The 288,358-nt window shown below is 45.3% G+C and overlaps 4 protein-coding genes across 7 annotated transcripts; 3 read left to right on the forward strand and 1 right to left on the reverse strand.

Moving 5' to 3' along the window:
- The first annotated feature begins 22,082 nt into the window (after positions 1–22,082).
- LOC123767440 (mucin-5AC-like) lies at positions 22,083–39,654 on the forward strand. The gene is made up of 4 exons (XM_069313139.1): positions 22,083–22,241; positions 26,222–27,632; positions 28,761–29,009; positions 35,775–39,654. Exons 1-4 carry the CDS (start codon positions 22,083–22,085, stop codon positions 37,709–37,711), a joined length of 3,756 nt encoding a protein of 1,251 aa, XP_069169240.1. The 3' UTR covers positions 37,712–39,654.
- A 17,991-nt stretch (positions 39,655–57,645) lies between these two features.
- LOC123767473 (mucin-22-like) lies at positions 57,646–74,302 on the forward strand. Its single transcript, XM_069313140.1, has 4 exons — positions 57,646–57,711; positions 63,726–65,097; positions 67,866–68,114; positions 71,218–74,302. Exons 1-4 carry the CDS (start codon positions 57,646–57,648, stop codon positions 73,152–73,154), a joined length of 3,624 nt encoding a protein of 1,207 aa, XP_069169241.1. The 3' UTR covers positions 73,155–74,302.
- A 31,168-nt stretch (positions 74,303–105,470) lies between these two features.
- On the forward strand, positions 105,471–227,107 carry Wdr24 (WD repeat domain 24). Of its 4 annotated transcripts, none has more exons than XM_069312917.1 (18): positions 105,471–105,626; positions 110,723–110,837; positions 114,792–114,908; positions 119,784–119,899; positions 134,549–134,655; positions 148,273–148,489; positions 155,350–155,453; positions 159,354–159,498; positions 161,931–162,094; positions 177,176–177,368; positions 181,178–181,408; positions 194,929–195,062; positions 198,944–199,072; positions 201,570–201,781; positions 203,759–203,934; positions 212,437–212,542; positions 214,188–214,294; positions 223,685–227,107. In XM_069312917.1, the coding sequence occupies exons 2-18, from the start codon at positions 110,747–110,749 to the stop codon at positions 223,850–223,852; spliced, it is 2,517 nt and encodes an 838-aa protein (XP_069169018.1). In that variant the 5' UTR covers positions 105,471–105,626; positions 110,723–110,746; the 3' UTR covers positions 223,853–227,107. The 4 variants fall into 4 exon arrangements, with proteins under 4 accessions (XP_069169018.1, XP_045612985.1, XP_069169019.1 ...); XM_069312918.1 differs by lacking the exon at positions 105,471–105,626 and adding an exon at positions 105,652–105,770; XM_045757029.2 differs by lacking the exon at positions 181,178–181,408.
- On the reverse strand, positions 116,165–118,312 carry LOC138356710 (piggyBac transposable element-derived protein 4-like). The gene has a single exon (XM_069312899.1). It carries the CDS (start codon positions 118,202–118,204, stop codon positions 116,165–116,167), a length of 2,040 nt encoding a protein of 679 aa, XP_069169000.1. The 5' UTR covers positions 118,205–118,312.
- Positions 227,108–288,358: the final 61,251 nt, after the last annotated feature.

Raw genomic sequence — 288,358 nt, forward strand, 5'->3', positions numbered from 1 at the left:
GCACTACAACTACTGCAGCCGTAACTACAACTATTGCAGCCAGCATTGTAACTACTGCATCCAGCATTGTAACTAGTGGAATTACTGCAGCCAGCATCACTGGTCTCTTAGCACAACTCACCCTACTACAATCAGCCTTAGCTACAATAAACAATTCAATTGTAAATATCCAAACCCTTCTCCCTCAGCTGAATACTCTTATAGCCGCAATTGTCGCAGCAATAGGAAGAAGGAGAAGGAAACGCAGCGTTCCAGCTGACCTAAAGGGGCTTCAAACGCTCGCCACACAAGTTCTGTTGGCGATAAGCCAAAACGACTTTGGCACACTATCTTCACTGAATGGGCAAATGATAATGGCGATGTCCAATGTTAGTGCAGTAACAAAAAGTATTATTGATAAACAATATACTCCCGATGCCACCTTCCTGTCGACGATGGTGGGAACTTTTACCGCCTTTAATACTGCCGTAGATGCCGCAAAATCTGTGGCAACCTCTTTGGTAAATAACATCAATGCAGTCCAGAGGAGCATTGGCCAACAGGGAGGAACCACGGTAACTATACCTACAATTCCACCTATCTTCTTTAATACTCAGTCACTCTGTCCCACGCAAATACCACTGACAACAATCCCTATTCAATCAACCATGGGTCCTTCTCCGGGTACTTCACCAGGTCCAACAACCGCTGGTGGTTCAACGCCGACAACCACAGGTGGCTCAACGCCGACAACCACAGGTGGCTCAACGCCGACAACCACAGGTGGCTCAACGCCGACAACCACAGGTGGCTCAACGCCGACAACCACAGGTGGCTCAACGTCGACAACCACAGGTGGCTCAACGCCGACAACCACAGGTGGCTCAACGCCGACAACCACAGGTGGCTCAACGTCGACAACCACAGGTGGCTCAACGCCGACAACCACAGGTGGCTCAACGCCGACAACCACAGGTGGCTCAACGTCGACAACCACAGGTGGCTCAACGCCGACAACCACAGGTGGCTCAACGCCGACAACCACAGGTGGCTCAACGCCGACAACCACAGGTGGCTCAACGTCGACAACCACAGGTGGCTCAACGCCGACAACCACAGGTGGCTCAACGCCGACAACCACAGGTGGCTTAACGCCGACAACCACAGGTGGCTCAACGTCGACAACCACAGGTGGCTCAACGCCGACAACCACAGGTGGCTCCACGCCGACAACCACAGGTGGCTCAACGCCGACAACCACAGGTGGCTCAACGTCGACAACCACAGGTGGCTCAACGCCGACAACCACAGGTGGCTCAACGCCGACAACCACAGGTGGCTCAACGCCGACAACCACAGGTGGCTCAACGCCGACAACCACAGGTGGCTCAACGCCGACAACCACAGGTGGCTCAACGCCGACAACCACAGGTGGCTCAACGCCGACAACCACAGGTGGCTCAACGCCGACAACCACAGGTGGCTCAACGTCGACAACCACAGGTGGCTCAACGCCGACAACCACAGGTGGCTCAACGCCGACAACCACAGGTGGCTCAACGCCGACAACCACAGGTGGCTCAACGCCGACAACCACAGGTGGCTCAACGCCGACAACCACAGATGACTCAACGCCAACAACTACAGATGACTCAACGCCAACAACCACAGATGACTCAACGCCAACAACCACAGATGACTCAACGCCAACAACCATAGATGACTCAACGCCAACAACCGCAGATGACTCAACGCCAACAACCATACATGGCTTAACGCCAACAACCATAGATGACTCAACGCCAGCAACCACAGATGACTCAACGCCAACAACCACAGATGACTCAACGCCAACAACCACAGATGACTCAACGCCAACAACCACAGATGACTCAACGCCAACAACCGCAGATGACTCAACGCCAACAACCACAGATGACTCAACGCCAACAACCACAGATGAATCAACGCCAACAACCACAGACGACTCAACGCCAACAACCACAGACGACTCAACGCCAACAACCACAGATGACTCAACGCCAACAACCACAGATGACTCAACGCCAACAACCACAGATGACTCAACGCCAACAACCACAGATGACTCAACGCCAACAACCACAGATGACTCAACGCCAACAACCACAGATGAATCAACGCCAACAACCACAGATGAATCAACGCCAACAACCACAGATGACTCAACGCCAACAACCACAGATGACTCAACGCCAACAACCACAGATGACTCAACGCCAACAACCACAGGTGGCTCAACGCCGACAACTACAGGTGGCTCAACGCCGACAACCACAGATGACTCAACGCCGACAACCACAGGTGGCTCAACGCCAACAACCATAGATGACTCAACGCCAACAACCACAGATGACTCAACGCCAACAACCACAGATGACTCAACGCCAACAACCACAGATGACTCAACGCCAACAACCACAGATGACTTAACGCCAACAACCACAGATGACTCAACGCCAACAACCACAGATGACCCAACGCCAACAACCATAGATGACTCAACGCCAACAACCACAGATGACTCAACGCCAACAACCACAGATGACTCAACGCCAACAACCATAGATGGCTTAACGCCAACAACCATAGATGACTCAACGCCAGCAACCACAGATGACTCAACGCCAACAACCACAGATGACTCAACGCCAAACCCCACAGATGACTTAACGCCAACAACCACAGATGACTCAACGCCAACAACCACAGATGACCCAACGCCAACAACCATAGATGACTCAACGCCAACAACCACAGATGACTCAACGCCAGCAACCACAGATGACTCAACGCCAACAACCATAGATGACTCAACGCCGACAGCCACAGGTGGCTCAACGCCGACAACTACAGGTGGCTCAACGCCGACAACCACAGATAATAATAATAATAATAATAATAATAATAATAATAATAATAATAATAATAATAATAATAATCTTTATTTAGGCTAAGGTACATACATAAAGAGATTTACAAAGTTTGTTGGCTTTATAGATAGAGCTAGTACATACAATGCCTAAAGCCACTATTACGCAAAGCGTTTCGGGCAGGAAAAACATTAATGACTACAGCTTAAAACTAATGGGTAAAAAGAAAAGATGTGATGAGTACATATAAAAAATAGAGGTAAAAGAGGGGGGAACATTGTTGAAAAAGCAGCACAAATACAATTACAAATTATTACAGAAAATTACATTCAAACAGCGTTGATTTGAAAAACAAAAAAACAAAAATATACATGGGTTGACAACAGGGGGGTAAGGTGGGTTACATGGAATTTATTAGGTATAGCTTCGTTTTTAACTTAAACTGGTTGAGAGAGGTACAGTCTTTAACATGGTTGGGAAGGTCATTCCACATTCTGGGCCCCTTGATTTGTAGAGCATTTCTAGTTTGATTAAGTCGTCCTCTAGGAATATCAAAACTGTATTTATTTCTGGTGTGGTGCTCATGGGTTCTGTTACAACCTTCTATGAAGCTTTTGAGATCAGGATTGGCATTATAGTTTAGCTTTTTATATATGTATAATACACATGAGAGAATGTGCAGTGACTTAATGTCTAACATATTCAGGGATTTGAGTAGGGGTACCGAGTGATGTCTGGGGCCAGAATTGGATATTGTCCTAATAGCAGCTTTGTGTTGAGTAATTAGAGGACGTAAGTGATTTTGGGTAGTAGAGCCCCAAGCACAAATACCATAGTTGAGATATGGATAGATAAGGGAGTAATAGAGAGTCACCAGGGCAGGGCGTGGTACATAATATCTGATCTTAGAAAGAATGCCCACAGTTTTTGAAACTTTTTTTGATATGTTTAGAATGTGTCCCTGGAAATTCAGCTTGTGGTCAATGAGAATGCCAAGGAATTTGCCATCTAATTTGTTACAAATTTGGGTATTGTTTATTTTGAGATTTGACTCAACGCCAACAACCACAGATGAATCAACGCCAACAACCACAGATGAATCAACGCCAACAACCACAGATGACTCAACGCCAACAACCACAGATGACTCAACGCCAACAACCACAGATGACTCAACGCCAACAACCACAGATGACTCAACGCCAACAATCACAGATGACTCAACGCCAACAACCACAGATGACTCAACGCCAACAACCACAGATGACTCAACGCCAACAACCATAGATGACTCAACGCCAACAACCACAGATGACTCAACGCCAACAACCACAGATGACTCAACGCCAACAACCACAGATGACTCAACGCCAACAACCACAGATGACTCAACGCCAACAACCACAGATGACTCAACGCCAACAACCACAGATGACTCAACGCCAACAACCACAGATGACTCAACGCCAACAACCACAGATGACTCAACGCCAACAGCCATAGATGACTCAACGCCAACAACCACAGATGACTCAACGCCAACAACCACAGATGACTCAACGCCAACAACCACAGATGACTCAACGCCAACAACCATAGATGACTCAACGCCAACAACCACAGATGACTCAACGCCAACAACCACAGATGACTCAAAGCCAACAACCACAGATGACTCAACGCCAACAACCACAGATGACTCAACGCCAACAATAATAGATGACTCAACGCCAACAACCATAGATGACTCAACGCCAACAACCACAGATGACTCAACGCCAACAACCACAGATGACTCAACGCCAACAACCATAGATGGCTTAACGCCAACAACCATAGATGACTCAACGCCAGCAACCACAGATGACTCAACGCCAACAACCACAGATGACTCAACGCCAACAACCACAGATGACTCAACGCCAGCAACCACAGATGACTCAACGCCAACAACCACAGATGACTCAACGCCAACAACCACAGATGACTCAACGCCAACAACCACAGATGACTCAACGCCAACAACCACAGATGACTCAACGCCAACAACCACAGATGACTCAACGCCAACAACCACAGATGACTCAACGCCAACAACCACAGATGACTCAACGCCAACAGCCATAGATGACTCAACGCCAACAACCACAGATGACTCAACGCCAACAACCACAGATGACTCAACGCCAACAACCACAGATGACTCAACGCCAACAACCATAGATGACTCAACGCCAACAACCACAGATGACTCAACGCCAACAACCACAGATGACTCAAAGCCAACAACCACAGATGACTCAACGCCAACAACCACAGATGACTCAACGCCAACAATAATAGATGACTCAACGCCAACAACCACAGATGACTCAACACCAACAACCACAGATGACTCAACGCCAACAACCACAGATGACTCAACGCCAACAACCACAGATGACTCAACGCCAACAACCACAGATGACTCAACGCCAACAATAATAGATGACTCAACGCCAACAACCACAGATGACTCAACACCAACAACCACAGATGACTCAACGCCAACAACCACAGATGACTCAACGCCAACAACCACAGATGACTCAACGCCAACAACCACAGATGACTCAACGCCAACAACCACAGATGACTCAACGCCAACAACCACAGATGACTCAACGCCAACAACCACAGATGACTCAACGAGTTCAACAACCACAGATGACTCAGCGAGTTCATCAACCCCGGCTGGTTGAACGGGTCCAACAACCGCGGCTGGTTGAACGGGTCCAACAACCGCGGCTGGTTGAACGGGTCCAACAACCGCGGCTGGTTGAACGGGTCCAACAACCGCGGCTGGTTGAACGGGTCCAACAACCGCGGCTGGTTGAACGGGTCCAACAATCGGACGGTAGTACTACAAGACGGACTACAAAAGGAACAACAACAGCAGCCTAGAAGTTACAAAAGTAGATACAAGAAATCTCTGGGGTCTAGATGACAACAGCAGGAGGTACTACCGCCCCATCACTCTCAGGTGGAACAACAAGTTAAACGTCCTTAACAACACCTTGAACTACTTAAAATTAATAGTTCTAATACAACTACTTAAAATTAATTAATAAAAAAATAATTCTTTGATGATGAGAACAAGAACAATGTCTGGCATTTGACTGACAACACATATAGCTTAGGAGACTACTACAACAGTTAGAACTTAGGGGGACTACTACAACAATTAGAACTTAGGGGGACTACTACAACAATTATAAATTGTAGAGACTACTACAATAAATATAACTTAGGGGACTGCTATAAGAAGTATAATTTAGAGGGGGGGGGGGATTACTACAACAAATATAACTAAGAGAACTACTAAAACAAGTATAACTTAGGGGACTGTTTCAGCAAATATAACAGATTAGACTACTGACACAAGTATAACTAGAGCACTACTGCAGCAAGTGTAACTGAAGAAACTGTTGCAACAAGCATAGCTTAAGGAGGCCTGGTTAGAGATCAGGTCTCGTGGCCTAAGACGAAATCTCCACAAGTTAATATAGGTAGGAGACTACTGCAACAAGTACAACTTTGGAGAAAAAAAAAATAAAAAACTTATTGGACTGCAATAGGAAGTATAAGGATTTAGGAGACTACAATAGGAAGTATAAGGAATTAAGAGACTACAATAGGAAGCATAAGGATTTAGGAGACTACAATAGGAAGTATAAGGATTTAGGAGACTACAATAGGAAGTATAAGGATTTAGGAGCCTGCAATAGGAAGTATAAGGCTTTAGGAGCCTGCAATAGGAAGTATAAGGATTTAGGAGACTACAATAGGAAGTATAAGGATTTAGGAGACTACAATAGGAAGTATAAGGATTTAGGAGCCTGCAATAGGAAGTATAAGGATTTAGGAGCTTGCAATAGGAAGTATAAGGATTTAGGAGCCTGCAATAGGAAGTATAAGGATTTAGGAGCCTGCAATAGGAAGTATAAGGATTTAGGAGACTACAATAGGAAGTATAAGGATTTAGGAGACTACAATAGGAAGTATAAGGATTTAGGAGCCTGCAATAGGAAGTATAAGGATTTAGGAGCTTGCAATAGGAAGTATAAGGATTTAGGAGCCTGCAATAGGAAGTATAAGGATTTAGGAGCCTGCAATAGGAAGTATAAGGATTTAGGAGCCTGCAATACGAAGTATATGGATTTAGGAGCCTGCAATAGGAAGGATTTATGAGACTAAAATAGGAAGTATAATGATTAAGGGTATTACAATAGGAATTATAATAACTTCGGGGGCACAATAAAAAGTATAACATTTTAAGGGACAACCATATAAACTATATCAACTTAGAAGATACAATATAATGTATAACAACTTAGAGGACCATAGTAGGATTCATAGCAACTTTGGGGACTACAGTAATAAGTACAAAATCCCACGGAACAACAACAGCAAATACAATTACTTGTTAATGATAATTCAATGTATTTATATAATATCAGCTTATAATTTGATTCAGCCATACTTATTAACTCACGTTAAAAGATCACATTAACACATGTTAAAAGGAATCGAAACAGAACCAGATCTTAAGTTCTTTATTAAAGGCTTATGGCAAACACTTATTTTTGTAAGTCTGTTACAAAAATGTTTAATACCTATATAATGTTCTTTATTGATCACCCACAATAAACCTTAAACATTCTCTTGGAGAAACTGTTAAATAATATATGTATGATTAATATAATTTTTCTTACTGACATTAATGAAATGTTTCCAAAAATCTAATTTTTATGTAAATTTTATTATACATATATGTATATTATTATAATACACATTTTTCTGTATTGGTTTATTGACTGCAGCACTGAGCATTAGAAAATTGTTCTATGGAAGTAAAATTCTTAGAACAAAATTGATTACAATTATCCTGAGTGTGAATGTGCTTACCTATCAGTCTTCATCTACTTGCATCTACGTAGAGGAAGATCTGGGTCTTGTATAAACATTCAAGCCGTCTATATAGTTTCCAGTTTTGTATACCCTGCTAATATACAGTGTACATTATATAATGTACACTATTGTCTTCTGATGTGCACCTCCAGTAATTATAATGGTGATATGTCTAAGCCTAAATCTCAATCTATCACTCACTCTCTCTCTCTCTCTCTCTCTCTCTCTCTCTCTCTCTCTCTCTCTCTCTCTCTCTCTCTCTCTCTCTCTCTCTCTCTCTCTCTCTCTCTCTCTCTCTCTCTCTCTCTCTCTCTCTCTCTCTCTCTCTCTCTCTCTCTCTCTCTCTCTCTCTCTCTCTCTCTCTCCCTATCTCTCTCTCTCTCCTGACACTTTCACTGGGACATAGCAAAGGCGTGCCATGAGCACAACATACAAATTCCATCAAGAACTACCTACGTGTTGCTAAACAGTCCAATCTCACACAAGGAAGTCATATGGGCAGTAAAGGCTTGCAGAGACGCATAAAGGAGTCCAGGACTGAACCCCACAATTCATTTTTAGCTAAGCAAGTTACAATCATGACGAGCTAGTTACAAAATTCATTATAAGTCAATCTCTACCTACAAATTGTTCTTGTTAACTGTGATCACAACATCTGCTGGCCCAAATAAATATCATTGAAATGTATGCGTGTCTCCATCACCTCTTCTTCCTACAGCCATTACTGCTGTGCAGACCTTGTAACACACAACGGCGTTATCATAGCAAGACAATGCCACAGAATGTTCAAGACTCCTGAATGAATGAAACAGCATTCCGTCTCGTTAGGGTCTAACCTTCATGGCGGTTTGAGGCGTAGTGAGATGGACGAGGTACTGGGATGGCCTTACCCTCTCCCCATCTACCCTCACCAAACCCCTACCCCGCCCCCCTCCCACCCCCCTTCCAAGCCCAAACCATCAAGCATCACTTCACCCTTCCCAGACCGGATGTTCTGAGCAAAGCCTTTAGTATTATTTCTCATCATATGTGTAACCTTGTATCGCAATGTGACCAACATGGTATCATCATTCTTTGCTCAAATAGCATTTTTTAAGAATATCGAGTCATAAGCGGGTCTTCAATCTTATTATTATAACAAATCATAATTTGTTGTAAACACAACTGCATGGGATACACATAGCAGTCAGTGGTTTCTCTCTCTCTCTCTCTCTCGCTCTATTCAGATCATTTTATAGTTGGGGAAAAGTAACATCAATTCCTTTCTCCTGCCGCCACTGTTCACATATCTTTTTTCATTTCGCTTAGACTGACAGCGCACCAGAGTATGGAAGACTAATGTCAATTTTTCGAGCCCCATCACTCTCACCCTTGTAACCTTGTAACGTAACACGACCAACATGATGACATCGTTCTTTGCCCAAATATCATTAATGTAACGTGACCAATATGCTAACTTCGTTATTTGCCCAAATATCATTTTAAGAGAAACGAGCAACTTTCTGTCCGATGTCTGAATATTGAAATGTGAACCCCATTTACCCAAACACAATATCGCCATTACATCTCATACCATATAAATATTACGGTCTGCAAGTTTTAGACCTCTGTAACACATTGTAACGTAACGCAAATCAACTTTCTGCAGTCCAAATAACATTATGAAAGTATGACTTAGTCCATCTCCATTACATCTCTTACCATATAAATATTACTGCCTGCCAGTTTTAACCTCTGTAATACATTGTAACGTAACGCGGAAATAAAATTTCTACAGACTAAAATAACATTTTTAAATCAAAGTATGACTTAGTCCATCTCCTACCATATAAATATTACTGTCTGCCAGTTTTAGCCCTCTGTAACACAATGTAACGTAACGTAACGCAGAAATCATCAACTTTCTGCAGTCTAAAATGTCATTTTGAAATGAAAAGTGAGACTTAGTCTATCCCCATTTTATCTCTTACCATATAAATATTGGTGTCCGCCAGTTTTAGCCTCTGTAACACATTGTAACGTAATGCAAATCAACTTTCTGCAGTCCAAATAACATTATGAAAGTATGACTTAGTCCATCTCCATTACATCTCCTACCATATAAATATTACTGTTTACCACTTTTAGCCTCTGTAACACATTGTAACGTAACGTGGAAATCAACTTTGTCTGATGACCAAATAACATTATTGAAAATGTCAACCATGTTTAGCCATTACATCCAAACACAAAGAAAAATATTACCGCTTTTCTTTGAGAAACTTATATGTGGTGATCATATCTCCACAGTTCACACAATAAGCCACACATCACCCATCTTCTGTTTTCAAATCACAGCTCGTATCTAATTTAATGTTATTTTTTTTTTTTTGCAGAAACTATGTTTTGAGAATATGCTCAATGTCAGCAATTACTATTCGTATCATCAAAGTCCTTTCAGTCATCAAACAAGCAGAGGTGCCGCATAAACCACTAAAGATCTGATGTATGCAAGGCACATCATTTTGACAATTCTGTCACCGACCCGCCTTAGCGAGATGACTGTGCGCAACAGTACCCTAGCACTCTTAATAATTTTATTCAAGCACTGTTAACATAGCATAATGTAAGATTTTTTTCACATTTCATATCGCGTGTGTAGATTTAGTTTTAACAAAAAGTGAAACACGAGACCATGAACTAATAGGATTGAGAAAGGAGGAAAGGCTTTGTGGAAGATAAAAGAGCCGAGGAGACATGTTCCCTACCTACATTACTATTATTTCTTGCAGACCTGCAGACCTGACCAGAAAAGCAGTCAGTCAGTCACTCAGTCAAACATTTTTATAGTTAAAAGTTTTTCATCTTAAGAAACAGGGACTACTAGTCTTCATTTTTTTTTCTTCTACCAAATCAAATAGGGGTGAGGGCCACTACCACATGACTGCGGGAGCGAGCATTCGAGCGGTGTACCTATTGTTGTTGACTGTCTATTCGCACGACTAGGTTAAGGACCACAATATCCCACACCATACCTGCTACGGGCTCTCACTAGTCAATAAACACAATTTTGTATAATTTCTCGACTAAATAGCACTCCGAAACATCTTTACACATTTAAATTTTTACATTGTCACGTGCACAGCCATCAAAGGGAATCTCACTACTGCACGGATGTCGTGTGTGTGTGTGTTAAATAAAAGATCCTAACATAGCTTATCATTTTCTTTGAAAAACTAATATGTGGTGATCATATCTCCCGAGTCCACACAAATAACCCACACCAACCCACATCCATATTGAGAAAGAGAGAGAAGGCAAACATAGCTTGGTTATTGCATCTAGTTTTAAAAAGGGGTAAGAATAAGAAGAGTCATGTTCCATAAAAAATACTGTACAGCATCCATTATTTATGTGCAGTAAGAGGGAAACGGAATCCGCACATACAATTTCCAAGCATTATAACGCTATCGAGGTAAACATAACTTAAGGACAATAATGTAGTAGTAGTATGCTATTAATCAGCTAGTCAAAACTTAACATAACAGATATGATTTCACAGAGTTTTTAACCTTTGCAAGTTTTTCAATGTTTTCTCTTCACTTGTGCTAAGTGAGTCAGACAAAATGCGACATTTCATTATTAGCCAGGCAATACGCTATTAGCTAGACAGTCAAAACATATAACACTCATTATTTCACAGGAATTTTTTCTAGCAAATATGCTTCCTTTTATGCAGTTCAACACATCAAACACAAGCAGTCCGCGAAATTCACTTTAGTCAATAATCATCCTTTACAGTATTTCTTGACTAAAATAGCACTCCAAAACATAAGTGGTCATTTTTATTCTCACTGTCGCACTTATAGTCAATAATTTGTTTCGCAGAGTGACAAGTTATGCTTAGTAACGAGATTTCACGGTGAGCATAGTTTAAGAGAGTTCACACTGTACTAATTATGGTCATGGATATGTTATGTTATGTTTATGAAGATCATTACTTATGAAGAGAGAGAGAGAGAGAGAGAGAGAGAGAGAGAGAGAGAGAGAGAGAGAGAGAGAGAGAGAGAGAGAGAGAGAGAGAGAGAGAGAGAGAGAGAGAGAGAGAGAGAGAGAGAGAGAGAGAGGGAGAGACAGAGAGAGACAGAGACAGAGACAGAGAGAGAGAGAGAGAGAGAGAGAGAGAGACAGAGAGAGAGGGGATCATGGCCTGACACTTGATTAATCATTAAACTCAAACCTTAGAAATCTAATACTTGATAACAGACTGAACAAAAACCACCTAATTATCGCAGGGGACTTTAATATTGACCTCTGCGAGCCAGAACACCCTACTGCTGTTAGCTTCCTCAACTGTATGAATTCCTGCTTCCTCATACCCTTAATCACTAGACCTACTAGAATCACTGATAGCACTGCCACGACTCTAGATCACATCTGGACAAATATAACCTCTCCGCTTACTTCAGGTATAATCACCGATAGCACTACAGACCATTACCCCACATTTCTCTTAACTAACATTAGCAAACCACCTCTTGAGTCAAGAGAGATACGTTTTAGACTACACAATGAAACTGCTATAGACAATTTTATAACTGCTACTGATAATGTCAACTGGGAGTCCGAGTTAGGTAACATAGAGGACATCAACCTAGCAGTTCAATCTTTTCTTCAAAAAACTCTTAGCCTTTATAATACCCACTGTCCTATGCTTACAAAACAAGTCACAACCAAAAGGCTTAACAATCCCTGGCTTACAAAGGGAATACTTAAATCTATTAATAAAAAACATGACCTTGAGAAAAAGTATAGGTTAGGAATTGTCTCCAAAGAATTCTCAAAGAATTACTCATTATTGCTATCTAAGATAATTAGACGAGCCAAAACTAAATACTACGAAGATAAATTTACCCAAATAAAGAGCAACATTAAACAAACTTGGAGAACAATTTCACAAATATTGGGATCAAAGAAGTCTTTAAATAACAAACCGACTCTCCTGTCTAATAACGATGGTCAGCTTTCAGCCTCTGATTCTGCTATTGAGTTCAATAGATTCTTCTCTTCCATTGGTTCATCTCTTGCTAATGATATTCCATCTTCCAGTACTGACATTAAGGACTATCTTACAGGGAACTATCCCCAGTCTCTGTACCTAAAGCCTATTAATTCCATTGACGTCAATGAGATAATCCTTTCCCTTAAAACCAAGTCTGGTGCCCTTGAGGAGATACCAACTTTAATCTACAAAAAAGCCTCCAGATCTTTAGCCCCTGCTATTGCTTTGCTCTTCAACAAGTCACTTGAATTCCAAACCTTTCCAGATATTCTAAAAAAAGCGAGAGTAACGCCTGTCCACAAATGTGGTGATCTCACAGATGTTAACAACTACAGACCTATATCAATCCTGCCAAACTTGTCAAAAAATTTTGAAAAACTAATCTATAAGCAGCTTTACTCATATCTAGCCAAACTCAATATACTTAGCCCTTGCCAATATGGCTTCAGGCCCAAAAAAAGCACTAACGATGCACTTATTAGTATGCTTAACTCGATTCATACAGCTCTTGATAAAAATGAGTTCCCTGTTGGGTTATTTGTGGATCTGCGTAAAGCTTTCGATACTGTCAACCACCAAAACCTTCTTCTTAAATTACATCATTATGGTGTCAGAGGACACTCCCTACAATACCTCAAATCCTACCTTACTGACAGGCTCCAATGTGTTTCTGTGAATAATACAATTTCTCCCACCCTACCCATCAACATTGGTGTTCCCCAGGGCAGCATACTTGGCCCTCTCCTCTTTCTCATCTACATTAATGACCTTCCAAATGCCTCCCAACACCTCAAACCAATCCTATTTGCTGACGACACAACCTTCATTTACTCCAGTCCTGATCCCCTTGCTCTAAATGCCACAGTAAATACTGAGCTAAATAAAGTCCATCTGTGGCTAACTTCCAACAAACTCACCCTTAACATTGACAAAACTTTCTATATTCTGTTTGGCAATAAATCCTCTAATCAAATAAATCTCAAAATAAACAATACCCAAATTTGTAACAAATTAGATGGCAAATTCCTTGGCATTCTCATTGACCACAAGCTGAATTTCCAGGGACACATTCTAAACATCAAAAAAAGTTTCAAAAACTGTGGGCATTCTTTCTAAGATCAGATATTATGTACCACGCCCTGCCCTGGTGACTCTCTATTACTCCCTTATCTATCCATATCTCAACTATGGTATTTGTGCTTGGGGCTCTACTACCCAAAATCACTTACGTCCTCTAATTACTCAACACAAAGCTGCTATTAGGACAATATCCAATTCTGGCCCCAGACATCACTCGGTACCCCTACTCAAATCCCTGAATATGTTAGACATTAAGTCACTGCACATTCTCTCATGTGTACTATACATATATAAAACGCTAAACTGTAATGCCAATCCTGATCTCAAAAGCTTCATAGAAGGCTGTAACAGAACCCATGAGCACCACACCAGAAATAAATACAGTTTTGATATTCCTAGAGTACGAATTAATCAAACCAGAAATGCTCTACAAATCAAGGGGCCCAGAATGTGGAATGACCTTCCCAACCATGTTAAAGACAGTACCTCTCTCAACCAGTTTAAGTTAAAAACGAAGCTATACCTAATAAATTCCCTGTAACCTACCTTACCCCTCTATTGTCAACCCATGTATGTTTTTTGTTTGTTTTTTTGTTTTTCAAATCAACGCTGTTTTAATGTAATTTTCTGTAATAATTTGTAATTGTATTTGTGCTGTTTTTTCAACAATGTTCCCCCCTCTTTTACCTCTATTTTTATTTGTACTCAACGCATTTTTTTCTTTTTACCCATTAGTTTTAAGCTTTAGTCAGTAGTGTTTTTTCCTGCCCGAAACGCTTTGCGTAATAGTGGCTTTAGGCATTGTATGTACTAGCTCTTATCTATAAAGCCAACAAACTTTGTAAAATCTCTTTATGTATGTACCTTTGCCTAAATAAAAATTATTATTATTATTATTATTATAAACTACTTAGGTGTACTATAAGAATTACGGGAGCAGTGATGGACACTCCAGTATTGACACACCTTAATAGGGGACTAAAAGGGAAGATAAATACTGGATAATAAAGGGCACTAGGTCACCAGGGGGGCAAAGAGAATGGTAAGCCCAATATCTCATCTGCAGGTAACATTAATACACAAGAGAGTGAATAAAGAAAATATTACTTTATTTATCAATTGAAAGTGACAAATCCTAAGTTCTCTAACAGATGCAAAAATAATTACATGATAAGGTGCTGGGTACAAGAGAGTCGTACTTACTAACACAGTGAGTTCCACGTTACCTCGAGGTACTTGCTGCTCTGCTTCCAGGATGTTCCACACACACACCCTACAGTTTACCCACACACTCTCTCTGTCTCTTCTGCCGATTGATTGATGAAGATTAAGCCACCCAAGAGGTGGTACGGGCAGTCTCTTCTGTCGTTGTTGTTGTTTAAGATTCAGCTACTCAGAACAAAAGTTCCAACTTATATATAGCTGAACGAGGCGTGTGAGGTCTTCGGACTCCTTTTCATGTGGAAGAGTTAATCTTCGTGAATTAGCATGACAGCATCGTAACTGACAACCCTTTTGACCTCATCACCCTTTGACCCGAGATCATTTGGCTCGTGATTAGCGCCATACTGAGGTGTGAATTTTCCATTGCATTTCGCCAACTGTCCGGCGATGCACCAACTGTTGCTGTCTGCTATTCTGCTGTGAACTGCTCTCTTGTTACATGAAGACAGGTTGTTGAATACACTATTTAAACGAACGCTAAATTCAACGGATTTTTTGTTGGACATTTCATACACAGCGACTTCAAGAAGATGTGGAAACCAATTCATCTTTCAGTGTAGTATAGTGGCCAGCCCCAACCACCCTATGAGGCCATGAAATCACCATTCACCTGTGCAAAGTTGTGCGAGGTCAACCCTAAGCATTTAGCTTCCAGCCTTGGATAGACAGACATTCTCTTTTATAGATAGATTAGGTAAGGTAAGGAAATTATCTCTATCTCACTTTTACTCTTTTCCTCTTTCTCTTTCTCTCACCTAATCTTTCACCTCCCTTTCCGTCGTCTGACCCTCTGCTTCTGGAGGCAGCTAAGGAGCTTAGTGAGACTAAAGCAATAAAAAAATAAATAAATAAATAAATGTTTATTCAGGTAAGGTACATATATAGAAGAGATTTTACAAAAATTTATAGATTTATAGATAGAGCTAGTACATACAATGCCTAAAGCCACTATTACGCAAAGCGTTTCGGGCAGGAAAAACATTAGACTAAAACTTAATACTAATTGAGTTTAAAGTATAAAATGTGTTGAGTACAAATAAAAATAAAAAAAGGGGGGAACATGGCTTAAAAAGCAGCACAAATACAATTAGGTCGACAAATACCGTTGTTTAAAAAAACAGACATGGGTTGACAATATAGGGGTAAGGTAGGTTATAGGGAATTTATTAGGTAGTGCTTCGTTTTTATCTTAAACTGGTTGAGAGAGGTACAGTCTTTAACATGATTGGGAAGGTCATTCCACATTCTAAGTCCCTTGATTTGTAGAGCATTTCTAGTTTGATTAAGTCGTACTCTTAGAATACCAAAACTGTAATTGTTTCTGGTGTGGTACTCATGGGTTCTGTTACAACCTTCAATGAAGCTTTTGAGGTCAGGATTGGCATTACAGTTCAGCGTTTTATATATGTATAATACACATGAGAGAATGTGCAGTGACTTAATGTCTAACATATTCAGAGATTTGAGTAGGGGTACCGAGTGATGTCTGGGGCTAGAGTTGGATATTGTCCTAATAGCAGCTTTGTCTTGAGTAATTAGAGAACGTAAATGATTTTGGGTAGTAGAACCCCAAGCACAAATACCATAGCTGAGATACGGATAGATGAGGGAGTAATAGAGCGTCACCAGGGCAGGGCGAGGTACATAATATCTGATCTTAGAAAGAATGTCAACAGTTTTTGAAACTTTTTTTATATATTTAGAATGTGTCCCTGGAAATTCAGCTTGTGGTCAATGAGAACGCCAAGTTTTGAATAGTTGTTAAAGGTGGTTATAAATCGCTAATATGCGAAAGGTGGAAAGACTCGAAGTAATTACAGTATTCTGTCTCCTGAGCTCAAAGCTGCAGCTAAGAAGCTTCGTATGAATAAAGAAATAGTTTTCAGACGAGGTGAAAAATTTGTTGACTTATTGCGGGGGTCCCAGACTTCGAGAGGATCGTCTCTCAACGTTGAATCAGTCACTTTGTACTCCCCCTTGATATCCTAGAAGGCACACTTGTGAAGCTGTTCGAAGCATGTGCTAAAGAGGTACCTTTCCTGAGCTCTGACGGTTGCATGTACAAACAAGTAGATGGTGTCGTTATTGGTCCCCCCCCCCTCTTTGTGTTCTGTGTCTTTATTGGTACTGTCAAATAGAATGTCCTTGTTAACATGGAACTAAAACCAAACATCTTCTGTATATATTGTACATAGATGACATATTCCTGTAGGTACCGATATTGACCACTTCCTACAGCTCAAAGATGCATTCGAGTGAAGTTCTGTCCTAAGGCTCACTTACGAGATGGAGAGTAAAGTTAAGCTACCTTTCCTAGATGCAATAGGAAACTGCACTCGACACTAAGGAAACGAACAGAGGAATGGACCTTTATGCCTGTAGTTGGAGTCCTGATAGGCATAAGCGGAGCGTTGTCAATGTCTATATCAACCGTGCTCTCTCACACACAGCTCCAGTTGAAAGCAGGTTGGCAAGGAACTCTGTAAAGACAGGTCCGAGTCAATAATAAACACTCTAACGGATATGTTGAAGAGATCATTAAAAGGAAGGTGAATCGCTATGCTACCTCTAACAAAACTCTCAACAATACATTACAGGTCTCCTGTTAATATATTATACGGGAACTTCTCTGACACGAATCATTCACGAAATGAAGGAAAGAATCCTGAAAGACATTATTGATAGAAACGTAAGCCCAACGGATACCAACCTAATCAAGTTAATAATATATTCTAAGAGCAGGAAGACTGTCAACTTGTTCATGAAAAATTATTTTGAGTCCAAACGAAATACTTTTAAAGAGACGAATGTCAATCTATGCCTTCACGTGCTAACTTGGGGACTCTCAGCCCCAGCGATCTCGGAATATAGGCAAGACAACTATATCTCTCTCAAGGAGTCTAACAATACGCAAACGGCACGATCCCATCAAGGAACATATGATCTCTACACACAAGGAAATCATCACCAAATCATCACCCTGACCGACAGCACTAAAATCATCGACATATACGACAGCAGAAGACAGAACATTGGCAAGATACTACACATCACACAAACCCAGGCAACTATCAACAGCAAGCTAACACCCGGTTCCGCTGTGGTATCTTCGAGACCAAGACGAAACATACCGCATATTGCTTCTGTTTCAACATCATTGAAATATGAGACAGCAGTTACAGCCGCGGTCCTGTGCCACGTAAGTCCACTACGGGCTCACAATAGCCCGTGCAACTTGGAACTTTTGGTTCCAAGCTGCTGAATCTAAAACAACAACACATAACAGGAGACTGGTCAACTGTAGTAGGCCTACTGGCCCACAGTAAATGCTTTATAATGCCCCTAGGTTATATATTCACCTGCTCCAGCCATAAACTAAAACAAGCAATCAAATCTAAATATGTAAATGGTGAAGTACAAACATCTGATAAGCATTCAGCTTGGAAAGGAAAAATAGGAATCCTGATTAGTTTTATGTCCACAGTGCTATTCGATACAATGCACGTTCTATGTACACATTTTTATTAATCATGAAATGGCCTGAACACCTGTAAGGCGATGACGCAGGTGGAGGCACCGATGCACTCGCTGCTTCTGTATGTATGCATTGCCAGGTTTTGAGTGTCAGAGCTTGCTTGGCTATGGTCAGAAGAGGTTGTGGGGCTGATCGCCTGTTGTTGCCCCTCGTCGGTGTAGTCCTCTGCAGAAGCGACGGTAGAGTCAAGAGCCACGACCCTCCTGCAGCCACAGCTGTACATTACCAGCATGAAGGCTTTGGTTTTGGCTTGTGTCGTCTTCTGCCTTTTACTTCTGTTGCAGGTATGGACGAACCACTGAAATACGACCCAAACATACGCCATTATTGAATTTACATTCATATAAATTCCTTGTGAGCCCTTTCTCGTGTATGTTTTTTTTTGTCTAATATAATAAATAATTTACTTCTTGGTGCTGCTTTGTAGTTTATCTTGTTCGTCTGCAACTCAGTAAACTATCTTCAGTTTAACACCATAAATGTTTATGTCGGAAAACCCGACACCATTTATTAATATTAAATACAATAGGTAGATAATATTGCTGCTGCTGTGTAATAAGAAAATTAACTTACAGAAAATGTAGCCTAGTGGAATATTCCGTCAATAGAAAACGGAGAATATCATTGCCACGTCGCTATTAAATTCACTTGCTAATTCTTTTGGGAACATTTTTAATACATCAGTCTTTAGACTGTAAACATCATAAAACCATCTCCCTTGAATCAACAAAATTATTAGTACCAAAACAGAGTAAATGTGAGCCCTCAACCACTTCTTGATATCTGGACAAGAGAGCCAGGGAGTCAGTGGAGGATGGCAGGAGTCGCCTTTGTTAATTTTAACAACATGTTGCTGGAATTTGCTCCTATAATTCTCCCTTGGACAGCTGTGTTACGGAAGTATAGTGCTTCCGTTATCGACACACAACTGTGTCTACTATAAAGGAAGTTCTTTCCAAAACCCGTTTATTATCTTTACATACCTGGCCAGTTATGTTAGGTAGATATAAGGTGAGCCAGTTAGCACACGATTGATTTTGTTTTTGATTGTTGCCGCCGAAGGCGGCTAGTTTATTGTGCACCCCATACTCATCCTGTGAGCGGTAGCGCAAAAGCATTACAGAGGGCACAAAAGGTCTTTATCAGACCTCATATTAGATTTTTACATAAATAATTTCTTCAATCCTTCACACCTTATAGATACAATGTCAGCTAGTTACAGAGAAAGTGCTATTACAAGAGCTACATATTTACAGTAAGTCATCATAGATTAATGGTAGGTCTTGTCGTTAATACATAATAGTTTGGCCAATGGGGATATTACAGTCATAGGGGAGCTTCTGTTTATTATTAGTCCTCACAATTCACTACTTGTTTCTGAATCTCATATGTCGTTCATCTACTGGAAGTAAAATGTGGGTACAGTGCAAGGATTTCAGGTAATTTATCCATGGTAATAAGATAGGTTGCCATATCATACAGAGTGAGCTTAGATTTATCTCTAAAAGGCTCAATTTTACAACAATCCAAGATATAGTGTTCGAGTGTGTGTCCCTGCCTATGTCCACACACTTTACACTTTACTTCATCTAGATCCCTATACAAGCCGAACTGCCAGAGATACTTGTAGCCAAGTCTTATACGAGCTGTCACAACATCTGTTAGTCTACTGACTTTGTTACTTGCCCCATACACATGTTTTACTTCACACATTTCATTGTGATGAACAATGGACCTGCTAGTTCCAGTTTGCACTGTTCTACTTTCTTCAAATCCATCCAGGAGTTCTCGTCTAATGACACTTTTAAGGGACCTATTTGATAACTCAAGATTCCATTCAATACTGTCTTTATTTACTGCAGCATTAGCAAGGGCGTCAACTTTGTCATGTTCCTGCATGCCAATGTGAGAAGGAATCCACAACATTTTTATATTTACCCTCTTGCTAAGTATTCTTACATATCTACGTCTAGCTTCCAAGACAAGCACGTTATTACTTGATTGCAAACTGTTTATTGCTCGTAGTGAGGATAGGGAGTCAGAAATAATTAAGCTGTCTACTTCAGTATTGTCAATAATTTCGAGTGCTACCAGTATCGCTACCAACTCGGCTTGCATTGTGGACGCCCAGTTACTAATTCGGATATTTCTTTGAATTGTGCTGCCATCGGGCTGATGAGCAATAACACACGAGACAACGACCATCCCACGGTGGCCAATATTCTCATCTCTTTATTTAAATTGCCATTATTTCCTCTGCTATATCTGTCAAATATATATAAGATTTCTGCTATTATTTGTGATTGCCCTTTGACCGGTAGAACAGAAGAGGAAGAAGAATTAACACAAGTAATCTAGTACTCCAGTACATAAGTTGGAGGCTAGCCACACCCAAAGTGTATCGACTGGCTTGTTCATTCATGTTCATACTGGTTGTCTTGGATATAACAACAATAAGATAAGGCCTCCCAGTTTAATTAGTTACATGTGTAGTACTGTAGTGAATGTCTAACAATCAATAATTTGATTGCTAGACTACATATAAACAATAAACCGCTCAGAATGTGTAAACCCCCCCAGAATGTGTAAGGAAACGATTTGTGAGACATTTTAAGAAATACAGTCCATTTTAACCAAACAGTTTGCAATCGAATCATATAAATTAATGTAAAATAGAAATTCTATATAAATTTATATAAATTAAATAAATATAACTCTCACAGGTCAATTCCCCACAGTTTAAACCTAAATTTATCCAATTTTAACTCGCTTTAATTCATATTAATAGCTTCTGTCATTTTGTTTCAATATTTTTTTATTATTAATTTAGATCCTCCAGTAGAATGTCCCTATGTTGTACCTGCACTGTGATATATCTCATTGTTTTCTTTTCAGAGTGATATGTTGCAGTGTTTTACTTTCACAGTGATATGTTGCAGTGTTTTACTTTCACAGTGATATGTTTCCTTCTTCTACTCTTACAGTGATATATTCCCTTGATCTATTTTCACAATGTCCCCTTGTTGTATTTTCAGTGATATGTCCCCATGTTGTTTTAATAGTGATGTATCTCGTTCTTCTTCCTTCTAAGGAATTCCCTTGCTGTTCTTTCACATCTTCCTTCTTATGGGAAACTATAAATTATTACATATAGATAAATATTGCAAGATATTGCTTGTTTTGGCAATAATTTGGAGCCCCTTATAGCTATTATTTTGCTGTCCATCTTCAGCTAATAAACAATGTGGTTTAATATTTATAACTAAGATCCCAAATATGGACCATAAATGTTGTGTGTTACTTTGAGTACTGATGGAACAGTATTGTCAACAAGTATCAATATAATGGGTGAGAAGATAACATGTTGGTCAAACCTGAGATAGGTCTTGTAAAGCTCAGTAGAAGTTGTGGTCGTTGTGTTATCCGGACGGTTCAAGGCGTCTTGCTTCGGTATGGTGGCTCTCTCCTCTATGAAATTACCGATGAATTATTTGAGTCTACGTGGAAGGCTCCAGACAAGGTAAATTCTTCGTATCAACATGGTGAATAGACGCTTACGTCGTGAAAGCTTTAGCTCCCAGTTAATTTACCTGAATTAACCTGAGAGCAATCATCTTTAGTGACTTCGAAGGGAACAGAAAGCCTGTGTCTTGTAGGCAGAGCAGAAAACTTGGAACGCGTTACCGACAACAGAGTAAAAACTTTGCTAGTTAATGCATGTGACGATCATGGATCTTTCTTACCATGAGAGTAGGTAAATGTTAAAATTTTATTCGTGAGCGTCCTCCTTTGTGAGAGTGTGTAAATGTTTAAGTTTTACACAAGTGTACTCCTATGTGAGAGTAAATAAATGCACAAATTTTGGGCTAGTGTTCCAGACACTGTTCCAGAGTGTTTATATGGCTCTTGTAGTCTAGTTTGCATTGAGCTTGGCTATGCATCCTTTGGTTGGATACATTATGCTGCACAGTCAGCATGGATGTGCAACACCACAACACCATTCTGAATTACCAACACATAGTGATTTACACCACAATAATCCCACGCACTGATGATCGTATGAGGTTCTGAACCGCTGAGGCTGTGTTCATTCGGGAGCGGACGCCATTAATCAACATTCAGATGAACTTGACTTCGAGCATACAGCTGTTCGATGGCCTGCCATTGATCCAGAGGGAAAACAGCAGACCCAGTCGACAACTAGAAGCTGGAGTGTCTTGTATGTTCGTCCATGAATGTGGGACTGTGTAAATAATTGGTTGAACTTGTTCGATAAATAAGTAAATGTATACCAGAAGGTTCTTGTCTCACAATTCCCACAGTGGGAGGGAGGGAGGGGTTAGTTTCCATAATAAAATGAATCCCTATGGTGCAGTATTTATTATTTAATTTGATTTAGAATATTAATTGTTACTCCAAGTTAATTTCTGATTAATGAAATAGTTTATATAATTTACAACTCCGTCTAAATTAGAGTTAGTAAAGCAATGAAGCATCGCTGTCTAGAAGACTTCTTCGAACAGCTTAAACATCATATGGTGTCATCTGTAGAACAGAGCAGCCCTTTGTGTTCAATATGGCTGCCTCACGTCTGATTGGCTGTAGGTGACACGACTTTCCTGCTGACAATTTATATTATTTGATTCAATGGTATTAATTTATAATTATTTCAATTAAATTCAATATTCCTAATTAGTAGAGTTTAAAGACTAACATTCTCTTATTTATGTTTATAACCTTGACCATAACGGGTCCAACACCTCCCTAGTCTCCCTGATTATACATGGATCAATGGTTGAAGGAAAAAACAAAGGGTCATGCTAAATGGAAACGAATCGGAACGGAAAAAAGTGTGATAAGTGGGGTGCCACAAGGGTCCTGTTTGGGACTTACCCTTTTTTCATATTCATCAATGACATAGACAAGAATATTACAAACCACGTCAACAGATTTGCAGATGACACAAAAATTTATGGTAAAGTGGGAAATGATAACGATATTGAAGCCTTACAAAGAGATCAACATGAACTCCACAAACGGTCAGAAGACTGGCAAATGCTTTTTAATATCGACAAATGCCAGACCTTGTATGTGGGGCATAACAACCTACGCCACGACTGCCAAATTAATAGCATTACATTACAGCAGACTGATGAAGAAAGGGACCTTGGAGTAAAGATCTACTACTCATTAATACTTGCACAACAGATTGGGTGCATCAGTCATAAAAGCTAACCAAACTCTTGGGATACTCAAGTGTTTTTTGACTATGAGGAAAAGAAGGTTCAACTGCATAAATCTCTGATGTCGCCCCCACTTAGATTACTGAATCCAAGAATGAACACCTCATTTTCAGAAAGACATAGCTGCTCTGGAGAATGTGCAACACCGGGCAACAAAAGTCATTCCAGAGCTAAATCATCTCTAGTATTAGGAACGCTTGAAGGCCACAGGGCTAACAACACGGCAAAAGAGGCATGACAGAGCGGATCTCATTGAAACTTTTAAAATACTGAACAAGTTGGAGGATGTTGATCCGGATATTTTCTAAAAGGTCAGATGTAACAAACAAGGAGTAACGGTTTCAAACTCAACAAGCCACAATGTAGGACTGAGAACAGGAGAGGCTTTTTTCACCCTCAGGTTTATTAACCCATGGAACCGCCTACCCATCGTAGCCTTAACTGCCAAACTGTGCTGAATTCCAAAATATACCTGGAAAAGATCATCAAGGCAAATTTGGTAGTTTCTACAAACCACCGGCTTCCTGTCCTCGTCGAGGCCACTAGGTTTAGTGGCCCACAGGTAAATATCTGACCAGAAATATATATATATATATATACAATAGATAGAGACAGAGGTTCACATGTTAATAAGAGAGGGACTGTTGAACATGGACATCTGACCAACCGTAATCATCTGAATATGGTGTAAATGTCCAATATTTGTACTGCTTATCAACGTATATTTCCCTGACAAGCGAGCAGCCTCCCAGATGATGGCGTCGTCGCCTTCCTCTCATTCTTTTAGGCAATGTAAGGATTAATAATGATTTAAGAGTTATTTATATATTTTAATTGAATACAAAAATGCGAACTATTAGAATTACTTTAATAAATTGGTAAAGTGTGATCCATTTTCCTCACTCCTATTTGGGTATGAGATCTCACACACAAAAAAGCTTCAGTTTCATATTTGTCTTGGCATAAGGCAGGATCACCTGACGGAAATAAACATAAGTATTGCCTCAGCCCATAATATTACTTATTGTAAATAATTATTATAACACAGAAAAAGTTATCATAAGCTTCATTTTAGTAATTCACATTTAATAGTTATAGTTTAAGTTTATTTATTCATAAATGGAGAAAATATTCCCCACAATAAATCCGTCTGCCTATCTACCTATCTATCTGTCGATACACGTATTCATCTATCCATCCATCTATCTATGTGTTCATTTATCTATATATAGCCATCGATCCACCCCTATCCATCTATATATATGTCCATTCATCTATCCCTCCATCTATATATCCATTCATCTATCCATCCATCTATACATCAGTCTGAATGTCCAACTATCTATATCTAGCATTCATCTACTTTTCTATCCACCCATCTTTGCATCCATCTGTCCATCTATCTATATTTTTATCTACTAATCTAGGCAGCCATCTATCCATCTATCTATTCATCCATTTATCCATTCATCTGTGCATCCATTTATCCATTCATCTGTGCATCCATTTATCCATCCATATATCTGTCCATCTAACTATCAATACATCCACTAATAATTTTATCCATCCATCTATATCTATCAATCCATCCACCTATCAATCTTTCCATTCATCTACTCATCTATCTATAAAAATATCTATCCCACTATCCATCTATATATCTATTCATATAAGATCCTCTGTTGGATCATAGGTGTCCTCTGTTCTGAGACATAAGTGTCCTCTCTTCAAGTTTCAGTCTCTGTTTCTGTCTCTGTCTCTTTCTCTTATTAAAAAAAAAATCACTAAAAAATAAATAATAAAAAATAGAATAGTTACCCCTTTACTAAGAGACACATTTGAAGCTGTGGGATGATCATATAATTTATTTTGGATGGCAAGAAATTTTTGTTAATTTTCCCGAGATCAGTAAATAATTGGGAATATTTCCATATTTGGTTTTTACAAGAATTTTTTGTTTAATATTTTGACTGTGTAGACGGCGAGCAGTGCCAAATATTGGTCTGAATGTGACCCCTGGCACGCTGTTCCTTTTATATATCTGGCGACCCCAACCAACATATGTTCATCTCGTACACCAGATCATTCCCTGTAAATTTGAGTAGCTAGCCCCAAGCGTCTGGTCCCCAACTTTGAACAGACAAACATAGAAGCGAACGAAATATTACATCTTACAGGTATAGATATACAGCCTTTTTACACTACTATTGGCTACCTTCCTACATATTTTTATTGGAAACAATATTCTCAATTACAGGAAAACGTTAATGGAAAAACTAATGAAGCAGAACCACAAGGACAGGAGAGAACAGTTCTGGGGCCGCGAGACAAGAGAGCCAGAGACTCTGGCCTGGACGACCATTATATAAAAGGTGACCACGATGACAGTAGTTCTAGCAATCCCGAAGGAAGAGCAAGAGTTCGCAGAGCCAAGAATGAACAAAAACGACGTCACACTAAGAGTAAGGAAGAAGCTGACCGTGTCAATAATGATGGTGAACCACAAACTCATAAACTAAGTAAAGGTTCCTGGACAAAGAATGAAGAAAAACGCCGCAATGTACGGAAAAAGACAAAATCGAACTTTAAGAGCAGAGAGGCGCGTGGAGGTAGCAAGGAACGCATTTCCGTAAGAGCTGGCAGACACAAGACTGTGGGAGGAAGACAAACTGGCAAGAAAGCCACTAACGGAAGGAAAGTCACTGGCAAGAAAGCCGCTAAGGGAAGGAAAGTCACTGGCAAGAAAGCCGCTAAGGGAAGGAAAGTCACTGGCAAGAAAGCCGCTAAGGGAAGGAAAGTCACTGGCAAGAAAGCCGCTAAGGGAAGAAAAGTTACTGGTAAGAAAGCCGCTAAGGGAAGGAAAATCAGTGGAAAAAAAGCCGCTAAGGGAAGGAAAATCACTGGGAAAAAAGCTTTAACGAACAGGAAAGTAACCGGGAAAAAAGTTTCAAAGAACAGGAATGTCGCTGGCAAGAAAGCCAATAAAGAAAAGAAAGTCATCGCAGGGGAGAAACAAAATAATAAATTCCGTAAGAATTTACGTGAATCCAGAAACAAACAACACAAGAAAAACAGCATTCAACAGGGAAAGTTAATCAAACCAAAGAAAGCAAAATCTAATTATAAACAAAGTAACAAACAAACGGCCAAAGCTAACAAACATACAAAATCGCCAAAGAGTAACGAAAACAAAAGACAAAAAGGCAACAAAAGCAAGAGTGGTAACAAAAATAAAAAGCGAGACAAACCTACTAAGAAACATCAGGACAAAGGAAAGGCATCAAAGCAACACAAGACCAATCAAAAAAAACTTAAAACTGCCAATAAAATAAAAAATAATGTCAAAACCATCAAAAAAAGTAAAAAAAAGAATGAAAACCAAAATATAAATAAAAATGAAAAAAATAAAAAACTACAGAAAAATAGCCTGAAAGCAAAAAAGAAAGGTAACAAAACAGCAGTAAAGAAGGCAGGGAAGAAAACAGTAAAGCACTCTAGTACTGGAGCTTCTCATGAATCAAGTGAAAACCATAGTTTTGAGTCAAAGATAAAGTGCAAACCTCATAAGAAGTGTATTCAAGTCGGCGGGAAGTGCCAGAACAAAACCTGCAAGACCAAAGTTGTTGCTGGCAAGTGCAAGGGGAAGTCGTGTGTGTGTTGTCTCTCACGTAAGTTGTGCAAGTGAATGTTCTTTGTCTTAGTGGAATTTACCTGAAGTTATTAATGTAAATATTCATGAGATAATCACAATAAGATCTTCCAAAGTGAAGCTTAAATTTCTTGAAGTTTAATAGCCTTGCATAACAGCTCTTTTGTGTATTGTTTAGAACTGGCTGAAAGTTACAAATATTGTTCTAAATACAGTTATTATTTGTAATTTATGCTTTGTGGATTTAACTAGTGCCGATGCGCAGTAAGCTTATTAAATAGTTCACTGTTAATTTCATAGTTTTCGTTCTGTTAAGTGGCAATGTGTTAACCGTGAATGTCCAAGTTTTAATCTGGCCAGGACAACGTCCCACTGTTTTCTGCTCTGTACAGAAGTATGCCAAGATGGCTGGCTTCAGTGATCTCAGTTATGTCCCACTTTCACTTTGATCTGTTTATTTTGAAGTTTGTAATGTGTTATGTCAATATTTTGTAGTTATTCATGTTAATTATGTAGTTAGTCCTGTTTGTTTCATTTATCTTGCAGCTTGCCTATAACAGCATAGAAGTTTGTGTTGGTAGCCATTTTTAAAGAGATATAAAATTCTATGTAAGATGTAGTGGCCATTCATTTTTCTTCTAAACACAGAAATTCATATAAAAGAAAATAATTATAGCCCTTGACCTCCCCATATACTAGAAAGATCTGCTCTTCACTACTATATAATCTAAAGTCTTCATTCTTGCTTAAGTACTCACAGGCTGACAGACATTAGCTGTCCTCGCTAGTTAGCTGACCTTGACGGTGTGAAGTCTGTCAGTCTGCTGTTCAAACACATTAATTGATGGTACGAGGTGATGAAGGATGATTGTTCGTTGATAGGTGGCTGAGAGTCAGGTGTTCTAGCCACAATAGTGACTCTAATTTTTGCATTAGATAATATTTCAAGAACCGCCTTAGACAGTTTACGTGAGTTATTTGAACCAATAAATGTCACAAGCTTCTGACGAACGAGTTTATTGCACATGTGTATTATGTAGGGAAATTATGCTAAGGTTATCCATATTTTTCTTCCAGACTTCAAAGTATGAATGACCTAGATAATTTGGAGTCAGAACTGATAATAATGCTTATTTTTTACAAGCAGCTTGTGCACTGAAACCAAAAAAGAAGTGTAAGATATACAAGGGCGTGTGCAAGAAGAAGTGCGGGTCGACGGAGCGCAAGATAGCCAAAGGCTGCTCCAAGAAGAAGTGTGTCTGCTGTGCCAAGGCTTGCAAGCCATTGAGCGCCTGCAATGTTCTCGGTGGTTACTGTGTCTCCAGTAAGAAGCTCTGTACAGGATTGATAAACAAAAAGGGCTGCAAGGGAACCAAGTGTCTCTGTTGTTATCCAAGTAAGTTTCCTTTTTCCTCTCTCCCTTTCTTCTGTCTCCCCTCCTCCTCCTCCTCCACCCTCTTCTGGTCCTCCACTTCATTCATTCAAGTGCATTTATATTTATTTTAACAGTTCTACGCATCTTAATTTAAAAGGTCTCTCCACTTCTAACTTCGTATTCAACAGTCAACATTCTCCCGTGTATAATTTTGTAAAGGACAAACTAGTGTGGTCGACTTAGATAACAAATTTTAGCACATTATGTGGTAGTCCTTGAGATGTGACGTGGCTAAACTAACAAGTGATCTATCACTTAACTACAGCACTGCGCCGCCTTAATTATAATGACGAGGAATTTAATAATGCATTTTGATCTTCGACAGTTTTAAGCAACTGTATGATAGCTAATTCATATCAATAATCTTTCTTGCAATTAGGCTAAAACAAATTTAATCTAACTTTCAGTTTCTGCCTCAGCCGGGAATCGAACCCACCCCCCCTTGGGAATCCGACCCCTATGAACTGTTCCCTGAGCTAAGAGGGCCTGTAAACTCAGGGCCACTCGCTAAATTTATTTGTGTATATTTAATTTGTGTGTCCTTAAATTAATTATTCATAGAGCATATTTAATTTATTTGTGTTTGTGTGTGTGTGTACTCACCTAGTTGTGCTTGCGAGGGTTGAGCGCTGGCTCTTTGATCCCACCTCTCAACTGTTAATCAACTGATGTACAGATTCCTGAGCCTACTGGGTTGTATCATATCGACATATGGAACTGTGTAAGAAGTCTGCCTCCACCACATCACTGACTAATATATTTCATCTGTTAACTACTCTGGCAGTGAAAAAAATTCTTTGTAACCACTCTGAAGCTCATGTCTCTGTGGCTCAGGTGGTTATCATGTCTACCCTTACTCTTCTGTTTTCCAGGGACGTGAGGTTCAGCTCCTTTATCCTTACCACGTTGCTCATACCTCTCAGTTCCGGGACGAGTCTGGTGGCATACCGCTGAATCTTCTCTAACTTTGTCTTGTGTTTAACTAGGCATGGACTCCAAGCTGGAGCTGCATATTCGAGGATTGGTCTGACATAAGTGGTATACAGGGTCCTGAATGATTTCTTACACAAGTTTCTAAAGGCAGTTCTTATGTTGGCCAGTCTAGCATATGACGCTCATGATATCCTTTTGATGTGGGCCACTGGGGACAGGTTCGGTATGATATCAACCCCCAGATCTTTCTCGATATTTAACTCTTGCAGGATTTCACCTCCCAGAAGGTACCTTGTGTTCAGCCTTCTGCTTCCTTCGCCTAATTTCATTACTTTACACTTTCCTGAGTTGAACTTTAGTATTCATTTTCTAGACCATTCTTCCAGTTTGTCCAGGTCGCCCTGTAGTCTCTGTCTATCTTCATCTGCCTTGATTCTTTTCATAATTTTTGCATCATCAGCAAACTTTGAGAGGAATGAGTCTTTACGTTCTGGAAGATCGTTTACATATATTAGAAACAGGATGGATCCAAGTACAGAGCCCTGTGGGACTCCGATGGTGATATCACGCTACTCTGAAGTTTCCCCCTTCACAGTTACTCACTGTTTTCTGTTGCTTAGATATTCCCTTATCCACTGGAGCACCTTACCTTTTACTCCCGCCTGTTGCTCCAACTTTTGTAAAAGCCTATTATGGGGTACTGTGTCAAAGGCTTTCTGACAGTTCGAGAAAATGCAGTCTGCCCACCCTTCTCTTTCTTGCCTAATTTTTGTTGTGTGGTCATTTAACTCTATTAAACCTGTGAGGCACGATTTACCATCTCTGAACCCATGCTGGTGGTGTGTAACAAAGCTATTTCCCTCCAGATGCTCTACAAGCCTTTTCCTCGCGATCTTCTCCATAACCTTACATGATATACAAGTTAGGAAACCTGGCCTGTAGTTCAGTGCCTCTTGCCTGTCACCTTTTTGTATATTGGGACTACATTAGCTATCTTTCAGCTTTCTGGTAGGTCTCCTGTTTCCAGTGACCTGTTATACACCATACAGAGTGGCACACTTAGTGCTTCTACGCCTTCTTTTAATATCCATGGTGAGATTCTGTCAGGCCCAACAGCCTTTGTCACATTCAGCTCCACCAGATTCCTTTTGACCTCATCACTGGTGAGGTCAAATTCCTCCAAGGTTGCTTGGTTTGCCTCCTCCTCATTTAGTGCAGGGGGCTTCTCCTTGTTCTTTTGTGAAGACCTTCTGGAATCTCTTGTTGAGTTCTTCACACACTTCCTTGTCATTCTTTGTGTATCTATTCTCCCCTTTTCTCAGTTTCATCACCTTTACCGCTGTTTTCCTCCTGATGTGGCTGTGAAGCAGTTTTGGTAAGATCTTAGCTTTACTCGCAATATCATTTTTATACTGTCTCTCTGCTTCTCTCCTCACTTTGAGGTACTCATTTCTGGCCCTCTGGTATCTCTCCCTGCTCTCTGGTGTTCTGTTATTCCTGTAGTTTCTACACGTTCTTTTACTCAATTGCTTCGCTACCTTACATTCCTGGTTGAAACATGGATTCTTCTATTACTTTTCGTTTTTCTCCTTTTGGACCGGGATAAACCTATCTGCAACTTCCTGACACTTCTGGGTGGCAGTCCATCATATCCTGTTCAGTCTTCTCTCTGAGTTCTGTTTCCCATGGTATTCCTCTTAAAAAGTTTCTCATCTTGTCATATTTTCCTCCTCGGTAATTTAGTCTTTCCCTTCCGATCTCATTCTTGGATAGGTTATCCCTACCTCCACCAGATACCAAAATGTAAATACACTGTGGTCACTCTTTCCTATGGGGGCTTCAAATTTGACTTCACTTATTTCTGTCTCATTCAAGTTGAATATCAGGTCGAATCTAGCTGGTTCGTCATTGCCTCTCATTCTTGTGAGTTCCCTGACATGTTGGCTCAGAAAGTCCCTTGTTGCCACTTCCAAGAGTTTAGCTCACCATGTATCTGCACCTCCATGTAGGTCCTCATTCTCCCAGTCTATTATTCCATGGTTGAATTCGCCCATGATTAAGAGTCTGGAGCCATTCTTGCAGGCAACTGAAGCTGCTCTGTTATATTATTAGTTGCCATGTTGTTCATATCAAACTCCTGTCTGAATCTTTTGTCATTTAGTGGAGGGTTGTAAATGACTGCCACTATTATCTTAGGTCCACCCATTGTCATAGATCCTGTTATGTAATCTTTGAATCCATCACAGCCAAGAATTTCTATATCATCCAAGCTCCAGTCCTTCCTTATTAGCAGGGCCACTCCTCCACCTCCTCTCCCTTTTCCTCTCTATCCTTACTATATAGTAGTCCTTTAGAAACACAGCGTCTGCTATGACTCCTGACAATTTTGTTTCTGTGAGTCCTATTACATTTGGGTTTTCTTCCTGCGCCCTTTCCGTTAGTTTGCTTGCTTTATTGGTAATCCCATCGATGGTTCAGTACATTACATTGAAGCTCACTTTCCTATATCCATTTTTACCGTCCCTCCCCACTAGTGTAGGAAGTTGTTCCATGGGCATTGCTACGTGGGTAGGCTCCTCCTCCTGTAGGGTAGTTGCAAGCTTGAAAACTCGTGTTTTTTTTATTTATTTTTGCTTGTATTTTTACTATTTGTGTCTGCAGAATCGAGCAATTAGCTCTTGGATCCCGCCTTTCTAATCAATTTAGTTTTCCTCTATGCCTACTACATATACTTCTCTTACATACATACACATACAAACATCCCCAGGAAGCAGCCCGTAGCAGCTGTCCAATTCCCAGGTACCTATTTACTGCTAAGGTGAACTGCTGCTGAGTACTCACCTAGTTGCCCAGTTGTACTCACGTAGTTGTGCTTGCGGGAGTTGAGCTCTGGCTCTTTGGTCCCGCCTCTCAACTGTCAATCAACTGGTGTACAGATTCCTGAACCTACTGGGCTCTATCATATCAACATTTGAAACTGTGTATGGAGTCTGCCACCACCACAACACTTCCTAGTGTATTCCATTTATTAACTACTCTGACACTGAAAAAATTCTTTCTAATGTCTCTGTGGCTCATTTGGGTACTAAATTTCCACCTGTGTCCCCTTGTTCGTGTTCCACCCGTGCTAAAGATTTTGTCTTTGACCACCCTGTCAATTTCCCTGAGATTTTTATAGGTGGTTGGTTATCATGTCTCCCCTTACTCTTCAGTTTTCCAGGGATGTGAGGTTCAGCTCCTTCAGCCTTCCCCCATAGCTCATACCTCTCAGTTCCGGGACGAGTCTGGTGGCATACCGCTAAATCTTCTCTAACTTTGTCTTGTGTTTAACTAGGTATGGACTCCAAGCTGGAGCTGCATATTCCAGGATTGGTCTGACATAAGTGGTATACAGGGCGCTGAACGATTCCTTACACAAGTTTCTAAAGGTAGTTCTTATGTTGGTCAACCTAGCATATGCCGCTGATGATATCCTTTTGATGTGGGCCTCTGGGGACAGGTTTGATGTGATATCAACTCGCAGATCTTTCTCTCTATTTGACTCTTGCTGGATTTCACCTCGCAGATGGTACATTGTGTTCAGCCTTCTGATCCTTTCTCCTAATTTATTTACTTTTCACTTTCCTGAATTGAACGTTAGCAGCCATTTTCTATACCATTTCTCCAGTTTGTCCAGGTCGTCCAGTTTGTGTGTGTGTGTTCTTACCTAATTGAGCTTGCGGGGGTTGAGCTCTGGCTCATTGGCTCCGCCTCTCAACTGTCAATCAACTAATGTTATGGTTCCTGAGCCTTCTGGGCTCTATCATATTTACACCAGAAGCTGTGTATGGAGTCAGCCTCCACCACATCACTTCCTAATGCATTTCATTTGTCTACTACTCTGACACTGAAAATTCTTTCTAACGTCTCTATGGCTCATTTGGGCACTCAATTTCCACCTGTGTCCCCTATGCTATGTGTACGTGTGTACACACCTAAGTGTGTGTATATATGTGTGTGTGTACTCACCTAATTGTGCTTGCGGGGGTTGAGCTCTGGCTCTTTGGTCCCGCCTCTCAACCGTCAATCAACAGGTGTACAGGTTCCTGAGCCTATTGGGCTCTATCATATCTACACTTGAAACTGTGTATGGAGTCGGCCTCCACCACATCACTTCCTAATGCATTCCATTTGTCAACCACTCTGACACTAAAAAAGTTCTTTCTAATATCTCTGTGGCTCAGTTGGGCACTCAGTTTCCATCTGTGTCCCCTAGTGCGTGTGCCCCTTGTGTTAAATAACCTGTCTTTATCTACCCTGTCGATTCCCTTGAGAATCTTGAATGTGGTGATCATATCCCCCCTAACTCTTCTGTCTTCCAGCGAAGTGAGGTTTAAATCCCGTAGTCTCTCCTCGTAGCTCATACCTCTCAGCTCGGGCACTAGTCTGGTGGCAAACCTTTGAACCTTTTCCAGTTTAGTCTTATGCTTGACTAGATATGGACTCTATGCTGGAGCCGCATACTCCAGGATTGGTCTGACATATGTGGTATATACTGTTCTGAAAGATTCCTTACACAAGTTTCTAAAGGCCGTTCTTATGTTAGCTAACCTGGCATATGCCGCTGATGTTATCCTCTTGATATGAGCTTCAGGGGACAGGTCTGGCGTGATATCAACCCTCAGGTCTTTCTCTTTCTCTGATTCCTGAAGTATTTCATGTCCCAAATGATACCTTGTATCTGGTCTTCTGCTTCCAACCCCTATCTTCATTACATTATATTTGCTTGGGTTAAACTCTAACAACCATTTGTTCGACCATTCCTGCAGCTTGTCCAGGTCTTCTTGAAGCCTCAAGCTGTCCTCCTCTATCTTAATCCTTCTCATAATTTTGCCGTCGTCAGCAAACATTGAGAGGAATGAGTCTATACCCTCTGGGGTATAGACATTTACGTATATCAGAAACAGGATAGGTCCGAGTACAGAGCCCTGTGGGACTCCACTGGTGACTTCACGCCAATCTGAGGTCTCACCCCTCACTGTAACTCTCTGCTTCCTATTGCATAGGTACTCCCTTATCCACTGGAGCGCCCTACCAGTTACTCCTGCCTGTTTCTCCAGCTTATGCATCAGCCTTTTATGGGGTACTGTGTCAAAGGCTTTCCGACAGTCCAAAAAATGCAGTCCGCCCATCCTTCTCGTTCTTGCTTAATCTTTGTTACCTGATCGTAGAATTCTATTAAGCCTTTAAGGCAAGATTTACCCTCCCTGAACCCATGTTGATGGGTTGTCACGAAGTCTCGTCTCTCCAGATATGTTACTAGGTTTTTTCTCACAATCTTCTCCATCACCTTGCATGGTATACAAGTCAAGGACACTGGCCTGTAGTTCAATGCCTCCTGTCTGTCACCCTTTTTGTATATTGGGACTACATTAGCCGTCTTCCATATTTCAGGTAGGTCTCCCGTTTCCAGTGACCTACTATACACTTTGGAGAGTGGCAAACAAAGTGCTCCTGCACACTCTTTCAATACCCATGGTGAGATTCCGTCCGGCCCAACAGCTTTTCTCACGTCCAGCTCCAATAGGTGCTTCTTGACCTCATCTTTTGTAATTTCGAACCTTTCCAAGGTCGCCTGGTTTGCTACCACCTCTCCTAGCGCCATGACTTCTCCTTGTTCTATTGTAAAGACCAGTGTGTGTGTGTGTGTGTGTGTGTGTGTGTGTGTGTGTGTGTGTGTGTGTGTGTGTGTGTGTGTGTGTGTGTGTGAGAGAGAGTGAAAATATAATATTGTTAATAATTTTTCTATTTTAGGAGTGACGACCACAACCACCACCTCAACAACAACTACAACTACAACTACAACTGCTGCACCAAGTACAACTACTACAGTCAGCACAACTACTGCAGCCAGCACAACTACTGTAGCCAGAACAACCACTGCAGCTAACACAACTACAAGAGCCAGCACAACTACTGTAGTCACTACAACCAGTGTTGTAGTCACAACAACTCCAGTGAACGTTACAGCATTAATAGCTAATCTCATTACGCAACTCAACAATTTGGTCACCACTCTAAATAGCACACTTAGTGCGGTAACGACTCTTCAAACCCTTCAAACTCAACTTACTACTCTTCTTAACACAATTAACGCAATACTTGGTGGACTAGGAAGGAGGAGACGCAGCATATCACAAGACATTACTTGGCTTCGGGCGATCATCGACAACACAGCAACCGCGTTGACAAATGGAGACTTTACCGCTGTTAATAGTCAGCTTTCACTGCTAAATATGGCGCAGACCAGATTGTTTCATATATCTTGCAAAATTAATAATTCTTCGTCAGTCAATTCACAACTTCTGTCAGACGTACAGTCAGTTCTAGCCAGCGTCAACAAGGCTGTAGGCGCTGGTAATGTACAAACAAACAATTTAAAAAGCCGGATCAACACCCTTCAATCTCAACTCAACCAACTTGGAGGACCCATTATTCCTCTACCTATCGTCCAGCCCGTGCCACCACTGGCCATTTGTCCAGTGAAACTACCGCCCCGACCACCAAACAGAATTCACACTACCACACGTCCCAATACACATGAAATTATAAGAACTTCAACAAGAAATATAACACTAGATGATCTCTATTCGCAATTCAGGCAACTGTATTCCGTCTTAAAAGCTACAGATACAGCAATTATGGCTCTTACTCAAGTTGAAACTTTACTTAAAAATCTTGCAGACGCAATTGATGTATCAATAACAGGACACAGGAGAAAACGCAGTCCCTCTGAAATTATTCACGGAATTCAAGCTCTCATTATAGATACTCGAAATGCGATAACAACAAGAAACACTTCAATTTTATCTTTTATTACTCCTCACCTGAATGCTGCAAGACAGACTTTGGTTCTACTAATACAGGTCATAGTAAATAGATCATTAAGAGTTGATCGAGATCTTTACTTAGCAGTTCATTCTAGTCTTGAAACCATCGAGAATGTCGTAGCTACTGCTAATGCAAAAAGAGCAACAATATTCAGAGAAGTTACCAACCTTCAGCGCAGCATCTTCCTCTATGGAGGAACTACATTGATTGTACCCCGCGCGCCTCCCTTTGTCAGATTTCCTACCATGCCGATCTTTCCTATTATAGCCAGCACTGCAACTCCTCCTCCCAGCACTGCAACTCCTCCACCCAGCACTGCAACTCCTCCACCCATCACTGCAACTACTGCAGCCATCACTGCATCAATAGGTACTTCACCGGGCCCAGCAACCTCGGGTGGGACAACGGGTCCATCAAGCTCAGGAAGCACAACTGGTCCAGTAACCTCAGGTGGTACAACGAGTCCAACAACTTCGGGTGGAACAACAGGTTCAACAAGCTCTGGTGGTACAACGGGTTCAACTACCTCGGGTGGTACAACGCGTTCAGCAACCTCAAGTGGTACAACGGGTCCAGTAACCTCGGTTGGTACAACGAGTTTAACATCCTCGGTTGGTACAACCGGTCTAACAACCTCGGGTGTTACAACGGGTCCAATAACCTCTGGTGGTACAACGGGTCTAACAACCTTGGGTGTTACAACGAGTCCAACAACCTCTGGTGGTACAACGGGTCCAACAACCTCTGGTGGTACAACGGGTCCAACAACCTCTGGTGGTACAACGGGTACAACAACCTCTGGTAGTACAACGGGTCCAACAACCTCTGGTGGTACAACTACTACACCAAGTACAACTTAGGACACTACTACACCAAGTACAACTTAGGACACTACTACACCAAGTACAACTTAGGACACTACTACACCAAGTACAACTTAGGACACTACTACACCAAGTACAACTTAGGACACTACTACACCAAGTACAACTTAGGACACTACTACACCAAGTACAACTTAGGACACTAATACACCAAGTACAACTTAGGACACTACTACACCAAGTACAACTTAGGACACTAATACACCAAGTACAACTTAGGACACTACTACACCAAGTACAACTTAGGACACTAATACACCAAGTACAACTTAGGACACTACTACACCAAGTACAACTTAGGACACTAATACACCAAGTACAACTTAGGACACTTATACACCAAGTACAACTTAGGACACTAATACACCAAGTACAACTTAGGACACTAATACACCAAGTACAACTTAGGACACTTATACACCAATTACAACTTAGGAGACAGCAAAAAAAAAGTAAAATTACTTACAGTACTACAATAGGATGTATAACAATTTAGGAAACTTTAATAGGAAGTAAATCAGCTCTGGAAATACAACAATAAATACAATAATTTGATTGTGTTGCAACGGGGGCCAGCCTTTAACCTCACTTAATTTGGTTAAATGTTGGTCGTTAGTTAACTATACTTGAGAAACCAGAGTTCTACTTTACGCAAACAAGGAGATGTAGATAGAAGAAGAAAACTATGCTTGAAGTATACTTTAACAGCAAATACAATTATATTTAAATGCTGATTTAAAGAATTTATATAACAGCTTTTAGAGTGTTTAAGCCATACACATTAAAATATGTTAAAAATACACATTACCACATGTTGAAAATTACACATTAACATATGTTAAAAGTACGCACTAACACATATTAAAAGTAAACATTAACATATGTTAAAATTACACATTTTAAAAGTACACATTAACAAATGTTAAAAGTACACATTAACAAATGTTAAAAGTACACATTAACAAATGTTAAAAGTACACATTAACACATATTAAACGTACACAAAAACGCACTTAAAAAGTAGTACTCATTAAAAATGTTTTAAAAGCTCACATTGAAAATTTTTACAAACACACATTAACATATTTAAAAAATATACATTAACGTATGTTAAAATTGCATATTATCACATGCTAAAAGTACATATTAACATATTCTAAAAGAACACATTAACATATGTTAAAAGTATATATTAACACACATTAAAAGTACATTTTAATATATTTAAAAGTACATATTAACATAAAAGTACACATTAACTCATGTTTAAAATACACATTAAAAGTACAATTTATGTGTTAAATGTAAACATAAACATGTTAAAACTACACATTAACATATTTTAAAAGTACTCATTAAAACATGTCGAACGTCAAGTTAAACTAATGTTAAAAGTGCACTTCAGCTCATGTTAAAAGTACACTTTATTCATGTTAAAAATACACATTACCATATGTTAACATACGTCAGAAGTACTCATTAAAACATGTTAAATGTACACTTTAACCCATGTTTAACTTTAATGTTAAAAGTACTCATTACGATATGTTAAAAATATACATTATCATGTTAAAATATCACATTAACACATGTTAAAAGGGATCAAAACAGAACCAGATCCTAAGTTCTTTATTAAATGCCTCTGGCAAACACTTATTTTTGCAACTCTGTTACAAAATTGTTAAATACCTATATAATGTTCTTTATTGTTCACCCACAATAAACATTAAACATTCTCTTAGAGAAACTATTAAATAATATATGAATGATTTAATATAACTTTTCTTACTGACAATAATGAAATGTTTCCAAAACTCAAATTTTGACGTAAATTTTATAATACATATATGAATATTATTATAATACACACATTTCTGTATTGGCTTATTGAGTGCTGCACTAAGCATTAAAAAATTGTTCTATGCAAGTAAAGTTCTTAGAACAAGATTGATTATAATTATCCTGAGTGTGAATGTGCTTACCAATCTTTAGGCTATATCTGTGCCTCTCTCTTCCTCTCTCTCTCTCTCTCTCTCTCTCTCTCTCTCTCTCTCTCTCTCTCTCTCTCTCTCTCTCTCTCTCTCTCTCTCTCTCTCTCTCTCTCTCTCTCTCTCTCTCTCTCTCTCTCTCTCTCTCTCTCTCTCTCTCTCTCTCTCTCTCTCTCTCTCTCTCTCTCTCTCTCTCTCTCTCTCTCTCTCTCTCTCTCTCTCTCTCTCTCTCTCTCTCTCTCTCTCTCTCTCTCTCTCTCTCTCTCTCTCTCTCTCTCTCTCTCTCTCTCTCTCTCTCTCTCTCTCTCTCTCTCTCTCTCTCTCTCTCTCTCTCTCTCTCTCTCTCTCTCTCTCTCTCTCTCTCTCTCTCTCTCTCTCTCTCTCTCTCTCTCTCTCTCTCTCTCTCTCTCTCTCTCTCTCTCTCTCTCTCTCTCTCTCTCTCTCTCTCTCTCTCTCTCTCTCTCTCTCTCTCTCTCTCTCTCTCTCTCTCTCTCTCTCTCTTTCAGTCTTGCAACTGTTACAATTTCCTCTCTACTTTTCTATATGTATTTGTGGGAGATGAGCCAAGGTTCTTGGGTCCCACCTTTGAACGTCAAATCGATTGGTGTATAGATTGCAGAGACTATTGGGTACTGTCATATTTACGATTAAAGCTGTGAATGCGATCTGTCTCCACAACTTCACTGCTTATTTGTTCTTATTGTTCTTATTTATTCTTATTGTTCACTACTCTGACATTGAAAAGTACTTTGTACTATAAATGTGGCTCATTTGAGTACTTAGCTACTATCTACATCTCCTTGTTTGCGTACTATCCTCGCTGAATAATCTTTCATCGTCTGCTCTGTCTATTCTTCTGAGAATTTTGCATGTGGTAGTCATGTCTCTTCTTGCTCTTCACTTCTGTATTCAAGCGAGGAATTTTCTCCAGCTTCGTTTTTTATATAACGAGATAAGGACTCTGCGCTGGTTCCGCACATTCCAGAAATAAATAGGGTACCCGCCAGAGCCCAGATTGATCCTGTGTCCAAGCCTCTCCATCGCACCTTCATAGGTGCTTCACCCCGGTGCCCCCCTCCCCATCTTCCCCTAAACATACTATCCTCATCTTCTCCCACAAATAATAATAACGTTCTTCCCCCACCCAAAATTTACCCATCTCTACCCACATACACCCACCCAATCCTTGCCAAACACACACACCCTTCTAATAAACTCCAAAACACTTCTTCCCATCCTTGCCGCATCACTGTAACCTTTTTCATTAAACTTTTTATTGACACATTCAGGTACATCTGCATTTGTGCAGTTACCGTAGACTATATGAGGGAGAGTACAGTTTGTCAACAAACTAGCTACGTGATACTAAAAATCCCCATCATACTTGATGGTTAGTCATAGAGAGGCATGTGATAAGTAGATTACACTGGCAAGCTCTTGGTGCATTATGAGGATATCATCACTAAGACAAGAGTGAATAAGGTAGCAGTGATACTAAAAGTCCCCATCTCACAGGATGGGTAGTCATACAGGGTTGTATGTTCAGTAGCCTGCACTGGCAAATTTTGGGTGTAATATGAGGATATCCTCAAGAACATGAGAGTGAATAAAGTAACTGCAAAGCTCCAGGTACCTCATGCCAATGAGTCTGAATGGTCTGATAACTGGGCATTCGTTGATGTAATGTGGGAGATCATGTCACAGTTCCTGCTCACAGAGTTTGCACCTGGAGTGCCAGGATTAGAAAATCTGTCACCTGTAGTCACCTACCACAGATAACGGTAGCCCAACCTGATCCTGGCAACCACTGTGTCACACAGTCTAGTGGGCGTTTTGTGCTGCCCATAAACGTAGGTTTCAGATCAGAAAAAATCATTAGTTTTTTTACCGATGCTTTCAGGTCGTTGGGAGTCAGTAATTTCTCTCATATCAGACCTGAATGTTTGAAACATTACACACATTCTCAATTAGTGCTAAAATCTGCGTATCCACATCGTCTCTGTCCACACACACCCTCCTGGTCTCCCTCACAAACGCTATCCTTGTCTTTCCACACACTCATACATCAACTCCTCCCCCAAAAAACAACCTCCTCATGTCCCCCAACTGTTACGGTCCTAATGGGACGCAACCAGGTTCTTTTCTGATGGTATTAGTCTTTGGGTATCCGGCCCCAAGTTAGTAGAGGCTTTCAAGGGGTGATCTCCGTAATGCAAGTAAAATAAACAGGGGAGGGAGCTGGTGGGAGCGACAGTTTTTAAACATGTACCTACGGCATAACCGCTTACTAGGCCCACACCTAGTCCCAACAGGGCTGCTTGTACATTGAAGATGGTGTTCGCTCTGCCACCGTCAGGTCGACCAACGTTCCGTATAACGCTGAATCTAGGCTCAGCAATCACGCAGGGGGTGTCAACCTGTCGGGAATAGTCACTCATAAAAACATTTCTCCTACTCCCTGCATCAACCATCACCTTCCAGGTCCCTTCTTCGACTGCAATACTCACAGTCCAAGTCTCTAATCCCTGGTGTCTCTCCACGATGTTCATAGGAGCCATCATCTGTCTGTTCGTCCACTGATCCTTACTTAGAACACACACAAGAATAAAACAAAATACCGCTAAGAAACATTTAAGAATAAGCTTAGGAATAAGTTTCATGAGCCTATAACACCCATAGTCGGCTATATCCATTAGCCTGGCTTGGATCAAAGAGGGCACTAGAACCTGCGCACCTACCTCACATACCTCTGACGTCTGGGGAATCTCTGACCAGTTCAGTGAACATTGCACCTTGCCATACCGCAAGTACTTATGTGCCGTCACTCTAGACTCTTTGGTATCCGTGGTTACTTGTACACGAGGCCTCTCGTCTTGCTCAGTTGCTCCTGTCACCATAACCCCATGTTTCTTGTCGGGAGACGAATCAGGAAAATCCGTCGGAATGCTCTCGATTTGCTGGTGGGAGAGAGAATTAAACATGTTATATAATCTCACGTCTGACTGTACCTGGGTATTACCATCTCTTGTTGTCACCTCAGACCTTATTGCTGCTCCGGCTGGCTCGTCCACAATCTTGAGATTATCGTAGTCCCACCCTGTCACCAAGTCGTTGGCTAGAACTACGTCTATCCCAGCTACAGGTAGGGAATCAACTACTGCCAACGCACATGTGCCACTGAAGTCCACCGTCACTGCTCCGTGCTCTGACGGTGGACTTGGGTTCGTGACACCAACACACATCCTTCTCGTCTCTCCCCAGTATACACCCCTAACGATCTCCACATACACACATCCCTCCCCGTCGCTCCCCACTCATAAATCTTCATTGTCTCGCTTTATCCTTATGGATAAAGTAGGACAGTGGGTGTTATAAAGGCTGACAGTTTTTTGAAGAAAAAATTTAACTGCTAGGTTGATGTCCCTGTTGATGTAACCTAATTCGGACTCCCAGTTGACATTAGCAGCAGCAGATATAAAATTGCCTATGGCAGTTTCATTGTGCAGCCTAAAGCTTATCTCCCTTGTCTCTAGAGGTGGTTTGTTAATGTTAGTTAGGAGAAATGTGGGGTAATGGTCTGTAGTGCTATCGATGATTATCCCTGAAGTGAGTGCAGAGGTTATGTTGGTCCAGATGTGATCAAGAGCCGTGGCAGTACTATCAGTAATTCTAGTAGGTCTAGTGATTAAGGGTATGAGGAAGCAGGAATTCATACAGTTGAGGGAGCTGGCAGCAGTAGAGTTTTCAGGCTCGCAGAGGTCAATATTAAAGTCCGCTGCGATAATTAGATGGTTTTTGTTCAGTCTGTTATCTACTATTAGACTTCTAAGGTTAGAGTTGAAGTCGGATACATCAGTGTTAGGAATTCTATAGACTGCTCCCACAGTCAGGACAGACTCAGTGCCCTTGACTCTGAAACTGGCGAAGATATACTCCCCACAGTAGTCTGTAGTTCTAATTACTTTTAAGCATGTTAGTTCTTGGTGGTAGTAAAGAGCAGTACCACCACCTCTCTGAATTGGTCGACAGTTGTGAATTGCTGAGTAGTTCGGTATGTTAAAGAGTTGAGTAGTATCCTCTTTTAACCACGTTTCAGTAAGTATAATAAAAGAGAATTTGTTGCCAATAGCTTCAATCAAGGCACTAACATCATCGAAGTGTTTGCTTAGAGATCTTACATTCAAGTTAACTACAGAGATATTGTGATTATGTGTTAATACATTGTTTACATCATGTGCTGTAAAATATCTGCAATTTTGATCATTAAAGTGATGATTGTCATAGATAGAGGATAAGAGGTTTAGTTATGGGTCTATACTTTTTTGCATAAGAAGGCTGATTGTAGGGATGATTGTAATTAAGGCTGATTGTAACAAACCACCTCTAGAGACAAGGGAGTTAAGCTTTAGGCTGCACAATGAAACTGCTATATACAATTTTATAACTGCTGCTGATAATGTCAACTGGGAGTCCGAGTTAGGTAACATAGGGGACATCAACCTAGCAGTGCAATCTTTTCAAAAAACTCTCAGCCTTTATAACACCCACTGTCCTTTGCTTACGAAACAAGTCACAACTAAAAGGCTAAACAATCCTTGGCTTACAAAGGGAATACATAAATCCATTAAGAAAAAACATGACCTTGAGAAGAAGGATAGGTTAGGAACCGTCTCCAAAGAATTCTCAAAGAATTACTCGTTATTGCTATCTAAAATAATTAGACAAGCCAAAACTAAATACTACGAAGATAAATTTACCCAAATAAAGAGCAACATTAAAAAAAACTTGGAGCACAATTTCACAAATATTGGGATCAAAGAAGATTTTAAATAACAAACCAACACTCCTGTCCAATAACGATGGTCAGCTTTCAGCCTCTGATTCTGCTATTGAGTTCAATAGGTTCTTCTCTTCCATTGGGCCATCCCTAGCAAATGATATTCCATCTTCCATTACTGATGTTAAGGACTATCTTACAGGTAACTATCCACAGTCTCTGTCCCTAAAGCCTACTAATTCCACTGACGTTAATGAGATAACCCTTTCCCTTAAAACCAAGTCTAATGCCCTTGAGGAGATACCAACTTTAATTTACAAAAAAAGCCTCCAAAACTTTAGCCCCTGCTATTGCTTTGCTCTTCAACAAGTCACTTGAATTCCAAACCTGTCCAGATATTCTAAAAAAAAGGGGGGAGAGTAACCCCCTGTCCACAAATGTGGCGATCTCACAACTACAGACCTATATCAATCAACAACTACAGTTATGTTAACAACTGCAGACCTATATCAATCCTGCCTAACTTGTCAAAAATATTTGAAAAACTAATCTACAAGCAGTTTTATTCTTATCTAGCCAAACACAATATACTTAGCTCTTGTCAATATGGCTTCAGACCCAAAAAAAAGCACTAACAATGCACTTATTAGTATGATTAACTTGATTTATGCAGCTCTTGATAAAAATGAGTTCCCTGTTGGGTTATTTGTGGACCTGCGTAAGGCTTTTGACACTGTCAACCACCAAAACCTTCTTAAATTGCATCATTACGGAGTCAGAGGACACTCCCTGCAATACCTCAAATCTTATCTTACTGACAGGCTCCAGTATGTTTCTGTGAATAATTCAATTTCTTCCACCCTACCCATCAACATCGGTGTTCCTCAGGGCAGCATACTTGGCCCTCTCCTGTTTCTAATCTACATTAATGACCTTCCAAATACAATACAATACAATACAATTTTATTTAGATAAGGTACATACATACAATAAATTTTTACAAGGGTTGGTTGACTTATAGGTAGAGCTAGTACATACAATGCCTAAAGCCACTATTACGCAAAGCGTTTCGGGCATGATAAACTTAAATGAAAATGAAAATGAAACTTAAATGAAAATGCCTCCCAACACCTCAAACCAATTTTATTTGCTGACGACACAACCTTCATTTACTCCAGTCCTGATCCCCTTGCTCTAAATGCCACAGTTAATACTGAGCTAAATAAAGTCCATCTTTGGCTAACTGCCAACAAACTCCCTTAAACCTTTAACATTGACAAAACTTTCTATAAGCTGTTTGGCAATAAATCCTATAATCAAATAAATCTCAGAATAAACAATACCCAAATTTGTAACAAATTAGACGGCAAATTCCTTGGCGTTCTCATTGACCACAAGCTGAATTTCCAGGGACACATTCTAAATATATAAAAAAAAAGTATCAAAAACTGTTGGCATTCCTTCTAAGATCAGATATTATGTACCCCGCCCTGCCCTGGTGACTCTCTATTACTCCCTCATTCATCCATATCTCAACTATGGTAATTGTGCTTGGGGTTCTACTACCCAAAATCACTTACGTCCTTTAATTACTCAACACAAAGCTGCTATTAGGACAATATCCAACTCTGGCCCCAGACATCACTCGGTACCCCTACTCAAATCTCTGAATATGTTAGATATTAAGTCACTGCACATTCTCTCATGTGTATTATACATATATAAAACGCTGAACTGTAATGCTAATCCTGACCTCAAAAGCTTCATTGAAGGTTGTAACAGAACCCATGAGCACCACACCAGAAATAAATACAGTTTTGATATTCCAAGAGTACGACTTAATCAAACTAGAAATGCTCTACAAATCAAGGGACCCAGAATGTGGAATGACCTTCCCAACCATGTTAAAGACTGTACCTCTCTCAACCAGTTTAAGATAAAAACGAAGCACTACCTAATAAATTCCCTGTAACTTACCTGACCCCTCTATTGTCAACCCATGTCTGTTTTTTTAAACAACGCTGTTTGTCGACCTAATTGTATTTGTGCTGCTTTTTCAGCCATGTTCCCCCCCTTTTTTATCTTTATTTTTATTTGTTCTCAACACATTTTATTCTTTATACTCAATTAGTATTAAGTTTTAGTCATTAATGTTTTTCCTGCCCGAAACGCTTTGCGTAATAGTGGCTTTAGGCATTGTATGTACTAGCTCTATCTATAAATCGATCAATTTTTGTAAAATCTCTTGTATGTATGTACCTTACTTGAATAAACATTTATTTATCTATTATTTATTTATTTGAGGGACGAGTCCTTGCTCGTTGAGTCTCCATGGGACTTGCAGCCGATGTAGATCACTCTGATCAACCTGTCCTCTTAAAAAGAACGTCGCTTTTGGCCGTTTGCCCGTATGGCCGAATATGGACGTAATATGAAAATGAAAAAAAAGGAAAATAAATTTGGGATTTTTTTTCAACTACAGTAAGTTAAGGGTCCTCTGATAGGTTAGGTGGGCAGGAAATTCTCATAAAGTTTCAAAACGGTATGAAAAACGTTAATGGAAAGTTTCCTTTTCTATGCTTGCCGAGTGAGCCGGACAACTCAAACAGAAAACGGAACAGTACGTCACTTTTGTGAGTCGATTTCATTTCAAATTACGTCCAAATTTGGCAATAGTGCTCATACGAGCCAAAAGTGACGTTATTTTTAAGAGGACGGGTTGCACTCAGATGGTTCGCACATGAGAGGTGGGACTGTGGGAGTTGTCAACGGAGGAGGCGTCGACGTCTGGGTGGCTTGTGATGCTGTTGCAGGCGTTGTAGCTGTTGACAGTAGATCCGTCAGCACGGCGGCGTTCACGGTGATGTCGGAGACCGGATCCAGATCTTGAGAGCTAGTGGTTGAAGTGGTGTTGGTGTGAATGTCATCTGGAACATTGAAAGCTGGAAGACCATTTGCTTTATAGAGAATATTTAGAATTCTAACATATTTCCGGGGTCCCACCTGCCCCTTATAGCCCATTAACCTTAAGACCAAGAGGAGCTAGTATTTATTATTTGTTTATTTTATTTTGATTTATATATATACAAGGAGGTATATTGGGATTGTGAGGATAAATAGAATAGTAATTAAAATCTTGTAAAGCCACTAGTACGCGCAGCGTTTCGGGCAGGTCCTTAATCGAAGAAAATTTTAAGTAGGCAAATGCTTGCAAAATTTATACAAATGATAACAGTTACAAAGCAAGAAAAAAAATAAAAGATGAGAGAAAAATTGTAGGTATATTAAAGCACATAGGAAGCTCAGAATGATTGCAATGACAGCTTGAATGGTAGTTTAACAAAAATTAGTAGGCACAATACAGCATATGGCTAGCACATAAAAGAAGACGGCAATGAACACAATGATAAAGTTGTTTGGGTTAAGTACATAAAGATTGGGAGATTGGGTAACTCTAGATACAGAGCAAATTTAAAGCTCGGTGTAGGAAACTACGAAGATGAAATTAGGTACTTTTTGGTTTTGTTTTTAAATGAGGCAAAAGTTTGACAGCTTTTTAATTCACTAGGGAGTGAGTTCCATAGACTAGGTCCCTTAATTTGCATAGAGTGTTTACACAGATTAAGTTTGACTCTGGGGATATCAAAGAGATATTTATTTCTGGTGTAGTGATAATGGGTCCTATTACATCTGTCCAGGGAGACTTTCAGAGCATGGTTTGCATTTAAGAACAGGGTTTTGTAAATGTAGTTGACACAAGAGAATGTGTGGAGGGAGTTAATATTTAACAAGTTTAGGGATTTAAACAAGGGAGCTGAGTGTTGTCTGAAAGCAGAGTTTGTTATTATTCTGATAGCAGATTTTTGCTGGGTGATGATGGGCTTAAGTTGGTTTGCAGTGGTAGACCCCCTAGCTAAGGACTTTTATTTGTAATAATTTTACATACAGTAATTTTTAATTTAGTGCCGTTCAAGGCCTAAGTAGTTCTCATAAATCAATCACGGCATTTTTTCCACACTAAAAATGTGTGGAAGATCTTATCCCAAGTTCTTTCTCAAGAGGCAGACAAGAGGAGCTCTAGCATATTTCAACAATCCTAAGTATTGTAGTACAGGATGATGATAGTGAGTGGTGTCCCAAAGAACATAAAGGTGTAGTGCTTTTGAAAAATAGGTGAGATAACAGGAATGTGCCAAGGGAAGTGAAAAATTGGATGAGAAAAAGTTGCCCTACTGTTTCCAGAGCAGAGAAGAACATTCAAGATGGCCGCCGGCAAGAGGAAATACAAAACAGAACTTGATTTTGCTGGATTCAGTGAAGAAAGCATTGATATAACCAGTCTATACAACAAGTTGGTAAAATTAGATAATATAGTGACCTCTCATGTAGAAATAATTAGTAAATTGAAAGAAAGTAATGACCATTTAGAGAGCAAAGTTGTATGTCTTGAGGGTTTAGTGGAAGACATGTGCAAGGATAAGAATCAATTGGAAACAAATTGCAAAGTCATGGAAGAAGAAAATAAACTCCTAAAAATAGCTTTGGAAGAAGTTAAAGTAAATTTAAACATAAATGACTACAATAGGTTACGTAAGGAAATTCAACAGGAGAAACAGCTTTTGTCAGCACAGATGGAGGAAGTTACTCAGGGAATAGAACAGGGCAAGAAAGATATGCAACTCACCTGTGCACAAGTGGCCAAGGAGAAGGAAAAAATTGAAGAAGCAGTAATATAAGCCAAACACTGCAGCAACCAAGATAAAACAAACATTAGGCTGGAAGTGAGAAAAGAATTGGCATCTAACCCGAAGTTGGTGCATAACACAGTTGATCGGAGTAAGTCCCTGATCATTTTTGGCTGCAAAGAAATGGAGATAACATCTAGGTCGGAAAGAGCTGTAGAAGAAGGAAAAAGAGTAGATAAAATTGTTGGCCTCGTGGAAGGTCTTACAACCATAGAGAATGTGTGCGACTACAGGAGAATAGGCAGATATGTAAAAGGGAAAGATCGACCTTTGAGGATCACCCTAAATGGTGCCAAACAGATGGAAGAAGTACTAAGGAATGCTAGAAAATTACAAAGTGATGAGGATGGGAAAGTGTGGTCGTTAAGACGAGATCTTTCAAAAGAAGATAGAGAAAAGCTGAAACTGAACCTCGCCGAGGCAAAACATTTAAATGAGAGCAGGAATGAAGAAGAAATCAATTCTTTTTTCTACAAAGTGATAGGGGTAGGCAGACCAGTAAAGTGGTACATAAAGGCAAACCAACAATATCATTAGAGAGAGGGGGGGGAGTGAAAAATAAGAAGAGGGGGAACAAATTCCTGAAGATTGCATACACCAACATAGATGGAGTAAGATCGAAGATACTGGAGTTAAGTGATGTAATACAGCTGCAGACACCAGACATTGTTGCACTCACGGAGACAAAACTTGAAGATGTTATTTTAAATGAGGTCATATTCCCAAGGGGCTACTCAATTTGGAGACGGAACAGAAAAATTAGGAAAGGCGGTGGCATTGCTGTGCTGGTGAAAGAACACCTAAAGGTGAAGGAAATAATGACTGCCAATCCACAAGAAGTTGACATAATAGCACTAGAGATCTGCCATGAGGATGATAAACTAATGATCATAAATGCATATAGTCCACCGCTAAGCAGCACATGGTCAAAGGAGGAGCTAGATAGTAAACGAGAAGGTCTTATAACAATAATGAGAGAGATAATAACGAGAGCGGATAACGATAGTTCACGACTGTTGATAGTCGGCGACTTCAACTTGAAATCTATAGACTGGGAAGCATATGAAGCTAAAACAGAAGATTTTTGGACCTGTAAATTTGTAGACCTCATCCTGGAAACATTCTTGCATCAACATGTTAAACAAGCTACGAGGATGAGGGAAGGGGACGTTCCATCCATGCTAGATTTGATATTTACCAGAAAGGAGGAAGAAATATTTGGCATTCAGTACCTTCCTCCCTTGGGTAAAAGTGACCATGTCTTTTTGGGAATAAAGTATGCAATGCGTTATAATCTGGAAGAAAATATGAAGGTTGATACAACTGAAAAACCTGACTTTAGGAGAGGACATTATGGCAACCTTAGGAAAAAATTTAGTGAGTATAATTGGACAGACTTGTTGCTAGGCAAGAAAGTGAAAGAGATGTATGTCAAGTTTTGTGAAATATATGACAAAGGCACAAAAAAAATTATACCAAAACAGAGATGCAGAACTAGGAAACAGGATTGGTTCAACAGAAATTGCGAGAGGGCCAGACACCAAAAGACACAAAATTGGAATCAATATAGGAAGAGGCCAAACCCCCAAACATACCAGCGATACAAAGATGCGAGAAACAACTACACGGCAGTGAGGAGAGAGGCAGAAAAAGAGCATTTTGAAAAAGGGATTGCAGACAAATGTAAAACAGAACCAGGTCTATTCTATAAATTCATAAACAACAAATTGCAGGTAAAGGATAATATTCAGAGGTTGAAAATGGCAAATAGATTCACGGAAAATGAAAAGGAAATGTGTGAAACATTAAACGAAAAGTTCCAAAGTGTGTTTCTACAAAATGAAATCTTCAGGGAGCCAGATACAATAAGAATTCCAGAGAACATCATAGAGCACATAGAGGTGTCTAGAGACGAAGTGGAAAAAATGCTCAAGGAGCTAAATAAGAACAAAGCAGTTGGTCCAGATGGAGTTTCACCATGGGTTCTGAGAGAATATGCACCTGAGCTCAGCATTCCACTTCAACTGATTTTTCAGGCATCCCTGTTTACAGGAGTTGTAGCTGATGTGTGGAAAAAGGCTAACATAGTTCCAATCTACAAAAGTGGAAGCAGGGAAGACCCCCTTAATTATAGACCGGTATCATTGACAAGTGTAATAGTCAAAATGTTGGAAAAAATAATTAAAACTAAATGGGTAGAACACCTGGAGAGAAATGATATAATATCAGACACACAGTATGGTTTTCGATCTGGAAGATCCTGTGTATCGAATTTACTCAGTTTCTATGATCGAGCAACAGAGATATTACAGGAAAGAGATGGTTGGGTTGACTGCATCTATCTGGACCTAAAAAAGGCTTTCGACAGAGTTCCACATAAGAGGTTGTTCTGGAAACTGGAAAATATTGGAGGGGTGACAGGTAAGCTTTTAACATGGATGAAAAATTGTCTGACTGACAGAAAAATGAGGGCAGTGATCAGAGGCAATGTATCGGACTGGAGAAATGTCACAAGTGGAGAACCACAGGGTTCAGTTCTTGCACCAGTGATGTTTATTGTCTACATAAATGATCTACCAGTTGGTATACAGAATTATATAAACATGTTTGCTGATGATGCTAAGATAATAGGAAGGATAAGAAACTTAGATGATTGTCATGCCCTCCAAGATGACTGGACAAAATAAGTATATGGAGCACCACTTGGCAAATGGAATTTAATGTAAATAAATGCCATGTTATGGAATGTGGACTAGGAGAACATAGACCTCACACAACCTATATATTATGTGAGAAATCTTTAAAGAATTCTGATAAACAAAGAGTACTAGGGGTGGTTCTAGATAGAAAATTATCACCTGAGGACCACATAAAGAATATTGTGTGAGGAGCCTATGCCACGCTTTCTAACTTCAGAATTGTTTTTAAATACATGGATGGCGATATACTAAAGAAGTTGTTCACGACTTTTGTTAGGCCAAAGCTAGAATATGCAGCGGTTGTGTGGTGCCCATATCTTAAGAAGCACATCAACAAACTGGAAAAGGTGCAAAGACATGCTACTAAGTGGCTCCCAGAACTGAAGGGCAAGAGCTACAAGGTGAGGTTAGAGGCATTAAATATGCCAAAACTAGAAGACAGAAGAAAAAGAGGTGATATGATCACTACATACAAAATAGTATCAGGAATTGATAAAATCGATAGGGAAGATTTCCTGAGACCTGGAACTTTAAGAACAAGAGGTCATAGATTTAAACTAGCTAAACACAGATGCCGAAGAAATATAAGAAAATTCACTTTCGCGAACAGAGTGGTAGACGGTTGGAACAAGTTAGGTGAGAAGGTGGTGGAGGCCAAGACCGTCAGTAGTTTCAAAGCGTTATATGACAAAGAGTGCTGGGAAGACGGGACACCACGAGCGTAGCTCTCATCCTGTAACTACACTTAGGTAATTACTACTGTTCTTTTTTCTTCACTCCTGTACTCCCTCCCATTCACTCTCCCGCTTTTTCTCTTAATCTCTCCCTCCTTTCCTAGTGAAACAGTTGTTCATAAAGCAGCTAATTACAGTCATTCACCCTAGATGAGTCCAGTTTTGGTGTGGATGCAGCTCATTGAACCATCCCACTGTTCCTGAAGATCAACAAAAATTTCATTCTCAAATTAGGTTATAATTATTTAAATTTTTTTGAATGTAGTGTAGCTTGCAAACACCTTCCTGGACTTTCCTACAGTAATACACTTCATTTTAAACCATCTTAGAAAATGGAGATAATATTTTTATTTATTCTGCTGTCTTTGAAAGTTATCATCAAAATTTGCAAGAGAACCCCCCCCCCCCCCCCCCCCCGAACCATACCATGTTGAGTAATGCTGGATTTAAATAAAATGCCAAGAAATGTTCGTTAACCTTACAAGATTTCAAATTTCTAGGTTTTCACATAAGTATTGAGAGTATCTACCGTGATCCAGACACCTGCCTAGCAATTACTGAAATGCTCATGTCATCTCGGATGACATGACATTCTGTTGTTCTACTACTCTCTTGCATCAAAATAAGTGGTGTGTAGATGTGAACCATCTATGTGACCAAGCAGAAGGAAGATTGATAATTATTAACTAATTAAATTATTATTATAATAATTATTATAATGATAATTGTTGTATTTAATAATAATCACTCTTCCTTCTGCTTGGTCTTGAAGGAAGCCGGCCTCGGGGGAAAGGGGGCTGTGACGATCTCTGTTTGGAACCCGTAGGTGCGGGACTGGGACGTCCACCTCCTGGGGCTCGTGCCGCCCAGGCTCTACTTCAGGAGGCTGGGGTCGCTCTTGCCCTTGCTGGGGTGGTTCTTCTCCGGGTCTGGAGTCCCTGTGCCTTCTTTCACCAACTTCGAGGTCATCTCCGGAGCTCACAGGTCCTGCGACGGCGCTGAAACCAATCGTATTGGCGTTTGCCTTTTCATTGGAGACTTTCCGCGCCGTGGATAGGGGGGACCTGCTGCATGGGTAACAGCATCTCCTCCGTATCAGTATACCCTGGCTTTGCGCCCTGGAGAGGCAGCTCCAGAGCGCAACTATATAGTCTCCTGAGACTGATGGATGCCTACTAGATGTGAAGATGTGCACTGAATTTTGTAATTAGCTCAACAAGATTATAACATGCTTTGCTAAATGAATTGTGGAGTTCAGTCCCCGAGCCCATTATGTGCCTCTGTAACCCTTTCCACTACCGCCCACAGTATGGGTAAGGAGTGCAAAACTATGCTTAAATATTTGTTGAGAGCACAAAATAATGACAATATGAAGAAAACACCAGGATAGGAGTAAACTTTATTTACAAAATACCAAATAAATAGTTATTGTATCACATCCCTAACATCAGTTACACTGCTTTTTACATAACACTGTTTTGCTCACCTTGATAAGCAATTGGCCAGCCCGTGCATCTACCAGTTAAAAAATCAGCATGTGACTCGCAGAGGCACTATGCAGTCATATAACAACAAATGAAAACCATCTCTAAACCTACAATCACTCACATCTTCACTGATGGATCAGTTGATCAAGAAAGAGGTTCTGCTGGGGCAGCAGTTTACACTAACAACCATAAAGCTTATTGGAGAATGAATTGAGGTTGCACTATATTACAAACAGAATTATATGCCCTGAAGGAAGCCATAAATTATACAATTGAGAATAATTTACATGATGTCATCATTCATACCGACTCTACATCTTCGATTCAGGCATTGTTATCCAGTCAGTACAGAGATAATATACAACTCATCCCAGAAATATAAATTGGATATCAAGTCACATTGGCAAAGTTGGTAATGAAAAAGCAGACTCACTAGCAAAAACTGCCACTGCTCTACCTGTTGTACAGGTTCAAATACCTCCAAGTTTTTACAGATTAAGGAGCAAATCAAGTAGAAAATACTCCAAACTATCAAAAGACGTCACAGAGCCAAAGTAGCGGAAGGAAGATTCACTGCGATATGGTACGAACAAGCCACTGGGTACTACTCTTTCAAGCCTGTCAAAAAGATATCCAGAGACATTGCAGTAGCCATACACAGACTCAGACTTGGTTACAGGTGCTACTGGGAGGTAATAAAACCCATAGAATAAGAGTGTCATATCTGTGGAACAGATGCAGAGGCGCCACTATTATATTGTAGTCCCTTGAGTTCTTGTACTTCCTATTATACTTTCTATTATACTTCATGTTATACTTCCTATTTGCCTCCCCATGGGGAAATGATAAGACATTCGCCTGGCGTTTCGCGAGGGCTTTGGCCTGGGTTCGTATCCTGGCCGGGAAGGATTTACTGGGCGCCAATCCTTAACTGTAGCTTCTGAATACCTAACAGTAAAATGGGTTTCTGGTTGTTAAACGATTTGGCAGGTCGTATTCCGGGGAAAATTAGGATTAAGGGACTCGCCCAAAACTATATGCGTGCTAGTGGCTGTGAAAGAATGTAAGAACCCTTATATATAACAATAAAACAAAAATATATATTATAGCCCCTAAATTGTTGTACTTCCTATAGTAGTCTTTAAGTTGTTATACTTCCTAATGTATTCTGCTAAGTTGTTACAGATCACTTTGTAGTTCCCTAAGTTGTCATAATTCCTTTTGTAGTCCCATAAGTTGCTACACTTCCTATTGTACTCCCTTTTGATATACTTCCTATTGTGAACAAATCCACAAGGGCCGTGACGAGGGTTCGAACCTATGTCCGAGAGGATCCCAGACGCACCTTAATCGACTGAGCTACGACATGAAAAAGAATTGCAACCCGGAAATTAACTTGACCTTCTATGGATCCTGCAGTCTCTCCGAGACACAAACCAGGTTTTTACACAATTCCCCCATGCACCCGAGCTCTGTCAATAAGCTGGTCTACCTCTTCGCCCTTACTTCATTACACACAGAAATCACAATAGCGTGATGCATCAAATGAACAAATATGTTCATTTGATGCATCACGCTATTGTGATTTCTGTGTGGACTTCCTATTGTATTCTGCTAAGTTGTTATACTTCGTATTGAAGTCCCTAAGTTGTGTTGTGACCCAAATGTGAAGTAGTGAATTAGGTAGTTTGTTCTCTCAAGTGCATGATGCAACGGAAGTGTGTATGAGTCTCTGTGTTTGAAGCAGGTGGTCAAGGCATCTGGGATGCCAGATTTCAGTTGTAGTGAAAGTGTCGCCAGTCATGTGAACCAGGCAGCTCCTCCTATGACTTAGGCAGGCGGCACTTCAATGGTCTTCAGTGGTGACCAGAAACTAGAGCAAGAAATGGTCTTAAGGCAGGCACAATTGGGTTTGTCGTGTGGAGACCAGAGGACATGTGACCAGCCCTTGTACATCTCATGAGTATGTCAGGAAGCTGATATATGCATGGAAGAACTCTCCTGACACCAAACGGAACGCAGTAAAAGAAATTAATGCTTTCTATGCCTTTGCATGGCAACATTTAAACAGACAGCCCTTAATGTTATTAATATATAGACAGGATATAAATATCTCGTTAAGGATGCTTGACAATATACAAACAATAAGGCTCCATTGAAGACCACATCATTTATATACTCAAACAGACCATTGCCAGAGAAATCGTAACCAGTAACGCCAAAATAATCGACAAATACGGCGAAAATAAGAGATGAAACTTAGCCGACGGACTTCATATCACTCTCATCCGACTGTCAGCCAGATAACACCTTAGTACATGCTACAACCAAGAATGCTCAGTGAGAACTGGCATTTACACAGCGCCACCATACCTACCGTCCCGACCGACCAATAGCAAAGCAGGTCCAGAATAAATGACAATCCTGACAAGATAACAACCTCCGCTCCGATTACTCATGCATGGAATATATCAGTGTGTTGATATATAATATTTCACCTTCACTTCGTCTCTCGCCGACAGTTCCCATCTCCCCATTCACCCCTCTCCTTCCTTCTTCCTTCTCCCCTTTTCTTCCTTCTTCCCTTTTCTTCCTTCTCCATTCCTTTCCCACCAATCTCTCTCAGAAAGTGTAATATTATGAAGCACTGAAAAATTCTAAAAGATAGACCATATCAACATTTTCAGCAGCCTCCTCCATTGGAGGAATAGAGTCAAAAGACAATCATTGAAGGATTACCAGTTAAAAAAAATCAACATGTGACTCACAAAGGCTCAAAGCAGTCATAGAACAACAAATGGAAACCACCTCAAGACCGACAACGACTCACATCTTCACAGACGGATCAGTTGATCAAGAAAGAGGTTCTGTTGGAGCAACAGTTTACACTAACAACCATGACGCTTACTGGAGCCTGAATAGTGGGTGCTCAACATTCCAAACATAATTATATGCCATGAAGGAGGACATTAATTAAGCAATTGAAATAATTTACATGATATCATCATTCATACCGACTCTAAATCTTCGCTCCAGGCATTGTTATCCAGTCAGCTCAGAGATAAGATACAAATATTCACAGAAATCCTACATATAGGAAAAGAGGCACACAATCTAGGGCTGTCAATCACCCTAAATTGGATATCAAGTCACATTGGCAGAGTTGGTAATGAAAAGGTAGACTCACTAGCAAAAACTGCCACTGCTCTACCTGTTGTACAGGTTAAAATACTTCCAAGTTTTTCACAGATTAAGGAAGGGAAGGGAATCATCAGGGGGAAAGCACCAAGCCATTGCGACTATATAGCACTGGAAAGGGGTCAGGATAAGGATTTGGGATGGGACGGGGGAAAGTAGCAAATCAAGAAGAAAATGCTCCCAACTATCAAAAGTCGTCACAGAGCCAAAGTAGCGAAAAGAAGATCCACTGCAATGTGGTACGAACAAGCCACTGGGTACTACTTTTTCAAGCCTGGCAAAATGATATCCAGAGACATTGCAGTAGCCATTCCCAGACTCAGACTTAGTTACAGGTGCTACTGGGAGGTAATAAACCCAATAGTTAAAGAGTGTCATTTCTGTGGAACAGGGCGGGGTACATAATATCTGATCTTAAAAAGAATACCAACAGTTTTTGAAACTTTTTTTGATATATTTACAATGTGTCCCTGGAAATTCAGCTTGTGGTCAATGAGAACGCCAAGGAATTTGCCATCTATTTTGTTGCAAATTTGGGTATTGTTTATTCTGAGATTTATTTCATTAGAGGATTTATTGCCAAACAGAATATAGAAAGTTTTGTCAATGTTAAGGGTGAATTTGTTGGCGGTTAGCCAAAGATGGACTTTATTTAGCTCAGTATTTACTGTGGCATTTAGAGCAAGGGGATCAGGACTGGAGTAAATGAAGGTTATCTCGTCAGCAAATAGAATTGGTTTGAGGTGTTGGGAGGCATTTGGAAGGTCATTAATGTAGATGAGAAAGAGGAGAGGGCCAAGTATGCTGCCCTGAGGAACACCGATGTTTATGGGTAGGGTGGGAGAAATTGAATTATTCACAGAAACATACTGGAGCCTGTCAGTAAGGTAAGACTTGAGGTATTGTAGGGAGTGTCCTCTGACTCCATAATGATGTAATTTAAGAAGAAGGTTTTGGTGGTTGACAGTGTCAAAAGCCTTACGCAGGACCATAAATAACCCAACAGGAAACTCATTTTTATCAAGAGCTGCATGAATCAAGTTAATCGTACTAATAAGTGGATCGTTAGTGTTTTTTTGGGGTCTGAAGCCATATTGACAAGAGCTAAGTATATTGTGTTTGGCTAGATAAGAGTAAAGCTGCCTGTAGATTAATTTTTTAAATTTTTTTGACAAGTTAGGCAGGATTGATATAGGTCTGTAGTTGTTAACATCTGTGAGATCACCACATTTGTGGACAGGGGTTACTCTCGTTTTTTTTAGAATATCTGGAAAGGTTTGGAGTTCAAGTGACTTGTTGAAGAGCAATGCAATAGCAGGGGCTAAAGATCTGGAGGCTTTTTTGTAAATTAAAGTTGTTATCTCCTCAAGGGCACTAGACTTGGTTTTAAGGGAAAGGATTATCTCATTAACGTCAGTGGAATTTGTAGGCTTTAGGTACAGAGACTGTGGATAGTTACCTGTAAGATAGTCCTTAACATCAGTACTGGAAGATGGAATATCATTTGCAAATGATGACCCAATGGAAGAGAAGAACCTATTGAACTCAATAGCAGAATCAGAGGCTGAAAGCTGACCATCGTTATTGGACAGGAGTGTTGGTTTGTTATTTAAAATCTTCTTTGATCCCAATATTTGTGAAATTGTTCTCCAAGTTTTTTTAATGTTGCTCTTTATTTGAGTAAATTTATCTTCGTAGTATTTAGTTTTGGCCCGTCTAATATATATTAGTATATTTTGGTAGCAGTCTTTCTTGTAAACATGTTGTTGAATATGACCGAAATGGTTAGATAAATAATTCTAACACGAATCTTCTCAATATTTCTTACGTTTTTCTTCAATGGCGAGGGTAATTGAAAAATTAACTCTCCAAAATTCATTTTTTAAATTTTTTATTTTTGGTCTGACGCCTAGAAGCGTTTCGTAAGGCTTTTTACATTTTCAAAGACTTGGTTTTCACATAAGAGAGGGAGAGAGAAGATTAAGCCACCCAAAAGGTGGCTTGCGCATGAATAGCCCATAAGTGGTGGCCCTTTTGAGCCATTTCCAGTATCAATAGATGATACTGGAGATCTGTGGAGGTGCGACTGCACCCTGCGTGACGGGAGATGTCTCCCGTGTTTTCACATAACATACATCATACTTTTTATTTGTTTTGGGTGAGGTGATACAACACAAAAGTTTTGGGTGAGGTGATATGACACAAAAGTTTTGGTTGAGGTGACAGAACACGAATCAATGGGTATAAATTGGGTATGAAAACATAAGAATGGGAGTAATTACAGAAGGCCTATTGGTCCATACTTTTTCTTGCTGCTCGTGTGTTGGTTCGGGGTCTTGAAGTGGGTAGAATATAGTTACGCATTAATTGGCTGTTGATTGCTGGTGTTGACTTTTTGATGTGTAGTGCCTCGCTGATGTCGAGTCTCCTGCCATCACTGTATCTATCGATGATTTTCCCTGTTGTTTATTTATTTTATTTATTTGTTTATTTATTTATTTATATACAAGAGGGTACATTGGGTTTGTGAGAATACATAGCATAGTATTTACAATCTTGTAAAGCCACTAGTACGCGCAGCGTTTCGGGCAGGTCCTTAATCTAACAGATAATTTTAAGTAGATAAATTCTAGCAGAATTAATAAAATGATTACAAATACATTGTAAGAAAAAAATGAGATGAGAGAGATTAGTAAGTATATTAAAGCACATTGGTATATTAAAGCTCTGATTGATTACATTGACAGCTTGATTGGTAATTTAAACAATATTTATAGACACCATACAGCAGATTGACAGCACATATAAGAAGACAGCAATGATCACAATGGTAAAGATGATCGGATTGGGAGATTGGGTAGCAATAGATACAGTGCAATTTTAAAGCAAAAGGTAAAAAACTATGCAGATGAAATTAGGTACTTTTTACTTTTGATTTTGAATGACGCAAAAGTTGGACAGCTTTTCATTTCATTGGGGAGTGAGTTCCATAGACTGGGTCCCTTTATTTGCATAGAGTGTTTACACAGATTAAGTTTGACTCTGGGGATATCAAAGAGATATTTATTTCAGGTGTGGTGATAATGGGTCCTATTACATCTGTCCAGGGAGAGTTTCAGAGCAGGATTTGCATTTAAGTACCTGGTTTTGTAAATATAGTTGACACAAGAGAATTTGTGGAGTGAGATTATGTTTAGCATGTTTAGGGAGTTAAACAAGGGAGCTGAGTGTTGTCTGAAAGCAGAATTTGTTATTATTCTGATAGCAGATTTTTGCTGGGTGATGATGGACTTGAGGTGGTTTGCAGTGGTTGAACCCCATGCACAGATACCATAATTAAGATAGGGATAGATTAGTGCATAATATAGAGAGATGAGAGCAGAGTTAGGTACATAATATCTGTTTTTGGAGAGTATACCAACTGTTTTAGAGACTTTCTTAGTTATGTGTTGTATGTGGGTACTGAAGTTGAGTCTCTTGTCTAGGAATAGGCCGAGAAACTTTCCATCATTTTTATTGCTAATGTTTACATTGTCTATCTGAAGCTGAAGTGGAAGCTGAAGCTGAAGCTGTTTGTGCATTGTTAATCACCTAGAAAGAGACGTTGTTTTCTTGCCTATATACTGAGTTCTTTGGGGGCTTACAGTCCCCAAGTGGGCATGTGAAGGCATAGACGACGTTGATTTCCTTCAAGGCGTTCTGTTTGGTGTCTGGGAAGTTTTTCGTGAGTAGGTGGGCCGTTTTTTTGTTTTTGTAGTAAAATATCAATTGTATTTTTATTTAAAATATGCTGTGTAAACATGCAAATGTTGAAGTACAAACGTCTGAAAAGAATTCAGCTTGTTACAATGAATTCTTCAATGGTTACATATACTGATATTCTATTCTAGATACGTACCTGTTCACCCTTTGTGTCATCATTTGAGAAATGATCCGAACACCTGTAAGGCGATGCCGCAGGTGGAGGCATAGATATATATATATATATATGCATTGCCGGGTTTTGAGTGTCAGAGCTTTCTCGGCGGTGGTCAGAGAAGGTTGTGGATCTGAGCTCTGAGTCCCTGCTGGAGCCCTCGTCGGTGTAGTCCTCTGCAGCAGCGACGGTTGAGATAAGAGCCGTGACACTCCTGCAGCCACAGCTGCACACCACCAGCATGAAGACTTTGGTTTTGGCTTGTGTCATCGTCTGCATTTTGCTTCTGTTGCAGGTATGGACGAACCATTAAAACACGACCCAAACATACGCCATTACTGATAGACTTTTGAAAAGGACAAAATATTAGTTTTTTTACTCGAGCACTGCAGTTGGCCTCCTGAGCCCTTGCTTGCGTATGTTTTTTTTATCTAATGTAATTAAGACTTTACTTCCTAATACTGCTTTGTAGTTTGTCGTGTTCGCCTGCGTCTCTGTAAACTGTCTACAGTTTACAGAACCATAAATGTTCAAACCTAAATTTGTCCAGTTTTAACTAGCTTTAATTCTTGTTGATAAATTCAATCATTGTGTTATAAGATTTGTTTATATATTAATCTATATCCGGCAGAGGAATGTCTCATTGTTCTACTTTACCAGTGATATATTCCCTTGCCCTACCTTCACATATATTCCCATATTTTCCTTTCTCATCTTCCGCTAACGAGAAACTATAAGTTATTGCAAAGATATGAATACTGCAAGCTATTGCTTGTTATGGGCAATAATTTACGGCTCTTATAGCTATTATTTTGTTGCCCATCTTCAGCTAATAAACAATGTTGTTAAAACTTATAACTAAAATCTTTAATATGGTGCACAAAGACCTTATGACACACGACTTTATTATTGGAGTCGTCCTCCCAGTCGACACTGGACATCCCCGAGTCGGCTAAGATGTCCAGATGACTGAGTCGACTGGACATCCCAGTGGTATGACATATTTGCGTCTTTCCATTGAGCGATTTTTTCCAAGCTTATGATTGCTCTTGCAGGATTTGTACTTTATTGAATGTCTAGCAGTTTGCGGGACTGGTTGTGTCACTAATATATTCTTGCAGGTTGACTTTGGTGGAAATTCAACTCACGACAATTTTACTTCCATGATCGCTACTATTATATATATGCTTAATGAAAGTCGTCTGTGTGGACTAAGTTCACCTTTGGTAGACGAGCATTGAAGGACTCTTGCTGATATTACACTTGTGTGGGGCGTCCTTTGACTCATGATAGGTTCCGTTGCTTGCTTCATGAGGAGCGATGTTTGACTTGAACAGGTGTATTTAATGCTCTGTGCTCTCTTATCTCATACCGTTTTCAGAGGTTTTACTGTTAGATGGACACTATGTAACCTCGGGAACATTGACAGCATTATTTTTATGTGCCAGCTGCCGTCAGCTCATTGTTTCTCTGTGCACTCAATATCTTGCAACTCCCTCCAGTAGTGGTCGCAGAATAGTTCCACCAGTTACATTCTGTGATGTTTACACATAAGCCAGTTGGTTTACCATTCCCTTAGGAATCAGAATGCCATATAAGATACTGGCATACTTTGTAATAATGTCCACAAAATCCATAACAACATAAGGGATATTAATAGGGTATTACATGCGTGTAATACCCTATTAATATCCCTATGTTACTATGTTATGCCATACTTCTTCACTCACTCACGTTCTGTACCAACGTGCCAATATATATATATATATATATATATATATATATATATATATATATATATATATATATATATATATATATATATATATATATATATATATATATATACATACAAACAAATACAAATACAAATAATTATTCAGGTAAAGTACATATTTCTGGCGGGTTCAAAACATTCAAACATTCTGGCGGATTCAAAACAACCCGCCAGAGTAGCAGCCCAATGCTATTCCCCATCAATAAACATTAACATCCACTGGAAGTATATACGTTTCACAACGTGCCAATACTACTGGAACGTCGTGAATCTTACATATTGTTCCAGTACCTCGCTACACTCGTGGAAAGTGAGCATTCTTAGTTATGAATTCTTTGAATATGCTAGGATCGCACTATCGTATATTATGTGTAAAGCTTGAATGGCCCTCGAGCATCGGTTTTCAACAATAACTTTAATAATCCCTTGAGGAACTGGTGAAATAATTGGATATATTTGATGAAATAACTCCCTAGATGCATTTAAGTCTCACAACTTCTCAATACTTATGACGCTATCATTGGATGAGTGTGTATAATACTAGGTTGTTTCTCAGGCGGCATTGGTTCGAATCTTTGAGGGATAATTGGAGTTATTGATAACAAATTTAAGTTCGGCATCTCTATCAATTTATATGTTTTTATTGCAAGAAAATCTTCTGAATTACAGGAAAATGTTAATGGAAAAACTAATGAAGCAGAACCACAAGAACAGGAGAGAATAGTTCTGAACCCGCGAGACAAGAGAGCTGGAGGCTCTGACCTGGACGACTATTATGTAAAAGGTGACCACGACGACAGTAGTTCTAGCAAACCCGAGGGAAGAGCAGGAGTTCGCAGAGCCAAGAATGAACAAAAACGACGTCACATTAGGATTAAAGAAGAAGGTGACCGCGTCAATAATGATGGTGAACCCCAAACTCAAAAACGGGGTAAAGGTCCCTGGACAAAGAATGAAGAAAAACGCCGCAATGGACAGAAAAAGAAAGAAACAAGCCCACGGAACGGAGAGATGCGTCAGGGTAGCAAAAAACACATCTCTGCAAGAACTGACAGATACAAGACTATGAATGAAGTGCACACTGCCAAGAAATCAGCTAAGGGAAAAAAGGTAAATAAGAAGAAAGTTTTTAAGGGAAGGAAAGTAACCGGCAAGAAAGCCGCTAAGGAAAAGAAAATCACCGTCAGGAAAAACGCTAAGGGAAGAAAAGTCACTGACAAGAAAACTTCTAAGGTAGGGAAAGTCACTGGCAAGAAAGACATTAAGGGAAGAAAAGACACCGACAAGAAAGACAGTAAGGTAAGAAAAGTCACCAACAAGAAAGCTTCTAAGGGAAGGAAAGTTACTGGCAGGAAGGCCGCTGTTGGAAAACAAAATAAATTCCGTAAGAATTTAAATAAACCTATAAATAAGCAACACAAGAAAGGAAACCGTCAACTGGAAGACATAAACATGTCGAAGAAAGTAAAAAGCAACAAAAAGAAGGGAGGTAAACTAAAAACTAAATTAAACAAAACTACCAAGAAACATATGAACGGTCAAAAGAAGCTTAAAATGGAGGGACGCAAAAACAAAGAAAATGCGGCGAAGAATAACAAGACAAATCTCAAAAAACTTCAAAATCCCAAGAAAATGAAAAACAAATTCAAAACAATTAAGGAAATCCAAAAAAATAATAAAAATCAAAATAAAGAAAAGGATAAGAAATCACAAAAAAATAAAATGAAGGCAAAAAAGAGAGGAAACAAAGCCGCAGTAAAAAAGGCAGAGGAGGGGAAGGTAAAGCAGTCCTCTGGTAGTAAAATTTCTCGTCACTCAGGAGAGAACCATCACCCAACTGGCTACGGTCACCACTCGGGGGAGAACCATCACCCAACTGGCTACGGTCACCACTCGGGGGAGAACCATGGTTCTCATGTAAAGTGCAAACATCATAAAAAGTGTACTCAGGCCGGCGGGAAGTGCCAGAAGAAAAACACTTGCAAGACCAAAGTTGCCGGTGTCAAGTGCAAGGGGAAGTCGTGCGAGTGTTGCCTCTCAGGTAAGTTTTTCAAGTGAATGTTGTTTATGTCAGTGGAATGGACATGAGATTATTTATATAAACATTCAAGAACAAGTCAATTACAATCAGATCTCCCAAAGGAAAGCTCGAAAGTTATTAAGTTTAATAACGTACGTTGGTTAGCAGTTTATATGAGCCAAGTTTAGAACTGGTTTTCTTTTCTTCATGATAGTTTTAAATATAGTACTGAACCAATGAGCTGCCTACTTAATACGTTTACTAAGAATATTATATTGTATTTATCAAATTTAAACATTTACCCCTGATAATTCTTTCCTTGCAATAATACTCTCGTTCTTATATTGTTTGGTAAGCTGAGCGGATTAATGTGGAAGTAACAAACTTTTACTTGTAATTTATATATTGTGGAGTTTACTAGCGTAAATGTAGTTAGAGTTTTCGTTGAATATTGCACTCTTATTGTTTGATTTGTTCTATAACGCCTCTTAACGTTGTGCAACTATTAATCTGGCCTAAGCAACATTCCACTGCATACTTCTCTAAAGAAAGTCTTGCCAAGTCAAGATAGTTGGCTTTATCGGTCTGATGTTTTCCGTTTTGATTGTTTCTGTTTATTTTGTAGCTTTTAATTATTTTGTCATTGTTCATTGTATAGTCGATCATATTTGTATTTTGTTATATATCTTGTAGTAGCATACGAGCATAGTAGTTTGTGTTTAGTTGAAATATTGTTGTCTTCACATGTTTGTTTATTGCTAATAGTTTGATTTTCCATTATTTGAAGGATGGTTAAATTGTGTTTTTCTTTGCCATAAGATAACTTAAAAAGACAATGCATATAGTGTGTATAAACAGAGTATATCTGAGAACATTAATTTCGGTGAATATAAAGGGAAATTCAGCATAGTTTCTTGAAAAAGATTCAGCTTTTCCTGTTGTTTTTGTTTTTTAATTCAGGTACTCGGAGCAAAATTTCTATGTAACACGGGATATGGTGAGCCCGCAGCCCGTAGTGGACTTGTCTGAGCACTTCCTCCTGCAAATAGGCTGATTGATTGATGAATATTAAGCCACCCATAAGGTGGCACGGGCATGAATAGCCCGTAAGTGGTGACTCTTTTGAGCCATTACCTGTATCAATAGATGATACTGGAGATCTGTGGAGGTGCAACTGCACCCTGCGTGACGGGAGATGTCCCGTGCTGCAAATAGCTGTTGTTGTTGTTAAAGATTCGCTGCCTGGAATAAAGTTCCAAGTAGCACAGGCTATGGTGAGCCCGTAGCGACGAATGAATGACGAAGATTAAGCCACCCAAAAGGTGGCACGGGCATGAATAGCCCGTAAGTGGAGGCATTTCTGAGCCATTACCAGTATCAATAGATGATACTGGAGATCTGTGGGGGTGCGACTGCACCCTGCGTGACGGGAGATGTCTCCCGTGAGCCCGTAGCTTTTATAGTCCTTTTAGATATGCAATGATTGTTTTTGATATGAAAAACAGAATATATATATGTAAATGCAAATCTGTTAAACCTGTAATTATATTACAGTGTTTCACCATTCCTAGCTAAATTTAAGGTCAAATTATATATCAAATTGTAATTTGGAATCACACAAATTTGCTTAAGCAAAATATTTGTAATGGATGTGACGTTTCATTTTTTCTCCTACACACAGAAATTGATTACAAAAGAATTAATTATAGCCCTTGACCTCCCCATATACTGGAAAGATCTGCTCTTCACTACTAAATAATCTAAAGTCTTCATTCTTGCTCAAGTACACACAGGCTGGCAGACATTAGCTGTCCTCGCTAGTTAGCTGACCTTGACGGTGTGAAGTCTGTCAGTCTGCTGTTTGAACATATTAGTTGATGGTACGAGGTGATGAAGTATGATCGTTCGTTGATAGGTGGCTGAGAGTCAGGTGTTCTAGCCACAATAGTGACTCTAATTTTACATTAGATAGTATTTCAAGAACCGCCTTGGAGAGCATACGTGAGCTATTTGAACCAGTAAATGTCACAAGGGCCTGAAGAACTAGTTTATCGCACATGTGCATTATGTAGGTAAATTTATTTATTTATTTATTTATTTATTTATTTATTTATTTATTTATTTATTTATATATTTATTTATTTATATACAAGAAGGTACATTGGGTTAGAGAGAATACATAGCATAGTATTTACAATCTTGTAAAGCCACTAGTACGCGCAGCGTTTCGGGCAGGTCCTTAATCTAACAAATAATTTTAAGTAGGTAAATTCTAGCAGAATTAATAAAATGATAACAGATACATTGCAAGAAAAAAATGAGATGAGAGAGAATAGTAAGTATATTAAAGCACATTGGTATATTAAAGCTCTGATTGATTACATTGACAACTTGATTGGTAATTTAAACAAGATTAACAGACACCATACAGCAGATTGATAGCACATATAAGAAGACAGCAATGATCACAATGGTAAAGATGTTCGGATTGGGTACATAAAGATTGGGAGATTGGGTAGCAATAGATACAGTGCAATTTTAAAGCAAAAGGTAAAAAACTATGTAGATGAAATTAGGTACTTTTTACTTTTGTTTTTGAATGACGCAAAAGTTGGACAGCTTTTCAATTCATTAGGGAGTGAGTTCCATCGACTGGGTCCCTTTATTTGCATAGAGTGTTTACACAGAAATAATACTAAGGTTATCCATATTTTCCTTCTAGACTTCAAATTATGGATGACCTAGACAATTTGTAGTTAGAATTGATAATAATGCTTTTTTGCAAACAGCTTGTGCATTGAAACCCAAAAAGAAGTGTAAGATATACAAGGGCGTGTGCAAGAAGAAGTGTGGGTCGACGGAGCGCCAGATAGCCAAAGGCTGCTCCAAGAAGAAGTGCGTCTGCTGTGCCAAAGCTTGCAAGCCATTGAGCGCCTGCAATGTTCTTGGTGGTTACTGTGTCTCCAGTAAGAAGCGCTGTTCAGGATTGATAAACAAAAATGGTTGCAAAGGAAGCAAATGTCTCTGTTGTTATCCAAGTAAGTCCACTTTTCTCTCTCTTTCTCCTGGTAACTCCTCCTCCAGCTTTATCCTTCTCCACCTTCTTCTTGTCCTCCGCTTCATCACCATAATATTTAGTAAAATATGTAAAAAACAGTTCTTGTGTGTCAATTAGCAAATCATTAGGCTTTCTGAAATATTCCTCATAACTTAATATAGTATGAGGTCACCTAATGTTAGAATCACATCATCCCCTGGACTGTACTTGTTTTGTGTTTAAGGCTGTCTAATTTGTAATCTTTCATAAAGATTAGTACAGTATGTAAACAGCAACAAATCTGGCAATATCATTTAGGCACCTCTTTTAAAGTTAGTTTAGTTCATTTATTATGCACCCCATATCCATCTTGTGGGCGGTAGTGGAAAGGGTTACAGAGGCACATAATGGGCACAGGGACTGAACCCCACAATTCATTTAGCTAAGGAAGTTGCAATCTTGATGAGCTAGTTAGAAAATTCAATATAAGTCGTCACATCAACAATGGGTTCGAGATCGACCTCAAGTACAGGTTCTAAATTAAGCAACTGACATATGTGGAGAGCTAGTGTCACAATTGATATGTTTGTCCTGCACACCGCCCCCATCCAGTGGGCAGCGGTGGATAGGTTACAATCATTTAGTTACTACCTACAGTTAGCAAACTGGGGATATTTGGCTAAAATTTATGGTAGCAGATTATTTTGGATGAAATATTTACACATCGTTGGAACATTGGTTATAGAATTGTCTCTAAATTCACGTATCTTTTCGCACTCCATCACATAGTGACGGAGGGTGTGCGAATAATTTTGTTGACAGTTTACATTTGGTCAGGTCTACATCAGCAGATAATGAGAATTCCCAGAGATACTTGTAACCGAGTCTAAGCCGAGCAGTAGTAACATCTAGAAGTCTGCTGATTTGATTGGATGATCCATAGATGTGTGGCTCCTCTTGCATGATAGTATGATGATAGATGGAATTACTGGTGTCAGTTTCACTTTGCCTCAGATCTACAAGATCTTGTTGAAGTTCTCGGTGTACTGCTGCTCTCAGATTGCTCATTGACAATCCAAGGTTACACTCAACGGCTCCTTTAAAGGCAGATTCTTTGGCTAACTCATCAGCTCTATCATGCATTCGGAGGCCAACATGAGATGGAGACCACATGAAATGGACTCTGTTACCATCCTTAATAATTTTGTTGTATTTGTGCCTAGCTTCGGACACGAGCATGTTACAGTTATGTCTTAAAGAGTTTAGAGCAATTAAGGATGATAAGGAGTCACTTACAATTAATGTATCAAGTTTGGAGACTTGTACACATTTCAGTGCAAGGAACAAGGCAAATAGTTCGGTCTGAAGGGTAGAGGCCCAGTTAAAGAAAGCTGTTTAATCTGCCTTTGTCTTGTTTTGAACATTTAAGTGCACTTGTTTTTGTCATCGGTTCCACGCATCATAATGCAAATAGGTTATTAAGATAGGTTAGGTTGGGTAGGTTAGGTTCGGTCATATATGTACGTTAGTTTTATCTCAAATTAAACAATATGAACTCATACATAATGAAATGGATAGCTTTATCATTTCATAAGAAAAAATAGAAAAATATATAAATTCAAGAAAACTTGGCTTATTAGGCAAATCGGACATTGCATAGTAGGCCGAGTACTGCGTTCTGGCTACTAGATACAACATATATATATATATATATATATATATATATATATATATATATATATATATATATATATATATATATATATATATATATATATATATATATATATATATATATATATATGTGTGTGTGTGTGTGTCAGACCACGAAGGAAGGATTGAAACAGGAATTTCCTTAAGTACTTTCGTATTTAATAATACATCTTCAGAAGGCTAGATTTGCAAGTCAGTAGATTGGATAAATATAGGCAAGAAAGAGGTGAGGTACAATGACATATATGAATGGGATTCAATGGAAATAAATGGGAGCTGCATCGTATGGGCCAAAAGGCCTTCTGCAGTTACCTTCATTCTTATGTTCTAATGGCTTTAATGAGATAGTGGATATTAATAGAAAAGTAATGATATAGTGCATATTAACAAGGTATTAGTGAGACAAATGTGTATCAGTGATCCTACTCATATCGCCCTTTTACTGATCAATCAAAAATGGATCTAAATTATACAAACCACTGCTAATGTTCAAATTACATGATTTTGTAATTTATATCAAAGCAGATTCAATTATGTTCCTATTGAAAGTGCTTTTATAGTTCGTTACTGAAGAAGCCATCCCCCAATCAATTTAGTGAAAGTTTTCTGACAAATGAACAAACAAAGCATTAAACAATTGGCCGTGTCTTACAGAGTATTTATGTTGCGAAATTCGAAATTTCAAATCTTTAGATGTTAGTCTTACGCAAAACATAGAAAAAGACTCACTATCACTCACACCCGATTTAGTTAATTTCAAATCTAAAGAGTGAAACCGAATAATATATGATTGAGCGACTTCATGTTTTTCAACACATCATCAGAGCCTTAAAGATATCAGATTCAAAGGACAGTATAGGAACGACAACCAAATATGGATCGACGTAAAATAACAAATCTTAGCACATCATGGAGGTTGTTTTGGAGATGTGACGTGTCTAAACTTCCCAGAAGTCAACACAAAGGCGCAGAACAAACTGGATGATTAATTATTTTATCTCATTAATCGTTCTTCAAATTTTGCTTAAATAATTGTCTAATATTTCAATCAAGGCCATATGTTTAAAATATTATTCACATAAATTATATTAAACTTTATTTAAATATTATTTGTCCGTGAATGATAAGCAAAATCTTGTTTTTTCAACACTTTTACAATCAGCTGACTCATCATAATATAATATAGCAAGTATAAAAACAGCGAATTTATTAATTATTGGTTCGAATACAATGCGTATATTGTTTGATAATTTTCCAAAACATTGCAAATTTTCCAATATCTAATTTTTCAACAGTCCAAAAGGGGAATTTGTTAATTCAAAAGCACACATAATTGTGTGTGTGTGTTTGTGATCAAAATTGTAATGTTGGTAATTAACTCTCCATTTTAGGTGTGACGACCTTCAGTACGACGAAAACGACCTTAGTATCAAGCACGCAAATTACTACAGCTAACACGACTAATGCAACCAGCACAATATCCAACACAACCACTTCAGCCAATACAACTACCGCAACCAATACAACAACTACTGCAGCAAACACAACCACTGCCGCCAATACAACTACAGCAGCCAATACAACATCTACCGCAGCAAACACAACCACTGCAGCCAATACAACTACCGCAGCCAATACAACAACTACTGCAGCCAATACAACTACCACAACCAATACAACAACTACTGCAGCTAGTACAACAACTACAGCATCCAATACAACAACTACTGTAGCCAGTACAACAACTACTGCAGCCAATACAACTACAGCAGCTATTACAACAACTATAGCAGCCAATACAACAACTGCAGCAGCCAATATAACAACTACTGCAGCCAATACAGCAACTACAGTGAACACTACAGCATTACTGGCTAATCTCACTTCCCAACTCACCCAGTTACTCGCCACTCTAAACAGCACAACTAATATATTAACAACATTGCAAACCCTTCAAGTTCAAATTAATGATATTATTACCACAATTAACGCAATACTTGGAGCAGGGAGGAGGAGACGCAGCACCTCACAAGACATTCTGGCGATCCAATATGTCATTGACAACACAACAGACGCGTTGACAAGAGGCGACCTTACCACTGCCAATGGACTCCTTCCACAGCTAATTGTGGCGCAGACCACATTTGCCCAGATATTATCGTGTGCAGTTTTTCGGTCTTTGTCAGTCAATTCAGGCCTGCTGACAAGCGCACTGTCTGCTCTAGCTAGCGTCAACAAGGCTATATCCGCTGCTAATGCACGGAGAAGCATTACGGTCGACCAGATCAACACCATTCAGGCACTGATCAGCCAACTCGGAGGAACCACTGTGACTGTACCTACCATCTCGCCCCTGATAATCACCCCGGAGTCCTTGGTCAGTTGCCAGTTAACAACCTCAGCACCAAACACAACTACTACTACTCAGAGTACCACAACCGTACAACTCAACACAACTACCAATGTAAACACTACAACCACCAATGCATCACTGGCTGCTCTCTATTCACAGCTCAGTTCACTGCAATCCGCCTTAAATGCCACAGATAATGCAATTACGGCTCTTACCCAAGTTCAAGCCTTACTTCAAAATCTTGCGAACGCAATTACCGCATCAATACAAGGACGCAGGAGGAAACGCAGCCCCTCTCAAGTTATCCAGGGAATTCAAACTCTCGCTTTGAATACTCAATATGCGATAACAGGACGAAACCCCGATCTTATAAACATTTTTGTTGATCAGCTGAATGTCATGTTGAGTATTTTGGTAATAATGATACAATCGATATTAAATGGATCATTGAGAGACGATGGAAGCATTCAATCAGCCGTTACATCATGCATTCCCACTTTCACTACTGTATTAACAAATGGGAAAGCGAGTAGAGACAAAATATTCGGTGACATCGACGATGTACAGCAGACCATCAGCAAACACGGTGGAACCACTGTGGTTGTACCCACTGCTCCGCCCACCGTCATCTTCACCACCTTGTCCATCGTCGCGACGACCTCGGGTGGTACAACTGGTCCAGTTATCTCAGTGGGTACAACGGCTCCGGCAATCTCGGGTGGTACAACGGGTCCAGTTACCTCAGGGGGTACAACGGGTCCAGCAATCTCAGGGGGTACAACAGCTCCAGTTACCACGGGTGGTACAACGGCTCCAGTAACCTCAGGGGGTACAACGGCTCCAGTTACCGCAGGAGGTACAACGGATTCAGCAACCTCAGGGGGTACAACGGCTCCAGTTACCACGGGTGGTACAACAGGTCCAGTTACCTCAGGGGGTACAACGGGTTCAACAACCTCTGGTGGAACAACATAAATTGGAACGAAATATAGCAACACGGAAAAGACCATCCTCTGAAATTAAAGCAGCTTACAGGAATGCTACAGAAAATATATTAGTGCACTACAAGCTAAACAAGTAAATACAACGACTACCTTCGGGACTACAACAAATACAATAAACTTGTGCAGCTTCTACATAAAATATAGTAAGCCAAAACCTTCTATTAATATTAATATAAACTAATCTTTAAAATATCAGTTTGTTTAATAGTTTGCTTAAGCAATACGCATTAACACGTGTGTTAATATGCAGTTTTAACTTGTTAAAAGTACACAATAACATGTGTAAAAGTACACATTAACACGCGTTAAAAGCAAATATTAACAGGCGTTAAAAGTACATATTAACAAGCGTTAAAAGTACACATTAACATGCATTAAAAGTATTCATTAACACGTATTAAAAGTACACATTAACACTCGTTAAAAGTGCTCATTAATACGTGTTACAATACACATTAACACGTGTTAAAAGTACTTATTATCACGTGTTAAAAGTACACATTAACGCGCGTTAGAAGTGCACATTACCACATGGCAAAAGTACACATTAACTCGCGTTTGAAGTACACATTAACACGTGTTAAAAGTAGATTCGCACATGCTAAAAAGTTCATATTAACACGTGTTAAAAGTACACATTAACACATGTTAATAGTACGTATTTAACAGTTACCTAAATGTACAGATTAGTACATGTTAAATGTACATATAAACTGAAGTTAACAGAATGTAAAATAGAACCAGGTATTTAGTTCTTCATTAAAAGCTCATGACAAATACTTTGTAAATCGTTTGCACCAATATGAATTACTATTGATCATTGTCCTTATATATCCGCTGTTGCTCATACATAATATATCAAACTATTTTCTCTCTCAAATTGCAAAGGAACATTTGTGTGATTATTATACTAACAAATTATAATTATTTTGAAGAAGTGTTTAAAAAACCATTTTATGCTAACCATTGATATATATTTATGTTTAAACAGCAACATATTTATCTGTGTATGAAGTACAAAATATTTTACTGTATGAGTATGACTATTTTCACTATTATGGTCCTGTATTGGCCTATTGAGTGATGCACCAAGCATTAACAAAAACTTGTTAAAGGCAATTAAAAGTTCACAGAACAGGATTGATTTTCATTGCCCGAGTATGCTCGCACCTTATCTCAAGAACGGCAAAGAAGTTTAGGTAGAGAAATAGAAACAATTGAACTCAAGCTACAAGAATCATTCAAAACCCAGGAAAGGCAAAGAGAGCAAAAGGCCATCAGTGAAATAGAGAGAAATCCGAAATATTTTTTCTCCTATGCAAAATCAAGATCATAAACCACATCTAGTATCGGGCCCCTGCGAAAGGGAGATGGAACTTTCACCGATGACAACAAAGAAATGAGCGAGCTACTGAGGAAGCAGTACGACTCTGTTTTCAGTGAGCCATTAAACGCACTAAAGATTGATAACCCAAATGAATTTTTCATGGATATGATACCAACATCAAATCATATATCAGACGTCACCCTATCCCCACTAGATTTTGAAGAAGCCATAAACAGTATGCCTTTGCACTCTGCACCAGGCCCGGATTCTTGGAACTCCATATTCATCAAGAACTGTAAAAAAAAACACTATCGCAGGCCCTCCACATTCTGTGGAGACAAAGCCTAGATACTGGCGTTATTCCTGATATACTAAAAACAGCAGAGATAGCACCACTTCATAAAGGAGGAAATAAGGCAGAGGCAAAAAATTACAGACCGATAGCACTAACATCGCACATTATAAAAAATTTTGAGAGAGTGCTAAGAAGTAAGATCACAAAATACATGGAATCACAGCATCTCCATAACCCCGGACAACACGGTTTCAGAACAGGGCGCTCTTGCCTGTCGCAGTTGCTGGACCACTATGATATGGCATTAGATGATATGGAAGACAAACAAAACGCTGATGTAATTTACACAGATTTCGCAAAAGCTTTTGATAAATGTGATCATGGCGTTATTGCACATAAAATGCGTTCAAAAGGAATTACCGGAAAAATAGGCAGATGGATCTACAATTTCCTGACCAACAGAACCCAATGTGTAATAGTCAACAAAATAAAATCCAGCCCATCAACCGTGAAGAGCTCAGTCCCCCAGGGTACTGTGCTTGCTCCAGTACTTTTTTCCATCCTCATATCGGACATAGACAAGAACACAACCTATAGCACTGTATCATCCTTTGCAGATGACAATAGGATCTTCATGAGAGTAGGCAATATAGAGGACACGGCAAACCTCCAGTCAGATGTAGATCAGGTCTTTCTATGGGCTACAGAAAATAATATGGTGTTTAACGAAGATAAGTTCCAGCTCATGCGCTATGGAAAAAATGAAAATATAAAAACGGAAACCACGTACAAAACTCAGGTAAATCATGACATAGAATGAAAAAGCAATGTAAAGGATCTGGGTGTACTCATGTCGGAAGACCATACCTTTAAAGAACACAATAAAGTAGCAGTCACAACTGCAAGAAAAATGACAGGTTGGATAACAAGAACTTTTCACACTAGAGATGCTATTTCGATGATGACACTTTTCAAAACGCTTGTGCTCTCTAGAGTGGAGTACTGCTGCACAATGACAGCCCCTTTCAAAGCTGGAGAAATTGCCGACCTGGAGAGAGTGCAGAGATCCTATACTGCTAGAATTCACTCAGTAAAACACCTAAACTATTGGGACCTACTAAAGAGCCTAAATCTGTACTCCCTTGAGCGCAGGCGGGAGAGATATATAATAATTTACACGTAGAAAATGTTAGAGGGGCTGGTCCCAAACCTGCACGCAGAAATAACATCACATGAGACCAGAAGACGGCAGGATGTGCAGAATACCCCCGTTGAAAAGCGGAGGTGCAAAAGGTACTCTGAGAGAGAACTCTATCAACATCAGAGGCCCGAGACTGTTCAACACGCTTCCGCTACACATAAGGGGCATAACTGGCCCTCACAGTGTTCAAGAGAGAACTGGATAAGCACCTCCAAAGGATACCTGATCAACCAGGCTGTGACTTATACGTCAGGCTGCGAGCAGCCGCTTTCAACAGCCTGGTCGATCAGTCCAGCAACCAGGAGGCCTGGTCGACGACCGGGCCGCGGGGACGCTAAGCCCCGGAAGCACCTCAAGGTAAGGTATGCTTATGCTTACTTTTTAGTTCTTTCCTACAAGTATCTACGTGGAGGTAGATCTGACTCTTGGACCTCGTCTACTAGCTAAAACTACCTTATAATAAGAAGTTCGTAGCTAATTACTACGAACTTTTTATTATAACAAGTATTTGCGACACCTCTTTTCAAAGAATTGCTTTATTACTGGCTTGGAGTTAATGCACATGAGTGCATTGACTTTCCATGAACATGAGTGAAAGCCAGTTCAAACGATGGTGCCCTATTGTACTACGAAGCAGATTTTTATGTTTCGGTCTTGAAACGAATGTTCCCCGATACAGTTGGTCACAATCAAGCACAAACACTCTGAGTGTAATTTCAAAATTCGGATTTTTTTTTTTTTTTTTTTACATGCAAGTTAAATACAATAAAAACAATACAGAATACATAACAGAACAAAATAAAACAATAGACCACCAGCCAGAAGGGCCGACAGCATAGCACAACAAAACACAAACACGATATACGCAAAGAAAAATACAGCATTCATCAAGGCACAAAACATAACATAATGGCAAACTAGCAATCACAGTAACATCACAAAACATAAAACAAAACATACATCAAGAGGCATAACAGGAAACATAATAGGACAAACAATATATTCCAAACAAAACATAAAGAACAAACACGTACAACAGGTAAAGCAATATGATAACACCAGGTCAAACGTACAGCACAGAAATAATACAGTAATAAAATCACACACACCAAGCCATCCGCCCCGTAACAAACAAAGGGTGAGTCCAAAATAAACAATAAAAATAAACAAGCAAAAAACGCACACCTGAAAACAAAACAGGGACAAACACAACAACATACAAGCACTGGCCTGAAGGACCGAGAATAAAACACAACAGAAAGTACATCAAGAAACATAAGACATTTCAGCACAAAACAAATCAATACAAATTTATACAAAGACACTAAATATCGGCCAGAAGGGCCGACAACAAAAACACAACAATGAACAGAAACAAAATGAAACACAGGAAAAAAAAAAAGACAATTCGCACAGCACACAACAGGCCATGAATAACAACAAAAACAACTACGGTAAGTGTACACATTTGCCCGTGAACCTGTCCTGCGGGAACCGCACATTGAAGGCCTCCCAAAGCAGCCACGTCCTCCAGGAGGCTTGACCCAACACCGGGGGCGCCATGCGAACCGGAACCCCGGCAACAAACACCCTCAGACATGGAACCCACACAGTGTCCCTCCGAACGTGAGTAACCACCACCCTATCCCATACACTCGGAACCCGTCCATCAGAAAAATCCTCCGGCCTTCCAAGCAGCAGGAACTCAGCAACCCGGGCCTCCAGGTCCACAAAGCACAACACCGCAGGAGGGGGCTCGACAGAGGGCATCACCACAGGGGCATCAGCGGCCACGGGCACACCACCAGACGACTGCAGGGAATCATGGTGGCGCGGATCTTTACGTAAAGTCACCACCAGGCTACGCCCAACACCAGCATCCTCACCATCCCTGGCAGCGGAAGCCACCACACCCCACAGTGAAGAGCCCCCGGGCGGGGAAGAAGCAGGAGACACACCCGAGACACGGGCATCAGCACCAGCAGGCACATGAACCTCCGCCACCACCACCCGCGGAGACAACGACTCAGCCGGATCCACGCCGTCAACACTTGCAGACCCACAGTCACTGAAGTCCCCAACATCAGCCCAGGCTGTAGACGAACGCCTGGAACGTTTGGGCTCCGGCCGGACATCGTCAGAGCCGGATGCGGACCCAGAAACACGGGCACCACCAGCCGGACGAACCGACGCCCGACGCAGAACGGCAGCAGCCTCTACCACAGGGGGAACCGGACCACACACAGCAGGAGGCTCCACAGCCACCCCATCACCCAGCACAGACGGCGAAGGTGCAGGGACCAGGACAGATGCAGCAGAGGAAGAACCGGAAGACGAGGGGCCCGAGCAGACGGCAGACGGAAGAGGCTCAGGGACACCAGTCGGAACAGGCTGAGCACTAGGTGAGGACACAACCACCGGAGGAGAGGCGACAACAACAGGCGGAGCAACAGCTGAAACAGAGGGCACTTCCTCAGCCGAAGAGACGACGTAAATCCACCGAATCATCCCCCACAGGAAGTGGCGTTAAATTCTCTTCACTGAAGAGATTCACTGGTGCAACGGCAGGCGCTGAACAGGCAGCAGCCTGATGGCCCAAAAGACCACAACGATAACACGTTCGCGGCTGGCGGGCGTAAAACACGCGAACGTTGTACCCCATAAGGCGCACAGAGGACAGAATATCCGCCCGGAGTCTCATGTCCAGGGTGCGAATGTTAGTCCTCACACCCTTAAGAGGACTGGAAGACACCACGTTCACCCTCACACTAACTACTGCGCCAAACCGGCCGAAATACCGCCGTAGCAGACCCTCTGGAAACTCCAAGGGAGCCCCATGCACACTGACGTAAGTAAGTGCACCACTCCTATCAGAGAGGGTTACAGTGCCCGCACCATCCAGCAGGGGTAATGTCCGCCCCTCGTATCACTGGAGAAAATCGCGATACGCCACCTCCTCTGTGAACTTCACAATCGCCCTATGGGCCGTCACCAACTCGACCCCATAAATCTCAAACACAGGGACAGAGAGCATATCACAAGCCAGCGCAATCTCCGGGTAACCGGCCCGCACAGAGAACTCTAGTCCCACAGACTGAGCCCGGACGACAGGGGGGAGAGGGACCCCCATCGTAACGCTACGTCAGCACAGGTGGGCAGAGACACACCCGCCCCCAACCGGCCGAACTGGCAAACAACACCAACTGCTGGAGCGCCGATGCAACACGTCTGTCCCCTCCGGAAGCTAGGGCCAGCAGTCTATACATAAACACTCTGAGTGTCATTTCAAAATTCGGAAATAGAGATTTCAAATTGTCCGAAATTATTTTTCTGTACCAGTGCTAGGAGTCTCACAATTTTCATCGAGTCATGTAGTGTTTGAGATGCTCACATTCATTAAAAAGTTCATCATAATTCAGGCCTTTGTGATACATATTAGCCAGATGTTCATACTTTACCTTTAGTGCATCAGAAACAACGGTTTTCAATTCACTGAAGAAAGAAAGAAAACAGATTTGAATAACAATCTGTGAATAAGCCTTTGCACGTATTATCAGTTCAAAGATTAGTGTCCAGAATAGGGATAGGGAGTATTACAAGTGGTGGGCTAGGCTAGCCAGGGGGCTGATAGGGGTTCAGAAGAAAGAATAGTCAGTCTCTCTGACCCACGTAACTCACCAGAGTTGTGGGAAATTTTTATCCACCATATCTAATTATCATCTAAGAAATGTATAATTTCTGTATCATATCAAAATCATATCTAAAATCATATCAGAATCATTATAGATTCATTATACAGTTTGATCCTAGAAGATAATGCCACTTGGATCCCGTACGCATAGGGCCCTATAGATGCCTACGTGACTTTGTGCATGATCTCTTATGGATCCAGAAACTTCTAGAAGGATTCTATAATTAAAAAATTATTGGAACATTGATTCAATATCCGGTAGGGATAAAAATCGAATCCTTAATAAGAATCAGTGGTACTATCAAGTACTACTTATAATCTTTATATCCTATATCAAATTATATTATAATTACAACTTATCTCAATCATAAGTCTAGACTGTAAAAATAATCAATCAATATTCATAGAAGACTTCCGTGCTCGGGGAGCATGGGAAGGGATCTGGGTCAGAAGCGTCCACGAGAGCCGAGGAGGACCACGCGTTTGTTGACAACTGTGAACACGTGTGACGGATCCTTAGCGAACATTACCAGCTCAAGGACACCTTATCTAATATCTTTATCACCAGTGAACACTCTCTAGAACTGGGGGAGTACCTGGACAATATCTACAAGGAAAATCCTAGAACATTTATATAAAATAGGAGTGTATAGTGGAGCTCATAGTGACACGGTTTCCACCACCTTCATTTCTAATCTTCAGCAACTATCATTATTCTGCAACTGCAGGGTCAATCACGTAGCAACGCTACCAGTACATCATACAGCAACGCTGTGACAAAATATCGTGCCTAAACTCAACAAGAGAGAGTTAATCAGTCTGGCACCTTGTCAGACAGGCACCCCGACTGGCAGAGAAGTATATTGAAGGTTATTTGGTATATGATTGGCCAATGGTATGCTTGTGTGACTTTAATATCCTATAAATCTGTCTGTTGGTTAAAAAGCGAGGCTAAGCCTCACATTTCAGTAAGTTTATTAATATTGTAGATGAGCAGCAGGTCCTTGTCCAGGCACTAAACCTCATGAGTGTCCAGTTGTCAGGAAAAGATTCAGTCGCAATGCGTAAATAAAGTCTCATGAGTGTCCATTGTGTGGAAAAGGATTCAGTCAAGCTGACTACAATACAATACAATTTTATTTAGGTAAGGTACATACATACAATAAATATTTACAAGAATTGTTTGACTTATAGGTAGAGCTAGTACATACAATGCCTAAAGCCACTATTACGCAAAGCGTTTCGGGCATGATAAACTTAAATGACAAGCTTAATACTAATTGAGCATAATGAGTAGAATGAAATGAAAACAAGAAATGAAAACATAGATGAAAAAGCAGCACAAATACAATTATGTCGACAAACAGCGCTCTTTAAAGAAAAAAACAGACATTGGTTGACAATAGAAGGGTAAGGTAGGTTACAGGGAATTTATTAGGTATAGCTTCGCTTTTAACTTAAACTGGTTGAGAGAGGTACAGTCTTTAACATGGTTGGGAAGGTCATTCCACATTCTGGGCCCCTTGATTTGTAGAGCATTAATAGTTTGATTAAGTCGTACTCTAGGAATATCAAAACTGTATTTATTTCTGGTGTGATGCTCATGGGTTCTGATACAACCTTCTATGAAGCTTTTGAGATCAGGATTGGCATTATAGTTTAGCGTTTTATATATGTATAATACACATGAGAGAATGTGCAGTGACTTAATGTCTAACATATTCAGAGATTTAAGTAGGGGTACCGAGTGATGTCTGGGGCCAGAATTGGATATTGTCCTAATAGCAGCTTTGTGTTGAGTAATTAGAGGACGTAAGTGATTTTGGGTAGTAGAGCCCCAAGCACAAATACCATAGTTGAGATATGGATAGATAAGGGAGTAATAGAGTCACCAGGGCAGGGCGTGGTACAATACAATACAATACAATTTTATTTAGGTTAGGTACATACATACAATAAATATTTACAAGGATTGTTTGACTTATAGGTAGAGCTAGTACATACAATGCCTAAAGCCACTATTACGCAAAGCGTTTCGGGCATGATAAACTTAAATGACAAGCTTAATACTAATTGAGCATAATGAGTAGAATGAAAACATAGATGAAAAAGCAGCACAAATATACAATTATGTCGACAAACAGCGCTCTTTAAAGAAAAAAAACAGACATTGGTTGACAATAGAAGGGTAAGGTAGGTTACAGGGAATTTATTAGGTATAGCTTCGCTTTTAACTTAAACTGGTTGAGAGAGGTACAGTCTTTAACATGGTTGGGAAGGTCATTCCACATTCTGGGCCCCTTGATTTGTAGAGCATTAATAGTTTGATTAAGTCGTACTCTAGGAATATCAAAACTGTATTTATTTCTGGTGTGATGCTCATGGGTTCTGATACAACCTTCTATGAAGCTTTTGAGATCAGGATTGGCATTATAGTTTAGCGTTTTATATATGTATAATACACATGAGAGAATGTGCAGTGACTTAATGTCTAACATATTCAGAGATTTAAGTAGGGGTACCGAGTGATGTCTGGGGCCAGAATTGGATATTGTCCTAATAGCAGCTTTGTGTTGAGTAATTAGAGGACGTAAGTGATTTTGGGTAGTAGAGCCCCAAGCACAAATATCATAGTTGAGATATGGATAGATAAGGGAGTAATAGAGAGTCACCAGGGCAGGGCGTGGTACAATACAATACAATACAATTTTATTTAGGTTAGGTACATACATACAATAAATATTTACAAGGATTGTTTGACTTATAGGTAGAGCTAGTACATACAATGCCTAAAGCCACTATTACGCAAAGCGTTTCGGGCATGATAAACTTAAATGACAAGCTTAATACTAATTGAGCATAATGAGTAGAATGAAAACATAGATGAAAAAGCAGCACAAATACAATTATGTCGACAAACAGCGCTCTTTAAAGAAAAAAACAGACATTGGTTGACAATAGAAGGGTAAGGTAGGTTACAGGGAATTTATTAGGTATAGCTTCGCTTTTAACTTAAACTGGTTGAGAGAGGTACAGTCTTTAACATGGTTGGGAAGGTCATTCCACATTCTGGGCCCCTTGATTTGTAGAGCATTTCTAGTTTGATTAAGTCGTACTCTAGGAATATCAAAACTGTATTTATTTCTGGTGTGATGCTCATGGGTTCTGATACAACCTTCTATGAAGCTTTTGAGATCAGGATTGGCATTATAGTTTAGCGTTTTATATATGTATAATACACATGAGAGAATGTGCAGTGACTTAATGTCTAACATATTCAGAGATTTAAGTAGGGGTACCGAGTGATGTCTGGGGCCAGAATTGGATATTGTCCTAATAGCAGCTTTGTGTTGAGTAATTAGAGGACGTAAGTGATTTTGGGTAGTAGAGCCCCAAGCACAAATACCATAGTTGAGATATGGATAGATAAGGGAGTAATAGAGAGTCACCAGGGCAGGGCGTGGTACATAATATCTGATCTTAGAAAGAATGCCCACAGTTTTTGAAACTTTTTTTGATATGTTTAGAATGTGTCCCTGGAAATTAAGCTTGTGGTCAATGAGAATGCCAAGGAATTTGCCATCTAATTTGTTACAGATTTGGGTATTGTTTATTTTGAGATTTATTTGATTAGAGGATTTATTGCCAAACAGAATATAAAAGGTTTTGTCAATGTTAAGGGTGAGTTTGTTGGCAGTTAGCCACAGATGGACTTTATTTAGCTCAGTATTTACTGTAGCATTTAGAGCAAGGGACATAATATCTGATCTTAGAAAGAATGCCCACAGTTTTTGAAACTTTTTTTGATATGTTTAGAATGTGTCCCTGGAAATTAAGCTTGTGGTCAATGAGAATGCCAAGGAATTTGCCATCTAATTTGTTACAAATTTGGGTATTGTTTATTTTGAGATTTATTTGATTAGAGGATTTATTGCCAAACAGAATATAAAAGGTTTTGTCAATGTTAAGGGTGAGTTTGTTGGCAGTTAGCCACAGATGGACTTTATTTAGCTCAGTATTTACTGTGGCATTTAGAGCAAGGGGATCAGGACTGGAGTAAATGAAGGTTGTGTCGTCAGCAAATAGAATTGGTTTGAGGTGTTGGGAGGCATTTGGAAGGTCATTAATATAGATGAGAAAGAGGAGAGGGCCAAGTATGCTGCCCTGGGGAACACCAATGTTGATGGGTAGGGTGGGAGAAATTGTATTATTCACAGAAACATATTGGAGCCTGTCAGTAAAGTAGGATTTGAGGTATTGTAGGGAGTGTCCTCTGACTCCATAATGATGTAATTTAAGAAGAAGGTTTTGGTGGTTGACAGTGTCAAAAGCTTTACGCAGGTCCACAAACAACCCAACAGGGAACTCATTTTTATCAAGAGCTGTATGAATCGAGTTAAGCATACTAATAAGTGCATCGTTAGTGCTTTTTTTGGGTCTGAAGCCATACTACCTAATCATATAAATTGAATATGTCTGCATATATATTTGAATATATAAATAAAGTTAACAATTGCTTGCTTAGTTAATTTATAAGTTATCATACAAGTTCATTTAATTGAATAATATCTAGTACTTAGTTAAGTGCTTAGACTACATTTAAAGTCATTTATTATACTTTTGCAATTTAATTTGTTTATAGTATAAGAACCTATTGGCTGTTAGTTATGGTGCTAGGTTAGACTATGTATGTTTAAATCTCTGATTTAAACAGAGCCAGTGTTTAGTCATATAACTGAATTTATCAAATCTTATCCTTGTATAATATACAAGCTGATGTGAGATCCCTGACTACAGGTGGACTGGAACTTCTATCAACTAATCCATTCATCCCACCTGTCCCTTACAGCCCACAATCTATCATTAGGAAAAGAGGAGCTAGGATTTACGACCCTAGCTAGAGATTCTTGGAATTAATTTGCAGACAGTAATTTTTTAATTTAGTTCAGTCCAAGTCTCTAGTAGTCTCCTCTTATATCAATCCCAGCAGGTTTTTCACACAAGAGTCATTTGGTCCCAAAGGTGAGGACCACATAATGCCCACCACCGCAGGTCTATGCTCCTTCCACCTGGGTACTACTGATCGCCCTGGAAGCCCTTTAGTCAACCATATGTGGAACTGCTACCAGCAATTCCGGCCTTGCCCCACGGAGGAGTGAAGGAAGACTCAGGTTTATGACTTTCTCACCTGTGTTTTTCTACTATTAAATAAGGTCGCCAGCTGGGTTAATATCTCTGCACCCCAGCAATGCAGTTCAGTGGTTATGCATTATGTTGCCTGATAGCAAAAGTGTTGCTGTACTTACAGCGCTGAAACAGGTCTACCAGCCTAGGGAACGTTTCTATAAATGTCTGTGTTGCTCTAACACCAACAGCCACTAGGCAATTTCCATATAAAATCCTACTGTTAAATAGGTGGGGCTATAATATGACTCGTGTATGCTCATAGAGATAATAGCTCGTAGCCCATGCCAAAAGGAGCTAGAATATCAGCAGCTAGCACGTCAGCAACTGGAATAACAACAGCTGAAACAGCAATAGCTGTAACATCGACGGCTGGGACATCGACAACTAGAACATCAGCAGCTGGAACTTCAGCAGCTGGAACATAAGCAGCTGCTCAAGATATAATAAATAGCGGAAACAAGCCACAGGGGGAAACTGCAGTAGTAAGTAGAAGTGCAACTGCAAAACAATTTATGCTTAAAATAAGGCTAGAATATAACTGGCATTAGAGAATACCGGATTTAATACATGAAACTGAAAACAAAATACAATAAAACTGAAAAAGACTAATAATATTAATAGGCACATCGTCAGTTGGAACGCTTCAGCTGGAACATCGCCCGCTGGAACTTCAGGGGCTGGAGCATCAGCAGGAACGTCCACAGCAGGAACCTCAACAGCTGGAACGCCAACAGCTATAACATCGGCTGCCGTCCCAGCAGCACCAGCTGGGACGAGGACCGCTGGGAACAGACCAGCTGGAGCATGCAGCGGCTACCCAGCTATAGGCGCAGGGAAAACCACTGGCTTCCGGGCTACAACAGGCAGACAAAACGTCTGGATAAACCAGCGTCCTGGGAGGCCGCAGTTTCTTCCGGGCTATACCAGGCAGACGAAACGTCTGTATAACCCAGCGGCCTGGGGGCCACTGGGTTACAAAAGTATAACCCCGCCTCTATGGATATTGTTACAAAATACATAGAGGTTACGCCGGCCCACTGGCGAAAGGGAGCCAGGCGCCCTCCAGGCATGGGGTGAGCGAGGGCCCCTAGGGACAACCCCCGAGGGGCAAGCAAGCCACTGAGAGCCTGGCCATGTGGGCGACGCGACCAGACGGGGCGACACCAGCCCGCATGCAAAAGGGAGCCGGCCGCCCTCCAGGGCGCGGGGTGAACCAGGGTCCCTAGAGAAAATGCCTAGAGGCAAGCAAGCCACTGAGTTAAGTGGCCTAGGTAAGGTAAGTTAAAAAGTAGTTAGTAAACAGTTGATTGGCAGTTGAGAGGCGGGCCGAAAGAGCAAAGCTCAATCCCCGCAAACACAACTAGGTGAGTGCCTGGCCACGTGGGCCAACGCCACCAGACTGCGGGGACGCCAGCCCGTGGGCGTAAGGGAGCTGGGCGCGGGGCGAACCAGCGCCCCTAGGGACGTCTAGGGCAAGCAAGCCACTGAGTGCCCGGCCACATGGAGCGACGCCACCAGACTGGGGGGATGCCAGCCCGCGGGCGTAAGGGAGCCGGGCACCCTCCAGGGCACGGGGTGAATCAGGGCTCCTATGGACAGTGCCTAGGGGCAAGAAAACCACTGAGGACCTGGGCACTTGGGCGTCACCATCTGGAGGGGCGACACCGGCTCTCGGGCGTAAGGGAGACGGCCGCCCATCAGGGCGCAGGTCAAACCCGGGCCCCTAGGGCAAGGAAGCCACTGAGGGCCAGACCACGTGAGCGACACCCCCACACATGGTGCGACTCTTTCCCACGGGCGTAGAAGGACCGCGTGCACACCCCGTGGCCCACGGTACCGTCGACTGGTCCACGTGTTGTTGAGGTGCGGTGCGGAACGTTTTGTGTGAAGCTGCCCGTGGTAGGAGCAAGAGAGAGGGCAGGACCCCTCTTCCATTTCCTTTTATATGTTGCCCTGTATTGCCCGCACAGCGCCTCCTGAACGCGCTGCTCAAGTGTCTTTTTATTTATTTATTTATTTATATATATACAAGAAGGTACATTAGGATTGTGAGGATACATAGCATAGTAATTACATTCTTGTAAAGCCACTAGTATGCGCAGCGTTTCGGGCAGGTCCTTAATCTAAGAAAATTTTAAGTAGGTAAATACTGGCAAAATTTATAAAAATGATAACAGTTACATAGCAAGAAAAAAAATAAAAGATGAGAGAAAATTGTAGGTATATTAAAGCACATAGGTAGCTCAGATTGATTGCAATGACAGCTTGAATGGTAGTTTAACAAAAATTAGTAGGCACAATATAGCACATGGCTAGCACATAAAAGAAGACAGCAATGAACACAATGATAAAGTTGGTTGGGTTAAGTAAATAAAGATTAGGAGATTGGGTAACACTAGATACAGAGCAAATTTAAAGCTCAGTGTATGAAACTACGAAGATGAAATTAGGTACTTTTTGTTTTTGTTTTTAAATGAGGCAAAATTTTGACAGCTTTTCAATTCACTAGGGAGTGAGTTCCATAGACTAGGTCCCTCAATTTGCATAGTGTTTACACAGATTAAGTTTGACCCTTGGGATATCAAAGAGATATTTATTTCTGGTGTGGTGATAATGGGTCCTATTACATCTGTCCAGGGAGAGTTTCAGAGCATGGTTTGCATTTAAGAACAGGGTTTTGTAAATGTAGTTGACACAAGAGAATGTGTGGAGGGAGTTAATATTTAACAAGTTTAGGGATTTAAACAAGAGAGCTGAGTGTTGTCTGAAAGCAGAGTTTGTTATTATTCTGATAGCAGATTTTTGCTGGGTGATGATGGGCTTAAGGTGGTTTGCAGTGGTAGAACCCCATGCACAGATACCATAATTAAGATAGGGATAGATTAGTGCATAATATAGTGTGAGGAGAGCAGAGTTAGGAACATAATATCTTATTTTAGAGAGCATACCAACTATTTTAGAGACTTTCTTAGTTATGTGGTGAATGTGGGTGCTGAAGTTGAGTCGCTTGTCTAGGAATAGGCCAAGAAACTTTCCATTCTTTTTATTACTGATGTTAATGTTGTCTATCTGTAGCTGAATTGCATTCGATGATTTGCTTCCAAGTAAGATGTAGTAGGTCTTTTCTATTTATTTTTATTTATTTATTTATATACAAGAGGGTACATTGGGTTTGTGAGAATACATAGCATAGTATTTACAATCTTGTAAAGCCACTAGTACGTGCAGCGTTTCGGGCAGGTCCTTAATCTAACAGATAATTTTAAGTAGGTAAATTCTATCAGAATTAATAAAATGATAACAAATACATTGCAAGAAAAAAAATGAGATGAGAGAGATTAGTAAGTATATTAAAGCACATTGGAATATTAAGGCTCTGATTGATTACATTGACAGCTTAATTGGTAATTTAAACGAGATTAATAGACACCATACAGCAGATTGACAGCACATATAAGAAGACAGCAATGATCACAATGATAAAGATGTTCAGATTGGGTACATAAAGGTTGGGAGATTGGGTAGCAATAGATACAGTGCAATTTTAAAGCAAAAGGTAAAAAACTCTGAAGAAGAAATTAGGTACTCTTTAGTATTGTTTTTAAATGACGCAAAAGTTGGACAGCTTTTCAATTCAATAGGGAGTGAGTTCCATAAACTGGGTCCCTTTATTTGCATAGAGTGTTTACACAGATTAAGTTTGACTCTGGGGATATCAAAGAGATACTTATTTCTGGTGTGGTGATAATGGGTCCTATTACATCTGTCCAGGGAGAGTTTCAGAGCAGGATTTGCATTTAAGAACAGGGTTTTGTAAATGTAGTTGACACAAGAGAATTTGTGGAGTGAGATTATGTTTAGCATGTTTAGGGAGTCAAACAAGGGGGCTGAGTGTTGTCTGAAAGCAGAATTTGTTATTATTCTGATAGCAGATTTTTGCTGGGTGATGATGGACTTGAGGTGGTTTGCAGTGGTTGAACCCCATGCACAGATATCATAATTTCTATGTTTAATGTTAGTTTGTTAGTTGACATCCATAAGTGGACTTTTTTTTAATTCATTATTCACAACATTATTTAGTGTATGTGGGTTGGGGTCTGAATAGATGAGGGTAGTATCATCAGCAAACAATATAGGTTTAAGAATATTAGAGACATTAGGCAGATCATCGATATATATATAAGAAATAGAAGAGGTCCTAAGATGCTGCCCTGTGGCACTCCAACGGTTATTGGTAGAGTTGAAGAGGTTGTATCATTGATGGTTACACATTGGTGTCTGTCACTAAGATAGGATCGGATGTAGTCAAGGGCAAGGCCTCGGATTCCATAATGCTGGAGTTTAAGTAAGAGGTATAGTTGTGATTAACTGTATCAAAGGCTTTTCTTAGGTCAATGAAGAGTCCAATCGGAAACTCACTTTTTGTCAAGGGCTGAGTAGATTACGTCAAGGAGACTAATCAGTGCATCATTGCTGCTCTTTTGGGACCGGAAGCCAAACTGACAGGGGCTGAGTATGTCAAATTTTACGAGATTTTTTATTTTTTTCCCCATCAGAAATGCCTCTGCTTTCCCATGTAAAGCAGTGGCCATTTATGTACCTCGCACTGTCCTGGTGACGTTCTATTACTCTCTCATCTATCCTAATCTCAACTATGGTATTTGTACTTGGAGTTCTACTACCCAAAATCATTTACGTCCTCAAATTACCCAACACAAAGCTTCTATTAGAACAATATCTAACTCTTGCCCCAAACAGCACTCGGTACCTTACTCAAATCTCTGAATATGTTAGATACTGCACATCCTCTCATGTGTACTCTATATAATAAATAAATAAATAAATAAATGTTTATTCAGGTAAGGTACATACATACAAGAGATTTTACATAAATTGATCGATTTATAGATTGAGCTAGTACATACAATGCCTAAAGCCACTATTACGCAAAGCGTTTCGGGCAGGAAAAACATTAGTGACTAAAACTTAATACTAATTAAGTATAGAGAATAAAATGTGTTGAGAACAAATAAAAATAAAGATAAAAGGGGGGGGGGGACATGGCTGAAAAAGCAGCACAAATACAATTAGGACGACAAACAGCGTTGTTTAAGAAAACGGACATGGGTTGACAATACAGGGGTGTTATAAATGGGATTCTGTACTATGGGGGATATAGTATAACATGGATGTAGGGGCAGTAGTTAGCATTACGAGTTATCAAAGATGGGAGATCTAAAAGGCCTGGCCCCCAAAATAAACTATCCACAGGGAATATTAACTTGCTCCTAGATCATGTCAGTCTAGAGGTTGATCATAGATCTTCTACACAGGAAGAATGGATACTCCTTTAACTAACTTATTTATTTATTAACCCCTTAACAACCCCCTATATACACTCACACCAATAACAATAATAATAATTACTTTACCACACTATCTTACGTTAAAAGCCTTGGTCCACATAAGCAGGATACAAGGTTTACACTGAGAACAAGCAAGGGTAAAGTTCTACTAGGCAAGGGACACTAGCAATGACTCTAGGGAGCTTACTGGTAACACTGGAGCCCACGTGGTTCCCCTGGAACCCCCTAGAGTAACTTGTAAAAATAAACACTAGTGAACACCTAATTGCTACACATCAATACTCTACACATAGAACACGTTTATGCCAGACAATGAGGATACTACACAGTCTACTTATAATAATAATAATAATAATTTTTATTTAGGTAAAGGTACATACATAAAGATATTTAACAAAGTTTGTTGGCTTTATAGATAGAGCTAGTACATACAATGCCTAAAGCCACTAATTACGCAAAGCGTTTTGGGCAGGAAAAAACACTAATGACTAAAGCTTAAAACTAATTGGTAAAAAGAAAAAAATGCGTTGAGTACAAATAAAAATAGAGGTAAAAGAGGGGGGAACATTGTTGAAAAAGCAGCACAAATACAATTACAAATTATTACAGAAAATTACATTCAAACAGCGTTGATTTGAAAAACAAAAAAACAAAAAACATACATGGGTTGACAATAGAGGGGTAAGGTAGATTACAGGGAATTTATTAGGTATAGCTTCGTTTTTAACTTAAACTGGTTGAGAGAGGTACAGTCTTTAACATGGTTGGGAAGGTCATTCCACATTCTGGGCCCCTTGATTTGTAGAGCATTTCTGGTTTGATTAAGTCGTACTCTAGGAATATCAAAACTGTATTTATTTCTGGTGTGGTGCTCATGGGTTCTGTTACAACCTTTTATGAAGCTTTTGAGATCAGGATTGGCATTATAGTTTAGCGTTTTATATATGTATAATACACATGAGAGAATGTGCAGTGACTTAATGTCTAACATATTCAGAGATTTGAGTAGGGGTACCGAGTGATGTCTGGGGCCAGAATTGGATATTGTCCTAATAGCAGCTTTGTGTTGAGTAATTAGAGGACGTAAGTGATTTTGGGTAGTAGAGCCCCAAGCACAAATACCATAGTTGAGATATGGATAAATAAGGGAGTAATAGAGAGTCACCAGGGCAGGGCGTGGTACATAATATCTGATCTTAGAAAGAATGCCCACAGTTTTTGAAACTTTTTTTGATATGTTTAGAATGTGTCCCTGGAAATTCAGCTTGTGGTCAATGAGAATGCCAAGGAATTTGCCATCTAATTTGTTACAAATTTGGGTATTGTTTATTTTGAGATTTATTTGATTAGAGGATTTATTGCCAAACAGAATATAGAAAGTTTTGTCAATGTTAAGGGTGAGTTTGTTGGCAGTTAGCCACAGATGGACTTTATTTAGCTCAGTATTTACTGTGGCATTTAGAGCAAGGGGATCAGGACTGGAGTAAATGAAGGTTGTGTCGTCAGCAAATAGAATTGGTTTGAGGTGTTGGGAGGCATTTGGAAGGTCATTAATGTAGATGAGAAAGAGGAGAGGGCCAAGTATGCTGCCCTGGGGAACACCAATGTTGATGGGTAGGGTGGGAGAAATTGTATTATTCACAGAAACACATTGGAGCCTGTCAGTAAGGTAGGATTTGAGGTATTGTAGGGAGTGTCCTCTGACACCATAATGATGTAATTTAAGAAGAAGGTTTTGGTGGTTGACAGTATCGAAAGCTTTACGCAGGTCCACAAATAACCCAACAGGGAACTCATTTTTATCAAGAGCTGTATGAATCGAGTTAAGCATACTAATAAGTGCATCGTTAGTGCTTTTTTTGGGCCTGAAGCCATATTGGCAAGGGCTAAGTATATTGAGTTTGGCTAGATATGAGTAAAGCTGCTTATAGATTAGTTTTTCAAAAATTTTTGACAAGTTTGGCAGGATTGATATAGGTCTGTAGTTGTTAACACCTGTGAGATCACCACATTTGTGGACAGGCGTTACTCTCGCTTTTTTTAGAATATCTGGAAAGGTTTGGAGTTCAAGTGACTTGTTGAAGAGCAAAGCAATAGCAGGGGCTAAAGATCTGGAGGCTTTTTTGTAGATTAAAGTTGGTATCTCCTCAAGGGCACCAGACTTGGTTTTAAGGGAAAGGATTATCTCATTGACGTCAATGGAATTAATAGGCTTTAGGTACAGAGACTGGGGATAGTTCCCTGTAAGATAGTCCTTAATGTCAGTACTGGAAGATGGAATATCATTAGCAAGGGATGAACCAATGGAAGAGAAGAACCTATTGAACTCAATAGCAGAATCAGAGGCTGAAAGCTGACCATCGTTATTAGACAGGAGAGTCGGTTTGTTATTTAAAGACTTCTTTGATCCCAATATTTGTGAAATTGTTCTCCAAGTTTGTTTAATGTTGCTCTTTATTTGGGTAAATTTATCTTCGTAGTATTTAGTTTTGGCTCGTCTAATTATCTTAGATAGCAATAATGAGTAATTCTTGGAGAATTCTTTGGAGACAATTCCTAACCTATACTTCTTCTCAAGGTCATGTTTTTTATTAATAGATTTAAGTATTCCCTTTGTAAGCCAGGGATTGTTAAGCCTTTTGGTTGTGACTTGTTTTGTAAGCATAAGACAGTGGGTATTATAAAGGCTAAGAGTTTTTTGAAGAAAAGATTGAACTGCTAGGTTGATGTCCTCTATGTTACCTAACTCGGACTCCCAGTTGACATTATCAGTAGCAGTTATAAAATTGTCTATAGCAGTTTCATTGTGTAGTCTAAAACGTATCTCTCTTGACTCAAGAGGTGGTTTGCTAATGTTAGTTAAGAGAAATGTGGGGTAATGGTCTGTAGTGCTATCGGTGATTATACCTGAAGTAAGCGGAGAGGTTATGTTTGTCCAGATGTGATCTAGAGTCGTGGCAGTGCTATCAGTGATTGTAGTAGGTCTAGTGATTAAGGGTATGAGGAAGCAGGAATTCATACAGTTGAGGAAGCTAACAGCAGTAGGGTGTTCTGGCTCGCAGAGGTCAATATTAAAGTCCCCTGCGATAATTAGGTGGTTTTTGTTCAGTCTGTTATCAAGTATTAGATTTCTAAGGTTTGAGTTGAATTCGGACACATCAGTGTTAGGAATTCTATAAACTGCACCCACAGTCAGGACAGACTCGGCACCCTTGACTCTGAAGCTGGCGAAGATATACTCCCCATAGCAGTCTCTGGTTCTAATTTCTTTTAAGCATGTTAGTTCTTGGTGGTAGTAAAGAGCAGTGCCACCACCTCTCTGAAGTTGACGACAGTTGTGAATTGCGGAGTAGTTAGGCATGTTAAAGACCTGAGTAGTATCCTCTTTCAACCATGTTTCAGTAAGTATAATAAAAGAGAATTTGTTGTCAATAGCTTCAATCAAGGCACTAACATCATCGAAGTGTTTACCTAGGGATCTAACGTTCAAATTGATTACAAAGATATTGTGATTATGAGTTAATACATTGTTTACATCATGTGCTGCAAAATATCTGCAATTTAGATCATTAAAGTGATAATTGTCATAGATAGTGGATAAGAGGTTAAGTTCAGGGTCTATACTTGTCTGCATAAAAAAAGCTGAATTCATACTCATGAATAAGATAGCATCTGAGAGATACTCAAATGGTGTAACTCCGATCATATATGCCGATGATATTTTGTTTCAGGGCAAAGATATTTCAAAGGTTCAAACAGTGTTGGACAATTTCGGAAACCTGTGTCACCATATGGGACAGGTGGTTAATGAAAACAAAACTAAGTTTGAATGTAGAAGTCGGAGGCCCATTATATTGAAAATAAACGGTAAAAATATAGAGAGAGTTAATATATATATAAATATTTAGGCATATACGTTGGATATACCCATGAGAGTTTGGAAGCTGAGATGAACAGACTGTTGGGTCAATGTCGGAAGAGATTACAACCTCTGAAGGCCTTGGCATGCTGTGGAAAGGGAGTGGGAGTCGATTGATTGATGAAGATTAAGCCACCCAAAAGGTGGCACGGGCATGAATAGCCCGTAAGTGGTGGCCCTTTTAAGCCATTACCAGTATCAAGAGCTGATACTGGAGATCTGTGGAGGTGCGAATGCACCCTGCATGACGGGAGATGTCTCCCTTATGAATGTGTTAAGATGAAGATGAAGCAACCCAAAAGGTGGCACGGGCATAAATAGCCCGTAAGTGGTGGCCATTTTAAGCCATTACCAGTATCAAGAGCTGATACTGGAGATCTGTGGAGGTGCGAATGCACCCTGCATGACGGGAGATGTCTCCCTTGTGAATGTGTTAAGATGAAGATGAAGCCACCCAAAAGGTGGCACGGGCATAAATAGCCCGTAAGTGGTGGCCATTTTAAGCCATTACCAGTATCAGGAGCTGATACTGGAGATCTGTGGAGGTGCGAATGCACCCTGCATGACGGGAGATGTCTCCCTTGTGAATGTGTTAAGATGAAGATGAAGCCACCCAAAAGGTGGCACAGGCATGAATAGCTCGTAAGTGGTGGCCCTTTTGAGCCATCACCAGTATCAATAGATGATACTGGAGATTTGTGGAGGTGCGACTGCACCCTGCGTGACGGGAGATGTCTCCCGGATCAAATGGTGACCAGATGGTGAGTGGGAGTCGATTGATTGATTGATAAATATCAATATTAACTGGGATTCTGAATTCAATAATAAGAACATAAGAACATAAGAACATAAGAACAAAGGTAACTGCAGAAGGCCTATTGGCCCATACGAGGCAGCTCCTATTCTATAACCACCCAATCCCACTCATATACTTGTCCAACCCGTGCTTGAAACAATCGAGGGACCCCACCTCCACAATGTTACGCGGCAATTGGTTCCACAAATCAACAACCCTGTTACTGAACCAGTATTTACCCAAGTCTTTCCTAAATCTAAACTTATCCAATTTATATCCATTGTTTCGTGTTCTGTCCTGTGTTGATACTTTTAATACCCTATTAATATCCCCCCGGTTATGTCCATTCATCCACTTGTAAACCTCTATCATGTCACCCCTAACTCTTCGCCTTTCCAGTGAATGCAACTTAAGCTTTGTTAATCTTTCTTCATATGAAAGATTTCTAATTTGGGGAATTAACTTAGTCATCCTACGCTGGACACGTTCAAGTGAATTTATATCCATTCTATAATATGGCGACCAAAACTGAACTGCATAATCTAAATGGGGCCTAACTAGAGCAAGATATAGCTTGAGAACCACACCAGGTGTCTTGTTACTAACGCTGCGATTAATAAATCCAAGTGTCCGATTTGCCTTATTACGAACATTTATGCATTGATCCTTTTGTTTTAAATTCTTACTAATCATAACTCCCAGATCCCTTTCGCAATCCGACTTCGCAATCACAACACCATCTAGCTCGTATCTTGTAACTCTATCATCATTACCTAACCTCAGAACTTTACATTTATCAGCATTAAACTGCATCTGCCAATCCTTTGACCATTTCAAAACCCTATCTAGATCAACTTGAAGTGATAGTGAGTCCTCCTCCGAATTAATTTCCCTACCGATTTTCGTATCATCGGCAAATTTGCAAATGTTGCTACTCAAACCTGAATCTAAATCATTTATATATATTATAAACAACAGAGGTCCCAGGACAGAGCCTTGAGGCACTCCACTTACAACATTTTCCCACTCTGACTTGATTCCATTTATACTAACTCTCTGTTTCCTTTGGTATAGCCATGCCCTAATCCAGCTTAATATAGCACCCCCAATACCATGAGACTCTATTTTTTTAATCAGTCTTTCATGTGGCACTGTATCAAAAGCTTTGCTAAAGTCAAGGTATACAACATCGCAATCCTTACCACTATCAACTGCCTCAACAATGCTAGAATAAAAAGATAACAAATTTGTTAAACATGAACGGCCATTTATAAAACCATGTTGCGACTCAATTATTAATTTATGTTTTTCAAGATGAAGACGAATTTTATTTGCTATTATAGATTCGAGTAACTTTCCCACAATAGACGTTAGGCTAATTGGTCGATAGTTAGACGCAAGTGATCTATCTCCTTTCTTAAAAACTGGTATCACATTAGCAACTTACATAAGAACATAAGAACATAAGAACAAAGGTAACTGCAGAAGGCCTATTGGCCCATACGAGGCAGCTCCTATTCTATAACCACCCAATCCCACTCATATACTTGTCCAACCCGTGCTTGAAACAATCGAGGGACCCCACCTCCACAATGTTACGCGGCAATTGGTTCCACAAATCAACAACCCTGTTACTGAACCAGTATTTACCCAAGTCTTTCCTAAATCTAAACTTATCCAATTTATATCCATTGTTTCGTGTTCTGTCCTGTGTTGATACTTTTAATACCCTATTAATATCCCCCCGGTTATGTCCATTCATCCACTTGTAAACCTCTATCATGTCACCCCTAACTCTTCGCCTTTCCAGTGAATGCAACTTAAGCTTTGTTAATCTTTCTTCATATGAAAGATTTCTAATTTGGGGAATTAACTTAGTCATCCTACGCTGGACACGTTCAAGTGAATTTATATCCATTCTATAATATGGCGACCAAAACTGAACTGCATAATCTAAATGGGGCCTAACTAGAGCAAGATATAGCTTGAGAACCACACCAGGTGTCTTGTTACTAACGCTGCGATTAATAAATCCAAGTGTCCGATTTGCCTTATTACGAACATTTATGCATTGATCCTTTTGTTTTAAATTCTTACTAATCATAACTCCCAGATCCCTTTCGCAATCCGACTTCGCAATCACAACACCATCTAGCTCGTATCTTGTAACTCTATCATCATTACCTAACCTCAGAACTTTACATTTATCAGCATTAAACTGCATCTGCCAATCCTTTGACCATTTCAAAACCCTATCTAGATCAACTTGAAGTAATAGTGAGTCCTCCTCCGAATTAATTTCCCTACCGATTTTCGTATCATCGGCAAATTTGCAAATGTTGCTACTCAAACCTGAATCTAAATCATTTATATATATTATAAACAACAGAGGTCCCAGGACAGAGCCTTGAGGCACTCCACTTACAACATTTTCCCACTCTGACTTGATTCCATTTATACTAACTCTCTGTTTCCTTTGGAATAGCCATGCCCTAATCCAGCTTAATATAGCACCCCCAATACCATGAGACTCTATTTTTTTAATCAGTCTTTCATGTGGCACTGTATCAAAAGCTTTGCTAAAGTCAAGGTATACAACATCGCAATCCTTACCACTATCAACTGCCTCAACAATGCTAGAATAAAAAGATAACAAATTTGTTAAACATGAACGGCCATTTATAAAACCATGTTGCGACTCAATTATTAATTTATGTTTTTCAAGATGAAGACGAATTTTATTTGCTATTATAGATTCGAGTAACTTTCCCACAATAGACGTTAGGCTAATTGGTCGATAGTTAGACGCAAGTGATCTATCTCCTTTCTTAAAAACTGGTATCACATTAGCAACTTTCCAAAACTCTGGCACTCTGCCTGACTCTATTGATTTATTAAATATGGTTGACAGTGGGTCACAAAGCTCCTCTTTGCATTCTTTAAGCACCCTAGCAAACACTTCATCCGGCCCTGGGGATTTGTTTGGTTTGAGTTTTACTATTTGTTTAAGAACATCCTCCCTGGTAACTGCTAAACTCGTCAACCTGTCCTCGTCCCCACCCACATAGACTTGTTCGGCTGAAGGCATATTGTTAAGTTCCTCCTTAGTAAATACAGATACAAAATATTTATTAAAAATACTACTCATCTCTTCATCACTATCTGTTATTTGACCTGTCTCAGTTTTTAATGGACCTATCCTTTCCCTAGTCTTAGTACGATATAACTGAAAAAACCCTTTAGGATTTGTCTTTGCTTGCCCTGCTATGCGAACTTCATAGTTTCTTTTTGCTTTCCTTATCTCTTTTTTAACATTTCTAACCAGTTGTACGAATTCCTGTTCTAAAGTGACCTCCCCATTTTTAATCCTTTTGTACCAAGCTCTCTTTTTACCTATAAGGTTCTTCAAATTCTTTGTTATCCACTTTGGGTCATTAGTATACGATCTATTCAATTTGTATGGTATACTACGTAATACCCATGATATAAATTCATTAGCTAACCTCTTCCTCTCCAAAACTCTAAGCCTCTACAACCTTCATTGTCCCCTTCTTACAAAGCAAGTAACTGACAAAAGATTAAACAATCCATGGCTCACAAATGGCATTCTCAACTCAATCAACAAGAAACATGAATATGAAAAGAAAGTTAGGATTGGCCTAGTTTCAAAGGAAGTAGCTAAAAGGTACTCATCAATGCTTACCAGTATCATAAGAAAGGCAAAACTTGCATATTATGTGAATAGATTCAATGAAGCAAAAGGCAACATGAAAAACACTTGGAAAACTATCTCTAGTATCCTAGGAACTAAACAACACTCACATAACCAAATAAAACTCTACAAGGATGGGGATATACCGTCAACTGATTTAGAAATGGCAAATGAATTTAATAGTTTCTTTTCATCGGTTGGTGCTAATCTTGCCAGTAAAATCCCACAGACTCAGACACATATTAACACATATCTCTCAGGCAGCTATCCAAACTCTCTTCTCCTTTCACCAATCAGCCCGGCAGATGTTGTGTCCATCATACACTCTCTAAAAACCAAGGCAGGGAACACCAGTGAAATTCCGTCCATTGTGTACAAGAGAGCCTCCCATGCCCTTGCCCCACCCATAGCACTACTGTTCAACAAATCTATAGAGTGTCACACCTTCCCTGATATCCTCAAAAAAGCAAGAGTAACGCCAGTCCATAAAGGAGGCAATCCGGCGGACATAAACAATTATAGACCAATATCAAATCTACCCATTCTATCAAAAATATTTGAAAAAATTATTTACAAACAGCTCTATTCCTACCTCGTAAAATTCGACATACTCAGCCCCTGCCAGTTTGGCTTCCGGTCCCAAAAGAGTACCAATGATGCAATCATTAGTCTCCTTGACATTATCTACTCAGCCCTTGACAAAAATGAGTTTCCGATTGGACTCTTCATTGACCTAAGAAAAGCCTTTGATACTGTTAATCACAACTACCTCTTATTTAAACTCCAGCATTATGGAATCCGAGGCCTTGCCCTTGACTACATCCGATCCTATCTTAGTGACAGACACCAATATGTAACCATCAATGATACAACTTCTTCCACTCTACCAATTACCGTTGGAGTGTCACAGGGCAGCATCTTAGGACCTCTTCTATTTCTTATATATATAAACGATCTGCCTAATGTCTCTAATATTCTCAAACCTATATTGTTTGCTGACGATACTACCCTTATCTACTCAAACCTCAACCCACATACACTAAATAATGTTGTGAATAATGAATTAAAAAAAGTCCACTTATGGATGTCAACGAACAAACTAACATTAAACATCGAAAAGACTTACTACATCTTATTTGGAAGCAAATCATCAAATGCAATTCAGCTACAGATAGACAACATTAACATCAGTAATAAAAATGATGGCAAGTTTCTTGGCCTATTCCTAGACAAGAGACTCAACTTCAGCACCCACATTCAACACATAACTAAGAAAGTCTCTAAGACAGTTGGTATACTCTCCAAAATCAGATATTATGTTCCTAACTCTGCTCTCCTCTCACTATATTATGCACTAATCTACCCCTATCTTAATTATGGTATCTGTGCATGGGGGTCTACCACTGCAAACCACCTTAAGCCCATCATCACACAGCAAAAATCTGCTATCAGAATAATAACTAACTCTGCTTTCAGACAACACTCAGCTCCCTTGTTTAAATCTCTAAACTTGCTAAATATTAACTCCCTCCACACATTCTCTTGTGTCAACTACATTTACAAAACCCTGTTCTTAAATGCAAACCATGCTCTGAAACTCTCCCTGGACAGATGTAATAGGACCCATTATCACCACACCAGAAATAAATATCTCTTTGATATCCCCAGGGTCAAACTTAATCTGTGTAAACACTCTATGCAAATTAAGGGACCTAGTCTATGGAACTCACTCCCTAGTGAATTGAAAAACTGTAAAACTTTTGCCTTATTTAAAAGCAAAACCAAAAAGTACCTAACTTCATCTATTTAGTTTCCTACACTGAGCTTTAAATTTGCTCTGTACCTAGTGGTACCCAATCTCCTAATTTTTATGTAATATCAAACAACCTTATCATTGTGTTCATTGCTGTCTTCTTTTATGTGCTAGCCATATGCTGTATTGTGACTACCAATTTTTGTCAACTACCATTCAAGCTGTCATTGCAATCAATCTTATATTGTTTCTGCTGTATTGCGCCTACCAATTTGTTGTCAACTACCATTTTAAGCTGTCATTGCAATCAATCATAGCTACCTATGTGCTTTAATATACTGTACCTATAATTTTCTCTCATCTTTTTTTTTTTTCATTCCATGTAATCTGTTATCATTTTTTTGTCTATAAATTTTGCAAGTATTTACCTCCTTAAAATTTTCTTAGATTAAGGACCTGCCCGAAACGCTGCGCGTGCTAGTGGCTTTACAAGACTGTAATTACCATAATTGTATCCTCACATTCCTTATGTACATTCTTGTATATGCATAAATAAATAAATAAATAAAGATTAAGCCACCCAAGAGGTGGCACGGGCATGAATAGCCCGTAAGTGGTACAATTTTTTTTCCAGTGTTCTGAGGTTGCATTTAACCATCAAGCTGTTATCGTGGGGGAGGATACTGCTTCACAGTCTTTATGAGGGTGTCCAGCTGCTAGACACCTTTGTTGACCAGGAGAGTGGCTGTGTTGATGGCTTCAGGAGTGGGAGTCCCTGTGCTACGAATGATATACTTGAGTACTGTAAGATCTCTTATTGATTATGCTTCACCTGTCATTTCTTGTTTTGGTAAAGGTAGGATGGGCAAGTTGGAGAAGGTACAAAATGAAGCCATGAGAATTATCTTAGGATGCCCAAGAAATGCTATGATTGAGATAATGAGGATGGAGTTGAATCTGCAGAGTATTGGGGATAGAATTTCAGAGATAAATGTAGCCTCTGCCATTAGATTAATGAGAGGTGGGGGAGCTAATGAATTAATCCTCTCGGTTCAAAAGGTGGGAAGTAGTGAACAGTGTATGATGAAGAAGAGAGTATATATGAATAAATTATGTTATAATGTTATTACAGAGCGTATTGCTGTGCCCAAGAGAAAATTTACACCACCATGGGAGGATTGTAATGTAGATGTAGTAATTACTCTCTTGCATAAGAAAAAAAGTATGTATGAAATAGGAGAGCTGAGGGCAACATATGATTGTATAATTAGAAAACTGCCTACAGAAAACACTCTACATGTATATTGTGATGGGTCAGTAGCTAGGGATGGGAAGGCAGGATGTGGAGTCTTGATCAGGGAGTACACTGACATCGGCACTGTAGATACTGTTATTGGACGCCGCTTAACTGACAATGTCTCTTCAACGCAGACTGAACTCCAAGGCGTATTAGCAGGATTACAGGTAGTCAAATGTGGTAAAAATGCTTGCTTCTTTATTGACAGCAGAGGAGCGTTAGAGTTGTAACGGTTCTATTGTTACGTAAAGTATGGTGACAAATAAACACAGACACTAAGATAGTATATATATATTTGGTCGAATATACAGAAGTACACAGGTGATACGTTGGTGTGAGTTGAGCGCACTGAGCGTTGGTAGAGTATCTCGCAAGTGTCTGCTCTAGACCACACTTGAAAGCAGACTCTCCAATGTTCGCTACACCGCTGCTTATATTGCTTGGGCAACACCTCACCGTGTTGCCCGGGCAACGCCTCACCTCATTCATCTCCAAAGGTTGACAGGAATATTAACACTATATTTGGAGCGAGTATATTATTGGGATAATCTACTCGCTACAGAACTCCCCCTCCCAGGGGATGAAAGGAAAAATAATTGATCAAGGAACTTAGCTGGTCGGTGAATTGTTCGCCCTGCTCGCGTTACATAACCATCAAAGTTAACTTCCTCCTCTTCGCTGATGTCATCTAACTGGGGTCGTAGGAGGATCCTGTGCTGGGAGGTCGTCCGTCGTCGTTGGAGGGTTGTGGTGCGGCTGGTAATTGGGGTCGAAAAGTGAACTGCGTAGTCGGCGGATGTGTCTCTGGATTTAGCAGTGTCGCAGACGTTGAGACGAAGCCTGGAGCAGAGCAGAGAGCTGAGTGAGGCCGGAGTCGTGGAGCTCTATGTGGGAGAGCGTGGCGGCTCGATTGAGATTTGTGAGTGTCTAAACTCGGGGAGCGAGAGCGTGGCGGCTCGATGCGGTCGTAGTCTGCTGTCTGCTCTGTGTCGAAGCTGTAGCGTCTTGGGTTGATTAGGACTGTACACGCCGAGTACTACATTGTTGACTGTGGAATTTGTAGTCTGGTACCAAAAGATGTAGGCAGTGTGTGGACAAGCTCGGTGTAGCAGGAGAGAAGAATGTGCATAATTGTTGCGTCCTTGGGTCGCTGGTGGAGCATTTAGATCGGGGGAGGATGGGCTCGGGCACCAGGACATTAGGAGGTAATGTAGGCACGTAGTTAGGACAACGAGGTAATCACTGCTAGAGCTGAATTGTCCTGGAGGCGACGAAGAGTCGGAAACGCAAGCTGTAAGTCCTGTACTGCGCAAAGGGCTTGAGTCGGCAGAGTATCAAAATGCAGTGAACGTGTAGATGAATCTGACGAAAGAGCAGCTTTCGTGGGCGCCCCTGTAGAACAAGCAGAGCCCTGGCAGCGACGGAGAGTCGGCAGGGCAGGCTGTAGATCCCACATTATGTAGTTACTGATGAAGCTGCCAGATGAGTGAGTAGTGATCGTGGAGCAGCAAGCCGTAGTAGATGAAAATGCAGAGATGATCGCGATGAAAATCATAGCTGTGGCAAGGGTGTTGGCAACGTTCCACGACAGGTACCTGCGGTCCACAGCAAGCAGCAGCAGTGGAGGTCCAGTGAGAGTCCATGTTGTAGTCCATCGTGGCTGGGTATCGTCGAAACTCTCTGGGGTCACCAATGTAACGGTTCTATTGTTACGTAAAGTATGGTGACAAATAAACACAGACACTAAGATAGTATATATATATTTGGTCGAATATACAGAAGTACACAGGTGATACGTTGGTGTGAGTTGAGCGCACTGAGCGTTGGTAGAGTATCTCGCAAGTGTCTGCTCTAGACCACACTTGAAAGCAGACTCTCCAATGTTCGCTACACCGCTGCTTATATTGCTTGGGCAACACCTCACCGTGTTGCCCGGGCAACGCCTCACCTCATTCATCTCCAAAGGTTGACAGGAATATTAACACTATATTTGGAGCGAGTATATTATTGGGATAATCTACTCGCTACAGAGTCTTTAAATAGCAGACGCCCAGTATATCAGAATATTGTGATAGAGTGTAGAGAGAATGTTAAGAGACTAGAAAAAACTGGGTATAAAGTAAGATTCATGTGGATCCCTTCACATGTGGGAATACTGTTGAATGAGGTAGTTGATGACATTGCGAAGAGAGCCACTGAAAAAACTCTTGTTGATGTTGTATGTCAGTTAACCTTGAAACAAATGTAGCGAGTAGATTATCCCAATAATATACTCGCTCCAAATGCATTGTTAATATTCCTGTCAACCTTTGGAGATGAATGAGGTGAGGCATTGCCCGGGCAATACGGTGGCGAGGAGTTGCCCGGGCATATAAGCAGCAGGATAGCAAACATTAAAGCAGAGTCTACTTTCAAGTGTGGTCTAGAGCAGACACTTGTGAGATACTGTGCTCAGTGCGCTCAACTCACACCAACGTATCACCTGTGTACTTCTGTATATTCGACCAAATATATATATAGTATCTTAGTGTCTGTGTTTATTTGTCACCATACTCTACGTAACAATAGAACCGTTACATTGGTGACCCCGGAGTGACCAATTCAATTCTAAGTTTTTGTAAGTAAGTTGTTTATTTGTCACCATACTCTACGTAACAATAGAACCGTTACACAAATGAAAACAAGAATCAAGATGATCCAGGAGGGTGAAGAAATGATAAAGAGAATGGCAATGGTGGACAGTAGTAACACACTTAAGAATTATTCAATAATAAATACAAATTCGTCCTTCACTTATGGTAAAGGAAAGTCTACTTGGAAGGATTCAATTTACATGAGATTAAGATTGGGATACAAATATATCTGGCAATACGGTGTTGATGTCAGTGAAAAAGATAAGGAGTGTAAATTATGTAGTATGCCACACGCCCACACCTTAGAACATTATGTATTAGAGTGTCAACTTATTGAAAACTATAGAAATGAGGAAATAAATAGTGTACCACATCAAATTGTTTGGATGTGTGATAATGGTATGATAGACAGTATACTTAGGACCTACAAGAATTTTGCCTCGAGAGTGTAACAATTATATGCTGTACTTACTATATAAACCTGCAATGTTAAATGGGAATCTTGTAATGTTATTTGTCTATTTGTACTCACTGAATTTGTGCGCCCCTTGAGGGACTTGAAATAGAGGGGGGTAGAAATAGCTACTCTATCCCTTTGAGATGTATTTCTTGCTTATCTCAATAAACATACTTGAACTTGAACTTGAATAAGTTTGTCAATAAACATACTTGAACTTGAACTTGAACCTTGCCCGAAACGCTATGCGTACTAGTGGCTTTAGGTATTGTATGTACTAGCTCTATTTATAAATCAATCAGAATGTTTGTAACTGCATCTATGTACGTACTTTTCCTAAATAAAATATTATTATTATAATAATTGTCAGTGAACGAACTGTTTTTTTGTGTGTGTACTGAACCGACGCTATGCGAAATGGTTATGTTCGAATCGACCAGTCCCCCATTCGGCACGAACGCCTCACAGCTAGATAATTCCGTATAAAAATACTTTAAAATTGTTTAATATAAATCCTAAAATTAAAAAAACTTTTAAGAAAGTATCTTTTATTTTAAATAACTTAACATACCTTTTCAATTCATTCGGCTAAAATGTGTTTTAGGTTTGTATGTATAATAAAATAAATTGAAAATGTAACAAAACATAAGTCGTATTTAAAGAGTACTATCTCTGAGTGCCAGAATTTGGACAGTGTCTGAGAGCCGAGCATCCAGCCCTCTTGGCGACAACAATATTTTTAATAGGCCTTATAATTTTTTTTTATTTCAGAAGTTACAACTTGGATCTTAATTAAGTTCTGTTGGTTGGTAAGTGTGGACAATTTTCTGCTTGTCATGGGATAATTTTGTGGATAGTGGATAATTTGCCCCTAAAGCTTTTACCAGTATTTACCTGTGGGCTACTAACACAAGTGGCCTCGACGAGGACAGGAAGCCGGCGGCTTGTCAAAGGTATTGTCATTTGCCCTGATACACCAAATCTACAGTTATATTGTAATTATATAAATGAATGTAACACCAAAAAGTACTGTACCTAATTTCATCCTCATAGTTTTCTACCTAGTGCTTCACACTTGCACTGTATCGTGTACTACCCCAGAATATATGCCTAAGCTATATGACTTTACTGTTGTAATCACTGCCATCATCATATATCATGGTTATGTTGAGTGCAAATTTTACTACTATGTACCTAGAAATAACCCTCAAATTATGCTATAATGTACCTGTCGATCATCCTCAAATTATATTAAAATGTACTCACTAATTTTCTTCAAATCTTCTTATAATGTACCTGTTAACTTTTTTCAATTTTGCTACAAATTACTTATTTAAAATTATCTGTTAGATTAAGGACCTGCCTGAAATGCTATGCGTGTTAGTGACTTTAGAAGAATGTAAAAACATCATTGCTATGTTCTCTCATAAACATATTGTACCTTCTTGTTTGTTTATAAATAAATAAGTAAATGTCATGATTACATATCTATCTCAGTCCACAATGTAGGACTGAGATCAGGAGATGCTTTTTCACCCATAGGGTTATAAACCCATGGAACTGCCTATTTGTCGAAGTGGTAAATACCAAAACTCTGATGAGTTTTAAAATATGACCGGAAAAGATCATCAGGGCAAATGGGGGGGGGGGGAGCCTTTGATATGCCGCTGGCTTCCTGTCCTCACTGAGGCCACTAATGTTAATGGCCTTCAGGTAAATTCAGGTAAATTATATATATCTGGTTACAAAATCATCTAATATACAGTGGTACCTCAGCTTACGAATTTAATCAGTTCCCGAAGACGGCTCGTAAGCCGAATATTCGTAAACTGAAGCGAATTTTCCCATAAGAAATAATGTAAGTTGAATTAATCCATTCCAGACTCCCCAAAAAATTTATTTCAAAGTAAATTTTATACCTAATTCACCCAAATCCTTAGTACTAAAATATGTACAAGTTATTACATACCTTTACTGATGATTCTTGTTGGCGTATGGAAGACGGTGAGGAGGGGGGAGGAGCAGAGGTGTTAGTGTTTGGAAAGGGAGTCCCCTTCCATTATAACATCAGGCATTGATGACTTTTCTGGGGGGTACACTCTGGCATGTTTTGCCTGCATACCACTAGGACCTGCTTGTTGCTCACTGCTTGTTTTTCTCACTAAAAACTTGTCTAACAACACTTATTTTTCCCTACATTGTAACACTTGTCTGAAGTGAGGCATCACATTGTCATTAAAAAGGTTAACACAACGGTCTGCTACAGCTTGATTTAAGTGACACTTTTCAGCAAAACTTTGCAATTCTTCCCATACTGCAGACATTTTCTTAGTAAATGAGGAAGGGACATCCTCTACTCTACATCAACAACCCTCATACCATTTTCATGTTTACGAATGATTTCATTCTTTTTCTCTATGATCATTCTCACATATGTTTTCTTGACTTGAACCTTACCACTGGCTTTCTTGGGACCCATGGTGAGATATATAATTACAACTTTTATGTTCAAATACCCAAAAATCCCCCCCCCCCCAAAAAAAAATAATTCTTTGCAAAGAATTCAGGTGTGATTGTCACTAGGTGGGAGGCACTGGTAAACTGAGGTGTGATTGCCGTGCCACCACGCGCTAGGCTGGCTATACGCGTATCAACAAACTTCGTTTCCCGAGGCAAAGCTCGTAACCCGATTCAGGTTTTACAAAGAAATTGTCTTGTCACCCAAAAAGTTTGTAACTAGGGGCATTCGTAAGCCAAGGTGTCACTGTACATAGAATCAAACTCTTTTGCTCGAGGACGTCTGTTGGTACAAACTGTGCGCCGACAGCCCACAAATATTATGGCCTGTCAAGAATTCAGAGGCTAATAATTTTTGTTTCTTGTCAGTGACTGGATGCTTTATGTATACATATATTGCAGTATATATTTATTGTACCTAATAGGCCAAGCTGCCTAATAAACTGAGTTTTCCTGAAATTCCTTTCCTTTTCATGATTTAACTGTTAAATTTTAAAATCTGGCTGGAAGAAATCATCAGGACAAATGGTGGGTAGGGAGACCATTGACAAGCCACCAGCTTCCTGTCCTCATTGAAGCCATTAGTGTTAATGGCCCTCGGGTAAATTGAGGTAAATTCAGGTAAATGTACTGTTCAGCGAACAAAGGCATTGGGTGAGAGGAAATGTGTCCTTTCATGTCTGTCCCACCTAGGAATCAAACCTGTGTGCAAGGCAAGAAGTGTAATATATACAAGTTATAAAGTATAAAGTGTATTTTTAATAATCGTTAAACATAGCTTATAATTTTTTTAGTATAAAGCACTTGGACGGAATATGAGAACATTGCAGAAGTTGGAATATGAGGACTGGGCAAAAAAAAAAAAAAGATGCCCTGCCGCTTAGACTATCAGGTATCAAACACTTACCTACAAGAATTTGTCAACCAGTTGAAGTGGCTGGGCAGACTATATGCACAGTGCAAAGTATGCTATATGCACAGTGCAAAGTATGAAGAAGTAAGATTAGGATACATACAGTTTGCATTGTTCCATGGACACTCTTAGACCTTAGATTTCAGGCAGTGTGTGACAGGGATGATGCCTTGAGCCTGTCTGTGTCTGCTACCACAACCAAGAGGCTTCATCCGAGTCTGTAGTGCATGGCGGAAGTCACAATGTAAAATGTGGAAACTGCTTAAGTAGGGTTCACTTAAAACCCTTAGAGTAGTAGTGCTACATCATTGCATTAGTATGGCATAAATATACCAAACCAATCACATCCTAATCTAACTTCAGCAGACTTTTTGGATGGCTGCTTCTTGAACTGTAGCTGTTTAGCTGTTTAAAGCTTCACAATGTTGGCTGTTGCAGCCCCTTTCTACATTGGATGATGCAGTTGCCAATCCTTTTTTTCTGCTGTTTATGGGAGTTTGGTCTTTAATACTTATGATGATATAATGATTTTATTCATTTAGAGAACAGTATTATGATACAGGAACAGTGGAGGATTCCTAGGTAAGACTTGTAAAATGCCTACAGCCATAATACACAGTGTGTTTTGGACATACTGTACAGTAATGTGCTTTTTTCCTCGTCTGCATTTTATTCACTCGGTCTCACTCCCCTTGATCAGTTTGGGATGTTAAGCTATTCTGAGCAGTGGGTCCCTTGGTGCTAACCCATCCTCATTAACTTTGGACAAATTATTCTTTTGTCCATCAGCCACCCCCTCCCCCCCACTGTTTGTGGGTTTATGTGCTTTCTATGTGGCTCCCACCTGCTTTTCACTTTGCAGACCTTTTGTGACTGTTTTTCATGTACTGAAATTGCAGTTTAATAAATACCTGCTGCACACTGCATTCTGCTTAGTGTTTATGTGTTTAGGGATGACTGCAACATCACTGAGCTTGACCAGAGGTTGGATTCCTGGCTCTGCTGCTGCAGGAATGGAAGAGGTAGCATCAGAGGCTGTTTTTTGTAGGGATTCAATGGAGGCTTGAGGGCATACTCTCTCTGATTGATTTTTTTTCTTGTGTTTTGGGATGAACCTAGCATTTCATAATCCTCAAGGGTTCCAGGAGATCCCTGGTTAATGCCCTGTCCATTCCTGTAGTTGAGGCTCCAGACTCCAGAGGGGATGTAAGGGTCCTTCTCTGGTTCTTTCTCTTCTGTGGTGGAGGAAGGTCATTGGGCATTGGGATGGCAGGGAAGGATCTGTGGTTGCCCCTTTGTCTTCTTTGGTGTTTAGTTCCTGCCCTGATGGGTTTGATGCTCCAATTTTACATGGTCTTTTCTCTCTCATCCAGTATCTTTGTGTCTGCTGGTGGTTTTCTTCCTCCCTCTTTTATTTGTTGGATGAGGGTCTGCTTGCATGGCTATCCTTAGAAAAGTGTGTCCTGCTTTTTCTGGTCTTACTTTGCTGGTTAGTGCCTATACTGTTGCTTTTTCATCTTCAAGCCTTGGCAGAGACTCTCTTGCTGGTTGGTAGAGGGGGGGATGTCTTGACCTCTTTTTTTTTTCTGGCAATTTTTTTCCATTTGCAAATGATGGCTACAGTGCCACAATATTGCATGCTCCTTACACTGTTGGGATCGATGCTTCATTTGTCCTCTCTATTTCTCGTGTTCCTTATTTCAATGCCCTACTTTTCTAGGCCCTCTAATGTGGCACCATTGTGAGTGAGTTCAGTCACCGCATTGCACCGTCTAAAAATAAACCAGCGTCGAGTCTAATCCAACACCCTTTTAAAGTGGCTCTCTTGTAAATCCATATTGCTGCCCTATTCTCCCCTCTCTGGGGTTTTGGGGTCTTGTATGGGGCAGCATCAAAGTAAGGGTGACATAGTACGTTGTGGTGACAATGCATCACAGTTAGGGTATTTACCCCGTGGAAATGATCATTGACCTTGATTACCCATGGGTGCCTAATTTCCTTTAAGCAGCTACATGTTGTGTGTCTGCTTTTTGGGTGGGAGTTTCCTCAGTTTTGTGGTTGATATCTAATCCCTTGCTTTTCTTGCTTTATTGAATGTACCAGGTTCTGGTCTTGGCTCCAGGTTGGCTGCAGAAGTCTGTTGTGCTGGGCTAAAGTTTGTGGTATCAGAGTTATGCTTCTGGTGGGCCCCTGTTATGTTCAACTCATTACAATCAACTCTCGATTTATTGATTAATTGACTTTCACCACCAAGAAACACTGCAGAAGGGCTTCCTTAAAATACTACACCACAATACACCACCACCACACACTACAACTACAACACTAAACCACTCCTCTACTACTACAGTGCACAGCCACAGAACCTCTACCATCCCACCACTATCACACCCCCATTACCACACCACCATTTAAGCCAACTGCTAAAATTTATGGACATGCTGTTAGTGTTTACTGTATGTTCTGTACTTCCAGGTGTATGTTAATGACAGATCCAGGATGCCCACTGTGCGCGTGACACAGGATCATCCCGCCAATGCCCTGGCCCTCAGTCCTGATAACCTCCAAGTTGTCATTGCTGGCCGCCATGGTAAAGTATTTACTATGTAACTTGAAATATTCTTTGCTGCATTTGGATATACTGTATACTAGTTAGTATAGTTTATGGTTATCATTATTATTTATAATTCTATCTTAAGAATGTCTCATCTTATTGACTTCATGATTAAACACTTCAACATTATAAACATATGATATTCCTGTATGTTGAAATTAAGGAATGGAGCACATGGCAAGTATTTCATTTTGCTTTAACTTGTTTCACATTTTTGTCTTGGTTTCTGTACAGTACCTTAAGAAAGTTCCATCTTGACATCCTCATACTATTTACAAACAGTTCTATCCCTACTTTGTAAAATTCAACATGCTAAGTTTGACAGTTTGGCTTCCATTCCCAAAAGAGTACCAATGAGGTCATTATTAGCCTGCTTGATATAATCTACACTGCTCTTGACAAAAATGAGTTCCCAATTGGCCTTTTCATTGACCTGAGTCAATTTGGCCTTTGATAATGTAACCATAACTACCTCTTATTTAAACTTCACCACTATGGTATTTGAAGCCTTGTTCTGGACTATATTTGTTCCTATCTCAGTGACAGACACCAATATGTAGTCATCAATAGCATAACCTTCCCCACTTTACCATTGACAATAGGGGTGCCACAGGGCAGCATCTTGGGACTTCTATATCTTATATGCTGGGATGGCCACCAAGGAGCCAACATGACTACTCTCCCCCTGGGAAGTCTCCAAATGAGCCAGAACCTGAAGCAATAGCTGGACCGGAGGGAAGAGGTACAGGTAACCCCACCCCGACCAGTCCCGCCGAAAGGCATCGACCCCGACGGCCTCCAGGCAGGGAAGGGCACCTCATACACTGGAAGATGCCTCGACCCCGCCGAGACAATGAGGCTCCACCTCCGGGTGCTGATATATCTAACTAGTCTTGGTTCATTCCTCTGTCCACGGAGTGGATGGTCGACGCCGACTCTTCAGTTGGCTTTGCCGGACATTTGGGCACCCGGACGCAGACCTCTTTGCGTCAGCTTGGTCTTGGCGCTTCCCAGTGTATGTGGCGCCCTTCCTCAACCATGAAGCGTTCGCGGTAGATGCTTTTCGGCAAGATAGGTCGAGGCGGGGTTTCCTTTACCTCCTTTCCCCGGTCCAGCTGTTGCTTCGGGTTCTGGCTTGGCTTGAATCGTTTTTCTTGTGGAGTTTTTCCACAACTCTGCCTCTTTCAATAGGTCGGGCCAGTGAGGTACCTTGCTGGTTTGCCTTGCTCTTCCGCTCTTTGCGTTTGGTGTTTTTAATGCAAGTGTATCTCCATTTGTATGGTGATCAGGTGGCTTCTCTGATGGTGTCCCACCTGTGGTCTTCTTCTCGGTGACAGTATGAAGTCTCCTGGCGTTCTTTTTACCATTTCCTTTCCCTTCGTAGGTTGTCATACATTTCTGATGATGTTGTTTTGTCCTCTCTTTCTTGGCGTTTTCAGGACTGGCGTCTTATGCTAAATACTGTCGCTTCTTACAGTGCGGTGCTGGCGCAGCCGCTCCAGCTTGCGTTTGGGGTGGATGTCACTTCTGCTCCATTCTGTAAGCGCACTCTCGTGTATTTTTTCACATCCGGCCTACTCATGCGCTGCCTGAGCTGTCCTGGTCTTTGGATCGGGTGCTCTCTTTTCCCTCTCTTCTCCTCGGTTTGTTGTGGCCCCATTTGTTTCCAGATTGATTAATTATACATACAAGAGTTCTTACATTCTTGTACAGCCACTAGCATGCATAGCATTTCGAGCGTGTCCTCTTAATCCTAATATTCTTCGGAATACGATCTGCTAAATCGTTCAACAACCAAGTACCCATTTTACTGTTGGGTAAACAGAGGCTACAGTTAAGGAGTGGCGCCAAGTAAATCCCCTCTGGCCAGGACACGAACCCAGGCCAAAGTGCTCTCGAAACGCCAGGCGTCTTACCACTACACCACTGGGACTGTTATAGCTTCGGGAAGGCGTTGTTTTTGTTGACTTTGGACTCTTGGGGGGGGGGAGGGTCGGGTTGGGGGAGCTTCAAACTTCTCCAGCACAGAGGTTTCTGTTACTTTGGCCCTGGGGGTTATTGATGCTTGGTTAGTCAGGCTGGGGGTGCATCATGTTTTGTGTCTCAGTTGCGGCTCTCCAGCGGTATCTGTGCGCCTTGGGTTCTGTATCTGTGGACATGCTTTGGGTAGATCCGGTGTCCCTCATTCCCTGTTTCAGGGCTCGGGTCCTTAGTTCGTCTGTAGGGTTATATGTCTAGCCAGCCTGTGGTCTACTCTCATGCCCATGATGTGTGTAAGTTTGCGGCTCTTGCTGCAGTCTTTGGTAACATGTCTTGTGTTGATATTCAAGTGTGGGGGTTTTGAAGGTCAACAGGGCCTTGGCCGCCCGTTATCTTGGTAACACTTTTGTCCAGCGGCGATGGATATTGTGTCCACAATTAACTTTCCCCTTGTCTGGAGGAGTTGCAGTTTGCATCCAATATTAAAATATGTTTAAATTCCATTTATTGTTCGATTATTATGGGACTAGGTTTAGAATGCGCGCCTTTACATTGCGAACAATTTGATACCATAATGAACGACATAGCACTACAATTGAGGTTGGAACACTGGAGCTTGTGTGGTAATGAGTGTTCAAAATTAATATAGTAGTTAAAATTCCATTTATTGCTTGATTATTATGATACTAGTTTTAAAATGCGTGCCTTTAGATTGCGAACAATTTGATACCATAATGAATGACATAACACAGCAATTGAGGTCAGAACACTGGAAAGATTATAAATACTTATGTGGTGGTGAGTGTCCTGAATTAAAATATTTGTTAAAATTTAATTTATTGTTCGATTATTATGGGACTAGTTTTAAGATGTGCACCTTTATATCACGAACAATTTCATACCAAAATGAAAGACGGAGCATGGAAATTGAGATCTGAACACTGGAAAGAGTATACATATTTTAGTGTGGTGTGCTTTCCCAGAAAATAGCAAGTGGGTTGGGGCATGCATGCCGGGCCGCGCAAAGTGTTAACGTTCAAGTCCTCAGCGGCCTTGTGTGGCTTTGGGGTGTCTGTCACATCCAGTTGTCCCATCTTCATCATGAGGCATGCGGTGCTGCTGCCTCCTGGGTAAATCCCTTTTTACTTATCTGTGAGTATATAGCTTCAGTGAGTATATAGCTACTTATCTGTGAGTATATAGCTTATCTGTGGGTATATGAGCCCCGGTGAGCCAATGGGGCTCACCTCAGAAAACCAGTGTTGATTGTAATGAAACGCCATTTTCTGGGTTGATCCCTGGAGGCTCCCTGACATCCTCCCTCCCTCCGGTTGGCAGTTTGTTATCAGTCTTCGAACTGCTGGTGTGAGCACTTGGGCTGCCTGGGCGAGGCTCCCTCTCGAGACGGGTTTCGTAAACGAGCAAGCACGCTTGTTGAGTCGATATTTGCTTGTGTGTTGTTTCCACTTGGGGGGGGGGGGAGTTCTTGGTCTCTGTTTGATCTTGGGTTGCAATGTTTTACCAGTAGGGGTTTGTAATGGTTCACCTACCTTTCTGGGTGATACCCCCAGTCGATGGCAGACATGACTATACTCTCAATAAGTGGAGTGTTCATACGCCATTGCTCCCTGCACCTCTCTGAGGGAACCAGGTTCTGGCTCGTGATTCCCGTTAGGCAAAGAACTCCTATTAACTGATGCTCCAGACTAATATAGCGGATATCAGTCCATTAGCTTCAGCGAGCTTCCGGGGCTCACCTAGAAAATGGCATTTCATTACATTCAACGCTAGTTTTTTGTTCTGTTTTACCAACCGATGCAGTAAGGGAAAGTTTCCCCAAGTTGCTGATGTCTGGAGACCAGTGACCTTATTTTGCAGTTGGTAAATTTATTAATTGATTTATTTGCTTGAATGAAATATAATCCTAATTATACTTTTATTTTGTTTCAGTATTCAAAATTTTTTCTATTGAAGATGATGACTTAGTTGAGAAGGCAAATCTTCGTACAGGGAAACACCTGAACCTAAATTTCTCTTGCAATGATGTTGTTTGGAACCCTGTTGAAGGTAAACTATGATTTTTTTATTTTTATTAGTTGTTGCCAATGACCATTAACACTTTCGCGCTCCCTGGGAATAGGCTGACGGTAAGCCCTAAGTGGGCCGTTCGTGTCGGCCTACTGCGCGTCAGCACTAAAATGTTTATAATCTTTTCGGGGTGGGGAGCTTAATTTTGGCGGCATGTATTTAAATTTGGTATCATTGTGTTCGCGAGAGAATGCTCTAGAGGAATATATATATAAAATGTCACCAAAGACAACATGAGAACCACACCGAATAACAAACTGTGGCGGTCGTTAGCTGTGAGCGTAAAACCGGGCATCAATGTTTACGATGTTTTTATGTTTGCGAACCCCAGAATTATTATTCGTGGTTTATTTTGGTATCATTGTGACCGCAATAAAATTCCCTACACGGACATATAAATATACACAATAAATAATGGTGTCGCCCCACCCACAGGAATGTGGGAAGTTGGCTTAGGGTTACCCGCCGGAGCGCGCCCAGCTGCACATGCGCTCAACCACAACTGAAAAGTTTATACTCTCCTCATGTCTGTGACCCTCATTTTCGATGTACGTGTTTTTTTTTTGGTATCACTGTGTAGCTAATGAAATGTACTATAAGAACATATGTATAACATTTCACCAAAGCTAACATTAGGCGACCAGCAACCAAAGAACTGCGTGCTTTGTTTCGCGCTCACGCTAAACTCCGCTAAACTCTCCCTATATGTTGCTACTCTGATTGTGTTTATCAAGTCAAAACTTGTTGCATATGGTTTTGTTTGGTATCACGGTGATCGCAATAAAATTGCCTACACAGACATATGCATAAAAGTGGGTTACACGTGCGCGCCTCACCCCCAAACACCCCCAAACACGTCGATGCCTCACCCGCCCAAACACCCGTTTCCACGCCCGGTACACCCAATACACCCGACAAACAAAAATATTGTTCCAATGGAAGTTTTTGTGCTACATTGTTCATTTTGGTGTCAAAATACTCGCAAGAAGATGCACTATGTAGACATACCAATCTGAGCACTAAGAACTGGAATATATATAGAGCTACCCACAGCAAAGTATGAAGAAGTAATAACCTCAAAATGTGTAATATAAATTATGTGTACTTACCCACGATGTGATGAAGGAAGGTCAACAAGTTGAGCATTTGATTATCCACTCCACCGGCTTCAGGAAAATGTCCCTGAAGTTGCTCAACAGATGTTACGTTAGGTGGAGTGGAAGCTTGCAGAGGAGTTATTTCTTTGCTTTCCAAAATATCCTCTTGCGGTGATATTTTGAGTAGCATGGTGTGGCACATAGAGCAACTCCACATGTCCTGCACTGATACATACAGTCTTTTCTAATTCCCGACTTGATACAAACTCGGCACCGTTTCCGTTTAGCAATTTTCACTAATGCATGAGTCAACTTCCTGTTTAGCCTGTCCTCTGAATCAACAATGCGGGGGTTTTTCACAGGTGGAGGAGTAGCTTCAGCTTGAGGTGCAGGCGTTTCAGTTTCAGGTTCAGTGTCTGATGAGGATGAGGCATGTGGTTGGCGTGGAAGACAATGAAATAAAGGACGCCTCGCTCCAGATGGTCCAGGTGTTGCCAAATCATGAGAAGGATCCTGGTAATCATCAGCATGTGGGAGAGGGCTTTCAGTAGCAGGCCACTCATCCATGTCCCACCCCAACAGGGCCCATATTGCTACTTCATGAAACTGGAGTAGGGTCAGTTCCTTGGCATCAGTTGTGTACATCTTGTACAACACATAGGCATTGTGTATAGCCATCTGAAGGAAGTAAAATGTGATCTTCTTAGTCCACTTATGCGACTTCCTGGTGAACCTGTAATATTTGACCATTTGGTCGAAGTGATCAACTCCCTTCATGTTGTTGTTGTAGTCGCAAATGGCTGTTGGTTTGTTTACAGTTACAATCTGAACAGATGATGTTCCGTCACGTTTCTTCACTCTCTTCCTTCTCTGTACTTCCTGTGTGTCAGCATTATGGCAGTTTGTGATCACTGACACCACTCTCTTGTCTTTCCAAAGGATAACAAAAGTGTTATCCTTGCGCCTGAAAATAGTCTGATCAACAGCGAATTTACCTTTGGCAAGTTTTTGCAGCTCTTTAGGGGCACCACGCTGCAATCTGAGTGTTCCACAAGTGTACACACCATTTTCCCTTAGCAATTCTGTGAGATGGACAGAGTTATAATAATTGTCCATATAAAGATGATAACCTTTGTTCAACAAGGGTCGCATAAGGCCCATCACTGTCTCAACTGTTGTCTTGCCCACTCGAGAATAAACCTCGAAATCAATAATATAACCAGTCCCTGCCTCAGCAAGCATGTACAACTTTACCCCATACTTATCAGGCTTATTGGGGTTGTAAACCTTGAAGGATAGACGACCACGCCACGACATTGTACCTTCATCCAAACTGAGTGCTTGATTGGGGACGTAGTAAGAGCCAAATTTGTTGGTCAAATAGGTAATGATGGTGCTGAGTTTTATCATGCGGTTCTTGTTGTTGGGTGGAATTGCAAACTGGTTATAAGTATGAAAAAACTGGGCAATATGTTGGAATCGTTTTGAAGTCATGAACACATTGAAGGTCCTCATATGCCACAACCGGCTTGTTTGCCAGTACATGCGCATTGTTGGGAGTCGTGCAATACCCATCAAGATTGATAAAGCCAAATACCTTGCCATTTCCTTCGCAGATACCTCCTTCCACAACCTCATAGTGCGCCTGGAAGCATTCTGAATAAACTGCCTGGCATACCTATTAGTTTCCACTGTGATGAACTCAATTAGGGCACGGGTCAGAAATAATTGAACAAATTGCAGGGGGGTAATTGGCACTGGGACAGTTATGCCTGGTGTGGCACTGAAACTGCCTACAATAGGTGGTGTATTGTCAGTTGACCAGGCAGCATCGGGATTAGGCTGTTGAAGATGTCCTGCACGCCTCCTTACAGGTGCCTTGGGGCGGCCCACATCCGCTGACTCATCCTCAATCCCCTCGCTACTCTCCTCACTCGATGATGAATCAAACTCATCAGACGACGCTGTCCCCTCATTATCACTACTGAAATCACTCTGACGCTCTTCCCCTTCAGCATCTGCCTCCACATCTGACAAACGATCCAACAAATCAGGAATTTTACTAGGGGTAAGCTTCACATTGCTGAACCTTTTGTACAGCTCACTCAACTTATCTTCCTTGGTCATTTCACTATCCTTCTTGGGGGTAGAGGTGCTCTGTCCTTTACCACGATCCATGTTTGCAAGTAATAATGCGTTGTAAGGAGACAGGAACGAATAAACACTGCTACACAGGGCAGAGAGTGGCACAGGTTCTGGACGCGGGAGCGCGGTAGTCCGGTCACGAGAGACGTACACAAAGGACTAGGCCGACCGCATGGCGTGACCCAGAATCCCATGCGGCCTACGGAGGATTGTGGGAAAACAATGGCGCTCATTTCAAAAAAAAAAAATTGAAGATCGCATAGAAACTTTTTTTTTTACAAATTTTTATATCGAGTGACGCAAAAATGCGTCACTGGAACACATTCAGTAGAAAAATGAGTGACGACTTATTAAGTCTGTGGAACGCGAAAGTGTTAATTTATTTACATTTTTAATTTGTTGCAAATTTATGTCTACTGCATTATCTCGTCCATAATACATTCTTCTTGGACACAATTGTCATGATTATTTGCTCTGTTTCTTGATAGCTAACATTGTTGACTCTTGATTTAAAACTAGCAAGCAGACTCTTACTTTTCTTGATTCATATGCATTCACATGGCCAGTTTATTTTTTATAGAAAATCTTCATTTCTTTGATTGTTGGTGGTCACATTAACTCTTACATTGCTCAAATTGCCATCTGCAATTTCCTCTTGTGCTCCAATCACCTTGTGCAATTTTTCCCCATTTGATTTATTAACTATTTTATTCAGATTCACTTCAATGTAGTGCTTTTAAATAGTTACACAGTTCATGGGTTAAACCTAAACATGGTCGCTTTTTTATAAGTGTAAGTAATGTGTGTTGTATTCTCGTGTTCAAGTGCAAAATTGTGTATTGTATTTTGTGGCTGTGAACTCCTAGACACACAAGTAATAACTCTATGCTCATTGCAAAGTAATCATATTTTGCTTGAACTAGAAAAGTTGATAACAGTAATTGTATCCAACATGTTTGAATTGCTGTTGGTGTTTATGAGAGGCCATTGCTAAAAGTGAGTGTGAACAAAGGGCAAAGTATTGGGAGTGAAGAGAGCAAGAAACTTTATTGGTGAAACTGATGGGAAGTGTTAAATTTGAGTGTGTTAAAATTAAAGTTGCAGTAATTTTAGTGTACAATAGTTTTCATAAACTGTATTGTAGTACTCAACATACAGCAGAACTACTTAATCAACACAGTGCTAATGGCATAATACACTACAGTACCTATTTACTGTACAACATTCACAACTCAATGAGACTTCAAGATGGACATAACTCCAACAATAAGGTAAATAACAACTGTAACGCAGTATTTTTTAGTAGAGTAGTAATATATAGGTACAGTATGTAATATGATAATGCATTTTTATTGTGTACAAGAAAAAAAAGACACTGTCGCAAACGCCTCCTGAAGGTCACCTCTTGCAATGAATCCAACGCTCCAATGCACTGGGGTTGGTCCAATATAGTGAGTTGAATCAAGGAAGTACTGTATAGTCGTGATGGTTTGGTGCTTTCTCCTGATAATTCCCTCCCTTTTCTGAACAAGGAGAGAGAACTTATATATAAAACATTATATCTAGTAATGACCTTTATCTTGGTCTGCTAATGAACTTTTACCTTTTTCAGACAGTGTTCTTGCAACAGCTTCCACTAATGGGGCTGTGGTCACTTGGAACTTAAATAAAGCTTCCAGGTCAAAGATGGATTGTGTCTTTAATGACCACAGTCGAACTGTTCACAAGGTAAGCTTTGCTTTGAAATTATAAATTATTTAACATTACATATTATGAAAAGAAGTAACATTAAAACAAAAAGTAGAAAGTAAGTGTAATGAAGGGATATTCATAATTGATCAATTTTATTATGCAAAAAAACATTTTATTGGTAATTAACATACAATAAGCCACTCATGAGAGAATGAGGGATGATGGAACAATAAGGGTGCAAGGCCTGTACTTTTGAAAGTAACAGATTTTTACAATAGTCACTTTCTTTGTGATAGTGTCTTACCTAAACAACTTCAACTAGTCACCACCAGGTCGAGATGTCTATTTCAGCATAGACTCAAATTTGATATGCTAATTTTGGATATGTCTGGTCTTTGCACAAAATTTGCAACTAGTATTTGATTTGAACTTCAGCTATAGATGGTAGATTTTAGAAGTAAATCAGTAATGTATGAAGACTTAAGGCTAGTACTCTATGAAGAAATGTCAATATTTAATAGAGGCTTTGACATAGGCCAACTGCATACCATTGTTCAAAGGTTTAGGTATCCTCCTTGGTTCAAGGTGATATTTGAGAAGTGCTGCAATATGATAAATGTCTGAACTTGGCTGTGGAAGGTTGATGCTACCAAAATGTATACAATTATGTCAAAATTTTTTAAGAATATTGTTACTAAACTTCAATAGGTTTTGCTTAGATTTGCAGTACTTGTACTGCAAACCTAAGCAAAAAAAGATATTCAATACATTTTAAGATTCCAGTACATGAATGATGAATCTAGTGCATTTTATTACTGTACACATTATACAATTACTGTGCCCTGGTTGTAAATCACAAATCATGAACTCTTCAGAACTTCAGACAGTAACTTGTTAGTGATACTACTGAAGAATTTGGCAGAGTTTACATTTGTAATATTTTCTTAGCTATAACAATCGGTTACTCCCTATGTGTTCGCTGTGTCATAAGCCAAATTCATATTCAGTTGGGCAAGATGATATTTTAGGCACCAGTGCTGCTGAAATCTTTCCAAATGTTCCTTCATTATTGTTAAAAGTTCTAGGAAAGCACTAAGAGTAAAGCTCCATCCCATTATGACTCATTGCGTGTAGTACATTCATAAAGATCCAGAGCTCTCTGTGGTGTCCCGTCTTCCCAACACTTTTTTCATATAACGCTTTGGAACTACTGACAGTTTTGGCCTCCATCACCTTCTAATGTAACTTAATCCAACCAGCTAACTTAATCCAACCAGCTACCATTCTGTTTGCAAAAGTGAACTTTCTAATGTTTTTTGACTTCTGGTTCTTTAAGTTCCAGGTTTTAGAAATTTTTCTTCATCAGTTTTGTTGATTCCAATTACTCTTTTGTACATAGTGATCATGCAGCCTCTTTTTTTTTTGGGGGGGGAGCCCTTACGCTCCCTGGAGCTGTCCAGTCTGAATGGATATGTATAACTTTCTGGCATCAGTCAAGGTGCATGGAGTTCTTGCCTACCAGGGACCATGAGCCACAACCTGGCCCCCTCAGAGAGGCACGAGGAGCAATGGCCTATAGAAACCCCCCTTGTGGTTGGGATCATTCTATGTCTGCCATCGACCAGGACAGGCATCCAGAAAGGTAGGTGCCCCAAAAGAAACCCCTATTCTGGTGAAAAGATTGCTACTGAAAGCCGAACGAGTGGACAGAACTCCCCAACAAAATTATTAAACTAGCATGACGTCATCACGTCGCCGCGCTACCGTCTGCGCAAACCCCACCCCCTCTCCCCGGGAGGGGGAAGGGGGGAGCCCCAGACCCTTTGCGCCGGCTATCCAACTGGCAGTTCTTGGCTGATGGGTTTACTGGCTAGTCGGGTGTCTCTGGCAACACTCTTGTTTCAGTTCTGTGCCTTGTGGTGTCGGCTGTCTCTACAGGTAGTGTGTGAGCCTGGAGTGATATTCCACGGTACTCACGCTGCATGCGCCTAGGGTTTCCTTCCCTAGGTGTCCTGTGAGTACTACCCTTGGGGGCTCCTTCCACAAGTCACCTTGGGATCTACCTCCGCTGTGTCTTTTACTGCTCGGTACTGGGCCGCCCTTGAGGTAGGCTGGGGTTTTTGCCCTAGTTTGTCTCTTTGTAGGAGGTTGTTTTCGTCACTGGTAGGGGCGCAGGGTACTGCACAGCTAGTCTTCTACAAGTATAGCGGCCGGCTCTGTTCCGCTAGGGTACATTGTCCTCTTGCGGGGGTTTTATTTTGTTTTTGTTTTCTGCCTGATGGGAGGGTCTCCCTGTTCTTCTTTTCGCTTAGTGGAGTCTTATGTTTGGCCCCTTTGAGTGTACATCCCAGGGGTTCAGCTTTTAGTAGTTTTGTTCAGTAGACTTGGACGCCGGTTCGCAGTACCCTGCCTGGGCTTCCCTTAGTGTGTACACAAGGCTAAGGGCCCTGGAAATCCCAACGGGGGGCTCTGTGGCCTGATGGAGGTGACCTTGAGTCCCCTTCTCACTTACTACGAGTTTGATGGTTGCTCTGTCCCCTTGTCTCAGGGTGACACTCACCGGTTTTGCCTCCGCCATGCTGCCTGCTGGTTCGGTGGTTCCTTGACCCGGAGTCATGTGACGTTGGTTGTCTGTTCGTACTCCAGTTTTCCCACGCCACTCATTCTGTTATGTGGGTTCAGGAAGTAGTCACGTTACAGGCTGGGTTAGTTTACTGCAACACGTTTGGTTGATTGCAGCCCTGGATGCCCCGAGACTGCCCCGTTTTGGTGCTTGTGACCCGGACTTGGGGGTGGGGGTCGCTTTGGCTCTGGTTCCATCCACCCCTCCTGGTCCTTCCCCTTCGGTTGCACATTTGGGTCCTTCCCCTTGCTTCCGGCTCTGACACGTCTGAGGTTTCGGGGTCGGGGCAGTGTTTCGTTGGTGTTTGAGACTCAGGCGGTCTCGGGGGTTTTTTCTTCCTCCGGGGTGGCAGCGGAGGTCTTTGGGCCTGTTCCTCCAGCCGTGCGTAAGGGTCTGACCAGTGGACTCCCTTCCTTAGTGTTTTACGGCTGCCTCAGCTTTTTCTTGCGAGGCCGGGGCTTGTGGGGGATGGCTCGGCCCCAGGTCTGGCCATGGAGGTTCCTGGGGTTGGGGAGGGGTTGCTTGGGGAGCCTTTGCCCCGTTGAGCCTCGCTTGGAGTTTTTGTCCTAGGAGCGGGGCTGGCAGTTCCTCTGAGGGGAGGTTTATTCCTTTTCCCTCTGCATTCCTGTTGGTTTCAGGTCTGCCCCTCCCCGGGTTCGGTTCCGTGTCCTTCGGGTCCGCCGGTTTTGTTGTTCCTACAGGTGTTTTCACCTCTTCCCTGCTTATGAGCCTCTGTACGATTCTCAAGGGTTCGCGACACTCTTCTATTCTTCAGGTATTATTGGAACGTCTGCCGACTTCCTGTGTAGTACCGTCTAGTCCCTTCTCGGACTCGTTGGTCCTCTTCCATTCTCCTTGTTTTCTTTTGGTTCTCTTTCGCCTTCTTTTGTATTCCCTTCATCTCTCCTTCCTGTCCCGACGTTCCTCTTATTCGTTACATCATCTTGCTGGTGTGTGTACGATATCTGTCCATCCGTCTGGTGTATGAACCGCGCCACCGGAGGGCGGGTGGTGTGGTTCGTACCTCGGGCGCAGGGTCCGGGGTGATCGTTTTGTTCTTGGGCGGTGTACATGTTTTGGTGTCCGTACATGTTTTGTCTCATGCTTTTCTACGCCTTTTCATTCGTTGTCTTCTCCAGTCATTGCCCCTTGGTGCGGGGGTGTGTTCTGGATTTCTATGTGGGAACTTCACCTTGATTCTTTTCCCTGATTCCAGAGGTGTGGTGGCTCCGGGTGGCGCCACCTCCGCCTCTGTCCTGCACCTCGGCTTCTGCTGGGTTCGCATCTCTGGTCATACTTCCCTGGCGATGCTCCTGGTTTCTTCCTCAGCTCGACTGTGTTGTGCCACGGTTGTGTGTCCGCTCTGCAGGTGAGGTTGTGTAGTCTGGCGACGCTGTCGGCCGGGCGCTGGTTCTCGATTTTGGTGGGGTGTAGGTGTTGTGTATTTTGTTTGGCCACTTTACGTGAATCTTGCCATGGCCTTCCTTGGACAGTGTACTGTGGGACGCAGCCTCGGCCTTCAGTGCCTTTTGTTCAGTCTTTCGGCGCCTGAATCTTTTCTCGGGTTTTCTTTGAGCTCTCTTCTCCTTGCCAGTTTTTGTCCTCGCCTTGTTGACCTCACCTAGTTCTGCTTGCAGGTGTTGGGCTCTGGCTCCTTGGTCTCGCTTCTCTGCTGTCATTCACCTGGTGTACCGATTCCTGAGCTGTTTAGGCTCTTTCTTCTCTCCCTTTTGCGCTGTGTCTGCTTTTGCCACACCGCTGGCTACTGCCTTCCATCTGTTACCTGCTCTGACACTGTCAGGGTTCTTTCTACTGTCCCTGTGGCTTCTTGGGTACTCAGTTTCCACCTGTGTCCTCTTCTTTGTGTACCGACCGTGGTCACCAGTTTCTCATTCTCTACCTTTTCATTCTTCTGAGAATTTTGTTAGTTGTGTTCTTGTCTCCCCTTCTTCTTTGTGTCATGTGTTGCATTTCCACAGCCTGTCCTCGTAACTTTGCTCTGGGGCTGGCCTCGGGGCTTGCCTCTGCAATTTTCCAAAGGGGGTATGGGCTTTATGCTGGGGCCTCATTCTCCGGGTTTGGTCTTTTGTGTGTGGTATATGAGGTACTTGTACTGCTTGCGGGTAGGTATTGCTTCCATTCGCCCACTCCTGCCCCTAGGATTCCTTTTCGTTGGGATGGGAGGAGTTAGGTTTATGGTCCTGGCTCCTGTTTTCTGTTCCTTTCCGGGATGTTCTTTTTGTTTTCGTGCGGTTCACGTTCTGGGTAGTTCTCCTCATATATACCTCGGTGACGCGTGCGTTCTTCTTCCCTGCTGGGGCGGCTTGCGCTGCTCCTGTGGATTGCGGGGTTGCTGTTTTTGCTTCGCGTTTCAGTTCGTGGTCCTCGTTTTCTTGTTGGCCTCTTCCTGTTCCCTGGTTCTTTGCTGCACTTGGTTGGGGCGCTTCTTTGCTCGATGTCCGATCCTGCAGGTTTTCCTGCGGCTCTGCCTCTCTTGCAGGTCGGTCCAGCCCTGTGCCGGCTGATTCGTTCTTCCCTTCGAGTCTTCGTGTCTCGGGGTTTTTTGTTTCGGGTTCTCGTCCCTTGTGTGGGCACTGGTGGTTTTGTTGTTGGTCTCCCGCCTGTGTTCTTCGTCTCGGCAGCGTTGGGTAGCTCCTGGCGGTCCTTCCGGTTTTCCTGTCACTGCGTAGGTGTACTACGGTCTCTGATAGGTTTGTCTTATCCTTCCCTTCGGGGTTGTTCCGGGTGTCCTTTGTTCTTTGGTGCCATGTGCTGTCGCCTTGTTTCGGGCGGCGCTGGCGGGTCTGCTCCTGCTTGCATTCAGTGTTGCTGTTCCTTCTGCTTCGTTCTGCTTGCTGTTTGGTTGGTTTTTCACCTCCAGCCTGCTTCTGCGCTTCCGGTGCTGTTCTGGTCGCTGGTCCTGGGGGGGACGGTTATCTTCTCCTCGGTTATCGTGGCCCCTTTGGTTCTGGTGTGTTTTTCTGCTACTTTGGTCCTGGTGGTAGGTGGTTGTTTTGCTGCAGTCCCCTTCTTTTCGGGTGATGTTTGGGTCTGCTGTTTTCCGGTGGGGCCCCTTGAGTTGCGGCTTGGTTGGTCAGGCCGGGGGTGCTTCGTGTGTTGTTTGGTTGCGTCTCTTCACTGTTTTCTGCATGTCGTGGCCACTGGGGCCATGAGCGCATTTTGCTTTGTCCGGGTTCCTTTCCTTCGTTCCTGTTCGGGGGTTGGAGGTCTCCCGGGTCTTCTGTAGGGTCATTTGGTTTTGCTTGTGGTTTTTTGTTTTTGGTTTTGGCGGGTTATCTTGAGGTTATCTTGAGATGATTTCGGGGCTTTAGTGTCCCCGCGGCCCGGTCCTCGACCAGGCCTCCACCCCCAGGAAGCAGCCCATAACAGCTGACTACCTCCCAGGTACCTATTTACTGCTAGGTAACAGGGGCATTCAGGGTGAAAGAAACTTTTGCCCATTTGTTTCTGCCTCGTGCGGGAATCGAACCCGCGCCACAGAATTAAGAGTCCTGCGCGCTATCCACCAGGCTACGAGGGGTTGCGGACACCTCCCGGTTCCTTCCTTCTTTTTCCTTATGTTTGGTGAGATAACTCCGGGAAGACGTAGGGGCTCCTCCCAGAAAACCAGCGTTGAATGTAATGAAACATCATTTTCTGGGTGAGTCCCGGAGGCTCCCCGGCATCCCTCCCTCCCTCCGGTCGGCGGTGTTTTTCGCATATTTTGACATCCAGCCTAAGAACTGTCAGTTGGATAGCCGGAATGAAGGGTCTGGGGCTCCCCCTTTCCCCTCCTGGGGAGGGGGGGTTGCACAGATGGCGGCGCAGCGACGTGATGATGTCATGCTAGTTTGATAATTTTGTTGGAGAGTTCTGTCCACTCGTTCGGCTTTCGGTAACAATCTTTTCACCAGAATAGGGGTTTGTTTTGGGGCGCCTACCTTTCTGGGTGCCTGTCCTGGTCGATGGCAGACAGAATGCTTCCAACCACAGGGTAGTTTCTATAGACCATTGCTCCTCGTGCCTCTCTGAGGGGGCCAGGTTCTGGCTCATGGTCCCTGGTAGGCAAGAACTCCACGCACCTTGACTGATTCCAGAAAGTTATACATATCCATTCAGCCTGGATAGCTCCGGGGAGCCTCCGGAACTCTCCCAGAAAATGGCGTTTCATTACATTCAACTCTGTTTTTTTCTTCTACTGTATCTTCTAACTTTGGCATATTTAATGCCTCTAACCTCTTCTTGTAGCTCTTGTCTTTCAGTTCCAGAAGCCATTTTCTTGCATGTCTTTGCACCTTTTCCAGTTTATTGATGTGCTTTTTAAGATACAGGCACCATACAACCGCTGCATATTCCAAATTTGGTCTCACAAACATTGTCAACAATTTCTTTAATATTTTGCCATCTATTTATTTAAAAACAATTCTGAAATTGGAAAGCATAGCATAGGCTCCTTACACAATGTTCTTTATGTGGTCATCAGGTGATGTGGACCTGCGGTTCATTCTACACTTGTCCCGTCTGAACTCCTGGGTCTATTGCCATTCCTTTCGGATGACTACTCTGTTCCAGATCCAGCTTCTTCTGGAGCTGGGCGCTTGGATGGTTACCCTGGACCTCCGGGATGCGTGTATTGGCACGTCCCGATTCATCCAGGGTTCAGGGACTGGCTCGGTTTTGTTGTGGTTCGTCATGCTTACCGTTTTCGTTGCCTTCCATTCGCCTTGAATCTGGCACCTCACGTGTTCACACACCTTACCTGGGTCATGGTGGCTCGTCTGTATCTCTTAAGGGTTCCGGTCACTCGGGGATCAACAATCCGGTTCCATTCAGATTGCTCCCCAGTGGTTCATTGCCTAAACCGCGGGGGTTCGATGCAGTCCTTGGCTCCTTGGGATTGGTCGCTTCAGGTGACTCAGATGCTGAGTTCTCAGGGTTTGGCTCTCCTGGCCGTTCACGTTCGGGGGGTGTCCAACATCCTGGCGGATGGCCTGTTATGGTTCATTTCCCTGTTCATGGAATAGACAGTCAACGCCAACTCGTTCAGTTGGCTTTGCCAGATATATGGGCTCCCGGAGGTGGACCTCTTCGCATCGGCATGGTCGAGGCGTCTCCCGATATATGTGGCGCCCTTCCCCGACTGCGAGGCCATCGGGTTCGATACTTTCAAGTAGGACTGGTCGAGGTGGAGTTACCTGAACCTCTTTCCCCCCGGTTCTGCTGTTGCTCCAGGTCCTAGCTCGCATGGAGACTTACCAAGGGAGAGTAGACTTGCTGGCCCCTTGGTGGCCAGCCCAGCCTTGGTTTCAGGCGCTGCTTGCTTGGTGTCCGAACCCGAGGGTCTTTCCGCAGCTCTGCCTCTTTCAGCAGATCGGGCCATTCCGTTATGTAGCTGGTTTGATCTTCTCCTCAAGTCTTTGCCTCTGGTCTTTCTGACGCGGGTCTATCACCATTTGTATGGTGAGCAGGTGACTTCGTTGATGGTGTCCCACCTGTGTGCTTCGTCTCGGCAGCAGTATGATGTTTCCTGGTGGTCCTTTCGTTATTTCTTATCCCTCCGTAAGTTCTCCTCTGTTTCAGATTGGATTGTGTTGTCCTTCCTTTCTTGGTTGTTTCATGACTATCATCATATGCCGAATACTGTCGCCTCGTATCATGCGGTCCTGGCGGAGCCGCTTAAGCTTGCATTTGGGGTGGATGTTATTTTTCCTCCTTACCGCAAGCTATCTCGTGCGTTCTTTCACCTTTGGCCTGCTCATGCACAGCCTGAGCTGTCATGGTCGTTGGACCAGGTGCTCTCTTTTCTGTCTTCTCCTCGGTTTGTGGTGGCCCCTTCGATTCAAGATTGTTTTGCGAAGGCTCTTTTTTTTCCTGTTGGCATTGGCCTCTGGGGGTCAGCTTGGGGAGCTTCATGCTCTTCTCCAGCGCAGAGGTTTCTGCTCTTTTGGTCCTGGTGGTAGATTTGTTTGTTTGCAGCCGTCTCCTTCTTTTCTGGCGAAGAATGAGACTGCTGCTTTCCAGAGGGGTCCTTGGGTTGTGGATGCTTGGTTGGTTCGGCAGGGGGTGCATCATGTGTTGTGTCCGGCTGCGGCTTTTCGCTGTTACCTGCATGCCACAGCCTCGGTGCCATAAGACACCTTGGGTTGACCCAGTTTCCTTTCTTCCCTGTTCCAGGATTCAGGTCTCCCAGGTCGTGAATGGTTCGTCTGCCCCTCCCTGTTCTTCCCCTGCTGTGGTGCTTCCGGCTCCGAAGCATCTGAGGGTTTCGGAGTCGGGGCAGGGTCTATTGGTGTTGAGACTCGAGCAGTTTCAGGGAAGTCCCCTTCCAAGGTGGTGGAAGAGGCATTCGAGCCTGGTCTTCCGGCTGGAGTTTCTGGGTCTGATCAGTGGGCCTCCTTCAATCCTGCTTTTTCGGCGGCTTCTGCCTTTTCTTTAGAGACGGGGGTGTTTGGAGGAGAGCTCAGCTCTGGGTCCTCAATGTGAGGTTCCCGGTGGAGGGGAGGGGGGTTGACTTGGGAGGCCTTGGGCCCCGTTGGACCCCGCTTGGATTTTTGTACCCTCCGAGCGGGGCTTGGTGTTACAAGGAGTGGGATTCTCTTCTCTCTAGTCTCGTACAAATTGGATTTGGTGTCTACCCCTCCCTGGGTTCGGTTCCGTGATCCTGTGGGTTCTTCGGTTCCATCCTCCAGGAGGTTTTCAGCTTCCCGCATCCCATCCCATGTTGTATGGGACGCCCTTGCGTCTTACCTCCTGCGCAACTCTGATTTCGCCTTTATAATGGATTCACTTTCCTTCATGTGTGGATGAAGCCTTGCGTTTTCACACGCCTTACTCAGGTTGCAGAGGCCCGCCTGCGTCTCTTAGGTGTTCGGGTTCGGCCTATCTCAACAACTGGCTGGTTTGGACTCCCAGCCAGTCTGCGTGTCTGCTCGCCGGGGATTTAGTTCTTTCCCAGCTTGCTGGGTTTGGGTTCCTGGTGAACTGGGGGTAGTCTTATCTGGTTCCCTCTCAGATTTGGTCTTGGCTGGGTCTTGTTTGGGATGCTTGGACCGCTTCCTTGTCTCTTCCTCCGGCGGTTCTGCTGCGGCTGCATTCCCGTCTTCGTCTGTTTTCTGAGGGGCTCTCGGGTCATACGGCAGATGCTCGAGGGTTTGTGCAGGAGCCTGATCTTTGCCATGATGATCTACCCACCGGGTCGGTTGTGACTTTGTCGGGTATTATGGTTCCTTAGGGGGCGTTCCTTCTACCTCTCTCGCGACCGCTGGGTTCGGCCTCCAGGGGCTTTGGGTCGGTTGCTGCATCGCCGGCTTCCTCTTCAGGTTTTTGGGGTTCAGTGCCTTGGCGCCTACCCGAGCCCCTCACTCGATGTGTTCATGGTCGCGTCGTCTCTTGGCTGGGACTTTGTGACCAGTGCTCAGCAAGCCGGCCGGGGGCGGTGGGGTCCGTCCTTCTGTCGGGCTCACAGCACGGTGTGGAAGTTCGTGGCTGTGTAGATGTCACTTCAGAGGATTCGGGTTGCTCACGGATCGACGATCTGGCTCCATTCGGACTGTTCCCTGGTGGTTCATTGCGGTCCTTGGCTCTTTGGGGGTGGTCGCTTTGGGTGACTGTCCCGCTTCATTACCCTTCCACGGAGTGGATGGTTGACGCTAAGTCGTTCAGTTGGTTCTGCCGAACTTTCAAGCCTCCGTAGGTGGACCTCTTCGCGTCGGCATGGTCGAGGCATCTCGCGATATACATGGTGCCCTTCCCCGCCTGCGAGGCCACCGGGGTCGATGCCTTCAGGCAGGACTGTGGGAGGTGGGGTTACCTGTACCTCTTCCCCACGGTTCAGTTGTTGCTTCAGGTTCTGGCTTGCTAGGAGACGTACCATGGGAGAGTTGTCCTTCTGGTTCCTTGGTGGCCGCCCAGCCTTGGTTTCAGGCGCTGCTTGCTCGGTGTCCGAACCCGAGGGTCTTCCCGCGGCTCCACCCCTTTCAGCAGATCAGTCCTGCCCATTATGAGAGTGGTTCGTTCTTTTCCTCAAGTCTTCGCGTATGGAGTTTCTGACTCGAGTCTATCACCACTTGTATGGGGCGCAGGGGGCTTCGATGTTGGTCTCCCACCTGTGTGCTTCATCTCAGCGGCAGTATGTAGTTTCCTGGCAGTCCTTCTGGTTTTTCCTATCACCGTGTAGGTGTACTATGGTCTCTGATAGGGTTGTTTTGTATTTCCTTTCGTGGTTGTTTCAGGACCATCATCTTATGCCGAATACTGTTGCCTCGTATTGTGCGGTGCTGGTGGTCCAGTTTGCATTCGGTATTGATGTTACGTCTGCTCCATTCCATAAGCTGTCTCGTGCATTGTTTCACCTCAGGCCTGCTCATGTGCCACCTGAGCTGTCCTGGCCTTTGGACCGGGTGCCCTCTTTCCTCTCTTCTCGTTTTGTTGTGGCCCCTTCGGTTCTGGATTGTTTTCCTAAGGTTCTTTTCCTGTTGGCATTGGCCTAAGGGGGGTGGGGGGGGGGATCAGGTTGGGGAACTTCATGCATTCCTCCAAATCTGCTGATTTGGGCCTGGTAGTAGGTTTGTTTGGTTGCAGCTGTCTCCTTCTTTTCTGGCGAAGATCGAGTATGCTGCTTTCCGGAGTGGTCCTTGGGTTGTTGATGCTTGGTTGGTCAGGCCGGGGGTGCATCATGTGGGTTGTTTGGTTGCGGCTCTCCACCATTGTCTCCGCATCTTTGCCACTCTTACCGTGGATGCACTTTGGGTTGCCCAGGTTTTCCTTCCTTCCTTCCTTCCTTCCTTCCTTCCTTCCTTCCTTCCATTCTTCCTTCCTTCCTTCCTTCCTTCCTTCCTTCCTTCCTTCCTTCCTTCCTTCCTTCCTTCCTTCCTTCCTTTCTTCCTTCCTTCCTTCCTTCCTTCCTTCCTTCCTTCCTTCCTTCCTTCCTTCCTTCCTTCCTTCCTTCCTTCCTTCCTTCCTTCCTTCCTTCCTTCCTTCCTTCCTTCCTTCCTTCCTTCCTTCCTTCCTTCCTTCCTTCCTTCCTTCCTTCCTTCCTTCCTTCCTTCCTTCCTTCCCTCCCTCCCTCCCTCCCTCCCTCCCTCCCTCCCTAATCCCTCCCTCCCTCCCTAATCCCTTGCCTTGCCTTGCCTTGCCTCTCCTTGCCTTCCCTTGCCTTGCCTTCCCTTCCTTCTTTCCTGTTACAAGATTTGGGTCTCCCGGGTCGTCCGCAGGGTCCTTCGGTTTTGCTTGTTGTTTTGTTTTTTGTTAGGGCGCGTGGCGTCCGCCTCCCGGGTCCTTTCCTCTTTTACCTTATCTTTGGTGAGGTAGCTCCAGGGAGCCGACGGGGTTCCCTCCAGAAAACCAGCGTTGAATGTAATGAAACTCCATTTTCTCCGGGGAGCCTCCAGGTGAGTCCTGGAGGCTCCCCGGCATCCCTCCCTACCTCTGGTCGGCGGTGTTTTTTTCGTGGGTTTTGACATCCAGGCTAAGAACTGATGGATGGATCGCCGATGCGAGGGTTTGGGGCTCTCTTTTCCTTCTCCCGGGGAGGGGAACGGGGGTGGTTGCGCAGACAGCGGTGCGGCAACATGATGATGTCATGCTCGTTTGCAAATTTTCGTTGGAGAGTTCTGTCCACTTGTTTAGCTTTTGGTAGCAATTTTTCACCAGAATAGGGGTTTGTTTTGAGACGCCTATCTCTTTGGGTGCCAGACCCGGTCGATGGCAAACATAAAATGCTTCCAACCACACAGGGGTCTCTATAGGCCATTACTCCTAGTGCCTCTCTGAGGGGGGGGGGGGCAGGTTCTGGCCATGGTCCCTGGCAGGCAAGAACTCCATGCAAATTGACTGATGCCAGAAAGTTATACATATCTATATCAGCCTGGATAGCTCAGGGAAGCCGCCAGGACTCACCCAGAAAATGGCGTTTTATTACATTGAACGCTGGTTTTTTCACCCACTTCCCACGCTTTTTTCATGGTTCATTTCCAGGTCCCTATGGTTGGCTTGAATTTTCTACTACTCCTCCTCTGAGGTTTTTCCACCTTCCTGAATCAGAAGCTTGAAAAGACATTTAATTTCACTATTTGTAGCTGAAGGACCATGCATCTAAACTGGAAATGGCTCAACTTTCTGAACTGGGCTGTCAATGCTCATGATGCTGGGTTCGTTGTCCTGCTTGTGAGAGAGTGCTCTCTCAGCACAAGCTCATGTTGTGAGATGTCGCTTGCAATCTACTAAAATGGTGCAACTCCTTTATTCTTCACCTGAAATGGATTGTGTCAGGTGTCTGAAGATTTCCTATGTTCTAAGGAGTTTAGTGGTGGTAACCATGATGACCTATGTCATTTTATTAAGATGGAAGCAATTGAGAAGTGGAGTGCTACCAGGGGGTAAGGACCTGAGGGGCACAGAGGAAAGAAACGTGTAGAGTGGTAGTGGGGGTCGGTGGAGGCAATAGGCCTAAGCCACAGAACCCCAAACTCCTTACCCCAGGCCTCATGGTACATGGTACAAACAGTGATATTTATTGGGATGCTAGATGAAACTGCACTTTGGTGGGAAAGTGACTCTCATGCCCCTTCCAATGAAGCCACATTAAGTCAACTGGTAGCTGATTTCCTTCATCTCTCAATTTATTCACTGATGTCTCCTGACATCATGCATGTCAGGATCAGGATTGGTGGCCTCTGACTCTGGTGGTTATACATTTTAATGTGAGAGTTAGTGGCATTAATTTTGGTGGTGGTGCACTTGGCCTCCCCAAGGGGGTCAGCAGTCGGCCTGTTCGTAGGCCTTGTTTCGGTTGTTTTTGGCCTTGGCAGAGGAATGCTCAACAAGTTCCCTTGCACTGTATCATTTGACTAGCTGTAGCCTCTCATTTAGCTTCTCAAGGTTAGTCATCTCTGCAGTCCACATCCATGAAGAATGAAATGTGTTAGCAACCTCCCTTTTCATGCTTTTAATAGACTGGAGAGTAGAAGGTTCTCCTTTCTGACTATGAGTCTTTGGCATTTCCCATGCGGCACTATTCATATTTATGTGGTACCTCCAGCGTTTTGCCTATGTGGCTCATTTTCCATGATTGCTATAGATTTGCAGTGGATATTTTGCATCTCGTTTGCATGCTATTACCAATCCTGCTGAAGCTTGGGACCTCTGTGGGCTGCTGGCCTCTTGTATCCACCTTATCCTTGGTTTCATTTTTGTTGGCAGACTTTTTGCATATTGTATTTTAAGAACCCAGTTATTAAAATTTTTCCACCTGCTCCACAAATGTATAGCATTGGGTTGCTTGTCTGAAAGTTCATTTGCTTCCTGAGTGTTAGCAGTGCTTGGGCCTTCTTCAACCAGTCTGTCACTTCTGAGAGGAATTTTTTTTAGTACTATTCAGCTTCTTTTGGGTGTACATCATAGGTGAGTTCTTCACATACTTTATTTTTCTTATTTTCTTTTTCATTTACAGTATTGTAGGTGTCTCCTTAAGAGAGCAACAGTCTGAAAGCACCCTTCTCTGTAGAATCATTTGTTTTTTCCAGCTTCTCATGGTATGTAATGATCTTTCCTGTGTATAAATTTAGTGTTTGTATCAAGAAGGATGCGAGTTAGTCTGGGTCTGGGAATCATGAGGTGTACATAGTACTGCCACCTGGTGATTGATAGCTAGTTTTGTGCATATTCTGCCATCAAGTGATGGTCCTCGAGATTACTCTAGGAGTCCACTCCAGTGAGGGCTTCCTCTCCTGGAGCCCTATGCCTGTGAAGGCTTCCACTCCTGGTCGTCAACCAATGTAAACACATGTTAGATTCCAACTGACGGTTCTGTAGGGTACTATAAAATGTCTGTAGTACCCCTACAGGTTCTGTTGGTCTTTCAGTGTACCTCTCATGAACATTTTGGGCTGGACTTGAATTGTTCCCATGCCTTCATAGCACCTTTTGTTAACCTGTAAGGACATTTGAAAGACTTTCCTCCAATCTATGACACAGCTGACATTTACCTAAGGGAGCAACCAAGTGATTCTGTCCAGAATGGTGCATTTCATCGTACTGTAACCCGAAGCTATATTTTTCCACAGGTCAGTTTTCACCCATGTGAACCACACTTACTAATATCAGGATCTCACGATGGATTTATGAAGTTATTTGATTTACGGAGAAGAGAAGCTACTCAGACTTACACCAGGTTTGTAATTATATTATTTCAAAAGCAAAGACAGAAGCACTGTAGCCATTAATACAATTGGAATGTTTAATATACAGACAGTATATCAAATGAGGCAATCTGATTTATTTTATTAGCAAATATTGCTGGGTTGGCCACCTCAGTAACTCTCCAGGACATACTGCAGTGCTCCAGGACTAAATCTGATTTGCCAGGCACCTGTGACTATGGCAGCCCACAAGTAGCAAGGACCAGAATCTTGCCCCGCGTGCTTAACTCTTAACCTGTAGCCCGTGCAATACATATATAGACGATTGAGGCTGAAGCGCATGATTTTAAATGCCCCACGAGGGACAGGGGCAGCTATAGTCCAGCCACAACCGATAGCCACCTAGAACCAGTGAAGAGCAGAGGTGCCATAGGCACAATCAGAGAACACTGTATAAACATCAGAGGTCCGCGGTTGTTCAACGTCCTCCCAGCAAGCATAAGAAATATTGCCGGAACAACCGTGGACATTTTCAAGAGGAAACTAGATTTATTCCTCAAAGGAGTGCCGGACCAACCGGGGTATGTGGGCCTGCGGGCCGCTCCAAGCAACAGCCTGGTGGACCAAACTCTCACAAGTCGAGCCTGGCCTCGGGCCGGGCTTGGGGAGTAGAAGAACTCCCAGAACCCCATCAACCAGGTATCAACCAGGTATCAGAAAAAAAGCGTGGGCAACATTCCCGGGTGTGAGAGCCTTAGTACTGAGTGAGCCACCAAGGCTGGCGCACACAGCATGAGCTCACAGCTGGTCAGCTTGTGACCACAGCATCGCCTAAAAATGTCAAAATATATATGTACATGCTATTATTTAGTGATGATAGTATTACAGAAGACCCTTGACGGTGGTAAAACTGACCAGGATTGTGATAATAGCAGGATTGTGGTGATATTTAGTGCTGTGCTCCATGGTGGGAAGAGTAATGCTCAGGAAGGGAGGGAGGTGGCGATGTCTTCTTACTATGTGTGGCCACCTTTTATTGACTGAACTTACCATACCAGCTTAGAGGTTCGCTATGGTGAACACAAATGTAGATACTTACATATATAACGTGTGTATAGAGTGTAATAACAGCAATAGGAGTATGTTGGGAGCCGCCATTTTGGTGAGGGAGGTGTGTCGTCTGCATGACAGACAAGTTGTGTTCTGGTGGCCACTATGGTCTTTGGGCACCATACCAGCTTATTTGTACAGGTATGGTGAATAAAATATGTAGATACAGGGGTTCCTCGGTTTAAGAATTTAATCCATTCCTGGAGACCGTTCGTAACCCGAAAATTCATAAACCGAAGCGAATTTCCCCATAAGAAATAATGGGAAATGAATTAATCCGTTCCTGACTCCCCAAAAACCTCACTTCAAAGTAAATTTTTATACCTAATTCATCCAAATCTTCACTACAAAAGTATGTTCAAGTTATTACTTACCCTTGCTGATGACTGTTTGGAAGGGGAGTCCCCTTCCATTATAACATCAGGCAGTGAAGATTTCTCTAGAGTGCACTCTGGCACGTTTTGCCTGCATACCACTAGGTCCTGGTTGTGGCATACTGTTTGATTTTCTCACAAGGAAACGTTCCATTGCCGATTGTTTTTTCCTTCTTTGCAACACTTGTCTGTAGTGAGGCATCACATTGTCATTGAAAAGATTAATGCAACGGCCTACTACAGCTTTATCTGGGTGATTCTTTTCAGCAAAACTTTGCATTTCTTCCCATACTGCACACATTTTCTTAATTAATGAGGAAGGGACATCCTCTACTGTCTCCTCCTCCATCCCTGAAGATATGTTATACTGCCTAACTAGTTCAACAACATGTGTACCATTTTCATGTTTACGAATGATCTCTTGTTTTTCCTCTATGGTCATTCTCACATGTGATTTCTTGCCTTGAACCTTACCACTGGCTTTCTTGGGACTCATGGCGAGATATATAATAAAAAAATTATGCTCAAATAGCAAAAAATCTGAAAAGAAACTGAATATCCTTGCGAAGAATTCAGGCGGGATAGTCACTGGGCGCGAGGCACTGGTAAACTGTGGCGCAATCGCTGTGCCACCATGCACTAGGTCGGCCGTACGCGTATCAACAAACTTGTATCCCGAGGTAAAGTTTGTATCCCGATTCAGATTTTCCGAAGAAATCGGGCTCATAACCCGAAAAATTCGTAAATAGGGGTGTTTGTAAACCGAGGTATCACTGCACTTATATATAATGTGTGTATATAGTGTAATAACATCACAAACAGTATTGTTGGAAGAGAAATATTAGTGTGTCTGGCCTTGAACCAGTGAAGGCGGCAGCCACCAACTGACTGTGTGTGTAGCTATGTCTCTTATTGCCTGAACTAGCCATAGAAGCTTAGGTGTTCAATTATGGTGAACAAAACATGTAGATACTTATATATATAATGTCTGTGTATAGTGAATAAAAGCAAAAACAGTATGGTGGGAGGAGTATGTTGGTGAGTGAGGAAGTGAGGGAGGGAGTGGTGGCGAGTGGCTGGCTGGCTGGTGAGTGGTGGCCACTCTTCATTGCTTTTTCACTCACAATACCAACTTAGTGATTTATTATGGTGAACAAAACATGCAGATACTTATACAGAGTACCACTTGGTTTCTGAACCCTATGGGGACGAGATCCGTCGGTTATCATGTAAGTTCGTAAATGAGAAATGGAGGGAAAAAATAAATTAGAAATGTTAAAAAAAAATGTAGAAAAATTTATGAAAAAACTAGGGGATCAAATTGACAGGTTCATAGTGTAAATGCGACCGTATTTTGTTTGTACTCACCAATAAGTGAAGTCCTGATCCGCTTATGTTGGTGATCAATGTTGATGAAGTATAGTTATTTACTATTCATTTATTTATTATTTATTTATTTACTAAAACATACTTATTTACTATACAGTATTTACTATACTGTATATTATAGTTATTTAGTTATTTAAAGCTTCTGAGCCATCTATCACTGTATACACACTTCTGAGTAATTTTCATTGCTTGATGAAATTCACGTGCCTTTTCCACGAGCAGCCAGCCTGCCACTGGCTTCTTCTTCACCTCACGCCTCTGTTTGTACCAATCCCACACTGCATTATCAGCACTCTCCACCTTTGCTTTACTTACTACCTTTCTATTTCATATTGACTTACAACTTTCACTTTTAGAGAAATAGTAAAAAATGATAGGTATAGCCTTAACCCTTAAAGTGCGCATCACGTCATATGACATGTTGGCTACTACGCAAGATTTAAACAGCCCGCGGATACATGGGGTTCACCACACCTTCATCAGGGCTCTTGTAAACAGACGCCATTTTAAAAAAAAATCGTGGGCCAAACTCCCGGGTGTTATTGGCCTTAGTATTGAGTGAGCAACCAAGCCTGACGCACGCAGCATGAGCTCACAGAACTGCTGTTCAGCTTGTGACCACAGCATCGCCTAAAAATGCCAAAATATACTTGTTCATGCTATTATGTAGCAATGATATTATTACAGAAGACCCCTGACTGTGATAAAACTGACCAGGGTTCTGATAATAGCAGGATTGTGGTGATATTTAGCGCTGTGCGCCATGGAGTGAGGAGTAATGCTGTGGGAGGGAGGGTGGTGGCGATGTCTTCTGACTGTGTGTAATTACCTAAGTGTAATTACCTAAGTGTAGTTACAGGATGAGAGCTACGCTCATGGTGTCCCGTCTTCCCAGCACTCTTTGTCATATAACGCTTTGAAACTACTGACGGTCTTGGCCTCCACCACCTTCTCACTTAACTTGTTCCAACCGTCTACCACTCTATTTGCGAAGGTGAATTTTCTTATATTTCTTCGGCATCTGTGTTTAGCTAGTTTAAATCTATGACCTCTTGTTCTTGAAGTGCCAGGTCTCAGGAAATCTTCCCTGTCGATTTTATCAATTCCTGTTACTATTTTGTAAGTAGTGATCATATCACCTCTTTTTTTCTTCTGTCTTCTAGTTTTGGCATATTTAATGCCTCTAACCTCTCCTCGTAGCTCCTGCCCTTCAGTTCTGGGAGCCACTTAGTAGCATGTCTTTGCACCTTTTCCAGTTTATTGATGTAATTACCTAAGTGTAGTTACAGGATGAGAGCTACACTCGTGGTGTCCCGTCTTCCCAGCACTCTTTGTCATATAGCACTTTGAAATTACTGACGATTTTGGCCTTCACCACCTTCTCACCTAACTTGTTCCAATCGTCTACCACTCTATTTAAAAAAGTGAATTTTCTTATATTTCTCCGGCAGCTTTGTTTCGTTAGTTTAAATCTATGATCTCTGGTTCTTGAAGTTCTGGGTCTCAGGAATTCTTCCCTGTCAATTTTATCGATTCCTGTTACTATTTTGTACGTAGTGATCATATCACTACGTACGTTCGTTTAGTTAGGAAATTTTTCATCTATGTTAGAAGCTTACCTGTCACCCCTCCAATATGTTCCAGTTTCCTGAACAACCTCTTATGTGGAACTCTGTCAAAAGCCTTTTTTTAGGTCCAGTTAGATGCAGTCAACCCAACCATCTCTTTCCTGTAACATTTCTGTGGCTCGATCATAGAAACTGAGTAAATTCGATACACAGGATCTTCCAGATCGAGAACCATACTGTCTGTCTGATATTATATCGTTTTTTCTCCAGGTGTTCTACCCATTTAGTTTTAATTATTTTTCCAATATTTTGACTATTACATTTGTCAATGATACAGGTCTATAATTAAGGGAATCTTCCCTACTTCCACTTTTGATGAGCTTTGGGTTGATCCAGTTTCCCTTCCTGATCCTGGTTTGGGTCTCTGGTCGTCCACTGAGTCTTTCTGTCTAGCCGGACTGCAGTCTCTCCCCATGCTTTTGCCGTTTGTAGGCTTGCTGCACTTGCTGCTGTCTTTAGTGGCATGTCTGGGGCTGACATTCAGGCACATTGTCGTTTTAGCGGTCATGCTTGGTCTTGGCTGCACGATCTCTCGTGTCTGTTCCTAGGCCTATGTCGCCTTGGGTAGGCTGTTGCAGCCTATTGTCTTGACTTCGTGTTGTTGTGTGAGCACCGACTGCCTCCCGGATGCGTCCCTCTGTTTCCATCTTTGGTGAAGTAGCTCCGGGGAGCCGTAAGGACTACCCCCAGAAAACCAGCGTTGAATGTAATGAAACACCATTTTCTGGGCGAGTCCTGGAGGCTCCCCGGCAACCCTCCCTCCCTTCGGTCGGCGGTTTTTTGCGTTTTTGATATCCAGCCTCAGAACCCCTTTCCCATCCTGGTGAGGGGGGGTAGCTGTGCAGACATGCGGCGTGGCTCGTGTGACGTCATGCTTGTTTGCTTGTTTTTCTTTTGGGGGGAGTTCTGTCCTCTCGTTTGACAATATTCGTTGTTAACCAGAATAGGGATTTGTTCTGTAACACTGTTAACCAGAATTGGGATTTGTTCTGTGGCGCTTACCTTTCTGGGTGCCTGTCCCGGTCAATGACAGATATAGAATGCTCCAAATCACATGTGCATTTCTATGAGCCACTACTCCTCGTGCCTCTGTGAAGGGGCCAGGTTCTGGCTCGTGGTCCCCGGTAGGCCTAGCACTTCACCCACATCGACTGATGCAAAATAGTTAGGGTATCCATATCAGCCAATGATAGCTCCGGGGAGCCTCCGGGACTCACCCAGAAAATGGCGTTTCATTGGCAGGCAATGAGTCACAATAACATGGCTGAAGTATGTTGACCAATCCACACACTAGAAAATTAAAAGACGACGACTTTTCGGTCTGTCCTGGACCATTCTCAAGTCGATTGTGAATTCAACTTGAAAATGGTCCATTCTCAAGACAGTAGACTTGAGAATGGTCCAGGACGGACCGAAACGTCGTCATCCCTTCATTTTCTAGTGTGTGGATTGGTTAACATGGCGTTTCATTACATTCAACGCTGGTTTTTTGCTACCAGGCCTCCAATATGCATGGTAATATGCGCGATCTAAGGGTTAAGGATTTGCCCAAAATGTCACATGTACTAGTGGCTGTACAAGAATGTAAGAACTCTTGTATATATGTATATATAATACATATATACAAGTATATATAATATACTTGTATATATATAATAATATATATTCTTGTATGTATAATAAATAAATAAAGTAAATAAATAAATAAAGGAACATGAGAAATTGTCTAAAGAATTTTAGATGGACGAAATAATAGCAGTGTGCTGCGGCTAGCGCTGTGAACATCTTGTAACAGCATTTATTCACCAATATCTGAACATTATACACAGTCTTTATCGCAGTCAGGCTCTTCTGCAATACTATCATGGCTAAATAATACCTGATACATATATATATTTCGAAAATTTTAGGCGATGCTGTGGTCAAAAGCTGAACAGCAATGCTGTTAGCTCATACTGCGTGCGCCAGCCTTGGTTACTCACTCAGTACTGAGGCCGCCTTCAGACCCGGGAATGTTGCCCATGATTTTTTTGTTTAAATAGCATCTGTTTAGGAGAGCCCTGAAGAAGCTGATACCAACTCCGTCTAACCGCGGAAGTTTTGAATGATACGCTATACTTAGATCCCTGAGGCGTGTTGCACACCACCTGTCAAGGGCCTCAAGTCATGTTGTGCACCACCCATCAAGATCCTCAAGGCACGTTGCGCAATGCAGTGGTTAATTAATATTAAAATTTTAATAACTAATATTATTTAAATAAAATCCTCGATCATGTGAAAGTTAAAATTTGTTATGTAGCTTACTTTGGTTGTGGTGGAGAGGAAATCTCACAATGACATCTCTGATTCATCTTTACGTACCTATTAGTGCTTACGGGGGTGTGAGGTCTAGCCCTTTATGCCCTGACTACTAGCCCATGTACTTAGTGCATTTCAACCCAAATACTCTGACTTTCAAATTCTTTGTGAAATCAGGCCTTAACCCTTGGGCCGCTAAGGGTCATAATGGCCTCGACACCTACAGGCGCCACAAAAAAAAAATAAAAAAAAAATTCTTTCTTCTTAAAAAAGTGTTCATTTGTGTTCCCTGATCACGGAAAAAATAACAAAAAACTCGTAGGTGGCATATTTTGGCCACAATCGGGTGGGGAAGTCTGGCAATAAAGAGGCGTTGACAGAGCAGTCGCCAGACGAGGTCTGCTCCACCCGAGCTGTCAGGCGGGGGGGTTGCCACAAAAATATTATTACCTAATTATTCCAATGTGTCTGATTTTTTCTTTGTTTTTTTGCAATATTATTATTCAATATTGTGTACTGTATTGTGATATATTTATATAATAAAATGTATGAACCATCGCTCTACTCAAAATTATGGCGTGCATATTAGTGATTCAATTATTATGTGCATAAAACAATAAACAAATAGTTTTGCTGTTATTACACTATATACACAGGTTATGTATAAATATCTGCATGTTTTGCTCACCATAACGAACCACGAAGTTGGTATTGTGAGTCAAAGTGCAACGAGGGGTGACCGCCACACATCAGCCAGCCACTCTCTCCCTCAACAACACCTCACTCGCCCACATTCTCCTCCCACCATACTGTTTTTTCATTTTTTCATTATACACAGATGTTATATGTAAGTATTTACATGTTTTGTTTACCATAACTGTACATCTAAGCTTGTATGGTGAGTAAAGGCAATAAGACGTACCTACTCACACAGTCAGATGGTGGCGGCTGCCCTCAAGGCCAGACGCACTAATATTTCTCCTCCAACAATACTGTTTGTGGTGTTTTTACACATTATATATAAGTATCTATATGTTTTATTCACCATACCTGTACAAATAAGCTAATATGATGCCAAAAAACCATAGTGGGCACCAGTAAACAACAAGATATGTCATGCAGGCGACACGCCTCCCCCACCAAAATGGCGGCCCTAACATACTCCCATTGCTGTTATTACACTCTATACACACGTTATATATAGGTATCTACATTTGTGTTCACCATTGTGAACCACTAAGCTGGTGTGTTAAGTCCAGTCAATAAAAGGTGGCCACACACAGTCAAAAGACGATGCCACCTCTCTCCCTCCCTCCCTCAACATTACTCCTCCCACCATTGAGCACAGTGCTAAATATCACCACAATCCTGGTATTATCAGAATCCTGGTCAGTTTTATCACAGTCAGGGGTCTTCTGTAATACTATCATCGCTAAATAATAGCATGAACATATATATTTTGACATTTTTAGGCGATGTCGTGGTCACAAGCTGAACAGCAGTTCTGTGAGCTCATGCTGCGTGCATCAGCCTTGGTGGCTCGCTCAGTACTGAAGCTCTCACACCCAGGAATGATGGCCAGGATTTTTTTTCTAGGTGGCGTCTGTCAACTATCAGTTGTGGCTGCACTATAGCTGCCCCTATCCCACGCGGGGCTTTTAAATTAAGGCGGAAGACACTAAAACAACTATAATGTATTGCGCAGTTCCGGTTTTGTTTCTCAAATCATCTATATATGTATTGTGCGGTCTAAGGGTTAAAGTTGAACAATAGTAACATCTAGAAGTCTGCTGATTTTATTGGATGATCCATAGATATGGGGCTCTTCTTGCAGTATAGTATGATGCCTTAGGGCTCATTTCTTTGTTTCAAGCAGTATCTTGTTTTGTTTTTCCTATCTGTGGACTTTTTCTAGTTTGGGATAGTTTCTAGTTAGTTTTCCTAGTTCTAAACCAGGGATAGTTTTTCTAGTTTCTCTGTCCCCAAGTGTATGACTGATGACTGAAGTAGCTTTATCTTGAGAGGTAGATTCTGGGCATAGCTTTCAGTAGGCCAGCCTACTGGGAGTCTTAAAAGCCTGGTGTGATTGGTAAAGTTTGACTATACTGTGTCAGTGCATGAGTTTCAGAGAGCTACAGGTTTGGCCTTCTCAGAAAAATGTATGAAATGCATGAAAGCATATGCAAACTTGCATATACTGAACCCAGTTCATGTTTAGTGAAGTTTGGGATAAAATACAATACAACCTCGATTCACCGTACTAATATGGGACCAACCCTGGTGCGTTGCCGCGTTGGATTCGTTGCAAGAGGTGACCTTCAAGAGACGTTTGCATCAGTCTTTTTTTTCTTGTAAACAATAAAAATGCATTATCATATTATATACTGTACCTATATATTACTACTTTACTAAAATATAATGTATTACAGTTGTTATTTACCTTATTGTTGGAGTTATATATAGAGAGAGGCAGGGAGATAGAAGCAGTGAGGGAGAGATGGGGGGCATTGAGGGAGGGTGAGGAAGCAGTGAGAGATGGAGGCATTGAGGAAGAGATAGAAGGAGAGATGGAGGGAATGCATTGAGTGAGGGAGGGAAGGCATTGATGGAGGGAGGGGAGGCAGTGATTAATGGAGGAAGGCAGTAATGGATGGAGGCATTGAGGGGGAGAAGTAGAAGCAGTGAGGGAGTGAGGGGAGGCAGTGAGAGAGGGAGGGGAGGCAGTGATAGAAGGAGGGAGGGAGTGATTGATGGAGACATTGTGGGGGAGAGGCAGGGAGAGATAGAAACAGTGAGGGAGGGAGGGAAGGCAGTGAGGAAGGGAGGGAAGGCATTGATGGAGGGAGGGAGGGAAGGTGGGGAGGCAGTGATTGATGGAGGCATTGAGGGAGAGAGATATAGAAGCAGTCTAGGAGGGAGGGAGGGGAGGCAGTGATTGAGGGATAGAGGGAGGGAAGGAGCGCTGATCAAGCGATGGTTGCCAAGCCCTCCCACCCATACTGTATTCAAATTTTTAATCTTAGCTGTACAATATTTATGCAAAAATGTTAATTTTTGTGTATTACTATACAATACTAATCATTAACATGTTTTATTGATTCCTGTTTATTAATTAAACAAATGGTTTTATATATGAATTCTGCACAGTTGGCATCTGCAAGAGCAGCGGCAGACAGGTCTGCCTTAGGGGGGGGTCTGGTAGCTGAGTGGACAGCGCGCAGGATTCATAATTTTGTGGCCCGGGTTCAATTATCAGACCAGGCAGATACAAATGGGCGAAGTTTCTTTCACCCTGAATGTCCCTGATATCTACCAGTAAATAGGTACCTGAGAGTTAGACAACTGTTACAGGCTGCTTCCTGGGGTGTGTATGTGTGAAAAAAATAATAATAATACAAAAATTAGTAGTTAGTAACAGTAGATGGACAGTTGAGAGGTGGGCCGAAAGAGCAGAGCTCAATTACACACAGAAATCACAATAACGTGATGCATCACTGAACAAATCCACAAGGGCTGTGACAAGGATTCAACCTACGTCCAAGATCAATCCCAGACGCTGCCTTAATTGACTGAGCTATGACATGGTCAAAAGAGTTGCAACCAGAAGTTCTACTGCCCTTACTCAGAACCTGCAGCCTCTCCAAGACACAAACCAGGGTTTTACACAACTCCCCCATGCACTCGAGCTATGTCAATAGGCCGTTCTACCTCTTCGCCCTTACTTTATTACTCGAAGTAAGGGCATTACACGAAGTAAGGGCAAAGAGGTAGAACGGCTTATTGACATAGCTCGAGTGCATGGGGGAGTTGTGTAAAACCCTGGTTTGTGTCTCGGAGAGGCTGCAGGATCCAAGTAAGGGCAGTAGAACTCCTAGTTTCAACTCTATTGACAATGTCGTAGCTCAGTTGATTAAGGCAGCGTCTGGGATGATCTCGGACGTAGGTTCGAATCCTCGTCAATGCCTTTGTGGATTTGTTCAGCAGAGCTCAACCCCCATAAGCACAACTAGGTGAATACAGACTGTGTGGGATCTAGGGGGGTGGGGAAGAGGTCTTGGTGGCTGGGAGGGACAGGCTCCCTCCAACCCCGTTAGTGGCTCCTCTACCCCGTTAGTTGCTCCCTATTCCATGACTTGCAGTTCTCATGTTATGAGGGAGGCAGAGGCAGTAAGGGAGATTGAGCCAGTGAGGGAGGGAGAGACAGTAAGGGAGGGAGAGCCAGTGAGGGAGGCAGAGAGACAGTACGGGAGGTTGAACCAGTGAGGGAGGTTGAGCCAGTGAGGGAGGGAGAGCCAGTGAGGGAGGCAGAGAGACAGTATGGAGGTTGAACCAGTGAGGGAGGTTGAGCCAGTGAGGGAGGGAGGGAGAGCCAGTGAGGGAGGCAGAGAGACAGTACGGAGGTTGAACCAGTGAGGGAGGTTGAGCCAGTGAGGGAGGGAGGGAGAGCCAGTGAGGGAGGCAGAGAGACAGTACGGAGGTTGAACCAGTGAGGGAGGTTGAGCCAGTGAGGGAGGGAGGGAGAGCCAGTGAGGGAGGCAGAGACACAGTAAGGGAGGTTGAGCCAGTGAGGGAGGGACAGTAAGGGAGGTCCAGTGAGGGAGGGAGGGACAGTAAGGGAGGTCGAGCCAGTGAGGGAGGGAGAGACAGTAAGGGAGGTTGAGCCAGTGAGGGAGGGAGGGACAGTAATGGAGGTCAAGCCAGTGAGGGAGGGAGAGACAGTAAGGGAGGTCGAGCCAGTGAGGGAGGGGAGAGACAGTAGAGGAGGTCGAGCCAGTGAGGGAGGGAGAGACAGTAAGGGAGGTTGAGCCAGTGAGGGAGGGAGAAACAGTAAGGGAGGTCGAGCCAGTGAGGGAGGGAGAAACAGTAAGGTCGAGCCAGTGAGGGAGGGAAAAACAGTAAGGGAGGTCGAGCCAGTGAGGGAGGGAGAAACAGTAAGGGAGGTCGAGCCAGTGAGGGAGGGAGAAACAGTAAGGGAGCTTGAGCCAGTAAGGGAGGGAGAGACAGTAAGGGAGCTTGAGCCAGTAAGAGAGGTCGAGCCAGTGAGGGAGGGAGAAACAGTAAGGGAGGTCGAGCCAGTGAGGGAGGGAGGAAAATTTTCATCTCAATCTGTCAATATGAAGGGAATTTAACATTTTCTGTCCCTTATTTGTCCACCCTCATTCATCTTGTTTCATCACAGAAAATGTCTATAAGAAGATTTCAACCCATGTAACTAGCTATTCAGCTTCTGCCTTTAAATTAATTTGCAAAGATACGTGTACCACAAATCAGTGAACGAAAATCATGGAAACTCAGTCGTTCATTTGTGTGGACCACTCCATCCTAAAACATTATTAGGATACTAAGAATTATAAAAAACTTATTTTAGAACTGATTTATTAATTTTATTATTTTGAGGCCATAGGTCACTGAACTTTGGCGACGAAATCGAATGAAACACGCATGGTGCTGTGTGTATATGGATTAGACCGGTCCACCTGCGCTGGAGTTGTGCCAATAACATAAATAATTTCTCAAATAGCAGATGTCTATCATATTGCAGTATATTTTGGGTTTTATTTAGTTTAATTTAATTAGATGCTATTAAAACACCGGTTTTAGAAATGATTTATTAATCTGAAACTTTCAAAATCATTGGTCACTGAACTTTGACAACACAGATGAAGGAAAACCAAGTGAGGTTTACAGAACAGTATTTCCTTATCTGTCCACCCTCACTCATCTTGTTTCATTACAGAAAATGTCTATAAGGAGATTTCACCACATGTAACTAGGTAATCACGCTTCAGCTTTTAAGTTAATTTACAAAGATACGTGTACTGTACCACAAATCAGTAAACGAAAATCATGGAAACTCAGTCATTCACTTGTGTGGACCATTCTGGTTGGGGTTTGGTTAATATGGTTTACTTATTGTGTGTACCACTCTGGCTGGTGTTTGGTTAATATGATTCACTTGTGTGATCCAACTTGTCATATGAAGGAATTATTAATTGTAACCTGTGACAGAATGGGAAAGTTTTCCACCATTCTGTGAACTCTATCCCAACATCATAAGCAAATCTGCACATCCCCCGCTTCGGCGAACCATTGTTCATCGAACCAGGTGAGTAAATCCGGCCTGAAAAGTGTGCGACTTAGCCAGAGATTCGTTGAATCGGGGTACGTTGAATCGAGGTTGCACTGTATGTAGCTTATGGGTTGAGTTTTGAGAGTACAAAAGTACTTCTGAGAGATGGAAATTTTTTATTTTGAAAAGAGAATAATTTTGTGAGGATCAAGGCTTCATTTTGATAACCATTTCAGAAGGAATTGTTGCAAATAAATATTACTGATATATGTATTTAGTATAAAGAAAGAAGCCAACAGATTAAGAAAAGGAACTACCAAAAATTATAGCCTGTGAAGGATGAAACTTATTGTGAATGACAGGGTAAAATATTAGGAATGTTTAGAAAGAGGATTGAGAAAATCAGATGGTGTTCATAGACCTAGATCAAAATCAAAAGCAAATGCAGTACAGTACTGTTTTATTAAGTATTAAAGCTGACAAGGGCTGTGGATAAAAATTTTTTTTAAAATGAGTTACTAGAATGTGTATCAGAGTGACTTTGATGCAGGGGAAAGGACAACAGTCAAAACAGTTTACATATTTGAGGGTGATCTATATCTGATAAAATATACTGTATTGAGACCAATTTATATTCAATTTTTCATTAGTCTTCTTTCTGTTTAGTTAGAAAAGAATAGTAAATATGGTAAAATGTACTTTTCTAGCTTTCATTTCATTTGTCTTAAAATCCTGTTATGTTTTTGTATCTGTCATTACACTTAAAAATGCATCTTGCAGCAATGCGGAGAGTGTCAGAGATGTGCAGTTCAACCCTCATCATAGTGTGAATTTCTGTGCAGTTTCTGAGAATGGAAATGTTCAGTTGTGGGACATGAGAAGATCTGACCGTGTGGAGAAGCAGTTTACAGCCCATGGAGGTCCTATTTTTGCACTTGACTGGCATCCTGATGTTAAAACTTGGATTGCAACTGCTGGGAGGGATAAAACTATAAAGGTAATGCCGTAGATTATTGGTTTATATTTAAATACCTTGCATGGCATCTTGGGAAAAAGTGAACTTTGTACAATTTGTATTGTTTTAGTGATGAATTTAGAAATGATATTACTGTGTTCTTAATGACTAAAAATTATTCTGATGGTAATTCCCACCACCTGTAACAAAGTGGCCTTTGACATAAATTGTCCATGGGGTATTTTTATTATAACCAGGCATTTCTGGGGGGAGCCCCGTCGGCTCCCCGGAGCTATCCCAGGCTGATATGCTAATGTCAGACTTTTGCATCAGTCATGTGTATGGAGTTCTTAGGCCTACTGGGGACCACGGCCAGAACCGGGCCCCCTCAGAGAGGCAAGGGGAGCAATGGCCTATAGAAGCCCCCGTGTAGTTGGAAGCATTCTATGTCTGCCATCGACCGGAACAGGCACCCAGAAAGGTAAGCGCCCCAAAACAAACCCCTATTCTGGTTAAAATTGCTACCTAAAACCGAACTAGTGGATAGAACTCCCCAACCGAAAACAAGCAAACTAGTGTGACGTCACACACTGCCGCGCCGCTGTCTGCGCAGCTCCCCCCTCCCCGGGAGGGGGAAGGGGGAGCCCCAGACCCCCCGCGCCGGCTACCCACACCTCAGTTCTTGAGGCTGATGCTATAGGCGATGGTCGTGTGCTCTGGTTCCGGTGTCGCTACTGCACTGTGCTTTGCGTGTGGTGTTAGTTTTGTGGGTGCGAGAGCCAGGAGTTATCTTCAGTACTCGGGCTGCATGTGTCTAGGGCTGCCTTCCCTAGGTGCCCTGTAAGTACTGCCCTTGGGGCTTGGGGCCACCTTCCACATGCTCCTCGGGGTCTGCCTCTGCTGGTCCGTTTTACCTTTCGGTTTTTCGGCCGCCTGTTGGGCTCTTGGGTGTTCTGTTCTCCCTTGTTACCGGCAGGTAAGAGGCAGTTTGCACTGGTAGGGGCGCAGGGTGCTGCTCAGCTGCATGCGCCTAGGGCTGCCTTCCCTAGGTGCCCTGTAAGTACTGCCCTTGGGGCTTGGGGCCACCTTCCACAGGCTCCTCGGGGTCTGCCTCTGCTGGTCCATTTTACCTTTCGGTTTTTCGGCCGCCTGTTGGGCTCTTGGGTGTTCTGTTCTCCCTTGTTACCGGCAGGTAAGAGGCAGTTTGCACTGGTAGGGGCGCAGGGTGCTGCTCAGCTTGTATTTCCCGACATCGCAGCCGGTTCTGTTCCTTGGGGTTCGCTGTCCTCTTGCGGGGTTTTGTTTTTCTTTTTGTTTTTGCCTGGTGGGGGGTTCTATCATTTTATTCAGTTTGTTTTTGCCCTTCCACTGTTCTCCTCGGTGGCGCCCCCTGCTAGGTCCCCGTGAGTGTACACGTCCCTGGGGTTCAGCTTTAGAAGTTTGCTTGGTAGTTTTGGGCGCCGGTTTGCAGCACCCTGCCTGGGACTACCTGAGCGCGAGTCCTCTTAAAGTAAACGCTCAGGACCCTGGGAATCCCCTAGGGGGCGCGTGGGTCCGATGGATGTGACCCCGGAGTCCCCACTCGCTGTGTGCGAGTTTGAGGGTTGCTCGGTCCCCTTGTCTCAGGGTGACCCTCATTGTTTTTGCCTCTGCCACGCTGCCTGTTGGGTCGGTGATACTTTCGACCCTGAGTCCTGTGAGTGTTGCTGCTTGCTTGTGACTCAATTTACCCAATCCTCTGATGATTCTATTCGGGTACAGGCGGCACGTGCGTTGCAGTCTAGGTTTCGTCTGTTGCAACGCGCTCGGTTGGTTGCTTCCCCGGATGCCCCGGGGCTGCCCCGCTTTGCTTTTTGAGACCCGGACTTGGGGGTGGGGGTCGCTTCGATCCTGGTTCAGTCCGCACCTCCTCGTCCTTCCCCTTCTGTTCGTTCTGGTCCCCCGCCCCTGCTTCCGGCCCCGAAGCGTCTGAGGGTTTCGGGGTCGGAGCAGGGGTTACTTGATCTCGAGACTCGGGCAGCTTCGGGGGTTGCCCCTTCCGGGGGGGCGGCAGAGGCATTCGAGTCTTGTCTCCCGGCCGAAGCTTCAGGGTCTGACCAGTGGGCCCCCCTTCCTCCAGCTTTTCCGGCTGCTCCGTCCTTGTCTTGTGGGGTCGGGGCTTGGGGAGAGGACTCGGCCTCGGGTCCTGTGGTGACAGACCTCGAGGCTGGGGAGGGGCTGACTTGGGGGCCTTGGGCCCCGCTGGACCCCGCCTGGGTATTTCTTCCCACTGAGCGGGGCTTATTGTTACAAGGAGTGGGGTTTTCTTTCCCCCCCTCTGCGTACGAGTTGGATTTGGTGTCGGACCCTCCCCAGGTTCGGTTCCGTGTTCCCCCGGGTACGTCGGTTCCGTCCTTCCGGAGGTTTTCGGCTTATCGCATCCAACCTGGTGTGGTGCGAGCGGCCTTTGCAGCTTACCTCCTGCGTGACCCGGATTATGCCTCGGAAATGGATCCGTCCACGTTCAGGTTTGGGACTTCGTTCCCTTTCTGGCTCCGTTACGAGGTTCCGGAGTCGTCCTGGCTAGCAGACTGCCCCTTGTTTGGTCTGGATTCCTGGCATTCCTTCTGTCGTTCCCGCGCGCTGGAGAGGCGGGAAGCTTCCACGGTGCTTCAGGTTTTCCTGGGGGGTGAACTTGAGTACCTGAATGAGTGCTTGTTTGCCCCTGCCCTTCCCCGCGATGTGGGCGTTATTCAGCTCCATGTGCAGGTTCCCTCCCTTTCGGCGGCGCTCGAGGCGGAGGACTTGCGCGCTCGGGGCCTTTTGTGTTCGGCCTTGCGGTTCTTTTCCCTCCTGGAGCTGTCTTCGGATTGGCTCGTGGAGGATGTGGGGACGCTTGGGTCCGTCCCGGGGTCCGGCACCTTGTCCTCGGCTGCGCGTTCGTCGGCTGCCTTGTTGAAGCTGTTCACGCCGATTTTGCGGGATGCGGTTTCCCTGTTCTATGCTTCCCGTCTCGCGTGTCGGCAGGCGGTGCTGGGTTCCTCCGTGGAATCTGCTTGGGCTCTGGCTCTTAGGCGTTCTTCACCTTTTTGTCCTCTCCTGTTTGGGGAGTTGGCCGTGGCGCAGTTTATTCAGGCTGCGTCGGCGGCTTGTCGTCCGATGTCGGACTTGTTGGTTTTCCGGGGGTCCCGGGGTGGGTCTTCCCGGAAAGGTCGTGCCAGGGCTCGGGGTTCCTCTCGTCGTGGTAGGCCTCTGGTGTCAGGTTTGGGGTTGGCTCCTCCTGCGGACCCTCCCTCGTCTGGTCGGCGCGGTGTTCGCGCTGTGCGGGGTTCTGGGTCTCGTAAGGGTCGCCGGCCCTTTCGCGGTTTGCCCCCTTGACGGGGCGATGGGGGGGCGGCTTGCGCTGTTCGCCCGCGCCTGGTCCCACGATTCGTGGGCCTTTCGGGTCGTGTCTCGCGGCCTGCGGTGGCGTTGGGTGGCCCCTCCCCCCTTTGGGGGGTCGGGGCTGGCAGGGCAGGCTTCTTCCCCTGTGCTCTGTCGAGTCGTCTTGGAGTGGGTACGCTTGGGCGTCGTCGAAACGACGTCGTCCCTCAGATGGGTTTCCCGTCTGTTTCCGGTTCCGAAACGGGACTGCGCGGACCTGCGGTTCATTCTGGACTTGTCCCGTCTGAACCCCTGGGTTCATTGCCCCTCCTTTCGGATGACTACGCTGTCTCAGGTTCGGCTCCTCTTGGAGCCGGGAGCTTGGATGGTGTCCCTGGACCTCCGGGACGCTTATTGGCATGTCCCGATTCATCCGCGGTTCAGGGACTGGCTCGGTTTTGTAGTGGCGCGTCTGAGTTACCGCTTTCGTTGTCTCCCGTTCGGGTTGAACCTGGCACCTCGCGTGTTCACACGCCTTACACGGGTTGTGGTGGCTCGTTTGCGTCTCCTAGGTGTTCGGGTGTTGGCCTACCTCGACGACTGGCTGGTTTGGGCTCCCAGCCAGTCAGCTTGCTTGCTAGCCAGGGATTTGGTTCTTTCCCAGCTCGCCGGGTTCGGGTTCTTGGTGAACTGGAGAAAGTCCCATCTGGTTCCCTCTCAGGTTCGGACTTGGCTGGGTCTCGTGTGGGACTCTCGAACCACCTCCTTGTCTCTCCCTCCGGAGTCTCTCCTGCGGCTGCGGTCCCGCCTTCGTCTGTTTCTGGAGGGCCCTCGGGTCACCCGGCGGTTGCTCGAGGGGCTGTGCGGGAGCCTGAACTTCGCGATGGTGGTCTACCCGCCGGGTCGGGTTTGGCTTCGACGGCTGTTCTGGTTCCTTCGGGGTTCCCCCTTCCGCCTCTCTCGCGATCACAGAGTTCGACCCCCGGGGGACTTGCGTCGGTTGCTGCGTCACCGGCTTCCTCTTCGGGTTTTTCGGGGTTCAGTGCCTTGGCGCCTACCCGAGCCCTCGCTCGATGTGTACACGGATGCGTCGTCTCTCGGCTGGGGTTTTGTGACCAGTGCTCACCAGGCCAGCCAGGGGCGTTGGGATCCGTCCTTCCGTCGAGCTCACAGTACGGTGCGGGAGTTCGCGGCAGTGTGGTTTGCTCTGGGGAGGATTCGGGTGGCCCGCGGATCGACGATTCGGCTCCATTCGGACTGCTCTCCGGTGGTTCATTGCCTGAACCGCGGGGGGTCGATGCGGTCCTTGTCTCTTTGGGGTTGGTCGCTTCGGGTGACTCGTCTGCTGAGTTCTCGGGGTTTGGCTCTCCTGGCGGTTCACGTACGGGGCGTGTCCAACGTCTTGGCCGACGCCCTGTCTCGCTTCGTTCCCCTCTCCACGGAGTGGACGGTCGACGACGAGTCCTTCCGTTGGCTTTGCCAGACGTTCGGGCGCCCGACGTGGACCTCTTCGCGTCGGCGTGGTCGCGGCGTCTTCCCGTTTATGCGGCGCCCTTCCCCGATTGCGAGGCCGTCGGGGTCGATGCCTTTCGGCTCGACTGGTCGAGGTGGGGGTTCCTGTACCTCTTTCCCCCGGTTCGGCTGTTGCTCCAGGTCCTGACTCGCTTAGAGACTTACCAGGGGAGAGTTGTCCTTCTGGCCCCTTGGTGGCCGGCCCAGCCTTGGTTTCAGGCACTGGTTGCTCAGTATCCGAACCCGAGGGTTTTCCCGCGGCTCCGCCTCTTTCAGCAGATCGGGCCGGTACGTCACGTGGCTGGTTCGATCTTCTCCTCGAGTCTTCGCGTATGGTTTTTTTGACTCGAGTCTATCATCATCTCTATGGTGATCAGGTGGCCTCCTTGTTGGTGTCCCACCTGAGGACTTCTTCTCGGCGGCAGTATGAAGTTTCCTGGCGGTCCTTTCGTTTTTTTTTTCATCTTCGTCGTGTTAGTTCCTTGTCTGTTCGGGTGGTCTTGTCCTTCCTCTCGTGGTTGTTTCAGGACCGTCATCTTATGCCAAACACTGTCGCTTCGTATCGTGCGGCGCTGGCGGAGCCGCTTCAGCTTGCTTTCGGTATCGATGTTACGTCTGCGCCGTTTCGCAAGCTGTCTCGTGCATTGTTTCACCTCCGGCCTGCTCATGCGTCGCCTGAGCCGTCCTGGTCTTTGAAAAGAGTGCTCGCTTTCCTTTCGTCTCCTCGTTTCGTTGTGGCCCCTTCGGTCCAGGATTGTTTTTCCAAGGCACTTTTCTTGTTGGCTTTGGTCTCTGGGGGTCGGGTAGGGGAGCTTCATGCTCTCCTCCGGCGCAGGGGTTTCTGCTCTTTTGGTCGTGGTGATTGTTTTGTTCGTTTGCAGCCGTCTCCTTCTTTCCTGGCGAAGAATGAGACTGCTGCGTTCTGGAGGGGTCCATGGGTGGTTGATGCTTGGTTGGTCAGGCCGGGGGTGCATCATGTTTTGTGTCCGGTTGCGGCGCTTCGCCGTTATTTGCGCGCCACAGCTTCTGTGTCCGGGGACGCGCTGTGGGTTGATCCGGTTTCCCTTCTTCCCTGTTCGCGGGTTCGGGTCTCCCAGGTCGTCCACAGGGTTATTAAGTCCAGCCAGCCTGCGGTCTATCCCCGTGCCCATGACGTTCGTAAGTTTGCGGCCTTTGCTGCCGTCTTTGGGAATATGTCTTGGTCTGATATTCGGGCGCGGGGATTTTGGCGGTCGAACAGGGTCCTGGCTGCTCGTTACCTTGTGAATGTCCCTGGGCCTCGTCGGGCCTGTGTTGCTTTGGGTTGGCGGTTGCAGCCAGTTGTCTCGGCTTCGAGTTGAGGAGTGAGCGACGACCGCCTCCTGGGTAAGTCCCTCTTTTTTTTCTGTCTGTGGGTAGTTAGCTCTGGGGAGCCGACGGGGCTCCCCCCAGAAAACCAGCGTTGAATGTAATGAAACGCCATTTTCTGGCTGAGTCCCGGAGGCTCCCCGGCATCCCTCCCTCCCTCCGGTCGGCAGTTTTTCGCGTTTTTGACATCCAACCTCAAGAACTGAGGTGTGGGTAGCCGGCGTGGGGGGTCTGGGGCTCCCCCTTCACCCTCCCAGGGAGGGGGGAGCTGCGCAGACAGCGGCGCGGCGGTGTGTGACGTCACACTAGTTTGCTTGTTTTCGGTTGGGGAGTTCTATCCACTCGTTCGGCTTTTGGTAGCAATTTCAACCAGAATAGGGGTTTGTTTTGAGGCGCTTACCTTTCTGGGTGCCTGTTCCGGTTGATGGCAGACATAGAATGCTTCCAACCACATGGGGGCTTCTATAGGCCATTGCTCCCCTTGCTTCTCTGAGGGGGCCCAGTTCTGGCCGTGGTCCCCGGTAGGCCAAAGAACTCCATACACATGACTGATGCCAAAGTCTGACATTAGCATATCAGCCTGGGATAGCTCCAGGGAGCCTCCGGGACTCACCCAGAAAATGGCGTTTCATTACATTCAACGCTGGTTTTTTGTGCTTCTTATTTTTGTTTATGAAAGTACAGTATTTTATTTTCAACAGGTATGGGATTTAAATGACAATCCGACCGTGTGCAACACCATTCAGACCATTGCCTCAGTTGGCCGAGTGAAATGGAGACCCAACACAAAGTATCACATTGCAAGGTCAGTGGTTTAAGGTTTTATTGATGATTCAGAAATAGCAAACAGAATTTTATAGCTGTAACTTATTAAATGTTTTCATAAGCCTCTTCCCCCCAGTAGGCATTTTTGGTTGTCTTGACATCGGTCTGACATCGTCCGCTGATGACAGTTGACATTAAAGCAACCAAAAGAGGCCAACTTAGTTATGGGTCACCAAGGACAATTGATGTTTACACAATGAAATCACAATAGTGATATATATTTATGAGAAAAATTTGTGGAACAGGATGGCTATACTTTGTAGAAAAGTGTAAGTATTTTTACAAGAGATGCATGTGCACAAAATGGTAGAGAAAATGTATAGAGGTAAATAGTGATTTACCCTGACCCTGATATAGGTGTGTTAATGGTGGTTTCAGTGACATTTCTCTTTTCTGCAGGGCTTGGCTATTCAATTGTATTTTGACAGTGTTATGGTGACCCATTAAACCAAGGGGTACTTGAGGTATTCTCTCTAGTTGGTTTTAAAATCTAGCCTTGGCCTTGTTTCTGCATTCTCGGAGTTTAGCCTCTTTTAAGCAATTGACATTTGGAGCATGGCTAATATGTTGATTGACAGATTTTTTATCTCCCCACTTCAGTGCAGTGGAAGGTAGGCATGGCCTCATTTCTGTTTATGTAAGAGACCTTTGTTTAACCACTGATCTGCTCGGCTTCTAAATGTGGAACCCCCCCACCCCCTCCCCCCGGTGTGCTGAAAATAAATTCTTTGGAAAAAATTATTTTTTGTTTTGAGTCTCAAAAACCCTTCCCTGAGTATGGACATGGTGACAAAAGGTCGAAATTGTACTTACTCGGGCTGCTATGGGGTCAGTGAGTTCGTGCGTGACGTCGTCATTCCCTGGTCACCTGTGGCTTACGCTCCCGGGGCCAGTAGGGTGCGCGGCTCAAGATGCACAAGTTACCATGAATATATTTTTGTTAATTTTTTGCGCACAGTTCCAAATACATTTTATTTGTTTTTATGTGTCAATCCTATGTATAATGAACAGGTACACTCTCGGCCGAGCGGACAGCACGCGGGGCTTGTGATCCTGTGGTCCTGGGTTCGATCCCAGGTGCCGGCGAGAAACAATGGGCAGAGTTTCTTTCACCCTATGCCCCTGTTACCTAGCAGTAAATTAGGTACCTGGGTGTTAGTCAGCTGTCACGGGCTGCTTTCTGGGGGTGGAGGCCTGGTCGAGGACCGGGCCACGGGGACGCTAAAGCCCCGAAATCATCTCAAGATAACCTCAAGATAACTATATTATTGCCAGTAGAAAGTCCGTACTGTCCGAAGACACTGTGTTACGTGCATGATACGTGTGTACACAAATCCGGCACATATTTCCAATGTATCATGCTAATATATGTATATATTCAATTTATTTATACACTGTACAGTATAACACACTATATACACACACCATAAACACACTCATAACTCTGCAAGTGTGAGCTGCCACACCCAGCCAGCTCCTCCAACATCGTACTCGTCATCACCCCTCCTCCCACCATACTGTTATTCACACCAATGTTTCATGTTAATTTATGTATATTTACAACATATTTACACATTATACACTGTCCCACACTATATACATTCACCATCAACACACTCAGAACTCCGCGAGTGTGAGCTGCCACACGCAGCCAATCCTCTCTCACTCCTCCAACATCTTACTCGCGAACATTGCTCCTCCCACCATACTGTTATTGTTTTTATTACACTATTTACACATGTTATGTTTACCTATCTACATGTTTTATTCATCAGAACTATGCAAGTAAGCTGGCATTGTGTCCAAACAGTACAATGGTCACCATACACTGCATGAGAAATCACACAGCAGACAGCAGACGATGCTACGATTACGACGTCATCTCCCTCACCAAAACAGCTCCTCCCAACATACTCCTGTTGCTGTTATTGCACTATATACACACATTGTATATACCCATGTACATATGTGTTTACCGTAGTGAACCACTAAGCTAGTATGGTGAACAAAACAAAGAGTGGCTGCCACACAGTGAGGCTGCCTCGAATCTCTCCCTCCCTCCCGCACCAAAATTCCTCCTCCCACAATACTACGCACATATGTACATGAGTATATAAACACACATTATATATACCCATGTACATATGTGTTCACCATAATGAACCACTAAGCTAGTATGGTGAGCAAAACAAGAGTGGCTGGCACACACAGTGAGGCTACCTCATTTCCCTCCCTCCTCATCAAAATTCCTCCTCCCACAGTACTATGCACAGTGCTAATTATCACCACAATCCTGCTATGATCAGAATTCTGGTCACTAAATCCTATAAATGAATAATTTACCACAAGTTTATTTTGTAAAGGAACATGAGAAGTCATTTGAAGATTCCTAGATGGACGAAATAATGCTGTGGTGCTGTGGCTAGCACTGTGAACATTTTTTGAACAGCATTGATTCACTGATATTTGAACATTGTACATAGTCTTTATCATACTCAGGCTCTTCTGTAATACTATCATGGCTAAATAATACCAATTACAGTGGTGCCTCAATTAACGAATTTAATCCATTCCTGCATCGAGCTTGTCATGTGAAAGGCTCCTCTTGTGAAACGAATTTCCCCCATTTAAAATAATGAAAATAAAATTAATTCGTTCCACTACTGAAAAACATCAATATGATGTTCGATTTTTTAAATAATGGAGCAGTCTACCTGACATACACTGAAAGAATCTTCATGACATTTGTTCTTTTTTCAAATTTTTTTAATATGAAAAAAATTTCAATTTTCTTTTTAATTTTTTCTAAAAAGTAAGAAAAAAAGAATTCAATGCTTTGCAACATTACAGCAGTCACCCCTTTACATCCTAGCATCATTAGCATCTTTTAACAAAAAAAAATCATAGATTTGCATCGTCGGAGACGTCCGAGAATTTGTGAGAACCAGTGGGAACGCTCCTTAATGGAGCGGATACACAGTTACAAACCCAATAAGATTTCAACTTAGATTCAACATAGCAGAAGAAGTTGTTAAACACATTGGGCAAAATCTTACTGAAGTGACCATGCGAGTCATAAATTCTCACACTCTGCCTAAGTAAAACAGAAACAAGCAACACTTAGTGGGCCAGCTAGAGGCTTAGGGCCCGTGCAGGAATTTCCCTGAAAAAAAAAATATATAAAAAGAAAATGAAGCAGAAGCTGTCAATTGACACAAATTTTCTGCGAATGGCTTGCTCGTTACTCGAAATGCTCGTAACTGGAGTCGCTCGTCACTCGAGGTTCCACTGAACATATATATTTTGACATTATTAGGCAGTGCTGTGGTCACAAGCTGAACAACAATACTGTGAGCTCATGCTGCATGTACCAGCCTTGGTGGCTCACTTAGTACTGAGGCTCTCACACCCGGGAATGTTGCTCACGATTTAAAAAAAATAGGCATCTGTTTACAATAGCCCTGAAGAAGCTGATGTAAACCCATGTAGCCACAGGAGTTTTGAATCATACGCTATACCTATGAGATCCCTGAAGCACGTTGCGCACCACCCATTGAGAACCTTGAGGCGCATTGCGCAGTGCAGTGGTTAAACAACCATGGAATCATAGTGAGGTGGTATGAGCTTCCTGTGGTGATGCAGTGTGTGCATAATCACTTGAAAGATCAGGTTTTACTCCAGTTACCTTCAATTCACTTTTTATCCATTTTTAGCAGGTTGCTCTAATTGTAATGAAATATGGGAAATGGGGTAAAAATTTAAACTGATACATTATAGCTTGTGTAGATGGGAAGGTCTGTCTTTTATCATCATATAAATGTAAAAATAAACCCCATCAACTTAACAAATCTGAATGTTGATCATAACTTTATATTCCCAGCTCTGCTCTGCTATGTGACTGCAGCATCAATGTATGGGATGTACGACGGCCTTACATACCTCTAGCTGCTTTTAATGAACACAAGAATCTTACAACAGGCATCTGTTGGCGTGCTGATCCAAACAGCTTATTGTCTGTTGGTAAGGTAAGTGAAAAGCTAATTACCATGCATCAACAATTTAGCTTTTCTCCTTTCTTGGAACTATATTATTGGATTGATCATTTAGGCAGTGACTTGCTCTGACAAGGACATTCCCTAAAACAGCTTGGCCATGTCAGTATTTATTCCCTGGTGTAGCAGGAATCTTTCCACAGGCTATTACTATGGGAATGGAGACAATGGAGATTTCTCTAACCAGCACAGAATAACCTTCAGAAGATTCATTCATAATGGCTGCATGTACAGTGCACTCAAAACTCCCCCTAAGCTAAACTCGACCTCAAAGAGTATATTGTATTGGTGTGTTAATTGATAGTTGACCTTTGTGGCCAGCAATAAAATAACTCACCGGGGAGAGAGATTTGAAAGGAAATGCAAAATAGACCCAGTGAAGAGTAGAGGTGCCATTGGCACAATCAGAGAACTCCTCCCACCAAATATAAGAAATGTAATGACGTTGGTGTCCTCTACAACAGAGGTGGTCAGGAAAAATGGCCTGAGAGCTGATGGAGAGCAGCTAACCAACCTGGACTTGACAAGCATGTAAATGCAAGGTCTGACCTTGTATTATACCAGTAACTTTCATTTGCTTTACCCTTGTCTGGTGGATAAGTAAGAGACTAATGAAATATTGTTGGAATGCAACGATATTGGACAAGTTCCTGTAGGAAGTGGCAGGTCAGTCAGCTTGTAATGGATATACAGTAATTCATTGTATCAGGGGACAGGCAGCCATTTTATACATACAAAACATATTAGGATTATGTTGAGGTCTCCCCATGGTTGAATTACTGACCCTTTCCAGGATGCAACCCCCACAACAAGCTGACTAACTCCTGGGTACCTATTACTGCTAGGAGAACAGGTGCATTATGTGATAAGAATTGTGCTCAACCATTTCTGCCCCGCCCAGTATTTGAACCCGAATATGTGGGCCTGTGGCAGTTCCAAGCAATAGCCTTTTAGATCAAATTATCACAAGACAAGCCTGGCCCCATGTCAGGCTTAGGGAATAGAAGAACTCTTAGAATGGACTATAGATTAATCTACAGACTACAGGTAAACCACCCCAGAATACTACCAGGTGACAACGCCAACATTGGCTTTTCTAGACCTTACATTCCTTGCTGGGCAGAGACCCATGTATTCAGTTAAGTAACGTGTGTCTATCCATGGAAACTGTTGTTGCATGTACAGTGAACTTATGCTCTAAGAGTACAATAAGTCTGTGTGCTCATGTGTTCCTCTCCCAAGTTTTAATATGATGCCTTCTCTTATCTACCTCACTTTTGATTTGTTGTGCTGATGGTGGTACTGACATTTTAGTATCAGACAGGTTCCCTTCAATCACATCTTCTTGTGGGTTAAACTTGACAGAATTTGTTATTTTTCCTTGGAAACTGAATTGTGTTAGAACTAGACCCTGTTCTACTTGAATTTGGTTCTTCTTCTAATTTCTGGCTGTTGTATCAGGTTTCCTCCTTACTGGCAGTCAATCCTATTATATTCACAGGAAAGTGGTGGTGGTTTTGCAGATTCCAGGTGCTTGAGTGGACAGATTTTCCAATCTTTTACCACACCTGCATGGCATATGTTGTAAATTCCATGCCTTCCAGTAGCACTTCTTTCGGCTATAATCTGATTGGGGTCAGCTGTTAGATTTATGTTCTTGGCTTTCTTTTGTTTCAGCTTCTGTGGCACTAGAAGCTCTGCCCAAGATGTTGGTTCCAATCTTTTAGGATTTGGTTCCTTACTTTTCCACTGCACATCAGGAATTAGGAATTTGCCTAATTCCTGCAGCTACGGGAATTAGGTGCTTGGCCTGTTCATAAAATGTGCTTGGACCCTCACTCTTGCTCTTCAATTCCTTTCCATTTTTTTTTTATTTTCCTGAGGAGGTGCTTCAGTAGATGTGGGGTCTAGGTTGTACTTTCAACCATTTCATTAGGTGTTCAGGCTGAAACCTGCCCCTTCCTCTGTCCTTGGGAAGGCTTTTGGGCTGGATTTGTTTAAACTTCTGCATAAGGGCTCTGGGGCAACTGTTCTCTGTGCAAGATCTGTTTCATGACCTTGGCTCTTGTTTCTGTGAGCCAGCAGGGGTCAGGCCTCCATGCTGGGAAGTCCCCTCCACCTCAGCATGGAGGCCTGAGAACTAAGGCCTCCATGTTAAGGTGGAGGCCTAAACTATACTTGGCAAAAACTGACTATACTATACTAAGTATTTAACTTATGGCAGAGTATTTAATTTAAAGTATTGCTTGAAGAATGTTTTGAGTGTAGAAGTTTGTATTTTCCTGCCAGTCTTAACTCTGAACTTTGTCCACTTTTCTTGTTCTTATCTCTTGTCATGTTTGTACGGAACCTACTTGGTGATGCAAAGTATTTGGAACTAACAAAAGTTTTAACATTATTTGCAGGACTGTACCTTGATTCATCATTCATTTCAAGATGCAATTAGACCGATGGAAGAAGTTAATCCTGCTGCCTTAGATATTAGTATTTATGGCGACATCTCTAATGCTTCTCGTATAAAAGAAGATTCTGAACCCACAGGATCTCTGGCAAAATTATCCGTTTTCAGGTAAATTTAAGTTTTTAAAGTACAGTACTGTAATAACCAATTTATATATATATATATATATATATATATATATATATATATATATATATATATATATATATATATATAATATATATAATATATATATAATATATAATATATATGTCGTACCTAGTAGCCAGAACGCACTTCTCAGCCTACTATGCAAGACCCGATTTGCCCCTACAGCTTCCTGGAGCTTATCGGGCTAATGTATGTTATATTAGACCGGGACATTAGCTAAGGAGTTCAGACCTACCAGGGACCAGTGCCAGAACCTGGCCCCTTCAGAGAGGTTTCAGGGAGCATTGGCCCTGGAAAACCCCCATGTGGTTGGGGTTTTCCTTATCTACCATCGACCGGGGTTAGACACCCAGAAAGGTAGGCATAACAAAACAAACCCTACATGGTAAAAAACTCAATCAAAAAAAGGAACAGAGAGGTAGAAACTCCCTACAATCCAAGGAAACAAGCAAACATCACACTTTACTACCGCGCCGATCATCCACGCACCTCTCCCCGCCCCGAGAGGGGGGATGCGGGAGTCCCGGACTTACTGCGCCGGCTGCCTAGCATCAGTTCGTAAGCTAATGTCAACTGGGATAGACGCTTCTCTGTCCTCAGTTTCCTAGGCGGTGTTTGCCTTGTGTGGCGTTCACTGTTGTGTGTTGTGTTGTGCGGTGGCCAGGAGTACCTCATCAGTACCGGGGCTGCGTGCACTTAGGGGCTTGCTTCCCTAAGCGCCCTGTGAGTACTGCCCCTGCGTGACAGGGGTTATCTTCCCTGGGATGTTCGGGAACCATTCTCGCAGAGGTTCTTGCTGCTCGGCATTTGCCTCGCCCTTGGAGCCAGCTGGGGATGGGGGCCCTTGTTTGGCCTTGGGTAGGGACTGGTATTGTGCTGGTTAGAGCGTCAAGGTGTTGCGCGACCTGCCACCTAAGCGGCAGCCGGTTCCTGTTGCCTCTGGAGACGGTGTACTTTTGCGGGGTTTTTCTTTCGTTTTAATTTTCAATTGCCTGGTGGGGATCTGCCTAATGTGGCTATAGTTCCACTAGTAGCGTTTGGTGGCCCTCTGCTAGGCCCCCGTGATTGTACACGTCGCAGGGGTTTTCAGTGTTGTCCTCTACCCTCTTGTTATTTTTAGGTTTCTTAACCGGTTAGCAACACCTTGCTCGGGCTTCCCGTAGCAGTCAGCCTACGGGCCCTGGAAACCCCTATCGGGGCTCGATGGACCCATTGAATGTTTCTTCCGGGTTCCAACCCGTCTTGTACGAGATCGTTGGTTGCTGTGCCCTTGTCTCCGGGTGAGTTGCCACTTTTACCTCCGTCATGTTGCCTGTTGGGTCACTGACACCTTGACCCAGAGTCTTCCGAGATATATTCTCTGCTTGTTCTCCAGTACTCTTCTGATGTTATTACTGTTCAGAGTACAGGCGGCATCCGTGTTGCAAGCTAGGTTAGGTTGCTGCAACACGCTAGGTTGGTTTCCCACTCGGATGCCCAGGGGCCGCCCCATTTTGGTTAGGTGCTGCTCGCCCCTTTCCCTCCCTGTCCCCGGCTTCGGACTGTCTGTGGGTTTCGGGGTCGGGCCGGGTTTAGTTGGGGCCGAGACTCGGGCGGTTTTCGGGGGCTGCCCCGTTCTGGTTGGGGACAGAGGTTTTCGAGCCTGTTCCTCTTGCCAAGGCTTTTGGGTTTTACCAGCGGCCCTTTCTTGCTGCCTTTCCCATGGACTCTTGCTTTTCTTTAAGGGCGGAGGGCTTGGAGGACGGCTCTGCTCCGGGGCCTCTGTTGCTGATTCCCGGGGCTGTGGTTGATGCCTGCTAGCAGTTCTGGGGCGGTTTGCCCCTGTCTGGGTTTTCTGCTTTTGGGTGGAGTTTTTCGCCCATACAGTCTGCTTGCTTCCCACTTTTGCTGGTGTGTTTTCGTATCTTTTGCGTCAGTCACAGCCCTCTGTTCTGGCTGCCATTTTCTTTGCCGGTTTCCTGGCGTGGCCACCAGGGCGGCGTTGCTGTTTGTTTACATGCGCCTGGGTGTGCGAGCGAGCATTTTGGGTGAGTTTTCACCTTTTTTCAGGGGTTTTATTCTCCTGTTGTCGTTTCTTTGCTTTTCTGGTGATTTTTCCCCATTAATTGTTCCTCTGGGAACGTTTGCGTGTTGATTTTACACCGGGTTTTCTATTTTGTCTGTTTTAGGTCTGGGCCCTTGGGTTTGGGCTCAGTGTCCCTGGCTGTTATGCTTGCTCCCACACCTTGTCCCTTGGTTTTCGGTCTGTTTTGACCGTTTCCCTGGGGGTTCTGTCTAGGGGCTGTGCTTTGCCTTCTGTGGTGTATCTCCGTCGGCAAATGTGGTGGTTTTGGCTCCCCCTGGTTCAATTCCGGGTTCCTTTGGGTTCTTTGGTTTCGTTCCGGAGGTTTCTTCCTCTTGGGCCACCTTTGTGGGTTCAGGGGGCTTTGTTTCCTCCTGTGTGACCCGGTTCTGCCTTCTGGAGTTCCAGGGTCTTCCTGGCTTGCAGACTGATCTTTTTGGGTCTTGGCACGTGTTGTGGTCGTACTGGGACTTTGAGGTTTTGTTGTCGAGGTGGGCCTTTTGATGCAGTTTTGTGCCTTCTTCGCCTGGCCGGCATGGTGCTCTCTGCCCACTGGTCTGCGGCTTGTAATTTTCTTTTCACATGTATGTATGTGTACACATGTACATGTGTACACTGTGTGTGTGTGCACATGTGTATGTGCATGCACGTGCAATTACCTAAGTGTAGTTACAGGATGGGAGCTACGCTCGTGGTGTCCCGTCTTCCCAGCACTCTTTGTCCTATAACGCTTTGAAACTACTGACGGTCTTGGCCTTCACCACCTTCTCACCTAACTTGTTCCAACCGTCTACCACTCTGTTTGTGAAAGTGAATTTTCTTATATTTCTTCGGCATCTGTGTTTAGCTAGTTTAAATCTATGACTTCTTGTTCTTAAAGTTCCAGCTCTCAGGAAATCTTCCCTATCGATTTTATCAATTCCTGTTACTATTTTGTATGTAGTGATCATATCACCTCTTTTTCTTCTGTCTTCTAGTTTTGGCTTATTTAATGCCTCTAACCTCTCCTCGTAGCTCTTGCCCTTCAGTTCTGGGAGCCACTTAATAGCGTGTCTTTGCACCTTTTCCAGTTTGTTGATGTGCTTCTTAATATATGGGCACCACACAACCGCTGCATGTTCTAGCTTTGACCTAACAAAAGTCGTGAACAATTTCTTTAGTATATCACCATCCATGTATTTAAAAGCAATTCTGAAGTTAGAAAGCGTGGCATAGGCTCCTCGCACAATATTTTTAATGTGGTCCTCAGGTGACAGTTTTCTATCTAGAACCACCCCTAGATCTCTTTCTTTATCAGAATTCTTTAAAGATTTCTCACATAATATATAGGTTGTGTGGGGTTTATGTTCTCCTATTCCACATTCCATAACATGGCATTTATTAACATTAAATTCCATTTGCCAAGTGGTGCTCCATATACTTATTTTGTCCAGGTCATCTTGAAGGGCATGACAATCATCTAAGTTTCTTATCCTTCCTATTATCTTAGCATCATCAGCAAACATGCTAATATAATTCTGTATACCAACTGGTAGATCATTTATGTAGACAATAAACATCACTGGTGCAAGAACTGAACCCTGTGGTACTCCACTTGTGACATTTCTCCAGTCCGATACATTGCCTCTGATCACTGCCCTCATTTTTCTATCAGTCAGAAATTTTTTCATCCATGTTAGAAGCTTACCTGTCACCCCTCCAATATTTTCCAGTTTCCAGAACAACCTCTTATGTGGAACTCTGTCGAAAGCCTTTTTTAGGTCCAGATAGATGCAGTAAACCCAACCATCTCTTTCCTGTAATATCTCTGTTGCTCGATCATAGAAACTGAGTAAATACGATACACGTGTGTGTAAAATACCTTGTAATTACCTAAGTGTAGTTACAGGATGAGAGCTACGCTCGTGGTGTCCCGTCTTCCCAGCACTCTTTGTCATATAACGCTTTGAAACTACTGACGGTCTTGGCTTCCACCACCTTCTCACCTAACTTGTTCCAACCATCTACCACTCTGCTTGCGAAAGTGAATTTTCTTATATTTCTTCGGCATCTGTGTTTAGCTAGTTTAAATATATGACCTCTTGTTCTTAAAGTTCCAGGTCTCATATCTCCAGGTTCCATATCTTCTTAAGATATGGGCACCACACAACTGCTGCATATTCTAGCATTGGCCTAGAATATGTGTGTATGTGTATATGTATGTGTATATGCATGATGTGTATATATTTATATGTATGTATGCTTTTTCTTTCGGAAGGGGCTCTGTTCCCTTCTCTGTTGACGGGCCTTGGGGAAACAGCTTGCTCTGTTGACTCTCGCATGGTCCCACAGTTAGTGGGCGCTTTTGGTTGTCTTCCGAACTCTGGTGGCGGTGGTGGACGGCCTCTCCCCCTTTGGTGAGTTCAGAGCTGGCGGGGTGAGCTTCTTCCCCTGCGCTTCGTCATGTCATCTTAGTGGGTGCGTTGGACGTAGTCGTTCCGCCCCATTCTTCTGGGGTTCCCGTCTGCTCTTTGCAGACATGGGCCTGTCGAATCTGCGGTATATCTGGACTTCTTCAGTCTGCGCCCTGGTTTCTATGCCCTCATGGGAGAACTGTTGTCTCCTGTCCGGCTTCTGTTGGGGCCGGGTGCCTGGATGGTGGCCCTGGACCTCCAGGTCAATTCTTGGCACGTTCCTCTCCAGTTTTCTGGGACTGGCACAGTTGGTGGTGGGGCTTCAGGCTTGCTGCTTTTGTTCCCTTCCCTATTTTGTAATTGGAACTTGGTGTATTTACGCATCTTTACCGGCACTTGGTGTATTTTCTGTGGGGAGCCCCTACGGCTCCCTGGAGCTTATCGGGCTAATGTGTGTTATGTTAGACCGGGACATTAGCTAAGGAGTTCAGACCTACCAGGGACCAGCGCCAGAACCTGGCCCCTTCAGAGAGGTTTCAGGGAGCAATGGCCCTGGAAAACCCCATATGGTTGGGGGTTTTCCTTATCTGCCATCGACCGGGGTTAGGCACCCAGAAAGGTAGGCGTAACAAAACAAACCCCACATGGTAAGAAACTACAACAAAAACCGAACAGAGAGGTAGAAAACTCCCTACAATCCCAAGGAAACAAGCAAACAAGCAAACATCACACTTTACTGCCGCGCCGATCGTCCGCGCAGCCCTCCCCACCCCGGGAGGGGGAGGGGGGAGCCCCGGACCTACCGCGCCGGCTGCAAAGCTCCAGTTCGTTCGCTAATGTCAACCGGGATTGACGCTTCTCTGGCCTCAGTTTCCTAGGCGGTGTTTGCCTTGTGTGGCGTTCACTGCCGTGTGTTGTGGTGTGCGGTGGCCAGGAGTACTTCATCAGTGCCGGGACTGCATGTGCTTAGTGGCTGACTTCCCTAAGCGCCCTGTGAGTACTGCCCTTGCGTTCCAGGGTTCTCTTCCCTGGGGCGTTCGGGAACCATTCCCGTAGAGGTTCTTGCTGCTCGGCATTTGCCTCGCCCTTGGGGCCAGCTGGGGCTTGGGGCCCTTGTTTGGCCCTGGGTAGGGATTGGTATTGTGCTGGTTAGGGCGTCAAGGTGTTGCGCAGCCTGCCACCTAAGCGGCGGCCGGTTTCTGTTGCCTCTGGAGACGGTGTACTTTTGCGGGGTTTTTCTTTTGTTTTTCATTTTCTTGCCTGGTGGGGGTCTGCCTAAGGTGGTTATAGTTCCACTGGTAGTGTTTGGCGGCCCTCTGCTAGGCCCCCGTGCTTGTACACGTCTCGGGGGTTTTCAGTGCTATAATCTACCCTCTTGTTATGTTTGGGTTTCTTAACCGGTTAGCAACACCTTGCCCGGGCTTCCCGTAGTTGTTACCCTACGGGCCCTGGAAACCCCTGTCTGGGCTCGGGGGACCATTGAATGTGTCTTCCGGGTTCCAACCCGTCTTGTACGGGATCGTTGGTTGCTGTTCCCTTGTCTCCGGGTGACAGTCGCCATTTTTACCTCCGTCATGCTGCCTGTTGGGTCACTGACACCTTGACCCGGAGTCTTGCGAGTGATTCTCTGCTTGTTCTCCAGTACTCTCCTGATGTTAATTCTGTTCAGAGTACAGGCGGCATCCGTGTTGCAAGCTAGGTTAGGTTGCTGCAACATGCTAGGTTGGTTTCCCACTCGAATGCCCCGTGGCCGCCCCGTTTGGTTAGGTGCTGCTCGCCCCTTTCTCTCCGTGTTCTCGGCTCCGGACCGTCTGCGTGTTTCTGGGTCGGGGCGGGGTTCAGTTGCGGCAGAGACTCGGGCGGTTTTCGGGGGATGCCCCGTTCGGGTTGGGGACGGAGGTTTGAGCCAGTGCCTCCTGCCAAGGCTTCTGGGTCTTACCAGCGGCCCTTTCTTGTTGCCTTTCCCATGGGCTCTTGCTTTTCTTTCAGGGCGGAGGGCTTGGAGGACGGCTCTGCCCCGGGGCCTCTGTTGTTGGTTCCCGGGGCTGTGGGGGATGCCTACTAGCAGTTCTGGGGCGGTTTTGCCCCTTCAGGGGTTTTTCTGCTTTTGGGCGTCGTTTTTCGCCCTTCCAGTCTGCTAGCTTCCCACATTTGCTGGCGTGTTTTTGTGTATTAAGCGTCAGTCACAGCCCCTGCTGGCGGCCATTTTCGTCTGCCGGTTTCCCGGCGTGGCCACCAGGGCGGCGTTGCGGTTTGTTTACATGCGTCTGGGTGTGCGAGCGAGCGTCTCTGGTGAGTTTTCAAAATATTTGCAGGGTTTTTGTTCTCCTGTTGTCGTTTCTTTGTTTTTCTGGTGTTTTCTTGCTGTTGCCTGTTCCTCTGGGAACGTTTGGGTGTTGATTTTGGGTCTGAGCCTCTGGGTTTAGGCTCAGTGCCCCTGGCTGGTATGCTTGCTCCCACACCTTGCCCCTCGGTTTTCGGTCTGTTGGGACCGTTTTCCCAGGGCGTTCTGCTGGGGTCTGTGCTTTGCCTTTTAGTGGTGTTCTCCGCCGGCAAATGTGGTGGTTTGGGCTCCCCCTGGTTCGATTCTGGGTTCCTTTGGGTTCCTTGGTTTCGTTCTGGAGGTTTCTTCCTCTTGGGCCCCCTTTTGTGGGTTCAGGGGTCTTTGTTTCCTCGTGTGACCCGGTTCTGCCTTTTGGGGTTCCGGGGTCTTCCTGGCTTGCAGACTGAGCTTTTTGGGTCTTGGCACATGTTGTGGTTGTGCTGGGGCTTTGTGGTTTTGCTGTCGAGGTGGGCCTTTTGATGCAGTTTTGTGCCTTCTTTGCCTGGCCGGCGTAGTGCTCTTTGCCACTAGTCGGCGGCTTGTGCTTTTACAATGTGTCCTCACCTAGTTGTGCTTGTGGGGGTTGGGCTCTGGCTCCTTGGTCCTGCCTCTCAACCGTCCGTCAATAGGTGTATCGGTTCCTGTGCCTCTTGGGCTCTGTCATGTCTACATGTGACATTGTATGGGGGTCAGCCTCGTTACTTGTGTGAGGAGTCGCCACATTACTTCTTAGTGCTTTCCCGTTCCCGTTCTGACACTCAAAAAAAAAAAAAAAAAAAAAAAAAAAAAAAAAAAAAAAAAAAACTAATTCTATCTGTGGCTCTTTTGGGTACTCAGTTTCCACCTGTGTCCCCTAGTGCGTGTGCCCCTTGTGTTACATATCCTGTCCTTCTCAACCCTGTCGATTCCCTTGGGTATCTTGTATGTGGTGATCAGGTCTCCCCTCACTTCCTCTTCCAGCGAAGTGTGGTTTCATTCCCGTAGTCTCTCCTCATGACTTCGGTAGTGTACTTTTTCTTTCTGAAGGGTTCTGTTCCCTTCTCTGTTGACTGGGCGCTGGGGGAGCAGCTTGCTCTGTTGCCTCTCGCTTGGTCCCGCTGTTGGTGGGCGCTTTGGGTTGTCTTCCGGCCTCTGCTGGCGTCGGAGGACGGCTTCTCCCCCTTGGGGGGGGTTCAGAGCTGGCGGGGTGGGCTTCTTCCCTGCGCTTCGTCATTTCCTCTTCGTGGGTGCGTGGGTCGTGGTTGATCCGCCCCATCCTTCTGGGCTTCCCGTCTGCTCTTTGCAGTCATGAGCTTTTCCGGTCTGCAGTTCTTCTGGACTACTACCGTCTGCGCCCTGGATCCTCTGCCCTGCTCGGAGGACTGTTGTCTCCTGTTCGGATTCTGTTAGGGCCGGGTGCATGGATGGTGGACCTGGACCTCCAGGTCACTTCTTGGCACGTTCCTCTCCAGTTTTTCTGGGGCTAGCACGGTTGGTAATTACCTATGTGTACTTACCTAAGTGTAGTTACTGGATGAGTGCTACTCTCGTGGTGTCCCGTCTTCCCAGCACTCTTTGTCATATAATGCTTTGATTATAATTGTCATATTGTCATATAATGATTGTCATATGTCATATTGTCATATAATGATTGTCATTTGTCATAATGTCTTCATATGATTGTCATACAATGCTTTGGTGTTGGGGCTTCAGGTTTGCTGTTTTATTGCATTCCCTATTTTGTGAAGGGCACTTTGTATACTCTTTGCATCTTTCCCGGATCTTAGTGCCCTGTCTGCGTCTGAGATTCGGTGTCTGGCCTACCTCGACGACTGGCTGGAGTGGGCTCCCGGTCAGTCCGCTTGTCTGCTCGCCAGGGGATGGTTCTTTCCAGATCGCTGGGTTTGGTTTCCTGGTGCTCTGGAGGTTTTACCTTCTGTTTCCGTCCCGGGTTCGGACCTGGGCCTTGTTTCAGGCTCTTGGGCCCCTCATTGTCTTCCCTCCGGAAGTGTTACTGTGGCTGTGGTCCCGCCTTTGGCTGTTCAGGAGGGGGTCCCGGGTTGCTCAGCGGTTGCTTGGGCGGTTGTGCGGGAGTTTGCACTTCGGCGTGCTTGTCTGCCCGCGGAGTCGGGTTTGGCTCCGGCGTCGGTTGGTTCCTACGGAGACTCCACTTCCGCCTCTTGCATTCCTTGGGTTCCTCTGGGGATCTGGTGTTGGTGCTGCGTCACCAGCTTCCTCTTTGGGGTTTTCGGGGTTCCGTGCCTTGGCGGCTCCCCGAGCCTTCGCTCGATGTGTTCACGGACGGGTCGTCTCTCGGCTGGGGCTTTGTGACCAGTGCTCACCAGGTCGGCCGAGGTTGATGGAGTCTGTCTGTCCGTCGGGCTCACAGCCTGGTTCAGGTGTTCATGGCTGTCTGGTTGCGCTTCGGAGGGTTTGGGTCACTAGGTACTCTACCGTTCAGCTCTGTTTGGACTGTTCTCTGGTGGTTCTTGCCGGAACCACGGGGGTTTGGTTAACCGTGTGGTTCGTGTCCGGGGTGTGTCCTGCGTCCTGGTGGACAGCTGTCTCGGTTCATTCCTCTTCGTGGGTTGGCCAGTCGTCGCCGATTCGTTTTGTTGGCTCTGTTGGGCTTATGGACTCCTGGCCATGGACGTCTTCGGGTCGGCGTGGTCTAGGCGTCGCCCGTTTTGTGGCGCCCTTCCCACCTGCGAGGACTTCACGGTGGAGGCTTTCGGCAGGCCTGGTCGAGGTGGGGGGTACCTGTACCTCTTCTCCCGGTCCAGCTGTTGCTTCGGGTTCTGGCTCAGTTACAGCCCATTCCCACGAGAACAGTCCTTATGGTTCCACTGTGGCCGGCCCGGCCTTCTTTTCAGACGCTGCTTGATAGGTGTCCGTACCCGGGGCGTTTTTCCTGAGGCTTCGCCTCTTTCGGCAGGCCGAATCGGTCCTGTCCGTGACTGGTTCGGCCTTCTCTTTGGCTCTTCGCGTCTGGTATTTTGACGCAGGTATCGCCATCTCTATGGTGTTCAGGTGGCTTTGTTGACGGTGTCCCACCTGCGAGCTTCGTCTTGGAGACTGTATGACGTTTATTACGTCTTCTCGCGTTTTGTTTCCCCTCCGGCCTGCTCATGAGTCGCCTGAGCCATCCTGGTCCTTGTTCAGGGTGCCTTCTTCTCTTCCCCTCAGTTTGTGGTAGCCCCTTCGGTTTCAGTTTCCTCCTCTTTGGTACGGGTGGTAGCTTTATTGGTGTGCAGCCTTTCTCTGTCCTGGCGACGGTCGAGGCGGCTGCTTTCCGGAGGGGTTCTTGGGGTATTGGTACTTGTTTGGTTTGGCCGGGGGGTGCGTCCTGTGTTGTCCAGTTGTGCTTTTTGCTGTTGCCGGCGTACCGTGCCTGGGGATGCGCTGTGGTTGCTCCGGTTCCTTCGTTCCCTGTTTTCAGGGCTCGGGTCTCCCGGGTCGTCCGCAGTGTTTTCCTTCTTACTGCGGTCTGTCTTTGCGCCCGTGCTGTTCAGACGTTTACAGCAATTGCTGCTGTGTTGGTGACGTCTCGGGCTCATTTCGGGCGCAGGGAATTGTGGGTCGCACAGGTTTTTGGCCGCCCATCCATGTGTGCGTCTGTTCTTGGGCGTTCTTGTTGCCTTGGGTCGCAGGTTTGCGACCGGTTGTCTTGGCTTTGCGTTGCAGAGTTTGTGGCGGCCGCCTCCCGGGTTAGCCCTTTCTTTTCCTTCTCTTTGGGTATGAAGCTCCAGGGAGCCGTAGGGGCTCCCCACAGAAAACCAGCGTTGAATGTAATGAAACGCCATTTTCTGGGTGAGCCCCGGAGGCTCCCTGGAAACCCTCCCTCCCACCGGTCGGCGGTTTTTTCGCGTTGGTTGAGGCTTAGCTTCCGAACTGGAGCTTTGCAGCCGGCGCGGTAGGTCCGGGGCTCCCCCCTCCCCCTCCCGGGGTGGGGAGGGCTGCGCGGACGATCGGCGCGGCAGTAAAGTGTGATGTTTGCTTGTTTGCTTGTTTCCTTGGGATTGTAGGGAGTTTTCTACCTCTCTGTTCGGTTTTTGTTGTAGTTTCTTACCATGTGGGGTTTGTTTTGTTACGCCTACCTTTCTGGGTGCCTAACCCCGGTCGATGGCAGATAAGGAAAACCCCCAACCATATGGGGTTTTCCAGGGCCATTGCTCCCTGAAACCTCTCTGAAGGGGCCAGGTTCTGGCGCTGGTCCCTGGTAGGTCTGAACTCCTTAGCTAATGTCCCGGTCTAACATAACACACATTAGCCCGATAAGCTCCAGGGAGCCTCCGGGGCTCACCCAGAAAATGGCGTTTCATTACATTCAACGCTGGTTTTTTGCATCTTTTACCGGATCTTAGTGCCCTGTTTGAGTCTGCTTGAGATTCGGTGTCTGGCCTACCTCGATGACTGGCTGGTGTGGGCTCCCAGTCAGTCCGCTTGTCTGCTCACCAGGGGTGTGGTTCTTTCCAGATCACCGGGTTTGGTTTCCTGGTGATCTGGAGGCCATTCCATCTGTTTCCGTCCCGGGTTCAGACCTGGCTGGGCCTTGTTTAGGGCTCTTGGGCCGCTCCTTGTCTTTTCTCCAGAAGTGTAGCTGCGGCTGTGGTCCCACCTTCGGCTGTTCATGAGGGGGTCCCAGGTTGCTCAGTGGTTGCTCAAGCAGTTGTGCTGGAGTCTGAACTTCGACGTGCTGGTCTGCCCGCGGGGTCGGGTTTGGCTTCGGCATCTGTTTGGTTCCTTCGGAGACTCTCCTTCCGCCTCTCTTGAAATCATTGGGTTCGTTCCTCCGGGGATCTTGTGTTGGTGCTGCTTCACCAGCTTCTTCTTTGGGGTTCTCGGGGTTCCGTGTTTTGGCACCTCACCACGCCTTCACTCGATGTGTTCACGGACGGGTCATTTCTCGGCTAGGGCTTTGTGACCAGTGCTCACCAGGTCGGCTGGGGATGGTGGGGTCTGTCCGTTCGTCGGGCTCACAGCACGGTTCGGGAGTTCGTGGCTGTCTGGTTTGCGCTTCGGAGGGTTTGGGTCACTCGGTGCTCTACCATTCAGCTCCATTCAGACTGTTCTTTGGCGGTTCGTGTCCGGAACCACAGGGTTTCTCTTAGGTGTTGACCTTTAGGGTTGGTTCCTTAGAGTGGCTCATTTGCTGGATTCTCGGGGTTTGGCTAACCGTGAGGTTCATGTCCGGGGTGTGTCCTGCGTCCTGGCAGACAGCTGTCTCAGTTCATTCCTCTGTTTGCGGATTGGCCAGTCGTCGCCAACTTGTTTCGTTGGCTCTGTCAGATGTATGAACTCCTGGCTATGGACGTCTTCGAGTCGGCGTGGTCTAGGCGTCGCCCATTTTATGTGGCGCCCTAACCCGCCTGTGAAGCGTTCACGGTGGATACCTTTCGGCAGGACTGGTCGAGGTGGGGGGTACCTGTTCCTCTTCTTCCTGTCCACCTGTTGCTTCGGGTTCTGGTTCAGTTGGAGCCCATTCCCACGAGAGTAGTCCTTATGGTTCCTTGGTGGCCGGCCCAGTTTTATTTTCAGACGCTGCTTGATAGGTGTCCGAACCCGGGGCATTTTCCCGTGGCTCTGCCTCTTTCGGCAGGTCGGATCGGTCCTGTACGTGACTGGTTCAGCCTTCTCCTCGGCTCTTTGTGTCTGGTTTTTTTGACGCGGGTATCCCCATCTCTGTGGTGATCAGGTAGGTTTGTTGACGGTGTCTCACCTGCGAGCTTCGTCTCGGCGACAGTATGACGTTCCTGGTGTTTCTATGCACTTTTTCTTGCTCTTCGTAGGTTGTCTTCTCCTTCGCATTGGGTTGTCTTGTCCTTTCTTGGGTTTTCAGGAGTACAGTTATTTGATGTTTCCTACTGTCGCCTCGTTTTGTGCGGCGCTGGCGGAGCCGCCCCGGCTTACGTTCGGGGTGGACGTCACATCCACCCTGTTTCGAACGCTTTCTCGTGTTTTGTTTCACCTCTGGCCTGCTCATGCGTCGCCTGAGCCATCCTGGTCCTTGATCAGGGTGCCTTCTTATCTTCTCCTCAGTTTGTGGTAGCCCCTTTGGTTCAGGTTTCTGCTCTTTGGTACTGGTGGCAGGTTTGTACGTTTGCAGCCTTTCTCCGTCCTGGCGATGGTCGAGACGGCTGCTTTCCGGAGGGGTTCTTGGATTTTTTATGCTTGTTTGGTTTGGCCGGGGGTGCGTCCTGTGTTGTCCGGTTGCGCTTTTTGCTGTTACCTGCGTACCATGTCTGGGAATGCGCTTTGGGTTGTTCCGGTTCCCCTCGTTCCCTGTTGCAGGGCTCGGGTCTCCCAGGTCGTCCGCAAAGTTTTTCAGTCTTCCAGCCTGCGGTCTGTCCTTGCGCCCGTGCTGTTTTTACGTTTGCAGCTTTTGCTGCTGTATTGGTGATGTCTAGGGCTCATTTTGGGTGCAGGAATTTGAGGGTCGCACAGGTTCTTGACCGGCCATTCTTTATGCGCTTCTGCTCCTGTGCGTTCTTGTTGCCTTGGGTTGCAGGTTGCAGCCTTTTGTCTCGGCTTCGCGTTGCGGAGTTTGTGGTGGCCACCTCTCGGGTTAGCCGTTTCTTTTCCTTCTCTTTGGGTATGAAGCTGCAGGGAGCCGCAGGGGCTTCCCAGAGAATACCAGGGTTGAATGTAATGAAACGCCATTTTCTGGGTTGAACCCCGGAGGTGCTTGTGACCCGGACTTGGGTGTGGGGGTCGCTTCGGCTCTGGTTCCGTTCGCCCCTCCTGGTCCTTCCCCTTCGGTTGCACATTTGGGTCCTTCCCCTTGCTTCCGGCTCTGACACGTCTGAGGTTTCAGGGTCGGGGCAGTGTTTCATGGGTGTTTGAGACTCGGGCGGTCTCGGGGTTTTTTCTTCCTCCGGGGTGGCAGCGGAGGCCTTTGGGCCTGTTCCTCCATCCGTGCATAAGGGTCTGACCAGTGGACTCCCTTCCTTAGTGTTTTACGGCTGCCCCAGCTTTTTCTTGTGGGGCCTTGGCTTGTGGGGAATGGCTCGGCCCCAGGTCCAGCCATGGAGGTTCCCGGGGTTGGGGAGGGGTTGCTTGGAGAGCCTTCGCCCCGTTGAGTCTCGCTTGGGGGTTTTTGTCTTAGGAGCAGGGCTGGCCGTTCCTCTGAGGGGGAGGTTTATTCCTTCCTGATCGGCCGAGCGGACAGCACGCTGGACTTGTGATCCTGTGGTCCCGGGTTCAATCCCGGGCGCCAGCGAGAAACAATAGGCAGAGTTTCTTTCACCCTATGCCCCTGTTACCTGGCAGTAAAGTAGGTTCCTGGGTGTTAGTCAGCTGTCACAGGCTGCTTCCTTGGGGTGGAGGCCTGGTCGAGGACCGGGCCGCGGGGACACTAAAAAGCCTCGAAATCATCTCAAGATAACCTCAAGATAACCTTCATCAATATCATAACCCTTATATTCTTCAAACAATAACGTCTGAATTTCATCGATAGAGAGCGATCTTTCACTAGCGCGTCCCACAGGCGTTTGGTATGTGGTGGCGAGTACGTCAGGCATGGTTACTCAATCAGAACTGAGGGTCCCCTTATGCCTGGGGCATTATGGGATTTTTTCAAGATGGCCACCCTTCATTGAAGGCTTTAGGCATCCATTTCGTACCCAACCTACCGCGAGCGCATTTCGACCATGTACGAAAAAATAAAAAAAATTTTTGTTGGTTGGAGCAGTAGTGGGTGAACGGCATTTGTCGTTTGGCGCAGTACAGTGGTTTAAGGGTTAACATAGTAAAATCCTTTGTTTGATAGTCTCAACATTAATTTGACCTTATGTTGATAACATCGGCTCTGCCAGAGTCCGGTTTTGAGGCAGATATCACTAAGGTGTAAAGTGAGGCTTGCCACTTCACTGTTTGTTTACATGGTAGTATTGCCATCTAGTGGCAGTCATTTTAGTTAATTGTCGATTTCAGATGTCTCAAAATTACCCTTGTAACTTTTAGAATGGTAAAGGACCATTTGTAGGGAGTTTTGAGTGATTTTATGGTTCCTGGTTAGTTGTTACTGGGACAAACTGAGGTATGAACTCCACCAACCTCTCCTTCTCTTTGAAGGGGTACAAAACAGTTTGAAATTGCTACAATTGCCTCAGCAGTATCTTTTGGCTCTGACACTTGTAGCTTCTCATAATTGAATCGGATACATTGAATCATTTGCTTTGTTCATAACTTCTTAAAACTTATCTCGTGTTTTTGCACACTATTGAAATTGATTGATAAATAATAATATATGCACCTGTAACAATTAATGAACTTTCACACAGGAAACTTGTGACCTTTGGTGAGTATAATGGGCAGGTGTTATCTTCTGTTCAAATGATGACCTGTGAAGAGGATGCACCTGTCTCCACTCACCATCTTGTTGAATCTGCTAAACAATACCTCCTTACTGGTCGTTCTCTTGCTGAAATATGCGAACATAATTCTGGCGTAGCCAAGAAGCTGAATAGACATCAGGTATGGCTTTGTCTGACATGTAATTACCTAATTATTATTATTTGTGTGTTGTAATTACAGGATGAGAACTATGTCTTATTGTTGCCTGTCTTCCTTACAATCTTTCTCATATAGAAGTTTGAAGCTTCCTCTGATGATTGGCATACACTACATACTCATTTACTTTATTACATTTATCTACCACTCTGCTTGCAAAAGGTAATTTTATATGTTTTAAACCTTTGTTTCTGTAATTTATACATAACCTCTCATTTCAAAAATTTCTTTATCAAATTTAGTGATTCCCATCATAATTTTATTTGTAGATTAAATCACCATTTTCTGTTCTGGGATCTCACAGTACCTCCCAGGAGCTTACAGCATAGACCACACAGGGCACTCACAAATGTCAGGTTCCTGAGACTTTGTCTTATTGGAAGTAATGAATAGAATCTAGCAGCTAAAATAGGTGATAGAAGCATATGGGGATCAGAAATTGACCCACAACTGAAGTGAACTGCTCATTAAAGTCAGTCATCATAAAACAACTTTCATATCTATGAGAAACAAGGAATATAGTTGGAATAGGCATACTACCCAGGATCCCAGCCAGCTACCCTCCTTACTCTCTTACCTGACATACCACATACCCCCATCGAGGCATCGGATTGGGACTGAATATTTTTCTGGGAGGAGGGGGGAGCCCCTTCAGCTCCCCGGAGCTTATCCAGGCTGATATGTATTATATAGACTGTGGGTTGGTTGGTGTTGTCGTCGTCGATCCTTCTCTATGGACAACCCAACCCACAACTCGGCAGAGTGCTTATACTAGGAGATCACCCTTGGCGCTTCTGGCTCTTGGAGAGGGGCTCAACGTCACACGTTTAGGGGATGCGGCTCCAACACTTAGCCTCGTTGTCACGTGCACACACCCACTCGAGCCGCTGTGACTCCCCACTCTCTCCTTATGAGATATGATCTCCTCAATCCCCTATGACTTACTAGTATTACCTCTTACCCTGTCCACAGCAGTGGTTCATGGTTCTTTCTCTCTCTCTCTCTCCTTCTTTACTACCTCCTGGGAAGCCTCACTAGGACAAGGGCAAACACCAGCAAATTGTGACACATTTACTGAACAAAGCACATACACGATACATACACACATATAATAATAATGAATCCTATACTCTATAATATCACAATCAGGTTGCACTCCAATACCATCAGAACTCTATTATCAGCTTATCAAGTGGTATCCTACCTCCTGGTTCACCACCTGATACTATTAACTTCCTCAAGTTGGTCAAACCTACACACTGTTGCACCATCAGCAAGATAACATATATATATAGAAAACCAGCATTTGAATGCAATAACATATACCAGTATAAATGTTCATTGATACTTCAGTATAAAAAAACTCCTTGACGCAAGAATGCCAACAGTCACTCACCTCTCACTGCGTCTTGCACGCTAATGACAACCAAACACTATCAACTCCCTACTAGTAATCCACCAGAACTTCCCCTTCCACCTCTGGAAGTTCACTACCCTATTTCTTTAGGTTCTTCCGGGCTTCACTACCAGGATCCTCTGCAGCTCCTCCAGGCTGCTATCATGAAGTTTCCTTGAGCAACTACGGTGCTTCACCCTTCTGCTAGGGTCCTCCACAGCTCTCTTGGCTGCTACACCATGAAGTTTCCCCGAGCAAGTATGGTGCTTCTCCACCTCTACAGAAGCACGTGACACTCCTCTTCACTGCTGCTTCTCCTCACAGCTCGAGGTCCTCTGCTCCACTACCTTGGAGTCTCATCAGCTACTTCATCTGCTGGCTTCGAAGTTCTCAGCAACTTCTTCCCCAAAAGACAAACCTGCAACCCATCGACACTCCAATAAAATGTTCCCCTTTAACACATAAACAAAAAATATTCACACAATATGTTTGCCTCAAACCTCTATCTGTTCTCTACATACAGTGAGAGTGGACTCCCCCGTTTTGGGCGGGTCCATACTCCACCTCGCCTGGCGGCGGCGTCCTCACTCGCTGGGAGGGTCTTCCTCCATCCGGAGCCAGGCTCCCTCAGTCGTCCGCCAGCGCTCAGAGAGGACGGACGTCGCTCCGTGTTCCTCCCTCTTCACTCTCCTATTTCAGGCCTTCTGCCTTATTAAAACATGTCTAACTTATAAATAAACATCGCTACTGTCGCTGGGCACACGACCAACTACAATGCAATCACTATGAACTGGCGTATATCGTGCTTACCACAGATTAACTGGTCGAGGGCGCTTCTTCCTCTGACGAGGCTTGGTCAGGGCGCTCCACGGCCCACAATAATGCCTCCGGGCGGCTTAATATTCACTAATTATCGTCCACGACTTGAGACCACACGTCCCCAGCTCTATTCCACAGCTGGTACGTCTGCACACTTCTCTTCTCTTAGAGATATATCACTAGGGGTTCCCTTCTGACGGGAGCTCAACGAAGCGCGGCTTCCCCCTGCGATGTCTGGCACTCAAGTGATGTCAAGGTCCTCCGGAAGCGAGCCTCACGCCTCCAGCAAAATGTCCACATCTCCTAGCCAGTCATTTATCTATTTCCTTACTTACTGCCCATAATCTTAAACTGTTACACATATCCAACCAACTATTTTACATATGTGTTATCACCTCAAATTTTGCTAGACCTTCTAGTTAGGTCAGGCTTGCTGAATAACTCTCAAGGAGGGAGACTCGTTTCTCCTGTAGGCTGAGATCATAACACTCCCCTCCCCTTATTTTTGAGAGTTATTCCAGTGGCAAAGCTCGGGATAATACATCCGCCACCACGCTGTCTCGTTCTTCACCCCATATACTCTCTTAGGAGTCTACAAATAATTCGTTGCACCTTGCAACATCCGGCTCACAACTCTCCAGAAACATGGTCTTCTCACAAACGATTTGACCTCTCTGGCACCTCTTGGCTAGGCTGTCCTCCTTGGACGCCTGCAATCCATTGGTCCACTCTACTTACTGTCTCCACCCTCCGTTTCCTCGTCTTCTTCTCTTCCCGTCCAGAGTCAGACATCTACTGTCTGTACCTCCTCTGTCGTCTTCACACTTCCATCTACTGCCATTATACTTTCGTCTCCTGTCATCATACTTCACTCCATCGTCTTCACCGACGCTCCTCCCTTTCGTCTCCTCATATATCCGAGACCTCATCCTGTTCGACTCCCACCGAGTCCTCGGCTTTCTTCTATTCCTCCATGCTTGTATCATCTTCCTCTTCCCACACTTTTCACTTCTATACAACTCCATTTCTTCTCCTTCAACTCTTCTTCGTTCCCTAAAAGTTTCTTCGAGCACTGCACTACATCCAACAGCACTCGACCATACATGTCGCTTTGCCTCTCCCAGAGTGCTCGTAAGCATCTCTCCACACATGCTGTCTCTTCTCCTTTCATTTTCTCGGCTATTACTCTTCTTCATTATCTCTACTCTACGGTTTCTGTGAAACATGTCAACTCCTGACATCTCAAACAACTTAACTCTACTACCCAAATGCCTCTGTGCTCGTGGACAACTTGACGCTCTACTCTTGTCCTCTGTATGTCCACATCTTTCCTCATTCCCACTCAGCACAGTTGCAATTGCCTTCCGACTCTTAATTTCAGCAGTCCGGGCTCTACTCAGGTCCGCTCTCTTCACCTGATTCTTCTTCGGCTGGGCCATCTTCACTTTTGACCTCACCGAGACTTCATTTTCCTGGGCTGGACCTTCATCAAACAGCCATGATATATCTACATCGATATCTTCCACCGGTTTAATCGACACTGTCTCACCTTCTCCAGTGTCTTCCTCGTCGGCCACCTCTGTCTTCATCACTACCGAGACAGGGTACTCAATGGCTTGGCGGTCTCCTGACGCATCTCCTCGGATGTCAGTCAGGTTCACACTCTCAGGTGTCCCACCCGTGCAGTGGCCTTCTGGGCACTCCTCTGGCACAGTCTCCGCTACGACTCTCGGCAACACCTTTGTCCCGCACAAGTCATTCCCCAGGATCACTTGGACTCCTGGAACAGGTATGTCGGGGCACACTCCCAACATCACCTCTGCCGACACATATTCCGACCTTAGCTGGACAGTACAAACGGGCATGTCACTCTCAGACAATAACCCATATACTTTCATCTTCCCACTGCCAGCTAACCGTCGACCATTCCCAATCAGGCTTCTCGTAATCAAGCTCTGATTAGCTCCGGTATCTCTTAAGATACCAACTTCTACCTCAGGTTGGCCTCCTATTCTGATCCAACCTTTGCTCATGAACGGCCTATACCTCTCGTTCACTAAGTTCGCTCTCTGTGGTTTGTCTTGGAACACATTAGTATATTTACCTCGGGGGTCACACATGGCCAGGGTCACAACTCTCTTGCCCTGCCGACAATCTCGCATCACGTGACCCAATCCGTTACAATTGTAACATCTCATCTGGGAAAAATCTCTTCTATATGTACCAAAGCGGCTCTGACTCTGCCCACTCGTATTGGAGTTCCTCGGGCCAGACGTACTACTCGTACTCTGTGGAGCTTTACTGGACTCTTGATTTCCCGGATACCGATCAGTTTCTCGTTTAGCTCCTCCATCTTCACTTTCAGATGAAGTGCGCGACCTACTCTTCTGAGTTTTAGGGTACTTACTTTTATCTGCCCATTTATCAAAATTTTTCTCACCCCAGACTCTTCTGGGTCTTTCATAATTTCTTCCTCCCCAGACTCCATTGGATCTGCCATTGCTGCGTCTCGCCTCGCTTCTCACTCTGTTCTCCCTTAAGCTCTTATATGCTTCAGTAATCATATCCGCCCTATCTGCGGCATCTTTCACCTCCAATATCCCTGCTTCTTGGATCTTGAACTTTGTTTCGGGATGCATCATCTCCAAGAACTTTTCCATGACCATCAGTTGCTTCAGGTCAGCGTAAGATCCAACTCCAGCAGCCTCAATCCACCTCTGGAATCGTCTTTCCAGATCTCTTGCTGTCTCAGCAAACGTACATGCTCCAACTTTGATCATTTCTCTGAAGCGCTTCCTATAAGCTTCTGAGGTTAACTGAAACGAGCGCAATATGCTGCTCTTTACTGTGGCGTAATCCTGGCACTCTTCCAGTGACAATTGGGTGTATGCCTCCCTGGCTGCACCGGTCAATCTTAACTGGACCAGTTGGGCCCATTCCTCCTGTGGCCACTCCTTGATGCTGGCTACTTTTTCAAAGTGCTCGAAAAAGCTCTCTGCCTCTTCGGGAACAAACAAGGGAATGTCCTTCTCCCTAACCCTAACCTCTGGTGGGTGTGATACCTGGGTGGTGCTCTCTGGCAACCCATGTTCGATCCTTTGCTCAGCCAAGGTTCTATTCGCTTCTATCTGCATTTGTTTTGTTCTCTCTTTTTCTTTTTCGACCTCTAGTCTTGCTTTCTCTTTTTCTTTCTCTTGTTCCAACTCCAGTTCCCTTACTCTGGTTTTCTCTTTTTCTACTTCCAGTTTGGTTTTCTCTTTTTCTACTTCCAGTCTGGTTTTCTCTTTTTCCTTCTCGGCTTCATTTTTCATCTGGAGTTCTAATTTCATCTTTTCCAGCTGGAACTGTCTCTCCTTGTCCTCACGCTGCATCTGGAGCTCTAACTGGAATCTCTCCAAGCTCCTATTCCGGCTACTCCTACTACTGCGGCTACTCTTGCTGCTCCTACTCGATCCCTGGGATCTCACTTCATCCTGCCCATCATCCTCCTTTCCACTTTCAGCTCCTTTTTGGGCTCCTTGCTCTGCCGCTTCACTTTTGGCTCTTAACTGCCTCAGGATCTCATCCTTCATCCCAGCTACTTTAGATGCTTTCAACCTGATGCCACATTTTTCTGCTATTTGTTTCAATTGATCCCTCGTGCAACCTTCCAAGTCCTCAGGCTTGCCCGACTCCACAAACGCTTGCACCTTATCCATCTTTGTCCTGTGAGTCTTCCCAAGAGAGAGAATATACACCTGCGTTCACACAGTTTATCTATTTCAGCAAGGGTGTACAAATCCACTTTTGGACAGGGTGTGGGTGTGTCAGTTCACTCTCCCGGACACAGGCCCCCAATTTATTATATAGACTGTGGGTTGGTTGGTGTTGTCGTCGTCGATCCTTCTCTATGGACAACCCAACCCACAACTCGGCAGAGTGCTTATACTAGGAGATCACCCTTGGCGCTTCTGGCTCTTGGAGAGGGGCTCAACGTCACACGTTTAGGGGATGCGGCTCCAACACTTAGCCTCGTTGTCACGTGCACACACCCACTCGAGCCGCTGTGACTCCCCACTCTCTCCTTATGAGATATGATCTCCTCAATCCCCTATGACTTACTAGTATTACCTCTTACCCTGTCCACAGCAGTGGTTCATGGTTCTTTCTCTCTCTCTCTCTCCTTCTTTACTACCTCCTGGGAAGCCTCACTAGGACAAGGGCAAACACCAGCAAATTGTGACACATTTACTGAACAAAGCACATACACGATACATACACACATATAATAATAATGAATCCTATACTCTATAATATCACAATCAGGTTGCACTCCAATACCATCAGAACTCTATTATCAGCTTATCAAGTGGTATCCTACCTCCTGGTTCACCACCTGATACTATTAACTTCCTCAAGTTGGTCAAACCTACACACTGTTGCACCATCAGCAAGATAACATATATATATAGAAAACCAGCATTTGAATGCAATAACATATACCAGTATAAATGTTCATTGATACTTCAGTATAAAAAAACTCCTTGACGCAAGAATGCCAACAGTCACTCACCTCTCACTGCGTCTTGCACGCTAATGACAACCAAACACTATCAACTCCCTACTAGTAATCCACCAGAACTTCCCCTTCCACCTCTGGAAGTTCACTACCCTATTTCTTTAGGTTCTTCCGGGCTTCACTACCAGGATCCTCTGCAGCTCCTCCAGGCTGCTATCATGAAGTTTCCTTGAGCAACTACGGTGCTTCACCCTTCTGCTAGGGTCCTCCACAGCTCTCTTGGCTGCTACACCATGAAGTTTCCCCGAGCAAGTATGGTGCTTCTCCACCTCTACAGAAGCACGTGACACTCCTCTTCACTGCTGCTTCTCCTCACAGCTCGAGGTCCTCTGCTCCACTACCTTGGAGTCTCATCAGCTACTTCATCTGCTGGCTTCGAAGTTCTCAGCAACTTCTTCCCCAAAAGACAAACCTGCAACCCATCGACACTCCAATAAAATGTTCCCCTTTAACACATAAACAAAAAATATTCACACAATATGTTTGCCTCAAACCTCTATCTGTTCTCTACATACAGTGAGAGTGGACTCCCCCGTTTTGGGCGGGTCCATACTCCACCTCGCCTGGCGGCGGCGTCCTCACTCGCTGGGAGGGTCTTCCTCCATCCGGAGCCAGGCTCCCTCAGTCGTCCGCCAGCGCTCAGAGAGGACGGACGTCGCTCCGTGTTCCTCCCTCTTCACTCTCCTATTTCAGGCCTTCTGCCTTATTAAAACATGTCTAACTTATAAATAAACATCGCTACTGTCGCTGGGCACACGACCAACTACAATGCAATCACTATGAACTGGCGTATATCGTGCTTACCACAGATTAACTGGTCGAGGGCGCTTCTTCCTCTGACGAGGCTTGGTCAGGGCGCTCCACGGCCCACAATAATGCCTCCGGGCGGCTTAATATTCACTAATTATCGTCCACGACTTGAGACCACACGTCCCCAGCTCTATTCCACAGCTGGTACGTCTGCACACTTCTCTTCTCTTAGAGATATATCACTAGGGGTTCCCTTCTGACGGGAGCTCAACGAAGCGCGGCTTCCCCCTGCGATGTCTGGCACTCAAGTGATGTCAAGGTCCTCCGGAAGCGAGCCTCACGCCTCCAGCAAAATGTCCACATCTCCTAGCCAGTCATTTATCTATTTCCTTACTTACTGCCCATAATCTTAAACTGTTACACATATCCAACCAACTATTTTACATATGTGTTATCACCTCAAATTTTGCTAGACCTTCTAGTTAGGTCAGGCTTGCTGAATAACTCTCAAGGAGGGAGACTCGTTTCTCCTGTAGGCTGAGATCATAACATATGCTAATGTCAGACTTTGGCATCAGTCATGCGTATGGAGTTCTGTGGGCCTACCGGGGACCACGAGCCAGAACCTGGCCCCCTCAGAGAGGCATGGGAAGCAATGGCCTATAGTAACCCCCCATGTGGTTGGAAGCATTCTATGTCTGCTATCAACCGGGTCAGGCACCCAGAATGGTAAGCGTCCCAAAACAAACCCCTATTCTGGTGAAAATTGCTACCAAAAGCTGAACAAGTGGATAGAACTTCTCCAAAAGAAACGAGCAAACGAGCATGACGTCACACGTCATCGCGCCACTGTCTGTGCAGTTCCCCCCTCCCCGTGAGGGGAAAGGGGCATCCCAGACCCCCGCCTGGCTATCCACCCTTCAGTTCTGAGGTTGATGCTTTAGGTAACGGTTGTGTGCTCTGGCTCCAGTGGTTGTTTCAGTACTGTGCCTAGAGTGTGGTGACTGTCTTCTAGGTGGTGCATGAGCCGGGAGTGATTCCCCAGTACTCGGGCTGCATGCACCTAGGGTTTCCTTCCCTAGTTGCCCTGTAAGTACTGCCCTTGGGGCTTGGGGTTACCTTCCCCAATTTCCTTGGGTTCTGCCTCTGCTAGGCCATTTAATGCTTGGTTTTCGGCCGCCCTTTGTATGCTGGGGTGTTCTGTCTCCCTTATTCACCTTAGGGTGAGGGGGCAGTTTTGCACTGGCTGGGGAGCAGGGTACTGTGCAGCTTGTTTTCACCAATCATAGTGGCCGGCTCTGGTCCGCCTGGGTACGCTGTCCTCTTGCGGGGTTTTCTTTTTCTTTTTGTTTATCTGCCTGATGGGGGTCTGCCTTGGTTCTTACCCCCTGTGTACTGAGTATTCTTCCTTCTTCCGGTGGTTCCCCCTGCTAATTCCCCGTGAGTGTACAAGTCCCGGGGGTTCAGTTCTTAGAAGGTTGTTTGGTAGACTTGGGCGCTGGTTAGCAGTAGCCTGCCTGAGATTACCTGGGCGTGAATTCCGTAAACGCTCAGGACCCTGGAAATCCCCTAGGGGGCGCGTGGGTTCATTGAATGTGACCCCGGAGTTCCCCCTTGCTTTGTGCGAGTTCGAGGAGTGCTCTGTCCCCTTGTCTCAGGGTGACTCTCACTGTCTTTGCCTCCGTCTGCTGCCTGTGGACTTTGTGGCACCTTCGACCCGAAGTCCTTTGAGTATTGTTGCTTGTTTGTGACTCGGTTACCCTGTCTTATGTGTTATGTGGACTGTGCAAGTACAGGCAGCACGGGCGTTGCATGTTGCGTTTCGCTGGTAGCAACGCGCTAGGTAGTTTGCTCCCCGGAGGCCCCAAGGCTGCCCCGTTTTGGTTGGTGTGACGGGCTTGGGGTGTTAGTTGCTTCAGTTTTGTTCCTTTCCGCGCCCCCTTGTTCTTCCCCTGTAGTGGTCTTGAGACTCGGGCGGTCTCGGGGAATTCCCTTTCCGGGGTAGCGAAGGGGCCATTCAAGCCTGTTCCTCCAGCAGTGTTGTATGAGTCTGCCAGTGAGCTCCCTTCCTGGGAGGGAGCCGGTCAGCCGAGCGAACAGCACGCTGGACTTGTGATCCTGTGGTCCTGGGTTCGATCCCAGGCGCCGGCGAGAAACAATGGACAGAGTTTCTTTCACCCTATGCCCCTGTTACCTAACAGTAAAATAGGTACCTGGGTGTTAGTCAGCTGTCACGGGCTGCTTCCTGGGGGTGGAGGCCTGGTCGAGGACCGGGCTGTGGGGACACTAAAAAGCCCCGAAATCATCTCAAGATAACCTTAGTACTTGTCCGGCTGCCCTGGAATTTCTTGTGAGGCTGGGCTTTGGGGAAACGGCTCAGGCCCCGGGACCTGCCTTGTGGGTTCCTGGGGCTAGTGAGGGGCTGACGTTGGACCCCCGCCTGGATTTTTTTACCCTCTGGGCGGGGCTTGCAGTTACGAGGAGTGGGGATTTTCTCCCCCCCCCCCCCCCTCTCCGTACATGTTTTTGGGAGTCGGCCCCTTCCCGGGATTGGTTCCTTGTCCCTTGGATCCGTCGGGTCTGTCCTGTTGGTGGGTACATTTCTCCACCCTTCTTCTTGGGACAGGCCTTCATCATTATGTTCCCCCTCTTCTCGGGGTTATGCATGACTTTTGGTCTCGGGTGCGACTTTGCCTTCTGTGCCTTCGTGCTTCACGATTGCTTCTTTCTGTTCTAGAAGGATCGGGAAGGTTTTCTTTCTTCCTGTATTATTGGAACGTCTGTCGTTTTCTGGTCCTTTCTGGGGCTTGTTGGTCCTTTCTCCGAGCTTCCTGGTTTTCGGTTTCTCTTCTCTCTGTGCACTGTCCTGCACTGCACAGGGTTGCCAGATTTGGCTCCTTGTAGCCCAAATGGGAAACTGTGCTGTCTCTTTTTGCTCCTTACTGCTCTTTTCGACTACAGTTGACGGCTGCCCTGTGTACTCTCATCTCGGATTCAGTCGTTAACAACACTATTTTGTCTGGTTTTTCTAGTCGCGTTTGTGGTTTCTTTCTTCAGCTCACAACTTCTAGCAACCCACATCTGGCATCCCTGCTGCGCATGCACCGTGGTTGGTTGTTTTGATGTGGGCGGTGTACACGTATGCTGGGGTTCTGTGTTCTTTTCTCTCGGGCGCTTCTCCTCTCGCTCCTCTTAATTCTTCAGTCCATGCCCCGTAGCTCCTGGGGGTGTTCTGGATTGCTGCTATGGAGAGGACGCTGAGTTTTCCCTGTGTATGGGTGTGGGGCTCCTCCTTTGCCTATACCCTACTCTTCTCCTGCATGTGCGGCTCTGCCTTCTTCCACTGGCGGTGCTTCCGGAATCTTCTCTGCTACGTTGTGTAATTACCTAAGTCTAGTTACAGGATGAGAGCTACGCTCGTGGTGTCCCATCTTCCCAGCACTCTTTGCCATATAACGCTTTGAAACTACTGACGGTCTTGGCCTCCACCACCTTCTCACGTAACTTGTTCCAACCGTCTACCACTCTGTTTGCGAAAATGAATTTTCTTATATTTCTTCGGCATCTGTGTTTAGCTAGTTTAAATCTATGACCTCTTGTTCTTAAAGTTCCAGGTCTCAGGAAATCTTCCCTATCGATTTTATCAGTTCCTGTTACTATTTTGTACGTAGTGATCATATCACCTCTTTTTCTTCTGTCTTCTAGTTTTGGCATATTTAATGCCTCTAACCTCTCCTCGTAGCTCTTGCCCTTCAATTCTGGGAGCGACATAGTAGCATGTCTTTGCACCTTTTCCAGTTTGTTGATGTGCTTCTTAAGATATGGGCACCACACAACCACTGCATATTCTAGCTTTGGCCTAACAAAAGTCGTGAACAGTTTCTTTAGTATATCGCCATCCATGTATTTAAAAGCAATTCTGAAGTTAGAAAGCGTGGCATAGGCTCCTCGCACAATATTCTTTATGTGGTCCTCAGGTGATAGTTTTCTATCTAGAACCACCCCTAGATCTCTTTCTTTATCAGAATTCTTTAAAGATTTCTCACATAATAATATATAGGTTGTGTGGGGTCTATGTTCTATTCCACATTCCATAACATGGCATTTATTAACATTAAATTCCATTTGCCAAGTGGTGCTCCATATACTTATTTTGTCCAGGTCATCTTGAAGAGCATGACAAACATCTGAGTATCTTATCCTTCCTATTATCTTAGCATCATCAGCAAACATGTTCATATAATTCTGTATACCAACTGGTAGATCATTTATGTAGACAATAAACATCACTGGTGCAAGAACTGAACCCTGTGGTACTCCACTTGTGACATTTCTCCAGTCCAATACATTGCCTCTGATTACTGCCCTCATTTTTCTGTCAGTCAGAAAAATTTTCATCCATGTTAGAAGCTTACCTGTCACCCCTCCAATATTTTCCAGTTTCCAAAACAAACTCTTATGTGAAACTCTGTCGAAAGCCTTTTTTAGGTCCAGATAGATGCAGTCAACCCAACCATCTTTCCTGTAATATCTGTTGCTCGATCATAGAAACTGAGTAAATTCGATACACAGGATCTTCCAGATTGAAAACCATACTGTCTGTCTGATATTATATCATTTCTCTCCAGGTGTTCTACCCATTTAGTTTTAATTATTATTTCCAATATTTTGACTATTACACTTGTCAATGATACAGGTCTATTATTAAGGGGGTCTTCCCTGCTTCCACTTTTGTAGATTGGAACTATATTAGCCTTTTTCCACACATCAGCTACAACTCCTGTAAACAGGGATGCCAGAAAAATCAGTTGAAGTGGAATGCTGAGCTCAGGTGCACATTCTCTCTGAACCCATGGTGAAACTCCATCTGGACCAACTGCTTTGTTCTTATTTAGCTCCTTGAGCATTTTTTCCACTTCGTCTCTAGACACCTCTATGTGCTCTATGTTGTTCTCTGGAATTCTTATTGTGTCTAGTTCCCTGAAGATTTCATTTTGTACAAACACACTTTGGAACTTTTCGTTTAATGTTTCACATATTTCCTTTTCATTTTCCGTGAATTTATTTCCCATTTTCAACCTCTGAATATTATCCTTTACCTGCAATATGTGGTTTATGAATTTATAGAATAGACCTGGTTCTGTTTTACATTTGTCTGCAATCCCTTTTTCAAAATTTCTTTCTGCCTCTCTCCTCACTGCTGTGTAGTTGTTTCTCGCATCTTTGTATCGCTGGTATGTTTGGGGGTTTGGACTCTTCCTGTATTGATTCCATTTTTGTGTCTTTTGGTCTCTGGCCCTCTCGCAATTTCTGTTGAACCAATCCCGTGACTCATTTGTGTCTACGTTCTGCAGATGAGTTTATGTGGCTGTGGCATCTCTTTCGGTTAGGTGCTGGTTCATGGTTTTTGTATACAAATATAAGAACATCAGAACACAGGTGACTGCAGCAGGCCTATTGGGCCATACGAGGCAGCTCCTATTTATACCCATCCAGTCCCACTCTTATGCATATCCATCCCATGCTTGAGTTCAGCTATGGGGCCCCACCTCCACCAGGTTACAAGGTACAGTGGTGGGGTTTATGTTATGGAGTTAGTATTGCTTTCTGGATGTTCTGAGGGGGACATTTTGCTGCAGTTTTCATACTGTGGATGTGTGTGTTGGGGATTGGTTGTGGCATTTGTTTGGCCCTTCCGTGCTTCTTCCTGGGGCCTTCCTTGTTCGTCTGGGTTAATGGTTGCCAGGGGGGGTCATGGCCCCGTTTTTCGTTGTCTTATCTGGGTCACTCATTCCTTGCCCGTCTTGCAGTGCCTGGCTTAGCCCTTCCATATACTGTACATTGGATTCTCTGTTCAGTACTTAGCTAGTTATATATCCCTAGTTGTGTTTGCGGGAGTTGAGCTTTGGCTTTTTGATCCCGCTTCTCACCTGTCATTCGCTCATGTGCAGGTTCCTGTGCCTGCTGGGCACAGGAACTTTTTCTTTTTTCTATCTTCTCTGTGCTTGAAGCTGTGTGTGGTGTCATCCTCCATCACATCTCTTCCTCATGCGTTCCGCTTGTCTCCTACTCTGACACTGCTATACTTCTTCGTTCCTCATCTTTCTTCTACACTCTTGTCCCTGGCCATTGGTGCTGGGGCTTTTCTTCTGGTCTTTTTCTTGTGTTTTTCCATTTTCTCATTTTGTCCAACACATGATTGTGTGTTTTGTTTGTGCCTTTTGGCTCTCCTGTTACCAGATTTGGGTTCCTGATTGTCTGGCTTACCCTGCTTGTTGGCATTTTCATGGTCTTTCGGTGTCCCTTCTCTAGGGTCTCGTATCGGGACTGTCATCTCCGATCTCCTGGCCTGCTCGCTGGAGTTGACATGCTTTTCTATACAGCAGATGTTCCATCTCCTCCTCTGCTAGCTTGGGTTTCTGGCTCTGCTGGCTCTGTGGTCGTACCCGAGATCTTCCCATGGCTCCGCCTCTTCCTGGGCTCAGTAGGCCCATGGCAGGGCTGGTTCGGTTCTGTCTTGGGTCTCTCACCTTCTGTTGGTGGTCGGGTGGCTTCGTTGATGGTGTCCCACCTGCGTGCTTCTTCTTGGCGGCAGTGTGGGGTTTTTTGGCGGTCCTTCCTTTTCCTTCTGTCCCTTCTTGGGTAGCTGCGTTTGTTGGCGTGGTCTTGTCCTTCTCTTGTCCTTCTCTTGTTGAGGTTCGGGGCCGTCATTGTGCCCCATACTGTCGCCTCGTATCGTGCGGAGTTGGCGGAGCCGCTTCATCTTGCTTGCGGTATTGTTGTTACATCTGTGCCGTTTCACAAGCTGTCTCATGCATCGTTTCACCTCCGGCCTGCTCATGCGGCGCCTGAGCCGTCCTGGTTATTGGACAGTCCTCTCTTTTCTTTCTTCTCCACAGTTTGTTGTGGCCCCCCTTCAGTTCAGGTTTGTTTCTCAGAGGCTCTTTTTTCTGTTGGCATTGGCCTCTAGAGGTCGGGTCAGTGAACTTAATGCTCTCCTCCGGCGCAGGGGTTTTCTGCTCCTTTGGTTGTGGCGATAGGTTTGTTTGTCTGCAGCCGTCTCCTTCGTTTTTGGTGAAGATTGAGACTACTGCTTTCCGGAGGGGTCCTTCGGTTGTTGATGATTGGCTAGTCAAGCCGGGGGTGCATCATGTTTTCTGTCCGATTGCAGCCATCTGCCATTATTTGCGCGCCACGGCCTCTGTGTCCGGGGACGCGCTTTGGGTTGATTCGGTTTCCCTTCTTCCCTGTTCGAGGGTGTGGGTCTCCCAGGTCGTTTGCAGGGTTGGTAGGGCTAGCCAGCCTGCCGTCTATCCCCGTGCCCATGAGTTTCCGAGTTCACTGCTCTTGCTGCCGTTTATGGCAACATGTCCTGGGCTGACTTTCGGGCGTAGGGTCATACAGGGTCTTGGTACTTGTTATCTCGTGAACGTTCCTGGGCCTTGGCGGGTCTGTGTCGCTTTGGGTCGGAGGTTGCAGTCAGTTGTCTCGGCTTCGAGTTTAGTAGTGAGCAGCGACCACCTCCTGGGTATGTCCCTTTACTTTTCCTCTGTAGGTAGTTAGCTCCAGGGAGCTGAAGGGGCTCCCCCCAGAAAACCAGTGTTGAATGTAATGAAATGCCTTTTTCTGGGTGAGACCCGGAAAATGGCATTTCCGGGTCCCTCCCTCCCCCCGGTCGGCATTTTTTTCGTGTGTTTTGACATCCAGCCTCAGAACTGAATGATGGATAACCGGGTGGGGGTCTGGGGCTCCCCCCTTCCCCCTCCCGGGGAAGGGGGAGCTGAGCAGAAAACGGCGCGGCGACCTGTGACGTCATGCTCGTTTGCTCGTTTCTTTTTGGGGAGTTCTAGCCACTTATTCGGCTTTTGGTAGCAATTTTCACGATAATAGGGGTTTGTTTTGGGATGCTTGCCTTTCTGAGTGCCTGACCCGGTCAATGGCAGACATAGACTGCTTCCAACCTCACGGGGGGTTTCTATAGGCCATTGCTTCCCTTGCCTCTCTGAGGGGGGCCAGGTTCTGGCTCGTGGTCCCCGGTAGGCCCATAGAACTCCATACACATGACTGATGCCAAAGTCTGACATTAGCATATCAGCCTGGATAAGCTTCTGGGAGTCTCCGGGTCTCGCCCAGAAAATAGCGCTTCATTACATTCAACGCTGGTTTTTTGTAAGTGGTTTTCAAGCGCCTTGTATGTTCCTTGTAGCTTAGTTTCACTTCGGCTCTTGTTTCAGAATTTCATTCCTGCCACCATCAGCAAAGATCGTTAACCACGGGAGTTACTTTGTCTGGATTTTCAAACATCTTTTAGAAGAGTCCAATGATGTACCTTGTTGGTTTGATGTTCTCTGCCGATGTACAAGTCTGGACTTTCTAACGCAAATCTACCACCATTTGTATGGTGCTCAGGGGGTTGAGTTGTTGGTATCTCATCTGTGTCTTTTGTTGCAGCAACAGAATGAAGTTTCTTGGGGCTCCTTTCGCCTCTTGTCTCTCATAGTTGTGTTTCTTCTGTGTCCATTCCTGCAGTGTTGTCCTTTCTTGGGTAATTTCCTTTATACTTTATACAAACATATACATATACATACTTTATACAAACTTTATACAAACTACCAGCCAAACTACCAGCCCTGAAGCTACTGTATCTCACTGAGATAACTTCCAACTACTAGGTCACATCAGCTGTAGAGTTGTTTGGCCTACCAGGTACCAGAAGTAGAACATGGGCCCTCCTTCAGAGAGGCACAAAGCAGATGACATGCCACCATCCCACCGAGAAAGCATCCAGAAAGTCGGTGAACTAATATAGATTACTGCTGGGTTTTAAGAGACTGATGCCTCAAAACTACCAAATAAAACTCGCCTCAACAAACAATCGAATCTCTCAAAACAAGCATGAGCTCATTAGCACTATCCTCCACTAGTTGGGAACCCAGAGCCTCTGGTATCCTCTTGACTACGAAGCCAGTTGTCACTGATGCTGATTGTGCAGTTCATTCACTGTAAGGCTCCTGGGTCATCAGTTCACTGTGGCAGGTCCCACTGCTTCTCAGCTAAGTGCTGGTCATCCTTGAACTTTCTCCTGCAGGGGCCATTTGCTTCTATGCATTGGTAGGTTAGGTTAAGTGGGATGCATGGGTTCATAGGTTTCTAGTTAAGTTGGCACTTTGTATTTTTTACATTGTGGCAAGTCAAGAGAATGGGCTGTATAATCAGCTTCATGAAATCTGATGCCAAAAGTTTTTTTCTCACACTTCTTTACCATGCTATGTTAAATCTGATTTCCTTATGATCAATATTCCCTAACTCATTCCCTGTTTTGATCATTTTTAGTGTCTCCTTGTTGGCCAGCAGCAAGTCTTAATATATTATTTTCCTGTGTTGGCTCCATAATATACTGTACTGTATTTATAAGAAAGTCATAACCCAATTCATACAACGTTTTGCTTTAGTATGTCCTGTTTTATTTATCCAGTTTATTGTTCTCAAATTTAACTCTCCCATAATGCAAGCAATGTTGGACAGATGCCCTAGAATCTTAGGGACTTGATGATGAGACTTGAGATGTCTCATTTAATTTTCATAGTAAATGCTATATTAACCATCATTGATGGTATTCTAGGTCTCTACACACAGAAATCACAATAGCGTGATGCATCAAATGAACAGAACCACAAGGGCCGTGACGAGGATTCGAACCTACGTCCGAGAACATCCCAGACGCTGCCTTAATCGACTGAGCTACGACATGGTATAAGAATTGCAACCAGAAATTCTACTGAATTTACTTGAATAATCAGCTTCATGAAATCTGTAAAAATCAATTGTGTAAAATCCTGGTTTATGTCTCGGAGAGAATGCAGAATTTCTGGTTGCAATTCTTATACCATGTTGTAGCTCAGTCGATTAAGGCAGCGTTTGGGATGCTCTCGGACGTAGGTTCGAATCCTCGTCACAGCCATTGTGGATTTGTTTATTCTAGGTCTCCTTTTCTGTTTTAGGTGTCACTTACATGGCAGATGCTACAGATGCTCTATGTGGGTGTTGGTGGTAGTGATCACTTGTCAGGTCTTCAGGGATCCAACAGAGATGATCCGACAATACAGCCAGACACCAGCTTGGAAAATGAACAGAGGTAGTAGTAGATATATATAATGGTGTTCTATGAATATTCAGTTTAATGTTTCGTTGATGTCAAAGTACTCCAATATCTTATCTGGTAATATTTTGTAAAGCTATTTCATAGGATATTATTACTATTTCTCACATTTAAGGGCCTGGGGAGCTTTATTATGATACTCGTAAATAGTTTTTGCAGCGAGTCATGTTTTCTCAAAGTAAAGCTCAAAGTGGCATGAAACAACAGATCAGTTGAATATTCTGATGCCTTATTGTTCCATTTCAGTTATTTTGTGGGACAAACTACCAGCCAATATCTTTTCTGACAACTTGGATCTTTAATCACTAAAAAAAAAAAATAGCTGAACAATGTACAAGGCCTTCATGTTGCCACTCCATCACGTGGAACTATGAAGGTTAAAACTTAAGAATGGAATAATTCTACCTTGATGTGTGAAGAGACCAATGTGTACCACATTTCACATAGTTCTTCCCTCTCATTCAGGAACTACCATAGTCTTGTCCTACAGGCTCATCTCTTATACTGAAGTTTTCATTGGAGTATTACAAGAAACCATATTAAATAGTGGAATGAGTATAATTTGTAAAACAAGAGTTATTTTATGCCATTGTAAACTCCAGTTTAACAATGTGCATATGGAACAATGCTTCTGTAGTGCCTGAGTGGAAACCTTAATTGTGGTATATGTTGGGGCCTTCATAAACCCATGAAAAATCAGCCTATTCTTTGGCAATAATGATTATACTATAGTAGCTTCTCATGACACAGTAGCAGTGAGTGAATCTTGCATGTCTTGGACCCCAATATGAGTCTGGTGTTACTGTTAAAAAGTTAATTCATAGGCATTGTTTCTTTCAATGCTGGTTAAGGATAATTGGACTTGGTGCCTTTGACTTATATTGTGGTTTATTTATGATGTTGGTATTGTAAAAAGATTACAAATGAATACAGTGGTACCTCGGTTTACGAATGCCCCTCTTCATGAACTTTTTGGGTTACAAGCCTGATTTCTTCGGAAAATTTTAATTGGGTTACGAACTTTTACCTCGGGATATGAGTTTGTTAATACGCATATGGCCAACCTAGCACATGGTGGCACGGCGATCGCGCCTCCGTTTCCCATTGCCTCCCGCCTAGTAACTATCCCGCCTGATTTTTTTGCAAGGATTTACAATTTCTTTTGAGATTTTTGGCTATTTGAACATAAAAGTTGTTATTATACATCTCGCCATGGGTCCCAAGAAAGCCAGTGGTAAGGTTCAAGGCAAGAAAACACATGTGAGAATGACCACAGAGGAAAAACAAAAGATCATTCGTAAACTTGAAAATGGTACACGTGTTGTTGAACTAGCTAGGCAGTATAACAAATCTTCAAAGGAGGAGGAGGAGGCCGTAGAGGATGTCCCTTCCTCATTAATTAAGAAAATGTGTGCAGTATGGGAAGAACTGCAAAGTTTTGCTGAAAAGAATCACCCAGATAAAGCTTTAACCCTTAAAGTGCGCATCACGTCATATGACGTGCTGGACGTTGTACCAGTAAACTGCGCATCACGTCATATGATGTGTTGGAGTACTACGCAAGATTTAAACAGCCCGCGGATACACGGGGTTCACCACACCTTCATCAGGGCTCTTGTAAACAGACGCCATTTTAAAAAAAAATCGTGGGCCAAACTCCCGGGTGTTATTGGCCTCAGTATTGAGTGAGCAACCAAGCCTGATGCACACAGCATGAGCTAACAGCACTGCTGTTCAGCTTGTGACCACAGCATCGCCTAAAAATGCCAAATTATACTTGTTCATGCTATTATGTAGCGATGATATTATTACAGAAGACCCCGGACTGTGATAAAACTGACCAGGGTTCTGATAATAGCAGGATTGTGGTGATATTTAGCGCTGTGCGCCATGGAAGGAGGTGTAATGCTGTGGGAGGGAGGGTGGTGGCGATGTCTTTTGACTGTGTGTGGCCACCTTTTATTGACTGCACTCACCATACCAGCTTAGTGGTTCGCTATGGTGAACACAAATGTAGATACTTATATATAACGTGCGTATAGAGGGTATAAACAGCAAGAGAAGGTTTGGAGCCGCCATTTTGGTGAGAGCGGTGGCGTCGTCTGCACGACACCACCGTGCAGACGACGGTGTTGTTTACTGGTTACCACAATGGTCTTTGGGCACCATACCAGTTTATTTGTACAAGTATGATGAATAAAACAGGTAGATATTTATATATAATGTGTGTATATAGCGTAATAACACCACACAGTGTTGTTGGAGGAGAAATATTAGTGCGTCTGGCCTTGAGGGCGGCCGCCGATCAGCTGACTGTGTGAGTAGCCACATCTCTGTGCCTTTACTCACCATACAAGCTTAGATGCACAGTTATGGTGAACAAAACATGTAGATACTTATATATAACATCTGTATATAAGATATATAGCGTAATAACACCACACAGTATTGTTGGAGGAGAAATATTAGTGCGTCTGACCTTGAGGGCGGCCGCCGATCAGCTGACTGTGTGAGTAGCCACATCTCTGTGCCTTTACTCACCATACAAGCTTAGATGCACAGCTATGGTGAACAAAACATGTAGATACTTATATATAACGTCTGTATATAGTGAATTATAGCAAAAACATTATTGTGGGAGGAGAATGAGGGTGAGTCAGATGACTGGAGGGAGGGCGGGAGTGGCTGGCTGGTACACGGCGGTCACTCCTCATTACTTTTTGACTCATAATAGCTACTTAGTGGTTCGTTATAGTGAACAAAACATGCAAATACTTATATATAACCTGTGCTTATAGTGTAATAACTGACAAAGTATTTGTTCACTGATTGATGAACATACTGTAATTGAATCAACAATATGCACACCATATTTTTGAGTACACCAACGATTCACTCATTTTATTATATAAATATATCAAACTACACACTATTGAATAATATTACAGCAAAAAAAGTATGAAAAATCAATCAGAGACATTGAAATAATTCGGTAATTATCTCTTTGTGGCAACTCTGGCCTGACAGCTTGCGAGCAACAGACTGCCTGGGACACACTCTGAGTCAGCGCCTATAATTTGCCAGACTTCCCCGCCCTATAGCGGGCAATATATGCCACTTACGATTTTTTTATTATTTTTTCCGTGATCAGTGAACACAAATTAACAGAAATTTTTTTTTTTTTTTTTTTCAAAATGACATGCGCCTGTGGGGATGGCAGGATATTAGACCCCAAGCATGTTAAGGGTTAACAGGCTATTGCATTAAACTTATTAATGGCAATGTGATGTCTTACTACAGACAAGTGTTACAAAGAAGGGAAAAACAATCTTCAAGAAAAACAGTGAGAAAATCATGCAGTGAGCCAGACGCAGGTCCTAGTGGTATGCAGGCAAAATATGCCAGAGTGTGTACCCCAGAGAAGTCATAACTGCCTGTTGTTATAATGGAAGGGGACTCCCCTTCCAAACAGTAATACCTCTCCTCCTCCCCCTGCTCACCGTCTTCCATATGCTAACAGCATCAGTAAAAGTAAGTACAGTAATAGCTTGTACATACTTTTGTAGTGAAGATTTGGGTGAATTAGGTATAAAATTTACTCTGAAGTGAATTTTTTTGGGAGTCAGGAACGAATTAATTCATTTCCCATTATTTCTTATGGGGAAATTTGCTTCGGTTTACGAATTTTCGGGTTACGAACTATCTTCAGGAACGGATTAAATACGTAAACCGAGGTGCGCCTGTATATATTTTTAATATGTAGTGGATATTTTATTCTAATTTATGATTCAATAATGTGAATGATTTTTGGGCAGTTTCTTTATGTCATCTTAAAAATGTAAGCCTTTTGCATGCAGGTCATCGCGTCATTTCTCCGGGGGTGATGCTGGTGGAGACACATCTGGAGGAGGCTTTAGTGCAGAGGAAGGGGAAACTGAGACCGATGATACTGACAACCATGACCTTAAGCTTACTAATATTGCTAGGTGAGTTCTGCCTCTCAGCAAATTATCTCTAAAGCTTATGACTTGTAGTATTTGAAGGCGGGCCTATATTTCCAAATTCTCAAGCTCTAAAATGCAAGTTTCTTTATGAGCAAGGTCCCCTTGATTATTCCTCAGCCAGTGCTAGAATGGATAGACCTGGATAAATATTGATTTGGAAATAGGATGTTTGATTTATGAAACTAATTGCTGGATGACACAATAGATGTGAAATTGCTTTGTTGTTTCAAGCATAAGTTAGACATAGAGATGAATGAGTTTGGGGCGGATGTAAATAGGAACTGTCTCAAATGGGCATATAGACCTTCTGCAATCTCACAAATTTTTATTTTTTCTTATGCTAACAGTATTTCATTCAGTATTTCATTCAATATTCAGTATTAATCTAACAGTATTTCATTCAAACTGTCATAACCTTGGCAACCCTTGCTTACCTTGCCAGGAGAGTAGTAAAGTGAAATCTCTCTATAATAACCCTGTATTTAATAAATCTGAAGCCTATATAAGTATGAGCAAATTTATCATAACCTATCTTAATCCAATACTAAATAAAAACATAAAATCACAAAATTAATTTATTATGCAATCTTCATTTTGACTGTCACATATAACAGAGCAATTGTCACATATGACAGAGCAATTATTTATAAATAGTTGCATATCAAAATTATAACTGACAATTATTTGCAGGTACACACAAAGCCTAATATCAATTTTAGATAATAAAGCCTCCTTCATCTTGTAACACGAATATGTCAAGTAAATTTTCTGGCCAATGGAAATTTATTTCTACTTTCTGAGAGAGCCCTATATATGGTTCCCTGTTGCTACATCCTGGATAGCTCTACCAATTCGATATACAACAGTCCCTTGCGAGTCCTAAAAAGCTTATTGGAGACCAGAGGGCAAAACCTGGTCCCTTCACAAAGGCACAAGGAACAGAGGATTGAAGATCACTCTTAATTGAAGAAAAAACTGCCAGAAAGGTAGGGTGAACCAAAACAGACAACAGCCAGGTAAAAAAGAAGAAAATCAACTAAAAATTAAGTAGTATAGTATCAGATCATAATATATAAAAAATAATCAACTGACTGCTAACAATCCACCATGCAGTCTGACAGCCATTCAGTTTTGATCCGATGGATAAAACCCCTGACAGTTCGCTTGCAGCTCCTACTATTTCATCTCTTTCATTTCTGGCGAAGAACGAGACGGCGGCCTTCCGGAGGGGGCCCTTGGGGTCACTGATGCTTGGTTGGTCAGGCTGATGCTTGGTTGGTCATGTGCTTTGTCCGGGTGCGGCTCTTCACCGTTATCTGCGCACCTCGGCTTCTGTGTCCGGGGATGCACTCTGGGTTGATCTGGTCTCCCTCATTCCCTGTTCCAGGGCTCGGGTCTCCCTCTTCGTCTGCAGGGCTATTAAGTCTAGCCAGCCTGTGGTCTACCCTTGTGCCCATGACATTCATAAGTTAAATGTGTTTTGACACCCCCAGTACTAGGAAATTCATAAGTTTAGCAGTGGTGTTCGGCAACATGTCTTGGTCTGACATTGGGCACGGGAGGGGTTTAGGAGGTCGAACAGGGCCCTGACCGCCCGTTATCTGGTCAGTATTCCTGGTTCTGGTTGTTTGTGTGTAGTTTTCGATCTCAGGTTGCAGCCAGTTGTCTCAACTTCAAGTTGATGTGCGCATGGCACCCGCCTCCTGGGTAAGTTCCTCTTTTACCTGTCTTTGGTTAGGTAGCTCCAGGGAGTTGGAGGGGATTCCCCCAGAAAACCAGCGTTGAATGTAATGAAACGCCATTTTCTGGGTGAGCCTGAAGGCTCCGTGGCACCTTCCCTCCCTCTGGTTGGCGGTTTTGTTTTTTTATGCTTAGCCTCTGAATGGAGGTGAGAGTAGCTGGCACTGGGGGTCTGGGGCTCTCCCCTCCCCCTCCCAGGGAGGAAAGGGCGGGCTTGGACAAGTGGCACGGTGGTGGTGTATGACGTTTGCTTGTTTGCTTGTTTCTTAAAGTTTTGGGGAGTTTTGCCTCTGTTCGGTCTTCAGTTCTAATTTTTTACCAAGTAGGGTCTGTTTTGTTATGCCTACCTTTCTGGGCGCCTAACCCTGGTTGATGCCAGACACGGAATGCTCCCAAACACATGGGGGGGAGGGTTCTATAGGCTATTGCTCCCTGTGCCTTTCTGAGGGAGGGCCAGGTCCTGGCTCGTGGTCCCTGGTAGGCGGAACTCCATTAACTAACGCCCCAGACTAATATAGCATATATCAGTCCGATAGCTGCAGGGAGCCTCCGGGGCTCACCCAGAAAATGGCGTTTTATTACATTCAATGCTTGTTTTTTCTTAATTTTTCAAATCATTCTGTCTATCCATATCTGCTTATTGCCTTTGTACTTTTGGACTTTTGTATGTCATTTAATTTTATATATATATTTCTTTGTAGTGATATGATAATTAACCAGGACTTTTTCTTTTATACAGTGGTATGACAATTAACCAGGACTTTTTCTTTGGGGATGGTGAAATTAACCAAATACCTTTTGATTATGACAATCTCAATAACATGGACACTAGTCAAGACTGGACACTTCCTAATGAAGCTTTTGAGCCACGTCACGATATTTTGCACAGATCAGCTATTCCACTACAGGAATTTTCATCGAAGTGTTCACCTAGAGAAATTCAGGACACTGGTAAGTAAATTTAGGTACTTACAGTAGAGATACCTAATGGTGTTTTCTTGCTTATTATTCTGCAAAGTTTCCTTACGCTCTCTTAAGATCAGATCAGATTTTGTTGACTGGAACAACACCTAGTATTGTTCCAATAGAGCAGTGGTTCATAATTAATCCCTGACTCACAACCCAAACCTGGACAGTTTAACCATTTTGAGTGGGTCATCAAGGGTCTCCAGCGAATGAAGTTGACTTTCACTTTTATATCTGGGCTTTCACAGTTAGTTGCTTCCTAAGGTAAGAATCTGCTGTGTTCTGTTACACAGGACACTCATTCAGGACAACATTATGGCATTGGCACAACATGGATCTTTTCAAAATATCGCTGCATGGTCATTAAAGGTGCTAGGAAGTCACTGGAGTAAAAGGCTATCTTGGCCAGAATTATAATTAATGACTAGTCATTAATCAGTCATTAAATCATCAATGAATCAGTTGTTAACACTTTAAGAGTGCAATACATATATAACTGTGGTGAGTAACTATTGGGGGACAGCACACCACAGCTATGTATGGTTGGGAGTACCAAGATTTAAAAGTTCCGCAGCTACACGGGGTTCACCTCGGCTTCCTCAGGGCTCTTGTAAACAGACGCCATTTTTTAAAAATCGTGGGCAACATTCCCAGGTGTGTGAGTCTCAGTACTGAGTGAGCAACCATGGCTTGCACAGGCAGCATGAGCTAACAGCACTGCTGTTCAGCTTGTGACAACAGCATGGCCTAAAAATGCCAAAATATATATATAACTGGTATTTTTTAGCCATGATAGTATTACAGAAGAACCTGACTGTGATAAAGACTGTATAATGTTCAAATATCGGTGAACACAATGCTGTTCAAGTTGTCCCTCTTTTACTTATCTTTGGGTATCTAGCTCCAGGGAGCCGACGGGGCTCCCCTCAGAAAACCAAAATTGAATGTAATACACGCCATTTCCTGGGTGAGCCCCGGATGCTCCCTGGCACCCTCCCTCCCTCTGGTCAGCAGTTTTTGTTTCTGATTGATCAGTCTCCAAACTGGCGGTGTAGCGGCGTCTTAGTCGGCCGTGGGCCTCCCGCTCCCCCTTCATTGGAAGGGGGGGGGGGCAGCACAAACGAGCGATGCAAGTCGCTCACTTTGCTTGTTACCTTGATGAGGATTTGCTTGTTACCTTGTTTTTCTTCTCGGGAGTTCTTAGGGGTCTGTTTTGGGGCTCCTACCTTTCTGGGTGCCTTAGCCCATTCGATGGCAGACATAAATATACTCTATAAGAGTGAAGTTTTCATAGGCCATTGCTCTCTACGCCTCTCTGAGGGAACCAGGTTCTGGCTCATGGTTCCCAGTAGGCATAAGAACTCCATATGACTGATGGTATAGACTAATATTGCTAATATCAGTCTGATAGCTCCAGGAAGCCTCCGGGTTCCCCAGAAAATGGTGTTTCATTACATTCAATGCTAGTTTTTTTTTTTAGTTGATGTCTTCCAAATCTGCCCATGCCTCATAGAGAGCCAGGTTATGGTCCTTGCACCCAGTAGCCTTAGGTGGGTCTCAGAAGCCTGGTGCAGTTTCCTACGGCCCCTGTGCTATAGCTTGAAGTAGCCCACCTGAAAAGGTCATTTCATTACATCCAATGCTTAATTCTGTTTGTGAATTTATATTTGTATTTGCAATTTATGAATAGCTGTTAATAGGCTTTGATCTGCTCTCTGCAAGGAAAAAAGTTAATAAATAATAGGTTATGTTACAGGAATATAACAGATTAAAGAAAGAATATATGATTAGTGTGGAAAATTGCCCTGTATACCTTGGTTATGGCTTCATATTAAGATGAATAAATATATAATTTATGCATCCTTTCATAGATTAGACAAGTCATTCTATATATTTTCATCATCATTCCCTCCAAACTTGTGTTTTTCAAGTCACTTAATAAGGTTTTTGTTTTTTTGTTAGGCGGTGTTTCTGGCTATGTGATGGAAACTCCTTCACTACTGAGTGAGGTGCGAGGGACTGAGATGCCAGCTTGGGGATGCTCTGAGCTTGTGGTAGAAATGCTTTACTACTATGCCAATCATGGTGATGTCCAAATGTCTGTGACGTGTGTTATTGTTCTTGGTGACAGACTCAAGGTACCTTATAATATATACTCTGTTCAGTCATGGGAAAATTTTTAGCCGTTTTTGTACATGTTTTATTTCTGCATAAAATTATGTTTACCTTTTATTTACTCTAAAATTATATTTTAGATTTTTTGCTATATAAAACCATAGTTTCTGAGGGAAAGTCCTGTTGGCTTCCCGCAGCTATCCAGGCTGATATGGATATATTAGTTCTCTGGCATCAGTTAATGTGCATGGAGTTCTTCCCTACAGGGAACCATAAGCCAGAACCTGGCCCCCTCAGAGAGCAAGGAGGAGCAATGGCCTATAGAAACCCCCGTGTGGTTGGGAACATTCTATGTCCGCCATCGACCGGGTGTGGCACCCAGAAAGATAGGCACCCCAAAACCAATACTTTGGGGTGCCTATCTTTCGGTGGCAATACTTTAACCAAAACCCATTCTGGTTAAAGTATTGCCACCGAAAGCCAAACATGTGGGACAGAACTCCCCAAATGAAAATTAGCAAACGAGCATGATGTCATCACGTTGCCGCGCCGCTGTCGGTGCAATCCCCCCTCCATCCCCGGGAGGGAAAAGGGGAGCCCCAGACCCTCGTGCCGGCAATCCAACAGTCTTGATCCAATCTTTTCTAATGTGATACTGGCAGGTCATATGCCTCTGGCTCCTGTTTTGATTCCAGTTACTGTGCCTTGTGGCATGGTCTGTCTCTACAGGTGGTGTGTGAACCAGAAGTAATATTCTACGGTCCTTGGTTACATGCGCCTAGGGTTTCCTTCCCTAGGTGCCCTGTAAGTACTGCTCTTGGGGCTTGGGGCAGTACTTAAAGTACTTACAAGGTGACTCACTTCTGTAAGTCACCTTGGAATCTACCTCTGCTGTGTCATCTACTGCTTGGTACTTGGTAGCCCTTGGAGTCAGCTGGGGTTTTTGTTGCCCTTGTTTGCCTCTGGGTAGGAGGTAGTTTTTGTCACTGGTAAGGGCGCGGGGTACTGCACAGCTAGTTATCACCTATTATAGCAGCCGGCACTGTTCCGCCTGGGTACAATGTCCTCTTGCAGGGGTTTTTGTTTTCCCTGCCTGGTGGGGGGTCTGCCTTTGGTTGGTTGCCCCCTTTCTACAATTGGGGTCTTTTTTTATATACATCTCTGTGTTTTTGGTGGTACCCCTCTGCCAGGACCCCGTGAGTGGACACATCCCGGGGGTTCAGCTTTTAGAAGTTTGCTCAGTAGTTTTGGGTGCCATTGTCTCAGGGTGACAATCACCTGTTGTTCCTCCGCCATGCTTCCTGTCGGGTCAGTGATTCTTCTGACCCAGAGTTGTGCAATGTTGAGGGTGTAGGCAGCAGAGGCATTGAATGCTCGGGTTAGGGTGCCCCGAGACTGCCCCATTTTGGTTATAGGGACTCTGACTTGGGGGTGAAAGTTGCTTTGACTTTGATTCTGTCTGCCCCTCCTTGTCCTTGTCCTTCAGTGGTTCATCCGGTGCCCTCCACCCTCCCTTTGCTTCCGGCTCCAAATTGTCTGAGGGTTTCGGAGTCGAGGAAAGGTTTAGTTGGTGTTGAGATTAGGGCGGTCTTGGGAGTCTACTTTCGGGGTGGCAGCAGAGGCATTCAAGCCTAGTCCTCCAGCCAGAGCTTCTGGGTCTGACAAGTGGACCCCTTCATTCCTGCTTTTTCGGCTGCTCATGCCTTTTCTTTAGAGGCAGTGGGTTTGGAGGGCGGCTCAGCCCCGAGTCCTTGGGGTGAGGATTCCTGGGTGGGGGAGGGGTTGACTTGGGGGGCCTTGGACCCAGTTGGACCCCATCTGGGTTTTTGTACCCTTGGAGTGGGGCTTGGTGTTAAATGGAGGGTGGTTATCTTTCGCTCCCTCCTCGTACGAATTGGGTTTGACATCTACCCCTTCCCGATTTGGTTTCGTGATCCCGTGGGTTCCTCGATCCAGTCCTTCCGGAGATTTTTGGCTTCCCAAGCCCCGTCACATGTGGTGCAGGAAGCCCTTGCGGCTTACCTCCTGCGCGACCCAGATTATGCTTTCGTGATGGATCCGTGTTCCTTCGTAATTACCTAAGTGTAGTTACAGGATGAGAGCTACACTCGTGGTGTCCCGTCTTCCCAGCACTCTTTGTCATATAACGCTTTGAAACTACTGACGGTCTTGGCCTCCACCACCTTCTCACCTAACTTGTTCCAACCATCTACCACTCTGTTTGCGAAAGTGAATTTTCTTATATTTCTTCTGCATCTGTGTTTAGCTAGTTTAAATCTATGACCTCTTGTTCTTAAAGTTCCAGGTCTCAGGAAATCTTCCCTATCAATTTTATCAATTCCTGTTACTATTTTGTATGTAGTGATCATATCACCTTTTTTTCTTCTGTCTTCTAGTTTTGGCATATTTAATGCCTCTAACCTCTCCTCGTAGCTCTTGCCCTTCAGTTCTCGGAGCCACTTAGTAGCGTGTCTTTGCACCTTTTCCAGTTTGTTGATGTGCTTCTTAAGATATGGGCACCACACAACCGCTGCATATTCTAGCTTTGGCCTAACAAAAGTCGTGAACAAATTTTTTAGTATATCGCCATCCATGTATTTAAAAGCAATTCTGAAGTTAGAGAGTGTGGCATAGGCTCCTCGAACAATATTCTTTATGTGGTCCTCAGGTGATAGTTTTCTATCTAGAACCACCCCTAGATCTCTTTCTTTATCAGAATTCTTTAAAGATTTCTCACATAATATATATAGGTTGAGTGGGGTCTATGTTCTATTCCACATTCCATAACATGGCATTTATTAATATTAAATTCCATTTGCCAAGCGGTGCTCCATATACTTATTTTGTCCAGGTCTTCTTGAAGGGCATGACAATCATCTAAGTATCTTATCCTTCCTATTATCTTAGCATCATCAGCAAACATGTTCATATAATTCTGTATACCAACTGGTAGATCATTTATGTAGACAATAAACATCACTGGTGCAAGAACTGAACCCTGTGGCACTCCACTTGTGACATTTCTCCAGTCCAATACATTGCCTCTGATCACTGCCCTCATTTTTCTATCAGTCAGAAAATTTTTCATCTGTGTTAGAAGCTTACCTGTCACCCCTCCAATATTTTCCAGTTTCCAGAACAACCTCTTATATGGAACTCTGTCGAAAGCCTTTTTTAGGTCCAGATAGATGCAGTCAACCCAACCATCTCTTTCCTGTAATATCTCTGTTGCTCGATCATAGAAACTGAGTAAATTTGATACACAGGATCTTCCAGATCGAAAACCATACTGTCTGTCTGATATTATATCATTTCTCTCCAGGTGTTCTACCCATTTAGTTTTAATTATTTTTTCTAATATTTTGACTATTAAACTTGTCAATGATACAGGTCTATAATTAAGGGGGTCATCCCTGCTTCCACTTTTGTAGATTGGAACTATGTTAGCCTTTTTCCACACATCAGCTACAACTCCTGTAAACAGGGATGCCTGAGAAATCAATTGAAGTGGAATGTTGAGCTCAGGTGCACATTCTTTCAGAACCCATGGTGAAACTCCATCTGGACCAACTGCTTTGTTCTTGTTTAGCTCCTTGAGCATTTTTTCCACTTCATCTCTAGACACCTCTATGTTGTTCTCTGGAATTCTTATTGTGTCTGGTTCCCTGAAGATTTCATTTTGTACAAATACACTTTGGAACTTTTTGTTTAATGTTTCACACATTTCCTTTTCATTTTCCATGAATCTATTTCCCATTTTCAACCTCTGAATATTATCCTTTACCTGCAATTTGTTGTTTATGAATTTATAGAATAGACCTGGTTCTGTTTTACATTTGTCTGCAATCCCTTTTTCAAAATTTCTTTCTGCCTCTCTCCTCACTGCCGTGTAGTTGTTTCTTGCATCTTTGTATCGCTGGTATGTTTGGAGGTTTGGCCTCTTCCTGTATTGATTCCATTTTTGTGTCTTTTGGTCTCTGGCCCTCTCACAATTTCTATTGAACCAATCATGTTTCCTAGTTCTGCATCTCTGTTTTGGTATAAAAAAATTTGTGCCTTTATCATATATTTCACAAAACTTGACATACATCTCATTCACTTCCTTACCTAGCAACAAGTTTGTCCAATTATACTCACTAAAAAAATTTCTAAGATTGCCATAATGTCCTCTCCTAAAGTCAGGTTTTTCAATTGCATCAACCTTCTTATTTTCTTCCAGATTATAATGCATTGCATACATTATTCCCAAAAAGACATGGTCACTTTTACCCAAGGGAGGAAGGTACTGAATGTCAAATATTTCTTGCTTCTTCGTGTATGGATCTTCGTGTCTGTACTGGGTTTGTTATGAAGTTTCAGAGTCGTCCTGGTTAGCAGACTACCCACTCTTCTCGTTGGAGGCTTGGCACATCTTTTGTTGGTCCCGCGTGCTTGAGTGGAGGGAGGCTCAGACAGGGGTACAGGTTTTAATGGGGGCGAATTTGAGCATCTCAATGCATGTTTGTTCGCCCCTGCCCTTCTGCCAGGATATTGGTGTGATGCAGCTTCATGAGCAGGTTCCTTCCCTTTCAGCTGCCTTGGTCATGGAGGATTTGCGTACACGTGGCCTGCTGGCTTTAGCCCTGCGTTTCTTCTCCCTCCTGGAGCTGTCCTTTGATTGGCTTAAATTGAATGTGGAGGAGCTTGGGGGCCACCTCTGGGTCTGGTGTATTGCCTTCAGTGGTACATTTGTCATCTGCATTGTTGAAGCTGTTCGGGCCGCTCCTGCAGAATGTGGTTTCGCGGTATTTTGCTTCTCGACTTGCATATCGGCAGACGGTGCTTGCGTCTTCCTTGGAATTCGCTTGGGCCCTGGTTGTCTTCGCCTTTTTTGTCCGTTGCTGTTTGCAGAGTCTGTGGTTGTGCAGTGTCTGCAGGCAGCTTCGGCTAGTTGCCATCCTATGTCGGACTTGATAGTCCTCCGGGAGGCTTCCCAGAAGGATCGTGCCAGGGCTCGGGGTTCTTCCTGTCGTGATAGGTCAGTGGTACCAGATTCGAGGCAGATGCAGCCTTCGGTTCCATTTTTTGCTGGTCGACGAGAGGATCGTCCTGTATGCCACTTAGGTTCTCGTGAGGTGCTTCGGCCCTTTCGCTGTTCGTCCCATTGACAGGGCGATGGGGGGAGGCTCGCTCTGTTTACTTATGCCTGGTCCCACAATTAGTGGGTCTTTTGGGTCATTTCATGAGGTCAGTTGTGGCGTTGGGTGGCTGCTGCTCCTTCAGGGGGTTCATTACTGTCGGAGCAGGCCTCTTCTTCTGTGCTCTGTCGAGTCATCTCGGAGTGGGTTCGCTTAGGTGTGGTCGAAACGACCTTGTCTCTCAGGTGGGTTTCCCACCTGTTTCCGGTTCCAAAACAGGACTGCATAGACCTCCGGTTCATTCTGGACTTGTCCCATCTGAACCCTCCTTTTGGATGACTACTCTGTCCCAGGTCCGTCTTCAGTTGGAGCTGGGTGCTTGGATGGTGTCCCTGGACCTCAAGGACACGTATTGGCACATCTCAATTCTTCCGAGGTTTAGGGACTGGCTCGGTTTTGTTGTTGGGCATCAAGGTTACCACTTTTTTGCATTCCATTTGGCTTGAATCTGGCGCCTCGGGTTTTCACACGCCTTACTCAGGTCGTGGTGGCCAAGCCTGCATCTGTTAGGTGTTCAGGTTCTGGCCTACATTGATGACTGGCTGGTTTGGGCTCCCAGCCAGTCATGTGTCTGCTCACCAGGAAGTTGGCTCTTTCCCAACTCGCCAGGTTTGGGTTCCTGGTGAACTGGCAGAAGTCCCGTCTGGTTCCCTCTCAGGTTCGGTCTTGTGTGGGGTCGCTCAGACTACTTTCTTGTCAATTCTTCTAGCGCCTCTGCTTTGTCTGCGTTCCCTTCTACGTCTGTTCCTGAGGGGCTCCCAGGAAGTGTCACAGTTACTTGAGAGTTTGTGTGGGAGCCTGGACTTTGCCGTGATGGTCTACCCGTCGGGTCGGGTGTGGCTACGTCGGCTGTTCTGATTTCTTCGGGGACGTCCCTTCCGCCTCTCTTGCGATGATGGTTGCTGCGTCATCGGCTTCCTCGTTTAGTTTTTCAGGGTGCAATGCCTTGGCGCCTACTCGAGCCTCTCGCTCGATGTCTTCATGAACCAGTCATCTCATGGCTGGGACTTTGTGACTATTGCTCACCAGGCCAGCCAGATGAGCACTCTTCCGGTCTCGGATAGTGGGCTCCGCCCTTTCATCAGGCTCACAGCACGGTGCAGAAGTTCGCGACTGTGGATGTCGCTCCAGAGGATTCGGGTCACTCACAAATCTACAATCCGGCTCTATTCGGACTGTTCCCCCAGTGGTTCATTGCCTGAATCGAGGGGGTTCCATGCAGTCCTTGGCTCTTTGGGGCTGGTCGCTTTGGGTGACTCATCTGCTGAGTTCTTGGGGTTTGACTCTCCTGGCGGTTCACATTCAGGGGGTATCCAATGTCCTGGCGGATGGCCTGTTCCGGACCATTCCACTGTCCACGGAATGGACAGGCGACGCCAAGTCATTCAGTTGGCTCTGCCAGATGTTCGGGTCTCCAGAAGTGGATATCTTCCGGTCAAGGCGTCTCCCGGTATACGTCTCCCTTCCCCGACTGCAAGGCCGTTGGGGTAGACGCCTTCTGGCAGGATTGGGTGAGGTGGGTTTACCTGTACCTCTTTTTCCCGGTTCAGCTGTTGCTCCAAGTCCTGGCTCTCTTGGAGACTTACCAGGGAAGAGTTGGCCTTCTGGCTTCTTGATGGCTGACCCAGCCTTGATTTCAGGCGCTACTTACTCGGTGTTCAAACCCGAGGGTCTTCCCACGGCTCCGCCTCTTTCAGCAGATTGGTCCAGCTCGGTACAAGGCTGGTTCCTTCTTCTCCTTGAGTCATCGCGTCTGGAGTTTCTGACTCGAGTCAATCATCACTTGTATGGGGGCACAGGTGGCTTCTTTGTTGGTCTCCCACCTGCGTGCTTCGTTTCAGTGGCAGTATGAAGTTTCCTGGTGGTCCTTCCGATTTCCTATCACTGCATAGGTGTACTTTGGCCTCTGATAGGATTGTCTTGTCCTCCCTTTCGTGGTTGTTCCAGGACCATCATCTTATGCCAAATACTGTTGCCTCATATCGTGTAGCACTGGCGGAGCCACTCCAGCTTGCATTCAGTATTGATGCTACTTCTGCACCATTCTGCAAGCTGTCTCATGCGTTGTTTCACCTCCAACCTGCTCATGCTCCTCCTGAGCTGACCTGGACTTTGGACCAGGTGTTCTCTTTTCTCTCTTCTCCTCAGTTTGTAGTGGCCTCTTGGAGGTCGGGTCGGGGAGCTTCATGCTCTCCTCTGGTGCAGGGGTTTCTGCTCCTTCAGTCCTGGTGGTAAGTTTGTTCGGTTGAAGCCATCTCCTTCTTTTCTGGCGAAGAATGAGACTGCTGCTTTCCGGAGGGGTCCTTGGGTTGTTGATGCTTGGTTGGTCAGGCCAGGGGTGCATCATGTGTTGTGTCTGGTTGTGGCTCTCCCTCGTTATTTACACATCACGGCTTCGGTGGCCGGGGATGTGCTTTGGGTTGACCCAGTTTCCCTCCTTCCCTGTTCCTCGGCTCGGGTCTCCCAGGTCACCCGTAGGGTTATTCGGTCTCGCCAGCCTGCGGTCTATCCTTGTGCCCACAACGTTCGTAAGTTTGCTGCACTGCCTACTATCTTCGGTAACGTTTCTTGGGCTGACATTCGGGCACGAAGTTTTTGGATGTCGAACAGGGTCTTGGTTGCTCGCTACCTTGTCAGTGTCCCTGGACCTGTCGCATTCTGTAGGCAGTTGCAGCCAGTTGTCTCGACTTCGCGTCGAGGAGTGAGGGCCGACCACCTCCCGGGTAAGTCCCTCTTGTTTTTGTCTTTTGGTAAGTAGCTCTGGGAAGCAGAAGGTTTTCTCCTCTGAGACATTCAGCGTTGAATGTAATGAAATGTCATTTTCTGGGTGAGACCCAGAGGCTTCCCGGCAACCCTCCCTCCCTCCCTCCAATCGGCGTTTTTTTTCTTTTTCGCGGATTTTGACATCCAGCCTCAGAACTGCAGAGTGGATATCCGGTGTGAGGGGTCTGGGGCTCCCCCTTCCCCCTTCTGGGGAGGGGTTGCGCAGACAATGACGCGGTGACGTGATGCCGTGCTCGTTTGCTCGTTTTTATTTGGGAAATTCTGTCCACTAGTTTAGCTTTCAGTAGCAATATTTTAACCTGAATAGAGGTTTGTTTTGGGGCGCTTACCTTTCTGTGTGCCTGACCCAATCATTGGCAGACATGGAATTCCAAAGCCATTGCTCCTCATGCCTCTCTGACGTGGCCAGGTTCTGACTCGTGGTCCCTGGTAGACCTAAGAACTCCATTCATATGACTGATGCCAAAGTCTAATATATCCATATCAGCCCAGATAGCTCTGGGGAGCCTCCGGGTCTCACCCAGAAAATGGCATTTCATTACATTCAATGCTGGTTTTTTGCAGGAGCTTCTGGACCCTGACCAGGTTGAACATTGGTTTCTGTCGTATATTGACCTCCTACAACGTTTCCAGTTGTGGAATGTTTCCAACCAAGTTATTCAGCTTGCAGGTAAATCATGTGTCTTGACATTTTATGAGTTAACAACAATAAATGTGTGTGTTCACCTAGTTGTACTGGCACAGTTGTGTTTGCAGGGTCAATCATCTGCTCTTAAGCCCTGCCTGTCAACCATTTTTAGTTTAATTCAGCGACTCTTCACTCATTTTTTTTCTCATATTTACATATAAAATTGTGTATCGAATTAGTTTCGAGAACTTCCTGACCTAGTGCTTTCCACTTAGTTATGACCCTTAGACTAAAAAGTTCTTTCTGGTAACTTTGTGACTCATCTGTGTTTTCAATTTCCAATTATGTCCTTTCATTCTACTGTTCCTTAATTTGAACTTTACCTCTATATCTACTTTGACAGTCCCCCTTGGTATCTTGTATGTCATTTTCATGTCTGACCTATTCCTTTTTTCCTCCAGTGTAGTGAGAACTGGTTCCATCAAAACTTCCAGCTGTGTGCCTGGATGTTCCAGAGCTGTATGCCTGTATGAATAACACTTAGAGGCCAGCTTAGAGGAGTTAACACCTGAGGGACACCTTAGAGGTGTCTTAGGCCTGCACAGGAATATCCCTTCAAAAAAAAAAAAAGAACTGTGGGCTCTTTGAAATGGCCCTCCCAAAAATCAAACATTGTAATTAATGAAACTCCTTTTTCTGGTGGGGCCCTTGGTAGCTTCTTGTCCTCACCCTGTTCTCTTCTTTCTTGTGGAGTGATTGGCGTCTCTTCCAGACTGCTAGTGAGTAGTATTGGCTGGCTAAAACTGCAGGTGATCTGGGTTGAAACCTAGTGATGTGTACAACAATGTTGTCATGTTTATATTTTTGTAACAACTTTTTCCATTTTTACTTTCAGGTTTATAATTTCATTCAAGCAGCGACTTGTTGTGCTCCTGCTTTCTGTTGGTGGAGGGGGAGGGGTTCTTGGTTTTGGGTAAATCTTTTTTCCCCAAACTTCCTTCACCTCATAGTGAACCAGGGGCCAGATTCACGAAACAGTTACGTAATCACTTATGAACCTGTACATCTTTTCTCAATCTTTGGCGGCCTTGTTTACAATTATTATGCAGTTAATGAGCTCCGAAGCATCAGGAGGCTGTTTATAACAATAACAACAGGTGATTGAGAAGTTTTCATGCTTGTAAACTGTTTAATATATGTAACCAAAGCAATCAGAGATTGAGAAAAGATGTACACGTTCGTAAGTACTTGCATAACTGCTTCGTGAATCTGGCCCCAGATTCTGATCCCAACTTAGGGTAATTCAGGATGGGTCTCGGAGGCCTGGTATGTCTCCTTAAGGTATGGCTCCACCATCGCTTAGTGCAGGAAACCTACTGAGGGCACCATAAAAAAAACATAATTTTGCTACATTTAATGCTTGATTTTTGTAAGATGTTGTCATCCCCTCATTAGTGAAGTTTGACAGTTTGTTTACTTGTACTGTGTGTGTAAAAATTCTAATAAATTTACTAAATACTGTATATAAAAGGTAGTGTGGTAAAATACTTTATAAGAAGTGGTGATGGGATTGAAACCCAAGACCATTTTGTTCAAAGTCTCTTATGTCATGGCTTCAAATCTCCATTTTACTTCTTGTACTTTGATTTGTAGAGGAAAAATTTATATCTTATGAAAATTATTTCAGAGGGCCTTCCTTCAGTGTTACAGCAGAACCAGCAGTCCACAACAGTAGCATTGAATTGTGGTCGTTGTAACCATGCTTTGGGCTGGAACAGTCTTCTTTGTAGAAAGGTTGGTGTCAGAGAAGTTACTTTGTAGCGTTTAATACATAGTTTTGTGCTTGATCATCATACCATATGTTCCTACCATATATATGCGCATGGTCATAATACCATTGCATTCCATCGTGAATTGGTCACATTTAGCTCGGCATTTACAGTCCTTTGAAAAACTGGTAATAGTTGCTGAATCATTAACAGTAGATTTCTAAATAAGCATTCAATATTGTAGACAAATCTTAACTTTCACTAACTGTCAGTGTTAGTTGATGAGATTTCTGAACAAAACATCATAGGTTATAACTTCAACCCAGAGCCAGGGTTCACCCATTATACTGCTCACACAACTGGCTCCCTTTGACTTTCAGCCCCACCATGGCAAGTAAATTGAAAATGATCTTGGTGCACATTCTGGGATGGGGAGACAGTAGAGAGCAAAACTCGAGCACAGCACCAAGAAATACCATTCATTATACCAAAGAAATCATCAAACTTTCAAACTTACTTGAAGTGATCATTAATACTGCAAACTACCCAGCAAACTGGCTACCACTAGGTCAGGGAGGATGTCCAATTTCACTGTGTCTGACATCCACCCAGCTGACTGCCACAGCTCTATGAAGGCTGAGTCACTTAAGTCAGATGTTTTTTTACCTAGAGATTTACTTGGGAGTGTTTTTGGATCTGACCTGGGTGCTAAGTTTTGCTTGCATTGATACAGAAAACTCCCAATTGGCGTCTCTGTTGGGTACCATCACTATGGCTCTCCTTAGCCTGGATGTTTTGCATAGGTGCATAGTAGTGCCTCATTTTCTGGGGGAGCCCCGTCGGCTTGTGCCGCTGTCTCTGCAACCTCTTTCCCCCCTCCCCAGGAGGGGGAAGGGGGAAGCCCCAGACCTTCACGCCAGCTACCCACCCTTCAGTTCTTGGCTGATGTGATACTGGCAAGGTTGTGTGCCTCTGGCTCCAGAAAATTGTTTCACTTCTGTGCCTTGTGGTGTGAGGTGTATCTACTGTCGGTGTATGAGCCAGGAGTAATTTCTTCAGTACTCGGGCTGCAAGCGCCTAGGGTTTCCTTCCCTAGGTGCCCTGTAAGTACTGCCTTTGGGGCTTGGGGCCACCTTCCACAAGTCGCCTTGGGATCTACCTCCACTGTGTCTTTTGCTGCTCGGTGATTGACCGCCCTTGGAGTCATCTGGGGCTTCTGTGTTCCCCCTGTTTGTCTCTTGGTAGAGGTTAGTTTTCATCATTGGTAGGGGCACAGGGTATTGTGCTGGTAGTTATCACCTCACATAGCAGCCGGCTCTGTTTCGCCTGGGTACATTGTCCTCTTGCAGGTTTTTCTTTTTCTTTTTGTTTAGCTGCCTGGTGGGGAGTCTGCCTCTTGGGTTAGTCAAACCCTATTGTTCTTTGGTGGTTCTCTGCTAGGCCTCCCCATGAGTATACACATCCTGGGGGTTCAGCTTTAGCAGTTAGCTTGGTAGTTTTGGGCGCCAGCTAGCAGTACCCTGCCTGGGTTTCCCTTAGCGGAATACCACATCTAAGGGCCCTGGGAAACCCCGCGGGGACTCTGTAGTCCAATGGATGCAACCCTTGGGCCCCCTGTCGCTTCATGCAAGTCGGAAGGCTGCTCTGTCCCCCTTGTCTCAGGGGTGACAATCATCGGTTGTGCCTCCGCAATGCTGCCTGTTGGGTCAGTGATACTTTTCACCTGGAGTCGTGCGAGTTATGTTGCTTATATGTAATCCAGTTCACCCAATCTACTGATGATCATATGCAGGTGCAGGCAGCTTCAGCATTGCATGCTAGGTTTAGGTTTCTGCAATGCGAGAAGTTGGTTGCTTTCCCGGATGCCCTGAGACTGCCCTGCTTTGGCTATAGGGACCCAGACTTAGGGGTGTTAGTCACCTCGGCTTTGGTTCCGCCCGCACCCCCTATTCCATTCCCTTCTGTTGTGTGTCCTGGTCCTCCCCCCTTTGCTTCCCGCCCTGAAGCATCTGAGGGATTTCGGTGTCGAAGCAAGTTTAGTTGATGTTGAGACTTTGGCAGTTTTGGATGAATCCCCTTCCGGGGTGGCAGCAGAGGCATTCGAGCCTGGTCCTCCAGCCAGAGCTTCTGGGTCTGACAAGTGGGCCTCCTTCGTTCCTGCTGTTTTGGCGGCTCCTGCCTTTTCTTTTGAGGCGAGAGGTTTGGAGAACAGCTCACCTTGGGTCCTCGGGGTGAGGTTCCCGGGGCAGAAGATGGATTGACTTTGAGGACCTTGGGCCCCGTTGTACCCCTCCTGGGTTTTTTAATCCGCGAAGCGGGGCTTGGTGTTACAAAGAGTGGGGTTCTCTTATTCTCCCTCCTCATTCGAATTGGATTTGGCGTCTACCCCTCCCCGGTTCCCATGGCTTCGTCGATTCAGTCTTTCCGGAGGTTTTTGGCCGCCCGCATCCTGCCCCATGTGGTGTGGGAGGCCATTGTGGCTTACCTCCTGCACGACCCAGATTATGCCTTCGTAATGGATCCGAATTCTTTCGTGTATGGATTGTCGTCTCTTTACTGAATTCGTTACAAGATTTCGAAGTCTTCCTGGTCGGCAGACAACCCTCTCTTCTCGTTGGAGGCTTGGAATGTTCTGTCGATCCGGCACACTTGAGTGTTAGGTAGCTCACATGATGTTGCTGGTTTTCCTGGGGGGGAGGGGGGGATGATTTTGAGCATCTCAATGCGTGCTTGTTTGCCCCTGCCCTTCCGTGGGATGTTGGTGTGGTGCAGCTTCATGTGCAGATTCCTTCCCTTTTAGCTGCATTGGTTGCGGAGAACTTGAACACGCATGGCCTGTTGGCTTTGGCCTTGCGTTGCCCTCAGTGGTGCATGCGTCATCTGCATTGTTGAAGCTGTTCGTGCCAATCCTGCGGGATGCGGTTTTGTGTTTTTTTGCTTCTCGACTCGCATGTCGGCAGGCAGTGCTAGCTTCTTCTTTGGAATCCGCTTGGGCCCTGGCTCTTAGGTTGTCTTCACCCTTTTGTTTGTTGCTGTTTGCAGAGTCTGTGGTAGTGCAGTATCTGCAGGCAGCTTCATCTAGTTGTTATCCTATGTCGGACTTCTTGGTTCTCCAGGAAGGGGAGGGTGGCTCTTGGGGGCCTTCCCAGAGGGGTCGTGCCATGGCTCGGTGGTTCGTCCTGTTGTGGTAGCCCAGTGGTGCCAGATTCGGTGCCGGCGCAGTCTTCGGAACCATCCGTTTCTAGTTGGCATGGTGATCAATTTGTGTGCCACCTTGGTTCTCATAAGAGGCGTCAGCCCTTTCGCGGTTCATCCCATTAACGCTCTGCGGCGGAATTGGGTGGCCCATCCTTCGTTGGGGGGATCAGGGTTGATAGGGCAGACCTCTTCTCCTGCACTCTGTCAGGTCATCTCGGAGTGGGTTTGCTTGGGCGTGGTCGAAACGACCTCATCCCTCAGGTGGGTTCCCACCTGTTTCTGGTTCCAAAACGGGACTGCACGGACCTCAGGTTCATTCTGTACTTGTCCCATCTGAACCCGTGGCTTTATTGCCCCTCCTTTCAGATGACTTCTCTGTCCCAGGTCTGTCTTCTGTTGCAGCCGGGCACTTGGATGGCGTCCCTGGACCTCAAGGATGCGTATTGACACGTTCCAATTCATCCGGGGATCAGGGACTGGCTTGGTTTTGTGGTGGGGCATCAGGGTTGGCCCATCGACGGCCCATCGACTTCTTTAAGGTGTTCGGGTTCTGGCCTTCCTCAACGACTGGCTGGTGTGGGCTCCCAGCCAGTCCGCGTGTCTGCTCACCAGGGGTTTGTTTTCTTCCCAGCTTGCCGGGTTCAGGTTCCTGGTGAACTGGCAAAAGTCCCATCTGGTTCCCTATCACGTTCAGTCTTGGCTGGGTCCTGTGTGGGACACTCTGACCACGTCCTTGTCTCTTCCTCTGGACGCTCTGCGTCTGCTGTGTTCTTGCCTTCGCCTGTTTTTGAGGGGATCCCGAGTCACTTGGCAGTTGCTCGAGAGTTTGTGCGGGTGCCTGAACTTTACAATTCTGGTCTACCCACCAGTTCGGGTATGGCTTTGCCATTTGTTCTGATTCCTTTGGGGACGTCCCTTGTGCCTCTCTCGTGATCTCTGGGTTTGGCCTCCAGAGGCTTTGCGTCAGTTGCTGCATCACCGGCTTCCTCTTCGACTTTTTCAGGGTTCAGTGCCTTGGCGCTTACCCGAGCCCTTGCTCAATGTGTTCACGGATGCGTCATCTCTTGGCTGGAGCTTTGTAACCAGTGCTCACCGGGCCAGCCAGGGGAGGTGGGGTCTGTCCTTCCATCGGGCTAACAGCACGGTGCGGGAGTTCGCGACTGTGTAGATGTCGCTCCGGAGTGTTCGGGTTGCTTGTGGATCGACGATCAGGCTCCATACGGACTGTTCCCCAGTGGTTCATTGCCTGAACCACTGGGGTTCGATGCAGTCCTTGGCTTTTTGGGGCTGGTCACCACTCGTGACTCATCTGCTGAGTTCTCTAGGGTGGTAGGTTTGTTCGTTTGCAGCCGTCTCCATCTTTTCTGATGAAGAATGAGTCTGCTGCTTTCTGGAGGGGTCCTTGGGTTATTGATGCTTGGTTGGTCAAGCCGGCGGTGCATCAATCAGAGAACACTGTATAAACATCAGAGGTCCGCGGTTGTTCAACGTCCTCCCAGCAAGCATAAGAAATATTGCCGGAACAACCGTGGACATTTTCAAGAGGAAACTAGATTTATTCCTCCAAGGAGTGCCGGACCAACCGGGCTGTGGTGGGTATGTGGGCCTGCGGGCCGCTCCAAGCAACAGCCTGGTGGACCAAACTCTCACAAGTCGAGCCTGGCCTCGGGCCGGGCTTGGGGAGTAGAAGAACTCCCAGAACCCCATCAACCAGGTATCAACCAGGTATCATGTGTTGTGTTCAGTTGCAGCACTTCACCGTTATATTCGCACCACAGCTTTGGTGGCCAGGGACACGCTTTGGGTTGACCCAGTTTCCCTTCTTCTGTGTTCCAGGGCGCAGGTCTCCTAGGTCGTCCACAGGGTTATCGGTTCTAGTCAGCCTGGGGTCAATTCCTGTGCCCATGATGTTCGGAAGTTTGCTGCCTTGGCTGCCGTTTTTGGTAACATGTTTTGGGTTGACATTTGGGCACGGAATTTTTGGAGGTCGAACAGGGTCCTGGCCGCTCACTACCTTTTCTATGTTCCTGGGCTTCGAAGGGCCTGTGTCGCATTGGGTCGGCGGTTTTCAGCCAGTTGTCTTGACTTCGCGTTGAGGAGCGAAGGCTGACTCCCTCCCGGGTAAGTCCCCATTTTTGTTTTTGTCTTTGGGTAGTTAGCTCCAGGGAGCCGATGGGGCTCCCCCCAGAAAACCAGCGTTGAATGCAATGAAACACCATTTTCTCTGTGAGACCCGGAGGCTCCCCGGCAACCCTTCCTCCCTCTGGTCGGTGGTTTTTCGTGTTTTTGACATCCAGCCTTAAGAACTGAAGGGTGGGTAGGCAGCATGAAGGTCTGGGGCTCCCCCTTGCCCCACCTAGGGAAGTGGGTGGGGGGTTACGCAGGCAGAAGCGCGGCAACGTAGTGACGTCATACTACCTTGAGGTGCTTTCGGGGCTTAGCGTCCCCGCAGCCTGGTCGTCGATCAGGCCTCCTGGTTGCTGGACTGATCAACCAGATCAGTCCTACTAGTTTGCTTATTTTCATTTGGGAAGTTCTGTCCACTCATTCAGCTCTTTTTAACAATGTTTTCACCAGAATAGGGGGTTTGTTTTGGGGCGCTTACCTTTCTGGGTGCCTGACCCAGTCGATGGCAGACATAGAATGCTTCCAACCACACGGGGATTTCTATAGGCGATTGCTCCTCGTGCCTCTCTGAGGGGGCCCCCCACAAAACAAACCCCTATTCTGGTTAAGAATGAAAATCGACAAACGAGTGGACACAACTCCCAAAAGAAAAACGAGCAAACAAGCATGACGTCACATGAGCCGTGCCGCATATCTGCGCAGCTCTCCCCCTCCCCGGGAGGGGGAAGGGGGAGCCCCAGACCCCCAAACCGGCGATCCCCACCCCAGTTCTGAGGCTGGATATAAAAAATCGCGAAAAAATGCCAACCAGAGGGCAGGAAGGTTGCCGGGGAGCCTCCGGGACTCGGCCAGAAAATGGCGTTTCATTACATCCAACGCTGGTTTTCTGGGAGGACGTTCACAAGGTAGCGTGCAGCCAGGACCCTGTTCGACCACCAAAAACCCTGTACCCGAATGTCAGCCCAAGACTCAATGTCAAAGATGGCAGCAAGAGCAGCAAACTTACGAATGTGATGGGCACTAGGATAGACTGCAGGCTGGCTAGCCTTAATAACCCTGCAGACCACCTGAGAAACCTGAACCCGCGAACAGGGAAGAAGGGAAACCAGATCAACCCAAAGCACGTCCCCGGACACAGAAGCCGTGGCACGCAGATAATGGAGGAGGGCCGCAACCGTACACAACACATGGGGAGCCGGTCGGCCGAGCGGACAGCACGCTGGACTTGTAATCCTGTGGTCCTGGGTTCGATCCCAGGCGCTGGCGAGAAACAATGGGCAGAGTTTCTTTCACCCTATGCCCCTGTTACCTAGCAGTAAAATAGGTACCTGGGTGTTAGTCAGCTGTCACGGGCTGCTTCCTGGGGGTGGAGGCCTGGTCGAGGACCGGGCTGCGGGGACACTAAAAAGCCCCGAAATCATCTCAAGATAACCTCAAGATGGTGAACCCCCGGCCTGACAAACCAAGCATCAACAACCCAAAGACCCCTCCGGAAAGCAGCAGTCTCATTCTTCGCCAGAAAAGAGGGAGACTGATTGATATTTTATTGATATGCATTTTTAAATTGCTCTTAAATTCACTGTTTAGGACTGGCAAGCACTTCATTGGTCTCCTTCAGAATTATAATATTGTTTAAATTTTAGAGTGCATTGTTGTGCGGCAGTCTTTTCTGGACGGATGTCCTGTACAGGAGCACCAGGGGTGGAGAGTCTTTGGGCGACTTCATTTCCTGCTAGCTCTAAAGGAACTAATTTCTCTAGTGTCTTGAGACTAGTGGTGCCTTTGCTCTTCACTTTCACTACTCTCAAGATACCCTGGCTGTCTGGATGGAGAGAGACAATATGGCTCATAGGCCATTCTGAACGTGGACCGTCATTGCCCACCAAAACAACATCACCTGGTTTTAAGTGTATTTCATTATAAGGGTTGTTTACCTCATAGTGGTACTTCCTCAGAGCAGTTGGATATGCTCGAGTCCAAATGAAATTCCACCGACTTATTACTCCTGACAGATGTTTGTATCTCTGAACCAAGTCACCCTCTCTGACAGAAGACGGATCTTCTGGTCCCTCGTCAGTGAGAGATACAAGAGATTATCTTGAGATTATCTTGAGATGATTTCGGGGCTTTTAGTGTCCCCGCAGCCCGGTCTTTGACCAGGCCTCCACCCCCAAGAAGCAGCCCGTGACAGCTGACTAACACCCAGGTACCTATTTTACTGCTAGGTAACAGGGGCATAGGGTGAAAGAAACTCTGCCCATTGTTTCTCGCCAGCACCTGGGATCGAACCCAGGACCACAGGATCACAAGTCCAGTGTGCTGTCCGCTCGGCCGACCGGCTCCCTTAGTTAGAGGGAGGGTTAAGAAATTTTCCATACATCAGATGAGATGGACCTAATAGCAAACATTGGGAGTGATTGTCAGAGAGGTAGGTCAGTGGTCTGATATTGACCTGAGACTCAATTTCTGTGACAATGGTGTGAAGTTCGTGTAGATCAATCTTTTGGCGGTGGAAGGTTTTTCCTTAACATTTTACTGTTCCCAACCATTCGAAGCCTCCATACCACGGTGCTCTGGAGGGTATAAACTTCCAGTGGCACTGCCGTTGATTTAGGGAGGTGCATACCACTGGATGGTTCCAGACCTCCCTCAGGCATGCTTACCCTACCACCAGTTGGACCCATTGTCTGAGATCATCAACTTGGGGCAGGATCAATGGGCAGCAAACCTACGAAAGGCTTGGATGAATGACTGCACTCATGTCGGGGGTCACCTCTAAGTGTACTCCCCTTGTTGTATTGTTGTGTACTCCCCGTGTTAGTATTTCTTGGTATGTTAGGAATTAGTATTTAGTGTCAGAATTTCCGACACATGGTGTTTCAGTAAACCAGTCTCCCTTGTATATATAAATCTGTCGTTCCCATCCTCCACTTATGTTAGCTCCACATCAATTAAAAATTTGATGCTACCAATATCTGATTTTTTGATTCGCCAGGTTGAGTCAGACACAATCTATCTGACAAGGTTCTCTCCGAATCCTTGTGCTGTTGCTCGAGGCATCTTACACTTGTTGATAACCACTTACAATGACTGGTATATAAAGTCTAGATTTTGTTGTTAATGTAAATGTTTCTCCTAGTTAAAATACCAATTTGTTATATTTGTGTTTGAGAGTATGTATAAGTAAATGAGTATGATTCTGTGTGCAAAGGTTTCCTGCGTGTCCCTGCACTCCACAAGGAGAGAGGGCCGAGATTCCCCACTAACAGGTTGTGTGGTGGGTGCTCGTGAGGTACTCGCCTCACTGTGTGAGGTTATTGCCCTCCATTTATATCTGACTGTGGACAGTCGGTCCCCTAGTCCTTACACCACTGCTCACAGATGTGGTCCAAGTAAGATAATTTCAGATAGGTGAAGTTCTGAAGGTTTGGCCACACCACTGTTTAAGCTTTTGGGGAAGCTACTGAAGGGGCCCCCTTCAATGTACAGTAATTCAATAAATACTTTCATTTACCCTTAAGGAGTTTTATTTTTTTTTTTTTTTTTTAAATTACATGGTATTAGAAGTAGGAAAAAGTATTACAGGAGAGCTGTTTAAGTACTTGGTTCACTGGAACTTGTGGGTTGACTTTGTTCATTGAGCACTTACTATCCTCTCGAGGGTGAGGATTGTTAGCAAAATGTTTTATTTTGGCACTACACCATAAAGCCTGTAAACACGAGAGGTATGAAGATTCAACATCTGTTAATTCAATATAAATACCTGTGCTGTTATAGTGTAGTTGGGTTCATTCATGATTAGCAACTGGGAATTCTGGGTTCAAATCCTGGACGAGGCAGAAGTGGTTGGATACATTTTGTATCACCTAATACTTCTATTCGCCTAGCAATAAATTGGTACCCAGGCGTTAGTCAATTATTTTGGGGTTGCATCTCGGGGAGGGTCAGTAGTTCGACATTAGGGGGTGATCTCGATATAAGCCTAACGTATATACATACATAAGCAGCATACCCCCAACAAAATGGATCATTATTATAAAATAGAAGCACTATTGATACCTAACATTTTACTAATTTCTATCTTTAATAGTGTGGGTGTGCATCAGCAACGTGTGCGCTCTGTCATGGGATAGTGCGTGGTCTGTTTGTGTGGTGTCAAGGATGCTCCCACGGCGGCCACCTCCAACACATGATGCAGTGGATGGCCAACAACAAGTCTTGCCCAGCTGGGTGTGGTCACTTATGTGAATATACCTAATTGTTTTCATGGCATTTCAGTAGTTTGCCTTTTATTGCCAATTTTTTATCTTTTAATGTAAACCAAATTTTATTCATGAATGTTCTTATGTTTCCATTTGGTTATTAAATGTTTTAAGGAAAGATCCTTAAAATCTTAATTACACCAAGATCTATGCTCTTGGTGTAATTTTCTGATATACAGTATTATGATTTCATAATTCTTCAATGACACTGTGATAAGCCCTGCATGGATACAAGATTCATATTTTATTAATATATTAACCATAAAACCAGCGTTGAATGTAATGAAATACAAATTTCTGGGGGAGCCTCAGTGGCTCCCTGAAGCTACTAGCTCTGATAGTGATACTACTAGGTCCCATCAGTTGCTGAGTTTTATTGGCCTACCGGGGACCATGAGCCAGAACCTGGCCCCCCTCACAAAGGCACAGCAAGCAGTGGTGCTTACGGTAAAATTTCTATAAATATATTCATGTCTGCCACCACCAGGAAAGCACTCAGAAAGTCAGCAAAACAAAACAAACCACTGCTGGCTTCAAACAAGATTGCAGCCTCGAGAACCACCAAAGAACTTTCCAAACTATGAAAACATATGATAGAAAATTCATGAAACTATCACTAGCTTGTTCACCCCACCTTCCCCACTCATTTAGGGGAAGAAGGGAGGCAAGCTGCAGTCAACCAGCAGCGCCACCCTCAGTTCTATGAAGATGGACACTCCCCTGATGTCCTGGAGGTCTATCACTGAGCCACCAAGGCTCACCCAGATTTTGGCATTTCATTGCATTCAATGCTGGTTTTCTGGGGACAGCCCTTTGTGGCTCCCTGAAACTAACTCCTCACGGAGAAGGAATCATTGGGCACACACCAGGGCAGAGGAAACACTGCTGTGACTATGACAAAGACAAGACACTTGGACAAAAAAGACAACCCAAGGCCACACAAGAGAACCAGGGGACCAGGACAATAAGAAGAGAGACCAGGCCACCAGAACCCTGTGCGACCACCAAAACTTCCTCGCCTGAACATCAGCCCAGGACATATTTGTAAAGACAGCCGAGAGAGTGGCATACTTCTGAACAACATGGGTGCAAAGGCAGACCACAGGTTGGCAAGACTAAAGAACATCACAGACGTCCTGATAACAGGGAGCTAAGGGAACAGGATCAACCCACAAGGCACCCACTGAGGCAGAACTTACCTTGTCACACTAAGGCGGCAAGGTAAGGCACGCACACAACTGCCAGACAGCCTTGTAGGCACATGAACCAACTCAACACCAAAAGATGGGGGCATTACAGCTGAGGCAAGGCTGCCGGAGGCAGGGAAAGCACGAATAGAGACCTTGGGTTGGAACCAAACATACGAGGAAGAGCAGAAAATAGAGGAGTCGAAACGTCCCAAAAGATGGTACATGGAAACGGATACTATATACCACTGTGGTGATATTAACTTAATTCATCCGGACATCATCAACCTGGAGTACTATGTGAAGTACTTACACACAGAACCAGGGACCATGAAGACCCACAGCCAGGACCAGAAACAGCCCAGCAAAAAGAAGCATCACAGGAAGATGGAAACCAAGCATTAGGAGACATTATACCTGCACCTGTACCACTAGTCTCTTGCTGAGCCACCACTTCTTGTCCCAAGCTAGCCAGCCTCAAGCCATCCAATCTGCCGTGCAGCCTTTCAGTGATGGAGAGAATCAAAGTTACAGTAACAAAATGACTTCCCATCCACAGTGGACCGGCCACTGATCTTTCTGTCCCCTTGTCACCATCCTCATTCTGTTTCTAGAGATTTCTGCCTTATCCTTATGTATCTTTGCCCCCAACTTGCAAAAGCCTTTGATCACTGTAAGTTGAGGTAACAAACACCTCCAAATTCATTGGCTCTAAACATCATGCCACTCTGGGGCATCCAATTGGGCACACAACAGAGTCCACCCAAACCAGAAAACCAAACATCCCAACATGTGGGCTTTTCAGTTATCATCTGAGAACCCCACACATTGGGAAGGCTGGAATGAGAACAACATAACAGGAGTTATGAGTTAGGAGGGTGGCTCCACATGACTCAGTGTTGAAGGTGTCACCAACCCAACAGGCAGAAAGTAAAGGCGGATGGACCAAACGTCACCAAGTGGCAATGATGACTCGAACCCCTCAACTCGCTCAATAGTATCAGGGGGTTCAGGAGAAATATCCACAAGACCCCGAACCAGTGGAGATTTCAGGGGCCGGTGGGGAAAATGGACCCCAACAGGAAGACCAGACACTGGGAAATCTATGCTGGTCCATTCAACACAAGAAAAGCATAATACAAGTATGCTAACACAGCCAGTCCAACGTGGCTGTGAAGAACATCCTTGGTGTGCTTGGTAAAGCTCATGAACCACAGTGTGCTCCAACAGCCAATATTTTTTTGCTTGAAGAAAGACAATGTCAAGAAAACACCTAACTCACCCAAGGCGAGGGCCACCACAAGTGAGGAGGACCCCATGGGAGTGATTTCCCAGTACTCCAAGGAAGACAACCCTGGCAGTGGAAGAATAGCGCTGGGGAGTGCACAGGAAAGATAACCTTGAGCATATGCAGCTCCAAGCTCTCTTAACTCTTAGCTTTCACTGCACCAAAGTGCACAGGAACAGCCACAAAGACAATAAACCACTACCTGGTGAAAACAGGACACTGGAGCCAGTGTGATAGAGAAGGGGACCTGACCCAACACTACCATCAGAATAAAATCGAACAATTGGCTGACCACAGCCTCCCTCCCTCCCTCCCTGCAAATAAATGGGGAAGGAGGGGCATATGAGCTAGGGCTGATTTCATGAATTTTCAATCGTTTGTTTACATGGGGAGTTCTTTGACAGTTCTCGAGGCTGCGGTCTCATTTGAAGCCAGCAGTGGAATTTGTTTCACTGGCTTTCTGGGTGCTTCTCTGGTGGAGGCAGACATGAATAAATTCATATAAATTTTGCCATGAGTGCTACCATTTCCTGCTCTACCTCTGTGAGGTGGGAGCCAGGTTCTGGCTTGTGGTCTTCGGTAAGCTAATAGAACTCCATAACTGATGGGACCTAGTAGTATGGCTCACTATCAGAGATAGTAGCTTCTGGGAGCCACAAGGGGCTTCCTGAAGAAAAAGTATTTTGAGTGAAAATTCATCTGTGAATTTATTGTATATAAACATGTACTTAGAAGCAAATGTGACTTTTATAATAAATTATGTGAAATTTTAAGAACTTTTTATCATATCCTTATCACTGTTATTGGTTATAATATATATGATACTTTTTTACATAACTACTATAAAGTTCTCATTACATGATGTCAATTGTCTGAAAGAATGGTGACTCCTCATAGCTAGCCACACCAAGATATATCCACCCCTATTAGTCACATCAGCCCTTGTGAGTCTGGCCTCTCTGAACATTCCTGACCTTAAAAGTTTTGGACTCCCCAAGCTGCTCAGGGGTACCTCAGAGATGCAAAACATGTTTACAATCATTTTACAAGCTACAGTATTTGTTGGGTTATAACTATAAATTTGATATCAAAATGTTCACAAATGAATTGTCTGGAGAACTGGTGCAAAAATCCAGCATTGAATGTAATGAATACCAATTTGTGGATTTGCTTCATCTTCATTTGCTCTATGAAGCTATCTTGCTGAGATTGCTTCATAATGAAAGGTCACATCAATTCTGCTTGACCTACCGGGTATAAGAGCCAGAATCTAGCTTTCTCACAGAGGCACAGAACAGATGACAATCTGCCACCTCACCAGTAAAATACCTCCAGAAAGTCAGCACAGCTTTACAGCAACCCGTTCTCGACTCAAGTCCATTCCATCCAGCGGTCGACCCCACAGACGCATTCATAAATTTTAATATGCTGTTCATTCAAAACGGGAATTTTCTCAAGTATAAATTAATATTATAATATATTGGCATATTGTGTATATATAAGCATAGGATAGGTTAGGTCAGGTGTTTAGGTTCTGTTGGCGTTTATTTGTATTTGTAGTACGTGGGTGAAGCATTTATAGCGTTGTGATTCGAACAAAATTCGTCAGTGAAGCACTTGTTCCGGATATGTTCGAACGTCAGCAGTTGTGAGTTGTGTGTAAACTGCTTTTCATTCATAAACAGGGGGTTTGGCAAGTGCATGAAATCACTTTTGAATCTGTTTGGAGGACGGGCTGTTTACAGACAACTCGGGGTTCACAGAAAAGGAAGCTTTGAAAAACTGCCAAACAACTACAGTAAACAAGTCATGCAGCACAAGAAATTCACTCAAATGACCTCAAGACATGTTAGTACCAATTACCACCACCAGGCAGACCTGCTGCACAAACCCATGATGAACTGAAGAACCTGGAGGGTGGGCTGAGGCAGGGAGACACTGGGGCTCCTCTGGAAATTGGAATTTCATTCCCTCCACTCCAGCTCCCAAGGCTCCTACAATCACCATCTCAGCCCCGATGCGTCGGCTGCTAGCAATACCACCAATGCTCCTGCGGTAGCTGCAACCACAACCCCATGCCATCCGAGCCTAACCCAGGCTGTGCAATTGAAGACTAAATCACTGTCTCCAGATGACACTTCAGACTCTTCAGACGAGGAAATCTCAGCAGGAGCAGCATCTCCACACCACCAATTAAACACCTACAACATGCAAGACTTCCTTATGGAGGCCTCCTCTCCAAGCTCAAATGTTCCTCTCCACGGCCATCTTAACATGAAGCAAGACCCAAACGAAGAAGAAACAGAAGACCCCAGAAGTGCGAGAAGACTTAGAACACATGGATACAACCACAGTAGAAGCTCGTAGAGCATCTAGAGAGAAATAGATTTGTAACACACCATCAGCATGGATTCAGAGATGGTAAATCGTGCCTCACAGGCTTAATAGAATTCTATGACCAAACAACAAAAATTAGCCAAGAAAGAGAAGGTTGGGCAGACTGTATTTTTTTGGACTGTTAGAAAGCCTTTGACACAGTACCCCATAAAAGGCTGCTACAAAAGTTGGAGCAACAGGCAGGAGTGAAAGATAAGGTGCTCCAGTGGATAAGGGAGTATCTAAGCAACAGGAAACAACAAATAACTGTGAGGGGGGGAGACATCATCAGGGTGACGAGATGTCGTCAGCGGAGTCCCACAGGGCTCTGTACTTGGACCCATCCTGTTTCTAATACAGTACAACCTCGATTCAACGTACCCCGATTCAACAAATCTCCGGCTAGTTCGCACACTTTTCAGACCGGATTTACTCACCCGGTTCGACGAACAATGGTTCGCCGAAGCGGGGGATGTTCGGATTTGCTTACGATGTCGAGATTCCACCAGTTCACAGACTGGTGGAAAATTTTCCATTCTATCACAGATTACAATTAATATTTCGCTCATATGTCAAGTTCGATCACACAAGTAGACCACACAAGTGGACCACACATGTGGGCCACACAAGTGGACCACAAATGGTCCACAACTTACAATGTTGGGAGAGAGTTCACAGAGTGGTGGAAAACTGTCTCATTCTATCACAGATTACAATTAATAATTCCTTCATAAGACAAATTGGATCACACAAGTGGACCACACAAGTGAACCATATGAACCAAACACCAGCCAGAATGGTCCACACAACAAGTAACGTATGTTAACCAAACACCAGTCAGAGTGGTCCACACAAATGAACGACTGAGTTTCAATGATTTTCGGTCACTGATTTGTGGCACACGTATCTTTGTAAATTAATTTAAAGGCTGAAGCGTGAATAACTAGCTAATGTGTTGAAATCATCTTATATACATTTTCTGTGATGAAACAAGATGAGTGAGGGTGGACAGATAAGGGAATACTGTACAGTAAACCTCACTTTATAGTGAGGTTTCACTCACTTTCGTCTGTGTCGTCATAGTTCAGTGACCCATGACTTTGAATGTTTCAGATTAAAAAATCATTTCTAAAACTGGTGTTGTAATAACTCTTTATTATCCTACTTAAACTAAACTAAATAAAACCCAAAATATACTGTAATATGATAGATATCTGCTATTTGAGAAATTATTCATGTTATTGGCGACACAACTCCAGAGCGAGTGGACAGGTCTAGTTCTTGTGCACACAATACCATGCGTGTTTTGTTCGATTTTGTCGCCACAGTTCAGTGACCTACGGCATTGAAATAATAAAATTAATAAATCAGTTCTAAAATAAGTATTTTTGATAGCTCTTATCGCAATAATGTTGCTAAACTAATATATAACCCAAAAATATAATTTGATGTAAATCCAATATTTGAGAGAAATTAATGTTACTGGATCTGGCTTAATCACCAGCCTACTGTAGGGTGTATAGACCTAGTCTGCGTTCATACAGTAGGCATCCGGTGCCCTTAGCTTTGTCTGCGATTGACGTATTTATCCCCCAGTGGAAGAATAATCGTGGAATTTACCATTTTTTGACAACAGCTGTATTGTTATACAACAAAATGTCCCAGGGGCTTACTAATAGTGCCTTATTATTGCCAAAAATGAAGCAATATTTTGCAAGAACTAGTAGCAGAAAATCAACCAGCACGAGCACAGCCGTACCCAGCACGAGCACAGCCGTACCCAGCACGAGCACAGCCGTACCCAGCACTAGCACAGCCGTACCCAGCACTAGCACAGCCGTACCCAGCACGCGTACAGCTCGTGCTGGGTAATTTTAAGTACATAGTGTTAATTTTAAGTACATAGTGTTCAAATTAAGGTTGCAGTACAGAAATTTTAGTGAAAAAAGTTTTCATAAACTGTATTGTAGTACTCTACATATAGCAGAACTACTTATCAATACAGTGCTAACGGCATAATACAGTACACATACAGCATCCTAGCCTTAGCGCAAACGATAGCTTCGCCTCTCACCCCTTGCAGGACTCGGACCGCCTCTCACCCCTTGCAGCTCTCGGACCGCCTTTCACCCCTTGCGGCTCTCGGATCGCCTCTCACTTTTTGTGGTTGTCAGACCACTTACACGTACCATTTTAACTTAAGTCTTGTCTACTGTAATCCTATAATGTTTAATTTTGTTTTACCTCTTCTTCAACATTTCTTACTTGTCCTTGTCTGTGGCAGTTGGTTCTGAAGCATGCTTTATTGTGCTCTTTTTTAGATTTTGTCTATCATCTTTACTATACATTATATATAGACATCTAAACCAATTTCCAACATTCATTTTTTTATCATCCTGACTTGATATTAATATTAATGAGCCAATTTTTTGCAAAATATTTATCTGCATTATGTCCATAGTTAAAAATTCAATATAGGCAATAATGCAAGCTGATTACATCTTCATTTATGCCCAACTTTCACTCTTATTAGGGTAAAGTGGATAGGCACCTGTTTGGTAAGAATGGAGTGTAATGTTAGGGTGGAAATATAAAGATATTTAATAAGACCTCACCTTAATCTTCATCAATCAATCAAACATTAACCAGAGCTACTTTCAAGTGTGGTCTAGAGCAGACACTTGCGAGATACTGTACCGACGCTCAGTGCGCTCAACTCACACCAACGTATCACCTGTGTACTTCTGTATATTCGACCAAATATATATATAGTATCTTAGTGTCTGTATTTATTGTCATCATACTTTACGTAACAATAGAAACGTTACATTGGTGGTGACCTCGGAGTGACTGTGGTGAACGCTGCGAGGGGTGAAGGCTGCAGATGGCTGCGAGGCTGCGAAGGCTGTGGTGGAGGCTGCAAGGGCTCCGGGTCATGGCATATTATATAAAGGCATGAACACATCTTTTTAATAGCCATCCCGATGAGAACAGCAAGTAACAGGTATAAAGCAACAGCAGCGACGATGTCAAGCATGGTGGTGCAGCGAGGTCTCACAGCTCACACACCGTTCAGGACCACACAATACTTTCACCAGGAACGTAACAGCAGATATATTGCAGCTAAATAAAACACTTGATGGAGAGCTTTGTGTTGGTGTCGTTGTGGGTGAGACCGAATCTGATGGTGCTCGATGTTGTTGTATCATCACCATCATCATCTCGCAAGTGTCTGCTCTAGACCACACTTGAAAGTAGCTCTGGTTAATGTTTGCTATTCTGCTGCTTATATGCTCGGGCAACACCTCACCGTGTTGCCCGGGCAACGCCTCACCTCATTCATCTCCAAAGGTTGACAGGAATATTAACAATGCATTTGGAGCGAGTATATTATTGGGCTAATCTACTCGCTACAGTACATAAATAGTTGATTTACAAACATAATATTGGACATACAATAGTACATACAATACCTAAAGCCACTAGTACGCATAGCGTTTTGGGCATATTATTGAGAGAGGAAAGATATTTATACTTAAACAAATTTTTATTTTTTTACCGACACTCTCCCTATTGATGAGAACTACAACCTAATGAAGATAAATGTGAATTTAATGTAGATACTGTAATAAACGAAAGTTTTTAATGTCATCAGAGAAGCAGAAATATAGGCAAATTTTAAATCCCTTGTCATAAATATAACTGTAGTGAAAGCAAAGATATATGCATTTTGATAGTTACAAAGACAGCTCTTTAACACTGGTGGAACACGAACAAGGGGAACTTAGTACCCAAATGAGCCACAGAGATATTAGAAAGAATTTTTTCAGTGTCAGAGTAGTTAACAAATGGAATGTATTTTTATGATATGGAATCCATATCACAAAAATCAGGCGATTTTTGCCGCTAACCGCGGAAAACCGCTCTATTTTCGACGCTAGCGGCCAGAAACCATGTGATTTTTGCAGCTGGCGGGCAAAAAAATCGCGAATTTTGCCGCTACCTGCCAAAAATCGACCAATTTTCGACGCTAGCGGCCAAAAAAGGGGCTATTTTCGCCGCTAGCGGCCAAAAATGGGGCGCTTTTCGCCGCTACCAGCCAAAAATAGCGCGATTTTCGCCGCTAGCGGCCAAAAACCGTGCGATTTTCGCCACTAGCGGCCAAAAATCGGGCGCTAATGGCCGAAAACCGCACTCTTTTCGACGCTAGCGGCCAGAAACCATGAGATTTTTGCAGCTGGCGGGCAAAAATCGCGCGAATTTCGCCGCTACCTGCCAAAAACCACGCGATTTTCGCCGCTAGCGGCCAAAAACTATGCAATTTTCGCAGCTAGCGGCCAAAAACCGCGTGATTTTCGCCGCTAGCGGCCAAAAACCGTGCGATTTTCACAGCTGGCGGGCAAAAATCGCGCGATTTAAGCTGCTAGCGGCCAAAAATCGTGCGAATATCGCCGCTAGCGGCCAAAAATCGTGCGAATTTCGCCGCTAGCGGCCAGAAAGTATGTGATTTTTGCAGCTGGCGGGCGAAAATCGCGCGGTTTTTGGCCGGTAGCGGCCAAAAACCATGCGATTTTCGCAGCTGGCGGCCAAAAATCGCGATTTTCGCCGCTACCGGCCAAAAATACCGCGATTTTCGCCGCTAGCGGCCAAAAACCGTGCGATTTTCGCCGCTAGCGGCCAAAAAACGGGACGATTTTTGCCGCTAACGGCCGAAAACCGCGCTATTTTCGACGCTAGCGGCCAGAAACTATGCGATTTTTGCAGCTGGTGGGCAAAAATTGCGATTTTCGCCGCTACCGGCCAAAAACCGTGCGATTTTCGCCGCTAGCGGCCAAAAACCGTGCGATTTTCGCCGCTTGCGGCCAAAAATCGTGCAAATTTCGCCGCTAGCGGCCAAAAATCGTGCGAATTTTGCCGCTAGGGGCCAAAAATCGCGTGATTTTCGCCGCTAGCGGCCAGAAACTATGCGATTTTTGCAGTTGGCGGGCAAAAATAGCGCGATTTTCGCCGCTACCGGCCAAAAACCGCGCGATTTTCGCCGCTAGCAGCCAAATACCATGCGATTTTCGCAGCTGGCGGGCAAAAATCGCGATTTTCGCCGCTACCGGCCAAAAATAGTGCGATTTTCGCCGCTTGTAGCCAAAAATCGGGCGATTTTTGCTGCTAACAGCCGAAAACCGCGCTATTTTCGACGCTAGCGGCCAGAAACCATGCGATTTTTGCAGCTGGCGGGGAAAAATCGCGCGAATTTCGCCGCTACCTCCGAAAAATCGACCGATTTTTGCCTCTAGCGGCCAAAAAAGGGGCTATTTTCGCCGCTAGTGACCAAAAATGGGTCGATTTTCGCCGCAAGCAGCCAAAAATCGTGCAAATTTCGCCGCTAGCGGCCAAAACTTGTGCGAATTTCGCCGCTAGCGGCCAAAATTCGCACGATATTCGCCGCTAGCGGCTAGAAACTATGCGATTTTTGCAGCTGGCGGGCAAAAATAGCGCGATTTTCGCCGCTACCGGCCAAAAACCGCGCGATTTTCGCCGCTAGCGGCCAAAAACCATGCGATTTTGGCAGCTGGCGGGTAAAAATCGCGATTTTACCCGCTACCGGCCAAAAATAGCGCTGTGACGGTTCTATTGTTACGTAAAGTATGGTGACAAATAAACACAGACACTAAGATACTATATATATATTTGGTCGAATATACAGAAGTACACAGGTGATACGTTGGTGTGAGTTGAGCGCACTGAGCGTTGGTACAGTATCACGCAAGTGTCTGCTCTAGACCACACTTGAAAGTAGACTAGTTAATGTTATTCTTGCTGCTTATATTGCTCGGGCAACACCTCACCGTGTTGCCCGGGTAACGCCTCACCTCATTCATCTCCAAAGATTGACAGGAATATTAACACTATATTTGGAGCGAGTATATTATTGGGATAATCTACTCGCTACAGCGCGATTTTCGCCGCTATTGTTACGTAAAGTATGGTGACAAATAAACACAGACACTAAGATACTATATATATATTTGGTCGAATATACAGAAGTACACAGGTGATACGTTGGTGTGAGTTGAGCGCACTGAGCGTTGGTACAGTATCACGCAAGTGTCTGCTCTAGACCACACTTGAAAGTAGACTAGTTAATGTTTGCTATTCTTGCTGCTTATATTGCTCGGGCAACACCTCACCGTGTTGCCCGGGTAACGCCTCACCTCATTCATCTGCAAAGATTGACAGGAATATTAACACTATATTTGGAGCGAGTATATTATTGGGATAATCTACTCGCTACAGCGCGATTTTCGCCGCTAGCGGCCAAAAACCGTGCGATTTTCGCAGCTAGCGGCCAAAAATCGGGCGATTTTGCCGCTAACGGCCAAAAACCGCGCTATTTCGACCCTAGCGGCCAGAAACCATGCGATTTTTGCAGCTGGCGGGCAAAAATCGCGCGAATTTCGCCGCTACCTGCCAAAAATAGCGCGATTTTCGCCGATACCGGCCAAAAACCATGCGATTTTCGCAGCTGGCGGGCAAAAATCGCGATTTTCGCCACTACCGGCCAAAAATAGCGCGATTTTCGCCGCTAGCGGCCAAAAACCTTGCGATTTTCGCAACTGGCGGGCAAAAAAACGCGATTTTTGCGGCTAGCGGCCAAAAATTGTGCGAATTTCGCTGCTAACGGCCAAAAATCGTGCGATTTTCGCCGCTACCGGCCAGAAACTATGCGATTTTTGCAGTTGGTAGGCAAAAATAGCGCGATTTTCGCCGCAACCGGTCAAAATTAGCGAGATTTTCGCCGCTAGCGGCCAAAAATCGTGCAAATTTCGTCGCTACTTGCCAAAAATCGCGATTTTCGCCGCTACTGGTCAAACATAGCGCGATTTTCGTCGCTAGCGGCCAAAAACTGTGCGATTTTCACCGCTAGCGGCCCAAAATCGGGCGATTTTTGCCACTAACGGCCGAAAACCGCGCTATTTTTGACGCTAGCGGCCAGAAACCATGCGATTTTTGCAGCTGGCGGCCAAAAACCACGCGAATTTCGCCGCTACCTGCCAAAAATCGACTGATTTTCGCCGCAACTGGCCAAAAACCGCGCGATTTTCGCCGCTAGCGGCCAAAAACCATGCGATTTTCACAGCTGGCGGGCAAAAATAGCGATTTTTGCCGTATCGGCCAAAAATAGCGCGGTTTTCTCCACTAGCGGCCAAAAACCGTGCGATTTTCGTCGCTAGCGGCCAAAAATCGTGTGATTTTCGCCGCTAGCGGCCAGAAACTATGCGATTTTTGCAGCTGGCGGGCAAAAATAGCGCGATTTTCGCCGCTAGCGGCCAAAAACCGTGCGATTTTCGCCGCTAGCGGCCAAAAATCGGGCGATTTTTGCCGCTAACGGCCGTAAACCGCACTATTTTCGACGCTAGTGGCCAGAAACCATGCGATTTTTGCAGCTGGCGGGCAAAAATCGCGCGAATTTCGCCGCTACCTGCCAAAAATCGCGATTTTCACCGCTACCAGCCAAGAACCGCGCGATTTTCTCCGCTAGCGGCCAAAAACCATGAGATTTTCACAGCTGGCGGGCAAAAATCGCGATATTTGCCGCTACCGGCCAAAATTAGCGCGATTTTTGCCGCTAGCGGCCAAAAACCGTGCGATTTTCGCCGCTAGCGGCCAAAACTCGTGCAAATTTCGCCGCTAGCGGCCAAAAATCGTGCGAATTTCGCCGCTAGCGGCCAAAAATCGTGCGATTTTCGCTGCTAGCGGCCAGAAACTATGCGATTTTTGCAGCGGGCGGGCAAAAATAGCGCGATTTTCGCCGCTACCGGCCAAAAATCGTGCGATTTCCGCCGCTAGCGGCCAGAAACTATGCGATTTTTGCAGCTGGTAGGCAAAAATAGCGCGATTTTCGCCGCAACCGGTCAAAAACCGTGCGATTTTCCCCGCTAGCGGCCAAAAACCATACGATTTTCGCTGCTAGCGGCCAAAAAAAGTGAGATTTTTGCCTCTAGCGGCCAGAAACTATGCGATTTTTGCAGCTGGCGGGCAAAAATAGCGCAATTTTCGCCGCTACCGGCCAAAAACCATGTGCTTTTCGCCGCTAGCGGCCAAAAACCATGCGATTTTCGCAGCTGGCGGGCAAAAGTCGCGATTTTCGCCGCTACCGGCCAAAAACCGTGCGATTTTCGCCGTTAGCAGCCAAAAATCGTGCAAATTTGGCCACTAGCGGCCAAAAATCGTGCGAATTTCGCCGCTAGCGGCCAAAAATAGTGCAAATTTCGCCGCTAGCGGCCAAAAATCGTGCGATTTTCGCCGCTAGCGGCCAGAAACTATGCGATTTTTGCAACTGGCGGGCGAAAATACCGCGATTTTCGCCGCTACCGGCCAAAAACCATGCGATTTTCGCAGCTGGCGAGCAGAAATCGCGATTTTCGCCGCTACCGGCCAAAAATAGCGCGATTTTCATCACTAGCGGCCAAAAACCGTGCGATTTTCGCCGCTAGAGGCCAAAAATCGGGCGATTTTTGCCGCTAACGGCCAAAAACCGCGCTATTTTCGACGCTAGCGGCCAGAAACTATGCGATTTTTGCAGCTGGCGGCCAAAAACCGCCCGAATTTCGCCGCTACCTGCCAAAAATCGACCGATTTTCGCCGCTACCGACCAAAAACCGCGCGATTTTCGCCGCTAGCGGCCAAAAACCATGCGATTTTCGCAGCTGGCGGGCAAAAATCGCGATTTTCGCCGCTACCGGCCAAAAATAGTGCGATTTTTGCCGCTATCGGCCAAAAACCATGCGATTTTCGCCGCTAGCGGCCAAAAATCATGCAAATTTCGCCGCTAGCGGGCAAAAAACGCGATTTTTGCCGCTACCGGCCAAAAATAGCGCGATTTTCGCCGCTAGCGGCCAAAAACCGTGCGATTTTCGCCGCTAGCGGCCAAAAATCTTGCAAATTTCGCCGCTAGCGGCCAAAAACCGTGCGATTTTTGCCGCTAGCGGCCAGAAACTATGCGATTTTTGCAGCTGGCGGCCAAAAACCGCGCGAATTTCGCCGCTATCTGCCAAAAATCGACCGATTTTCGCCGCTACCGGCCAAAAACTGCGCAATTTTCGCCGCTAGCGGCCAAAAACCATGCAATTTTCGCAGCTGGCGGGCAAAAATCGCGATTTTCGCCACTATCGGACATAAATAGTGCGATTTTCGCCGCTAGCGGCCAAAAACCGTGCGATTTTCGCCGCTAGCGGCCAAAAACCGTGCGATTTTCGCCGCTAGCGGCCAAAAATCGTGCAAATTTCGCCGCTAGCGTCCAAAAATCGTGCGAATTTCGCCGCTAGCGGCCAAAAATAGTGCGATTTTCGCCGCTAGTGGCCAGAAACTATGCGATTTTTGCAGCTGGCGGGCAAAAATAGCGCCATTTTCGCCGCTACCGGCCAAAAACCGCGCGATTTTCGCCGCTAGCGGCCAAAAACCATGCGATTTTCGCAGCTGGCGGCCAAAAATCGCGATTTTCACCACTACCGGCCAAAAATCGGGCGATTTTTGCCGCTAACGGCCAAAAACCGCGCTATTTTTTACGCTAGCGGCCAGTAACTATGCGATTTTTGCAGCTGGCGGCCAAAAATCATGCAAATTTTGCCGCTAGCGGCCAAAAATCGTGCGATTTTCACCGCTAGCGGCCAGAAACTATGCGATTTTTGCAGCTGGCGGGCGAAAATACCGTGATTTTCGCCGTTACCGGCCAAAAACCATGCGATTTTCGCAGCTGGCGAGCAGAAATCGCGATTTTCGCCGCTACCGGCCAAAAATAGCGTGATTTTCGTCACTAGCGGCCAAAAACCGTGCGATTTTCGCCGCTAGAGGCCAAAAATCGGGCGATTTTTGCCGCTAACGGCCAAAAACCGCGCTATTTTTGACGCTAGCGGCCAGAAACTATGCGATTTTTGCAGCTGGCGGCCAAAAATCATGCAAATTTCGCCGCTAGCGGCCAAAAATCGTGCGAGTTTCGCCGCTAGTGCCCAAAAATAGTGCGATTTTCGCCGCTAGCGGCCAGAAACTATGCGATTTTTGCAGCTGGCGGCCAAAAACCGAGCGATTTTCCCCGCTAGCGGCCAAAAACCATACGATTTTCGCTGCTAGCGGCCAAAAATAGTGAGATTTTCGCCTCTAGCGGCCAGAAACTATGTGATTTTTGCAGCTGGCGGGCAAAAATAGCGCAATTTTCGCCGCTACCGGCCAAAAACCATGCGCTTTTCGCCGCTAGCGGTCAAAAACCATGCGATTTTCGCAGCTGGCGGGCAAAAGTCGCGATTTTCGCCGCTACCGGCCAAAAACCGTGCGATTTTCGCCGTTAGCGGCCAAAAATCGTGCAAATTTGGCCACTAGCGGCCAAAAATCGTACGAATTTCGACGCTAGCGGCCAGAAACTATGCGATTTTTGCAGCTGGCGGCCAAAAACCGCGCGAATTTCGCCGCTACCTGCCAAAAATCGACCGATTTTCGCCGCTACCGACCAAAAACCGCGCGATTTTCGCCGCTAGCGGCCAAAAACCATGCGATTTTCGCAGCTGGCGGGCAATTATCGCGATTTTCGCCGCTACCGGCCCAAAACCGTGCGATTTTCGCCGCTAGCGGCCAAAAATCGGGCGATTTTTGCCGCTAGCGGCCGAAAACCGCACTATTTTCGACGCTAGCGGCCAGAAACCATGCGATTTTTGCAGCTGGCAGCCAAAAACCGCGCGAATTATTCCGCTATCTGCCAAAAATCGCGATTTTCACCGCTACCGGCCAGAAACCGCGCGATTTTAGCCGCTAGCGGCCAAAAACCGTGCGATTTTCGCCGCTACGGGCCAAAAATCGAGCGATTTTTGCCGCTATCGGCCAAAAACCATGCGATTTTCACAGCTGGCGGGCAAAAAACGCGATTTTTGCCGCTAGCGGCCAAAAATCGTGCGAATTTCGCCGCTAGCGGCCAAAAATTATGCGATTTTCGCCGCTAGCGGCCAGAAACTATGCGATTTTTGCAGCTGGTAGGCAAAAATAGCGCGAATTTCGCCGCTAGCGGCCAAAATTAGCGCGATTTTTGCAGCTGGTAGGCAAAAATAGCGCGAATTTCGCCGCTAGCGGCCAAAATTAGCGCGATTTTCGCCGCTAGCGGCCAAAAACCGTGAGATTTTCGCAGCTATTGGCCAAAAATCATGCAAATTTCGCCGCTACCTGCCAAAAATCGCGATTTTCGCCGCTACCGGGCAAAAATAGCGCGATTTTCGCCGCTAGCGGCCAAAAATCGGGCGATTTTTGCCGCTAGCTGCCGAAAACCGCACTATTTTCGACGCTAGCGGCCAGAAACCATGCGATTTTTGCAGCTGGCGGCCAAAAACCACGCGAATTTTTCCGCTATCTGCCAAAAATCGCGATTTTCACCGCTACCGGCCAGAAACCGCGCGATTTTAGCCGCTAGCGGCCAAAAACCATGCGATTTTCGCAGCTGGCGGCCAAAAATCGCGATTTTCGCCGCTACCGGCCAAAAACCGCGCGATTTTCGCCGGTAGCGGCCAAAGACCATGCGTTTTTCGCAGCTGGCAGGCAAAGATCCCGATTTTCGCCGCTACCGGCCAAAAATAGCGCGATTCTCGCCGCTACCGGCCAAAAACCGTGCGATTATCGCCGCTAGCGGCCAAAAATCGTGCAAATTTCGCCGCTAGGGGCCAAAAAAAGTGCGAATTTCGCCGCTAGCGGCCAGAAACTATGCGATTTTTGCAGCTGGCGGGCGAAAATAGTACGATTTTCGCCGATACCGGCCAAAAACCACGCTATTTTTGACCCGCTAGCGGCCAAAAACCATGCAATTTTCGCAGCTGGCGGGCAAAAATTGCGATTTTTGTCGCTACGGGCCAAAAATAGCGCGATTTTCGCCGCTACCGGCCAAAAATAGCGCGATTTTCGCCGCTAGCGGGCAAAAACCTTGCGATTTGGGGTGACATGATAGAGGTTTACAAGTGGATGAATGGACATAACCGGGGGGATATTAATAGGGTATTAAAAGTATCAACACAGGACAGAACACGAAACAATGGATATAAATTGGATAAGTTTAGATTTAGGAAAGACTTGGGTAAATACTGGTTCAGTAACAGGGTTGTTGATTTGTGGAACCAATTGCCGCGTAACATTGTGGAGGTGGGGTCCCTCGATTGTTTCAAGCACGGGTTGGACAAGTATATGAGTGGGATTGGGTGGTTATAGAATAGGAGCTGCCTCGTATGGGCCAATAGGCCTTCTGCAGTTACCTTTGTTCTTATGTTCTTAGGTGGGGTCCCTCGATTGTTTCAAGCACGGGTTGGACAAGTATATGAGTGGGATTGGGTGGTTATAGAATAGGAGCTGCCTCGTATGGGCCAATAGGCCTTCTGCAGTTACCTTTGTTCTTATGTTCTTATGTTCTTATTTTCCCCGCTAGCGGCCAAAAACCATGCGATTTTCGCAGCTGGCGGGCAAAAATCGCGATTTTCGCCGCTACCGGCCAAAAATAGCGCGATTTTCGCCGGTAGCGGCCAAAAACCGTGCGATTTTCGCCGCTAGCGGCCAAAAATCGTGCGAATTTCGCCGCTAACGGCCAAAAATAGTGCGATTTTCGCCGCTAGCGGCCAAAAATCGTGCGATTTTCGCCGCTAGCGGCCAAAAATAGTGCGATTTTTGCCGCTAGCGGCCAAAAACCATGCGATTTTTGCAGGTGGCGGGCAAAAATCGCGATTTTCACAGCTACTGGCCAAAAATAGCGCTTTTTTCGCTGCTAGCGGCCAAAAATCGTGCGAATTTCGCCGCTAGCGGCCAAAAATCGGGCGATTTTTGCCGCTAGCGGCCAAAAACCTTGCGATTTTCGCAGCTGGCGGGCAAAAAACGCGATTTTTGCCGCTAGCGGCCAAAAATCGTGCGAATTTCGCCGCTAGGGGCCAAAAATCGGGCGATTTTTGGCGGTAGGGGCCAGAAACTCTGCGATTTTCGCAGCTGGCGGGCAAAAAAAACCGCGCGAATTTCGCCGCTATCTGCCAAAAACCGTGCGATTTTCGCCGCTAGCGGCCAAAAATCGTGCGAATTTCGCCGCTAGCGGCCAAAAATAATGCGATTTTCGCCGCAACGGGCCAAAAATCGAGCGATTTTTGCCGCTATCGGCCAAAAACCATGCGATTTTCACAGCTGGCGGGCAAAAAACGCGATTTTTGCCGCTAGCGGCCAAAAATCGTGCGAATTTCGCCGCTAGCGGCCAAAAATTATGCGATTTTCGCCGCTAGCGGCCAGAAACTATGCGATTTTTGCAGCTGGTAGGCAAAAATAGCGCGATTTTCGCCGCTACCGGCCAAAATTAGCGCGATTTTTGCCGCTAGCGGCCAAAAATCGTGCGAATTTCGCCGCTAGCGGCCAAAAATTATGCGATTTTCGCCGCTAGCGTCCAGAAACTATGCGATTTTTGCAGCTGGTAGGCAAAAATAGCGCGATTTTCGCCGCTACCGGCCAAAATTAGCGCGATTTTCGCCGCTACCGGCCAAAATTAGCGCGATTTTCGCCGCTAGCGGCCAAAAATCGGGCGATTTTTGCCGCTAGCGGCCGAAAACCGCACTATTTTCGACGCTAGCGGCCAGAAACCATGCGATTTTTGCAGCTGGCGGCCAAAAACCACGCGAATTTTTCCGCTATCTGCCAAAAATCGCGATTTTCACCGCTACCGGCCAGAAACCGCGCGATTTTAGCCGCTAGCGGCCAAAAACCATGCGATTTTCGCAGCTGGCGGGCAAAAAACGCAATTTTTTCCGCTAGCGGCCAAAAATCGTGCGAATTTCGCCGCTAGGAGCCAAAAATCGGGCGATTTTTGGCGGTAGGGGCCAGAAATTCTGCGATTTTCGCAGCTGGCGGGCAAAAAACCGCGCGAATTTCGCAGCTGGCGGGCAAAAATCGCGATTTTCGCCGCTATCGGACAAAAATAGTGCGATTTTCGCCGCTAGCGGCCAAAAACCGTGCGATTTTCGCCGCTAGCGGCCAAAAATCGTGCAAATTTCGCCGCTAGCGGCCAAAAAACCGCGCGAATTTCGCAGCTGGCGGGCAAAAATCGCGATTTTCGCCGCTATCGGACAAAAATAGTGCGATTTTCGCCGCTAGCGGCCAAAAACCGTGCGATTTTCGCCGCTAGCGGCCAAAAATCGTGCAAATTTCGCCGCTAGCGGCCAAAAAACGTGCGAATTTCGCCGCTAGCGGCCAAAAATAGTGCGATTTTCGCCGCTACGGGCCAAAAATCGAGCGATTTTTGCCGCTATCGGCCAAAAACCATGCGATTTTCACAGCTGGCGGGCAAAAAACGCGATTTTTGCCGCTAGCGGCCAAAAATCGTGCGAATTTCGCCGCTAGCGGCCAAAAATTATGCGATTTTCGCCGCTAGCGGCCAGAAACTATGCGATTTTTGCAGCTGGTAGGCAAAAATAGCGCGATTTTCGCCGCTACCGGCCAAAATTAGCGCGATTTTTGCCGCTAGCGGCCAAAAATCGTGCGAATTTCGCCGCTAGCGGCCAAAAATTATGCAATTTTCGCCGCTAGCGGCCAGAAACTATGCGATTTTTGCAGCTGGTAGGCAAAAATAGCGCGATTTTCGCCGCTACCGGCCAAAATTAGCGCGATTTTCGCCGCTAGCGGCCAAAAACCTTGAGATTTTCGCAGCTATTGGCCAAAAATCATGCAAATTTCGCCGCTACCTGCCAAAAATCGCGATTTTCGCCGCTACCGGCCAAAAATAGTGCGATTTTCGCCGCTAGCGGCCAGAAACTATGAGATTTTTGCAGCTGGCGGGCAAAAATAGCGCTTTTTTCGCCGCTAGCAGCCAAAAACCGTGCGATTTTCGCCGCTAGGGGCCAAAAATCGGGCGATTTTTGCCGCTAGCGGCCAAAAACCATGCGATTTTTGCAGCTGGCGGCCAAAAATCATGCAAATTTCGCCGCTAGCGGCCAAAAATCGTGCGAGTTTCGCCGCTAGTGCCCAAAAATAGTGCGATTTTCGCCGCTAGCGGCCAGAAACTATGCGATTTTTGCAGCTGGCGGCCAAAAACCGAGCGATTTTCCCCGCTAGCGGCCAAAAACCATACGATTTTCGCTGCTAGCGGCCAAAAATAGTGAGATTTTCGCCTCTAGCGGCCAGAAACTATGTGATTTTTGCAGCTGGCGGGCAAAAATAGCGCAATTTTCGCCGCTACCGGCCAAAAACCATGCGCTTTTCGCCGCTAGCGGCCAAAAACCATGCGATTTTCGCAGCTGGCGGGCAAAAGTCGCGATTTTCGCCGCTACCGGCCAAAAACCGTGCGATTTTCGCCGTTAGCGGCCAAAAATCGTGCAAATTTGGCCACTAGCGGCCAAAAATCGTGCGAATTTCGACGCTAGCGGCCAGAAACTATGCGATTTTTGCAGCTGGCGGCCAAAAACCGCGCGAATTTCGCCGCTACCTGCCAAAAATCGACCGATTTTCGCCGCTACCGACCAAAAACCGCGCGATTTTCGCCGCTAGCGGCCAAAAACCATGCGATTTTCGCAGCTGGCGGGCAATTATCGCGATTTTCGCCGCTACCGGCCAAAAACCGTGCGATTCTCGCCGCTAGCGGCCAAAAATCGGGCGATTTTTGCCGCTAGCGGCCGAAAACCGCACCATTTTCGACGCTAGCGGCCAGAAACCATGCGATTTTTGCAGCTGGCAGCCAAAAACCGCGCGAATTATTCCGCTATCTGCCAAAAATCGCGATTTTCACCGCTACCGGCCAGAAACCGCGCGATTTTAGCCGCTAGCGGCCAAAAACCATGCGATTTTCGCCGCTAGCGGCCAAAAACCTTGAGATTTTCGCAGCTATTGGCCAAAAATCATGCAAATTTCGCCGCTACCTGCCAAAAATCGCGATTTTCGCCGCTACCGGCCAAAAATAGTGCGATTTTCCCCGCTAGCGGCCAGAAACTATGCGATTTTTGCAGCTGGCGGGCAAAAATAACGCGATTTTCGCCGCTTCCGGCCAAAAACCGCGCGATTTTCGCCGATAGCGGCCAAAAACCGTGCGATTTTCGTCGCTAGCGGCCAAAAATTGTGCAAATTTCACCGCTAGCGGCCAAAAATCGTGCAAATTTCGCCGCTAGCGGCCAAAAATCGTGCGATTTTCGCCGCTAGCGGCCAAAAATAGTGCGATTTTTGCCGCTAGCGGCCAAAAACCATGCGATTTTCGCAGGTGGCGGGCAAAAATTGCGATTTTCGCAGCTACCGGCCAAAAATAGCGCTTTTTTCGCCTCTAGCAGCCAAGAACCGTGCGATTTTCGCCGCTAGGGGCCAAAAATCGGGCGATTTTTGCCGCTAGCGGCGAAAAACCATGCGATTTTCGCAGCTGGCGGGCAAAAAACGCAATTTTTTCCGCTAGCGGCCAAAAATCGTGCGAATTTCGCCGCTAGGGGCCAAAAATCGACCGATTTTCGCCGCTACCGGCCAAAAACTGCGCGATTTTCGCCGCTAGCGGCCAAAAACCATGCGATTTTCGCAGCTGGCGGGCAAAAATCGCGATTTTCGCCGCTATCGGACAAAAATAGTGCGATTTTCGCCGCTAGCGGCCAAAAACCGTGCGATTTTCGCCGCTAGCGGCCAAAAATAGTGCGATTTTTGCCGCTATCGGCCAAAAACCATGCGATTTTCGCCGCTAGCGGCCAAAAATCATGCAAATTTCGCCGCTAGCGGGCAAAAAACGCGATTTTTGCCGCTACCGGCCAAAAATAGCGCGATTTTCGCCGCTAGCGGCCAAAAACCGTGCGATTTTCGCCGCTAGCGGCCAAAAATCTTGCAAATTTCGCCGCTAGCGGCCAAAAACCGTGCGATTTTTGCCGCTAGCGGCCAGAAACTATGCGATTTTTGCAGCTGGCGGCCAAAAACCGCGCGAATTTCGCCGCTATCTGCCAAAAATCGACCGATTTTCGCCGCTTCCGGCCAAAAACTGCACAATTTTCGCCGCTAGCGGCCAAAAACCATGCAATTTTCGCAGCTGGCGGGCAAAAATCGCGATTTTCGCCACTATCGGACATAAATAGTTCGATTTTCGCCGCTAGCGGCCAAAAACCGTGCGATTTTCGCCGCTAGCGGCCAAAAACCGTGCGATTTTCGCCGCTAGCGGCCAAAAATCGTGCAAATTTCGCCGCTAGCGTCCAAAAATCGTGCGAATTTCGCCGCTAGCGGCCAAAAATAGTGCGATTTTCGCCGCTAGTGGCCAGAAACTATGCGATTTTTGCAGCTGGCGGGCAAAAATAGCGCCATTTTCCCCGCTACCGGCCAAAAACCGCGCGATTTTCGCCGCTAGCGGCCAAAAACCATGCGATTTTCGCAGCTGGCGGCCAAAAATCGCGATTTTCACCACTACCGGCCAAAAATCGGGCGATTTTTGCCGCTAACGGCCAAAAACCGCGCTATTTTTTACGCTAGCGGCCAGTAACTATGCGATTTTTGCAGCTGGCGGCCAAAAATCATGCAAATTTCGCCGCTAGCGGCCAAAAATCGTGCGATTTTCACCGCTAGCGGCCAGAAACTATGCGATTTTTGCAGCTGGCGGGCGAAAATACCGTGATTTTCGCCGTTACCGGCCAAAAACCATGCGATTTTCGCAGCTGGCGAGCAGAAATCGCGATTTTCGCCGCTACCGGCCAAAAATAGCGTGATTTTCGTCACTAGCGGCCAAAAACCGTGCGATTTTCGCCGCTAGAGGCCAAAAATCGGGCGATTTTTGCCGCTAACGGCCAAAAACCGCGCTATTTTTGACGCTAGCGGCCAGAAACTATGCGATTTTTGCAGCTGGCGGCCAAAAATCATGCAAATTTCGCCGCTAGCGGCCAAAAATCGTGCGAGTTTCGCCGCTAGTGCCCAAAAATAGTGCGATTTTCGCCGCTAGCGGCCAGAAACTATGCGATTTTTGCAGCTGGCGGCCAAAAACCGAGCGATTTTCCCCGCTAGCGGCCAAAAACCATACGATTTTCGCTGCTAGCGGCCAAAAATAGTGAGATTTTCGCCTCTAGCGGCCAGAAACTATGTGATTTTTGCAGCTGGCGGGCAAAAATAGCGCAATTTTCGCCGCTACCGGCCAAAAACCATGCGCTTTTCGCCGCTAGCGGCCAAAAACCATGCGATTTTCGCAGCTGGCGGGCAAAAGTCGCGATTTTCGCCGCTACCGGCCAAAAACCGTGCGATTTTCGCCGTTAGCGGCCAAAAATCGTGCAAATTTGGCCACTAGCGGCCAAAAATCGTGCGAATTTCGACGCTAGCGGCCAGAAACTATGCGATTTTTGCAGCTGGCGGCCAAAAACCGCGCGAATTTCGCCGCTACCTGCCAAAAATCGACCGATTTTCGCCGCTACCGACCAAAAACCGCGCGATTTTCGCCGCTAGCGGCCAAAAACCATGCGATTTTCGCAGCTGGCGGGCAATTATCGCGATTTTCGCCGCTACCGGCCAAAAACCGTGCGATTTTCGCCGCTAGCGGCCAAAAATCGGGCGATTTTTGCCGCTAGCGGCCGAAAACCGCACTATTTTCGACGCTAGCGGCCAGAAACCATGCGATTTTTGCAGCTGGCAGCCAAAAACCGCGCGAATTATTCCGCTATCTGCCAAAAATCGCGATTTTCACCGCTACCGGCCAGAAACCGCGCGATTTTAGCCGCTAGCGGCCAAAAACCATGCGATTTTCGCAGCTGGCGGCCAAAAATCGCGATTTTCGCCGCTACCGGCCAAAAATAGCGCGACTTTCGCCGCTAGCGGCCGAAAACCGTCCGATTTTCGCCGCTAGCGGCCAAAAATCGGGCGATTTTTGCCGCTAACGGCCGAAAACTTTGCTATTTTCGACGCTAGCGGCCAGAAACCATGCGATTTTTGCAGCTGGCGGCCAAAAACCGCGCGAATTTTTCCGCTATCTGCCAAAAATCGACCGATTTTCGCCGCTACCGGCCAAAAACTCCGCGATTTTCGCAGCTGGCGGGCAAAAATCGCGATTTTTGCCGCTATCGGACAAAAATAGTGCGATTGTCGCCGCTAGCGGCCAAAAACCGTGCGATTTTCGCCGCTAGCGGCCAAAAATCGTGCAAATTTCGCCGCTAGCGGCCAAAAATCGTGCGAATTTCGCCGCTAGCGGCCAAAAATAGTGCGATTTTCGCCGCTAGAGGCCAGAAACTATGTGATTTTTGCAGCTGGCGGGCAAAAATAGCGCGATTTTCGCCGCTACCGGCCAAAAACCGCGCGATTTTCGCCGCTAGCGGCCAAAAACCATGCGATTTTCGCAGCTGGTGGCCAAAAATCGCGATTTTCACCGCTACCGGCCAAAAATAGCGCGATTTTAGCCGATAGCGGCCAAAAACCGTGCGATTTTCGCCGCTACGGGCCAAAAATCGAGCGATTTTTGCCGCTATCGGCCAAAAACCATGCGATTTTCACAGCTGGCGGGCAAAAAACGCGATTTTTGCCGCTAGCGGCCAAAAATCGTGCGAATTTCGCCGCTAGCGGCCAAAAATTATGCGATTTTCGCCGCTAGCGGCCAGAAACTATGCAATTTTTGCAGCTGGTAGGCAAAAATAGCGCAAATTTCGCCGCTAGCGGCCAAAATTAGCGCGATTTTCGCCGCTAGCGGCCAAAAACCGTGAGATTTTCGCAGCTATTGGCCAAAAATCATGCAAATTTCGCCGCTACCTGCCAAAAATCGCGATTTTCGCCGCTACCGGGCAAAAATAGCGCGATTTTCGCCGCTAGCGGCCAAAAATCGGGCGATTTTTGCCGCTAGCGGCCGAAAACCGCACTATTTTCGACGCTAGCGGCCAGAAACCATGCGATTTTTGCAGCTGGCGGCCAAATACCACGCGAATTTTTCCGCTATCTGCCAAAAATCGCGATTTTCACCGCTACCGGCCAGAAACCGCGCGATTTTAGCCGCTAGCGGCCAAAAACCATGCGATTTTCGCAGCTGGCGGCCAAAAATCGCGATTTTCGCCGCTACCGGCCTAAAACCGCGCGATTTTCGCCGGTAGCGGCCAAAGACCATGCGTTTTTCGCAGCTGGCAGGCAAAGATCCCGATTTTCGCCGCTACCGGCCAAAAATAGCGCGATTCTCGCCGCTACCGGCCAAAAACCGTGCGATTATCGCCGCTAGCGGCCAAAAATCGTGCAAATTTCGCCACTAGGGGCCAAAAAAAGTGCGAATTTCGCCGCTAGCGGCCAGAAACTATGCGATTTTTGCAGCTGGCGGGCGAAAATAGTACGATTTTCGCCGATACCGGCCAAAAACCACGCTATTTTTGACCCGCTAGCGGCCAAAAACCATGCAATTTTCGCAATGGCGGGCAAAAATTGCGATTTTTGCCGCTACGGGCCAAAAATAGCGCGATTTTCGCCGCTACCGGCCAAAAATAGCGCGATTTTCGCCGCTAGCGGGCAAAAACCGTGCGATTTTCCCCGCTAGCGGCCAAAAACCATGCGATTTTCGCAGCTGGCGGGCAAAAATCGCGATTTTCGCCGCTACCGGCCAAAAATAGCGCGATTTTCGCCGGTAGCGGCCAAAAACCGTGCGATTTTCGCCGCTAGCGGCCAAAAATCGTGCGAATTTCGCCGCTAACGGCCAAAAATAGTGCGATTTTCGCCGCTAGCGGCCAAAAATCGTGCGATTTTCGCCGCTAGCGGCCAAAAATAGTGCGATTTTTGCCGCTAGCGGCCAAAAACCATGCGATTTTCGCAGGTGGCGGGCAAAAATCGCGATTTTCGCAGCTACTGGCCAAAAATAGCGCTTTTTTCGCTGCTAGCGGCCAAAAATCGTGCGAATTTCGCCGCTAGGGGCCAAAAATCGGGCGATTTTTGGCGGTAGGGGCCAGAAACTCTGCGATTTTCGCAGCTGGCGGCCAAAAACCGCGCGAATTTCGCCGCTATCTGCCAAAAATCGACCTATTTTCGCCGCTACCGGCCAAAAACTGCGCGATTTTCGCCGCTACCGGCCAAAAACTGCGCGATTTTCGCCGCTAGCGGCCAAAAACCATGCGATTTTCGCAGCTGGCGGGCAAAAATCGCGATTTTCGCCGCTATCGGACAAAAATAGTGTGATTTTCGCCGCTAGCGGCCAAAAACCGTGCGATTTTCGCCGCTAGCGGCCAAAAATCGTGCAAATTTCGCCGCTAGCGGCCAAAAATCGTGCGAATTTCGCCGCTAGCGGCCAAAAATAGTGCGATTTTCGCCGCTAGTGGCCAGAAACTATGCGATTTTTGCAGCTGGCGGGCAAAAATCGTGCGAATTTCGCCGCTAGGGGCCAAAAATCGGGCGATTTTTGGCGGTAGCGGCCAGAAACTATGCGATTTTCGCAGCTGGCGGGCAAAAAAACGCGATTTTTGCCGCTAGCGGCCAAAAATCATGCGAATTTCGCCGCTAGCGGCCAAAAATCGTGCGATTTTCGCCGGTAGCGGCCAGAAACTATGCGATTTTAGCAGCTGGCGGCCAAAAACCGCGCGAATTTCGCCGCTATCTGCCAAAAATCGACCGATTTTCGCCGCTACCGGCCAAAAACTGCGCGATTTTCGCCTCTAGCGGCCAAAAACCATGCGATTTTCGCAGCTGGCGGGCAAAAATCGCGATTTTCGCCGCTATCGGACAAAAATAGTGCGATTTTCGCCGCTAGCGGCCAAAAACCGTGCGATTTTCGCCGCTAGCGGCCAAAAATCGTGCAAATTTCGCCGCTGGCGGCCAAAAATCGTGCGAATTTCGCCGCTAGCGGCCAAAAATTATGCGATTTTCGCCGCTAGCGGCCAGAAACTATGCGATTTTTGCAGCTGGTAGGCAAAAATAGCGCGATTTTCGCCGCTACCGGCCAAAATTAGCGCGATTTTCGCCGCTAGCGGCCAAAAACCGTGAGATTTTCGCCGCTAGCGGCCAAAAATCATGCAAATTTCGCGGCTACCTGCCAAAAATCGCGATTTTCGCCGCTACCGGGCAAAAATAGCGCGATTTTCGCCGCTAGCGGCCAAAAACCGTGCGATTTTCGCCGCTAGCGGCCAAAAATCGGGCGATTTTTGCCGCTAGGGGCGGAAAACCGCACTATTTTCGACGCTAGCGGCCAGAAACCATGCGATTTTTGCAGCTGGCGGGCAAAAATCGCGCGAATTTCGCCGATACCTGCCAAAAATCGCGATTTTCACCGCTACCGGCCAGAAACCGCGCGATTTTAGCCGCTAGCGGCCAAAAACCATGCGATTTTCGCCGCTACCGGCCAAAAATAGCGCGACTTTCGCCGCTAGCGGCCGAAAACCGTCCGATTTTCGCCGCTAGCGGCCAAAAATCGGGCGATTTTTGCCGCTAACGGCCGAAAACTGTGCTATTTTCGACGCTAGCAGCCAGAAACCATGCGATTTTTGCAGCTGGCGGCCAAAAACCGCGCGAATTTTTCCGCTATCTGCCAAAAATCGACCGATTTTCGCCGCTACCGGCCAAAAACCGCGCGATTTTCGCCGCTAGCGGCTAAAATCTATGCGATTTTCGCAGCTGGCGGGCAAAAATCGCGATTTTTGCCGCTACCGGCCAAAAATAGCGCGATTTTCGCCGCTAGCGGACAAAAACCGTGCGATTTTCGCCGCTAGTGGCCAAAAATCGTGCAAATTTCGCAGCTAGCGGCCAAAAATCGTGCGAATTTCGCCGCTAGCGGCCAAAAATCGTGCGATTTTCGCCGCTAGTGGCCAGAAACTATGCGATTTTTGCAGCTGGCGGGCAAAAATAGCGCGATTTTCGCCGCTACCGGCCAAAAACCGCGCGGTTTTCGCCGCTAGCGGCCAAAAACCATGCGATTTTCGCAGCTGGCGGGCAAAAATCGCGATTTTCGCCGCTACCGGCCAAAAATAGCGCGATTTTTGCTGCTAGCGGCTACAAACCGTGCGATTTTTGCCGCTAGCGGCCAAAAATCGGGCGATTTTTGCCGCTAACGGCCGAAAACCGCGCAAATTTCGCCGCTAGCCGCCAAAAATCGTGCGAATTTCGCCGCTAGTGGCCAGAAACTATGCGATTTTTGCAGCTGGCGGGCGAAAATAGCGCGATTTTCGCCGCTACCGGCCAAAAACCGCGCGATTTTCGCCGGTAGCGGCCAAAAACCATGCGTTTTTTTGCAGCTGGCGGGCAAAGATCGCGATTTTCGCCGCTACCGGCCAAAAATAGCGCGATTTTCGCCGCTAGCGGCCAAAAACCGTGCGATTTTCGCCGCTAGCGGCCAAAAATCGTGCAAATTTCGCCGCTAGGGGCCAAAAAAAGTGCGAATTTCGCCGCTAGCGGCCAAAAATCGTCCGAATTTCGCCGCTAGCGGCCAGAAACTATGCGATTCTTGCAGCTGGCGGGCGAAAATAGTACGATTTTCGCCGATAGTGGCCAAAAACCGCACTATTTTTGACCCGCTAGCAGCCAAAAAATATGCAATTTTCGCAGCTGGCGGGCAAAAATTGCGATTTTTGCCGCTACGGGCCAAAAATAGCGCGATTTTCGCCGCTACCGGCCAAAAATAGCGCGATTTTCGCCGCTAGCGGCCAAAAACCGTGCGATTTTCCCCGCTAGCGGCCAAAAACCATGCGATTTTCGCAGCTGGCGGGCAAAAATCGCGATTTTCGCCGCTACCGGCCAAAAATAGCGCGATTTTCGCCGCTAGCGGCCAAAAACCGTGCGATTTTCGCCGCTAGCGGCCAAAAATCGTGCGAATTTCGCCGCTAACGGCCAAAAATAGTGCGATTTTCGCCGCTAGCGGCCAGAAACTATGCGATTTTTGCAGCTGGCGGGCAAAAATAACGCGATTTTCGCCGCTTCCGGCCAAAAACCGCGCGATTTTCGCCGATAGCGGCCAAAAACCGTGCGATTTTCGCCGCTAGCGGCCAAAAATTGTGCAAATTTCGCCGCTAGCGGCCAAAAATCGTGCAAATTTTGCCGCTAGCAGCCAAAAATCGTGCGATTTTCGCCGCTAGCGGCCAGAAACTATGCGATTTTTGCAGCTGGCAGGCGAAAATAGCGCGATTTTCGCCGCTACCGGCCAAAAACCGCGCGATTTTCGCCGCTAGCGGCCAAAAACCATGCGATTTTCGCAACTGGTGGGCAAAAATCGCGATTTTCGCCGCTACCGGCCAAAAATAGCGCGATTTTCGCCGCTAGCGGCCAAAAACCGTGCGATTTTCACCGCTAGCGGCCAGAAATCGGGCGATTTTTGCCGCTAACGGCCGAAAATCGCGCTATTTTCGACGCTAGCGGCCAGAAACCATGCGATTTTTGCAGCTGGCGGCCAAAAACCGCGCGAATTTTGCCGCTACCTGCCAAAAATCGACCGATTTTCGCCGCTACCGGCCAAAAACCGCGCGATTTTCGCCGCTAGCGGTCAAAAACCATGCGATTTTCGCAGCTGGCGGGCAAAAATCGCGATTTTCGCCGCTACCGGCCAAAAATAGGGCGATTTTCGCCGCTAGTGGCCAAAAACCGTGCGATTTTCGCCGCTAGCGGCCAAAAATCGTGCGAATTTCGCCGCTAGTGGCCAAACATCTTGCGAATTTCGTCGCTAGCGGATAGAAACTATGCGATTTTTGCAGCTGGCGGGCGAAAATAGCGCGATTTTCTCCGCTACCGGCCAAAAACCGCGCGATTTTCGCCGCTAGCGGCCAAAAACCATGCGATTTTTGCAGCTGGCGGGCAAAAATAGCGCGATTTTCGCCCATACCGGCCAAAAACCGCGCGATTTTTGCCGCTAGCGGCCAAAAACCATGCGATTTTCGCCGCTAGCGGCCAGAAACTATGCGATTGTTGTGATATGGATTCACATATCACAACAATCACATTGTTGTGATATGGATTGTTCTGGCTTACGTGCAAGGTCTTGGATTTTTTTCTGTTTTATATTAAGAAATTGCCAGTCTTGTTACTATTTGTAGAGTTAGAGATCTGCATTAAGGCCTCAATATTATATTCTTTATTTTTTTTATAACATGTTATCAGCAATTTTTGTGGTTGGTAATATTTAGATTAACGTCAGTGATGTATATGACAAGGGTTAAGACCCCTTGTGGTATGACAGCATTTTTCCCAGTCATTTCTTTAACAAATGAAAGGGTCCTCGTAACCATTCTTTTGTCCTTTCTACCATGTACCTGTTTGTTGCTTCTTGGTCTTTCATTTGGTACTTTGGCTATTAAAACAATGGCCTTTGATAATGTTGCAATTACCATTTCTAAAAAAAATGAGCAGGTTCATTAGGCAGGGTTTGTTTTTAGCAAACAAAGTTTTACAAAAAAAAAAATTCCATTCCTTCAGGACCTTGCAGATGTTAGGTCAAACTAATTGACAGTAATCTGTTTTGCCCTTTCAAACAATGATGGTTTTTGGCCGCTAGCGGCAAAAATCGCACTATTTTTGGCCGCTAGCGGCGAAAATCGCACGATTTTTGGCCGCTAGCGGCGAAAATCGCACTATTTTTGCCGCTAGCGGCCAAAAACCATGCGATTTTCGCAGGTGGCGGGCAAAAATCGCGATTTTCGCAGCTACTGGCCAAAAATAGCGCTTTTTTCGCTGCTAGCGGCCAAAAATCGTGCGAATTTCGCCGCTATCGGCCAAAAATCGGGCGATTTTTGCCGCTAGCGGCCAGAAACTCTGCGATTTTCGCAGCTGGCGGGCAAAAAACCGCGCGAATTTCGCCGCTATCTGCCAAAAACCGTGCGATTTTCGCCGCTAGCGGCCAAAAATCGTGCAAATTTCGCCGCTAGCGGCCAAAAATCGTGCGAATTTCGCCGCTAGCGGCCAAAAATAATGCGATTTTCGCCGCAACGGGCCAAAAATCGAGCGATTTTTGCCGCTGTCGGCCAAAAACCATGCGATTTTCACAGCTGGCGGGCAAAAAACGCGATTTTTGCCCGCTAAAATCGGGCGATCGGGCGATTTTTGCCGCTAACGGCCAAAAACCGCGCTATTTTTTACGCTAGCGGCCAGTAACTATGCGATTTTTGCAGCTGGCGGCCAAAAATCATGCAAATTTCGCCGCTAGCGGCCAAAAATCGTGCGATTTTCACCGCTAGCGGCCAGAAACTATGCGATTTTTGCAGCTGGCGGGCGAAAATACCGTGATTTTCGCCGTTACCGGCCAAAAACCATGCGATTTTCGCAGCTGGCGAGCAGAAATCGCGATTTTCGCCGCTACCGGCCAAAAATAGCGTGATTTTCGTCACTAGCGGCCAAAAACCGTGCGATTTTCGCCGCTAGAGGCCAAAAATCGGGCGATTTTTGCCGCTAACGGCCAAAAACCGCGCTATTTTTGACGCTAGCGGCCAGAAACTATGCGATTTTTGCAGCTGGCGGCCAAAAATCATGCAAATTTCGCCGCTAGCGGCCAAAAATCGTGCGAGTTTCGCCGCTAGTGCCCAAAAATAGTGCGATTTTCGCCGCTAGCGGCCAGAAACTATGCGATTTTTGCAGCTGGCGGCCAAAAACCGAGCGATTTTCCCCGCTAGCGGCCAAAAACCATACGATTTTCGCTGCTAGCGGCCAAAAATAGTGAGATTTTCGCCTCTAGCGGCCAGAAACTATGTGATTTTTGCAGCTGGCGGGCAAAAATAGCGCAATTTTCGCCGCTACCGGCCAAAAACCATGCGCTTTTCGCCGCTAGCGGCCAAAAACCATGCGATTTTCGCAGCTGGCGGGCAAAAGTCGCGATTTTCGCCGCTACCGGCCAAAAACCGTGCGATTTTCGCCGTTAGCGGCCAAAAATCGTGCAAATTTGGCCACTAGCGGCCAAAAATCGTGCGAATTTCGACGCTAGCGGCCAGAAACTATGCGATTTTTGCAGCTGGCGGCCAAAAACCGCGCGAATTTCGCCGCTACCTGCCAAAAATCGACCGATTTTCGCCGCTACCGACCAAAAACCGCGCGATTTTCGCCGCTAGCGGCCAAAAACCATGCGATTTTCGCAGCTGGCGGGCAATTATCGCGATTTTCGCCGCTACCGGCCAAAAACCGTGCGATTTTCGCCGCTAGCGGCCAAAAATCGGGCGATTTTTGCCGCTAGCGGCCGAAAACCGCACTATTTTCGACGCTAGCGGCCAGAAACCATGCGATTTTTGCAGCTGGCAGCCAAAAACCGCGCGAATTATTCCGCTATCTGCCAAAAATCGCGATTTTCACCGCTACCGGCCAGAAACCGCGCGATTTTAGCCGCTAGCGGCCAAAAACCATGCGATTTTCGCAGCTGGCGGCCAAAAATCGCGATTTTCGCCGCTACCGGCCATAAATAGCGCGACTTTCGCCGCTAGCGGCCGAAAACCGTCCGATTTTCGCCGCTAGCGGCCAAAAATCGGGCGATTTTTGCCGCTAACGGCCGAAAACTTTGCTATTTTCGACGCTAGCGGCCAGAAACCATGCGATTTTTGCAGCTGGCGGCCAAAAACCGCGCGAATTTTTCCGCTATCTGCCAAAAATCGACCGATTTTCGCCGCTACCGGCCAAAAACTCCGCGATTTTCGCAGCTGGCGGGCAAAAATCGCGATTTTTGCCGCTATCGGACAAAAATAGTGCGATTGTCGCCGCTAGCGGCCAAAAACCGTGCGATTTTCGCCGCTAGCGGCCAAAAATCGTGCAAATTTCGCCGCTAGCGGCCAAAAATCGTGCGAATTTCGCCGCTAGCGGCCAAAAATAGTGCGATTTTCGCCGCTAGAGGCCAGAAACTATGTGATTTTTGCAGCTGGCGGGCAAAAATAGCGCGATTTTCGCCGCTACCGGCCAAAAACCGCGCGATTTTCGCCGCTAGCGGCCAAAAACCATGCGATTTTCGCAGCTGGTGGCCAAAAATCGCGATTTTCACCGCTACCGGCCAAAAATAGCGCGATTTTAGCCGATAGCGGCCAAAAACCGTGCGATTTTCGCCGCTACGGGCCAAAAATCGAGCGATTTTTGCCGCTATCGGCCAAAAACCATGCGATTTTCACAGCTGGCTTGCAAAAAACGCGATTTTTGCCGCTAGCGGCCAAAAATCGTGCGAATTTCGCCGCTAGCGGCCAAAAATTATGCGATTTTCGCCGCTAGCGGCCAGAAACTATGCAATTTTTGCAGCTGGTAGGCAAAAATAGCGCGAATTTCGCCGCTAGCGGCCAAAATTAGCGCGATTTTCGCCGCTAGCGGCCAAAAACCGTGAGATTTTCGCAGCTATTGGCCAAAAATCATGCAAATTTCGCAGCTACCTGCCAAAAATCGCGATTTTCGCCGCTACCGGGCAAAAATAGCGCGATTTTCGCCGCTAGCGTCCAAAAATCGGGCGATTTTTGCCGCTAGCGGCCGAAAACCGCACTATTTTCGACGCTAGCGGCCAGAAACCATGCGATTTTTGCAGCTGGCGGCCAAATACCACGCGAATTTTTCCGCTATCTGCCAAAAATCGCGATTTTCACCGCTACCGGCCAGAAACCGCGCGATTTTATCCGCTAGCGGCCAAAAACCATGCGATTTTCGCAGCTGGCGGCCAAAAATCGCGATTTTCGCCGCTACGGGCCAAAAATAGCGCGATTTTCGCCGCTACCGGCCAAAAATAGCGCGATTTTCGCCGCTAGCGGGCAAAAACCGTGCGATTTTCCCCGCTAGCGGCCAAAAACCATGCGATTTTCGCAGCTGGCGGGCAAAAATCGCGATTTTCGCCGCTATTGGCCAAAAATAGGGCGATTTTCGCCGGTAGCGGCCAAAAACCGTGCGATTTTCGCCGCTAGCGGCCAAAAATCGTGCGAATTTCGCCGCTAACGGCCAAAAATAGTGCGATTTTCGCCGCTAGCGGCCAAAAATCGTGCGATTTTCGCCGCTAGCGGCCAAAAATAGTGCGATTTTTGCCGCTAGCGGCGAAAAACCATGCGATTTTCGCAGGTGGCGGGCAAAAATCGCGATTTTCGCAGCTACTGGCCAAAAATAGCGCTTTTTTCGCTGCTAGCGGCCAAAAATCGTGCGAATTTCGCCGCTAGCGGCCAAAAATCGGGCGATTTTTGCCGCTAGCGGCCAAAAACCATGCGATTTTCGCAGCTGGCGGGCAAAAAAACGCGATTTTTGCCGCTAGCGGCCAAAAATCGTGCGAATTTCGCGGCTAGGGGCAAAAAATCGGGCGATTTTTGGCGGTAGGGGCCAGAAACTCTGCGATTTTCGCAGCTGGCGGCCAAAAACCGCGCGAATTTCGCCGCTATCTGCCAAAAAGCGACCTATTTTCGCCGCTACCGGCCAAAAACTGCGCGATTTTCGCCGCTACCGGCCAAAAACTGCGCGATTTTCGCCGCTAGCGGCCAAAAACCATGCGATTTTCGCAGCTGGCGGGCAAAAATCGCGATTTTCGCCGCTATCGGACAAAAATAGTGTGATTTTCGCCGCTAGCGGCCAAAAACCGTGCGATTTTCGCCGCTAGCGGCCAAAAATCGTGCAAATTTCGCCGCTAGCGGCCAAAAATCGTGCGAATTTCGCCGCTAGCGGCCAAAAATAGTGCGATTTTCGCCGCTAGTGGCCAGAAACTATGCGATTTTTGCAGCTGGCGGGCAAAAATCGTGCGAATTTCGCCGCTAGGGGCCAAAAATCGGGCGATTTTTGGCGGTAGCGGCCAGAAACTATGCGATTTTCGCAGCTGGCGGGCAAAAAAACGCGATTTTTGCCGCTAGCGGCCAAAAATCATGCGAATTTCGCCGCTAGCGGCCAAAAATCGTGCGATTTTCGCCGGTAGCGGCCAGAAACTATGCGATTTTAGCAGCTGGCGGCCAAAAACCGCGCGAATTTCGCCGCTATCTGCCAAAAATCGACCGATTTTCGCCGCTACCGGCCAAAAACTGCGCGATTTTCGCCTCTAGCGGCCAAAAACCATGCGATTTTCGCAGCTGGCGGGCAAAAATCGCGATTTTCGCCGCTATCGGACAAAAATAGTGCGATTTTCGCCGCTAGCGGCCAAAAACCGTGCGATTTTCGCCGCTAGCGGCCAAAAATCGTGCAAATTTCGCCGCTGGCGGCCAAAAATCGTGCGAATTTCGCCGCTAGCGGCCAAAAATTATGCAATTTTCGCCGCTAGCGGCCAGAAACTATGCGATTTTTGCAGCTGGTAGGCAAAAATAGAGCGATTTTCGCCGCTACCGGCCAAAATTAGCGCGATTTTCGCCGCTAGCGGCCAAAAACCGTGAGATTTTCGCCGCTAGCGGCCAAAAATCATGCAAATTTCGCGGCTACCTGCCAAAAATCGCGATTTTCGCCGCTACCGGGCAAAAATAGCGCGATTTTCGCCGCTAGCGGCCAAAAACCGTGCGATTTTCGCCGCTAGCGGCCAAAAATCGGGCGATTTTTGCCGCTAGGGGCGGAAAACCACACTATTTTCGACGCTAGCGGCCAGAAACCATGCGATTTTTGCAGCTGGCGGGCAAAAATCGCGCGAATTTCGCCGATACCTGCCAAAAATCGCGATTTTCACCGCTACCGGCCAGAAACCGCGCGATTTTAGCCGCTAGCGGCCAAAAACCATGCGATTTTCGCCGCTACCGGCCAAAAATAGCGCGACTTTCGCCGCTAGCGGCCGAAAACCGTCCGATTTTCGCCGCTAGCGGCCAAAAATCGGGCGATTTTTGCCGCTAACGGCCGAAAACTGTGCTATTTTCGACGCTAGCAGCCAGAAACCATGCGATTTTTGCAGCTGGCGGCCAAAAACCGCGCGAATTTTTCCGCTATCTGCCAAAAATCGACCGATTTTCGCCGCTACCGGCCAAAAACCGCGCGATTTTCGCCGCTAGCGGCTAAAATCTATGCGATTTTCGCAGCTGGCGGGCAAAAGTCGCGATTTTCGCCGCTACCGGCCAAAAACCGTGCGATTTTCGCCGTTAGCGGCCAAAAATCGTGCAAATTTGGCCACTAGCGGCCAAAAATCGTGCGAATTTCGACGCTAGCGGCCAGAAACTATGCGATTTTTGCAGCTGGCGGCCAAAAACCGCGCGAATTTCGCCGCTACCTGCCAAAAATCGACCGATTTTCGCCGCTACCGACCAAAAACCGCGCGATTTTCGCCGCTAGCGGCCAAAAAACCATGCGATTTTCGCAGCTGGCGGGCAATTATCGCGATTTTCGCCGCTACCGGCCAAAAACCGTGCGATTTTCGCCGCTAGCGGCCAAAAATCGGGCGATTTTTGCCGCTAGCGGCCGAAAACCGCACTATTTTCGACGCTAGCGGCCAGAAACCATGCGATTTTTGCAGCTGGCAGCCAAAAACCGCGCGAATTATTCCGCTATCTGCCAAAAATCGCGATTTTCACCGCTACCGGCCAGAAACCGCGCGATTTTAGCCGCTAGCGGCCAAAAACCATGCGATTTTCGCAGCTGGCGGCCAAAAATCGCGATTTTCGCCGCTACCGGCCAAAAATAGCGCGACTTTCGCCGCTAGCGGCCGAAAACCGTCCGATTTTCGCCGCTAGCGGCCAAAAATCGGGCGATTTTTGCCGCTAACGGCCGAAAACTTTGCTATTTTCGACGCTAGCGGCCAGAAACCATGCGATTTTTGCAGCTGGCGGCCAAAAACCGCGCGAATTTTTCCGCTATCTGCCAAAAATCGACCGATTTTCGCCGCTACCGGCCAAAAACTCCGCGATTTTCGCAGCTGGCGGGCAAAAATCGCGATTTTTGCCGCTATCGGACAAAAATAGTGCGATTGTCGCCGCTAGCGGCCAAAAACCGTGCGATTTTCGCCGCTAGCGGCCAAAAATCGTGCAAATTTCGCCGCTAGCGGCCAAAAATCGTGCGAATTTCGCCGCTAGCGGCCAAAAATAGTGCGATTTTCGCCGCTAGAGGCCAGAAACTATGTGATTTTTGCAGCTGGCGGGCAAAAATAGCGCGATTTTCGCCGCTACCGGCCAAAAACCGCGCGATTTTCGCCGCTAGCGGCCAAAAACCATGCGATTTTCGCAGCTGGTGGCCAAAAATCGCGATTTTCACCGCTACCGGCCAAAAATAGCGCGATTTTAGCCGATAGCGGCCAAAAACCGTGTGATTTTCGCCGCTACGGGCCAAAAATCGAGCGATTTTTGCCGCTATCGGCCAAAAACCATGCGATTTTCACAGCTGGCTTGCAAAAAAACGCGATTTTTGCCGCTAGCGGCCAAAAATCGTGCGAATTTCGCCGCTAGCGGCCAAAAATTATGCGATTTTCGCCGCTAGCGGCCAGAAACTATGCAATTTTTGCAGCTGGTAGGCAAAAATAGCGCGAATTTCGCCGCTAGCGGCCAAAATTAGCGCGATTTTCGCCGCTAGCGGCCAAAAACCGTGAGATTTTCGCAGCTATTGGCCAAAAATCATGCAAATTTCGCAGCTACCTGCCAAAAATCGCGATTTTCGCCGCTACCGGGCAAAAATAGCGCGATTTTCGCCGCTAGCGTCCAAAAATCGGGCGATTTTTGCCGCTAGCGGCCGAAAACCGCACTATTTTCGACGCTAGCGGCCAGAAACCATGCGATTTTTGCAGCTGGCGGCCAAATACCACGCGAATTTTTCCGCTATCTGCCAAAAATCGCGATTTTCACCGCTACCGGCCAGAAACCGCGCGATTTTATCCGCTAGCGGCCAAAAACCATGCGATTTTCGCAGCTGGCGGCCAAAAATCGCGATTTTCGCCGCTACCGGCCAAAAACCGCGCGATTTTCGCCGGTAGCGGCCAAAGACCATGCGTTTTTCGCAGCTGGCAGGCAAAGATCCCGATTTTCGCCGCTACCGGCCAAAAATAGCGCGATTCTCGCCGCTACCGGCCAAAAACCGTGCGATTATCGCCGCTAGCGGCCAAAAATCGTGCAAATTTCGCCGCTAGGGGCCAAAAAAAGTGCGAATTTCGCCGCTAGCGGCCAGAAACTATGCGATTTTTGCAGCTGGCGGGCGAAAATAGTACGATTTTCGCCGATACCGGCCAAAAACCACGCTATTTTTGACCCGCTAGCGGCCAAAAACCATGCAATTTTCGCAGCTGGCGGGCAAAAATTGCGATTTTTGCCGCTACGGGCCAAAAATAGCGCGATTTTCGCCGCTACCGGCCAAAAATAGCGCGATTTTCGCCGCTAGCGGGCAAAAACCGTGCGATTTTCCCCGCTAGCGGCCAAAAACCATGCGATTTTCGCAGCTGGCGGGCAAAAATCGCGATTTTCGCCGCTATTGGCCAAAAATAGCGCGATTTTCGCCGGTAGCGGCCAAAAACCGTGCGATTTTCGCCGCTAGCGGCCAAAAATCGTGCGAATTTCGCCGCTAACGGCCAAAAATAGTGCGATTTTCGCCGCTAGCGGCCAAAAATCGTGCGATTTTCGCCGCTAGCGGCCAAAAATAGTGCGATTTTTGCCGCTAGCGGCGAAAAACCATGCGATTTTCGCAGGTGGCGGGCAAAAATCGCGATTTTCGCAGCTACTGGCCAAAAATAGCGCTTTTTTCGCTGCTAGCGGCCAAAAATCGTGCGAATTTCGCCGCTAGCGGCCAAAAATCGGGCGATTTTTGCCGCTAGCGGCCAAAAACCATGCGATTTTCGCAGCTGGCGGGCAAAAAACGCGATTTTTGCCGCTAGCGGCCAAAAATCGTGCGAATTTCGCGGCTAGGGGCAAAAAATCGGGCGATTTTTGGCGGTAGGGGCCAGAAACTCTGCGATTTTCGCAGCTGGCGGCCAAAAACCGCGCGAATTTCGCCGCTATCTGCCAAAAAGCGACCTATTTTCGCCGCTACCGGCCAAAAACTGCGCGATTTTCGCCGCTACCGGCCAAAAACTGCGCGATTTTCGCCGCTAGCGGCCAAAAACCATGCGATTTTCGCAGCTGGCGGGCAAAAATCGCGATTTTCGCCGCTATCGGACAAAAATAGTGTGATTTTCGCCGCTAGCGGCCAAAAACCGTGCGATTTTCGCCGCTAGCGGCCAAAAATCGTGCAAATTTCGCCGCTAGCGGCCAAAAATCGTGCGAATTTCGCCGCTAGCGGCCAAAAATAGTGCGATTTTCGCCGCTAGTGGCCAGAAACTATGCGATTTTTGCAGCTGGCGGGCAAAAATCGTGCGAATTTCGCCGCTAGGGGCCAAAAATCGGGCGATTTTTGGCGGTAGCGGCCAGAAACTATGCGATTTTCGCAGCTGGCGGGCAAAAAACGCGATTTTTGCCGCTAGCGGCCAAAAATCATGCGAATTTCGCCGCTAGCGGCCAAAAATCGTGCGATTTTCGCCGGTAGCGGCCAGAAACTATGCGATTTTAGCAGCTGGCGGCCAAAAACCGCGCGAATTTCGCCGCTATCTGCCAAAAATCGACCGATTTTCGCCGCTACCGGCCAAAAACTGCGCGATTTTCGCCTCTAGCGGCCAAAAACCATGCGATTTTCGCAGCTGGCGGGCAAAAATCGCGATTTTCGCTGCTATCGGACAAAAATAGTGCGATTTTCGCCGCTAGCGGCCAAAAACCGTGCGATTTTCGCCGCTAGCGGCCAAAAATCGTGCAAATTTCGCCGCTGGCGGCCAAAAATCGTGCGAATTTCGCCGCTAGCGGCCAAAAATTATGCAATTTTCGCCGCTAGCGGCCAGAAACTATGCGATTTTTGCAGCTGGTAGGCAAAAATAGAGCGATTTTCGCCGCTACCGGCCAAAATTAGCGCGATTTTCGCCGCTAGCGGCCAAAAACCGTGAGATTTTCGCCGCTAGCGGCCAAAAATCATGCAAATTTCGCGGCTACCTGCCAAAAATCGCGATTTTCGCCGCTACCGGGCAAAAATAGCGCGATTTTCGCCGCTAGCGGCCAAAAACCGTGCGATTTTCGCCGCTAGCGGCCAAAAATCGGGCGATTTTTGCCGCTAGGGGCGGAAAACCACACTATTTTCGACGCTAGCGGCCAGAAACCATGCGATTTTTGCAGCTGGCGGGCAAAAATCGCGCGAATTTCGCCGATACCTGCCAAAAATCGCGATTTTCACCGCTACCGGCCAGAAACCGCGCGATTTTAGCCGCTAGCGGCCAAAAACCATGCGATTTTCGCCGCTACCGGCCAAAAATAGCGCGACTTTCGCCGCTAGCGGCCGAAAACCGTCCGATTTTCGCCGCTAGCGGCCAAAAATCGGGCGATTTTTGCCGCTAACGGCCGAAAACTGTGCTATTTTCGACGCTAGCAGCCAGAAACCATGCGATTTTTGCAGCTGGCGGCCAAAAACCGCGCGAATTTTTCCGCTATCTGCCAAAAATCGACCGATTTTCGCCGCTACCGGCCAAAAACCGCGCGATTTTCGCCGCTAGCGGCTAAAATCTATGCGATTTTCGCAGCTGGCGGGCAAAAGTCGCGATTTTCGCCGCTACCGGCCAAAAACCGTGCGATTTTCGCCGTTAGCGGCCAAAAATCGTGCAAATTTGGCCACTAGCGGCCAAAAATCGTGCGAATTTCGACGCTAGCGGCCAGAAACTATGCGATTTTTGCAGCTGGCGGCCAAAAACCGCGCGAATTTCGCCGCTACCTGCCAAAAATCGACCGATTTTCGCCGCTACCGACCAAAAACCGCGCGATTTTCGCCGCTAGCGGCCAAAAACCATGCGATTTTCGCAGCTGGCGGGCAATTATCGCGATTTTCGCCGCTACCGGCCAAAAACCGTGCGATTTTCGCCGCTAGCGGCCAAAAATCGGGCGATTTTTGCCGCTAGCGGCCGAAAACCGCACTATTTTCGACGCTAGCGGCCAGAAACCATGCGATTTTTGCAGCTGGCAGCCAAAAACCGCGCGAATTATTCCGCTATCTGCCAAAAATCGCGATTTTCACCGCTACCGGCCAGAAACCGCGCGATTTTAGCCGCTAGCGGCCAAAAACCATGCGATTTTCGCAGCTGGCGGCCAAAAATCGCGATTTTCGCCGCTACCGGCCAAAAATAGCGCGACTTTCGCCGCTAGCGGCCGAAAACCGTCCGATTTTCGCCGCTAGCGGCCAAAAATCGGGCGATTTTTGCCGCTAACGGCCGAAAACTTTGCTATTTTCGACGCTAGCGGCCAGAAACCATGCGATTTTTGCAGCTGGCGGCCAAAAACCGCGCGAATTTTTCCGCTATCTGCCAAAAATCGACCGATTTTCGCCGCTACCGGCCAAAAACTCCGCGATTTTCGCAGCTGGCGGGCAAAAATCGCGATTTTTGCCGCTATCGGACAAAAATAGTGCGATTGTCGCCGCTAGCGGCCAAAAACCGTGCGATTTTCGCCGCTAGCGGCCAAAAATCGTGCAAATTTCGCCGCTAGCGGCCAAAAATCGTGCGAATTTCGCCGCTAGCGGCCAAAAATAGTGCGATTTTCGCCGCTAGAGGCCAGAAACTATGTGATTTTTGCAGCTGGCGGGCAAAAATAGCGCGATTTTCGCCGCTACCGGCCAAAAAACCGCGCGATTTTCGCCGCTAGCGGCCAAAAAACCATGCGATTTTCGCAGCTGGTGGCCAAAAATCGCGATTTTCACCGCTACCGGCCAAAAATAGCGCGATTTTAGCCGATAGCGGCCAAAAACCGTGCGATTTTCGCCGCTACGGGCCAAAAATCGAGCGATTTTTGCCGCTATCGGCCAAAAACCATGCGATTTTCACAGCTGGCTTGCAAAAAACGCGATTTTTGCCGCTAGCGGCCAAAAATCGTGCGAATTTCGCCGCTAGCGGCCAAAAATTATGCGATTTTCGCCGCTAGCGGCCAGAAACTATGCAATTTTTGCAGCTGGTAGGCAAAAATAGCGCGAATTTCGCCGCTAGCGGCCAAAATTAGCGCGATTTTCGCCGCTAGCGGCCAAAAACCGTGAGATTTTCGCAGCTATTGGCCAAAAATCATGCAAATTTCGCAGCTACCTGCCAAAAATCGCGATTTTCGCCGCTACCGGGCAAAAATAGCGCGATTTTCGCCGCTAGCGTCCAAAAATCGGGCGATTTTTGCCGCTAGCGGCCGAAAACCGCACTATTTTCGACGCTAGCGGCCAGAAACCATGCGATTTTTGCAGCTGGCGGCCAAATACCACGCGAATTTTTCCGCTATCTGCCAAAAATCGCGATTTTCACCGCTACCGGCCAGAAACCGCGCGATTTTATCCGCTAGCGGCCAAAAAACCATGCGATTTTCGCAGCTGGCGGCCAAAAATCGCGATTTTCGCCGCTACCGGCCAAAAACCGCGCGATTTTCGCCGGTAGCGGCCAAAGACCATGCGTTTTTCGCAGCTGGCAGGCAAAGATCCCGATTTTCGCCGCTACCGGCCAAAAATAGCGCGATTCTCGCCGCTACCGGCCAAAAACCGTGCGATTATCGCCGCTAGCGGCCAAAAATCGTGCAAATTTCGCCGCTAGGGGCCAAAAAAAGTGCGAATTTCGCCGCTAGCGGCCAGAAACTATGCGATTTTTGCAGCTGGCGGGCGAAAATAGTACGATTTTCGCCGATACCGGCCAAAAACCACGCTATTTTTGACCCGCTAGCGGCCAAAAACCATGCAATTTTCGCAGCTGGCGGGCAAAAATTGCGATTTTTGCCGCTACGGGCCAAAAATAGCGCGATTTTCGCCGCTACCGGCCAAAAATAGCGCGATTTTCGCCGCTAGCGGGCAAAAACCGTGCGATTTTCCCCGCTAGCGGCCAAAAACCATGCGATTTTCGCAGCTGGCGGGCAAAAATCGCGATTTTCGCCGCTATTGGCCAAAAATAGCGCGATTTTCGCCGGTAGCGGCCAAAAACCGTGCGATTTTCGCCGCTAGCGGCCAAAAATCGTGCGAATTTCGCCGCTAACGGCCAAAAATAGTGCGATTTTCGCCGCTAGCGGCCAAAAATCGTGCGATTTTCGCCGCTAGCGGCCAAAAATAGTGCGATTTTTGCCGCTAGCGGCGAAAAACCATGCGATTTTCGCAGGTGGCGGGCAAAAATCGCGATTTTCGCAGCTACTGGCCAAAAATAGCGCTTTTTTCGCTGCTAGCGGCCAAAAATCGTGCGAATTTCGCCGCTAGCGGCCAAAAATCGGGCGATTTTTGCCGCTAGCGGCCAAAAACCATGCGATTTTCGCAGCTGGCGGGCAAAAAAACGCGATTTTTGCCGCTAGCGGCCAAAAATCGTGCGAATTTCGCGGCTAGGGGCAAAAAATCGGGCGATTTTTGGCGGTAGGGGCCAGAAACTCTGCGATTTTCGCAGCTGGCGGCCAAAAACCGCGCGAATTTCGCCGCTATCTGCCAAAAAGCGACCTATTTTCGCCGCTACCGGCCAAAAACTGCGCGATTTTCGCCGCTACCGGCCAAAAAACTGCGCGATTTTCGCCGCTAGCGGCCAAAAACCATGCGATTTTCGCAGCTGGCGGGCAAAAATCGCGATTTTCGCCGCTATCGGACAAAAATAGTGTGATTTTCGCCGCTAGCGGCCAAAAACCGTGCGATTTTCGCCGCTAGCGGCCAAAAATCGTGCAAATTTCGCCGCTAGCGGCCAAAAATCGTGCGAATTTCGCCGCTAGCGGCCAAAAATAGTGCGATTTTCGCCGCTAGTGGCCAGAAACTATGCGATTTTTGCAGCTGGCGGGCAAAAATCGTGCGAATTTCGCCGCTAGGGGCCAAAAATCGGGCGATTTTTGGCGGTAGCGGCCAGAAACTATGCGATTTTCGCAGCTGGCGGGCAAAAAACGCGATTTTTGCCGCTAGCGGCCAAAAATCATGCGAATTTCGCCGCTAGCGGCCAAAAATCGTGCGATTTTCGCCGGTAGCGGCCAGAAACTATGCGATTTTAGCAGCTGGCGGCCAAAAACCGCGCGAATTTCGCCGCTATCTGCCAAAAATCGACCGATTTTCGCCGCTACCGGCCAAAAACTGCGCGATTTTCGCCTCTAGCGGCCAAAAACCATGAGATTTTCGCAGCTGGCGGGCAAAAATCGCGATTTTCGCTGCTATCGGACAAAAATAGTGCGATTTTCGCCGCTAGCGGCCAAAAACCGTGCGATTTTCGCCGCTAGCGGCCAAAAATCGTGCAAATTTCGCCGCTGGCGGCCAAAAATCGTGCGAATTTCGCCGCTAGCGGCCAAAAATTATGCAATTTTCGCCGCTAGCGGCCAGAAACTATGCGATTTTTTGCAGCTGGTAGGCAAAAATAGAGCGATTTTCGCCGCTACCGGCCAAAATTAGCGCGATTTTCGCCGCTAGCGGCCAAAAACCGTGAGATTTTCGCCGCTAGCGGCCAAAAATCATGCAAATTTCGCGGCTACCTGCCAAAATCGCGATTTTCGCCGCTACCGGGCAAAAATAGCGCGATTTTCGCCGCTAGCGGCCAAAAACCGTGCGATTTTCGCCGCTAGCGGCCAAAAATCGGGCGATTTTTGCCGCTAGGGTCGGAAAACCACACTATTTTCGACGCTAGCGGCCAGAAACCATGCGATTTTTGCAGCTGGCGGGCAAAAATCGCGCGAATTTCGCCGATACCTGCCAAAAATCGCGATTTTCACCGCTACCGGCCAGAAACCGCGCGATTTTAAGCCGCTAGCGGCCAAAAACCATGCGATTTTCGCCGCTACCGGCCAAAAATAGCGCGACTTTCGCCGCTAGCGGCCGAAAACCGTCCGATTTTCGCCGCTAGCGGCCAAAAATCGGGCGATTTTTGCCGCTAACGGCCGAAAACTGTGCTATTTTCGACGCTAGCAGCCAGAAACCATGCGATTTTTGCAGCTGGCGGCCAAAAACCGCGCGAATTTTTCCGCTATCTGCCAAAAATCGACCGATTTTTCGCCGCTACCGGCCAAAAACCGCGCGATTTTCGCCGCTAGCGGCTAAAATCTATGCGATTTTCGCAGCTGGCGGGCAAAAATCGCGATTTTTGCCGCTACCGGCCAAAAATAGCGCGATTTTCGCCGCTAGCGGACAAAAACCGTGCGATTTTCGCCGCTAGTGGCCAAAAATCGTGCAAATTTCGCAGCTAGCGGCCAAAAATCGTGCGAATTTCGCCGCTAGCGGCCAAAAATCGTGCGATTTTCGCCGCTAGTGGCCAGAAACTATGCGATTTTTGCAGCTGGCGGGCAAAAATAGGGCGATTTTCGCCGCTACCGGCCAAAAACCGCGCGGTTTTCGCCGCTAGCGGCCAAAAACCATGCGATTTTCGCAGCTGGCGGGCAAAAATCGCGATTTTTCGCCGCTACCGGCCAAAAATAGCGCGATTTTTGCTGCTAGCGGCTACAAACCGTGCGATTTTGCCGCTAGCGGCCAAAAATCGGGCGATTTTTGCCGCTAACGGCCGAAAACCGCGCAAATTTCGCCGCTAGCCGCCAAAAATCGTGCGAATTTCGCCGCTAGTGGCCAGAAACTATGCGATTTTTGCAGCTGGCGGGCGAAAATAGCGCGATTTTCGCCCGCTACCGGCCAAAAACCGCGCGATTTTCGCCGGTAGCGGCCAAAAACCATGCGTTTTTTGCAGCTGGCGGGCAAAGATCGCGATTTTCGCCGCTACCGGCCAAAAATAGCGCGATTTTCGCCGCTAGCGGCCAAAAACCGTGCGATTTTTCGCCGCTAGCGGCCAAAAATCGTGCAAAATTTCGCCGCTAGGGTCCAAAAAAAGTGCGAATTTCGCCGCTAGCGGCCAAAAATCGTCCGAATTTCGCCGCTAGCGGCCAGAAACTATGCGATTCTTGCAGCTGGCGGGCGAAAATAGTACGATTTTCGCCGATACTGGCCAAAAACCGCACTATTTTTGACCCGCTAGCAGCCAAAAATATGCAATTTTCGCAGCTGGCGGGCAAAAAATTGCGATTTTTGCCGCTACGGGCCAAAAATAGCGCGATTTTCGCCGCTACCGGCCAAAAATAGCGCGATTTTTCGCCGCTAGCGGCCAAAAAACCGTGCGATTTTCCCCGCTAGCGGCCAAAAACCATGCGATTTTCGCAGCTGGCGGGCAAAAATCGCGATTTTCGCTGCTACCGGCCAAAAATAGCGCGATTTTCGCCGCTAGCGGCCAAAAACCGTGCGATTTTCGCCGCTAGCGGCCAAAAAATCGTGCGGAATTTCGCCGCTAACGGCCAAAAATAGTGCGATTTTCGCCGCTAGCGGCCAGAAACTATGCGATTTTTGCAGCTGGCGGGCAAAAATAACGCGATTTTTCGCCGCTTCCGGCCAAAAACCGCGCGATTTTCGCCGATAGCGGCCAAAAACCGTGCGATTTTCGCCGCTAGCGGCCAAAAATTGTGCAAATTTCGCCGCTAGCGGCCAAAAATCGTGCAAATTTTGCCGCAAGCAGCCAAAAATCGTGCGATTTTCGCCGCTAGCGGCCAGAAAACTATGCGATTTTTGCAGCTGGCAGGCGAAAATAGCGCGATTTTTCGCCGCTACCGGCCAAAAACCGCGCGATTTTCGCCGCTAGCGGCCAAAAACCATGCGATTTTCGCAACTGGTGGGCAAAAATCGCGATTTTCGCCGCTACCGGCCAAAAATAGCGCGATTTTCGCCGCTAGCGGCCAAAAACCGTGCGATTTTCACCGCTAGCGGCCAGAAATCGGGCGATTTTTGCCGCTAACGGCCGAAAATCGCGCTATTTTCGACGCTAGCGGCCAGAAACCATGCGATTTTTGCAGCTGGCGGCCAAAAACCGCGCGAATTTTGCCGCTACCTGCCAAAAATCGACCGATTTTCGCCGCTACCCGGCCAAAAAAACCGCGCGATTTTCGCCGCTAGCGGTCAAAAAACCATGCGATTTTCGCAGCTGGCGGGCAAAAATCGCGATTTTCGCCGCTACCGGCCAAAAAATAGGGCGATTTCGCCGCTAGTGGCCAAAAAACCGTGCGATTTTCGCCGCTAGCGGCCAAAAATCGTGCGAATTTCGCCGCTAGCGGCCAAACATCTTGCGAATTTCGTCGCTAGCGGGAAACTATGCTGCAGCTGCGACTTCGTACGCGATTTTCGCCGCTACCGGCAAAAACATGCGATTTTTGCAGCTGGCGGGCAAAAATAGCGCGATTTTCCTCCACCGGCCGCTAGCGGCCAAAAACCATGCGATTTTGCAGCTGGCGGGCAAAAATAGCGCAACCCCACCGGCCAAAAACCGCGCGATTTTGCCGCTAGCGGCCAAAAACCATGCGATTTTCGCCGCTAGCGGCCAGAAACTATGCGATTGTTGTGATATGGATTCACATATCACAACAATCACATTGTTGTGATATGGATTGTTCTGGCTTACGTGCAAGGTCTTGGATTTTTTTCTGTTTTATATTAAGAAATTGCCAGTCTTGTTACTATTTGTAGAGTTAGAGATCTGCATTAAGGCCTCAATATTATATTCTTTATTTTTTTTATAACATGTTATCAGCAATTTTGTGGTTGGTAATATTTAGATTAACGTCAGTGATGTATATGACAAGGGTTAAGACCCCTTGTGGTATGACAGCATTTTTCCCAGTCATTTCTTTAACAAATGAAAGGGTCCTCGTAACCATTCTTTTGTCCTTTCTACCATGTACCTGTTTGTTGCTTCTTGGTCTTTCATTTGGTACTTTGGCTATTAAAACAATGGCCTTTGATAATGTTGCAATTACCATTTCTAAAAAAAATGAGCAGGTTCATTAGGCAGGGTTTGTTTTTAGCAAACAAAGTTTTACAAAAAAAAAAATTCCATTCCTTCAGGACCTTGCAGATGTTAGGTCAAACTAATTGACAGTAATCTGTTTTGCCCTTTCAAACAATGATGGTTTTTGGCCGCTAGCGGCAAAAATCGCACTATTTTGCCGCTAGCGGCGAAAATCGCACGATTTTTGGCCGCTAGCGGCGAAAATCGCACTATTTTTGCCGCTAGCGGCCAAAAATAGCGCGATTTTCGCCGCTAGCGGCCAAAAACCGTGCGATTTTTGCCGCTAGCGGCCAAAAATCGTGCGAATTTCGCCGCTAGCGGCCAAAAATTATGCGATTTTCGCCGCTAGCGGCCAGAAACTATGCGATTTTTGCAGCTGGTAGGCAAAAATAGCGCGATTTTCGCCGCTACCGGCCAAAATTAGCGCGATTTTTTGCCGCTAGCGGCCAAAAATCGTGCGAATTTCGCCGCTAGCGGCCAAAAATTATGCGATTTTCGCCGCTAGCGGCCAGAAACTATGCGATTTTTGCAGCTGGTAGGCAAAAATAGCGCGATTTTCGCCGCTACCGGCCAAAATTAGCGCGATTTTCGCCGCTAGCGGCCAAAAACCTTGAGATTTTCGCAGCTATTGGCCAAAAATCATGCAAATTTCGCCGCTACCTGCCAAAAATCGCGATTTTCTCCGCTACCGGGCAAAAGTAGCGCGATTTTCGCCGCTAGCGGCCAAAATCGGGCGATTTTTGCCGCTAGCGGCCGAAAACCGCACTATTTTCGACGCTAGCGGCCAGAAACCATGCGAATTTTTGCAGCTGGCGGCCAAAAACCACGCGAATTTTTCCGCTATCTGCCAAAAAATCGCGATTTTCACCGCTACCGGCCAGAAACCGCGCGATTTTAGCCGCTAGCAGGCCAAAAAACCATGCGATTTTCGCAGCTGGCGGCCAAAAATCGCGATTTTCGCCGCTACCGGCCAAAAACCGTGCGATTTTCGCCGGTAGCGGCCAAAGACCATGCGTTTTTTTGCAGCTGGCAGGCAAAGATCCCGATTTTCGACGCTACCGGCCAAAAATAGCGCGATTTTCGCCGCTAGCGGCCAAAAACCGTGCGATTTTCGCCGCTAGGGGCCAAAAAAAGTGCGAATTTCGCCGCTAGCGGCCAGAAACTATGCGATTTTTGCAGCTGGCGGGTGAAAATAGTACGATTTTCGCCGATACCGGCCAAAAACCACGCTATTTTTGACCCGCTAGCGGCCAAAAAACCATGCAATTTTCGCAGCTGGCGGGCAAAAAATTGCGATTTTTTGCCGCTACGGGCCAAAAATAGCGCGATTTTCGCCGCTACCGGCCAAAAATAGCGCGATTTTCGCCGCCAGCGGCCAAAAACCGTGCGATTTTCCCCGCTAGCGGCCAAAAATCGTGCGAATTTCGCCGCTAACGGCCAAAAATAGTGCGATTTTCGCCGCTAGTGGCCAAAAATAGTGCGATTTTCTCCGCTAGCGGCCAAAAATAGTGCGATTTTTGCCGCTAGCGGCCAAAAACCATGCGATTTTCGCAGGTGGCGGGCAAAAATCGCGAATTTCGCAGCTACTGGCCAAAAATAGCGCTTTTTTTCGCCGCTAGAGCAAAAACCGTGCGATTTTCGCCGCTAGGGGCCAAAAATCGGGTGTTTTTTGCCGCTAGCGGCCAAAAACCATGCGATTTTCGCAGCTGGCGGGCAAAAAAACGCGATTTTTGCCGCTAGCGGCCAAAAATCGTGCGAATTTCGCCGCTAGGGGCCAAAAATCGGGCGATTTTTAGTGGTAGCGGCCAGAAACTGTGTGATTTTCGCAGCTGGCGGGCAAAAAACACGATTTTTGCCGCTAGCGGCCAAAATCGTGCGATTTTCGCCGGTAGCGGCCAGAAACTATGCGATTTTAGCAGCTGGCGGCCAAAAACCGCGCGAATTTCGCCGCTATCTGCCAAAAATCGACCGATTTTCGCCGCTACCGGCCAAAAACTGCGCGATTTTCGCCGCTAGTGGCCAAAAACCGCGCGATTTTCCCCACTAGCGGCCAAAAACCATGCGATTTTCGCAGCTGGCGGGCAAAATCACGATTTTCGCACTACCGGCCAAAATAGCGCGATTTTCGCCGGCTAGCGGGCAAAAAACCGTGCGATATTTTCGACGCTAGCGGCCAAAAATCGTGCGAATTTCGCCGCTAACGGCCAAAAATAGTGCGATTTTCGCCGCTAGCGGCCAGAAACTATGCGATTTTTTGCAGCTGGCGGGCAAAAAATAAACGCGGAATTTTCGCCGCTTCCGGCCAAAAACCGCGCGATTTTCGCTGATAGCGGCCAAAAACCGTGCGATTTTTCGCCGCTAGCGGCCAAAAATTGTGCAAATTTCACCGCTAGCGGCCAAAAATCGTGCAAATTTCGCCGCTAGCGGCAAAAAAATCGTGCGATTTTCGCAGCTGGCGGGCAAAAAAAACGCGATTTTTTGCCGCTAGCGGCCAAAAATCGTGGCGAATTTCGCCGCTAGGGGCAAAAAATTGGGCGATTTTTGGCGGGTAGGGGCCAGAAACTCTGCGATTTTCGCAGCTGGCGGGCAAAAAACGCGATTTTCGCCGCTAGCGGCCAAAAATCGTGCTGAATTTTCGCCGCTAGCGGCCAAAAAGTCCGTGCGATTTTCGCCGGTAGCGGCCAGAAACTATGGCAAATTTAGCCGCTAGGCGGCCAAAAAAACCGCGCGAATTTCGCCGCTATCTGCCAAAAATCGACCGATTTTCGCCGCTACCGGCCAAAAACTGCGCGATTTTCGCCTCTAGCGGCCAAAAACCATGCGATTTTCGCAGCTGGCGGGCAAAAATCGCGATTTTCGCCGCTATCGGACAAAAATAGTGCGATTTTCGCCGCTAGCGGCCAAAAAACCGTGCGATTTTCGCGCTAGCGGCCAAAAAATCGTGCAAATTTCGCCGCTGGCGGCCAAAAATCGTGCGAATTTCGCCGCTAGCGGGCCAAAAATTATGCGATTTTCGCCGCTAGCGGCCAGAAACTATGCGATTTTTTGCAGCTGGTAGGCAAAAATAGCGCGATTTTCGCCGCTACCGGCCAAAATAGCGCGATTTTCGCCGCTAGCGGCCAAAAACCGTGAGATTTTCGCCGCTAGCGGCCAAAAATCATGCAAATTTCGCGGCTACCTGCCAAAAAATCGCGATTTTCTCGGCCGCTACCCGGGCAAAAATAGCGCGATTTTCGCCGCTAGCGGCCAAAAACCGTGCGATTTTCGCCGCTAGCGGCCAAAAATCGGGCGATTTTTGCCGCTAGGGGCGGAAAACCGCACTATTTTCGACGCTAGCGGCCAGAAACCATGCGATTTTTGCAGCTGGCGGGCAAAAAATCGCGCGAATTTCGCCGATACCTGCCAAAAATCGCGATTTTCACCGCTACCGGCCAGAAACCGCGCGATTTTAGCCGCTAGTGGCCAAAAAACCATGCGATTTTCGCCGCTACCGGCCAAAAATAGCGCGACTTTTCGCCGCTAGCGGCCGAAAAACCGTCCGATTTTCGCCGCTAGCGGCCAAAAATCGGGCGATTTTTGCCGCTAACGGCCGAAAACTGTGCTATTTTCGACGCTAGCAGCCAGAAACCATGCGATTTTTGCAGCTGGCGGCCAAAAACCGCGCGAATTTTTCCGCTATCTGCCAAAAATCGACCGATTTTCGCCGCTACCGGCCAAAAAACCGCGCGATTTTCGCCGCTAGCGGCAAAATCTATGCGATTTTCGCAGCTGGCGGGCAAAAATCGCGATTTTTGCCGCTACCGGCCAAAAATAGCGCGATTTTCGCCGCTAGCGGACAAAACCGTGCGATTTTCGCCGCTAGTGGCCAAAAATCGTGCAAATTTCGCAGCTAGCGGCCAAAAATCGTGCGAATTTCGCCGCTAGCGGCCAAAAATCGTGCGATTTTCGCCGCTAGTGGCCAGAAACTATGCGATTTTTGCAGCTGGCGGGCAAAAATAGCGCGATTTTCGCCGCTACCGGCCAAAAACTGCGCGGTTTTCGCCGCTAGCGGCCAAAAACCATGCGATTTTCGCAGCTGGCGGGCAAAAATCGCGATTTTCGCCGCTACCGGCCAAAAATAGCGCGATTTTTGCTGCTAGCGGCTACAAACCGTGCGATTTTTGCCGCTAGCGGCCAAAAATCGGGCGATTTTTGCCGCTAACGGCCGAAACCGCGCAAATTTCGCCGCTAGCCGCCAAAATCGTGCGAATTTCGCCGCTAGTGGCCAGAAACTATGCGATTTTTGCAGCTGGCGGGCGAAAATAGCGCGATTTTCGCCGCTACCGGCCAAAAACCGCGCGATTTTCGCCGGTAGCGGCCAAAAACCGTGCGATTTTCGCCGCTAGCGGCCAAAAATCGTGCAAATTTCGCCGCTAGGGGCCAAAAAAAGTGCGAATTTCGCCGCTAGCGGCCAAAAATCGTCCGAATTTCGCCGCTAGCGGCCAGAAACTATGCGATTCTTGCAGCTGGCGGGCGAAAATAGTACGATTTTCGCCGATACTGGCCAAAAACCGCACTATTTTGACCCGCTAGCAGCCAAAAATATATGCAATTTTCGCAGCTGGCGGGCAAAAATTGCGATTTTTGCCGCTACGGGCCAAAAATAGCGCGATTTTCGCCGCTACCGGCCAAAAATAGCGCGATTTTCGCCGCTAGCGGCCAAAAACCGTGCGATTTTCCCCGCTAGCGGCCAAAAACCATGCGATTTTCGCAGCTGGTGGGCAAAAATCGCAATTTTCGCCGCTACCGGCCAAAAATAGCGCGATTTTCGCCGCTAGCGGCCAAAAACCGTGCGATTTTCGCCGCTAGCGGCCAAAAATCGTGCGAATTTCGCCGCTAACGGCCAAAAATAGTGCGATTTTCGCCGCTAGCGGCCAGAAACTATGCGATTTTTGCAGCTGGCGGGCAAAAATAACGCGATTTTCGCCGCTTCCGGCCAAAAACCGCGCGATTTTCGCCGATAGCGGCCAAAAAACCGTGCGATTTTCGCCGCTAGCGGCCAAAAATTGTGCAAATTTCGCCGCTAGCGGCCAAAAATCGTGCAAATTTTGCCGCTAGCAGCCAAAAATCGTGCGATTTTCGCCGCTAGCGGCCAGAAACTATGCGATTTTTGCAGCTGGCAGGCGAAAATAGCGCGATTTTTCGCCGCTACCGGCCAAAAACCGCGCGATTTTCGCCGCTAGCGGCCAAAAACCATGCGATTTTCGCAAGCTGGCGGGCAAAAAGTCGCGATTTTCGCCGCTACCGGCCAAAAATAGCTGCGATTTTTTCGCCGCTAGCGGCCAAAAACCGTGCGATTTTCCGCCGTTAGCGGCCAAAAATCGTGCAAATTTTGGCCACTAAGCGGCCAAAAATCGTGCGAATTTCGACGCTAGCGGCCAGAAACCTATGCGATTTTTGCAGCTGGCGGCCAAAAACCGCGCGAATTTTGCCGCTACCTGCCAAAAATCGACCGATTTTCGCCGCTACCGACCAAAAAACCGCGCGATTTTCGCCGCTAGCGGTCAAAAACCATGCGATTTTCGCAGCTGGCGGGCAAATTATCGCGATTTTTCGCCGCTACCGGCCAAAAATAGGGCGATTTTCGCCGCTAGTCGGCCAAAAATCGGGCGATTTTTGCCGCTAGCGGCCAAAAATCGTGCGAATTTCGCCGCTAGCGGCCAAACATCTTGCGAATTTCGTCGCTAGCGGATAGAAACTATGCGATTTTTGCAGCTGGCGGGCGAAAATAGCGCGATTTTCTCCGCTACCGGCCAAAAACCGCGCGATTTTCGCCGCTAGCGGCCAAAAACCATGCGATTTTTGCAGCTGGCGGGCAAAAATAGCGCGATTTTCGCCCATACCGGCCAAAAACCGCGCGATTTTTGCCGCTAGCGGCCAAAAACCATGCGATTTTCGCCGCTAGCGGCCAGAAACTATGCGATTGTTGTGATATGGATTCACATATCACAACAATCACATTGTTGTGATATGGATTGTTCTGGCTTACGTGCAAGGTCTTGGATTTTTTTCTGTTTTATATTAAGAAATTGCCAGTCTTGTTACTATTTGTAGAGTTAGAGATCTGCATTAAGGCCTCAATATTATATTCTTTATTTTTTTTATAACATGTTATCAGCAATTTTGTGGTTGGTAATATTTAGATTAACGTCAGTGATGTATATGACAAGGGTTAAGACCCCTTGTGGTATGACAGCATTTTTCCCAGTCATTTCTTTAACAAATGAAAGGGTCCTCGTAACCATTCTTTTGTCCTTTCTACCATGTACCTGTTTGTTGCTTCTTGGTCTTTCATTTGGTACTTTGGCTATTAAAACAATGGCCTTTGATAATGTTGCAATTACCATTTCTAAAAAAAATGAGCAGGTTCATTAGGCAGGGTTTGTTTTTAGCAAACAAAGTTTTAAAAAAAAAAATTCCATTCCTTCAGGACCTTGCAGATGTTAGGTCAAACTAATTGACAGTAATCTGTTTTGCCCTTTCAAACAATGATGGTTTTTGGCCGCTAGCGGCAAAAATCGCACTATTTTTTGGCCGCTAGCGGCGAAAATCGCACGATTTTTGGCCGCTAGCGGCGAAATTCGCACTATTTTTGCCGCTAGCGGCCAAAAATAGCGCGATTTTCGCCGCTAGCGGCCAAAAACCGTGCGATTTTCGCCGCTAGCGGCCAAAAATCGTGCGAATTTCGCCGCTAGCGGCCAAAAATTATGCGATTTTCGCCGCTAGCGGCCAGAAACTATGCGATTTTTGCAGCTGGTAGGCAAAAATAGCGCGATTTTCGCCGCTACCGGCCAAAATTAGCGCGATTTTTGCCGCTAGCGGCCAAAAATCGTGCGAATTTCGCCGCTAGCGGCCAAAAATTATGCGATTTTCGCCGCTAGCGGCCAGAAACTATGCGATTTTTGCAGCTGGTAGGCAAAAATAGCGCGATTTTCGCCGCTACCGGCCAAAATTAGCGCGATTTTCGCCGCTAGCGGCCAAAAACCTTGAGATTTTCGCAGCTATTGGCCAAAAATCATGCAAATTTCGCCGCTACCTGCCAAAAATCGCGATTTTCTCCGCTACCGGGCAAAAGTAGCGCGATTTTCGCCGCTAGCGGCCAAAAATCGGGCGATTTTTGCCGCTAGCGGCCGAAAACCGCACTATTTTCGACGCTAGCGGCCAGAAACCATGCGATTTTTGCAGCTGGCGGCCAAAAACCACGCGAATTTTTCCGCTATCTGCCAAAAATCGCGATTTTCACCGCTACCGGCCAGAAACCGCGCGATTTTAGCCGCTAGCAGCCAAAAACCATGCGATTTTCGCAGCTGGCGGCCAAAAATCGCGATTTTCGCCGCTACCGGCCAAAAACCGTGCGATTTTCGCCGGTAGCGGCCAAAGACCATGCGTTTTTTGCAGCTGGCAGGCAAAGATCCCGATTTTCGACGCTACCGGCCAAAAATAGCGCGATTTTCGCCGCTAGCGGCCAAAAACCGTGCGATTTCCGCCGCTAGGGCCAAAAAAAGTGCGAATTTCGCCGCTAGCGGCCAGAAACTATGCGATTTTTGCAGCTGGCGGGTGAAAATAGTACGATTTTCGCCGATACCGGCCAAAAACCACGCTATTTTGACCCGCTAGCGGCCAAAAACCATGCAATTTTCGCAGCTGGCGGGCAAAAATTGCGATTTTTGCCGCTACGGGCCAAAAATAGCGCGATTTTCGCCGCTACCGGCCAAAAATAGCGCGATTTTCGCCGCCAGCGGCCAAAAAACCGTGCGATTTTCCCCGCTAGCGGCCAAAAATCGTGCGAATTTCGCCGCTAACGGCCAAAAATAGTGCGATTTTCGCCGCTAGTGGCCAAAAATAGTGCGATTTTCTCCGCTAGCGGCCAAAAATAGTGCGATTTTTGCCGCTAGCGGCCAAAAACCATGCGATTTTCGCAGGTGGCGGGCAAAAATCGCGAATTTCGCAGCTACTGGCCAAAAATAGCGCTTTTTTCGCCGCTAGAGCCAAAAACCGTGCGATTTTCGCCGCTAGGGGCCAAAAATCGGGTGTTTTTTGCCGCTAGCGGCCAAAACCATGCGATTTTCGCAGCTGGCGGGCAAAAAACGCGATTTTTGCCGCTAGCGGCCAAAAATCGTGCGAATTTCGCCGCTAGGGGCCAAAAATCGGGCGATTTTTAGTGGTAGCGGCCAGAAACTGTGTGATTTTCGCAGCTGGCGGGCAAAAAACACGATTTTTGCCGCTAGCGGCCAAAAATCGTGCGATTTTCGCCGGTAGCGGCCAGAAACTATGCGATTTTAGCAGCTGGCGGCCAAAAACCGCGCGAATTTCGCCGCTATCTGCCAAAAATCGACCGATTTTCGCCGCTACCGGCCAAAAACTGCGCGATTTTCGCCGCTAGTGGCCAAAAACCGCGCGATTTTCCCCACTAGCGGCCAAAAACCATGCGATTTTCGCAGCTGGCGGGCAAAAATCACGATTTTCGCCACTACCGGCCAAAAATAGCGCGATTTTCGCCGGTAGCGGCCAAAAACCGTGCGATTTTCGACGCTAGCGGCCAAAAATCGTGCGAATTTCGCCGCTAACGGCCAAAAATAGTGCGATTTCGCCGCTAGCGGCCAGAAACTATGCGATTTTTGCAGCTGGCGGGCAAAAATAACGCGATTTTCGCCGCTTCCGGCCAAAAACCGCGCGATTTTCGCTGATAGCGGCCAAAAACCGTGCGATTTTCGCCGCTAGCGGCCAAAAATTGTGCAAATTTCGCCGCTAGCGGCCAAAAATCGTGCAAATTTCGCCGCTAGCGGCCAAAAATCGTGCGATTTTCGCAGCTGGCGGGCAAAAAACGCGATTTTTGCCGCTAGCGGCCAAAAATCGTGCGAATTTCGCCGCTAGGGGCAAAAAATTGGGCGATTTTTGGCGGTAGGGGCCAGAAACTCTGCGATTTTCGCAGCTGGCGGGCAAAAAAACGCGATTTTTGCCGCTAGCGGCCAAAAATCGTGCGAATTTCGCCGCTAGCGGCCAAAAGTCGTGCGATTTTCGCCGGTAGCGGCCAGAAACTATGGGATTTTATCAGCTGGCGGCCAAAAACCGCGCGAATTTCGCCGCTATCTGCCAAAAATCGACCTATTTTCGCCGCTACCGGCCAAAAACTGCGCGATTTTCGCCTCTAGCGGCCAAAAAACCATGCGATTTTCGCAGCTGGCGGGCAAAAATCGCGATTTTCGCCGCTATCGGACAAAAATAGTGCGATTTTCGCCGCTAGCGGCCAAAAACCGTGCGATTTTCGCCGCTAGCGGCCAAAAATCGTGCAAATTTCGCCGCTGGCGGCCAAAAATCGTGCGAATTTCGCCGCTAGCGGCCAAAAATTATGCGATTTTCGCCGCTAGCGGCCAGAAACTATGCGATTTTTGCAGCTGGTAGGCAAAAATAGCGCGATTTTCGCCGCTACCGGCCAAAATTAGCGCGATTTTCGCCGCTAGCGGCCAAAAAACCGTGAGATTTTCGCCGCTAGCGGCCAAAAATCATGCAAATTTCGCGGCTACCTGCCAAAAATCGCGATTTTCGCCGCTACCGGGCAAAAATAGCGCGATTTTCGCCGCTAGCGGCCAAAAACCGTGCGATTTTCGCCGCTAGCGGCCAAAAATCGGGCGATTTTTGCCGCTAGGGGCGGAAAACCGCACTATTTTCGACGCTAGCGGCCAGAAACCATGCGATTTTTGCAGCTGGCGGGCAAAAATCGCGCGAATTTCGCCGATACCTGCCAAAAATCGCGATTTTCACCGCTACCGGCCAGAAACCGCGCGATTTAGCCGCTAGTGGCCAAAAACCATGCGATTTTCGCCGCTACCGGCCAAAAATAGCGCGACTTTCGCCGCTAGCGGCCGAAAACCGTCCGATTTTCGCCGCTAGCGGCCAAAAATCGGGCGATTTTTGCCGCTAACGGCCGAAAACTGTGCTATTTTCGACGCTAGCAGCCAGAAACCATGCGATTTTTGCAGCTGGCGGCCAAAAACCGCGCGAATTTTTCTGCTATCTGCCAAAAATCGACCGATTTTCGCCGCTACCGGCCAAAAACCGCGCGATTTTCGCCGCTAGCGGCAAAAATCTATGCGATTTTCGCAGCTGGCGGGCAAAAATCGCGATTTTTGCCGCTACCGGCCAAAAATAGCGCGATTTTCGCCGCTAGCGGACAAAAACCGTGCGATTTTCGCCGCTAGTGGCCAAAAATCGTGCAAATTTCGCAGCTAGCGGCCAAAAATCGTGCGAATTTCGCCGCTAGCGGCCAAAAATCGTGCGATTTTCGCCGCTAGTGGCCAGAAAACTATGCGATTTTTGCAGCTGGCGGGCAAAAATAGCGCGATTTTCGCCGCTACCGGCCAAAACCGCGCGGTTTTCGCCGCTAGCGGCCAAAAACCATGCGATTTTCGCAGCTGGCGGGCAAAAATCGCGATTTTCGCCGCTACCGGCCAAAAATAGCGCGATTTTTGCTGCTAGCGGCTACAAACCGTGCGATTTTTGCCGCTAGCGGCCAAAAATCGGGCGATTTTTGCCGCTAACGGCCGAAAACCGCGCAAATTTCGCCGCTAGCCGCCAAAAATCGTGCGAATTTCGCCGCTAGTGGCCAGAAACTATGCGATTTTTGCAGCTGGCGGGCGAAAATAGCGCGATTTTCGCCGCTACCGGCCAAAAACCGCGCGATTTTCGCCGGTAGCGGCCAAAAACCATGCGTTTTTTGCAGCTGGCGGGCAAAGATCGCGATTTTCGCCGCTACCGGCCAAAAATAGCGCGATTTTCGCCGCTAGCGGCCAAAAACCGTGCGATTTTCGCCGCTAGCGGCCAAAAATCGTGCAAATTTCGCCGCTAGGGGCCAAAAAAAGTGCGAATTTCGCCGCTAGCGGCCAAAAATCGTCCGAATTTCGCCGCTAGCGGCCAGAAACTATGCGATTCTTGCAGCTGGCGGGCGAAAATAGTACGATTTTCGCCGATACTGGCCAAAAACCGCACTATTTTTGACCCGCTAGCAGCCAAAAAATATGCAATTTTCGCAGCTGGCGGGCAAAAATTGCGATTTTTGCCGCTACGGGCCAAAAATAGCGTTTTCGCCGCTACCGGCCAAAAATAGCGCGATTTTCGCCGCTAGCGGCCAAAAATAGCGCGATTTTCGCCGCTAGCGGCCAAAAACCGTGCGATTTTCACGCTAGCGGCCAAAAATCGGGCGATTTTTGCCGCTACGGCCGAAAATCGCGCTATTTTCGACGCTAGCGGCCAAAACCATGCGATTTTTGCGCTGGCGGCCAAAAACCGCGCGAATTTTGCCGCTACCTGCCAAAAATCGCGATTTTCGCCGCTACCGGCCAAAAACCGCGCGATTTTCGCCGCTAGCGGTCAAAAACCATGCGATTTTCGCAGCTGGCGGGCAAAAATCGCGATTTTCGCCGCTACCGGCCAAAAATAGGGCGATTTTCGCCGCTAGTGGCCAAAAACCGTGCGATTTCGCCGCTAGCGGCCAAAAATCGTGCGAATTTCGCGCTAGCGGCCAAACATCTTGCGAATTTCGTCGCTAGCGGATAGAAACTATGCGATTTTTGCAGCTGGCGGCGAAAATAGCGCGATTTTCTCCGCTACCGGCCAAAAACCGCGCGATTTTCGCCGCTAGCGGCCAAAAACCATGCGATTTTTGCAGCTGGCGGGCAAAAATAGCGCGATTTTCGCCCATACCGGCCAAAAACCGCGCGATTTTTGCCGCTAGCGGCCAAAAACCATGCGATTTTCGCCGCTAGCGGCCAGAAACTATGCGATTGTTGTGATATGGATTCACATATCACAACAATCACATTGTTGTGATATGGATTGTTCTGGCTTACGTGCAAGGTCTTGGATTTTTTTCTGTTTTATATTAAGAAATTGCCAGTCTTGTTACTATTTGTAGAGTTAGAGATCTGCATTAAGGCCTCAATATTATATTCTTTATTTTTTTTATAACATGTTATCAGCAATTTTTGTGGTTGGTAATATTTAGATTAACGTCAGTGATGTATATGACAAGGGTTAAGACCCCTTGTGGTATGACAGCATTTTTCCCAGTCATTTCTTTAACAAATGAAAGGGTCCTCGTAACCATTCTTTTGTCCTTTCTACCATGTACCTGTTTGTTGCTTCTTGGTCTTTCATTTGGTACTTTGGCTATTAAAACAATGGCCTTTGATAATGTTGCAATTACCATTTCTAAAAAAAATGAGCAGGTTCATTAGGCAGGGTTTGTTTTTAGCAAACAAAGTTTTACAAAAAAAAAAAATTCCATTCCTTCAGGACCTTGCAGATGTTAGGTCAAACTAATTGACAGTAATCTGTTTTGCCCTTTCAAACAATGATGGTTTTTGGCCGCTAGCGGCAAAATCGCACTATTTTTGGCCGCTAGCGGCGAAAATCGCACGATTTTTGGCCGCTAGCGGCGAAAATCGAGCGATTTTTGCCGCTATCGGCCAAAAACCATGCGATTTTCACAGCTGGCGGGCAAAAAACGCGATTTTTGCCGCTAGCGGCCAAAAATCGTGCGAATTTCGCCGCTAGCGGCCAAAAATTATGCGATTTTCGCCGCTAGCGGCCAGAAACTATGCGATTTTTGCAGCTGGTAGGCAAAAATAGCGCGATTTTCGCCGCTACCGGCCAAAATTAGCGCGATTTTTGCCGCTAGCGGCCAAAAATCGTGCGAATTTCGCCGCTAGCGGCCAAAAATTATGCGATTTTCGCCGCTAGCGGCCAGAAACTATGCGATTTTTGCAGCTGGTAGGCAAAAATAGCGCGATTTTCGCCGCTACCGGCCAAAATTAGCGCGATTTTCGCCGCTAGCGGCCAAAAACCTTGAGATTTTCGCAGCTATTGGCCAAAAATCATGCAAATTTCGCCGCTACCTGCCAAAAATCGCGATTTTCTCCGCTACCGGGCAAAAGTAGCGCGATTTTCGCCGCTAGCGGCCAAAAATCGGGCGATTTTTGCCGCTAGCGGCCGAAAACCGCACTATTTTCGACGCTAGCGGCCAGAAACCATGCGATTTTTGCAGCTGGCGGCCAAAAAACCACGCGAATTTTTCCGCTATCTGCCAAAAATCGCGATTTTCACCGCTACCGGCCAGAAACCGCGCGATTTTAGCCGCTAGCAGCCAAAAACCATGCGATTTTCGCAGCTGGCGGCCAAAAATCGCGATTTTCGCCGCTACCGGCCAAAAACCGTGCGATTTTCGCCGGTAGCGGCCAAAGACCATGCGTTTTTTGCAGCTGGCAGGCAAAGATCCCGATTTTCGACGCTACCGGCCAAAAATAGCGCGATTTTCGCCGCTAGCGGCCAAAAACCGTGCGATTTTCGCCGCTAGGGGCCAAAAAAAGTGCGAATTTCGCCGCTAGCGGCCAGAAACTATGCGATTTTTGCAGCTGGCGGGTGAAAATAGTACGATTTTCGCCGATACCGGCCAAAAACCACGCTATTTTTGACCCGCTAGCGGCCAAAAACCATGCAATTTTCGCAGCTGGCGGGCAAAAATTGCGATTTTTGCCGCTACGGGCCAAAAATAGCGCGATTTTCGCCGCTACCGGCCAAAAATAGCGCGATTTTCGCCGCCAGCGGCCAAAAACCGTGCGATTTTCCCCGCTAGCGGCCAAAAATCGTGCGAATTTCGCCGCTAACGGCCAAAAATAGTGCGATTTTCGCCGCTAGTGGCCAAAAATAGTGCGATTTTCTCCGCTAGCGGCCAAAAATAGTGCGATTTTTGCCGCTAGCGGCCAAAAACCATGCGATTTTCGCAGGTGGCGGGCAAAAATCGCGAATTTCGCAGCTACTGGCCAAAAATAGCGCTTTTTTTCGCCGCTAGAGCCAAAAACCGTGCGATTTTCGCCGCTAGGGGCCAAAAATCGGGTGTTTTTTGCCGCTAGCGGCCAAAAACCATGCGATTTTCGCAGCTGGCGGGCAAAAAAACGCGATTTTTGCCGCTAGCGGCCAAAAATCGTGCGAATTTCGCCGCTAGGGGCCAAAAATCGGGCGATTTTTAGTGGTAGCGGCCAGAAACTGTGTGATTTTCGCAGCTGGCGGGCAAAAAACACGATTTTTGCCGCTAGCGGCCAAAAATCGTGCGATTTTCGCCGGTAGCGGCCAGAAACTATGCGATTTTAGCAGCTGGCGGCCAAAAACCGCGCGAATTTCGCCGCTATCTGCCAAAAATCGACCGATTTTTCGCCGCTACCGGCCAAAAACTGCGCGATTTTCGCCGCTAGTGGCCAAAAACCGCGCGATTTTCCCCACTAGCGGCCAAAAACCATGCGATTTTCGCAGCTGGCGGGCAAAAATCACGATTTTCGCCACTACCGGCCAAAAATAGCGCGATTTTCGCCGGTAGCGGCCAAAAACCGTGCGATTTTCGACGCTAGCGGCCAAAAATCGTGCGAATTTCGCCGCTAACGGCCAAAAATAGTGCGATTTTCGCCGCTAGCGGCCAGAAACTATGCGATTTTTGCAGCTGGCGGGCAAAAATAACGCGATTTTCGCCGCTTCCGGCCAAAAACCGCGCGATTTTCGCTGATAGCGGCCAAAAACCGTGCGATTTTCGCCGCTAGCGGCCAAAAATTGTGCAAATTTCACCGCTAGCGGCCAAAAATCGTGCAAATTTCGCCGCTAGCGGCCAAAAATCGTGCGATTTTCGCAGCTGGCGGGCAAAAAACGCGATTTTTGCCGCTAGCGGCCAAAAATCGTGCGAATTTCGCCGCTAGGGGCAAAAAATTGGGCGATTTTTGGCGGTAGGGGCCAGAAACTCTGCGATTTTCGCAGCTGGCGGGCAAAAAACGCGATTTTTTGCCGCTAGCGGCCAAAAATCGTGCGAATTTCGCCGCTAGCGGCCAAAAGTCGTGCGATTTTCGCCGGTAGCGGCCAGAAACTATGGGATTTTATCAGCTGGCGGCCAAAAACCGCGCGAATTTCGCCGCTATCTGCCAAAAATCGACCTATTTTCGCCGCTACCGGCCAAAAACTGCGCGATTTTCGCCTCTAGCGGCCAAAAACCATGCGATTTTCGCAGCTGGCGGGCAAAAATCGCGATTTTCGCCGCTATCGGACAAAAATAGTGCGATTTTCGCCGCTAGCGGCCAAAAACCGTGCGATTTTCGCCGCTAGCGGCCAAAAATCGTGCAAATTTCGCCGCTGGCGGCCAAAAATCGTGCGAATTTCGCCGCTAGCGGCCAAAAATTATGCGATTTTCGCCGCTAGCGGCCAGAAACTATGCGATTTTTGCAGCTGGTAGGCAAAAATAGCGCGATTTTCGCCGCTACCGGCCAAAATTAGCGCGATTTTCGCCGCTAGCGGCCAAAAACCGTGAGATTTTCGCCGCTAGCGGCCAAAAATCATGCAAATTTCGCGGCTACCTGCCAAAAATCGCGATTTTCGCCGCTACCGGGCAAAAATAGCGCGATTTTCGCCGCTAGCGGCCAAAAACCGTGCGATTTTCGCCGCTAGCGGCCAAAAATCGGGCGATTTTTGCCGCTAGGGGCGGAAAACCGCACTATTTTCGACGCTAGCGGCCAGAAACCATGCGATTTTTGCAGCTGGCGGGCAAAAATCGCGCGAATTTCGCCGATACCTGCCAAAAATCGCGATTTTCACCGCTACCGGCCAGAAACCGCGCGATTTTAGCCGCTAGTGGCCAAAAACCATGCGATTTTCGCCGCTACCGGCCAAAAATAGCGCGACTTTCGCCGCTAGCGGCCGAAAACCGTCCGATTTTCGCCGCTAGCGGCCAAAAATCGGGCGATTTTTGCCGCTAACGGCCGAAAACTGTGCTATTTTCGACGCTAGCAGCCAGAAACCATGCGATTTTTGCAGCTGGCGGCCAAAAACCGCGCGAATTTTTCTGCTATCTGCCAAAAATCGACCGATTTTCGCCGCTACCGGCCAAAAACCGCGCGATTTTCGCCGCTAGCGGCAAAAATCTATGCGATTTTCGCAGCTGGCGGGCAAAAATCGCGATTTTTTGCCGCTACCGGCCAAAAATAGCGCGATTTTCGCCGCTAGCGGACAAAAACCGTGCGATTTTCGCCGCTAGTGGCCAAAAATCGTGCAAATTTCGCAGCTAGCGGCCAAAAATCGTGCGAATTTCGCCGCTAGCGGCCAAAAATCGTGCGATTTTCGCCGCTAGTGGCCAGAAACTATGCGATTTTTGCAGCTGGCGGGCAAAAATAGCGCGATTTTCGCCGCTACCGGCCAAAAACCGCGCGGTTTTCGCCGCTAGCGGCCAAAAACCATGCGATTTTCGCAGCTGGCGGGCAAAAATCGCGATTTTCGCCGCTACCGGCCAAAAATAGCGCGATTTTTGCTGCTAGCGGCTACAAACCGTGCGATTTTTTGCCGCTAGCGGCCAAAAATCGGGCGATTTTTGCCGCTAACGGCCGAAAACCGCGCAAATTTCGCCGCTAGCCGCCAAAAATCGTGCGAATTTCGCCGCTAGTGGCCAGAAACTATGCGATTTTTGCAGCTGGCGGGCGAAAATAGCGCGATTTTCGCCGCTACCGGCCAAAAACCGCGCGATTTTCGCCGGTAGCGGCCAAAAACCATGCGTTTTTTGCAGCTGGCGGGCAAAGATCGCGATTTTCGCCGCTACCGGCCAAAAATAGCGCGATTTTCGCCGCTAGCGGCCAAAAACCGTGCGATTTTCGCCGCTAGCGGCCAAAAATCGTGCAAATTTCGCCGCTAGGGGCCAAAAAAAGTGCGAATTTCGCCGCTAGCGGCCAAAAATCGTCCGAATTTCGCCGCTAGCGGCCAGAAACTATGCGATTCTTGCAGCTGGCGGGCGAAAATAGTACGATTTTCGCCGATACTGGCCAAAAACCGCACTATTTTTGACCCGCTAGCAGCCAAAAAATATGCAATTTTCGCAGCTGGCGGGCAAAAATTGCGATTTTTGCCGCTACGGGCCAAAAATAGCGCGATTTTCGCCGCTACCGGCCAAAAATAGCGCGATTTTCGCCGCTAGCGGCCAAAAACCGTGCGATTTTCCCCGCTAGCGGCCAAAAACCATGCGATTTTCGCAGCTGGCGGGCAA

The sequence above is a fragment of the Procambarus clarkii genome, chromosome 74, assembly GCF_040958095.1.
Source record: "Procambarus clarkii isolate CNS0578487 chromosome 74, FALCON_Pclarkii_2.0, whole genome shotgun sequence".
Taxonomy (NCBI): domain Eukaryota; kingdom Metazoa; phylum Arthropoda; class Malacostraca; order Decapoda; family Cambaridae; genus Procambarus; species Procambarus clarkii.

Bases quoted from the DNA above. Each gene is read 5' to 3' on its own strand.
- Wdr24 (XM_069312917.1), top strand. From the start codon at position 110,747: ATGCCCACTGTGCGCGTGACACAGGATCATCCCGCCAATGCCCTGGCC. The intron at 114,909-119,783 runs GTAAACTATGAT...TACCTTTTTCAG, and splicing joins TGTTTGGAACCCTGTTGAAG to ACAGTGTTCTTGCAACAGCT. The intron at 195,063-198,943 runs GTAGTAGTAGAT...TTTTGCATGCAG, and splicing joins AGCTTGGAAAATGAACAGAG to GTCATCGCGTCATTTCTCCG.
- LOC123767473 (XM_069313140.1), top strand. From the start codon at position 57,646: ATGATATCCAGAGACATTGCAGTAGCCATTCCCAGACTCAGACTTAGT. The intron at 57,712-63,725 runs GTAATAAACCCA...TCTGAATTACAG, and splicing joins GTTACAGGTGCTACTGGGAG to GAAAATGTTAATGGAAAAAC. The intron at 68,115-71,217 runs GTAAGTCCACTT...TCTCCATTTTAG, and splicing joins ATGTCTCTGTTGTTATCCAA to GTGTGACGACCTTCAGTACG.
- LOC123767440 (XM_069313139.1), top strand. From the start codon at position 22,083: ATGTTGGTCAAACCTGAGATAGGTCTTGTAAAGCTCAGTAGAAGTTGT. The intron at 22,242-26,221 runs GTAAATTCTTCG...TCTCAATTACAG, and splicing joins CGTGGAAGGCTCCAGACAAG to GAAAACGTTAATGGAAAAAC. The intron at 27,633-28,760 runs GTAAGTTGTGCA...TTTTACAAGCAG, and splicing joins GTGTGTGTGTTGTCTCTCAC to CTTGTGCACTGAAACCAAAA.
- LOC138356710 (XM_069312899.1), bottom strand. From the start codon at position 118,204: ATGGATCGTGGTAAAGGACAGAGCACCTCTACCCCCAAGAAGGATAGT.